Source organism: Grampus griseus (assembly GCF_964374135.1).
Source record: "Grampus griseus genome assembly, chromosome: 9".
Taxonomy (NCBI): Eukaryota; Metazoa; Chordata; class Mammalia; order Artiodactyla; family Delphinidae; genus Grampus; species Grampus griseus.
In genome coordinates, this window is record NC_139003.1 from 15,229,701 (window position 1) to 15,487,262 (window position 257,562).

At 41.8% G+C, this 257,562-nt stretch overlaps 3 protein-coding genes across 5 annotated transcripts; 1 reads left to right on the top strand and 2 right to left on the bottom strand.

Moving 5' to 3' along the window:
* Window positions 1–12,067: 12,067 nt before the first annotated feature.
* Window positions 12,068–14,081, bottom strand: LOC309826946 (RNA-binding protein with serine-rich domain 1-like; the record flags this gene model as incomplete). Its single annotated transcript, XM_082661407.1, is given in 4 exon segments — window positions 12,068–12,372; window positions 12,375–12,975; window positions 13,066–13,313; window positions 14,024–14,081. Coding segments are annotated over 4 exon segments (1,212 nt in total).
* A 33,100-nt stretch (window positions 14,082–47,181) lies between these two features.
* AKR1D1 (aldo-keto reductase family 1 member D1) lies at window positions 47,182–79,708 on the bottom strand. Of its 3 annotated transcripts, XM_082662459.1 has the most exons (9): window positions 79,553–79,708; window positions 71,790–71,957; window positions 68,200–68,316; window positions 64,738–64,815; window positions 60,668–60,790; window positions 55,166–55,275; window positions 54,316–54,481; window positions 51,053–51,135; window positions 47,182–48,538 (listed from the first exon to the last, which is right to left on the bottom strand). In XM_082662459.1, the coding sequence occupies exons 1-9, from the start codon at window positions 79,643–79,645 to the stop codon at window positions 48,496–48,498; spliced, it is 981 nt and encodes a 326-aa protein (XP_082518585.1). In that variant the 5' UTR covers window positions 79,646–79,708; the 3' UTR covers window positions 47,182–48,495. The 3 variants fall into 3 exon arrangements, with proteins under 3 accessions (XP_082518585.1, XP_082518587.1, XP_082518586.1); XM_082662461.1 differs by lacking the exon at window positions 71,790–71,957; XM_082662460.1 differs by lacking the exons at window positions 47,182–48,538; window positions 51,053–51,135 and adding an exon at window positions 53,087–53,313.
* Window positions 79,709–124,922: 45,214 nt separating this feature from the next.
* Window positions 124,923–243,402, top strand: CREB3L2 (cAMP responsive element binding protein 3 like 2). Its single transcript, XM_082661633.1, has 12 exons — window positions 124,923–125,395; window positions 193,233–193,449; window positions 209,504–209,679; window positions 211,296–211,383; window positions 215,924–216,108; window positions 218,461–218,607; window positions 219,569–219,627; window positions 221,160–221,228; window positions 233,619–233,718; window positions 234,001–234,127; window positions 235,788–236,004; window positions 237,714–243,402. The coding sequence occupies exons 1-12, from the start codon at window positions 125,294–125,296 to the stop codon at window positions 237,787–237,789; spliced, it is 1,563 nt and encodes a 520-aa protein (XP_082517759.1). The 5' UTR covers window positions 124,923–125,293; the 3' UTR covers window positions 237,790–243,402.
* Window positions 243,403–257,562: the final 14,160 nt, after the last annotated feature.

Genomic DNA, 257,562 nt, shown 5'->3' on the forward strand with positions numbered 1-257,562 from the left:
ATGGGAGAAAATGAAACAAAAGTTTAAGAACATGTATACATGGGAAAGATCCAGGGAAACTGAGTAACTCACCAAAATGGGCAAAGCCCTCTCTTAAATACCACCTTCAGCTAAAGACAAAAGAGGATTTTGAGGGAGGGGAGAGTCAGTTATGGGAGGTGACTAGGAAAAGCGCAGTAAACAAGGGTAAGGTTGTTATACAGATTTAAGTCAGTGCCTTCTCTATTGATAAAAGTTTCCAGAGATTTGGTCATCCTCCTTTTCCAGGTACAGTGAAGGAGGCATCTGTACAAAAGGAGATTTCACTCACAAATATAAATGTTTCTTACGAAAGGGTAACTCCTTCTTTGTTTTCAGAGTTTTCCCCATGTCTGCTGTTTCTTAGAAAATAACTAGCTTAAAATAATTAATATGCCGAAGAGATACATTTTGGGATGGCAAATTCTGTTCCCCTATACCTGCAAAAAATTTCACCCGTATTGGTATTTTTTGCCTCAGGACAGCTTTAAAGATTGGAAAACAAAAGACCTCTTCTCAAGAAGTTAATACAAAGAAACCATTTATGATTGCTGGGTAGTAGAGCATGATTTACCACATTTTCAAAATTCTGAACTGAGAGGTCAGAAATGTTTTCTAGACGTTTCAGCAACACTACCAGCCCCCGCAGATAGGCTACCAGATTATGTCTCTCTCTCTGACTCTTATTACTATACAGATTGCCATGATTATTTTAAACATTAAAACAAAAACAGAAACAAAACTGATGAATGGAATACATATATAGAGAACTAAAAAGAACATAATTATGTTAGCTTGGGGTCCCTCAAGAAGCTGTTGCTCAAAGGCAGAGTACCTGGTGGTTGTTGGAATTTCCTGGTTCATACCTAACAGGTCATCCAATGACAGTAGCAGGCTCTTTCTGGAATAGGCTCCAGTTGAACTGGGTGGGTGGTGCCGAAACCAAGCAGAATTCTGCAGGGCCTTCCTGGATACAAAAGTCCCCTGTTTCTTGTTTTTAGAAAAAGGCTTTATTCTCCTAGGCCTTCCCTAAGTTCCAAAGAGCAGACTCAAGCTATTACTAATGAGGGAAATGACGGAATGTAGAAACAAAGAAAAAGCAAGAAAAGTAATGATAGTTTAAACACTAGTTCAGGGACTATCCTGGTGGCACAGTAGTTGAGAATCTGCCTTCCAATGCAGGGGACACAGGTTTAATCCCCAGTCTGGGAAAATCCCACATGCCGCGGAGCACCTAAGCCTGTGAGCCACAACTACTGAGCCCGCGTGCCACAACTACTGAAGCCTGTGCTCCTAGAGCCTGTGATCCACAATAAGAGAAGCCACCGCAATGAGAAGCCTGTGCACCTCAATGAAGAGTAGCCCCTGCTCGCCGCAACTAGAGAAAGCCTGTGCACAATGAAGACCCAATGTAGTCAAAAATAAATAAATAAAATAAATTTATAAAAAAAATAAAAATAAACACTAGTTCAGAGTCCTAGTTCCTCCTGAAGGGATGTACATAACAATCTGATGCATATCTTTGAGTTCTGCAGAAAATAAGACCCCGGCCCAGGTGGAAAAGGTGATTACATGCTGACCATAATAACCATGCAGACCCCAGACCGGTTAGAACCAGAAGGTTGATTGTTAAGATTCCCAAAACATCACCCTGTTACCTCACCACCAACCAATCAGAAGACAGTCCACGAGCTGCAACCCTCACCCTTAATGTTGCCTTTAAAAATCCTTCCCTGAAAGTCATCAGGGAGTTTGGGTCTTTTGAGCATGAGCTGCCCATTCTCCTTGCTTGCAATCCTGCAATAAACACTGTAATTTCCTTCACCACAACCCACTGTCAGTAGATTGGCTTTGCTGCGCAACAGGCGAATGGACCCAAGTTCAGTTCAGTAACACTGCTGAGACCTACAGTTCAGAAGAACTGAAGGGCCATGGAGCCCCTGAGCAGGGCTGGATGTACTGCACATTGTATTTCCTCCAGTGTGCCTCTGTTCCAATTCTAAGGTGGGGTTTTGTGACCTGCACCAGTGGGACAAGCAGAATGTGGAGGTGTGGAATGTATTGTCTCCAGTGCCTAAAAAGCCCCAGCAGGTGTTGTGCTTTTTGTTAAAGTTGGGAGTACTAGGGGTGAAATAAAATTCATCTTTTATGGCAAGACAAGAAACATTTAAACATAAAAAATTTTCTCTGCCCTTTGACTTCCACTCTCCCCTCTACTGTGCATTGTGTATCTGCATTATGCATCAACCAAACCTCCCCCATTGGCAGAAATACCAGTTCAACCGTAAGACAACTCCTTAAAAGATAACATTCCTTCTTGATCTTGTAAGGGGTCACATGACCCACCACCCTGTACTTGCAGATCTGGATTGTGTAAATTGTCAATAATATGTCATTTAACATACAGCCCTCTGTTTCAAAAAACTTATATAACTGCTTTGACTTCTAATGGGTGGAACAGTTCTCAGAGCTTTCTGAGATGCTATTCCTGGGTTAAAATCCTCAATTTGGCTGAAATAAATTTTTCCATTTCTTTCTTAGATCAACTGATTAATTTTTAATTGACATAAGTATGGTCAGAAACTTCTCCTTAAAGTTAGCTAGAATGTCCCATTGGGCTCCATCCCAAATTGTACCTAAAAAGATGACATGTTGAGCTGATCCTACAAATCTTTAGAGGTTAATGACCCAACCATCTGAGGTCATTGCCTGGACCACATTGTCCCAGACTGATATAGATGAGTGACAGCTCCTGGACTATTACTACGTGCTAGTAGAAACAACACCTGACTCGTGAGTCTATGGTGTTACCAAGGTCTGACCAGCCCATCCTAAACTGGGTCGACATTAACCCAACCAAAAAAGTGGGGCAGGCACAACAAAGTTCCATCATCAAACGGAAAAATACATACAAGACCAAAGTTACGTGAGGTCCTCAGGAGTCACATGCTTGCATAAACACGTGGCCCTCACCCTAAAAGACCACTTCTGGGTGCAATGAAGCCTCTGGTTACCCCAGTAGCCTGTTGGGACCACGTTTAGAAGAGGTTCCCGCAGAAGGTATGGCCTGGTTCATAGGTGGAAGACGAAAGCCTGAGGGGGTTCATTAGCAGCTGTCAAGATGGACACATCATTAGCAATCAAGGATCAGACAGACAGACCCAATGAGCAGAGAAGTGGCTGTGTGGGTAGCCATGCAGGCTATCTTCAAATCCCCTCCGTACTACACCTTCATGGACTCCTGGGCCTGGCCTGTGACCTGGTCATATGGTAAAGGAAATAACAAAAAGTGCACTGAGCTATCAAAGGCACCCCAGTATGACAAGATCTATGGCAAAAACTGGCTGAGTGGGAAGGCAAAATATTTGTCACCTAGATAGATAAATGTAAAAAGGACCCCTACCAAGCTGAGAACAACTGGAATGAGCAGGCCGATGTCCCCGGCACCAAGTTGGTAGCCACCACAGGCCACTGGTTCCACCAGTGGATCAGATACGGGACGGCAGTCCATATTTGGGACTGTCTCCCTCTCAGTGAAGCAGAGGCCAAGGATGCAGTGGGCAAAATACATGAAGTTTCTTGTTAAATATTCTGGTGCAGATGGGCACAATTTTCTCAGGGAATATATGTCCAGACATGGACTTGGATCACTGCATGAGTCTCCACTATTTTTTTTTGCTCTAATATTTACATGTGAAGAGCTGGGCATGATTTTGGTGGGCTTTTAACAGTAAATTAAATAGAAGAAGGTTTCAATTTTCTTCCTTTAAAACTATGAGGAGACAAGGATTAAGACTCAGGATGGTTGATGGGAGAGAGGAAGGAGTGATGGAGAGTAGTGGACAAGTAGGTCAAGCACCTGGGTGCTCATTCTGATGCCACAGTTCACTCAGTGTGAACCTCAGACCCGCCGCTTCACTTCTCTGAACCTCAGTTTCCTCATCTCCAAGGTCTCTTCCAGCATAAACATCATATGATTAAGAGTAAGGTAACTAATAGCAATAGTTATCTTCTAAAACCTTATTCTAAACATATTTTGTTTTTCATGCACAGGTGCAGCTTGTGTGTTCCTTGGGTGTAGCCCTGGTTCCTTCGTTGTGAAGCGGCAGCCCAGTGGAGGAGATTGGTCACCGCTGCCCAGGAAGAGCCTGAGGGAGGAGGATAGCAGTGATCGTATTAATTTGAAGGTGGTGGGATATTAGAGGTCATGGAGAAGATGTGACCACCGACTGACTCCTGAGCTGGACCAGGGCAATGGGAGGCTCCTCACCCTATCCCCTGTCCTTGAAATGTATGCTCTGTCCACCATTCCCACAGTTGGAACCATTTTCAAGGACGCATCTTGGACAGAGCAATGTGGTGTTGAGAACGACAGGACTGAATATGTGACTGAAACCGTTAAGGCCTCAATACAAACTTTTGAGATTCTGGCAGCAGGTGCAAAGATGTACTGTTTCTCGGTGCTCAAGACAAGCCTCACAAGTAAGTTTCCTTCTTATTCAACCCACTGCCTACCAATCTGGAGTGCTCTGCCTCTTTCTTCAGTCTCTCCTTGCCCTCCATGTACAAGGGTCAGTTTGAGAACCAACATGGGACAAGGCAGTTCTGTGGAACCACTGAAGATTAAGAAATATATACCATGAACTAGTAAGATGTGATTTATAGTAAGAAATATATATTTTGTTTTTGTCCCTGTTTCTGCCACAAAGGGCCTAAAACTCTTGCATTTCCTAGGTGATGAACTCCATAACTTCTGTTAGTGAAGTGACTTTTTGAAAGCCCTAGGTCACCTAAGGATGGGATTTGGTGGCCAGAAGAATCAACCAAGTGATTAGAGGTTTGGGACCTAACCTCTAGGGAGGGGAGAGGAGCTGGAGACTGAGTTCAGGCACCAGTGGCTAACGATCTAATCAATCATGCCTATGTAGTGAAGCCTCCATGAAACCTCAAAAGGACAGGGTTTGGAGAGCTTCCAGTTGGTGAATACACGGAGGTCCTGGGAGAGTGGAGCGTTCAGAGAGAGTATGGAAGATTTGCACTCCTTCCCACATAACTTCCCTTATGCACCTCTTCCATCTGGCTGTTCACGAGTTATGTCCTTCTATAATAAACTGATAATCTAGTAAGTAAACTGTTTTACTGAGTTCTGTGAGCCTTTGTTGCAAATTAGTTGAATACAAGGAAGCGGGGCTTGGAACCTCCAATCTGTAGCCAGTTAGTCAGAAGCACATCTGACAACCTGGACTTGTAACTGGCAATGAAGGGGGTTAAGGGCTGAGTCCTTAACCTATGGGATCTGATGCTGACTCCAGGTGGATAGTGTCAGAACTGTGTTGAGTTGCAGGACACCCAGCTGGTGTTAGACTTGTGTGGTGGTCTGGGAACCTGCTTCCCTCGTGTACACACACACACACACACACACTGGAAATGAGTGCAGAATCATTAACTAGGTAATAGGTACAAGGAGTAACACAGGTTGTCAATGAGGAGGGTTGATGGGAGCAATCAATTTAAGGGACACACTTGCCTTGGGAATGTGTGGATGGGAGAAGCTGTGTCCCAGCAGCAGGAGGTGTCTACTACACAGGGAGCCTCACTCTACTCCAGAACTGTGCTCCCTCAGGTGGCACATGCTCAGGTAACAAGTCTGTTCCCCTCCCGCCCACACCCCACTTTCCTATTACTACATCCTAACTACTCCAGTCTAACTTTGTTAAGTCTTTCATTGTCCCATTCTCCATTCCTTAATGTATATAGAGAAACTGGTGTATGTAAACAGACATAGTGCCTCTTCTCCCATTCCCCTTTTCAACTAAATGTCCAATGTTGAGATGTTTGGGGGAAAAAACCTGACACTGAAAAAAATACCCCCAATGCCTTGCTTTTTCCATTAGTGGTCTGTCTCAGTTAACTTCTTACTTTACATTCCAGTGAGTTATTATGTAATTACTGTAATAAAAACAATTCCAGCAACAATCCTTGGGAATCTTGTTTGATTGGAGAATTTAAATATTTTTTATTGATTGTTATAAAACCAAAACCAAAGTTATTACTTCTTTTGGTTTATAGCTGCTATCTGTAGAGTAATCTGCCTTTGGAGGAGGAAGAGATTACTTTAAAAGAAAGGAACCCTACATAGATTTCTTTTTAGGTCAATTGTCTTATTTAATTGCATTTCTTGTCTTAAAAAAACCTCACAATTATAAAGAAACAATTAAAATGTGAATTGATGGTGTTAAACCTACCTTTTCCTTAAGGTTAAGTATTGTTAGCTGTTTCAAGAAAGATCTCTATTTTTGTAATTTGATATTTGGTTTTTTTAAATTAATTTTTATTGGAGTATAGTTGATATACAATGTTGCTGTAGTTTGATATTTCAATGGGAAGAATGCCCAGTTAACCTTATTCAGTTAAAAATCTCTAAGAGATACCTGACTGCTTCTCTGTCATATCCAAAGTCTTTCACCTGATGTCCCTTCAAAGCAACAAATCTAAGGAGAAGTAATCAACTTTTTGTATTAGTTACAAATCTAAACTGACTGCATGGGCACTGGGTCAAGTTCAGTACATCCAATTTGCTGATCTGATGATTTTGGCCTGGATTTGCTGATTTTCAGAAGCCAAATCCTTCAAAGTTTTGGCATCAAAGATTTTTTGTTTGTTTGTTTGTTTTGGGTATTTGGGGGGCATCAAAGATTTTGGGTATCACCACTTGCAGTGGTTCTGTCCATAAGTACAATCTATTTGTATGGATAGTCTTAGATGTAATTTTTTAAGTTAAAATTTATGTGCTTATGGAGTAATTATGATAGGTTGAGGAAAAAATGGCATTTTATTACTAGTATTAAGATTAAATTCTAGTCTAAAATTTTTGCTCAAAGCACATGTGAAGCACAACTAAATTATTCTGAAGAAAGATTTTTAAAAAAGCAGAATTTTCTTTTGCTATGATTAGGCTCTATTTAATTACTCTCTTATTCTATGTTTAGAATGGAAAGGTAGGCATCATTACCCAAGCGCAGACGGAGGAACCTACAAAGGAGGGGGAGGATTTGTCTTAGCCCTTTTAGGATCACAGGGCTTTGTAAGTATGCTGATCAGACCTTCTTGAACCTTGATGATGTCACTGAGAAATAAATTTCTGTCACTCTGAAAACATTCCGGAGGTGGGTTAAGCATTATCTAATCATAACACAATGGATTCTTTTTATGAACATCAGGAGAAAACACTCCACGTTAAAATGAATGTCTTGCACTATCTACTCCCATTTAAAATTGAAAGCCTGGGAAATGCATTACCAGCATGTATGATTCAGCCACTAACCGAAATCGCATGAAGCACATGCTGGTAAGAGCCAAGGTCTTCTTGCCATTCATCTTTAGGGAAGCTCTAAGAGAGTTTGCCTTTGGAATTTTTCTCTGTGTATTTGTTTAACAATCATTAAAAGAGATTTTGTGGACACTATATTTGCTATTTCCTCCTCTTTCTTCTGTTCCTCTTCCTTCCCTTCCTTCTCTTCCTTCTCCTGAGGAGTTTCCATTCAAATGTTGGTAATACATTCAGTGCCATCTATGGTTGCCCTTGGTGTGGGAATTAATATGGATCACAGGTGGAGCTTTCTAGCCATGCAATGGTGGAAATAACATTATACTAGAATTTAGACCTGGGTTGGTCCTGGTTTTCTAAGTGTTTGTATCAAAATCGTAACTCAGGTTTTCTGATTTCACACCCTGTACTCTTTCAATCACATCATTATTTCTTCTATTTTTATGCTGAGATCTTTGTATCATTTGCATATCAACTCCAATTGGGAACTACTAAGTATTGTGGGGTTCCCCAACTGGAGGAACTAGGTTAGCCCAATGGAGTGTACAATTTTCCTGGGACTGGTATGTTTGGGTTGGGGCACATTCAGAAGAGGTGTTTTCCTTAAACAGTTACATTACTGAGAGAAGCCTAGTTTGGCTTTACAGAAGCAGGGCTAAGGTGAAGTCTGGAGGCAAAGGGAAGGAAAGCAATGCTAGAATAAATAACACAATTAGCTGGGAAGGTGTTGTGGACTGAATTTCACCCTCCCAAAAGATATGTTCAGGTCCTAACCCCAGTATCTGTGAATGCGATTTTATTTGGAAATAAGGTCTTTGCAGATGTAATCAAGATAAAATGATGTTGTGCTAGATTAGGGTGGGCCCCAATACAATGACTGGTATCCTTATAAAAAGAGAGAAATTTGGACACAGAGACACACACAGAGAAAACACCATGTGATGATGAAGGCAGCGACCGGACTGATAAGAAAAGGAGCGCCAAGGATTGCCAGCACCTGCCAGGAACCAGGAAGACGTGTGGAAAATCCTCCCCTGGAGCTTTGCTGACACCTTGAATTAGGCCTTCTAGCTTCCTTGTTTTCTGTGAGACAATACATTTCTATGGTTTTAAGCTACCCGCTTTGTAGTTGTTAGTTACAGCAGCTCTAGGAAACTAATACAGAGGGTTAGAAGGAGGATGAAAAGAAAAAAAAAATCCATGGAAAGCATTGAATGAAGTGTTCAGAACTATGGAAGAATGGAGCTTCATGCTATGTTTATATTTGGATCTGTCAGATACATTTCTTTCTTTTCCTAGTTTTACTGAGATATAATTGGCATATGACATTGTGTAAGTTTAAAGTATATAATGTGATAATTTGATATATGTATATGTTGCAAAATGATTACCACAATAAGATTAGTTAGCACATCTATAACCTCACACACTTACCATTTATTTATTTATTTTTTGTGATGAGAATTTGTAAGATTTACTCTCTTAGCAAACTTCCAGGTATACAATATAGTATTGTTAACTATAGTCACCATGTACATTAGATCCCTAGAACTTATTCATCTTATAACTGGAAGTTTTTACCCTTTGATCACCTTCACCCATTTGCCCCACTCCCATTGTATCCTCCAATACATTTCTTTATTCACTTGCATTTTGCAACACTTGGGAAGAAAACGCTTATATCAGGGATCTGAGATTGTCTGATACCAAGAAAATCTTTCTCAATAACTATCAGTAAACATAAGAAGAGGATTTTGTATCTAAAGAAATAGAATATGCAAACATTAATCTTTCAAAAATATAATTTTATCAAATAATTTTTAAATCTTTTAATGAAAAATGATCATCCTCTGTCTTATTTCTGCTCTATCTTTAATTTCCACTCTTCAGAGGAAGCCATTTTAATTCATTCAATTGTTGTTTAATGTTTTTTCCACATTTAAAAATCACTATTAAAGTATTAAAATGCTATTTCTTGACTCAGGAGTTTTAGGTTTTATTTATTAACCTCCTAGTGTGGGAAAGGAGGCATTAGACCTTGGAATCCTTCCACCTTTGTACCCCAATGTCTGCTTTCTCCATCCCCAGTAATATTTAGTTTCCACTCATATAATCCAGGTGTATTAGCAACCTTGATTTCCCTTTACCATGTAACATACCATATTCACAGGTTCCATGGATTAGGATGTGGACATCGTTGGGGGACCATTATTCTGCCTCCCACAGGGGCATATTCCTGGTTACTATTATTCTGTAAGACAGGTAGGAGAAAGGGGCTGGGAAACAGAGTGGATACATGGTGTGTAGATTATTACTTAGTTCTTCTTATTCAGATAGCATCCTCAGCTATGCCTATTGTCCTGAGTCCAGAGTTCAAAGCAGGATCTCCAGAGAGTAAATTTCTAGTCTTCTGCCAGGGTGGAGGAAAGGCAGAGTCCTAGCTCTGTGGGGGTAAGGAGTACATCTAGAGATCTAAACACTTTTTTCATTTTCATTTAGTCCAAAATACTTTTAATTTCTCTAAAGACTTTTTCTTTGATCCATTTTTATTTAGAAGTGTGTCATTTAATATCTAAATATTTTGGATTTTCCAGCTACTTTTCTGTTATTAATTTCTAGTTTAATTTCATTGTGGTCTGAGAGCACACATCATATGATTTCTATTCTTTTAAATTGGTTGAGGTGTGTTTGGTGGCCTAGAGAATAGTAATTATTGGTGAATGTTCCACGTGAGCTTAAGAAGAATGTGTATTCTGTTGCTGTGGATGAAGAAGTCTATAAATGTCAATTAGAACCAGTTGATTGATGATGCTGTTCACTTCAACTACGTGCTTGCTGATTTTCTGTCAATTACTGATAAAGGTGAGTTGCAGTCTCCAACTATAATAGTGGATTTGTCTATTTCTCCTTACAGCTCTAGCAGGCTCTGTCTCACATATTTTAATGCTCTGCTGTTAGATGCATACACAAAAAGAACTGTTATGCCTTCTTAGAGAATTGACCCCTTTATCATTAGGTAATGCCCCTCTTTGTCCCTGATAATTTTTGTTTTCCTGGAATCTGCTTTGTCTGAAATTAAGATAGCTACTCAGCTTTATTTTGATTAGTATTAGCATAGTGTATCTTTTCCCTTTACTTTTAATCTATTTGTGTCTCTATATTTAAAGTGGGTTTCTTGTACGCAACATGGTTGGGTCTTATTTTTTGATCTAGTCTGTCAGTCTCTGTGTTTTAATCAGTGTATTTAGACCATTCATATTTAAACTGATTATTGATATAGTTAGATTAATATCTGCCATATTTAGAACTGTTTTCTATTTATTGAACTTTCTGTTTCTTTTTTTTTTCTTTCCCTCTTTTCTGTTTCCTCTGGGTTTTTTTTTTTGCGGTACCCGGGCCTCTCACTGTTGTGGCCTCTCCCGTTGCGGAGCACAGGCACCGGACGCACAGGCTCAGCGGCCATGGCTCAAGGGCCTAGCCGCTCTGCTGCATGTGGGATCTTCCCGGACTGGGGCATGAACCCGTGTCCCCTGCATCGGCAGGCGGACTCTCAAACACTGTGCCACCAGGGAAGCCCTGCTTCTTCTGGTTTTAACTGAACATCTTATATAATTCCATTTTCCCTCCTCTCAGCATATCAATTACACTTTAAATTTTTTTTCAGTGTTTGCCCTAGAGTTTACACTATGCATTTATAACTAATCTAAGTCCACTTTCAAATAATACTATACTGCTAGTGCAGATACATTATAACAGAGTATTCAATTTCTTCCTCCCATCCCTTATAACATTGCTATCATTCGTTACACTTATCCATACACTAAAATCACCTAATACGTTGTTGCTATTATTATTATTATTTTTAGACAATCATGTTTAATTACCTCACAACTGAAGCTGCCTTTGGGGCCAAGGGACAGGAAGGAGGCAGTGAACCCAACACTTGAGCTGCACTCTAATCCTAGGTTTATTCAACACAATTCTTTTCTCTATACAACAAAGTACAAACACAGTATTACCTAAAATGTTACAAAGTTACAAAACTCAAAACAGAAAATGTATAGTACTGACTGTACAATAAAAGTCAAAAAAGCAACGTACACGTTGCCAAGGTAACCTGCACGACCACCATGAATACCAACACAACGAGGGGGCTCTGTGATGACCCAACAGAGCTGGCTCTCAACTTACCAGTTTCAGAGAGAAAGGGAGACGTAGGTTTGTGTGTGTGTGTGTGTGTGTGTGTGCACGCACATGAGTACACGTGAAAAGAACCATTTTGGGTATTTGGCCCTAGAGGTCAGAAGAGGACTCGAGCAGGGGAGCAGGGCCAGGCTAACAGGTTAGGGCACAACCAGCCCACCAGATGGGCCCCACGTCATCTGTGGAATGGGAAAACATGCTCCCAGGCTGGGACTGTACCACTTCCTGGAGCCCCCTGCTCATCCCTGCTGGCTCTGCCACTAAACTGACTCTCAGGAACTAGAAATGCGGAAGCTTTCTAGCCAGAAAACTGGAGGGCATCTTCATAAGCACGACCCCAAACCAACAACACTCCTGTAGCCGGAACTCTGCTGCCAGGGGAAACAGCTATTACTGCCTTCACCTTCGAAGCCTGCCCCTGAGTGAGGGATTTCTTTCCTACCGATCCTCCTGCTAGAAAAGTGACAAAAGTGAGTTGGATGGGATACAAGTCACAGGGCAGAGCTTCGGTGGCCCTGCTTATTGGGAGAAGGTGGAGCTGGGGCGGCTCCTGTGGCGGCGGTGGCCCGGGGAGCGGGATCGCCGGCGCACGGGGCACCTGCGCGGAGGGGAACGCGACCTGCTCCTCCTCCGTGGGGGTGACCTGCGCCACATGGGAGGCGGTGGCAGCATTCTCCTGGGAGGGCTAAATCGCCCGGGGGGTGGTCGAGGCCAGGGGGCCAGCACAGCAGTGGCAGTGATCTCCTGGCCATCCATTTGTCCTCCGTCCACATGCTTCAGCGCCTTCTCGGCCTCATCTGGATTTTCAAACTCCACATATGCGCAGCCTTAGACAGACGGGGGTGCATCCTGTCTACAGGTATGTCAATCATTTTAATTTTCCCGTAGGTGGAGAATATCTCCAGGATATGATCCTTGGTCACATTCCTGGTGAGCCTTCCAGTGTGCACTTTGGTGGGTTTAGGGGAAGGGCTCCGCCTTCTCCTTTCCCTTCCATCTCTTTTGGGTGGTTTGGATTTGGAGCGGGAACGCTGCCTGTTGTCAGGCCTGCGCCGAGAAGGACTCGGAGAGCCAGGGGAGCTGCCGGAGCTGGAGCTGGGGGATGTGCTGGAACTTCCTGAGTGGCTCGATGCAGAAGATGAGCTGGAGCCGCTGCTGGAGCCCGAGCTGGAGGTCGAGCTGGACCGAGACCTGGTGCTGCTGCTACCACTGGAAGCGCTGCGCCTCTTTCCAGTTTTATCCCTGCCACGATCCTTCTCGCTCGACTCCTTGGTGGCCCCCTTATCTTTGGAGCGATCCTTGGACTTCTCATCAAAGCAGTCTTTGCGTTTGGTAGGAGAAGGAGCCCTAGTGCTGGACTTTTTATTATTTTCTTTGACTCCTAGCAAGCTCTTCTTTTTCACTCCTGATAAATCTGTTCTCCCCTTCTGAGGTGTTCAAAGCAGCAATTGCGGCCTCACTTATCTGAACTCTCACTTCTAACTTGAGTCTGACAAACAATCCCTAATTGATTTTACGCCAAAGTGCAGCAACTCCCCAGTCCAGGCGCCGGGCCGCGAGCACTTCCAGGGTAGGTAGGGCCCGGCGTTGCGGGCCTGGGTCTCCAGCCCGGCGAGAGGGCCCCGGGGGCGGAGGCCGGGTTCCCGGCTGCTCCGAATTCCGGGGTCCTCACTGGGCCCGCCACAGAGCCAGCGAAGCGAGGGCGCCCTTCCGCCCGCCGCGGCCCCGACCACTTCCGCTATTATTATTTTGAATGAACATTGATCTATTAGATCAACAGGAATAAGAAAAATTAAATATTTTATTTTCCTTTGATTTTTTTACTCTTTTTTACTGCTCTTCCTTTCTTTATGTAAATCTGAGTTTCTGACCTAAATAATCCTTTTCTCTACAGAACTTCTTTTAACATGTCTTAAAAGACAGGTCTATAGGCAAGAAATTCCCTGTTTTTGTTTGTCTGAGAAAGTCTTTATTTCTCCTTCACTTTTGAAGGAAATTTTTGCTGGATAGAGACTTGTAGGCTCTTGGTTTTGTTCTTTCAACACTTTAAATATTTCACTGACCCCCTTTTTCCTTGCCTGGTTTCTGGAAAGAAGTTGGTATAATTCTTATCCTCATTCTTCTATAGGCAAGGGTTCTTTCCCCTTCTGGTTTCTTTCAAGAATTTTTTGTTTGTTTTGTTTTCTGCAGTTTGAATGATGTGCCTCAGTGTAGATGTTTGGTATTTATCATATTTGGTGTTCTCTGAGCTTTCTGGATTTGTGATTTGGTATCAGTCATTAACTTTGGAAAATTCTCAGCCGTTGTTAGTTCGAATATTTCTTCTTACCCTTTTTCTCCTTCTTCTGGTATTTCCATTTTATGTATGCTGCACCTTTGCAATTGTTCCACGTTTTGTGAATGTTCTGTTTCTTTTTTTTTTTTTTTTTTTTGCATTTCAGTTTTGGAAATTTCTATTAATATCTTCAAGCTCACTAATTCTTTCCTTGGCTGTGTCCAACAGACCAAGAAGGCCATCAAAGACAATCTTCATTTCTGTTACAATATTTTATTTTTTAATTTTAAACATGATTCTTCCTTAGAGTTTCCATTTTTTCTGCTGACATTATCCATCTGTATTTGCATGTTATCCACCTTTTCCATTAGAGCCCTTAGCATACTAATCATAATTATTTTAAATTTCTGCCTCGTAATTCCAAAATTTCTGCCATATCTGAGACTGGTTTTGATGCTCACTTTGTCTCTTCAGACTGCGTATTTTCTTGCCTTATAGCATGCCTTCGATTTTTGTTGAATGCTGAACATAATGTATTGGGTAATAGGAACTGAGATAAACATAAAACTGAGGTTTTATGTTTACCTGGGTAGGTGTTAGGCTGTGTTTACTGTCTGCTGTAGCTGTAGGTGTCAGAGAGTTCAACTTCCTCTAGTGTTTTTGTTTTTGCCTTCCCTGTTCCCTTTGGGCTTCTCTAGCAACTCTTTCTTAGTTAGAGACTGTTTCTTACAGCTCTGTCAGTTGTAACTCACTATTGTTATACCAGAATCCTGTTTATATGGTGACAAGGTATTACAGAAAGGAAGAAGTCTGTAATTTTATGATTGAATCTTGGTTTTTTTTTTTTTTTGTGGGCCTGTGTCTATGGGTTGCAACCTTCAGAAGAATTTTTTTTTTTTTTTTGCGGTATGTGGGCCGCTCACTGTTGTGGCCTTTCCCGTTGCGGAGCACAGGCTCCGGACGCGCAGGCTCAGCGGCCATGGCTCACGGGCCCAGCCACTCTGCGGCATGTGGGATCTTCCCGGACCGGGGCACGAACCCGTGTCCCCTGCATCAGCAGGCGGACTCTCAACCACTGCGCCACCAGGGAAGCCCCAGAAGAATTTTTATAGGCTTTCCTCCCTCCTTTTACGTGAGACAGCAAGGCTAGAGAAGTACAGGAAGGCTGTCTAATTCCCCTCCCTCTGGGATAGGTTAGGCTCTGGTAAAGCATTAGTTTCTCTGAGGGTGAACTCTTTTTTTTTTATAGAGAACAGAACTCTCCGTCTGGATATATTTATAGTGGTGATTTTCTCCTTCTCCTACCCTAAACATGAGAAGATTTTTGTGTTATTTTCATCTTGAAAACCTGGTGGGACTCCTGGAGGTAAATTCATGAAAGTATCAGGGGGCACCCTGAGACTGAGCCCCTAAGAGTTTTTAACTCTCAAGCCAGTCCTTGTTCCATCTCCAGTAACTAGTCAATAACATCTGAAGTGTTCCCACAGGCTTCAGCTCCAGTGGCTTCTGTTCCATGTAAGCTGTGATCCACCTGTCTCTTCAGTTTTTGGAGTAGGGATCTGTCCTGTAACCTCAATTTTCTGATGGTTTTAAGAAGAATGATTGATTTTCAGTTTGTACAGCTTTTTTCTTGTTTTGAGGTTGGGAGTGATGACTTCCAAGCTCTTTTACATATTGGAATGGAAACCACCAAAGAGGCTTGCATTTTTCTGTATAAAATCTTTCTATCAATTTCCTTTTGAGGTCACCATTGGCGGGGCTTGTGCTCAGAGAGCATCTAAGGGTAGCTTTCCAAGGTGCTGTCATCCACAGGTAGCTTAAAGTAGGAGTTCAGAGCTCTTCACTTTCAGGTAAGTGTTCTGTCAGTTAGCTCTGTGTTGCAGCTTACATCTGAGGCAAACTCCACACACAGGATCACTGCCACTTTACCTCATTCTTTCCTGCTTTTACCCAACTACTTTAAAAACAGACTTTTCCTCTGTTTTTAGACCATCTGCAACCCACCTCTGGGGGACCCTGGTGCCTCAAATCTCCTGAGACTGTCTGGGCTTCAACATTGTGAATCAGGAGCACTAGTCCTACCCACTTGTGGTTTGGCACTACCTGATATGAATCAATTTTTGCTTAAATAAACTCTTAAATTTAAAAAGCAAAACAAAACCATTGTGAGTCAGTTTGCTTATATTCCACTTCCACATACCGTTGTGCCCTCCTTTCAGGCACTCTCTGGCCTGGTAAGCAAATTACCTATCTTTCATTTTCATTCCGGCTCCCAAACTTTGGTTGACAACATTTCTCCCCTACTCACCTATTCTCTTTGCCCTTTCAGGTTTGTGACTCATAGGACTTTACTATTATTCAGTAGTTTCTGGATGAGCAGAGACAAACATATATTCAACTAACATACTTAATTGGAAATATTTTTGCCCTACCTAGTGTCAAAGAAAATATTATTCGTAACACTTGTGTTAAAAGATAAACCAGAACTTATTAAATTTTAAAGTTTATTTGGATGTGGGAAAAAGGGAACTCTTGTACACCACTGGTGGGAATGTAAACTGATGCAGCCACTGTGGAAAACATTATGGAAATTTCTAAAATAACTAAAACTAGAACTACCACATGACCCAGCAATTCCACTCCTAGGTATGTAACCAAAAAGAACAAAGACACTAATTCAAAATGATACATGCACCCCAATGTTCATATTATTGATATTTATAATTGCCAAGATATGGAAGCAACCTAAGTGTCCATCAACAGATGAATGGATAAAGAAGATGTGATATGTATATATATTATATATATATAAAATGGAATGCTACTCAGTCATAAAAAAGAAGGGAATTTTGCCATCTGCGACAACATGGATGGACTTGGAGGGTGTTATGCTAAGTGAAATAAGTCAGACAAAGACAAATATTATATGATATCACTTATATGTGGGATCTAAAAAATACAACACTTTCATGAATAAATCATAAAAGCAGCAAACTCACAGATATAGAGAACAAACTAATGGTTACCAGGGGGGAGAGGGAAGCGGGGAGGGAAAATATAGGAGTAGCGGATTAAGAGGTACGAACTATTATGTATAAAGTAAGCTACAAGGACATATTATTGTACAACACAGAGAATATAGTCAATATTTTATAATACATATAAATGTAGTATAACCTTTAAAAATTGTGAATCACTGTATTGTACACCTGTAACATATAATATTATACATCAACGATAACTCAATAAAGTTTTTTTAAAATAAAATAAAAAGCTGGGGGGAAAAAAAAGAATCAGGCAGCACCAGAACTGAAGTGGTTAGGAGCACCCCATTGGCAGGAGCTAAGGGAAAGATGTGGAAGCAAAGCAAGGAAGTTATCTGACTGGCTGTAATAAGTGTTTGCATATTTGGGAAAGGCTACTTGTCTGTTCCTGATCTGTTGTCTGTAGGTTTTGATTTCTTAACCTTGAGGCATTTTAGGCTTAGGTTTGGGTTTGCTTACATAGGCTACTAAGGCATTAAAGCCACCTTAGTCTAACACCCTCCTTGTTTAATTAACTTAACACCTATTAAAGACTGCAGAGGCAGATCTTATTCAGGACTACCTTGTTAAGTATAGGGACTAGTGTAATAGAATTTTGCAGTGAGAGAGATTGGGCTCAGTTCTGAATACAACAAAGGAAAATGGAGATTTATAGCCAAGAAGCAGGGTGGGGGTGAAAGGGTCGGTGGATGGAAAATTATTAAAAGATGGGTAATTCTTCACTACACTGACCTATCAAGATTTTTGATGAAGACAGGGTAGGGCGATATTACCTGGGGGATGGTGGGGAATGAGGAATTTGATCAGATATAGAGGGTGGTTAGATATCAAGGGTGGGGATTCTGGCTAAACCGACTGCAGGATTCTTGCTAAAATTGGACAATTCAAAGATGGACATAGAAGGCCAACATCAGCAGGTGCACCTGAGATGGAGGCCCTAGAAAAACCTCAGTAAAGCTGCCCAAGGAGAGAATCCTTGTCACAAGTTCTTTTTTTTTCATGGTTATCACCAGAATGTAAATATCATTTAGCCAACTCTTTCTCATTTGTACTAAGAAAGATAATGGCCAGCCCAGCATTCTGGACTTCATCAAGCTTCTTATTAGATATAAGTGTAACTTACATTTCTATCATTATTGTCAGTCTGATAAGATCAAAGCTGATTCTTTCTGATTTCCACAGAACTCTGTCATTGTCTGGTATTTCCTGAAGCCTGAAGCTCTGTTTTTATAAAGTGTTTGATGGTTGTGTGTAAGGAAACAGGAGAATTTTCAGGTAAAAGTGGCTCTGTGATTAGGTGCTAGATGAAGCGGCCAAGGAACCTCATAAATTCTTCAGCAGAACGCTGCAGGCTGAGTCCCTGCTGCCTTTGTGTTTGGAATTTAAAACTATTCCCAAGGTATGTATGAGCACTGCTCTCTGTTCACAATGCCCCCTTCTCTATAACATGGTCATTTCTCACAATGCATTATCTGTTTTCTTTTGACAGAAAATTTTTGTGTGTTATAACTTTGATTTTTGCTACTGCTCCATTTTTTTCTTTTTTTTTTTTTAGTAATGCCTGCTTTTCTTTCATCTGTATCATCTCTTTATTTTATCTATTTTAGTTCAGCTGCTATCTTTTGTTGTATTATTTCTCTTATGAAAGTCAATTCTGGTTTGAACTGATGAGAATAAACAGAATAAACTGTGTATATTTTATTCAAAAATCTTATGCTTTATGAAGTAACTCAACTGGAGGTGGGCTTGTGTGAGAATTTCACATTAGCCTTTCCTATCTTACTCTTCTATTGTTTGTAATATTGGGTTATTTTGTTTGTAATACTAGGTTAATTTTTTTTAATCCTATGTTTTTATTTGTTTATCTTGAAATTATCTAAATGTTTTCCTTGGTGGGGAGAGGGGGTACTGATTTTAAGGCTAGTGAATTAAAATCTGTTTGACCTTAGAGAGAGTTATCCAGGGACAATATTAAAATTAACTCAGCATTGAAAATTTTGCTTTTGGGTTTTCATTCACTTGGAGGTCTCTTCTCATTCAGGGTGGAGGCAAGATTATCCTAAGGAGTGCCTCCACAGTGTTTTCTAAGAGCTATTCAGTATTTTTTAGTTTCCTTTGTAGATGCAAATTATCAGTTCAAACCATCTAAGCAAAGAAAAAAGACCTTTCCAAATCTCATCTGAGAAGAAAATCTCCTCGGCAGTGGAGTCCCAGTTCAGAGAACAAAGGAAGAATAGACCAGAGGTTTATTTACCTTTCACTGCTTCTGGGATTCAGAGACCAGCAAGCATACAGATGCAAACGGAAGCTTAGGGCTAGACATTCTTTTTTCTACTCTTTCTTTCTTCTTCTTTTGTGAGATGCTATAGACAGACTTGCCCAGAGGCAAGGGAGCTAAGGAGTTTATAAACCTGGGTGGGGGAAGGGTGGAGGGTGAGCAATGCCATGGTAGTATTATAAAGCTTTTGTTACTGATTAAGGTCAAGGGAATGGTGAAATACAGACTCCAGAGAAGAGTCCTATGGGACTGCAATCTAAGAGTGCTGGGTTTGGGAAGATGAATAGTAACTTTCCCTCTTGGGAGGATTCACAGGATGGAGAGGTCTTTCCCTTCGGAGATTCTGATAAGCCAAACTTGGAATGGGATCCTTCCCCAATATCCCAACTCCTCTTGAGAATCATGGACTACATTGAGAGTAGAGTATTATTCATAACAGCTAAGGTTAAGACAAAAGAGGACTTGGGCTTCTATGGTGACTTCCAAGCCTAAACCAAATGTCATTCTTAAAGGCAGGTGATGAGTCTTATTTTTGTAATCACAAATACTGGTGTTGCTGTCACCACAAAGCCCACTGACAATTCCCAGGGAATAAAAATAGAATCTGGGTAATAAAACAGAAAAAATAAAACATTTTTTCGTTTGTGCTTAGTCTAGTTTCACTTGGGTACCACGTGCAGAGGCCCTGCACCTGGCACTTCAGACCAGAGTTCCTTGTGTGAAATGGCTGTGCGTGGTATCTCAGCTTGGTGGGCTGTGTGCAAAAGTGCTGTGCTCAACACTGCAATTCAAGATGGTGGCAGCATACTGTGTGTAGAAATGCTGCACCCAGCACTTTGGATCGCTCTGAGCAGTACAGCTGTGCCTGACCCTCAAGAAGTCCAATTCCCTCCCTGCTGACAAGAACCCTATAAGGCAGCCCTGCCAATGGTCTTTAAGGGAGAGCATGGACTCTCGAGTGCAAGCTCATACCTCTGCATTCCTTGAGGAAAGAATAAAGCTTTCCTTTGCTTCTGAATGAAACTCAGCCTCATTCTATTGGTGCGAGTGAACCCTTTTGGGGCGACCAACTCGGGAGGTTTGGTAACAAATTTTTGGTGACCCAGATGGGACTGATTGTGGCCCTCCCACCTGGACCCACCCACCAGGCTCTGGACTTGCTAGACACTCTAGGAACTAGAGAGGCTAAGCTGCTCTATCCTTGAGTCAGTGCCATCTAACCTCCCGCGGGGTATTCTGACTGAGGAGGGACTAACCGTCTCTAGCACGGGCCATTACAAATTCAAGGGGGCGTCTCCAAGTAACATCAGCATCCACGCCACTTGGACATCTCCTATTTGGGTCTTCTGAGGAACCCATTAACAGTTTGGTATTGGTTCCAAATTTCCTGAACTGGAAGTCTTATTTGAGCCAAATCTTGTGGCATTTGCACGCCAACAAATCACTCCAACCTCCCTCTCAGTAGTTGGAAACAAATCTAAAACAGAACATCTAAGGTACGGGGAACCAAATGTCCTCCATACTTATGCCCATTAGGGTGAATCCTGAAGAACTGTAAGTTCTTCAGGTATCATCCCCTGACCAGAAAACAGTTAATCTTCCTATGTAATACAGCCTGGTCCCAATATTAGCTGGGAGATGGAGAAAGTTGGCATGTCAGTGAATCTCTAAATTACAATACCATTTTACAACCGGACCTTCTATGCCAGAAACAAAAGAAATGGAAAGAAATTCCCTATGTCGTTTTTCATGGGCTTTTTCAGAACAAAGGCCTTCAAAAAGGTTGTGGGCTCTCTCCACTGAGGTAATACCAGTCCTTGACCCTTCCGCTGAGGACCTTCTTGATCTCCTCCCTAACCTTCCTCCTACTACTCCCTCCCTAACCTCTTCCTTCGTATAACCTGATTTGGGCCACAGACCCAAGCAGTTCCCTCCATATCAGCCTCCTCCCCTGGAACGTGGTTCAGCACATAAACGGAGTGGGACTAATTACCAGATAGAGTCCAACAACCCACAAGGAAAAGTACTCCCTTTGAGGCTGGTCCCCAGTGGAGAAGGAGGGCTCATCCAGGTATACAACAATTGACCACTTCTGGTCTGTATAACTGGAAAAGTCATAGCAAGGGGTTGAGGTAAGATCCAGAGAGGTTCCTGAATCTGATTAGGGGAATTTTTCAGACCCAAGACCCTACCTGGGCTGACATTTAGAGCCTCCTCAATGTACTCCTAATGAGGAAGAAAAGGCCACAGTCTTTTTGAAAACCTGAGAGGAAGCATACAAAGAGAACAGAAACAACGTAGGTCATGCCATTTTCAGACCTGGGAATCAAGCGGTCCTAGATAACAAACCCAACCGGGACTGAGACAATGGAGAAGCAGGTAAAAGACAGGCTGACACATTACAAAAATATGACCTAAATGGAATCCAGGCAGCAGGAAAGAAACCTGTCAATTGGACTAAGATAAAGCAAATCAGGGATTTCCCTGGTGGTCCAGTGGTTGGGACTCCATGTTTCCAATGCGGGGGCGATGGGTTCGATCCATGGTTAGGCAACTGGGATCCCACATGCTGTGTGGCACAGCCAAAAGATTAAAAAAATAAATAAATAAATAAAGGAGAACAACCAGGAGCCAACAGAAAAAAAACCCTTCGGCATTGCTAGAGCGCCTCAAGGAGTGTCTCTGAATTTATAGTACCACTGACCCCGAGTCATTGGAAGGGAATACAAGCCTGAGGGCATATTTTATTTCCCAAAGTGCCCTCGCCATTATGCATAAACTTCAGAATCTGGAAATAGAACCAGATACCCCTATCTCTTGCCTGGTGGAGGTTGCCTACTGCGTGTTTAAAAACAGATATATAGAGGAGGAAAAGTAAGAGGATAAAAACACCCAGAGGCAGGCCCACCTACTGGCTATTGCCCTCTAGTGTCAACCGGTCAGCACAGGAATCTGGACTAACTGCCCACAGAGACCTTTGACTCTGGTGAGTGACCACTGGCCCCCACTGAGGGACAGCAAACCAAGGAAACTAGGACCCAATCAGTGTGCCATATGTAAACAAGAGGGACACTAGAAGACAGAATGCCCTCACTGCCCCCAAAGGGGGACAGAAGTGGCAGATCCTGCCCACTACCCTGAAGGCAGATGGTCCAAATAGAAGAAGAATGCCAGGGCCAGGGGACTCCTAAGCTCGCACTCCAACTGACCCCCAAGGAGCCCTGGCTGACACTGGACATAGGGAAAAAACCTGTTGAATTCTTAGTTGACATTGGTGTCACTTACTTGGTTTTGAACACCAGATCAGGCAAACACAGTCACAAGAGTTGTAAAATTATGGGGTTATCAGGGAAGGCCCAAGAACGGGCATTCATAGAGCCATTAGAATGCTCACCCATTCCTTCCTATATGTCTCCAAATGCCTATATCTCTGCTAGGAAGGGATATCTTACATAAATTGGGAATTACTATCCACCTAATGGGAGACAAAATGGAGACTGGCATCCCCTAGACAAGGGGCACAAGATGATAATGGCTGAGGACAAACCTCCCTGGACATAGCAAGTTGACCTCCCTGGAAGAAATCCTGAGGTCTGGGCCCCGGGATGGGTGGGACGAGCTAAAGGAGCCAGTCCGGTGATGGTCCATCTAAAACCCAGACATACATGGCCCAATGGAAAATGGTACCCTCTCTGTCAGGAGGCCTTGTTGGGCATTGCCCCTGTTATACAGGGCCTAGTTGACCAGGGTCTTATTAGGCCATGCCAATCCACCTGTAATACCCCCAATTCTCCCCATAAAGAAACCCAGTGGGGAACCCTGGATGGTACAGGACCTCAGGGCAGTCAGTGAAACCACAGAGAATATACATCCAGTCGGCCCTAATCTCTACACCCTGCTGACCCCTCTACAATCCACCAGGACCTGGTATTCTGTATTAGATTTAAAATATGCCTTCTTCTGTATTTTAATCACCCCAGAGTCACATGAAATTTTTGCTTTTGAGTGGCAGGAGCCAAACACACAACAAAAACAATACTGCCGGACAGTCCCACCCTAAGGGTTCAAAAATTCCCCCATCATCTTTGGGGAAACTTTAGCTAAAGACCTTAAAGATCTATCAATATATCTGGGGGAGGGTTCCCTCATATATAAGAGGACATTCTGATAACCAACCTTACTCTGACAAAAATACTGTAACCACCCGGAACCACCTAGCTGATAAAGGATATAAGGTGTCCAAGAAAAAGACTCAAATATCACAAACGAAGGTTACCTACATAGGCTTCATCCTCACAGAAGGTCAGACAAGCCTACCCCAGGAAAGGAATGAAGCCATTTGCAGTCTTGCCCCTCTTAAAACTAGAAGACAGCTTAGGGGCTTCCTGCAGATGGCTGGGCTTTGCCACATCTGGATACCTAATGGTCTAATAGCTAGGCCTTTATATGAAAAATTGAAAGAAAAGGATCTTCATCCTTCCAGAATGTGAAGGGGCCTTTCAAGAATGGAGAAAGCAGGGACTTCCCTGGCGGTCCAGTGGTTAAGACTCCGCACTCGCGACGTGGGGGGTACAGGTTCGATCCCTGGTCAGGGAACTAAGATCCTGCATGCCACACAGTACGGCCAAAAAAAAAAAAAAAAAAAGAATTGAGAACGCAAACAACAAGGTCCTATAGCACAGGGAACTATATTCAATATGCTGTGATAAACCATGATGGAAAAGAACGTATATATAAAAAAAGAATGTCTGTATGTGTATAACTGAGTCACTTGGTTGTACAGCAGAGATTGGTACAACATTGTACATCAACCATACTTCAATTAAAAAAAAAAAAAAAGAATTGGGAAAGCAATTACTTCAGGTCCCTGCTCTGGCCCTCCCAGATTTAATTAAACCCTTTGACCTTTACATTCATGAGAGAAGGGGAATTGCCTTTGGGGTATTAGATCAAAAACTGGGACCCCTTACTTGGGTGGTTGCTTATTTCTCTAAACAATTAGATAAAACCGCTAAGGGATGGGCTCCTTGCCTACAGGCAGCAGCAGCTACTTCAATCCTGCTAACAGAGGCTGAAAAGTTAATGTTTCGTCAGCCAGTCACTATTTGGACTCTCCACCAGGGTCAGGCTTTAGTAAGTTCTAAGGGAACAGAGCGGCTATCCCCCGGAAGTTCGATTCAGCTTCAGGCTATGCTTTTAGACAACTGTCATTACCATAAAAACCTGTCACACCCTAAATCCTGCCACCCTGCTACCCACAGGAATGGGGCTCCTGGAGCATGATTGTATAGAACATGATATATTCCAGTTGCCCTGACCTAGGAAGTGAGCTTCTCCCACACGCCAAAGAGGAATGGTTCACAGATGGGAGCAATTTTATGAGAGAGAAAAAAAGGATGGCGGGATATGCAGGGACATCTCAGACCCGAGTCATTGAGGCATGAAGCCTACCCCAGGGACCTCAGCCCAAAAGGCCTAGCTGATGGTCCTCACCTGAGCCCCAGAGCTCAGGACAGGGAAGATCTTAGATGTTTACACAGGCTGCTGGCATGCCTATGCCATCCTACATGCACACGGGGCTATTTGGAAGAAAAGAGGTATGTTTACTGCAGAGAAGCAGCAGGTGGAACATGGCTTAAACATATTGAGACTCCTAGAAGCAGTGCAACTCCTGAAAAAAGTGGTGGTGATTCACTGGAGGGGTCATCAAAAAGGGAAAACAGAGGTAATAAAGGGAAACAGCAAAGCAGAGGCAACTGCCAAAAGGGCAGTCCTAGAACCAGTAACTTGGAAATTACTCCTCATACCTAGAAGGCCAGATCTATCCAATTACTCCCCAGTCTATACAAAGGAAGAATGAGACAAAGCCCAGAAATGGGGCTGCAACAGAGATCTAGGAGGCCAGGGGTGGCTAGTTAATGAACACGGGAAATACTTCTTTTCCCAAACTGCAGCTTGTCAAGCCATGAGGGAGGCTCATCAAGGAACTCATTACAGAAGGGAAGCCCTATATACGTAATTGGTTAGTTGAGGTCGTGGTAACTCCTGGCATGAAAAATATAATCAGTTGGATAGTTGAGACCTGCCTCATCTAAACAGGAACACACCCAACATCAGAGCCCTCAGAGGTCCCCAGATAAGGCCCATTTAGACCATAGGGACATATCCTGGGGAAGACTGACTGATTGATTTCACTGTCCTGCTGAGAGTACTAGGCAATTTCAGGTATCTCTTGGTGCTAGTGGACACGTTTTCAGGGTAAGTAGAGGCGTTCCCCACTAGAACTGAAATGGCAGCTGAAGTGCCTAACGTATTACTAAAAGAGATAATACCCAAGATCCTGACTAAGTGATAATGGTCCAGCATTCATGTCACAAATGGCAAAAGGGACAAGTGCCCCGGGCATAAAATGGACCTTGCACTCAGCCTGGAGACCCCAATCATTGAGAAAAGTAGAGATCCAATCAGACCTTAAATTGAACCTTAGCCAAGCTATGCCTGAAGACTCAAGAAAATTGGATTAAATTACTCCCAACTGCCCTGCTATGCATGTCGTTTGCTCCAAGATATAAGTTAAATTTAAGTGTATTTGAACTTACATATGGTAGACCCATTTTCGAAGCCTCAGAGAAGGGACACCTTAGCCCCCTTGAAATGGAACAACTCAAGTACACCCTCCAGGTAGGAGAAACCATGAAAGCCTTCACAGAATATGGTAACCAGGTGCTATCCGTACCCACTGACACAGCCCTCCACCCCTTCCGGCCTGGAGACTGGGTGTATCTAAAAATCTGGAAAATCAGCAACCCCCGAGACCGGCTTACTCCTGAGTGGAACAAACCCCACGTGGTGAGCCTAACCACCTATTCTGCCCTGAAGTTGCAGGGGGTCACTCCATGGGTACACCACAGTTGAGTGAAGAGGGCTCCCGAGCCCCAGCCTCTGATAACCTGGGGCAACGGCCCCCCTTGATTACTTGTGCGAACCTCTCTGATCTGAAGCTTCTCTTCCAAAAACCAACAAAAGTGTGCCCCCAAAGAGCAGACTACTAATGGCAGGAATCATTGCTCTCATAGGGGTTCTAGTGACCTTGGCCAGGGGAACCTTATATAATTCTGTCAACATAAAAAACGTAACAGCCATTGTGGTGTTGGTGGCCAATAAGACCCACCTCAACTTCAAGCTATGACAAAAGTCCATTGGCTCACTGGCTGGTATAGTCCTGGGTAACCGAATTGCCTTAGATTATCTGTTAGCTGCCTGGGGAGGGGTCTGTGTGCTGGAAAATACACTGTGCAGTTTTTGCATTGATGAAAGTGGCCTGATTGGAGAAAGCACAGACAGACCACTGGGAAAAGCCACTCGGCTGGCAGAAACCAGGCCGCCTAATCTGGCCAAACATATGTGGAGGGAGTAACGCAGACCCTCCGGAGCGTCACTTGGTTTGTACCTTTCCTGGGCCCCTTCATGACCATTATTCTCTTGCTAATATTTGGGCCTGCATCCTAAATTGTCTGCTGTCCTTTGTCTCCAAAAGTTTAGAATCTATAAAACTCCAAGTGGCGGTCACTCGGGGATGTGAAGAGTCACAGTTGAGGCCTGGTGACAACCAAACAGATCTAAGGGCTGCTGGGGACAACTTCTGCTCCTCTACCCGGGGTTATAACAACCGATGCCCAAACTTAGCAGGAAGCAGTTATAGAAGACGGACCCGTCGCCCCTCAGTACCCCTCAAGATTGAGGAGCGGCACAGAAGACAGGAGGGATTTGTCACCAGCAAAGCCCATTAACAATTCCTGGGAAGTAAAAATAGAATCTGGGTAATAAAGTCTAACCTTTTTTTTTTTTCCCCTCTGTGTTTCGTCTGATTTCACTCGCTCATAAGGTGCCAGGGGCAGACGCCTCTCACCTGGTGCTCCAGACCAGACCTCCTCCTGTGAAACCGCTACGCAGGCACCTCAGCCGGGCTGGTCGCGGGCAGAAGCTCTGAGAACGACACTCAGTGCAAGATGGCGTCAGCGGTCTGTGCGCAGAGACGCTGCGGCCAGCACTGCGATCTGGAACGAGAGCCACGCCGCTGAGCCAGCCTCGCGAGAGCTCCGCCCCCTTTCCCGGCTAACGAGATCCCTATAAAGCAGCCCGACCCGCAACCTCTCTGGAGCATGTGCTTCTCCAAAGAATAAAACTTTCGGGCTTCCCTGGTGGCGCAGTGGTTGGAGTCCGCCTGCCAAGTCAGGGAATATGGGTTCGTGCCCCGGTCTGGGAAGATCCCACATGCCGCGGAGCGGCTAGGCCCGTGAGCCTATGGCCGCTGAGCCTGCACGTCCAGAGCCTGTGCTCTGCAACGGGAGAGGCCACAACAGTGAGAGGCCCGCATACCGCAAAAAAAAAAAAAAAAAAAAAGAATAAAACTTTCCTTTGCTTCTGAACCAAACTCTGCCTCGTTCTATTGGCTGGAAGGACACCAGGCCAGAGGACCGTTGCTGGGGACTGCCCTGAAAGGGTAGGTAACTACCTTGTCAGACTAGGAGATATGAATAGCCCCAAGAAATAGTGAGCAATATGTGTCTGTGATTACATGATCCTTACAATGAATTTAAATTGTTTCAGCATAGACAGTGTGGTATGATATGTTCAATTTAGTTTTATTCTCTTCTTAGGAACGGTTACGCGATATTTGAAGAACCCTAATTGGGAAAACACACGCTGCGGGGTGGTAGGTTAAATTTGAAATTCTCCATTCAGAAGCCACATTCCGGAGGGGTTTGGTTACAGGCTCCAGCCATCTTTATCTTCTGTCTATCCCAGGGGCTTTGTTAATTAGCATACTGAGGTTAGAAATAATTTCTCATTGGTGAAATGAATTTCAGATGAGTTTCAATTATGTGGATTGGCTAAACATGTCTTAGGCATAGCCTTGCCTTTGCGTAAACAACACTAAAAAAATCTGGCCAGCCGAACAGTTTATACGCTTTGGATTATCTCTCCATGTTTGGGATGCTAAAGTGTGTTTTGGGCTGTAATGGGAGGATTCTTTCACCTGACTCTGATTTGAGAGCTCAGTCCTGCCACAAAGCTGGAACCTTGTTCTCCTTGCCTCTAGTGCCTGTAGGATGCTGGGCACGTAAAAGGCCCAAGTGCTGAGACTTCATCTAGCTCAGTAAGCAGGTCATGTGATTGGTTGGGACCTGATTGCTAAATATTTATACATGTGGCAGAATGCGATCTGAGACTTGTTTTCATTATAACACACCATCTGGAAGTGAGGTCCCTGTAGTTGTCACCTGCCTCTAATTATTGAAAGGCATGCGTATCTACCAAAGGCAAGTAATAGGGGCTTCCCTGGTGGCGCAGTGGTTAAAAATCCACCTGCCAATGCAGGAGACACGGGTTTGAGCCTGGGCCCAGGAAGATCCCACATGCCACGGAGCAACTAAGCCCGTGCACCACAACCACTGAGCCTGCGCTCTAAAGCTCGTGAGCCACAACTACTGAGCCCACACGCCACAACTACTGAAGCCCATGCACCTAGAGCCTGTGCTCCGCAACAAGAGAAGCCACTGCAATGAGAAGCCCGCACACTGCAACGAAGAGTAGCCTCTGCTCGCCGCAACTAGAGAAAGCCCACGCATAGCAACAAAGACCCAATGCAGCCAAAAATAAACATAAAAAATAAACAAATTTACAAAAAAAAAAAAAAGGCAAGTAATAACCGTGCATGACCAAACTGACTGAGGTACACTTGAAACAACACTGCAGCCCCTTCCTTGTATCCTTCATGGTCTTCAGCCACAAATGCATGCAAGTGACCAGATGAATATCTGTAATATTTGCATTTCTTTTAAAAATCATTTCTTCTTTCTCAGATTTCTTCATAGCACCAAATAGAACTTAAATATATGTATCTGATTCAGGGAATCTGGCAGAACTAGGAGATAAAGAACAAATCTAGAAAAGGTGTAATAAAATATAGTGTAGAGGAGGAAAAACAATTTCCCTCCTACCCTTCTAGCTTCTGTGACTGATATAAGAATTAAATTGACATAAAACAGCTTAACAGGATGGGAAAAAAAAAAAGTAACTGCATATATATGCACGGAAGCCCCACAAAAATATGAGATTTCAAATGTTGCCAGAGGATTGAGACTTATATAGCATCCTGAGCTAAGGAAAGGGATTGGGGTGTGGTGCTTCTAAGTGGGGGAGGCAATTCATAGGACAGTGACAGGAAAAAATGTGTGGTGAATAAAGCTTTCCCTTTTATGCAAATAAGAATCTCAGGTGAAAAAAAGCTATCTCTGATAGTAGCTTTCTTCCTGGTACAGATATTCTTTCTAATGGAAGTTTCTTTTATTAATGTAGATTTTTCCCACAAATGGGGAAATTGATACTTTCTTTTAGGCAGTTAAGAGTTTTTCCTGAATCTTCTGGCTCTTGATTGCCTAGCTCAAAGTAATCCACATGCCAAAGTGGCATAATTTGAGGTGGAAAATTCTGAACCCCTTCAAGAATAATAATAGCTTTTTCCTTATTGCAAAATTAACTCTACCTCTCAGTACATAAAAAAATACATTCTATATATATTAAAGAAATAGACATAGACATTTTTAAAAATCATAGAAGAAACTGATAATATTTTAATTCTGGGAAGCCTACCCAGAATCAAAAAAAGATAAGATTGAGAGACTTCATTAGATAAAAGCAAAACACTGAGGTAAGACAAAAGGTATCAGAAGAAATGTTAAAAGGCAACAATCCAGCAGAAAATATTTGCAATGTGTAAAAAAATCAGAAAATAATCACTTGCAATTGCACTAATTAAGTGATGACAGAGATGATGGTTCTTAATCACTTGGAGGGTGTGTCTATCTGTCATCGATCTCAATATCATAATTTTTCCTCACTTAATGACATAATTTGAATATATTTCCATATTATTAAGTGTGCTTCTAGACAAAATTGCCCCACAGAATTCCACTGTGCTGAGTATGGTGTACAAGTTGCAGTTACTGCAGTGGCACTGTTCTGGAGGAAAGTGAGCTGGTCACTTGCCCAGAGACCTTCTGCCATCCTTCCCCCAGTCAGTGACACAGGCTCCTGCAAATAAACACTGGAGAAATATTTATGAAGTGGTGGCAAATTATTAGCCTGCATGGATGGTGTACCCCTACTGCTTTTGGTTCAGTTTTATCGGGGTCTTTTTTCTTCTTATTAAGTAGAAGATGGAAAAACCTGCAATAGTATGAAACCAGTAAATGCGTGAAAATCCCTATGACTAATTTATCAAATTACAAGCAACTTTCTCAATAAATACATATATCATCTTTCTTATCAATATTTTCATAAAATAACAGGAAACGGAGTTTGACATATAATACATGTATTAACTCCCCTCTTCTGATACCCTTAAATAATACTTTAATTCATAGAGAATACTAGATGAAAATTGAGTATTTTTTATTTATAAATTTTGAAAAATTTTGTGGTCTATTAGTGCAAATATATTAAAATTTATTTAACAATTAAACTGAATTAAAATGATTTTTTGGGGACATTCATGATTTCAAATAATTTTTCAAATAAAATGTTAAACGTTTTACATTTGTAACATGTTCAGTGAAAAACAATGAGATTGCTTTAATGAAATTAAAATGCGTTCCAAAATACATTTTAATGTTCTCATGTTTATGACATAGTAGTAAATTCTCTTGATTAAAAAGTAGAAAATGCATAAGTGGAAAAAAAATATCCAGTCTCAAAACTGTTAATATTTATTGTATTTCTTTTCAGTCATTTTCTTAGCAGAGGTTCCTCTCTTCCACCCTTCATGATTATTTTTACATTACATATACAGTGTAAATTCTTCATTTTTCATGTGACATAAAATAATGTATTTTTAACAGGATTTTAATTCTATAAGAAGGATCTTTCATCCAAAGAATGCACACTTAAGATATGGCCCCTCTATCTAACAGCCAGAAACAACACCAGGCTGCAATAGATGTGTTTATAAATGAGTCCCTGTTCAGTACAGAACCTTTTAGGAATTTAGAGAAGACATTTGGATAACATAACTGCTTTCGGCTCTGTTCCCAATGGCAAAGAGAATGGCTTTTGGCAGCCTGGCTTGTGATATACTGCCAATCACCAGAGGCAACGCCTGATGATTAACCTGGAAAATCTCATTACTTTTGACTGATAGAAAAGGAAAGGGATAGTCTCCAATTTATAAATATTTGGTTCATTACTGCATGACAGACACAAAACACATTTTGTGGGAAGATACTATTTATGTAAAATACATCCTTCCAGTAGGTTGGCAAACAGACATCTTCAGTCTATAGATCAGTGATAGTTACAGCAGACATCTTTTGTCCAGGCAGCTCTCAGGGTCGTTGTACCTACAACGGATTCAAGCATTGAGCTGGGCATTTTTGTTTTAACCTCGGTCCAGAGAGGAGTCACTCACTCCCTCATGCATTTCCCTTCAGTGAAGTCTAGCCTCCCTAGAGAAAGCCTGCTGTGAAAGGCGTGGCCTTCTCAAATATCAGTGCATAGTCTGGTTTATGCAGACACAATGAATAATGCACAGAAAATAAAATTAATGCAACTGACCCGAGGTATTTATCTCTGGCACTGGAATTCCCTTCCCAGAAGTAGAAACCCTGACTCTGTGAAGAATGAAAAGCACATAGTACAACAATTTCAAAGCAAAACCCCCAGTGTGCACAAAACACTGCTTTGGATAAAAGATGGCAGCTGCCCAGAGCTGGAATGGTAGCTGGTTGCCATGGTTACCAAGGCTCTGATTCAGCCACCATATGCCACCTGGTGTTCTCAGCCTGAAAGAGCAGGTCTGTGGTGTCCTAGATTGGAGATGGAGCTATGGCCACAGTTCTTCAGAGAAATAGTACTAGCTTTGGATGTGAAGCAATATTTGCACTATTTTATCCATTGATAGATTTGGAGTCTACAGCCTTATCACTTAAGGCAGGGGTTCAGTTGGGGAGAGGAAACAAAAACAGCCCCTCCTCCTTTTAAAATAATTCTTATACTGTCATGGAAACACTGCTATATGGACATTCATTCTCAAAGATCTTTGTCCTCTCTTCAGGGCAAATTTGCTCCCCAAATATGCTAGGTCATACAATATTGCAATAGCAACAAACTCAAACAATAATTACAGAACACTAGATTATACCAATTCTAAGGCATCCAGAATCTTTAGTACCTTATTTCCTTCTAAAAGTGCTAATGGCAAATAATAGCTGTATGACTTTATTTTAATGTTGAGTTGTGTCCAAGTTTTATTTATATATATAAATTATTAATATATATTACGAACTATAATAATTTTTATCCTGTTCCACAATAGAATATAGAAGTTCTTAGTACTTGTCTTGGGCTTCCTTGAGAATGTTCATAGTTACTGGGTAGTTGTCCTTATGCAGTAATAAATAAATATACAACATACTATATAATGATAATAGCATATAAAATTTTAAGCCTTTACTATAAATTTTAGGGACTTCATGTTTGATTTTTGTATATCTATGATAAAGACACCAACTAGGTTTAGCAATTGCCAGTGATTTAACTTTGAAATCAACATTTCATGTGGTACTACTTTCTAATTTCAAGAGCTATTTAAAAAGTGATTACTGACTTCACATTAATGATTTGAGCATTCAAAATTGTATATGTTATTTTGCTGTCATTTTTACCAGAGCTGAGGAAACAATTATCAATATAATAAATAAGGTGGGTAAAAAAAATAAGAAAAAAAATAGTAATTGTTACTCTTTTCAACTATTCCTATATTGTGTCAGGATTTTTAATACTCTGCAATTAAAAAAAGGAAATTTGATCTAGAGATTGCTGTAACACTTAATATCTTAAAATTTGGGGGGTTATCAAAACATCCTCATTATTCTAATTAAGTGACTTTATAATAATAAATATTACAAATTTGAATTTATAAATTGCATTATGTCAATTAAAAATAGCTTTTATTTCTCTTATATATTGGGGTCCCAAATTCAATTTTTTTTTTCCCCAAATGGGTTCTGCTGCTAAAAACAAGTCTGAAAAACACTACACTTGATAATGTCAGGGCCCTAGTTAAGTACCCTTTTGGAGAGGATTGACCCAATCTCAGTAGACAAATCAGTTGAGGGAATTTCAGGGAATTTGGCTTCCCTTCCGGTCCAGGTAGAAGTGCCAGTAGTTTTAATCATCCCCCAAAGAAACTCCATTAACAGCCGTTCCGCATTTCCCCAAATATCCCAAACCCAGGTAACCACTAATCTGCTTTCTGTCTTTACGGATTTGCCTATTCTGGACATTTTATATAAATGGAATCATATAATATATGATATATGACATTGAAAACAGAAAATGTTGGTATCTGATCCAAAGTTAGAAAAGAGATAGTACAATTCTCCAAAATACAGTAAAAATATATTTGCTCTGTATCATAATTTAGGTGAGAAAAGGCAAAAACTGTTCAAACTACTTTTTTTTTTTTTTTTTCGGAACGCGGGCCTCTCACTGTTGTGGCCTCTCCCATTGTGGAGCACAGGCTCAGGATGCGCAGGCTCAGCGGCCATGGCCCACGGGCCCAGCTGTTCCGCGGCATGTGGGATCTTTCTGGACCGGGGCACGAACCCGTGTCACCTGTATCGGCAGGCGAACTCTCAACAACTGCGCCACCAGGGAAACCCCCTGTTCAAACTACTCTTGATCGAGTTTTTTTTACAAAGAAATAAAACACTTGAATTCTCAATGTTACTAAAATTTTAAATTATGGCATAGTGAATATTAGTTCTATTTTTTTTTCAATTTTACTCTACATTTATAATTAAGGATAAGAGAATTTTCAATGTTTTGACAAAAATTTTAAACATCACAGGCAATTTTAATTTTTCCTATTGATTATTAAGATTGCTTTGCATAGTTTTAGCTTGCATGGACTATTTTTAATAGTCCTACATGCAAAGGAAGGATTGCCTGTAGTTGATACACTGTTGCTTATTGGTATAAATTTATGTACATTTATTATTTAAAATAATTTAATATTATTAATGCTTTTCTACATTAAACTTCAAGCTTCTGTGCTGTGCCTGGCCCACAGAAATTGCTTAATTTTATACATAAATATTTTCTTTTTCTTGAATACCTCATTTCATTATGTTTATATTTACTTCTGGATACAGCCTTTACCTTATATGTTGGTAAAATAAATGCTTTAAAATTTTCCAGTTTTTAAACAGTATTGTAAACGTTCTGCTCACCAGTGTGTGTGTGTGTGTGTGTGTGTGTGTGTGTGTGTGTGTGTAAAATAAAAGAGAAATGGTTTAATCTAAAATTTCTTTTTTCCCCCCTGCTCACTCAGAGAGGAAAGCAATTACCAATCACCTACTTTCTAAAAATTGAAACTTCAACATATTAAAAAATACTATGATATATAAGAAGATAATTTAGAATGATCTCTAGATACAAAGTAAATAGTCAAAAATCAACAGCTTTTCTTTATAATAGCATTCCAGTTAGAAATGGAAATTTTAAAAAATTTATAGTAACAACAAATTATAAATTACCAAGTATAAGTTAAACAAGAAAGGTGGAACACTTATCTCAGGAAAACTATACAATTTTACTGAAGGACATAAAACAAAAGCTGGAATACAAAGACATACCATGTTCCTGGGTGGGAAGATATAATATAAAGCTGTCAGTATTTCTCGAAATGACATGTAAATTGTATGTGATTCCAAACAAAATCCCAATAGAGCATTTGGGGGGGATCTATTTTTGATCTGAAGGGAAAAAATGTGATAATTACCAAGAAATTATTGAAAAAGAATAATAGGGAACACCTAACATATACTAAATATACTAAAATATAAAGCAACAGTAGTTAGTAGTTTGAGTAGAATAAACAAATAGATCAGAGGAATAAAAAAGAACCCAGAAATAGACTTATGTACATATGGGAGTTAAGTGTATAATAAATGGAGCATTTAAAATCAGTGAGGAAAGGACGGCTCCTTGAATATATTGCATTGGGACTAGATTTCCATTAAAAATATGGTTATGACTATTCTGCATAGCAAATGCAAAAGCATTTTCAGATGAATTAAAGATCTAAATGCAAACACACAAAGCCACTAGAAATGATTAGAAAAATAGAGGTGATTTATATAATTTTAGGGTAAGGTAAAGAAGTCAGAATGTCTAAAGGAAAATACTGACAGATTCAACTATGTGACATTTTATTTTATATATGTTTTTCTTAGTCAGACTTTATGTACAGGGAGTTGAGTTAATCACAAGCCTCGTTTTATGGCACGTTAATATTATTAGGGAGTGTGAGGCACCTCTTTTGTTTTTACATATGTACATATGTATTTGTGTATTGTTATTTATCCCTTTTCATTTTCTCCTCTCTCTATATAAGTAACCATTCTAATTTTTTTTTTTTTTTTTTTTTTTTTTTGCGGTACACAGGCCTCTCACTGTTGTGGCCTCTCCAGTTGCGGAGCACAGGCTCCGGACGTGCAGGCTCAGTGGCCATGGCTCACGGGCCCAGCTGCTCCGCGGCATGTGGGATCTTCCCGGACCGGGGCACGAACCCGTGTCCCCTGCATCGGCAGGCGGACCCTCAACCACTGTGCCACCAGGGAAGCCCCATTCTTTTATTTTAAATGCATATTCTGTGTTTGTATTGCTCTAACACGGATAACATTGCTTAGAATACATGCCTCTAATTATGTAAATTGTATCATTACAGATCTCATCTTGTTTCTTATTCTTTTATATTTTTCTCTCTCAGCACTATGTTTTAAAGATCCATATTGCTGTGTTTACAGTTAGCCTGGTGCTTCTTCTGGCTGCATTAGTACTCTGTGCATTTACCGTATTTTTCTCATTCTCTCCCCTGCCATGGGCATCCAGATTGCTTCTGACATCCAACTACAACAAACAATGCTTCCATGAATATCCTTGTGCATGAAACCTTATGGACATGGATGGGGATTTCTTTGGGATAAATACTCAGATGTGGAATAGCTGAACCACAGGGTATTACAGACTTAATTTGGCCAAGTGCTAGATTGCTCTCCAAAATGGCTGTACTGGTAGAATACACTTCCATCAGCAGTTCATTAAGGCCAATATCCCCCAATTTTCCTAACAAGTATAAAATGATCTCATTAATTTGTTTACAAAGATATATTTTAAATTAGTGTCCTATAGACAGCATATATAGTTGGGTCTTACGTTTTTATCTAGTCTGACAATATCTGCCTTTTATTTTGAATTCTCAAACAAATTACATTAGATATAATTATGAATTTGATTGGGTTTGCATCTACCATCTTGCTATATGCTTTCTATTTTTCTGCCTTTTGAATTTACTGAATATTTTTTATTACATTTATCTACTATTGACTTATTAGCTCTGCACTTTTTTTTTAACGGTTGCTCTAGAGTTTTCCTCATGCATGTTTAACATAAAACAGGCTATTGTCAAATAACTTCATATTCAGTATAAAAGCCTTATTATAATATACTTTCATTTCCCCACTGGGTAGCTAGCTGGCAGCTAGTATGGGGTCGGTCTGGATATTCTGTCCTTAAGAAGGCCAACTATGGGTATCTAAGAACTTCATTGGTTTATGGATTCTCCAGAAGAATTTGGGAGTTTAGTCATGGAGTACACACAATAGTGTCTCTGTGTAATGTCTACCTGGGTCCTTTGGTTAGCCCCACCCTTCGGCTGCACCACTTTCCTCACAGGAATTTCTCAGCTTTCCCCTTTTGGTCAAATGAGGTCCAAGTGAAACAGGTTTGTCCATAACGGGTTAGGCTCTTCTTGACACAGTCTTATCAGTTGAGTGTCAGCTTGGGATAATGGGATGGCTACACAGCAACATTTTCACACCTGGTTATTTTCACACCTGGTGGAGGAGGGCACAAAGGGATGAGGACAGCCACAGATATTAACAGAAAATTGGGAACGTAAAGCCTAGCAAGAAAAGTAGCTTCACTAAATTTAAATAAACTGTTTTTGATGTGCCTGTCTTGATGGAGTATTTTAACTGTTATTTGGTTTATCATCAAAACTAAATTATGGATCATACATTGTAGTTTTTGAGACTTCTCGCCAGAGTAGAATCCTCATAGACATCAGTGAAATCAGGACTTCCCCGTGGCGCAATGGTTAAGAATCCTCCTGCCAATGCAGGAGACATGGGTTTGAGCGCTGGTCCGGGAAGATCCCACATGCTGCGGAGCAACTGAGCCCGTGCACCACAACTCCTGAGCCTGTGCTCTAGAGCGCGCGAGCCACAACTACTGAAGCCCACGCAGCTAGAGCCTATGCTCTGCAACAAGAGAAGCCACCGCGGTGAGAAGCCGGTGCACCACAACAAAGAGTAGCCCCTGCTCGTCACAACTAGAGAAAGCTCCCATGCAGCAATGAAGACCCAACACAGCCAAATAAATAAATATTTTTAAAAAAAGAAAAAAAAAGAAATCAATGATATCCAGTGTCTTAGATCCTTTTTGATAAGTTTTGATATCAGGCTTTGTTTTAAATACTTTGGAAGGTTGGACAACAAATTTAACAGTTGGAAATTGATAGTGTTGCCCACAGAAAAGATTAACGTGAAAGGAGTAAGGAAATGGAGGTGAGATGATTATTAAACCTAAGCTCAAATGTAAATCCTATATCCTGATTACGAGTCTTGATTTGAAGGCCTTGGCGGGACACTGTCTGCACCCAATGTCATCTTGAGTCAGAGAATCTTAATTACAGAATTCACAGGAAGCTGTCTGCTTTGGTCGTGGTCTGTTTCTGGAGCCTTTTAGTGGGTTTCAGGGTCAGGCCTCTAGCAGGTTTGTATGGCCAGGTTGTAGAATCTTAAGTTCTTCTCTCTCCTTCTCCTTTTCCTTCCTGTGGTATAGTATATATAAAACGAATTTTAACCACTTTTAAGTGAATAGTTCAGGGGCATTACTCACATTGTGCAACCATCACCACTATCCACCTCCAGAGCTTTCATCTTCCCAAACTGAAACTCCATATCCATTAAACACTAACTCCTCATTCCGCCATCTCCCTCCCCACCCCCCTGCCCCATCATCCCCTGGCAACCACCGTTTCTGCGAGTTGACTATTCTAGGTACCTCCTCTAAGTGGAGTCATTCAACATTTGTCTTTTGTGACTGGCTTATTTTACTTAGCATAATGTCGTCAAGGTCCATCCATGTGGTAGTGCTTCTAAACTAGTTAGTCTGTAGAGGTGTATTATTGGTTTCCCTTTTGGATGTGTGGCTGGCAGCTGCTGGGTATATAACTAAACACATAAATGAGCTAAATAATAACACTCAATGAGATCAGGATGCATCAAGGCAGAACCTGTCAGTAGAGAACTCAAGCCAAGCCCAAAGGTAATTTTAGTAACAATATAGTGAGAGTTCATGGAGAGTTTTTAAAAATTTTATTTATTTTTGGCTGCCTTGGGTCTTTGTTGCTGCGTGCGGGCTTTCTCTAGTTGTGGCGAGTGGGGGCTACTCTTTGTTGCCGTGCACAGGCTTCTCACTGCAGTGTCTTCTCTTGTTGCAGAGCATAGGCTCTAGGCGCACAGGCTTCAGTAGTTGTGGCTCGCGGGCTCTAGAACGCAGGCTCAGGAGTTGCGGCGCACGGGCTTAGTTGCTCTGCGGCATGTGGGATCTTCCCAGACCAGGGATTGAACCTATGTCTCCTGTATTGGCAGGCGGATTCTTAACCAGTGCACCACCAGGGAAGTCCCCATAGAGATTTTGAGATAAGATCCCATTATCATTCGAGGGAGAGTAAGCTTCTTTGGAAGCTGGGCAGTATTGACTTTAAAATGTCATTAGCTTGCTTTTTTCTTCTTAGAGCTTTGAAAATGATGTGGACTTTTCAGTTAAATGTGAATACTTTGCATACATTTAAAAAATATTTTACCTGTAAAGTGAGCTTTCACTGTTATTGATATTTCCAGGTGGGAAAATGAAATCTTTGTTTTTATATCAGCATGTTAGTCTTTTGGCAAAAGACTGCTTAAATTCAACCAAAATATTTATTTATAAATAATCATTAAAAAATATATATCAAAGCTTGAAACAAAAAAATGAGATTCATTTGTAAATGTTCAAATGATTCACTAGGTAGGGGTTTCAATTCTTGCCCTACAGCTTCAGTTTATTAGGGGTTTATAAAAATTACAAATAATGGAAGATTTTATCAATAAGGTTTTTTTCCTTCTAGAAACTAGATTACATAACTATCTTTCTATTGACTATAAATGTTTAGTCTCTTTTGGATGAAAACCAGTAAGAGTCACTAGTTTGCATAATAATAGAAAATGCATTTTCTTCATTGGTTTTAAGCTTAATAATGAGATTTTTTTTTGATGTTGGATAATCTCCAATAATTTTCTTGGGCTTCACAAAGAAGTTAGAAAACTCCTTTATTTTTGTAGCATGGCAAATTCATAAGCAACTTTAAAGGCATAATATCTACTATTAAGTATATAGATGTTAATTCTTTTTTTTTTTTTGCGGTATGCGGGCCTCTCACTGTTGTGGCCTCTCCCGCCGATGCAGGGGACACTGGTTCGTGCCCCGGTCCGGGAGGATCCCACATGCCGCGGAGCGGCTGGGCCCGTGAGCCATGGCTGCTGAGCCTGCGTGTCCGGAGCCTGTGCTCCGCAACGGGAGAGGCCACAACAGTGAGAGGCCTGTGTACCGCAAAAAAAAAAAAAAAAAAATTATAATATGGGAAATTTTACCAACTCTTGTGCAAGCTAGACTTGCAACGGTGACAAAGCAGGAGACTCTAATATGGAAATGGCGTCACTATTAGGAATATTGATCAGTTAAAGAAACAAAGATATAATTACGTACCAGCAGGACCCTTGAGGGAGAATCGTTATTGGAATCTAAGTAGTTTTATAATTTTTTTCTATAGTAGCATAATCTCGCTGTTTTTTTTTTTTTTTTTTTTTGTCCAGTTTCTATGTCCCTATGATGATGGCAATCTCCTTCCTTTAGTCTCTGGAGTAGGGCAACACCAAAACAAAAGGGTCCAGATGATTGCAACATGAATGATGGTCTATCCTGTTGCTGAAGGGCCACTGCTATGTTGCTGCTAAGGTACTTTATAGTCTGCAGCTGGACCCCAAGGGGTGAGTCAGAGGTCTCAGGTCTCATCAAAACCTGGCAGAAGATGAGAAACTGCCTCACTGTGGCCTCCTTCTTGGCAGATAGGGCACTGAGTGAGAAACGGCCTGGTAGCAGCTCCTCACACGCCTCCAGCACACTCTTGTTTTCAGAGGACCCAGGATGTTCGGCCAAGACTCAGATCAGCTGCAGATCAAGCTTTGCCTAAGTGCCTGTGTGGATACGTGCAACATCCTTAGGTATTAGCCCAGAGCTGTTCTTTAACATTACTCAGTTAAAAACCTGTGTTTAGGGGCTTACCCCAAAGGAAATACGTGTGAGGCATTCCTGGCAGGGTCTACCACCTGGTCAAAATACAGTTTCCAGTTTAAAAAGCCTGGGAATGGAGGTGGAAATTGATGGTGCTAATAGGTGCAGCTGTGACTGATGACACCTGTGTATATGGGCCGTCCTTTTCATGCCACACACCTTTGAAGAATGCTTCTGGAATTTTGAATATCAGCAGTGCATTTGGAGCCTCGTAGCTATATGGTTCTGCCTCCTAGACTACCAATTGCTCAAGGCCGTTTTAGGCAAAGCCCTGTTGCTGTCTTCTTTGGAGTTGGCTGGTGTAAACTGTGTTCTGCTCTTGTTCCTCAGTTTTCCATAGTTCACCTTAGAGTTTAACTTTTCTTTCAGAGGCTTCGTGCCCAGAAGGCAGGTGGAGTTGGCAAGAGGAGACAACCGGTCTTATGGCTTCCATGATGATTGCTCATGTCATTGGCTTCTTTGCCTCCCTTATTAAAAGGAAACTACGAGCTTCTACCTGACATAGTCTTATAGGTGAGGACGAATCTCTTCCTCTACCCATCTTAGGTTCTCCAGCTGGAGCCCTGTAGATTGGACTGACAAAAGACAGATTAACAAGAGAAAAACAAACAGAAGTTTACAGACATATGTATTCATGCATGTTACACATGGGAGTTCCCAGAGATGAGTAACTCAAAGGCTTGGTTAGAACTAGGTCTTACATAACTTCTTAACAAAAGAGCAATATATTTTTTGAGAAGTGACAAGACAAAAGAAAAGGACTTTGAGTCTAGGGGCAGCAAATCATGGGAGGACAAATATATGGGAGACTAACAGAAGGTAAGGTCTAGTTAGCAAAGTTTGTTATGTAAATTCCTCTGGTCCCATCTCCAGACTGATAAGGATCTAAAGTTGTCTCTAGCAGTTCAACTTTTGTCCTTCCTGGTAGAGAGGGAGGAGGGACACTTTGTAAGTTTATTTCCTCCTTTTAGGCAAATCGGGGGAAGACAGATTTCTTATATCTGTTTCTTCTCAATTGTCTTCAGCACAAAATAATTCTTAAGCCCATGTGGAGTATTTTGAGGTAGTAAAATCTGTTCTGCTTCAGTTATATACGCTGGTTCTCACATGGCCACGGGTAGCCTTTAATCCTCCCGCCATTGTCACTTCTTCTCCGCCTCCCCCACTCCACAGCTTTATCCTGGAAGTAAATGCCAAAATCAGCTTTGCTCTTTTCTTTTTTTAATCCTACCTTTTGTGTGTTTTTCTGAAGTTTCCCAGGTTGTGATCTGTTTCTCCAGTCTCAATATTGAGTTACCTGCTCTCTTCTGGAACAGTATTCACTTTGATTAGAAAGAAATAGGTTTCAGCCTGAAGAACAAACATGGCCGGTTTCGCTGGTGGTGCAGTGGTTAAGAATCCACCTGCCAATGCAGGGGACACAGGTTCAAGCCCTGGCCCGGGAAGATCCCACATGCCACGGAGCAACTAAGCCGGTGCGCCACAACTACTGAGCCTGAGCTCTATAGCCCACAAGCCACAACTACTGAGCCCATGTGCCACAACTACTGAAGCCTGCGCACCTAGAGCCCGTGCTCTGCAACTAGAGAAGCCACGACAATGAGAAGCCTGTGCACTGCAACGAAGAGTAGCCCCTGCTCATGACAACTAGAGAAAGCCTGGGCACAGCAACGAGGACCCAACACAGCCAAAAATAAATAAATAAATAAAACAAACAAACATGGCTTTTGGGAGCCCCTCAGAACTGTTTGTATGGAGGGGATAGTCCTGTCAGATGTGAGGTCATGGGAACTTCTACTATTATTGTTTTATTCTAAACTTGAAGCATGTCTAAAATTGCTATTACCTTTGTAGCAGTTGTTTCCGGCAAGTACGTTAGGCTACTGTTGTCTACTCTTACTTCTTTGTCAATCCAATTACCTCGGCTTTCTTATCTTAAGGATTTGGGGTTCAGTGATGGTACCCTTTCTTTATTTTAGAGAGGTGCTATAGACTTAGTCTATTTAATTGGCTCTCTGCTTAGTTATTTCAAGAAATTTGGGGGGACTTCCCTGGTGGAACAGTGGTTAAGAATCTGCCTGCCAGTGCAGGCGACACGGGTTTGAGCCCTGGTTCGGGAAGATCCCACATGCCACACAGCAGCTAAACCTGTGCGCCACAACTACTGAGACTGCGCTCTAGAGCCCGTGAGCCACAACTATGGAGCCCATGTGCCACAACTACTGAAGCCCGCGTGCCTGGAGCCTGTGCTGCGCAACGAGAAGCCACTGCAATGAGAAGCCTGCGCACCGCAAGGAAGAGTAGCCCCCGCTCGCTGCAACTAGAGAAAGCCCGCGTGTAGCAAGGAAGACCCAAGGCAGCCATAAATAAATAAATAAATAAATAAATAAATAAAAAAGAAAGAAATTTGGGACAAGAATGAAAGTAGATTACCAGCTTAATCTAATCTTTCAGATTGCTTCTATTTTTCAATGGTGGTCTGTTATTAGAGCAATTTTTCTCTTGACTCATACTGAAGAAATTATTTTTTTTTTAATTTATTTATTTATATTTGGCTGCGTTGGGTCTTCTTTGCTGTGCACGGGCTTTCTTTATTTGCGGCGAGCGGGGGCTACTCTTTCCTGCGGTGCGCGGGCTTCTCATTGCGGTGGCTTCTCTTGTGCAGAGTGCAGGCTCTAGGCATGCAGGCTTTAGTAGTTGTGGCTCACAGCCTCTAGAGTGTAGGCTCAGTAGTTTTGGTGCACAGGCTTAGTTGTTCTGCGGCATGTGGGATCTTCCCGGACCAGGGCTTGAACCCGTGTCCCCTGCATTGGCAGGTGGATTCTTAACCACTGAGTCACCAGGAAAGCCTGGTTTCCTGCATTAACTTATTTTCATTGGGGCTCGCTTGCCCATGTGTTTTAAACTCAAATATTAAAAGCATGGCATCCATTAGCAGTTTAATAATCTGAGAAAAGATAAAATACACAAGAAAAAAACATAGCTGGACAGTTTGTTCAAACTGTCCATGTAAAAGGTGGACAGTTTACTTCAAGCACTATAAACAAGGCTAAATGGATTAGTTTTCAGTTATATGCAATATATTGAAATTATGGCATTAGGAATTGGCACATTTTAACATCTATCAAGAAAGACTCTTCTGATAGCAGGGTTTCTCAATCTCAGCAAAAATTACATTTTGGCCCAGATAATTCTTTGTTGTGGGAGCTGTTCTGTGCATTGTAGGATGTTTAGCAGCATCCCTGGCCTCTTCCTACTAGATGCCAATATCACCTCTCCCCACCCCCACCAGTTGTAACAATCAAAAATGTCTCCAGACATTGCCAAATCTCTTAACACCTAGTTAAGAATCACTGTTTAAAAGAAAGAACCACTCACTCAAATAGCTCTTCTAATACTAGATGATAAAAATGTATAACACAGGATTATATGTCCGTTATATCCAACTCAATACTTTAAAATAGAATGTATCTTGTCACAATTCCATGAAATGTTGAAAACATTGACTGATGATATCTGAGCTCAGCATGATTAAAAGTAGAATATAAAAGCTAGAAAAAAAGCTCTAACACTAGAAATTAAACTAAGACAGGAACTCTTGTAAACAACGATTAAAGAAGAAAGCAAACCCCAAACTCAGAATATCTGTAAAATTACAAAATCGACTTAAGAAATCTTAACTAAAACAGTACTCAATGGACAATTCATTATATTCAATGTTTATATTACTATACAAGAAAAACTAACAAAAATCAATGAAATAAATATTCAACCTAAGAAGTTAGAAGTCTATGGATGAGTTATAAAAAACAGACAAGAGATAAGTAAAAGAAAATGAGATATGAATGAATTAAGAAACAGAAAGACAGAAGTAGTCAATGAATTTTCTTTCCTTTGGGAAATTTGGTCTAAATGAAATCCAGAAAAAATAAAAAATAACTTGATAAACCATTAATTACAAAACAAGACCATAGACATACAAAAGAAGAATTGCAAGAGGGAGGTGACCACATGTTTAGGAAAATTAAAGGAATTGGAAGAGTACGGGCGTGTATGAGAGCTCAGGGACTTTTGTTTACTGAAATATCCCAACTGCCAAGGATAGAGCCTACCATAGTGGCACACAAAAATCTTGTTGACTAAATGAACAAATATACCTCCATATGCTAAATACGTGACATTGATAAATTATAGAAGAAGATAAATTTGCAAAATTGATTTGAGATGAAATAGAAAATGTACAGGCTCTCTATTGACAGAGAGGCAATTCTCAGGTGAATTCCACCAATATTTTAGGAAATAAATCATTTAAATTTAATTTGTTCTAGAGTGGAGAGTGTGAAAGAAAATCTCACTCTCTCCTTTTAACAATGAAAGGAGCACAATTTGATAATAGAAACTAAAGAGTATACACAAAACTACACAATAGTCTTATATACGAATGTCAATAAAAAATGCTCAATAGTACATATCAAATAGCAACACACACACACAACACAGTTTAAAAACGTATGTTCAATCATTTCCACTAGCTGCTCCTCTCTGACCAACATGTGACCAACTTCAGCAGGACATAAAGTGAGGGCTACCCAGCTCCAAATTGTCCTTTGGCAATTTTATCTCTTCCTGACAACCCCCAAGACAGAATTAAAGGGGCCCTCATGCTCCTAAGGATGCCACATAGTCTTTGTAGGAAGATTTACCAATGGCCAGATTTAAGGGGGGACCTGAAAAGTCCATGTACTTTTGTCAAGGCCACTGCTACTCCCACCATACCTCCCACCATATTCTGCATTTCAGCTCTCAATCTAGCTAAAATACCAGTGCCCAGAGGAGATTATCCTATCCCTCCTCACCCCTTGCCCCCATCAAGAGAAGTGAGAACTTGGGGATTTGGTATCTGGAGGTAGAAACATGGTGGGTACAGTTCAGATTCCGGGAGGGTTCACATGCAAGGACCAGGGCTCCACAAGATATCATGATTTAGTTACTAGTTTGGAATGGTCAGAAATTGAAGTCACCAGTGAAAGCTTGAAATTTTAAGGGAGTTCCAGAGAAATACCAAGCCTGGGAAATATAATTTACCTCAACCTTTTACATTTCCATAACTGTGGTCATGAAGTGTGCAGCACGTCGCAGTGTTGAAGCCTGCAGACTTGGGATTGGTGCCTATGTGCCTCTTGTGGCCTCTTCCAATAACCTCTGTGTCATTATGGAAGACAGTGCCTGAGGGAGGTCTTCCAAGGAGAATAGTCAGTGATGGGCAAACAAAAAACATTCTGCGGGCTGGGGCAGAAAGTCCTTGCTCTTCTGGTCCATGTGTTTTTATGGATCAGTGGGTACGCTGTTGGCCTCCTCTCCTTTTCCAGGCAGGTTATGTAACTATTGATGTATCTTACTCCATATTCCATTAGAGGCCTCTGATTAGGAAAGAGATTGATTTGGGTTAACAAACATCTTTGGGGTTGCAAAAGTCCCCAAGAAGGTCAAAAATATTGGTCATCAATACCTGAGCTCAGTAAAGCATTGACTAAGTAAGGCCATTTTTACTGCTGGTGTCAGCTTGAGAGACTGGAAATCTTGACTGAGAGATGGTATATTTGCTTGCTAGGGCTGCTTGAACAAAGTGCCACAAACTGGCCACTTACATAACAGAAGTTTATTGCCTCACAGTTCTAGAGACCACAAGTCCGAGATAAAGGTGTTGGCAGGGTTGGTTCCTTCTGAGGGCTATGAGGGTGAATCTGGTCCATGCCTCTCACCTAGCTTCTGGTGGTTTGCTGGACATCTTTGTAAAAGCATCACCCTGACCTCTGCCTCTATCTGCACGTGGTGCTCTCCCTGTGTGTTGCCTGTGTCCAAGTTTCCCCTTTTTATAAGGATACCAATCATACTGGATTAGTGTCTACCATACTCCAGTATGACTTCATCTTACCTAATCGCATATGCAATGACCCTATTTCCAAATAAGGTCACGTTCTGAGGTACTACGGGCTAGTACTTCAACATATGAATTTTGGGGGCATACAATTTATCCCAAAATAGTTGGGAAGCTTGAGAGGAATGAGTGAAGGGAGAAGTGACATGCAGAAACTCATGCAGACCAGGATCACTCTTTCCTGACCTTCTGTTTTCTGCCTCCAACTCTTTTTCCTCCATCTCTGTTAAGACTAAGACAGAATTCCCCTCTTCCAATCTTTAGAAATACATGTATACATTTCCCCTGACAAATAGTGGGACTCTTTTCCAATGCCTGTCTTTAAAAAATGGTTTGATAGGTGTGGTCCTTCTTCCACACCAGCCCCCTGAAATATTTTGAAGAGTTTTGACAGTAGAGGTCAGGACTTGAGTTTCTGTTCTTTCATTATGGTACTCCCTTTTCTTCCTATCTTCCCTATCTTCCCAGTGCTAAATGTACAGTAGGAATTCAACCAAAGGTCTCTAATTTAAATGAATTCAGATGATTCCCCCCACCCCAAGCAACAAAATGGAGATTCATGTGGTAGAATAAATCATCATTTTTATTATTTCTTGTGAATGAGATATTTTCCAGAGAATAGCATTATAAGTATTCATATTAGAATTATTGGAAACAATAAGTAGAGATCAATTTTTTAAAACGATAGTTTCTCAGAAATGTACGTTTTCAGATCATGGAAGATTATAAGCAATTGATCTTGGACAAACATAAGTTTGTTTTGATGTTTTGAAGTTTTGAAGCGCTCTCTTGCCCTGTGAGAGTGACTTAATATGAATGAATAAAATATACTGCTCTGGCTGGACTGAAAATAGGTACATCTCTACTATGGAATTCTAATAATCATTTTATTCACTTAAAAAATTTACATGTAGTAAAATTATCAGTGTTCTTTTGAACTTGCTACTTTCTCAAAATTCAGTTATCCCAATAACTTTCAAAGTCTTAAGTCTAATGATTCTATAAAACCTCTTCTTTCAATATGTTTCCTAAAGCTTCCTTTTTATATGTCTTCTTTGAAATAATGGTCTGTGGACTATTTTACAATACAGGGTATGCAGGTTGTCTCAAGCCACTTTGCATAATGGTGGTCATATAATGAATGGGGGCAGGAGTTGCAGGCAGTGTTAGCATAGATCACTAGCTTACTGAAGCTCAGGCCCTTTAAAACATGCAAGAGAGAACAAGCAATTATCCATCTTTCAAGCTGGATAAAAGCTACACGAACACACATTGGATGGAAACAAACAACAATCAAATCAGTATGGCTTTGTTGACCGCTGTGGTGTTTAATTAGCTCTATAGTAAGACTTTTCTATACTTAGCCCTCTCTCTCTACTCAAGGTGAAGCAAATCACTTCCCTGTTAATAATGCATGTGTGGATCTTACCTTGGCTGTGTCTGTATTACAGTCAATGGTCCAAACCATCAAGACCACTGCCAGCACACTGGCATGGTCCAGCTCTCCATCCTTGCTGTTGCCCTGTTAACTGCTAAAGAACTCAGACTACCCATGGCAGCAGTATCCGAATTCATGTGTTATTTATCTTCATATGTTGCCTTTGAAGTCTTTTCTAAAGCCTAATATTTTTCTTTCTGAAACCCAGAAGACATTGATTTAATAAAATATTAGCTGATAATTTCCAAGTTATTTCAACAGATTTAAACCTATTTTTTTCCCCCCACATAGCTAAGTCAAAGTCACTTACACTACACAAAAGTTAAGTGTGTCTCCATCACCATTTCATCTGAGGATAGTAAACTCCTTTGATTTCCATAGCTGGAGGAACCACCCAGCCCAAAGTCCTGGCACACATAGAGGGAAAATATCTGTTGCGGAGCTCTCTGAAGTCAGTATTCATCATGAAATGGGTATTCAGGATGGTCACACCACCTGCCAAAACAATTCCCCCAAAGGGAAAAAGTTCACTTCAAATGCTGCATGGCTGTATGTGTTACTAGCATTCTTTGGTAACTTTACCGACCATTCCCTCTTTCTCTTACTCATTCCATTTCTGTTTCGTGCCCATTCTCCTCCCCTGTTTCCCCTTAAGCCAGCACCTTTTACTGAAGCCCCAGATAGCACCCTGGGTGTAAGTGTGGGGTGGGGGGATTGGGGGGAGAAGGCTAGTTGTCTCCACATTAACATTTTCTTAAAACAAAAGCACAGGAGGTGAGCAATACCTGCCTACTTACACACTTTGTCCCAACTTCTTCCTCCTTCTGCTCTCTTGATATAAACTGCCTCCCATTTCAATAAACCACATAAGCATTTCTCTTCAAAACTCTATTATGGGGCTTCCCTGGTGGCGCAGTGGTTGAGAGTCCGCCTGCCGATGCAGGGGACACGGGTTCGTGCCCCGGTCCGGGAAGATCCCACATGCCGCGGAGCGGCTGGGCCCGTGAGCCATGGCCGCTGAGCCTGCGCGTCCGGAGCCTGTGCTCCGGGCCACAACAGTGAGAGGCCCGCGTACCGCAAAAACAAACAAACAAACAAAAAAACTCTATCATGAATCAGTGTCAGTCTCTTCTCAGAGTTTTTACTTGCCCCTATCACTAGGCCTCCTGAGAGTTGAAAGTTTGAGATTTAGAAAGTTGATGACCAGCAAAGTAAGTTTCCATGATGATGATGACAGTGATGATAATGATGAAGCTACCTCTTAAATAAAAATGGCGAAACAGTCTATAGAAGGACTGGAGTGTGTGTGTGCCTGTACTGAAGCACACCTAAGATTTAGTTCTCTGCAAGTACTATGAGCTTTAAATCAAAATATAAAACAAAACCAGAGAAGGCTCTCAAATATCAAGGATCAGCCAGATGAAAAGCAGCAGAACCTTGGCCCAGCAACCCTAAATGATACATTTTTTTGATCAATGGGGCCTAATCTTTGTTTCTCCTTGCTGATTTTTCTAGTTATTTCCAGATGTGATGAGTTATTTTCCCAGTGTTGCTAGAATTAGGTATTAAAAATGTCAAAGGTCGGGCTTCCCTGGTGGTGCAGTGGTTGAGAATCCGCCTGCCAATGCAGGGGAGATGGGTTGGAGCCCTGGTCCGGGAAGATCTCACATACCATGGAGCAACTAAGCCTGTGTCCCACAACTACTGAGCCTGTGTGCCACAATTTCTGAGCCCGCGTGCCACACTACTGAAGTCCGTGCGCCTAGAGCCCGTGCTCCGCAACAAGATAAGCCACTGCAATGAGAAGCCCACGCACCGCAACGAAGAGTAGCCTCTGCTCACCGCAACTAGAGGAAGCCCGCGTGCAGCAACGAGAACCCAACACAGCCATAAATAAATAAATAAAATGTCAAACCAAATAATGTCACTAACCAACTGTAAAAAAACAAAACAAAACAGCATATTGGAGGATTGGCTATCTCTTACTATTTTTAATTTAATGATATTTATTCAATAGAAATAGTTTATCTTCAAGAGCTGTTAATTAACGTGTAAGGGTTAGTTCTGTGTTTGTGTTTACTTTTATGTTCTTGAGGCTAGGAGGTGCTTCTTGATTTCAAATAGTTTTTCCCCTGGAAAATTCACATTAGAAAGCTGTTTATTAATTCAGAAATTGATTCAGAAATTCAGTGTTAGCATAGTCTGCACTTTTTGACTCATGAAAAATAGTGGGACCGATAAGATAAGCGCCCAAACTATACGAACCATCTTAACGAGCATTTTCTAAATGCACACTCAAAGAGAAGATTGTAAAAAGAAGAATACTATCCAGGTGATTTCAAGAACTGGAAATATTAATGAAGAATGATTAAGAAGAAAAAATGTGGGTGTGTATGTATACAAATATATACATGTGTATATATACATGAACTATATTCTTTTTTTTTATTTTTAAGGCTCTGTAATATTCAGAGAATAAAGGGTTACTTCAGTTGATAGTTAAATTTGGCAACACTTGGAAGGAATTTTGCTTGTGGGAAGTCAGACAATAGGTGAAGCCAGAAGCTCCAAATCTTATAGGCAAACATTTGTCTAAAACTCAACCTGGTGCTCTTTCTACTGCACTCTAATGCCTCTCTCCCAGGAATTGTTCTTGTTGAGCTTTGCTCTAATTTGTGCCCACTTTGATTTCTAAGGAAGAAATAAATATGTTGTTTGCATATCTGTGCTGCTGTTGTATTAACATAACGAAAACTGATTTAATTCTCCTCAATGTTTTTAGCCTGTGATGCCTTAACCTAACCAATGGGAATGTCATAAATGTCAAAAATATTCTTTTAAGCAAAAATGCAGGTTTGTAGGAAGTTCCTAATTCAGAACATGCTGCCCACCGGCCTTTACCCTTGTGCCTTCCATGGACATGGTCCCGGTTCATGAGAGCCTGTTGGTTGACGCTTGACAATCCAACATCACTGCACAGAACCTGATTAATGATCCCCCAGAACTCACATGAGCATTTCCACGAAGCGGACATTTTTATTCAGGTCTTCAATGCCCTTCATTTCTTCTTCAGTGAGAGAAAAGTCAAAGATCTGAAATAACAGAAACAAAAAACCAGACATTTATAATAGTAGAAGATGGGTCAAGCTTGGGATCAGGGAGTGAGGCCAGCAGTGGGAGCCCTTCAAAGATTTATGAACATCTCTGCAAATGTCTTAGAGGAGTTGGGCTAGTGCGGGGGGGCCACCCCACCCATGTGGAGGTGGAATTCTTTCTGCCCTTTGTCTTTAAGACAATCCTGCTGGGGACACCTTGCAAGAAATTTCAAATGTTCTGAAACAATACACATTCAGAACATCTCCTAAAAATCTAAAAGTGAAGAATTCTTATTATTTTGGTATAAGATGCTGAACTTTTGATTCTGGACTATGGCCTTCGTGCACTTTTTTTTTTTTTTTTAACAAAAATATTCCCTAGTCTCTAAATTTGCTTATGTATTTTTTTTAACTTTTAATTTGCTTTGGTTCATCATATTAATCCTTTCTCTTGTCATTTTTAATGTCTCTTTATCTACCTTTTAATTCTAATTACTTTTTCATTTTTTTTTTTTTAGCTTGTACAGTTTGTACCTTGGTTTTATAATTGTCCTTTATGAACATTTTAATAGTTTATTTTAGCTTATTTATATTTTTAACAGTTGATTTGTTTATAATTTCTCTTATTATTTTATCTTTCTATCCCTTAACTTTTAATTTAGTAATTTACATGCATACATTTTTTTTTTTTTTTTTTTTTTTTTTGCGGTACGCAGGCCTCTCACTGCTGTGGCCTCTCCCGTTGCGGAGCACAGGCTCCGGACGCGCAGGCTCAGTGGCCATGGCTCATGAGCCCAGCCGCTCCGCGGCATGTGGGATCTTCCCAGACCAGGGCACAAACCCGTGTCCCCTGCATTGGCAGGCGGACTCTCAACCACTGCGCCACCAGGGAAGCCCTACATGAATAAATTTTAATTGTAGAAGTAATACATGAATATATGCTTTTTGTAAAGAAATGAAACACTACAGAAATACATGGACATGTATGGAGTAAAAGAAACAAAAGTGCCTCTTGATACCCACCACCCCAGTGCTATTCCCCTTCCCACAGATTCCTTCCAAACATTCAACACAGCAACAGCAAAATGCAATTGTATCATATTTCTATTATTCTGCAGCTTTATCTCATTCACATAATATGTCTTGGTGATCTTTTCTGTCAAAATATATAGACTGACTTTATTTATTTAACTACTATATCCGTAGTATGGATGTAATACGATTTACTTAGTCATTCCCCCAAGGATTGTTTCCAAGTGGTCTTTTCAGAGCATTCTTTCCTTTGATTATTTATTATCCAAGAATTGGAGTTATGAGATTGTAGAAGGAAATTTATTATAACATAAAAACAGTCATGAATGAACCAGTCACTTATAAAAGAAATCCTTACAAGCTTCCTTTTTCTTTAACACCTTCCCGCACCTAGTAGGGCTATTTGTCACATGACCTCACCTCCTTCAGCACAAGAATAGGGATGTAGCCCAGGGGACCAATCAAGGTATCTTTTTCATTAGACACAGTGATTATTATGGGAGTAGCCAATGACCCATAAAAGGACAAGCAGGGATTGACAGAGACAGAAGCCTTTATCTGTGATCATCTTTACTAAATGTGGGTAACAGATTAACCCATATTAATCTGTGTGTGCCACCATGTGGAGAAAGGGGGTGAGGAGAACTCAATCCTTTTATAAATCATTAGAATACCTGTGTCCAGTCATGTCTGACCTACCCAGGGAATTCCCAGTTATGAGAGCCAATAAATTATGTCTCTTTTTCTTTGGTAAATTTGAATTTCATTCCTTCATGTGGTAGCAAAAAAGCTCTGAAGATAATTGTCTAATATCATGGATGTCTTCCCATGTCAGTACTTATATTTTCACTTTATTATTTAAAAATGGATATAAAAGCACACATACTGTGTGAATTCATTTATTTGAAATTCTAGGAAATGCAAACTAGCCTATGGGGATAGAAAGAAAATCAGTGCTTGCTTGGGATTGGGGACCAGAAGGGATAGATTATAAAAGGGCATGAAGAGACTATTGGAGGTGCTGGATATGTTCATTATCTTGATTGTGGTGATGGTTTCATGGGTGTGTACATATGTCAAAACTTTTCCAATTTTATACTTTATGTTCAGTTCATTGCATTTCAATTACACCTCAGTAGAGTTCTGTTAAAAAAGAAAAATAAATAAAAATGCCTATATACTGTTTCATTGCACAAATATATCATAATTTGTTTTACAATATCCTATTGAAAATTGTTTCCAGTTTTTTTTAGCTGATAAAGTATGCTGTAATAAACATCTGTATATGTGTGCATGAATATGCAAATACATCTATGGGAAAAAGATTGTTGGGTCAATGGACATGTATGTTTGAATTTTGATGGATCTGGAAAAATGACATCCTTCTCCAAATCTTACATCATTTTATGTTTCTAATAGTATTATATGAAACTGCCTGTTTTCCCACACACTGTTAACATTCTGATTATTTTCCTATCTGAGGGGATAAATACTATCTCATTTTTACCTTTAATTATGAGTAAGACAAAAAACAACTTACTTTTGAAATTTAAATTATTAACTGATGGGTAACTGATTAACTTTACATGGTACTTCTCTATGGCTGCATTTACCTAGCAGTTTATTCTTTGGAAGTAGCACAGTAAACTAATCACTCCATTGTCTAGTGGCCTCTTTTCTCACCTATATTTATAATGCTGATTACAGATTACTTATAGAGGAAATAAAGGGGGTTGGCATTTATGAAGTCTAAATGATCCTCTTCAATAATTTCCAAATTTGTCCCCAACTTTTTCCAGAGCCATTAAGAAGGTGGAAAGTTGACTGTTATGAATTTCCAATTTTATACCTTCTATTCCTGCTGTGCTGGTGGGGAAGGGAGTAGGTAGTGTCCAGAGTTAATAGGTAAGGAAACAGAAGAAATAAGGGAGCTAGATAGCCTACAAGCAGCAAAGAAATCCCTGAATTACTAGGAATTGTCTCAAATTCAGCTAAAATTAAATCCAGGTGTGGGTGGAGGGGGTCAGGGAGCAGGTATAAAATAACATATGAAGGCATTGCAACTTTCTTATTAATCTGAACACAAAATTCTCTCTAAAAAAAATAATACCCTACTTTTTACATTTCCAGAAGCAGTTCTCTTACTTGAAAGTTTTCTTTGATCCTTTCAGGGTTAAAGCTTTTAGGAATGACAACCACTCCTCGCTGGATGTTGAAACGCAAAACAACTTGAGCTGCTGTCTTATTGTATTTTTTCCCCAGTGAGTTTAGAAGTGCATCCTTTAACAAAGGTGGGGAAGACACATTCACCCTTTAAAAAAAAAAAATCGAAACATGCATCATATTTAGGCCGAGTAATGAGAACCAGCGGTTTACCAATCACCCTCCTCCTCTGACCCCCATTCACCTGGTAACCTATCCAGAACACTTCAGGTCACCTGTAACCAACTTCTCTGAGTGCAGAGTATTCAGAAGACTTGCTCTTAGTCTGAGAAGATCAAGACAGGCAGATTCAGAGCTGCCTCTTCCAGACGGTAAATAATATTGCTTTCATGGATCTTATAGAGAGAATGGGGTTGGAAGTAGGCATACAGGGGAAGGCAAGAAGACTGAAGTAGAAGAAACAAAGGCACAACTCTTGGAATCATCTTAGAGTAGAAAAATTTCTACTTAAGTCTGTGGAATGCATCACAGTAGAAGTGTTGCCACTGAATACAGAGATTTCAAAAATTTCGGAATATGGCCATAGAGACTCTTTGTCAAATAATAACGTACTGGTAGGCACTTCTACAGGTAGAGTCTAATCAATTATTACAACACCTCAGTGAGGAAGGTTTTGTTAGCTGTAATTTGCATATGTGGAGAATGACTTGAAGAAATTACTTCCTTAAGATCACACAGCTGAATAGAGTCATTTCAGTCAAGTAATTTACATTAGCCTCATACTCTACACCAAGGAAATATACTTCCTGAGGAGACAGACAGCATTACTTACCAGGATGGATTCCTAGAGGTCCCCAAAGGGCTGTATGCAATAATGACAATGTCATGTTGTTGGCAAAATTTCAAGAGTTTTGGCTGGGTGAAATATGGATGGCATTCAACCTATGTGGTTGCATTGGAGAGCAGAGCACAAAATTAAGGGCTTTTGGATGAATGCAATTTTATATAGTTTGTAAAAAGTTCTTCAATAAAATCGACTGAAAAGTATTCTGGATAGCAAGGTAAATCTTACATATTTTTCCCAACAAGGAAGTTTACATTGTTTATATATCGGTGAGATGAATTAAAACAAGGTTAGTGAGGTCACCATCTGTGGGTTAATCCTAAAATAATTGGGGGACAAATTCAATTTTTACAGCTAGCGGTTTAAAACTTTAAGTGAACAGATTCAGTTATTTATAGTAAATATTCTAGCAAATACAATTTTCCATAACAAACACGCAGTCTCAAGGTTCACATTACAGTCTTGGTAAATAGAAGTGACATGTTGCAGAAGCCCTCTGTCCCTCACTATCAAACATCTATGAATATTTTCACAAGAGGTAGAGTGTGTATAAAACTAAATTTACAGATGAATTTTGTCTTCTTGGTGGAGAGTTCTTTACACCAAGTGTAAGCCTAGTTTCATTTTCTGTATCTTACTGACAGGATTCCTGCACTAAAAACACATGTGTCAACAAAAGTTCTTCTCAAAGTTTCTTCTTAAACACTACGGTAGTTTTTGACCTACGTGTTTGCTTTCTTTTTAATTAAAATCAACCAAGTCTTAATTAAAATATTTTAAGTATATAATTATTATTTTCACTATCTAAAGTATTAAATACTTGACAAGTTACATTTCTAGAAGGCACAAGAAAATGCTACTGATGAAGTGGAAAGGTAAACTGGAACTCTTAGAGGTGGGTCTTCTTTCCTTTTTCTAATTTGATAAACTTTCTTTTTCCCCCTTGTCAGTTTCTCCCATTTCTTCTTTTTCCCCTGCCCCCTCATAATCTTGATCCCTCCTTTTCCCTAAGACACTTTTGTTTTCTCCCCCACTTGGGAACATTTCTTAATTCTAAAAAGTGACACACAGTGTCCACAGTACAGTGGTCCTTAGGTATTCACGTAGGATTGGTGCCAGGACACACACCCCCACCCCAGCAAACACCAAAATCCGGAGATGCTCAAGTCCATTCTATGAAATGGTGCAGTACAGTGGGCCCTCTATATTTGCGGGTTCTGCATCCATGGCTATGGAGGGTGGACTGTATTTCTTTCCCTTACCCTCTCCCACTCCTAGCATCACTCTCCCCCTTTGGTCTCTTTCTCATTTTCTATCTTATTGGTACACTAATCTTTTCAAACAATTTTTTTCTTTTTTATCAGGTCACGTCATCACTTAAAGACTAAGTGTGAATTCCTTACTTTCGTGCCTGCCTGCCTGCACCAAACACATTTACTTTTCCCCACAGGGACTCCTTTCTAATCAGTTGGAGTGCTGTTATGGTCTCTGGCCTAAATATGTGTATGCACATGTGTATATAGCATGTGTATTTACCTATATACATATATATGTGTGTGTATTTGTGTGTGTGTATACATATATATATATAAACACAAAATGTATACATAATAAGGCTAATACAATTAAAAAACAAAACAAACAGGAATATCCATTCTGTGAACAAATTCAGGAGTTTACAGAAAGTTGCATTGGGCAACATACTAGAAACCCGTACTCAACAAAAATTTGAGTTAATGTAATATAAACTCAAATATATAATATAATACGTAATATAACAAAGATCTTTGCATAGATAGTTTTTTGATAAAAAACTTGAGGGCATATGGCTAAAGGACCACTCAGTGAAGGAAATTCTAGGGATGGAGGTGAGGGTGGGGGTGGGAGAGGGTAGGCTAACATGACCCAAGTGCGTATGACCTCAGAGAGTCACATTCCTTCTCTTCAGAGCATCTGTCTCAGTTTCCAATTACATATAACTTTCCTGACTTCATTAGTGTATGATCCACGAGAGCAAGGACTATATCTGTCTTTGGTCACTTTTGCATGCCTAGAACCTAGCACAGTGCCTGGCATAAGGCAGGTGCTTGATGACCATTTGTTGAATGAGTGAAAACAAGAGTTATACAGCAAGGACAAAGCCAGAATCTTAGGAAACATCACTCTTGATGCTGCAGACTGTTGTAGGCTGGGCTTCGTATGGGGTACAGCTGGTCATTTCTGGCTGGGAGCGGATGCTCAGTTTAAGGTAGAGGGTGGTGATGGTTCCTGATGTTGCAGGGCTTTGATGTCATCCTTATTTCTAAGGAGAAGGGTACCTAAGCACACTTGCCTTCTTCTTTGCTAGGGACTGCTTAGAGCCCTTTGTGAATGAGCCAGTGGAGCTGCAGTATTTACTTTTGTTTGCTAGGTAAAACTGATGTAAGTCGTCAGCGTCTTGGTGTGTCCGGGGTTTTACAACACCCTTTGGTAATGCTGTAGTTTTAGATATCAAAATCTCACAGGGTGAAGTTAAGAAGCTGGACAGAATCCATGAAGGAAAATAGCAAAAGTCCTTTCATTAATTAACCCAACCTCTTCTGTCTTTCCATGAAAAACTGCATTGAATTTTCATTTCATTAATGAAGTCACTCAACAACTATTTACTAATTTCTGTGTCAGGACACCTGTGAGTTAGGCATGGTGAATAGGATCAGGAAAAGCTGAAGAATGTGGAAAGTTTCCTTACTCCTTCCCTTCTTCTTTCCTTCCCTCCGTCCCTCCTTACCTCCCTTCTTTCCTTCGTTCCTAGAGTTAGGTGTTGCAACTTTGTATGAGATTAAATGGCTTGAGATAGATCCACAGTCCCCTTTGAACTGGGCTGGGAGAGCACTGTATGACGCTAGGAAGGCTTTCAGACAGTCTAAGCCAGGGGCGGAGCCTGGAGGGACATTGCTTCAGATGGACATCATAGGGAGTACTAAGGAATCTTGGATTGCTCAAGCTCTGAGAACGACTATAGAGTGAGGTTATATTCTATGTCAATTTGTTCACGAAGTCAATGAAAAACATAAAATTTTGCAAATTTCACGTTAGATTTAGTCTAATGGGAAAATTAGTTTTGAAATACGTGAATTTTGAATCAGGCAAGCCTTCAGGTATGTATCCCTTGCACATGAAATGTGTCCACTCTGTCTAATGCCCAAAATATGCTCACCATATTCCTGGGTTGAAAGCTGCTCATTTTGTATCTCTGGAGTAGAGATGGTCCTACCAGGGCATAGGGTCATGGCTGGTGGCTGGGAGACCTGCACTTTGACCTTGCCAGCTCTAGAGTTTTGACATATTCTGCTTTCAGACACGACAGGACACATGAATAGGTTCAGGCTATGATCTTCCAACAAGCCTTGATTCTCTTTCAGGGTATATTTGTGAAGCTGATCGACATTCTTGTGCCAACAGATCAGGGTATTTCCTCCTTGGCATGAGGAAACACACTGTCAAATTTTCACTATTTTTCATTCTCAGGTCGAAAATCACCATCTGTCTCTGTGCATTTGTAAGAAGAAAGCTGCTTGTCACTTCAACATTTTTAGAACAAAATATTGTTCTTAGGGGTGCAGGAAGGAGATGTGAAGGATATGCTGGGTAGGGGATTGGTTAGGAATAAAGGGATGGATTGAGATCAACGAGGAAGGCAAATGTTGTTGCTCTGTGTTCCTGAGAGCATATGATATAGCGCTAGCTGAGGTATCAGTTTGGAAGTGGTACTTCTAAATATGGCAACACTTCTATTTAGCTGTGGGCTACTGTCATGATGTAGGTAATTCATTTTTTCTGTTATGAAATCCTTTTGAGTTTCTAATAACAATGAATTCAACAAACAAGTCCACCATAATCCAAGTTTGTGAATATTTACCAGTTCCAAGAGCATTTTTTAGTGCAGCTTAATGTTTTATGAAGTAGAGGGAAGAGGATGTCATATCCCCATTTAACAATAGTATTTTGTTGTGATTATAAGAGTAATATATGCTCACTGCAGAAGACTTGAAATACAGAAAAGCATAAAGAAGAAAACAAAATTTACTTGTAAAATTCACAGCCAGAGATAGCCACGGTTAGCATTTTGATATATTTCTTTCCAATATTTGCACTTTTTAAATAATATAATCGCCCTCAAACTGTATTACGTTTTGTATCCTGGTCTTTCCACTTAATATCGTGGCCATTTCTCTTTTCCTCAAGAGTGATTCAAGAACATTTTTTGTTAAGATTTCACATATTATAAATGTTTTAAAGTTTATGTAAACATTCCCTGAATTTTTCATATTTATGTTGTTTCCTTTTTGGTGTTTTTTTTTTTTTTTTTTTTTTGCCATGATAAACAGTGCTGCGACAAACACACACATAAAGTGCTGTGACAAACACACATATGGGTGTTCTGATTTTTTTTCACAAGGATGGATTCCTAGAAATAGAAAACTAAACACTTTTTAAGACTCTTGCTACTTATTGCAAAATTGCTTTTCAGGAAGGTTGAACCAATTTGCATTTGCCAGCACTCCATCACTTGCTTACATGGAACACTATATTAAAAAATAAAACAGAAACTTTGCTAATTTGATACACAATACAAAATTACACTTAAATTTAAATTTCCATAATTACTAGAGCAGCTAAATATTTTTCATATGTTTATCAGTCTTGCAATCTGTCTTCTGTGACTTTCTGTTCATTTCTTTTGAGCCTTAGTATTTTTCTCATTGATTTTTATTAGGCTTTTAATTCGTAAGGACATGATCCCCTTTTTCTGTTATATTTTTAGATATAATCATCTAATTTTGTTTGCTCTTTGTTTCTAATATTTTTAGTGTTTAACATTTTTACACTATTACATGTATTGGTTTTCTTTATAACTTTCCCATGGCTTCCCTTTCTATCCATAGCTCCAGAAAACTAAAATTCTTTTGTAGTATTCACAAATAATTTCTTGTTTCTTCTTTAACGCCTGATCAAAGGGACACTTTGGAGTATAACATGAGGCAAAGATCTATATTTGTTACTATATAACTATCAATTTTCCCCACACTATTCACTGAAAAATCAATTCCTTTGTCATTAGTTTGTGCTATTTTATTTTACATTAAGTTTTTATTTTATTTGAGACTGTTTCTAAGGTATTTCTTATTTTCTATTTATTTGTATGTTGGTTCTTGTGTAATCTTACATTATTTTAAATACTCTGTGTGTCAATGTCTGGTAGGTTTTGTTCCCCTACATTATTATTTTTCTTCAGAAAAAGTTTGGGTTACTTTTTGGATTTGGACTTTCAAATCTTTTTTCTTAAGAGACATAAATTGACTTGCCCACGGTCTAATGATGAGATACACGTAAAGTGACCACAAGACTCCCTGACTCCTAGTCCAGGATTCTTTCTGTTGAGTAATGGATCCTCCCACATTCCCCACTCCCCACACCCCCCCTCCCCTCCCTCCCCTTGTCAAGCTGTACCTGGTTGCTGACTGGCTTATGCTTAAGTCCTGGTTTGTTCAGAATAAGCTCCAGCTGCCTACGGTTAAAATTGGATACACCGAGGGATTTCACCAAGCCAGCATCTTTGCAAGCTTCTAAAGCCTGTAGGGTAAGAGCAAATGGGTCAAGAAAGAAATCTCAACACAAGCAGGAATAAACACTTATAAAGGTGACTGTGCATTCTTTAAAAAGTAAAGTCCCCGGGTATATTAATAGGCATTCTGTGAACTAAAGAAAAGTGGAGGAGATAGGCAGGAATTCTGTAATTGAATGATTTTGGGGAAATGCTGTATATCATATCTTCCTCTTGTATTTTCATAATGTATACCAGCATGATAATAATGATCTTATTTCTTAAAATTTGTTGAGGTTTTCTTTATGGTACAGTACCTGAAAATTTTTATGTGTCTGGTATGTGTGGAAAATGTATATTCTTCTATTTTTGGATACAGATCCTTCTTGTTTCTCTCTCTCACATACACATGCATTATATAGAAGATTAGGTCTAGCTTTCCCTGGCTTTTCAATAATTTAGAGAAATATATCAGAAATCTCCCACTGTAACAGTGGATTTACCAGTGTCTTTCTGTAGTCTATCAATTTTTGCTTTATATATTTTGAAGATATTTTATTTGGTAGATATGTGTTTAAGACTGATATATCTTCTTAGTAAATTAAGTCTTTATCATTATGGTTTTTGCACTTCCCTATACATTTTAGAATCAGCTTTTCAATTTCCTTTGGGATAGTCATTGGGATTGCACTGAATCTATCCATGAATTAGGGGGGAATTAACAAATTATCTGTATTCAATCTTTCCATCAAAGAACATGATACAGTTCTCTATTTGTTCAAATTAACAAAAAATCCTCTCAGTAAAATATTGTAGTTTTAACTATATGTCTTGCATAGATTTTGTTAAATTTATCTCTAAATATTTAACATTGTTTTTAAAAAATTCCATTTCCAATTGTGTTGCTACATATAGATTCAGATTTTGTTATTTTTTCTTTATCTTACGGGTTATTTACACGTATCTTCTTAGTTTCCAAATATATGATGATTTTTCAGATATATATATATATATTTTTCAGATATATTTTTGTTATTAACTCAAATTTAATTCCAATGTCATCAGACAGCCTACTTTGCATGAAGAGTATCTTTTTTTTTTTTTTTTTTTTTTGCGGTACGCGGGCCTCTCACTGCTGTGGCCTCTCCCGCTGCGGAGCACAGGCTCCAGACGCACAGGCTCAGCGGCCATGGCCCATGGGCCCAGCCGCCCCGCGGCATGTGGGATCTTCCCGGACCAGGGCACGAACCCATGTCCCCTGCATCGGCAGGCGGACTCTCAACCACTGCGCCACCAGGGAAGCCCTAAGAATATTTTTAAATGTATTGAGATCCATTTTATGTCTCAGAAAATGAACTATTTTGTGAAGTATTCCATGTGCACTAGAAAAATAGCATTCTGTTATATTTTGGAAAAGTATTCTATAAATATCAATTAGGTCAAGTTGTTTGATAATGTTTAAGTTCCTATATTCTATAGACTTTCTGTCTACTTATTATCTCAATTATCAAGAGAGAGGTTTTGAAATCTCTGACTAGATTATTCTTTTTCTCTTTTCACTACTCTTAGTTTTGCTTCATGTATTTTGGAGTTCTGTTTTTAGGTGCATAGATGTTTAGGATTGAACCGTTTATTATTATAAAACAAAATTCCTTATCCCTGGTAACACTCTTTGCTCTGAAATTTTTGTTGATATTAAAATGGTTACTCCAGCTCTCTTTTGAATACTGTCAGCCTAGTACATCTTATTCTAGACTTTCACTTTTTTTTTTAACCTTTTACTTTCAACCTATTTGTTTTATTATTTATTTATTATTTAAAAAATTTTTGGCTGCGTTGGGTCTTTGCTGCTGTGTGCAGGCTTTCTTTAGTTGTGGTGAGCAGGGGCTAGTCTTCGTTGCGGTGTGCAGGCTTCTCATTGTGGTGGCTTTCTCTTGTTGCTGAGCACGGGCTCTAGGTATGCGGGTTTCAGTAGTTGCAGCATGCAGGCTCAGTAGTTATGGCGTGTGCTCTCTAGAGCGCAGGCTCAGTAGTTGTGGCGCATGGGCTTAGTTGTGTGTCTTATTATTTAAAATGAGTTTCTTGTATATAATATATGGTGGGGTTTTGCCTTTTATCCATTCTGAAAACCTCTGCATTTTAACTGGGTTGTTTAGGCTCTTTACATACACTGTGATTATTGACACCACTGAATTTAAATCCCCCATATTGCTATTTATTTTCTGTTTTTCCCATCTATTCATTTCCCCTTTTTTCTTATTTTCCTGCCTTCTCTTAGACTGATTATTTTTTATCATTTCATTTTGTCTCCTTTACTGGCTTGTTTGCTATACTCCAGAAGTTTTAACATTTTCTCTTTATGTTTGACATCCTGAAATTTCACTATAAAGCATCCAGGTATGGGTTTCTTTCTCTTTCCTCTTTGGTAATTCATGCCTTTTCAACATCTCTGGGTTTTTTCTTCAATTATTACTTCCTTTTCTTTCTTTTTTTCTAAGACTTCTATTGTGTGGATACTGGAAATTCTAATTTTATGATTTACATCTCTTAGCTTTTCATATTTCACATTTAAAATTTTTTCTTGTCCTTTCCTTCTTCACTTGGGAGATTTCCTCATTCTGATCTTTTAAGCTGATCATCTTTTCCTTATCTGTACCCATTCTATTTTTATCCCATCTACTGCACTGTGTTTTTATTTTTCATAATTATTATTTTTGCTTGTTTTAAAAAAAAGTTTTCTTGTTCTTATTTCATATTGCTGATATCTTTCTTTTATCTCCTTGAATATATTAATTGGCTAATTAAAAAGTTCTTGGTCCTCTGTTCTGTTTTTGTTGCGATATGTAATTGAGATATGTTGTTTCCTTGTGAAATAAATGCCTTGTTATTTTGGGCTCTGAGCTCATTTTCTCCTGAGGATATTAGGTACACTGTGAGGCAGTCCCTTAGAGGAGAATGCCAAACTCCAATCCTAGTCAGCTCCAATGAGGTCAGGAGTGAGTGTATGGTCTTTCGGGTGGAGAGCCCCAGACAGTAGAAAACACAGTCAGTGCCTCCTCACCCCTCAAAACAAGCCACAGTTCAGATCCTCAGCTGTAACCTAAACAGGGGGAAGTCTATTAGAATGAGATGATCATTAGAGTATCATTTCCAGCCTTTGGAGTTTGAATTGGGAGAGGCAGGAAACAACTGCCAGAGGTCAGGCAGAGACTTATGTTTTTATCAGCTTCTCACAAGTGCAAGATTCCAGTGCTGCTCTGACTTGATTCCTGAAGACATCTGAACACGAGTCCTAAGTGTCTACATGTGTGGAGTGTGTCCCAAGGCTATAGCAAGAGAGAAATAAGAGCAAAAATAACTCCGATAGTTCCTCTCCTATATTATCTTAGTGGTTGCTGAGTTGCTTTTCACTCTAGGTAAAAGCTTCCGTATAACCTCATAAACAAACCAGTTCAAAATATCTGTACCTGCCTCCCACCTAAATCCATAAGGGTTTTCGCATTATTTTCCCCTAGTTTCTCACTCTTATAATCTTGGGGAAAGAGCCAGCAGCCTGCTCAGAAATGGCACCAGAATTGCTTTTCAGTTTTTCATATATTATTTTACATTTGTTTCTTTTAGACATCATATTACTGATTTTTAAAAATTCAATTTGAGAAACCAAAAATTTGTGAGTTTATCTCATTTATATATTTTTATTTACTGTTACAGTAGAACTTATTTCCTTTACTTTATTTTTCCTCCCACACTTCTCTCTTCCTTATCTTTGGCATTCTTCTCTTCCATCAAAGCAAAATCAAACATTTTTCAGCACTCAGAAGTGGAGATTTTATACATCTTTGCTCGTGGTTAGAAATACCTGACTACTACTTTTCATTGGGAGTAACGGTTACAACTCTCCGTAAATCGAATAGGAATAACCAGATCACAATTTAAAAATGTACTCTTTTAACATAAGAGGCCCACTTGAACTCACCTCCCAAGTGGCACACAGATTTGACTTGTGATATAACCATTTGCCATTTTCATCTTTAGGATAGAATTCATCTCCAGGCTGTTAAAAAAGAAAAAGAAAATGAAAAAGTGTAGTTAACTTTATTTATATCTGGGGATTGAAATGATGGAATTTAAGTTGTCAGTATTCCAATATACCCGGGCCCTGGGAAACCAATTCAAGATATATATATATATATATTTTTTTTTTCCCCTCCCCCTGTGGAACTGTCCAGAAATTCATTTGTCCAACATATATGACACATTAGTCTCATTCTCTCACCCCAGCATTCATTATTCTTTATTTATTGACAGATTATTGTTGTTCTTAAGCCATGAAGTTCTCTCTTAATGATAAAATTTCTCATTAAAGAAAAGTAAAAGTTGAGAATTAGGACTTTTAGACTCAGTGTTTGGATAGTCTATCCTGGCCAAAGTTGAGGACAGCAAATTTCTTACTCTTATAAGAAACCAGAGGTCATCACTAAGGCTGAGAGGAGGAAATTCTTCAGCTAAGTATAGTTGAGGAATGCAATATTCCTTAAGTATAAGGGAAATGCATAGCACATTACTTCTCAGGTCTGGCTAATCGCCCCATGGTTCTTTTCTTACCCTTTTTGGGCCCTCCAGGAGTTCAGCATCTTTTTTTCTACCTCATACACTATGTAAGTGTCAAACCTCCTCCTCTAACTTTTGGATGATACTTTCCCAATGAAGATTGACTATGGTGTGGAAATTGTCTTTCAGATTTCTCCTTTTTTGCTATATTTAAAAATGGGACCCATCTCTTATGGGCCTGGAAATGGGATAGAAATAAAAGATAATTTCTAGACTCCTTGAGTGGATGGTGGTAATCATTTCCTGAGGTTGGACAAGGAATTGAGAGTTTTGTTTTGGATAGTTTGAGTTTGAAATGACTGTTGGACAGTCAAGTGGATATTTGAAGAGAACAGAGAAGTCTCAGAGAGTGGCTCAGAGAGAGATCATGGGTACAGATAAAATTTGGGAGTCCTCAGCATATAAAATGGTATTCAATCCAGGCAACTGGATGAAATCACCTATAGAGAGAGTACGGCTCAGTAAGACAAGAATATTGAGGATAAAGCACTGGGCAAAACATTTGGAGTTTGGCAGAGAAGAAGCTGTCAAAGAATCACCAGAGGGTGATATCATAGAAGCCATGAGATGAAAATGTTTAAAGAAGGAGGCAGTAGTCAACTGTGTTGAAAGAGATCAAATAAAATATGAGGACAAAGTGTCTACTGGATTTGGTTGGTGGCATAGAAGTCTTTGTAGACCTTGATAATAGGAATTTTTTGTTGTTGAAAATCAAGCAATTGGATAAAATCCATTATATTCTTAAAAATTTTCCCTAATTTTTCGCTTTGCCATCTCACCTGAATTAATCTTTCACCTGGTGATAACAATTTCTCCATGCCCTCTTTAGCAAAGATAATTTCACCTCAATTTTCTTCTATTTCACCGAGAGCAGGAAAAAGACTCCTTTCTCCTCAAAGCCATGTAATCATTCATATTAACTACCCTGGTTACCTCTGATTTCTAAGCCCTTTGACCTTCTCAACACTTACGAGGCTTATTTCCACTCCAGACTCCCTCCATATTTCTTGCTTTTTGCACTTCCTAATTTTACTTCTGACCTGAAATGGCTTTATATCTCCATTATGAACTCTCACTATTAATAGTTTTTACTCTCACAAATTTTAATTAAGTCCTCTCCAAGTCTGAACCCATGTTAGATATTTCTATGATGTTCCACTGTGCTTACTTTACTAATCCCTTCATTTGGATAAACTCATTGTCTTTTTCCTCCTTTCCTGCTCCTGACTGTAAGGCATTATTAGAAGAATAACTCAACCCTCTAAAAACCCATGCTATTGACCTTCATTCCTGTTTGGCAATAACTTCGTCTTTTTAAAATGTCTTATCATGATTTTTTGTACTTTTTGTTGTTCTGAAATTGTGTCTGCTTATTAACTTTATATTTAAAAAATAACAAAGTGGTAAAATATTTTAGCGAGAAAGGTTTTTCTTTAAAAAGAATCATGAGATTCAAAAAGCAAGTGATATTTTGGTTTCAAAGACTGATTTCTCAATTACAGGAAGTACAGGTTCAGTTGGGAGGTAATGTCACTATACTGTGTAATTTCTCACTGTTAAAAATTTACCTTCTCTGTGTCCTTGAGCCTTGATCCTATTTAAGAATAGAAATAGAATTCCTTTATTTACCTTCTCCAAAAAGATTTTACAAGTCATTAGTTAGCCACAGAGGAGTAAATTTCATTTTCTCACTTTTAAATACAGGTTCTTTCCAAATCTGTAAGGCTCAGCTTAGAACTCTGTCATTTGAATAAGAATCGAAGTTAGTTGAGTGAGGAGAAGGGCTAAGGTCAAAATCCCAAGAGCCTGAAATAAAAAAATCACTGTAGTCCACAGGACATTGCGATTATTAGGCTTGCGAGGATAAGGCAGAGGGTAGTGTAGTATAAGGGAACACGTATAAGATTGGCATCAGGCGACCCAGGATCTGGTTCCAATTCTGATGGACTTTAATCCTAAGTAGTTCATTGCTTTTCTCTTCTGTGAAATGAGGTTTTTGGGATATATAATTGCTAAGGTCACATCTTGGATGTGACCACAGAGGAGAGTTAATAAGGAAGGTGCTTCCAGAGAACAGAACGGGGCAGCCAGGTTGGCTGTGTAAAGAAATTCTGGCCACTGCAAGGGCAGGGAGTCCTTGTCTTTCCTGTCCAGCAGGATCTGGTTTACCTCATGGACAAGTGGTCAGTTTTGTTTTTCAATCTCTCCTTCCCTCAGTGAAACTTTAAAGCAGCTGCTGCTCTTCAGCAGTGTATACTGGGTGTGTTGGTGGTGGTTAAACTGAGTCCGTATATGGAGAAAGTTCAAGGAAGGAGTGCATTTGAGTTAGAGGAATAGATATCACCTAGAGGTCCTGATCTTGGAGCTGCCTTCAAAAATCTGACTACTCTTTGGGTTATTTTCCTTTGGAGAGGGTGGAGTGTGAGTAGGTTTTCAGTTGTATTTATTATTTTACATTATGTTGTGCAGGGATGTTTTCGGGACTGTGTGAATGGGAAGAAGGGTGTGTCTGGATGCTGGACAACTGCAATGTGGACTACAGTTAGGAGACTACTTGTTGGTTTGATGGAGAGCGTTTATAGCTGCAAAGACAGGATATAACAGACAGTGCATTAGATTATGAATCTAGAAACTTGGGATCCAGGCCTGAGTTGGCTACACATAATCTTTCTTGGCATTTGTTGGGTTAGGTCAGTACTATCTGATTTACGGTAACAAAACATCATAATATTCTATGGTGCTAAGTAATGAATGAGCTTCCCGTACATAGATGTTGGCCCATGGTTGCCAAAGAGCAGAGGCTTTACCTTTAGGCATATGAACTTACCTTAAAAGCCATGGGTATTTCAATGATGTAAAGATCTACATAATCTAGCTGGAGGCCCCTGAGCGTCCTCTCCAGAGTTGGGCGGACCATCTGTGGGTCATGATGTGTAGCCCACAGCTGAAAGAAAAAAAGGGAGATAGTTAACTAATATCCTCATTATTATTATTAACAATGATGCAGCCCTTTAAAATTTGTTTTTACTGTTTCTTTTTTTGTGGCTGCACCGTGCAGCATGCAGGATCTTAGTTCCCCAACACCCATGCCCCCTGCAGTGGAAGAGCAGAGTCCTAACCACTAGACCGCCAGGGAATTCCCCAGCCCTTTAGTCTTTACAAACACTCATACACATTGTATTCAACCACTTCATTTCACAAAAATATGTTTACGTTGCAGTGTCATCTGAGTACAGGTTGAGCTGATATAACTTGACATCCAGAGTATAACTTTATCCAAATAAAGTACCAGAGATTTCAAGATCCATCTGAACCACAGAGTACCTAATTCAGCAATAAAGTCTTCCTCTGCTCTGTGCTAACTGCCTAATCGACTCTTCGCACTTTCACTTTTCCTCACTGTGTAATTAGGGAACATGTATCTGACTAGTGGTTCTGACCTGGCTTGGCACTTTACTTTCCTTTCACTGATAAAAGGTGTGCTTCATCTGAGTAAGAAATATGGTTGTGTATGTGTCTTCACCAGATCCTCCACATTGTGATGGGTGGTGCAGAAGCTGGTGAAATTTTAAATTATTGCAAAAGTTTAGATCCCTTTTCACCACTCCTTTGTTCTCATTTGGTTCACTTCCTCATTTCCCCAGGAAAATTCTGCCAATCCCTACTAAGATCTGAACCAATAATGTCACCAAAATGGCGGCATGGGAGACCCCAGCCTCCAGTCCTCCAACAAAGATCAACAATTAAATAGCTATCCATGGGGCATCCCTGGTGGCGCAGTGGTTCAGAATCCGCCTGCCAATGCAGGAGACACGGGTTTGAGCCCTTGTCCAGGAAGATACCACATGCCGCGGAACAACTAAGCCCGTACGCTACAACTACTGAGACTGCGCTCATGAGCCCGCGTGCCTAGAGCCTGTGCTCCTGAGAAGCCACCACAATGAGAAGCCTGCACACCACAATGAAGAGTAGCCCCTGCTCACCGCAACCAGAGAAAAGCCTGCGTGTAGCAACGAAGACCCAACGCAGCCAAAACTAAAATAAATAAAATAAATAAATTTATATTAAAAAACAATAAAGTAGCTATTCATGAAAAAACAAAACAAAACAAAACAGCTATTCATGAATACAAATGGGGAGATGTTGGTCAAAGGGTACAAACTCCCTGTTCTAAGATGAATAAGTTCTGGGGATCTAATGAACAGCATGGTGATTATAGATAACAATACTGTATTATATACGTGAAAGTTGCTAAGAGAATAAATGTTAAATGTTCTCATCACAGAAAATAAATGGTAATTATGTAATGTGATGGAGGTGTTAGCTAACACTATGGTGGTAACCATTTTGCAATATATAATTGTATCAAATCAGTGCATTGTACACTTTATACAAGGCCATATGTCAATTATATCTTAATAAAGCTGAAAAAGTAAATAAAAGGAATGTAGACAGCTTAACATAAATAAGAAAAAAAAGAAAAAGAAATTACTCGTTCTCTAAAGTGTTAGGTAATGAAAGATTAAGCCTTGGGTTGTCAAACTGGAGCATGTGTACCCTTGAGGTCTGTAAAACATGGGATGCTGAAGGGTACCCAGAGCTTCAGGATAAATGAATACATCTTCTTGGAGCATCAAATTTGCTTACATATTTTTTGGGAGAAAAAGCTTGGAATTTATGTACATTTTTTGCCACAAGTTAAGAGCAAGGAAAATTAGCAAAATTTGATTTTTTTCCTATGTTGGACAATAATTTTTTTCTTGCCTTCAGAGCATAGAGAAGACAATGTGAGAGTAGAGAAAAACGTGTTTTTGTTGTTACTGTGGGTCCTTTTGGTGTATTGGTGAAATCTCATCTAACTGAAAATTCTGTTTTATGTTTTAATCTATTTTTATTCAACAAACATGCAGTACTAGCTCTAGGTACTCTTTAAGTGCTTTGTAAATGTTAACTCATATCAAGCCTTGAAATGAAATGAAATGGGTGATTTAATTCAGTTCAATTTTTTCATCATGATAGGTATTCCAACAGCTTTAACGGTTTACCAAGGAGATAAGAATGAAAGTGTTTTTTTTTTTAATAAATTCAAAAATATTTCCAGCTTTGGGCAGGATTCTTTGGCTCAGGTCCTCAGGATATGAGTTCAAGTTTATTTTTCCCCAGAAACACTTGGTGAGTTGTAATGAGAGACTCTGTAATAACAAAATCTTTAGGAATCAGGCTGTAAAGCTATAATAAAGTGAGAAGCTTCAGGCTGATATTTTGGGACAGTGGCTCTACATGGCCCCTTGAAATCATAGCCCATAAGTGGCTGGTGACTTGGGAAACTGCAAACTCCTGGAGAGGCTGGAAAGGAGTAGGGAGGACGGGGTCTGGGGAGTGAGTGAAGTCAGAAGCACCATTTTGTTCTCTTTAGAAAACTTAGGAGAATTGTATTACAAGTTCTCTAAAGTTATACAGTTTTATTCCTGCAAGGCTGCCTGTAAATATGTATCCTATATTTCCACTGGCTTTCATTTTGTCATGGTGCTTTATCTTTCTGATTGCTCTTCAGTGGATAGTGATTTCTGGAGATTTCAATTTCTCAAAAGGTAGTGATCTAAACAAAATGTGGTATATCCATACAATGGAATAGTATTTGGCCATAAAAAGAAATGAAATTCTGATATGTGCTACAACATGGTTGAAAGTAGAAAACATTATACTAAGTGAAAGAAGCTAGACAGAAAAGAACACATATTGTATGATTCCTTTTGTATGAAATGTCCAGAATAGGAAAACTAAAGAGACAGAAAGTAGATCAGTGTTTACCAGTGAATGGGGGAGAGGGATAAATAGGCAGTGATTACTAGTGGGTAAGAGGGTTCTTTTTGGAGTGATAAAAATATTCTGGAAAAGGTAGTGGTCATGGTTGAACAACTTTATGAATATACTAAAAATGGTGAACTTTATGGTACATGAATTATATCTCAAAAAAAATTAGTGATCTATGGACAAATAGGCATATACAGAAGAAAACGGGGCCTCCTTTTAAAAGAAGTTTTGACACATGCTTATTATAACATGAACCACCTCCTTACTTCCCTTCACTCCTCAAATCAACTTTCTTTGATTTGGCTCTTCCGTATTGTCTTAAATCAATGCCCAAGTATGAAGAAAGAACTTTTCCCTAAACTTCATGGGACTAATTAGTCTCTAAATCCTTGGCAAGATTGAGGAATTTGGCAGTTAAGAACTCACTCCTCAGGACTTCCCTGGCAGTCCAGCGGTTAGGACTCTGTACTTCCACTGCAGGGGACACAGGGAACTAAGATCCTGCAAGCCTGCAGGGTTTGGTGAGTTCAATATTCTTCAGCAGAGAAAAGACGTCAGACCCACCATGAACGTAAGTCGTGTAGGGTGAAGGGAAGACCTCACCTTTCCGCAGTAGAAGATATCCTGCCTCTGCACCTTTCCTTCTGCTATCTTCTCCCTGATGGCCTCCCCCACTTCGTGCTCGTTCTGGTAGAGGTAGGCGCCATCAATGTGCCGGTACCCCGTGTCAATGGCAATTTTCACTGATCTTGCACAGGTCCCCTTAGGGGTCTAAAATGATAGGGGGGTTGGGTTGGGGGAGAAGAGAAATGTGTCTTTTCTTTAATCATTCTTAATCAGGACACTTGGCACATACATGGTTTTATAGCGAAAACGACAAATTCGGACACCTAAAAGGACAAGAAAGACCCCTGCGTAACTGGGTAGCATGAAAGAAAGAAGGGAAAAGGAAGAGGATAGGAAGTGGGATGGGACCTGCACCCCTTGGGGGAGCTGAAGGTGAGGAGAGGTTCCCGCACCCGGGGAAGCCCCCTCACAGAGAGGAGATCAGTTGGGACAGAAGGGGAACTTTGGGGGCTACGAGAGGAGAGCCCAGCAACCTGTCTGTGGCAGGCAGGACAGAGTGAGACCTACACAGATGGTCCTCGCCACAGCCCTGTGTGCCCCAGCCTGAAAGGTGTGTCGCCAGTGTGTATGGGGGCTGGGTGCTAAAATGTGGGGTTTGGAGAGCAGACCCGGGGAGAAGACTTTTGACTGTTGACTGTGCGGAGACAGCCTGAGGGGATGGAAGTGAGGAAATCCACAACTAGGAACGCTTGTAGAGGAAACCCAGACTGCCATAGAAGCGAAGCACCACTGTTAAGTGACTTGCAAGGGGCAGGACTGCCATTGCAGCCTCTCTCCCCACATGAGGCCCCTGCCTCCCTGGGCACGGGGAAGGGCTCCTGCCAGGGCAGGAGCTCTTGTGACCCCCGTTGCTGCTGCATCCACAACCCCCTCCTCGCCGGGGCGGACTTGTGTGCTCCAGGGCAGCCTCGGGAGCAGACCCCTGTGGGTGGCCCACATGCAGAGGTGGTGCTGAAACCACAGCTGAGCCCCAGGGGCTGTACAACTAAGGAAGAAAAGCTGAAGTCTCTCCTCGCAGCTGCACAATCTGCGAATTGATGACCCTGCGACCAGCTTTGTAAGCTAAGTGCCTGCAGAACATCTAAATGGACAGCAGCTGCTCCTGCAGCCAAGATGGGCCTAGCTTAACAGCTGTAGACTTTGTGGGCACTTACACAGGGGGTCGGGCCAGGCCAGAGTCTGAGCTGCCCCCGTAGTGCACACAGCGGGTCCAGATCCATGCTTACTGCAATCCTGGGACATGACTTCAGTGGATCTGCGCTGGTGGCCTGGTGAAAACAATATCTGAGGGACACTGGGGCCAACTGCAGGCATTCCCATGGTTAAGGTGGAGACGAGAGCAGTACCAACAACAGTGTAATCTAAGAGCTTGTACAACAGGTGAAGGTGACACAACGGAGCACACCCATAGGTGAACAGCTCCAGAGGAGGAATGCTCCAGTCCCACCTACCTCACACCACAGATCAGAAACACAGCTCAGAAACAGATCTGGGGGACTCTACTCCGACGACTAGGTAGCAGATCCCACCCCTGACAGGGCAGTGACAACCAGAGAGCAAAGGGGAGGCCCTGCTCAATATCCAGTGCAGGTTCTGGTCACCACAACATCAGTCACACCTCCTATCAAAGGGATAACAGCCAGCATACACTGAGGAAAGAGGTGGCAGACATCTATACTAAAAAGAGCCCTCACACCAAAAAATATTAAACCCATGCAGGCTACACAGGGATGTTCCCACATAAAAATAGCCCTCTGTGCCAGTCTGAGAGTCTGGCATTGAGAGGAAGGACCCCCAGAGCATTTAGCCTTGAAGGCCAGTGGGGCTTGAGTGCAGGAGCTCCACAGGGCGGGGGAAACAGAGACTCCACTCTTGGAGGGTGCACACAAGGTCTCACGTGCAGTGGGATCCAGCACACAGGAGTACTTCCATAGGGACCTGGGCCAGACCTACCTAGGGGTCTTGGCAGGTCTCCTGGGGAGGTGAAGGTAGACTATAGCTCACTGTGGGGGCAAGGACACTGGTAGCGGAAGCCCCAGGGAATATTGATTGGAGTGAGCTCTCCCAGAGGTCCACATTTCAGCACTAAGACCCGGCCCCACTCAATAACCTGCACACTCTAGTGCTGGAAAGCCTCACACCAAACAACCCACAAGATAGGAACACAGCCCCACCCATCAGAAGACAGGCTGCCTAAAGTTGTACTGAGCTCACACACCCCTTGACATGGACATGGCCCTGCCCATCAGAGGGACACGACCCAGCTCCACCCACCAGAGGGCAGGTACCAGTCTCTCCCAACAGGAAGCCTGCACAAGCCCCTGGACCAACCTCACCCACCAGGGGGCAGACACCAGAAGCAAGAGGAACTATGATCCTGCAGACTGTGGAAAGAAGACCATGAACACAGAAAGTCAGACAAAATGAGAACACAGAGAAATATGTTGCAAATGAAGCAACAAGAAAAAACCCCACAAGAACAACTAAATGAAGAGGAGATAGGCAATCTACCTGAAAAAAGTTATATGACCTTTAGAAAAAAGCAAGAAAATAATTGCCATGAAAGTTAGAAGATAAATTACCTCTTGAGGGAGAGATGGTTTTGAATTGGGAAGGGGACACAGAGGGTTTCTGGGGGTTGGTATATTCTAATTTTGGATCTGTGTGGTGGTTACTCAGATGTTAGCTTTAAAAGTATTCACCCTTCTATATATTTCAAAATTTTAAATGTTAAAAAAATAAGGAAGTAGATCAAAAATAAAAGGTAAGTGACTCAAATAAGTTCAAAACTTTAGATCCAAAGAATGTAGTAACCTGGGCATGAAACATCCATTTGTGGCCTTGGACCTACTATTTGTTCTCCTTTGTTTGGTTCCAATTGGTTGCCAAGCTTTGTAGAGTCTACGCCATGATTTGTATCCTTCAGCCAAGTTACTTCTTTTTTAGGCCCCAGCCAAATTATTTTCTTCACAGCCACCGACCAAGTTTAAGTTCTTATTATTTTTTGCCTGATTTATTAGAGAAGCCATCTCACTTGATCTCTATGTATTTTGCCTCTTCTCATTTTAATTCGTTTTAACGTTGGCAGGGTAATAGCTTTGAAATATGAACCTACTTTTTTCTCCCTGGTATTTTTTTGTTACCATCTACCCCCCCAACCCCCCCCTCCCCGGCAAACCATTTTTTGTAGCTTGATGTGCAGCATTCATTGCCTCTGGAGAGGAATGATATAAAATGCAGAAGTCAGTTCTTGGTATTTGCTTTCTAAGAGCCAAGGCTTCTGTGGCAGGAGTGTGAGTGTGAAGGGGTCACAAGTACTGCAAAGAACTCAGGATACACACTCTACTAAAAGTAAAAACAAACACCAGCTGAGTTGTTTTCTTTGACTCTTAAAATACTAGCTCATATAGCGTTTTACAAAAATATAAGTGTTGCCATTACTTAAAAATTATTAATTACTTTACAATATTCTTTGAAAAATGTGAGAAGATCAGGCCACACTGGACTTTTGTTTATGCATGACAATTAGCTGTCGTGGAGAAATTACCATCTTCATTTAGAATGGTGAGTGGAATCCCTGGTACTCTGTTTATTGTGTTTTGTACCATCAATCGTCTCCTAAGTGTTACCTGCACATGTTTTTTGTGTTTTTTTGTTTTTGTTTTGTAGCAAAGAAGAAGAAAGCATTTCTTGCACTTATATCTACTACCAAAATGGGAAAGCAGAACAAAACTGAGAAATAGACTTGGCTCTCTAGGGCCACTTATTTACAGTTCCTGCCTGGTCCCTGGTCCCTTTAGGTAGAGATTGTGGGAACATCCTCAACTCTGACAAAGATTCTTTCATGGACCAAACTCTAATCAGGTTCTTTTGAACTCTTTTCCAACATGGACTTTCATACTCATCTCTGCTCTGTCCAAGCTTAGCAAGAATCCTGCTAAGTCAGTTTAACCACAACCTCTCACCCTCCATATCTGATCACGCTTGATATCAAATCAGGTTCCTCCTCCTCCACCATGCCCCAGGAGATGTCTAGTCACCCCACCCTGTCTTCAGCAAGAATCCTGTTAGGTCAGTTTAGCCAGAATGGCCCCGTATTCCTGATGTTTCCTCTTAGTAATTTTCTACCCACAGATTCCAACCCTGCACCTTGGTTATAAATTCTCACTTGCCCATGTATTCAGAATTGACACCAATCTCTCTTCCTTACTACAAAATTGCATCACAGTGGCCCCTTGATGTTTCAGCCTCCTCCTTAGTACTCAAGAGATTGGACTTCACCTCTCCTTTGCCCCACATACAAAGCCTTTGGCTCACTCTTCAGAGTGTGAAAACTGTTTACAGCTATAGAAATCTTAACCAGAGCCACCCAGGAAGGGATACTGGATCAGTTACAACCCCAATCTAGGCTGCTCCTGCCCTATAGCTTGGTGTTTCATGATCTACCCCATAACTAGATTTGTTCACTGTTACTTTCATCTTTGGACAAGCACTTCAGCTTTTCTTTATATTTTATTTATAAGTGTATTTATTTTTTCTGCCTTCAGTCACTCACGGATTTCAAATCCCTTGTTTCTAGTCCATTGTTTCAATCCCTGTGTTACCTAGAAAAATGCCTCATACATGGTAGGCACACAATAAATATTTATTGAACTGAATTATTGCCCATTTTCCAAAATATTTACCATTGGTCTCAGATTTGTGTCATTTGCACACTTGGTAACATTCTTGGGTTTTACTTGAAGTTTTTGATAAATACTGGTTATTAACTCATGGGCTGATATACATAAAAACCAAATTAATTTCTATCAAAGCAGAAAAACGAACAAGATTCAAAACTCTTGCCTATCGGACTTTCTCAGACAGCGATATAGGGAGAGAGACAGGAAGAAGGGAGACTTGCTGGGAGGCTATTATAGACTATTTCATCCCTGTATGAAAATATTCTGGGACTCTGTCCTAGGGAAATGGTGCATAGATAATTTGTACAGTTCAGTTTTCATTAGTTAGTGATTGTCAAGTGAGAAATGCACAGAGTGCCTGGTGCTACTAAATGCTGGTTGCATCTCAAATTCCCTGACTCCACAGGCATGAAACACCTTAATAAGAAAGGTGGGCATATTAAGAGAAAAAAAATCTTTGTAAGTCAGGAGAAGCTAGGCTGGTTGGCCTCACACAGCTGCACAATAATGTTCCTCCGGGCTGCTGTTCTACAGTTCCTATCGTCACGTGTGTGACAGTGGAGTCTCAAATGGGCAGATGCTGGAGGAGAGGTTATTGTTAGTCTTCCTTATCTCAGCCTTTCATCTCTGCTCCTACCCCGACTCCCCCTGAAGACAAGCCTAAATCTTCCCCTGGCGCCTGCTAACTTCTGTATCAAAATGGAACAGGATCCCAGGACAAATATTGACCGACTTGATGATAGACATGAAATGTGAAGCATTTCAGTTACTGGGTTACCTCAGCCTGTCATTCTCCTTCCATCTCTTGTGGAATGAAAGGTTTTGAAAAGCACCTCAGGCACGCTGAGGAGAGAAGACTGAGTTTTGGCATCAGATTTCATCTCTAGGACTAAGATTCTGACGTTAAATCTAATTCGGTACTTTTATTTCCTGGTGACCGACTTGGGCATGGGTACTCCTAGTGTCTGTCTCATCAGCCCTGGGTAGATGGTGAGGGAGTTGTCAGCTGTATGGCTTTGAACAGAAACTGCTGAGTGTTCCAGCTAGGAGATACTCCACCCTCCCCACTCCCCGTCTCCCCTTCAACCTAGCTCTGCCTATACCCCTCCCCCAAATCTTCCATGGTGGGCATTTTTCTTCACATTAGAGTTTCCAATTTTGTGAGACATACCTTTAGTTCTGTATTTCTGATCACAAATGTGGTTTGTGCATGCACAATCTTCATTTCTAATAATATTCCTCGAATGCCATATTCTCTAACTGCAGTAATGTCTTATCTTCTGAAGTGAGTTACAACTCTTTTTGGGAAATGACACATGAATGCTTTGGAATGTCTCCATCCTGTAGCATTTAATATTACTAGACACATAGCAGGCACTTAATAATATTTATTGGTAGATGCAGCACTTTGAGCCCCACTGAGTTCCAGGAGACAGATAGAGAGACAGAGAGATAGATAGAATGATAGATGTGCAAGCAAGGAGCCATATAATTGATAGTCATTGAAATGAGTAGAGGCATGACATAATTAGATTCATATCCTAGATGTATCATTCTATCTATCTATCTATCTATCCATCCATCCTAGGTACTTTCTGGATATATATTCCTAGATACTTTCATATATAGAAATATATATAGAAAGTCATAGAAATATGCAGCTGCATTGACATAACATACATTTATAACAGGTAATATAGTATAGGGACTCAGAGGATAGGACCTGGGCCAAAACTGCATTGGTTCAAATTCCAGTTCTCTTCCTCACCATTATAAGTTTGGGACATTTTACTTTATCTTGCCATGCTTCAGTTTTCTCATCTGTAAAATGGTATCTCTCTCATAATGTTGTGAGGATTAAATTGGAAAATGCATGTACTATAAAGTACTACAAAGAGTACTACAATAATAATAGCTAAAATTTTCTGTACAATCTTCCCTGTAAGATGTAAAATCCATCAGGAAAGAGACCATGTCTTGTTCAGCTTTATATTCCCAGTATAGTATGCGTGCTGGGTGTTCAGGTAATCCTTGTCAAGTGAATGAAAGGAGATATATATATATATATATATATATATGTATATGTATATGTATATGTATATATATATTTGTATATATATATTTTTATATATATATATATGTGTGCATCAGAGGATATGGAGATGTAAATGCATACAATAATAATAGCTAAAATTTTTTTAACACTTAACCGTGTCAGGCAGAGGCATGACATAATCAGATTCATATCCTTGTGCCTCTGTGCTTCTCTTTCTGCCTACAATGTCCTGCCTCAGCTCTGCTTCTCTGCCTAGTTAACTTATACTTAGTTTAACAGAGTTCATTCACACATGATCATTCAAATTTCAGTAGCATTTCTAGATATAACCACTGTTTATTCTGGTAATTAGCATTAAATGTGGAATTGCAATGTGGAAAGCAGAAAGATATTTTTCTTACAAGTAGAAGCTTTTCTGTGTTTTAATGGAAACCCACTTCAGTCCTCATGGTCAAATCTAACTATTCCCTTTCCTGTGTTTTCAGAGAGATACTGTTTAAAATTCTCAGACAGCATTTACTCTTCATTGTTCTATGATTAATTAGTTATTAGAGTCTGTCTCCTCTATTAGATTTTTAATCCCTAGACAGCAGAGACACTATTCTCTTCATATTTGAAGCTTCTATAGCCTAGTGCTTCATACATGGTAGGTTTTCACTAAATGTTTTGTTGGACTGAACTAAAAATTCTCAAATATGAACTTAAAAAAATCATAAACTCAGAAATTTTACGTACTTCAGTTCAACCTTATAACCAGCATTCAGGCTGAATTTTAGTCAAGGAAGCAGAAAGGTCCCATTCTTTAAGCCAAGATACTTTAAAATCATAAACTGATTTAGTTTAACCATTGGCTCAGTACTTATTCAGCCAAACAGCAGTCCTTCAAGGTTGCATTCATTATTACAATAATTAAATCAATGAAATCCATTCAAAATGAATTACAGATTATCCTTTAGGAAAGTGTTAATTAAAAAAAAAAAAACAGAGAGAGATAAGCTTACCAATCTAGGTTCTGAGTAGGTACCAAGACCGATGATAGGAATGCTGTTTCCATCACTTAGAGGTATGCGGTGATATGCAGCACTGAGGTACATCTTGGAAAGTCTGAGGTTTCAATTTCTAGAAATGCTTCTGAACACCACAGAAAAGCCTTTTTGAAAAGGTGTCCTAATGCCTATTTAATCAAAGAAAGGAGAGCCAGAGGGAGGAGCAGTGGGAGGGAAGAGAGATTTCTCAACCTGTTTTTTTTTTCAGGTTGTTCTGGAAATCCTAATTGAGGTTGTCCTTTGAACTTATCAGAGGCATGTAAATAATATCCCATTTTGATCTTATGCTTAGTTCTCTGCAAAGAAATGATTTTAAAAATAAAAGGAAACAAATCTAGCTGGCTTCTGTCAGCTAGGATGCTTTGGTTGGTAAGTAACAGACCTATCACAAATTCTCTGAAATAATAAAAGAAATTTATTGGTCTATATTCCTGAAAACTCCAACCTTAGAGCTAGCTCCAGGTGTGACTAAGTTTTCCAGGACTTCCCTAGAGATTTGGGCTAGCAGGACTGGGAAGGGGTCTGGTATTTTTATCACCTAGTTAAGTGGGAAACTGGACTGGAGGGGAAAATGTTATGGCCGGGAACCAGTTTTTCACTCTCAGTTCATTTCTCTGCCTCCTTGCTCTCTCAGTGGATTTTCTCTTTATCACTGAAAGATGGTAACCAGTCCTTAGAGTGACATGGTTCCAGGCTCAAACCCAACAAAAAAAGGGATTTTACGTCATAGCTCACACAGTAATCCAGAAATAGTGTCCAGTTGGCCTCAATTGCCTTTCTTAGTTCCTGGAGCCAATCACTAAGTCAATCACAGGGGTCAAAGAAAATAAAAGACTGATTGCTTTAATGTAATTAGAAGCCATTTTTAAATTTGGGGTTGGGCTTAATCCCACCTGGGGAGATTCTGGAGATGTTAAGAAAAAGGAAAGGAGTAGCAGTTAGTGAAACAATTAACACATGTTTATTATAGTCTTCCTCCAAAGGATTGTGTTGTGTATGAGAGTTTTGGACCTGGTGACCTTAAAGATAACTGTGTCCATGATGGTGAAAGTATCCTGAAGTTTGTCTCTAACTGACTTGTCTTCTCTCCAGGACAACCTCATTCTTGCTTACACACACATAATCAGCCAGTGGACACAATAATTTCAACTATGTTGGGGCAGGGTGAAATATGGGCAGTAGTGATCTTCAACATTGTTTGTAATTCGATCCAACAAACACTTATTGTGCACCTTTGTGTGCTAAGATGTTGGCTATATATGTTTATTTTTCTTATTTTTGACGTTTTTGGTGTTTAGCTCTATGAATTTTAGCACATGTACAGATCTGCGTAACTGCCATCACAATTGGGATATTGAAAAATTCTATAACCCAAAGAACTCCTTCATGCTATTTGTCTGTAATCAAAAGCTCCCCCACCAGCAACTCATAAAAATCATTATCTGTTTTCCATTGCTATAGTTTTATCTTTTGAGAATATCATGTGAATTGAATCATATAGTATGTGACCTTTAGAGATTGGTTTCTTTCACTCAGCGTAACACCTTTGAGATTCATCCAGGTTGTTGTTTGTATCAATAGCTTACTTGTTTTTAATTGCTGAGTAGTAATGTCTATATACATTATATATATGTGCCACAGTTTGTTTCTCTATTTGAAGGACATTGGTTTGTTTCCAGTTTTTGATGACTGTGAATACCGCTGCTATAAATATTTGTGTACAGGTTTTTGCATGAATATTAGTTTTCATTTCTCTTGGCTAAATACCCAGGAGTGGGATTGCTGGGTCATGTGGTGTGTTTAACTTTGTAGGAAGCTGCCAAACTGCTTTTCAGAATGATTATATCATTTTGCATCCCCGTTAGCAATGCGCGTGAATTGCTATTTTTCCGCATCTTTGACAGCACTTAGCATTGTCGGTATTTTATAATTTTAGTCATTCCGATAGGTTTGTCATGGTATCTCATTGTTAATTTTAATTTGCATTGTGGATAATGATGTTGAACACTTTTTCACATACTTATTTGCCATCTATATCTCCTCGTGGTGAAGTGCCTATTCAAACATGGGGGTTCAGTGCCCATTTTTTAGTGGGGTTGTCTTCGTAGTGTTGAGTTTTGAGATTTCTTGGTAAATCCTTGATACATGTTCTCTACTGAATACATGGTTTACAAATATTTTTTTCTCAGTATGTAGTTTGTCTTTTCATTCTCTTGACTGTGTCTTTCATGCAGCAAAAGATTTTAATTTTGATAACGTTCAATTTTTTTGTATTGTTTTAGAGTTTCATGTGAAAGAACTTTTTTGTCTAACCCTAGGTCACAGAAGTTTTATTCTATTTTTTTTCTAAAAGTTTTATATAGTTTCATTTTTTCCATTTAGATCAATAATCCATTCTGAGTAAATTTTTGTATAATCTAGCATATTTAGGTAGAGGTGTTTTGTTTTGTTTTACGTAAGGGTATCCTATTGTTCCAGTTCCATTAGTTGAAAAAAATTATGCTTTCTTCACTGAATTTCTTTTGCACTACTGTTAAAAATCAAAGGTCATATTTGGGTAAATATACTTTTGGACTTTCTACTTGGTTTCATTGATTTATGTGTCTCTTCCTTTACTGATACCACACTGTTTAAATTATTCTAACTTTATAAAAGGACTTAAAAAATCAAATGGTATAATTTCTCCAACTTTATTCTTCTTTTCCAAAAGTATCTTAGCTATTCTTATTTATTAACTTTCTATATAAATGTTGGAATCAGCTTGTCTGTGTCTTCACAAGTCCTGCCAGAATTTTTTGAATTGAGTTAAATCTGTAGATCAATTTCTTATCTTTACTCCTTTGAGTCTTTGAATCCATGAACACAGTATTTCTCTCCATTTATTTAGCTCTTCAGCATCTTGAGGTTTTCAGCCATACACATCCTATATTTGTTTTGTTAGATTTATACCTAAGTATAGGTATAAATATTTAGTTTTTTAGAGCCATTCTAAATGGCATTTTAGAAATCCTGTTTCCAACTCTACATTGCTAATACATAGAAATAGGATTGATTTTTATGGCTTCGATCATTTAGTATTTATTGAGACTTGATTTGTTTTTGTTGTCTGACATACTATCTATCATGGAGAATATTCCACATGTGCTTGAGAAAAATATGCAATCTGCTGTTTTGGGTAGGGTCTTCTCTAGATGTCTTTTAGATACAGTTGGTTCATAGCATCATTCAAGTCCTCTATTTTTCAACTGATCTTCTGGCTTGTTGTTTTATCTATTCTTTAGAGTGGGGTACTGAAGTTTCTAACTGTTACTGTAAAACTATTTCTCCTTTCAATTATGTCAGTTTTTTGCTTCATATATTTTGTGGTTCTTTTGTTAGAGGCATATATGTTTATAATTGGCAAATCTTGATATATTGACCCTTTTGTCAACATGTAATGTCCTTCTTTGTCTCATCACGATTATTGACTTCAAGTCCATGTTGTCTGATATTAGTATATCCATCCCAGGTCTCTTTTGGCATTTTTTTATTGCATGGAATTTATTTTTCATCCTTTTACTTTCAATCTATTTATGTCCTTGGATTTAAAGTAAGTCTCTTTTAGACACCATATATTTGGATCATTTTTAAAAATTGATTCTTCCATTCTCTTCTTTTTAATTGGAGGGTTCAATCCATTTACAGTTCAATTATCAATAAGAAAGGATATACTTCTGCAATTTTGCTATTTGTTTTCTCTATGTCTTATTTTCTTTTTATTCCTCAATTTTCTTTTTATCCCTCACTACTGCCTCGTTCTATGAGTGATTTTTTTTTTTCTAGTTTACTATTCTGACTCCCATCTTGTTTCCTTTTCTGTATACTTAAAAAAAGGTTATTTCCTGGATGTTTTAGTCAGCTTGGCTGCTATAACAGAATATCATAGACTGTGTGGCTTCAGCAACGGCCATTTATTTTTCACAGTTATGGAGACTAAAAAGTCCAAGGTCAAGGTCAAGATACTGGCAATGAGTTTCTGATGAGAGCTCTCTTCCTAGCTTGCAGAAGGCCTACTTCTATTTCTGTCTTCACATGGTGGGGAAAAGAGAGAGAGAGAACAAGCACACTCTGGTCTCTTCTTATAAGGGTATAAATCTCATCATGAAGACCTCACCCTCATGACCTCATCTAATTACCTCCCAAAGGCCCCATCTTCAAATACCATCCACATTGGGAGCTAGGGCTTCAACATATGAATTTTGGGGAGACACAATACAGTCCGTAATACTAGGGTAACCCTGGGGTTACAATTAGCATTTTAACTTTGTAAGAATCAGGTTTGAATTAGAACCAAGATACTTTCAGTAGTATTGGGTTTGCCAAAAAGATCATTCGGGGTTTTCCATAACATCTTATGGAAAACCCCAAATTAACTTTTTGGCCAACCCAATACATAAAAACTCTGATCCTTTAAAACTCCATCTCCCCCCTTTATGTTGTTATTTTTACCAATTACATGTTTATACATTGTGGGTCAATTAACATAAATATATAATTATTGCTTTATTTATCTTTTAATCATGTAGGGAAAAAAAGGAGTTATAAACCAGACATACAATATTACTGGTTTTTATATTTATCTATGTAGCTACATTTACTGTTGTGTTCCTTATCTCTTCATATGGCTTCAATTATCCTTTTATTTCAGCCTGGAGGACTCCCTTTAGCATTTCTTGTAGCACAGGTCTACTAGTAATGAGCTCTTTCTGTTTTTGTTTTCCCGGATATGCAATTATTGACGGACAGTTCTTTTCTTTCAGTCCTTTATATATGTCATCCCACTGTCTTCTGGCTTCCAGTTTCCAAAGAAAAATGGGCTATTAATTACACACAGTATCTCTTGTATGTGATGAATCACTTCCCTCTTGCTGCTTTCTAGATTCTCCCTTTGTCTTTGGGATTTGACAATTTGACTATGTGTTTTCCTGCGAATCTCTCTTGGTTTATGCTTCTTGGAGTTCATGGAGATTCTTGGATATTTAGATTATGATTTTCATCTAATCTGGGACACTTTGGGCCATTATTTCTTCAAATAGTCTTTTTGTTTCTTCCTCTCTTCTCCTTCTGGGACTCCGGGTATGTATATGTCAGTATACTTGATGGTGTCTCATAGGTCTGTTAGGTTTGGATCATTTCTTTCCTTCTTTTCTCTTTTCACTTCTTAAACTGGATGTCAATTGATCTATCTGTACTTTTATCTCCAGAATTTCTATTTGTTTCATTTTTATAATTTCTACTAATATTCTGTATTTGGTGAGACATATTCTCCTGGTTCCTTTGTTCTTTCTCCATGACTTCCTTTAGCTCTTTGAGCATATTTAAGAGAGTTGATTTAATGTTTCCGTCTAGTAAGTCTAAATGTCTAGGTGTCCTCATGGACAGTGTCTATTAGTTTCTTTCCTTCCCCCTGTGAATGAGCCATACTTCCCGGTTTATTTGCATGTGTTGTAATTTTCTGTTGTTTAAACGTGGAGATTTTTAATATTAAATGTGACAACCCTGGAAATCAGATTTCCCCCCTCTTCAGGGTTTGTTTTTGCTGTTTGTTGTAGGCTGTTGCTGTTTGCTTGTTTTGTGACTTCTCCAAACTATTTTGGTTAAGTCTGTATTGTTTGTGATGTGAAGTCTGTGTTCCATTAACTTGGGGGTCACCTGGTATTTTGACAGAGTTTCTTTCAATGGAAAAAGAAAAGGAAAGAAGAGAAGAAAATACTTGCCCAGTCTTGGCAGATTGGTTCTATGTTGGAGCACTCCTTCAATGCTCAGCCACGCTGCTTACAATTCTGCCTTAGCCTTCACTCACAGCTTGCACAGAGCCTGAAGGCCACTCAGAGGTAAAAGCTTGGAGTCTTCTCAGGCCTTCTTTGAGCATGTACCCACCCCTGACACTATGTATACCTGATTCCCTGGTATACATGGGAGCCTTTAAAGGCCCCTTTACCCCCACATATCTCTTTTCCCTGCCTGCTATTTCCCAGGGTTTTCAGTCTGTTTGTTGCTTGTCCCAACTGTTATCCCTAGCCCGAGGCTGCCACAGCCAATATTTCTGCCTTTAAATGCATACAGCAAAAGCCTCCTAGGCTGTCACCTTAGCCCTAGAAATGCTTGAGTCAGGCAAAATAAAGTCAAGCCCTTCAGACAGCCACCGGATGGGCTGGAACTTATAACCACAATTCTTAGAGAATTCTTCGAGAAATTCTGCATTGCTCCCTCTGGCACTAGCCTCCTGCACCAGGAATGTGGGTGCAGTCCTGGTGGCTGGCACCAAATAGGGGTATAGCATGTGGGACGTAGGCAATTTAAATCACCACAGCTGTCTCTTACTGCAAAGCAACAGCTTCTCTCTTCATCAAGCTTTCCCCTGGTTGTAGGTTTTTGACTAGACTCCAGAGTTCTGCAAAAAAATGCTGCTGACAGCTTTTGCCAGCTCATCAGGTTTTTGTAAAGGGACAGAGCCCTGGAGTTCCCCACTCTCCTATTTTCCTCTATTCATTTTTTAAAAATCTTTTAAAATTTCTCTGTTTTTTTTTGTTTTTTTTTGCTGTACGCGGGCCTCTCACCGCTGTGGCCCCTCCCGTTGCGGAGCACAGGCTCAGCGGCCCGCTCCACGGCATGTGGGATCTTCCCGGGACCGGGGCGCGAACCCACGTCCTCCGCTTCCCCCGCATTGGCAGGTGGACTCCCAACCACTGCGCCACCAGGGAAGCCCAAATTTCTCTGTTTTGAGATTGGATTATTTCTCTTGACTTATATTCAAGTTCACTTCATCTTTCCTCTGTCTTCTTTCTTCTCTCCTCCATTCTGATACTGAACTCATCCACTGAGTTCCTTTTTTTTCTTAAATCAACTTTATTTATTTATTTTTTTTGCGGTACGCGGGCCTCTCACTGCTGTGGCCTCTCCCGTTGCGGAGCACAGGCTCCGGACACACAGGCTCAGCGGCTATGGCTCACGGGCCCAGCCGTTCCACGGCATGTGGGATCCTCCCAGACCGGGGCACGAACCCGTGTCCCCTGCATCAGCAGGCGGACTCTCAACCACTGCACCACCAGGGAAGCCCGAGTTTATTTTTTAGAGAAGTTTTAGGTTCACAGCAAAATCGAGCAGAAACTACAAGAGTTCACGTGTACTCTTTGCTCCTCCATATGCTTCTCCCACTATCAACACAGCCACCAGAGTGGTACACTTGTTACAACTGATGAATCTATACTGACACATCACTAGCCACCAAAGTCCATGCTTTACAGCAAAGTCCATGGTTTACATCAGGGTTGACTCTTGGTGTTATACATTCTATGAGTTTTGAAAAATGTATAATATCATGTGTCCACCATTACAGTATCATACAGAATAGTTTCCCTGCCCTAAAAATCCACTGTGGTCTGCTTACTCACCCCTCCTTCCTTCCTAATCCCTGGCTTCCACGGATCTTTTTACTGTGTATGAAGTTTTGTCTTTTCCAGAGTGTCATATAGTTGGAATCATAGCTTTTCAGATTGGCTTCTTTCACTTAGTAATATGCATATAAGGTTGCTCCACGTCTCCCCCACCCTTCATGTCTGTTCATGGCTTGATACCACATTTCTTTTTATCAGTGAGTTATATTCCATTGTCTGGATGGACCACAGCTTCTTTTTTTTCTTTTAATAAATTTATTTATTTATATTTATTTTTGGCTGTGTTGGGTCTTTGTTACTGCCCACGGGCATTCTCTAGTTGCGGCAAGCGGGGGCTACTCTTTGTTGTGGTATGCGGGCTTCTCATTGCAGTGGCTTCTCTTGTTGCGGAGCACGGGCCCTAGGTGCGCGGGCTTCAGTAGTTGTGGCATGTGGGTTTCAGTAATTGTGTCTCATGGGCTCTAGAGCGGAGGCTCAGTAGTTGTGGCCCACGGTCTTAGTTGCTCCGTGGCATGTGGGATCTTCCCGGACCAGGGTTCGAACCCATGTCCCCTGCATTGGCAGGCAGATTCTTAACCACTGCACCACCAGGGAAGTCCCCACAGTTTCTTTTTCCATTCACCTATTGAAGGACATCTTGGTTGAGCCCAAGTTTTGGCAATTATGAATAAAGCTGCTATATACATTTGTGTGCAGGTTATTGTGTGGACATAAAATTTCAACTCCTTTGGTTAAACTCTAAGGAGCACGATTGCTGGATCATGCTGTAAGAATAATTGTTTAGTTTTGTAAGAAACTGCCAACCTGTCTTCCAAAGTGGCGTTCCCACCACCGATGCATGAAAGTTCTTGTTGCTCCACTTCAATGAGTTTTTTACGTTATGTTTTTCATTTCTAAAATTACTATTTGATCATTCTTTTAAAAAAATATTTCTTTGTTGAGACTCTCTATTCTTTCACTGGCTTCAAGACTGTTCTTGATTTTTGGTAAGGCACTCTTGTAATAGCTGCTTCAACATCTTTGCCAAATAATTACAATCTCTATGACATCTTGGCATTGACATCTTTTGGTTTTACCCTACATAAATTTATATTTTCCTTGTTATTCACTTGCAATGTAAATTTAGATTATATTGAAGAGTTTTTGAAAATGAGGTCTTAAGACATTGGGTCCTATTTATATCCTGTAAAATGTTGATATTTTTGTTTCAGAAGGCAGTCGACCTGGTTAGGTTTAGGCCACAAGGTTCCCCTGCCTCTGTGAACTATGGTTCATTTCTCAGATTTTGCAGTGATCTTTGGATTTATCTTGCATGTATACCACCTGATGGCAAATCTGGGACTTAGGCAGTGGTGTATCTATATAGTTCATTTCTCAAAATATTTGATATAACGAATAGTATCTGATCCAAGCATACACAGTTTAAGGGTGAGCCCAGGGTAGTTCATAAACAACTTTATGGCGTCACTTTCCCAAATTCTTCCCTCACTGCAATCTCTTGGTTACATTCTAGTTCCTTAATGTTCTCTTTTTGGTCTTCTATCTAGAAAGCTTTGGTTACCCCGCTGCTCTATTGTGTGCTTCCACAACTGCACCTGAATCTAGGGCCATGTGACAAGAGACTATAGAGACAGTATAAAGGCAAGAGAGGTTGGATCCACTCTCTTGGAACTGCAGCTCCCCTGAAAAAAGAGGAAGCTTTCCCTTCTGCATAGTTTTGGATCCTGCTGGCCTGTATTACCTGAGAATGCTACAACGCCTACCATGGAATTTCTTGGGAACTAGGTCACAAGTTAATAGAGGGGAAAGAAAAAGAGGCAAAAAAGTAGGGGAAAGTAGGGGATTTTCAGATTCTCTAAGTATTATGAGTTTCTCTCTCACGTCAGAACTAGAGGTCTTCTCCTGAAGTTCTGTCTGCACTCTGGTGCCCACTAACTGGTTGGCAGGGTGATACTGAGAGAGCCCAGTGACACTTGAGTTTTGTTCTTCTTTCCTAATCCACCTGCTACTATTTACTTTTCAGAGTCCTGAACTAACTTCCTCCCATCCTATTTCATGTTTTATAGCTGTATTCAGTGGGAGAGTCAGGGTAGAATATGCTTACTTCATCTTAGTGGAGCTAGAACCCTCACTTATTCCTAAAATTAATTTTTAATTTATCACACATGCTGACTAAATTGATGTGAATTTACATATTGGATTGCTTTTCTTTTGAGAAATGGCTGGAGTTACTCTTTATATATTGATACTGATACTGATACTCTTTATATATTGATACTTAAACAATATGTTAAGTTAAACAATTCCTTCAAAGCAGGATACGGTGACTCTGAAGAGAGCAAACTGACTATTGCAGTGAGGGTGGTTCCTGCTTCTCAGTAAACTAGGTTTGGTTGGCAGGGTTTAATGATCTTACAAGAATCATTCTGTTGATGTGTATAGTCCAATTTTTACAAGGTTGAAGGTTGGGATTTATGATGTGAGAGAACTTTTAGGACCAGAAGAAATCTGCATAAGGAAGTCTGTTTTGAAAATGTTTTTAAAAACACCTATTAATTTTTTTCAGCAGGGTCAAGTGGGTATTGATCCACCAATTAGACTTATAGCAGTGATTATGGTCTGAGGAAAATGCATGAGAATGTTTTGTCTCTCTTTAAATGGCACAAAAAGACCCTAGGGGTTTAGAAGGAAGAAAATGAAATTGTAGAAAACCGTACTGAGAACCCTTTAGTCATTTACCAGGCAGCGTCAACGTAGAAAAAAACCCAAAGAAAAAGCGTGTTGAGTTCTCTGAAAATGAATACTGTTACAGAGATTTGAGCAGAAACTGTCTACTTTGTGTAATTAGTTTCAGCTGAGGGTTTTGAGTCAACTGTTATTTTGGGGGACCGTCTACTTCTGGGAGATTTCAAAGAACTCTCAGCTTGAGGTCTACCAATGAAGTGGAAGTCCGATGATTTAGAGAAAATGATGTATTGCTTTTAATTGAAAATATGAATCCAAGGATCACTACCCTAGAGTTTCATTACTGTGTTAATTATTAGCAGTACCTGATAAGGTCCTGTTTGTTGGAGCCAAGGCAAATCTCCCTTTATTTTCTTTTCCAGAAGACTCAATCTTCAGATTTCAGGTCATTCAGAGATTGCTTCTGTGATTAATTTGGAAAAGCCACTCATACCTGTTTAATGATAAGATTACTAATATCAGTTTGCAGTAAGGCAAAGACTAGGATTAGAGTGAAACTTCTAAATGCAGAGTGGGCTGTTATTAACTCATAAAGGGAGTTATAGCCCATGTCATTAAGACTAATGGGGGTACCTTGAGATGTGGAAATTCCAGTCTCTGAGAACTTTGACAATTTTCAGTTTTAGAATTCCTTGGCTTTCTCTACATTTTTGTAAAGATTAAGGATAAAGATAATGAAGTTTTTGAGTAAAAGGCAAAATTCTTCAAAGTTCTTTAATAATAGTCTGGCAGAAAAAGTCTTAATCTACCTTAAAAATGAGCAAAGAATGATCAAAGCATAGTAGAAAATAGTGATTGGATCAATATTTGCTCTTTTATTTCATGCTAACTGGCAGGCTGGCCCAGGTAATTGTTATCTGAAGTGAATTCTCTTTTGGAAGAGGCCCATATGCCAAGAGTGAATTTGAATCTGGGCACATAACTTGCTTGACAACCTCTAGTTTTTGTGTTTAAGTATGAACTATAAATGAACAAAATTAAATTAGGGTTACCAAAAGGTGCATTATTATGTTTGACTGTTTAATTACTGAAAGGATTCACAGGACTCAATTTATGCTCATGTTACAGGCAACAAATATAATATAGCAATATTATAGCTATATATATTATATATTATAATAGCAGGAGAAGAATATGCACTGGGAGGGCCCTGGAGATCTCAGGTGCAGGTTTCCTTACCCTTCCACCACTGGGTTGCCCAGGATACACTTTGTCTTCAAGGTTTTGAACGTCCACTGCCATGTGTCTGAAGCACCTTGGTGCCAAGAAACCTAAAGCCTGCTCCAGGTAAGCTGGTTGGTGGCCCAGGCACATTCCAGCCACGTGACCAGTCTGAACTGGCAACTCTGCCCGTCAGGTGCAAGTTAAATCCAGTTATTACTACTGAACGTTGTTGACAGACTGGTACCTCTGTCTCAAAATAACTCACAGATCTATGGTTACAGAACCTTTATTTCATGTATCTCATAGTGTTTCCAAGGGTCACTCTCATGCTCCAGGCAGTTCTGGAGATAAGCATTTGGCCAATTCAGATCAGCTGAGATTAGCCCAAAGGTCCAGATAGGGCACAAGCAATTTCCTAACACATGTTAAACAATCAAGGGATTTTTCTTGGGAATTCCCTGGTGGTCCAGACGTTAGCAGTCTGTGCTCTTACTGCCGAGGGCCTGGGTTCAATCCGTGGTTGGGAACTAAGACCCCACAAGCCGTGTGGCACGGCCAACAAAACAAAAAATAATAGGCAAGGGATTTTTCTTGCTCATGTGTGGAAGGAGAATTGTTAGGTTCAAGGTGCTACAGCTATGGGTAGTGTGATAAGTGAAGAAGAAGCAATGATGACAATAACTTGTCTCCAGGGCCTTTAATTTATCCCATAAATGTATTATAATTATTTCCAATTGACAAGGCATTTAAGTCTAAAACCCAGGGAAAAAAGTCTTTTAAAACTTACTTTACCAGTCCTTTATTTAATAACAGATATGTTTCTTTTAACCTGAAAAGTATACAATTATTGATATGTACTTATATTAATACATTTTATTTAGACATAATTAACCTGGGAAGGTAAATTTTCATTTTGATTTATCAGGTCCTCCCCCCTTTCAAGTTTCATAATCAAAAGAGTTTGTACAGTTTTTCTAAATTAATGAAAATATGGAGAATGCCAAGTAAACCTGATTATTTTTACCTATTTTTAAAATAAAATTTTGTGGTACCTAGTGGTCTTTCCAGGAAATTCAATGATAGGTTAGTCATCAAAAGACATCTTAATTGAAAAAATTTCCCAAGTTGGGACATTTGAAAGGACTCATGAGACCCCAAAGAGTCAAGTCAGGTAATGCTTTGATTTACAGGTGAAGGAGAGAGCACAGCAAGAAGTTCAGGCAAGAATGACAGGTCGGAGAAGTGGCCTCTACCAGGCTCAAGCTTCCCAGGGGACACGTTCACACACACAGCACGTCCAGTGTCCTGGCTGAACCACCACGATCTACGAGGGCTTTCTTAGCCTCGGCTGGAACTCAAAACCGAGGCTCCCAGAATAGATGTTTATGACTCTGCCAGCTAACTTAACTGGTTGGGCCAGTTGCACACCATCACTAAAGAAGCTGACCTTGGGGGTAGAACTGATTTCTAAGGGAGTTTCATTCTTTAACTCACAGATCATAAAACTGACCCCTTTTTGGCCAAGAGTCAAAAATGTCATCCAGGAGATCCAGAGATAGAGTTTTTCCATTCCATCTGTAAATCAACTCTATCGTCCATATAGTTTTATTTTTCTGAATTTGGGAAAGGCAAAATCAAGAATGCCTAGAGGGTAAAAGTTATAAACATAAGACACAAGTTTGTAGAGGCAGGCACAAGTTATAGGGAATGTTTTATTTTGTCCAGGCATTATTCTTAAAGCAAATCACAGCCAGAAACAATAATTAGTAGAAACTTTTAACTCTTTGGAGCAATAAGGAACTTTTTGTTAAAATGATTTAAGAACATGCCAGAATTAATGAGGGCTAACAGAATACTGAGACAACAGAAAAGACATTTTTTATTGAAAAAAAATTTATTTTGTTCTATGGCACAAAATAATCGAGTCATTTTACAGAAAGACAACCTAAATTGTCATTTTCACCTTTGGGTCAATATTCATGTAATAATTTGTAATAATGGATTTATTAATATGTAAGTATTTATATGTAAGTATTAAGACATTCAAAGATATATAAATATACAAATAGATGATAAATGTAAAGGTTTTAATTTTAGTCTTAATGTATAATTAATTTATAAGCATGTTAAATAAATTATGTTTATCATATTGAGTTTATAATCTTAATCATGTACAACAATTTCTTTGATAAATAGACAAATTATATTTACTATCCTGTCTTGATATTTGTATTTTTCTGTATCTACTGCTAAGCCTGTAAGGATCTTCTCTACATCAAAGCCTAAGAAACAATAATAAAAACACTTGTCTGGGACTTCCCTGGTGGTCCAGTGGGTAAGGTTCCACACTCCCAATGTAGGATCAGGGAACTAGATCCTGCATGCTTGCTGCAGCGAAGATCCCGTGTGCCGCAACTAAGACCCAGCGCAGCCAAAATAAATAAGTAAAAATAAATAAATAATTATATTAAAAAACCTCTTGTCAATATTATGTGACTGATCAGGTTTGGTGGGCATCTACTGTCTGCCTAGCGCTCTTGCCATCTTTGGGAGGCAATCTTCCCTCCATCTTTTTGAAAATTGCTCCTTTACTTAGTCTAGTCACGTGGTTATTATTAGAGGCTGCTAATCACAGTATCTTTCACTCTTCCTGGCCAGTGTCAATTGGTCCAGAGGTAAGCACATAAAGTAGGTGGGGTCAGTCAGAATCCCTGCCAAGAAGAGGAAGATGATCTGAGAGAATGTAACCGACAAGAAAAGGAAAGCAGTGACAAGTGATGGGAGAATGTTCTGGTTGTGTTTGTATCCACCCTTCAGGCTTTCCCAAGGTCCAGCCCTTCTCGCTACTACATGAACTAGAAGTGCGTAAGAGAACTTATAAGGAGAGAGATGTAAAATATAGGAAATGTATTGTTAAAAAACAAATCAGGAATTTTTTTAGTAGACAATATAAATGTGAACAAGGTTTGCAAGATTCAGAAAACATTTTTGCATTATATATGATGTAACCCATTATGTATGATGTTACCCATATGCAAAAATTTCTTCCAGGTTTATTCCCAGGTATAGCAAGGGCAAAAAGTAATTCTACATGATTGTAAGAGCGATGTTTATGCAGCTGCATTCTGATACTGCAGTCTGACAATTTCACCAGGTATTGTTAAGAAAAATTTCCTAAAACTTGGAAACCATACAGGGGTATTGTTTAAAAAGTTCCTCCAAGAATTATTTAATTCTCTAGGACTCTTTACTACTTGATAAAAATCTAGGTATTGAATTTATATGTTAACTTGTAGATTTCTGTTAGAAAAGATAGTCGCAAAAGTTATAGCTGTCTTGCTCTGTGGGACATTAACCAGTTTTGTACCTAACCCAGCATTTTTTTTTCTAAATGTTTAAAATGTCTTTCCTGATGGATTACTTAAACTTTTGTTTTTAAAATTCTCTTGGAACCCGTTTTACCGTTTTATTTGTTCTCTTCTTAATAGGTGAAATAAACCTTTGACATTTGTTTATATTACATTTATATGAGTCATATTTTCAACGTTTTGAAAATTATAGTTTGACAGGATATTTGTGGAGAGTACTCCTGTCCTTAAATTGGGTGCCTAAATTTAGGGATAAAGGTAAATTTGTTTTGAGTGATACAATTCAACAAGTGGTAACTCTATGTAATCCAGGGCTCTGGAAATTCGAAGGGTTTTTTTAGCCACTTTGCTCAAGATTTTATGGGAAACTTCCAGAAAGAGCAAGACTATGACAGCAGTATAATGTTTGAGTCTCTCCAAATATACAAGAAAACTTTCCTATGTCCAAACTCTAGAGACAATAACAATAAAACTCTGTGTGTGTCATAAATTTAGGACATTAATTAGGGTTGATGTTCCTAACTAATGAACAGCTTCTAAAAAAAATGAAGAAGAGCAGCAACACAATAAATTACTTAAAACACTGAATATTCTTCTAAAAAAAATGATACAAATGAACTTATTTACAAAACAAAAACAGACTCACAGACTTAGAGAACGAACTTACAACTTATGGTTACCAGGGGAAAGGTGGGGGGAGGGATAGTTAGGGAGTCTGGGATTGACATGTACACACTGCTATATTTAAAATGAATAATCAACAAGGACCTACAGTATAGCACAGGGAACTCTGCTCAGTATTATGCAACAAGCTAAATGGAAAAAGAATTAGAAAAAGAATAGATACATGTATATGTATAACTGAATCACTTTGCTGTACACCTGAAACTAACACAACATTGTTAATCAACTATATATAATATAAAGTAAAAAGTTAAAAAAATTGAATATTCAGATTAAAAGAAATTAAAATGGCCCTTAAACATGTTAAAAGTTGTTCAACCTCTCTCACACACAAAATAACAGAAATGCAAATTCAAACTAAACTGAGATATTATATTTTACATATCAGACCGGAAAAAATCTTCCCCATTGTGGAGGCTGTGTGGAAGCAGGCACGGTCACACGTTGATGAAGGGAATGCAAGATGGTGCACCCCTATGTACCCCTATGGAGGGACATTTGGCAATATCTAGAAAATCACATACACATTTACTCATTGATCTAGCAATCCCTGTCCTGGGAATCTATCCACAGACACAATGGCAAAAACATAAAATTATGGGTGCACAAGTTTTTGCTACATAAATTATCCATATTTGCAAGACACTAGAAAAAAATCAAAAGAACTATGTGGCAAGGACTATTTTGCTGGTACCATGGCTGAATCTTCAGTAGTCTATTCTAATTTTATTTAGCTACCTGCTCTGGTTGATGATTAGACATCAACCAGAAGACCGTGACTTGTATGAACATAAATCTATTGACCTACTTTCTTTCCCAATAAGTGTGATCTTTGGTCAGAGGCACCGTTGTTTGGTAAATAATTACAGTACATGGAGATTCTGTAAATATTTATATTCTGGAAGAAATGCTGTGAGCAAGTAATGCATATCTGAGCCAAAATGTCAAACTTCAGTGAGAACAAACACTGTCCCCTCTTTGATAGAAGGGATCTGGTGTAATCAATCCATCACAGTCTGTCAATGAAACCAACACAGTCGTCCAGGGAATAGGGCAATATCTGCTGTTGTCTTGTTGGGTACCAAGAAGTAACAGGGTCATTCTCTGAGCATCTATACAACTAGCCAGACACTCCCCATGAATTTGTGTTGATCTTTAGACTATTTCTCTTTCCACACAAAGTGGGTAGCTAGCAATACCATGCGACATTCCAGCCACTGGGAAGATTTTCTTTCACCTATATCTTCAGGGGTACTCTGGAGTAAGACCATAGTGTAGCAGTCATCCTGTTCTGTCGGAGTTGGCCATAGTGCATGCCATCTACCTGTAAACCAGACCTTTGGTTTTCTTCCTTTATTAACTGGTCACATGGAACTTCCCACGAAGATGTATGTATAAGGAAATCACAGAATGTCAGGACTGGTGACAATGGTGACCATTACCCCCCTCAGCCTGAAAAGGCAAGAATGGGGAGTGGTTCCTGAAACCAACAAAGTGATTGTGTTTCAAATTTTGTTTCCTTTAAAAATCATGTTTGGTAATCTGGAGAAAACCATAATTCGAAAAGATACATGCACCCCAATGTTCATTGCAGCACTATTTACAATAGCCAAGACATGGAAACAACCTAAATGTCCATGATAGATGAATGAATAAAGATGTGTAGCACAGGGAGATCAGCTCGGTGCTTTGTGACCACCTAGAGGGGTGGGATAGGGAGGGTGGGAGGGAGGGAGATGCAAGAGGGAAGAGATATGGGGACATATGTATATGTATAACTGACTCACTTTGTTATAAAGCAGAAACTAACACACCATTGTAAAGCAATTATACTCCAGTAAAGATGTTAAAAAAAAAAAAAAAGATGTGGTACATATATACAATGGAATACTACTCAGCCACAAAAAAGAATGAAATAATGCCATTTGCAGCACGATGGATGGACCTAGAGATTATCATACTAAGTGAAGTTAAGTCAGAAAGAGGAAGACAAATGCCATATGCTATCACTTATATGTGGAATCTAAAATATGACACAAGTGACTGGCATAGTTTCTATAAGATAATAGAGGCTGAAGAAAAGATTTGTTTGAATTCAGTTTACATGGATGGTCTAGCCTCTGGATAACGAAGCCCAGAATTTCAGAGTTGGAACAAACTTTGAAAAGACACTGCAATATTAACAGAGTAACACAGTATTAATGTCCAAATTGTTATTCTTAAAATTATTGGCCTCCCGAATTGTGACAATTTGTTGCCTATGCACAGTCAGTGCCTTTTGATTTTGAAAGAGTAAATCTAGCAAATTCATCTTTGGGTGTATGCTGAGATAGCTTCCCATATTAGGAAGATTCTGCCATAGAAACAGTAACCACCAGATAATATAAAAAGAACAACGTACAACATGGATAAGTTCACAGATATGTTAAGTGAAAGACACTAAAACATGGAAGAGTACATACTGTATGACTTCATTTCAATGAAATTAAAAAACAGGCAAAACTAATCTATGGCAATAGAAGTTGGAATAATGATTACTTTGGGTAGAGGTTTATTGACTGGAAGGGGTCACAGGGAGCCCTCTGGGTGGCTGAAAATGTTCCATATTTTCTGCCTGGGTTGTGGTTACAGGGATATATACATTTGTAACAATTTGCTTAGCCGTACACTTAAGATTTGTGCACTTGATAGCATGCGTGTTAAACCACAATTTAAAAATTTAAGAAAAGAGTAATTAAGTATCCTGCATACAGGCACTTATGTTTGTTTACATATTATATTGTGAAGGGGCAGGTGTTATAATATTAGTTTTTGAAAGAGAGGGAGACTAGTGTAAAAGTCTGGGGATTCCAGACATTTTCCCATTACAATCACGTATTTTCAGCTAAGATTTGAGGTATATGTGTTTTTTCTTGGCCTTAAATAATACAGATACTGACTACATACTTGTCCAGTGCCAGCACAATTCAGTCCAAGCATTAAGGTACTCTACCAGCAAGCAAAGGGGCAGCGTGATGAATGGTACAAACATAGTATGCTTATTTGCTCCTTGCTTCTTTGTTTTTTAAACATGATAGACTTATTTGTCATTTATGTGTGGTCTTTGTTTGTTGTTTTTGTTTTTTGACAGCACCATGCAACTTGTGGGATCTTAGTTCCCCAACCAGGAATCAAACCTGTGCCCTCTGCAGTGGAAGTGTGGAATCCTAACCACTGAACCTCCAGGGAATTCCCTGTTCCTTGCTTCTGTGTCTCTCATAAATAACTAAAATGTAGTTATTTATTTTGGTTTCTAAATGTAGGGTGCCCCATTATTGCTGTGTCTCCTCAATGTTCTAAAGCAGAAGTTTGTTACATTCAAATATTATCAAACTGTCCAAAGTCTATAAATCTAGCCATGTAAATTGGAAAAGCACTAATGGTTTTCTATTTGTTCTGCAGTGGTGTAAATACAACAAAAATTTCACTTAAAATAACAAAGACATGGAAAAATCATGAGGTTTTCACTTGTACTATCTGTAAAGGAATCTAATATTACTATGTTTAAGAAATGGTGCCTCTTTTTTTTCCAAAAAAATGTTTTTTGATTGAAGCATAGTTGATTTACAATATTATATTAGTTTCAGGTGTACAGAATAGAGATTCAGCATTTTTGCAGATTCTACGCCATTATAGGTTATTAGAAGATAATGGCTATAGTTTCCTGTGTTGTACAACGTATCCTGTTGCTTATCTATTTTATACACAGTAGTTTGTATCTCTTAATCCCATACCCTTAATTTGTCCCTTCCCCTGCCCTCTCCCCTTTGGTAACCACAAGTTTGTCTTCTATATCTATGAGTCTGTTTCTGTTTTGCATATACATTCATTTGTATTATTTTTTAGATTCCATATATAAGTGATATTAGACAGCATTTGTCTTTCTCTGTCTGATTTATTTCACTAATCATAATATTCTCTAAGTCGATCCACATTGCTGCAAATGGCAGAATTTCATTGTAATATTCCATAATGTGTGTGTGTGTGTATATGTGTATATATATATATATATATATCCAATCATCTGTTGATGGGCATTTGGGTTGCTTCCATGTTTTGGCTATTGTAAACAGTGCTGCTATGAACGTTGGGGTGCATGTGTCTTTTTGAATTAGTGTTTTTGTTTTTCTGAATATATACCCAGGAGTGGAGTTGCTGGATCGTCGGTAGCTCTATTTTTAGTTTTGTTTAAAAAAAATTTTTTTTGTTTTTGGCTGCATTGGGTCTTCGTTGCTGCGTGTTGCGGCGAGCAGGGGCTACTCTTCATTGTGGTGTGCGGGCTTCTCACTTCGGTGGCTTCTCTTGTGTGGAGCACTGGCTCTAGGCACACGGGCTTCAGTAATTGTGGCACTTGGGCTCAGTAGTTGTGGCTCGTGGGCTCTAGAGTGCAGGGTCAGTAGTTGTGGTACACGGGCCTAGTTGCTCCGTGGCATGTGGGATCTTCCTGGACCAGGGCTCGAACCTGTGTCCCCTGCATTGGCAGGCAGATTCTTAATCACTGCACCACCAGGGAAGCCCTATTTTTAGTTTTTTGAGGAACCCCAATAATGTTTTCCATAGAGGCTACACCAATTTACATTCCCACCAACACTGTACAAGGATTTCCTTTTCTCCACATCCTCACTGACATCTGTTATTTATAGACTTTTTGATGATGGCCATTCTGACAGGTGTGAAGTGATATCTTATTCTTGTTTTGATTTGCATTTCTCTAATAATTAGCAATGTTGAGCATCTTGTCATGTGCCTGTTAGCCATCTGTATGTCTCCTTTGGAAAAATGTCTATTCAAGTCTTCTATTTTTTATTGGTATTTTTTTTATATTGAGTACTATGATCTATTTATTTTGAATACTAACCTCTTGTTGGTCATATTATTTGCAAATATTTTCTCCCATTCCATAGGCTGTCTTCATTTTGTTGATGGTTTCCTTTGCTGTGCAAAACTACTTTTGCTTTTATTTCTCTTGCCTTAGGAGACAGATCCAAAAAAATATTGCTATGATTTGTCAAAGAGTATTCTGCTCATGTTCTCTTCTAGCAGTTTTATGGATTCAAGTCTTACAGTTAGGTCTTTAATCCATTTTGAGTTTATTTTTGTATACAGTGTGAGGGAATGTTCTAATCTCATTGTTTTACATATAGCTGTCCAGTTTCCCCAGCACCACTTGTCAAAGAGACTGTCTTTTCTCCATTGTATAGTCTTGCCTACTTTTTCATGGGTTAATTGACCATAGGTGTGTGGGGTTTTTTTCTGGGCTCTCTATTCTGTCCCATTGATCTATGAGTCTGTTTTTGTGCCAGTACCATGCTGTTTTGATTATTGTAGAACTGTATTATAGTCTGAAGTCTGGGAGGTGATACCTCCAGCTTTCTTAGTTTTTCTCAAGAGTGCTTTGGCAATTTGTTCTAATTCTGTGAAAAATGTCATGGGTATTTTGAGAGGAATTGCATTAAATCTGTAGGTTGCTTTGATCAGTATGGGCATTTTAAGAATATTAATTCTTCCAATCCAAGAGCACAGGCTATCTTTCCATTTCTTTGTATCATCTTCAATTTCCTCTGTCAATGTTTTATAGTTTTCAGAGTATAGGTCTTTTACCTCCTCGGTTAAGTTTATTCCTAGGTATTTTATTCTTTTTGATGCATCTTTAAATGAGATTTTTTTACTTTCTGCTTTCAATATTTCATTATTAGTGTACAGAAACACAACAGATTTTTGTATATTAATCTTGTATCCTTCAACCTTGCTGCATTCATTTATTAGTTCTTATAGTTTTGGGGTGGAGACTTTAGGGCTCTCTATATAATGTATCATGTCATCTGCAAATAGTGCCAGTTTTACCTCTTCCTGTCCAGTTTGCATACATTTTCCTTCCTTTTCTTGTCTGTTTGCTGTGGCTAGGACTTCCAACACTATGTTAAATAGAAGTGGCAAGAGTGGGCATCTTTTCTTGTTCCTGAATTTAGTGGGAAGGCTTTCAGCTTTTCACCATGAGTATGATGTTGGCTGTGGGTTTGTCCTAAATGGCCTTTATTATGTTGAGATATGTTCCCTCTATACCTACTTTGATTTTTAACATGAATGGATGTTGAATTTCGTCAAATGCTTTTTCTGTGTCTATTATCAAGTGATTTTTTATCCTTCATTTTATTAATGTGGTGTATCACACTGAATGATTTGCTAATGTTGAACCATCCTTGTGACCCTGGATTAAAAACACTTGATCATGGTGTATTATCCTTTTAATGTATTGTTGGATGCGGTTTGCTAATATCTTGTTGATGATTTTTGCATCTATGGTCATCAAAGATATTGGCTTGTAATTTTTTTTTTTTGTAGTGTCTTTGTCTGGCTTTGGTATCAGGGTAGTGGTGGCTTTATAGAATGAATTTGGGAATGTTCCCTCCTCTTCAATTTTTTTTTTTGAATAGTTTGAGAAGGATAGGTATTAGTTCTTCTTTATATGTTTGGTAGAATTCCCTTGTGAAGCTGTTCAGTCCTGGACTTTTGTTTGCTAGGAGGTTTTTATGCTTTTGTTTGTTTGTTTGCTTTACAGTTTCAATTTCACTTCTAGTGATCAGTCTGTTCAAATTGGCTGTTTCTTCTTGACTCAGTTTTGGCAGGTTTTATGTTTCTAGAAATTTGTCCATTTCTCCTAGGTTGTCCAATTTGTTGGCATATAACTGGTCATAGTATTCTCTTAAAAGAATATTGCTTGTTATTTTGCCTCTTTCATTTCTTATTTTATTTATTTGGGTCCTCTCTCTTTTCTTCTTGGTGAGTCTGGCTAAATGTTTATCAATTTTATTTATCTTTTCAAAAAACCAGCTGTTGGTTTGTTGATCTTTTCTATTGTTTTTTTAAATCTCTATTTTATTTATTTCCTCTTTTTTTAAAACATTATTATTTATTTATTTTTGGCTGTGTTGGGTCTTCGTTTCTGTGCGAGGGCTTTCTCTAGTTGTGGCAAGCAGGGGCCACTCTTCATCACGGTGTGTGGGCCTTTCACTGTTGCGGCCTCTCTTGTTGCGGGGCACAGACTCCAGATGCACAGGCTCAGTAGTTGTGGCTCCTTTCTCTATTGAGTTGCCTTTGTCAAACGTCAAAGATCAGTTGACTGAATTTATGTGGGTCTATTTTTGGGTTCTCCATTCTGTTCCATTGATTTATTTGTCTATTCTTTTGCTGATAACATACTGTCATGATCACCACAGCTTTATAGTAAGTCTTGAAGTGCCAGTCCTCTGATTTTGTTGTTTTCCTTCAATATTATGTTGGCTATTCTGGGTCTTTCCTCTGACTTTGTTCTTCTCTTTCAATGTTTTGTTGGATATTCTTGATCTTTTGCCTTTCCATATAAAATTTAGAAGCAGTTTGTTGATACTGCAAAATAACTTGCTGGTATTTAGATCGGGATTGTGTTGGATCTATAATTAAGTTGGGAAGAACTGACACCTTGACAATATTGAGTCTTTCTGCTTATTTAGATCTTCTTTGGTTTCAGTAATCATTTTGTAGTTTTCCCTCATATAGATCTTATACATATTTTTAAATATATTTAAGTATTTCATTTTTTGTATGCTAATGTAAATGTCGTGTTTTAAAAATCAAATTTCAATTGTTCACTGTATCTGAGTGTTTGTTTTGCTATATCCATTCGTTTTCTTTTTTAGATTCCACATGTAAGTGAAATCATGCAGTATTTGTCTTTCTCTATTTGACTTATTTCACTAGGCATAATACTTTTCACTTATTCCTTCTCTAACAATCTTCATTTCTTTACATAGATCTGAGTTCCTGACCTATATAATTTTCCTTCTTTTTGAAGAATTTAACATTTCTTGCAAAGCAGGTTCATTGGTGACAAATCCCCTCAATTTTTGTTTTTCTGAGAAAGTTTTATTTCACCTTCATTTCTGAAGGATAACTTCACTGGATACAGAATTCTAGGTTGGTGTTTTATTTCTTTCAACACTTTGAATTATTCACTTCACTCTCGTCTCATTTATATGGTTTCTGTAGAGAAGTCCAATTCTTATCCTTGCTTCTCTATAGGTAAGTTTCCTCTTTTCCCCCCGCTGATGGCTTCTTTCAAGATTTTCTATTTGTCTTTGATATTTTGCAGTTAGAATATGATATGACTAAGTGTAGTTTTTTGGTATTTACCCTGCTTGAGCCTCCTGGATCTGTGATTTGTTGTCTATCATTAACTTTGAGAAATTCTTAGATATTATTGCTTTAAATATTCCTTCTGTTCCTTTATCCCTTCTCCTTCTGGTATTTTCATTATAGACATCACACTTTTTGTAACTGTTCCACAATTTGTGGATATTCAGTTCTTTTTCTCTCTCTTTTTTCACTTTGCATTTTAGTTTTGAAAGTTTCTATTGACATTTCTATTGACATTTCTCTGATCCCTGGTCAGAGAACTAAGATCCCATACACCCACTGTGCGGCACGTGTGATCTTAGTTCTCTGACCAGGGATCAAACCCCTGCCCCCTGCAATGGAAGTGCAGAGTCTTAACCACTGGATCGCCAGGGAAGTCCTCTATTGACATTTCTTGAAGCTCCCTGATTTTTTCTTTCCCTGTGTCCAGTCTATTGATGAACCCATCTAAGGCGTTCTTCACTTCTGTTACAGTGTTTTTGAGTTCTAGCATCTCCTTTGATTCTTTTTTAGAGTTTCTACCTGTTGTGACTTTGTTACATTAACATTTGTTAAGTAGTGCCCCAGTGTGTCAGAGAGTGAGCCACGGTTCCACAAAAATAAACGCAAGGAAAAGTGAAACAGAGAAGCCTATTACTCACAAGTCCTGGAGGCGGAACATGGCACACCTCAAGAGGGCACATCTCGGGGGGCTCCATGGGGAGGTCAAGGCAGAATGCAGGCCAAGAGGTCAGGGCAGGACCTGGAGCACATGTTTTCATTAGGGTCTGTGGGTGGAGTGCTTTGGGGTTCCCAGGCTAAAGCCAAATTTGTCAGTTCAAACACAAAAGAGTAAGGTTTTGGAAAGCTTCACAGGGATCTTATCTAAGTGGAGCCCAATGGGAAGGCACTCGGAGGCAGGGGAAAGTGCTTAGCACAAGGGTAGTTGCGGAAGTCATGTCAGGAATTTAATTTACTTGTGATTCTGCAGGTCTTTATCTAAGGCATGCACCCACCGGAGGGGCAAGTGCCAGTTCAAAGCCCCCGTAGGCTGCTCAGCCACACAAAATGGATGCAGCAATATCATGGAGTAGTTCAGCTAAACTCTCAACATCCTCTCTCTGCTTACATTACCCATCTGTTCTTCATCTTTTCCACTTTTTCCTCTAAAGCCGTTAGCATGTTAATATAATTGTTTTAAACTCCTGGTTTGATCATTACAACATCTCTGCCAAGTCTGAGTCTGGTTCTGATGCTTGCTTTGTCCCTACAAAGTGTGTTTTTTTGTCTTTAGCATGCCTTGCAATTATTTGTTGAAAACTAGACATGATATGTTGGGCTAAAGGTACGGAAATAAATAGGCCTTTAGTGTGAGATTGTAGGTTTATCTGGCTAGGGGTTAGACTGTATGTGCTATTTCTTGTACCTATAGTTGTCAGATGCTAAATTTCCTTGGTGTCCTTGTTTTTACCTCACCTACTGTCTTTTGGGTTCCCTAGATATGTCTTCTTAAGTAAGGCCTGAGGCTTGCATTTGTAATTCTTTATTACACAGGAGCCTTACTGATGTGGAGGTAGGGTGGTGGGGGAGAGAAGCTTTCTATAGTCCTATGATTAGGTCTCCATGTTTTAGGGAGCCTGTGCCCTTGGCGTGTGGCCTTCACAAATGTTTCTCAGTCTCCCCTCCTCCTTGGGTGAGATAGGAAGGCTAGAGGGGGCTGGAGTTGGGTATTTCCCTTTCCCCATGTCAGTTAGACTCTGGTTAAACCCTAGTCAGTTAGGCTCTGATAAAATAGTTTCTTTTGAGGTAGGCTTTGTTAAGAAGAACAGAATACTTTCCCCCTCGCCTTGCGAGAAGCGTGAGAGGATTTTTCTCTGATCTTCACTGTAAGAACTTGGTTGAACTCCTGGAGGTAAAACTCACAAAAGTGTGGGGATTCCCCTAAGTCTCCTCTCCTGCTCTGAGGTTTTAATTCTCAAACTTGTCCACACTGAGCCTACAGCAATTCATTAGTTACAGTGTAGGGTTTCCTACCCCAGTACTGGTTCCTGAGGAAGTTTTTACTCTGATAATTTGTGGTTGCCTATATTTGCCTATCTCTCCAATTTGGAGAACAGCAGTTTGCCCTGTTACATCAATTCTTTGATGGGTCTAAGAAGAGTTGTTGATTTTCAGTTTGTTAAGCTTTTTCTTTTTTTTATCTTTTTTTAAAAAAATTGAAGTACAGTTAATTTACAATGTTGTGTTAGCTTCAGGTGTACAGCAAAGTGATTCAGATATATATGAATATATATATTTCAGATTCTTTTCCATTATAGGTTATTACAAGACATTGAATATACTGAATATAGTTCCCTGTGCTAGGTGTTAAGCTTCTTCTTGTGTGGGTAGGAATGATGACTTCTAAGCTCCTTACAAGCTGGACTAGAAACCATAAGTCTCTCCACAATTTTTACTAGAGTGGAACATTACATACTGTTCTCTTTAGCAATTCCATGTTGTTTAAATAGGTGTAAGTCTCACACATGTACTAGGAAACATGAATAAGAATAGTCACAAGAGTATATACATAATAGGAAAAACACCAGAAACAATCAAATGCCACAGACAGAAGGATAAATGACTTGTGGCATATTCACACAATGGAACAGCACACCTCAATGAAACTGAGTGAACAGCAGCTACACAGAGCAATATGCACAATTCTCAGTAATATAATAGAGTGGGGGAGAAAAAGAGCCTCAGAAAACAACAAACAGTAAAGATACCCTTTCTATGAAGTTCAAAAGCCAGCAGTACTAAAATGTACATGGCTTGGCACAGATATCCTACATTTCATTGATTGTAAGATGCAAACTGAGGAAAAAGTTTTGAAAGAGAAGCACTGGAACGACATACTAGAAACAAATTAAAAAAAAATAGTTCCCTCTAGTGGAGATAGTGGTAGTTTGGCGTCATGGTGAAAGGCTTTGGAATAGAAGCAAATCTTATGTGAGTATATATATATCTTTACACAATGCAAGCTTCTACACAAGAAGAAGGCTCTTTCAGTACTAGAGCAATTGCATATCTATATGAAAAAAATCAATCTTGATTCCTACCTCACTTCATACATAAAATTTATTTTCAGATGGATTATAGACCTAAATTTGAAAGGTAGCATAATAAAGCTTCTGGAAGAAACAGGAGAATGACTCCATTACATACGGGTAAGCAAAGTGTTCTTAGAACACAAAAAGCACTAATCTTAAATGAAAAATCGACAAATTGGACTTAATTGAAATTTTAAACTTCAACTCATCCCAAATCACCATTCAGTAAGTGAAAAGGCAAACCACACACTGGGAGACAAAAATTATACTACGTGTATTGCAAATACATAAATGTAAATTCATACATACAAGTTCTTGACAAAGAAGTTACATGTAGAATCTATGAAGAGTTCCTATAAATCAGTAATACAAAAGATAAATATTGCAACTAAAAATGGACTAAAGACTCGAAAAAGTTCTTCACAAAGAAATATATCCAAATGGTCAGCAAGTGTATGAAAAGGTATGCAACATCATTAATCACTGGGTAAACGCAAATTAATACCACCGGTACACGCCCACCTGTCTAAGGCAGGTGTTGGTGAGGATGTGAAGCAAGTGAAACGCCCAGATTGCTGATGAGAGAAGAAAATGGTGAAAACCACTCTGGAAAACTGAAACTTTCTAATAAAGCGGAAAATCCATAGTAATTTCACAGCTAGATATACATCTATCCAAGGGAAATGTGTGTGTACATTTCGTTCACAAAACAGTTCGTACACGAATGTTCATAAGAGCTTAATGCATACTAGCCCTGAATAGGAAACAATCCCAAATTCCATCTACAGGTTCGTACACGAATGTTCATAAGAGCTTAATGCATACTAGCCCTGAATAGGAAACAATCCCAAATTCCATCTACAGGTGAAAAGATAAACAAACCAATAGTGCTGTATACATATGATAATTCTATGGCTCAGCAGTAGAAAAAAAACAAGGTACGGATATAATCAACCCATGTTATTCATAAATTCTGTATTTGAGAATTTTCCTGTTTGCAAAAATTTATTCGTAAGTCCACAATCAATAGGCATTTTCATGGTCACTCATGGACCTGTAGAGTGGTGAAAAATCTGAGTCACGTGGTGTGTGTGTTTCTGGTGAGGCTGAACAAGGCCACGCTCCGACCTCTTGTTTCAGCTCTCATACTATAAACGTACGTCAGTTGTGTGGTCTATTTAATGTTACATTTTTCACACTTTTGTGCTATTTGATGTTGATTTCACTGTTTAAAATGGCCCCCCAAGTATAGTGCTGAAATGTTGCCTAGTGCTCCTAAGCGCAAGAAGGCTGCGATGTGCTTTATAGAGAAAATCAGTGTGTTAGATAAGCTTCTTTCAGGTGTGAGGCGTGAGCTGAAGTGCTGTCAGCAATGAGTTCAATGTTAATGAATCAACAATCTATATTAAGTAAGGCATCTTTAAACAGAAACACACATAAGACAAGGTACTTGTTTTGATTTTGCTTGTTTATGTGCATTGATCAGCTAATACACTTTTATATACATTGATATGTTTTTTGATACACATTGATCAGTTGATGAAACTGTCGTGAGCAGACTTGCAGGAGTAATGGTTCAGTATTTGCTAATTCAATATTTGTGAAGAATTTATAGAATGCAACTACTGCGAATAACAAGAATTGACTGTACATGCAACATCACGGTTGAATCTCATAGACATTGTGAACCAGATACAAAAGAGTATGTTCCGTAGGACTGCATTTAGATCATGCTCAAGAACAGCTAATATTAGAAGTTGGAAAAGTGATGATAGGAGAGTACTGGTTTGAAAATGGCACAAGGGCACTCTTTGGGTTGGTGGAAATGTTCTACATGTTGATCTGCGAGGTGAAAATTAAGATAGAACATAAGAGATTGCTCTTTTTTTAAATTTTACATATGTATGTATGTATGTATGTATGTCTGTGTTGGGTCTTCGTTGCTGTGCGTGGGCTTCTCTCTAGTTGTGGTAAGTGGGGGCTACTCTTCATTGCAGTGCGTGGGCTTCTCACTGCAGTGGCTTCTCTTGTTGCAGAGCACGGGCTCTAGGTGCATGGGCTTCCGTAGTTGTGGCACACGGGCTCAGCAGTTGTGGCTCGCGGGTTCTAGAGCACAGGCTCAATAGTTGTGGTGCACGGGCTTAGTTGCTCCACAGCACATGGGATATTCCCAGACCAGGGCTCGAACCTGTGTCCCCTGCATTGGCAGGCGGATTCTTAACACTGCACCACCAGGGAAGTCCCAAGAGATCGTTCTTTTTAATGACTACTCAGCTCTTCCAACCCACAACTTCAGGTTTGCTAGCTGCAATGTTCTTCTATAGCCACATGGTGGCAGTGTTGTAGAAATGAACAAAATTCTGGCTGAAACACAAGTTCCTGTCCTTTCTAGTTCAGATGTTTTGTTTCAGTTTGGTTGTGTCTTCCATCCTCCTTCTAGTAATCTCTGGCCTCCACCACCTTCTCCTGTGACATATCACGAACAATATCCTAAGGTGAGGGGCATACACTGGTTTGAGGCAAAAAATATGGCATGGCAAAATCGATCTTTGAGGCCTCTGTCTCTTCCCGGCCCTTCACGCCCTTTAATTTCCCTACTCCTTCCAGTCTTCCACTCCTGGGACCCCATTCCCGCTCTCTGGGCACCAGGTGCTCTGCAGGCTGTCAAATGCAACAATCGGAACCTAATCTTCCATTACTAGGAGAAGGTCACTTATAGGGAAATTCAAAAGAAAAAGGCGTATTAACCCATTTCATATAATTGATGTTTCTAGAAGTAAAATCTGGAAATGGAATAAATGCTTATCAATTGGGGAATAAAAAGTGCTTTATCCTGTTAAAATAAGACAACAGGCCCCAAATGGAGTCACTTATGCTAAGTGCCACCAAACTGAGACTTAACATAAATAGAGTTTCTGCTCCGCCAGAAATGGAATCTCCTGATCAGCATTAGGTAAACTGCCTGATAGACGCCTGCCATCCCCTAAAGGAAAATAACCTTGCCATAACCAACCTGATTTTTTTGGCCCACTGTTAACTTCCTTGTTCCGGCTCCCTTTTGTCTGTAAGTCTTTCGTTTTGTACAGCTCCTTGGAGCTCCTTTCTATCTGCTAGATTCACTGCTGCCCACTTCAAATCGCTTTTTGCTCAAGCAAACTATTAAAATTTTAAGTATGTCTCAGTTATCTTTTCATAGTCCTTTTTTAGTCAGTCATTAACAAAAATTCATTAGATCTATATTGCAGGACTTGGGGGATTTTCAAGATCTACTGTTAAGTAAGAAAAGCAAAATGCAGGGAAGTGTGCATAATGTAACAAGCTCCCCTATATGTGTGTGTATTTGTACAGAACTATATGAGCACAAAGCAAAGTGTGGAAGGGTACATATCAGGCTGTTAACATTGTTTACATGAGATGGGCTGGGAGTAGAGGGAAAAGCAATTAAAAAAAAGACCTTCACTAAAAAATATTCGGGTTAACAACAGCATGTATAACATTTTAATGATATTTAAGTTACATATTCTGTGTGGATATATATATGTGTATATAAATATATACACATATATACATACATACACACATATATCTAGGTATATACAAATCTAGCTTTTCCTATATGTTTCCTGCATATTATGCCTTGATCACTCTCACACTAAAATTGTAAGTGTTTTACTTCTACTCTGAACAGCTTCGTTTCCTTTTACACTCACATCCTTAGTCCATCTGAAGTGTATTTCCACATAAGTTGTAAGGTAGGGGTTATAAAATTTTATTTTCAAACAGTTAGCCAATGTTATTTATTTTTTACACAGTAGGTTCTTATTAGTTATCTATTTGATACATATTGGTGTATATATGTCAATCCAATCTCCCAATTCATCCCACCCCCGCTTTCCCCCCTTGGTGTCCATATGTTTGTTCTCTACATCTGCGTCTCTATTTCTGCCTTGCAGACTGGTTCATCTGTACCATTTTTCTAGATTACATATATGCACTAATATATTTGTTTTTCTCTTTATGACTTACTTCACTCTGTATGACAGTCTCCAGGTCCATCCACATCCCTACAAATGACCCAATTTCATCCCTTTTTAAGGCTGAGTAATATTCCATTGTATATAAACATACGTCATTTGTGTGGTCTATTTAATGTTACATTTTTCACACTTTTGTGCTGTTTCACACTTTTAATGCTATTTAATAAAATAAAATTTAAAAAACAAAAAAATAAAAATATTTATGCTGGGCTTCCCTGGTGGTGCAGTGGTTGAGAGTCCGCCTGCCAATGCAGGGCACGCGAGTTCGTGCCCCGGTCTGGGAAGATCCCACATGCCGTGGAGCGGCTGGGCCCGTGAGCCATGGCCACTGAGCCTGTGCATCCGGAGCCTGTGCTCCGCAATGGGAGAGGCCACAACAGTGAGAGGCCCGCATACCGCAAAAAAAAAAAAAAAATTTATGCTGACTGAAATATATTTATGCTATTCTCTCAAAAGGGAGAACATAGTATATGACTCCAATTTATATAAAACTCTAGGAACTACAATTTAATCTATAGTGACAGAAATCAGATAAATGAATGTCTGGCAGAGGGAGGTGGATGAAGAGTGGGAGGCAGGGATTATAAAGGGGCAAAATAGGAAATTATTATGGGTGATGAATACGTTCATTACCTTCACTGTGGTGGTTTCATGGGTCAAAACTTTTCAAATATGTGTCGGCTTTAACATGTGTAGTTTATTACATGTAAATTATACCTTAATAAACCCATTGAAATAAAAAGTTAAGGCACACACACACACACACACACACACACACACAGCCAGTTGGCTGAGAAAATGTTCTCTCACATTTTAAAAGAAGCTGTAGTGTATTAGCCAGCTCAGGCTCACTGGCAAATTAACGTGAGCACAGACTCAGAACGTGATTGGGAAGCTGCCTTGTGGCACTGGAGGGTGTAGCCAAGATCTTCTGAGGGCAGCAAAGGTGCAGGCGGGCCAGCAACACGTGGCTGCAACTGCCCACACCTGCAGCAGTTCCTGTTCTTCACAGCGGCTTCACGGCGGCTCCACATCGGCTCTGCCATCTCTGATCTTGCCAGGATGGGAAGATTTTTTACAGATTTTTAAGTAGATTTTCCAAGCTCTCTAGGCTTTCCTAGCGCCCTCTCAGAAATCAAGGGAGAATTTGTTTCCTAGGCTTCAGGCAGAGTGGGACCACCCAGGACCTGCCGCAGGGGCTATTCTCTGTCAACAAGCAATTGTATGTGAAGCCAAGGTACTTGCGCCCTCCAGCCCTGTCCAGCTCACTGTCTCCTCAGGGCTGACTCCTCAGAGGTTGAGAGCATCTCCCTTCACCTCCTCCTTTTGTTTGATTCTTTATCTTGATTCTCAGGGTTCTCATACCATTTTTTTCAGGATCCCTCAGGGTTAAAGGACTCCATAGCCACTCCTGTAATCCCTCATTTTCTAGGGAGGGATTCTCCCAGACATCACCTCTCCTCTGTGTGCTATGTGCAGGAAATAATAATGACTGTGAAATAGAAAGACACCATTTCTAGTTAAGTAATGATAACGGAAAGTAATTCCTCAATGCTGGAAACTGTCTTTGTTAAACTGAATATGGTTAGAATAGGGAGAATTAAAAGAAGGAACATCAAGGAGCAGTAAAATTTTGCTCCCATTGTAAACTAGAATTACGGGATAGAATAAAGTGAAATAGAATGAAAACTCTCAAAGTGTGATAGAAAGCCAAGAGCGTTATAGAACGAAATAGATACTTGTGTCTTCAGAATCATTAAAGCAATGTTCAGAGACAAACCATTTATCTATCAAGAATAGACAGGGGACAAGATAATGTGGACTAAGAATGCCCCTGACATATCAGCAAACAAAGGGTATTGTGGACATCAAGCCTTCAGCCACTACAGCCCCCTTTGGTGAACCCTGAGGGGAATCAGGATGGGAAAGGATAGGATACTGGCCTTAGATAAGGTCCATATCAAAGGAAGGATTTCAATGAGTGCAGACTCTTGCATCTTCCCATGCACAGAAAAGTGCTAAATGCATTAAATTGAGATGTCTGGTTTTCTTTAATTCACAGTAATCTTTTGATGTTCTGACGACATGGTTTTTGTTGCAAAACCCCCTCTATAGCTCAGCTCCTGCCTTACCTCTTCAGAGCAGTCCCTCAGAGCTGTTTGAGAGGCTGCCTCTCAGGCTGGAGTCCTCAGAAAGTTCACCAAATAAAACATAATTCTCAACTTTTAGGTTGTGCTTTTTTTTTAAGGCAACAATAACAACATAGGAGAATCCCGAACTCACCTCCTCTCATGTACGCACCAAATCTACAGCTATACATGGAACGATTTCCTCTGAAAGAAACCCCTAAATGAGCTGAGTGACTCCTACACGGCAAGCAAACAAGAAAAAAACCACATCAAAATGGGTAGGAGAGGCTGAGACACAGTCTCACCATGAACCCACACCTGGTGCAGTGACCCACAATTGGGGGGGAACTCACAACCCTGAGCTTCCCCCTGAGGAGTGAAGGGCTTGAACCCTACATCTGCCACCCCAGCTTTTAAGACCAGCACCTGAGAGATGAGCTCCCAAGACATCTGGCTTTGGAAGCCAACGGGGCTTGTGTCCACGAGACCCACAAAATTATAGCGAACTGAGAAACAGTTATTAAAGGGCTCTTACGGACTCCCCTGGCTACCCTACAGGACCCAATGCTGAAGCACCCCACTGAAATGCATCTGGTCTTTCTGTGAAGTAGTCGTATTTGCTTATCTTAAAGCTTTGGAGTGAGGGGCAGGCAACTTATTTAACACACATCTAGGGGCAGATGAAATACTTTCCAAAGACACTGGCCAGCAGGCACCATATATGAGTTTTCCCTCTGCCTCACTCCAGGTTGCCAGTATCTCCTGGAAAGGAGCTTGTGAACTTGTCTGATGCTTGTGGTTGCCGCCCAGGAGACACCTCTTGATCACCTGCCTCTGGTGGCTAGCAAGTCTTACACTAGTGGGTCTCACAAGACTGTGACAAACGGAGAACGAGTCCTTAACCAGTTACCCTTTCCCCACTAGGGCACAGTGAAGAGACAGCAGACTGGAACATATCCCCAGTCTTTCTGTCAAAGAGGTCTATTAGTTTACCTTGACAGCTGTGGCCTGAGGAGTAGGTTTCTAATTCAACACATCTAGGAACTGACTACGATCCTCTCCAGAGACTAGGAAGGCCAGTGGATACCATCTTCACACTCTTCCTCTGCCCCACCCCAGGTTGTTGGGTCTCTGAGAAAAGAGCTGTGTACCTGTCTGGCTCACTGGCGTTTTGTGGCTGTGACCCAAAAAACACATCCCTTGATAGCCTGCCAGAGTGGCCAGTGGGGCTTGTGTTCTTGGGTTCAGTGAGACAGTACCAAACAAAGAAACAGCTCTTAACTGCCTATCACCCAGGGCTCAGTGCAGAGGGACCAGGCAGAAATGCCCATCTCCAGTCTTTCCCTGAAAGAGGTGTATTTGCATACTTTACAACCTGCTGCCTACAGGTCTGACTTCCAAGCAGCCTAAATCTCAGTGCTGACTGAGAGCCTTCCCTTTGGGATACTAACAGGTCTTGGCATAGTCTCAACCTCTGTGAACCACTAAGAATAAACTATGTTGCTTGGACAGTCATAATGGTGTGAGAGATATCCAAGAGTTAAGGCAGGGTTGGACAATAACCTTTTACATGAGGACAGCCCTTCAAGACTGGGAGAAATGGCTATTCTAGCTAATGTATAGAAATGAGCAAAGAGAGTCAAAGAAAAAAATGAAGAAACAGAGTGACATGTTCCAAACAAAAGAACAAGAAAAAACCTCAGAAAAAGACCTTAATGAAACAGAGATAAGTGATTTGTCTGATAAACAGTTCAAAATAATGGTCATAAGGAGTCTCACTGAGCTCAAGAGAAGAATGGATGAACTAAAGTGAGAATTTCAATAAAAAGAAAATATAACAAAGCACCAACTGAAGTCACAGAGCTGAAGAATACAACACCTGAACTGAAAAATACAATAAAGGGCTTCAACAGCAGGCTAGATGAAGTGGAAGAAAGGTTAGTGAACTCAAAGACAGGGCAGTGGAACTCATCCAATCAGAGCAGCAAAAAGAAAAAATAATAAATAAGAGTAGTTTAAGGAACTTATGGGACAACAGCAAGGGGACCAACATTTGCATTATGGGGACCCAGAAAGAGAAGAGAGAGAGAAAGGGGCAGAAACATATGTGAAGAAATAATGGCTGAAAAATTCCCTAACCTGGGAAAGAAACAGACACCCATATCCAGGAAGCCCAGAAAGTTCCAAATAAGATGAACACATCAAAGAGAACCACATGAAGTTACATTAAAATCAAAGTGTCAAAATTTAAAGACAAGGAAAGAATCTTAAAAGCAGTGAGAGAAAAACAATTTGTTATGTACAAGGGTAACTCCCATAAAACTAGCAGCAGATTTTTCAGCAGAAACTTTGCAGGACAGAAAGGAGTGGCACAATATATTCAAAATGCTGAAAGAAAAAAACTTCCAATCAAGAATATTCTACCTGGCAAAGGTGTCCTTCAGAATTGAAGGAGAGATAAAGAGTTTTCCAGACAAGCAAAAGCAAAAGGGGTTCATCTGGCCTTAAAATAAATGTTAAAGAAACTTCTTTAAGCTAAAACAAAAGGGCACTAACAGGAAAACATATGACAGTAAAAGCTCACTGGTAAATCACGAAACTAGTATAAAGGTTAAAAGACAAAAGAGTAAATAACTATAACTACAATAATCTTTTTCTTTAATTTATTTAATGAACATTATAAAATACACAGAAAGTTGTATGTGACATTGTATCAGACATTGGAAAAGTTCTAAATACAAAACTAGATAATTCCTTGATTTATAGAACTTACAAAACTTACAGTTATAATAAGGTAATCAAATATATAATAAAAATCATATTTGATATTAAAATTATAGTTTTTTAATTATCCAGTTTATGGGATATGATTTAATATATATTTTTCTTTATTATAGCACCCTTTTCTCCTTTGAACATTATACTGTATGGACATTTTATATGGACATTATAAGAGTGTAAATAAAATAATACAATTCTAACTTTAACTGGCCTGGGGAAGTTTTTTTTTTAATTTGGTTTTTTTTTTTTTTTGGTATTAAAAATAATTGTATTTTATATTGGAGTATAGTTGATTTACAATGTTGTGTTAGTTTCAGGTGTACAGCAGAGTTATTTAGTTATACATGTACTTATATCTATTCTTCAGATTCTTTTCCCATATAGGTTATTACAGAGTACTGAGTAGAGTTCCCTGTGCTATACAGTAGGTCCTTGTTGATTACCTATTTTATATATAGCAGTGTGTATATGTTAATCCCAAACTCCTAATTTATCCCTCCCCCTACCTTTCCCCTTTGGTAACCATAAATTTGTTTTCGATGTCTGTGAGTTTGTTTCTATTTTATACATAAGTTCATTTGTATCATTTTTTTAGATTCCACATACGAATGATATCATATGATATTCTCTTTATCTTTCAGACTTACTTCACTTAGTATGATAATCTCTAGATCCATCCATGTTGCTGCAAATGGCATTATTTCATTCTTTTTATGCCTGAATGATATTCCACTGCATATATGTACAACATCTGCTTTATCCATTCCTCTGTTGATGGACATTTAACTTGTTTCCATGTCTTGGCTACTGTAAATAGTGTTGCAATAAACACTGGAGTGCATGTATCTTTTTAAAGTATGGTTTTCTCCAGATATATGCCCAGGAGTGGGATGGCTGGATGATATGGTAGCTCTATTTTTAGTTTTTTAAGGAAACTCCATACTATGTTCTCCATAGTGGCTGTTATCAATTTACCTTCCCACCAACATGTAGGAGTGTTCCCTTTTCTCCACACCTTCTCCAGCATTTATTGTTTGTAGACTTTTTGATGATGGCCATTCTGACTGGTGTGAGGTGACACCTCATTGTAGTTTTGATTTGCTTTTCTCTGATAATTAGTGACGTTGAGCATCTTTTTACATGCTTTTTGGCCAAGTATGTCTTCTTTGGAGAAATGTCTATTTAGATCTTCTGCCCATTTTTTGATTGGATTGTTTATTTTTTTGATATTGAGCTGCATGTGCTGTTTGTGTATTTTGGAGGTTAATCCCTTGTTAGTTGCATCATGTGCAAATATTTTCTCCCATTTTGTAGGTTGTCTTTTCATTTTGTTTATGGTTTCCCTTGCTGTACAGAAGCTTTTAAGTTTAATTAGGTCCCATTTGTTTGTTTTTATTTGCATTACTCTAGGAGACAGATCGAAAAAGATATTGCTGTGATTTATGTCAAAGAGTGTTCTGCCTATGTTTTCCTCTAATAGTTTTAGAGTATATGGTTTTACATTTAGGTCTTTAATCCATTTTGAGTTTATTTTTGTGTATGGTGTTAGAGAATGTTCTAATTTCATTCTTTTACATGCAGCTGTCCAGCTTTCCCAGTGCCACATATCGAAGAGACTGTCTTTTCTCCATTGTGTATTCTTGCCTCCTTTGTCGTAGATTATACACTAATTTTTAATGGATACACAAGATAAAAAGATGTAAATTGTGATATCAAAAACAAAATGGGGGATAAAAGGGAGAGCTTTAGACTGCATTCAAACTTAAGTTATTATCAACTTAAAATAGATTATGATAAATACAAGTTGTTTTCTGTAAGCCTCATGGTGACCACACAGCAAAAACCTATACTAGATACAAAAAATATAAAAAGAAAGATATCTAGAATTACCATTATAGCAAATCACTAAATCACAAAGGAAGAGACCAAGAGAAGAAGAAAGGAACCGAGGAATTATAAACCAGCTAGAAAACAATTAAAATGGCAACAATTACATACCTATCGATAATTCCTTTAAATGTAAATGGACTAAATTTTCCTATCAAAAGACAGAGTGGCTGAATAGATAAAAAGACAAGACACATTTATATGTTCCCTATAAGATACTCACTTCAGATATAAGAACACACACAGACTGAAAGTGAACAAATGGAAAAATATTTCATACAAATGGAAACCAAAAGAAAGCTGGGATAGCTATACTTATATCAGACAAAATAGACTTTAAGAGAAAGACGGTAATAAGAGACAAAGAAGGTCATTATATAGTGATGAAGGGGTCAATCCAACAAGAGAATATAACATTTGTAAATATTTATGCACCCAAAATAGAAGCACCTAAATATATAAAGTAAATATTAACACATCTAAAGGGAGAAATAGACAGCAATACAATAATAGTAGGCACTTTTAATACCCCACTCTCATCAATGGATAGGTCGTCCAGAAAGAAAATCAATAAGGCCTTAAATGACAGGTTAGACCACATCAACTTATATATATGTATACACACACACACACACACACACACACACACCATTCCATCCAAAAGCAACAGAATACTCATTCTTTTCAAGTGTACAGGATGGATCATGTTAGGCCACAAAACAAGTCTTAATACATTTAAGAAGATTGAAATCATTATCAAGCATCTTTTCTAACCACAGTGGTATGAAACTAGAGATCAGTTACAAGAAGCAAATTAGAAAATTCAAATGTATGTGGGGATTAAACAACATGCTACTGAACGACTAATGGGTCAAACAGGAAATCAAAAGAAAGATCAAAAATACCTTGAGACAAAGGACAATGGAAATACAACATACTAAAACTTATGGGATGCAGCAAAAACACAGTGATAAATGCCTACATTAAGAAACAAGAAATATATCAACTAAACAACCTCAAGGAATTTAAAAAGGGAGAAAAAATGAAGCCCAAAGTTAGTAGAAGGAAGAAAATAACCAAGATCACAGCATATACAAACAAAACAGAAATTCAAAGACAATAGAAAAGATCAGTGAAACTAAGATCTGGTTTTTTGAAACGATAAACAAAGTTGACAAATTTTTAGTTAGACCCACCGAGAAAAAAAAGGAGAGAACACTAAAGTAAATGCAGAAATACAAAAGATCTTTTTTAAAAAAAATTTATTTATTTATTTTGGCTGCACAGGGTCTCAGTTGTGGCACATGGGATATTCGTTGTGGCATGCAGGATCTTTTAGTTGCGGCATGCGGGCTCATAGTTGCGGCATGTAGGCTTCTTAGTTGCAGCATGTGGACTTCTTAGTTGTGGCATGTGCATTTCTTAGTTGTGGCATGCAGACTCTTAGTTGCGTCAGGCATGTGGGATCTAGTTCGCCGCCCAACCAGTGACCAAACCTGGGCCCCCTGCATTGGGAGTGTGGAGTCTAACCTATTGGACCACCAGGGAAGTCCCGAAATACAAAAGCTCTTAAGAGACTACTATGAACATACACCAACAAATTGGACAACCTAGAAGAAATAGATAAATTCCTAGAAACATAAACCTACCAAGACTAAATCAGGAAGAAAGAAAATCTGAAAAGACTGATTACTAATAAGGAGATTGAATCAGTTGATTTTTTTTTTTTTTTTTGCGGTACGTGGGCCTCTCACTGTTGTGGCCTCTCCCATTGCGGAGCACAGGCTCCGGACGCGCAGGCTCAGCGGCCATGGCTCACGGGCCCAGGCACTCCGCGGCATGTGGGATCTTCCCGAACCAGGGCATGAACCCGTGTCCCCTGCATTGGCAGGCAGACTCTCAACCACTGCGCCACCAGGGAAGCCCCGAATCAGTTGATTTTGATTAAATCCTCCCAACAAACAAAAGTCAAGGACCAGATGGTTTCACTGCTGAATTCTACCACACATTTAAAGAAGAATTAATACCAATCTTTCTCAAACTTTTCCAAAACATAAAAGAAAAGAGAATACTTCCAAACTCATTTTACCAAGCCAGCACTATTCTGATATGAAACCCAGACAAGGACACCACAAGAAAAGAAAAAGACAGACCAATATCACTAATGAACACAGATGCAAAAATCCTCAATAAGATACTAGCAAACCAAATTCAACAATACATTAAAAGGATCATATACCATGATCAAGTGGGATTTATTCTAGCGATGCAAGGATGATTCAATATCCACAAATCAATCAATGTGATATATTACATTAACAAAATAAAGGACAAAAATTACATGATCATCTCAAAAGGTGCAGAAAAAGCATCTGACAAAATTCAACACTCATTTATGATAAAAATCTCAGAAGTGAGTATAGAGGAAATGTACCTCAACATAATGAAGGCCATATATGAGAAGCCAACAGCTAACATCATACTCAATGGTGAAAATCTGAAAGCTTTTCCTCTAAGATCGGGGACAAGACAGGTATTCCCACCCTCACCACTTTTGTTCAAAATAATATTGAAGTCCTAGTCAGAGCAACAGGTACATGAAAAAGAAATAGAAGGCATCCAGATAGGAAGAAGGAAACTGTCACTGTTTGCAGATGACATGATATTATATGTAGCAAACCCTAAAGATTCCAGCAAAAAACTCTAAGAACTAAAAAACAAATTCAGTAAAGTGGCAGGATACAAAAATCAATTGTAAAAATATGTTGCATTTCCATACACTAATAATGAACTATCAGAAAGATACATTAAGAAAATAATTTCACTTACAATTGCATGAAAAAGAATAAAATACCTTGGAATAAACTTAACCAAGGAGGTGGAAGACCTACACATGGAAAACTGTATGACACTCATGAAAGAAATTGAATAAGACACAAATAAATGGAAAGATATTCCATTTATGTATTGGAAGAATTAATGTTGTTAAATGTCCATACTACCCATAGTGATCTACAGTTTCAATGCTGTCACTACCAAAATTCCAATGGCATTTTTCACAGAAGTAGAGCAAACAATCCTAAAATTTGTATGGAACCAGAAAAGACCCCAAATAGCCAAAGCAATCTTGAGAAAGAAGACCAAAGTTGAAGGCATCATGCTTCCCGATTCCAAACTACATTACAAAGCTATAATAATCAAAAAATTATTGTATTGGCATAAAAACAGACACACAGATCAATGTAACAGAATAGAAAGCCCAGAAATAAACCCATGCATACATGTTCAATTAATTTATGACAAAGGATCTGAGAATATACAATGAAAAAAGGACAGTCTCTTCAACAAACGATGTTGGGAAAACTGAACAGTCACATGCAAAAGAGTGACACTGGACCACTATCTTACATAATACACAAAAATTAACTCAAAATGTATTAAAGACTTGAACATAAGACCTGAAGCCCTAAAACTCCTAGAAGAAAACATGGGTGGTAAGATCCTTGACATTTGCCTTGGTAATGATTTTTTTTGGATTTGTCACCAAGCAAAGGGAACAAAAGCAAAAATTAAAAACTGAGACTACATCAAACCAAAAGTCTTTTGTGCAGCAAAGGAAAGCAACTGCAAAATGAAAAGGCAACCTATTAAATGGGAAAAAATATATGCAAGTCACATACCTGATAAGGGTTTAATATCCAAAAAATAAAAGATTTGTATAACTAAATAGCAAAAAACACACAAAAATCTGATTAAAAAATGGACAGAGGATCTGAATAGACATTTTTCTAAAGAAGATATACAGGGACTTCCCTGGTGGTGCAGTGGTTAAGAAACCGCCTGCCAACGCAGGGGACATGGGTTTGAGTACTGGTCCGGGAAGATCCCATATGCCGTGGAGCAACTAAGCCCACGCGTCACAACTACTGAGCCTGCGTGCCACAACTACTGAAGACCATGCACCTAGAGCCCGTGCTCCGCAACAAGAGAAGCCACCGCAATGAGAAGCCTGCACACCAAGTAGCCCCTGCTCGCCACAACTAGAGAAAGCCCGTGTATAGCAACGAAGACCCAATGCAGCCAAATAAATAAATAAATAACTTAAAAAAAAAAGAAGATATACAGATGGCCAACAGGAATATGAAAAGGTGCTCAACATCATTAGTCATCAGGGAAACGCAAATCAAAACCACAATGAGATATCACCTCACACTTGTTAGGATAGCTGTTAAATGACAAGAAAAAACAAGAGACGGCATGGATGTGGAGAAAAGGGAAAACTTGTACACTGTTGGTGCAAATGTAAATTGGTGCAGCCACTCTGGAAATCAGTATGGAGTTCCTCAAAAACTTAAAAATACAGTTATCCTATGATCCAGCAATTCCACTTCTGGCTGTTTAACCAACGGAAAAAAAACCCACTAACTCAAAAAGATATCCTGACCCCCACGTTCCTTGAAGCATTATTTATAATAGCCAAGACACATTCATCCATCAGTGGATGAATGGATAAAGAAAATGTGGTATATGTATAAACCGGAATGTTATTCAGCCATTAAAAAGAAGGAAATCCTGGAGCTTCCCTGGTGGTGCAGTGGCTGAGAGTCCTCCTGCTGATGCAGGGGACACAGGTTCGTGCCCTGGTCCGGGAAGATCCCACATGCCGCGGAGCGGCTGGGCCCGTGAGCCATGGCCACTGAGCCTGCGCGTCCGGAGCCTGTGCTCCGCAACGGAAAAGGCCACAACAGTGAGAGGCCCGCGTACCGCAAAAAAAAAAAAAAAAAAGAAAATCCTGGCATTTGCAACAGCATGGATGGACCTTGAGGGCATTATGGTAACTGAAATAAGCCAGACAAAGAAAGACAAATACTGTATAATCTCACTTGGGTGGAGTCTAAACAAACATACAAGCAAACTCATGGATACAAAGAGACTGGTGATTCCCAGGCAGGGGTTGGGGGTGGGCAAAATGGGCGAAGGGAGCCAAAAGGCAATCTTCCAGTTATAAAATACAATACATAAGTCCTGGGGCTATAATATACAGCATGGTGGCTATAACTAGACATTGTGGTGATCATTTCACAATATATATAAATATCGAATCATTATGTTGTACACCTGAAACTAATAAGTGTGATATGTCAATTATATCTCAAAAAAACCAAACAAAACCAAACCCAAAACCAGACAGGGGAGCAAGCACTGCTACTTTGTTTTGTTTTTTTGGTGGCGCTGTGCAGTTTGCAGGATCTTGGTTCCCCCACCAGGGACTGAACCTGGGCCACCACAGTGAAACTGTCGAGTATTAACCACTGGACTGCCAGGGAATTCCTGAGTGCTGCTACTTTTTAAGGGATGCCAGAGAAGCTGGAAAAAAAGTCAGCTAAATTGTTAAGTCCTAATTATGTTAGGGGAAGGGACAAACTCTAGACTCAAGATATAGAACAAGAAATGTGCTGGTGAGAAGTCTTCATACCTTGAATGGGAGAAGCATACATGCAACAAAGGAGGCTGAAAAACCATGTAGGAATTGTGACATTACTCTATTACTATGGCAATACAGATAAATTTAACCAAGCATTTAGGAAACCAAGTACTATGTTACTGATTTTATGAAGGAAAAAGTCAGTGGCTTAAAACAATATAAACTTCTTACCTTTAGTTTGTGCGGGTCAGGAATCTGGGCATCGCATAGCTGAGTCCTCTGACTCTGGGTCTCTCGCAAGGCTGCAGTCATCTCAAGGCTCAACTCGGGGAGGATCTGCTTCCACAGTCACTCAAGTGGTTATATTAACAGGGTCCAGTTGCTCCTGCGTTATCGGATTGAGGGACTCAGTTCCTTGCTGGTTGTTAGTTGGACACCTTCCTCAGTTCCTTGCTATGTGGGCCTCTCCATAGGGCAGCTCACAGATCAGAGCAAGCAAACGAGAGGAGGAGAGAACGAGCCAGACAGGAGCCAGAATATTTTTTGACATTCCATCACTTTTGCCACATTCCCTTTGCTAGAAGGAAGGCCCCGGGTCCAGCCTATGCTCAAGGGGAGGCAGTTTCAGAGGGTGTGAACACCAGGAAGCAGGATCATCGGAGCCATCTTAGAAACTGCCAACCACATGGGGCAAAACCAGGGACTGACGTTGCCTAAGGCAGAAATGTTTGACAGATACATGCTTGTATTCCAGTTGAAGGAGGGTGTACATGTTTCTTACCTCACTTGCTCATGCTGAGTCTTATGCTAAGAAAAATGGAAAAAGTTGCTAAAAATTGAAAAGGTGATCTATGAAAAGGATGTGGTGAAGGAGGTAGCAGACTGGAAAATAAAAACCAAGGACTAAGAGAAAAATGAGAAAACTATTTTACAAGGAAGGTACGGGGCCCATAAACTAGAATTTCTACTTACGCATTAAAATATTCTCCAACGACCCAGGAGATAGGACCAGACAAATGGAACAGTTTCTATAATAAACTACCACTTAAAGACACCATAGAGTTCTAAGACAAAATTGGACTGACCCTATCCACCAAAAAAATACTTGCGAAGGGAACAAAGTAACACCTCCATACCGGAATGTGCCACTGTAAGAAACTTCTAGAGACAACTGGCAAAGACTCCCTTACATTTAAAATGAGCAAACTATATATGCAAGCACTTTGTTTCCTTAAAAGGAGTCTGACGCAATATTGTAAAGCAACTATACTCCAATAAAAATTAATTTAAAAAAAAGGAGTCTGAAAGGAGGAAAAAAAATCACAAGTTGAGGAAAAATAATTTAGAAGAGGCTATCTCTTTCCCAATATAGGCAGGCCTGGTGGTCTGTCCCCTGCCCATCTCTCAGGCCACCTCTCCCCTCACTCACTCCCTGGCACCTCAATCCGCAGCCACACCTGTCTCCTTGGCTGTCTGTAAGACACCAGCTTCTCCCCAAACCTCATTTCATTCAGGTCTGTTCCCAAACGTCACCTACCCTGATGGCTATCTAAAATAGCATCTATCTGCCCCATCCTCTTACCTTTCTCTGATTTTTCTTTACAGCAGTTACCAGTTTCTGACATTATACGTTTCTTTCTTTACCTGTTTGTCTGACTCTTCCACTGAGGTAAAATCTCTATGACCTGGAAAAGGAAGCCGTTGGCTCTTTTCGACAATGTCTGTTGGGTAAATAAAAGAAAAAAATAGAATAAGGAGAGCCCATAAAAAACACGTCAGGAGAAGAGTCTAACAGAAAGCAGGAGAAAAACCTGAAGCACAAGCAATTACAATTTGCCAGATATGTGCTAATATAAATATATTTGTGTGTAATATGTGACTTATTTTTTAAAAATCCTGAAAGACTCAAATGAGCTAAACTACTTGAAAATATTTAGGACAGTACGTAAATCGGCGCTCCCAGCAGCACTCTCTTCCCCTAGACGCGCGCGCTAATTTCTCTGGATTCTCAGGCGACTGAGCGCACCCTCCCTCTTATAAAATGTATTCTTGTCGCTATTTGATTGGCTGTCCCTCCCAGGCGCTCCTTCCTCATTGGTTGCACCCCCAGTCCATCACTCCTGGGCTCAAGCACTCCATTTGTCTGCTGCCGCAGACCTCGGCTGCCGGCGGTAGTAAAACCGGAGTAGCTCCCCGATGACGTCAAAGGCGCTGCCCGCCCACATTCCAAAGCTTGGGCGGAGACTTCTCGCTGCCCCTGCCTCTGGACGGAGAGAAAGACTTCTGATTGGGTAGGGCGGGAGAAGTGAGCATCCGATTGGTCCCCGCCCTGGAGGGAGGAGGAGACATAGCTGTGTCCTGGAGCAGAGCTGAGGAGCCCTGGGGAATCTCAAAGTTTGTGTCTGGAGCAGTAGTGGAAAGTGAGCTTATTGAGAAGGGCTTTTCTTGGGATGAGTACTGATCTCCTGCCTTTATTTTGGATACACACCCTGCTCTATTCTCCTCAGCCTTCGGTCTGATCTCTAGACAGTCTGTCTCCTCTGGGGATTCTCAGGTCTCCGAGGACGCTGAACCGGAGCCCTTGGCAATTCTCTCTCAGGCAGAGGAGCGAACGTTTTCCTTTCTAAGTGCATAAGCTACACGCATACGCACACACACGCACACACACTCACGCAGAGGCGGATCTCGCCCTCCGAGGCCGCCCTACCCGCTCCCCTCCTGCCCTCAGCATCCTCGGCCCAGCGCGCCTCGGACCACCATGGAGGTGCTGGAGAGCGGGGAGCAGAGCGTCCTGCAGTGGGACCGCAAGCTGAGCGAGCTGTCAGAGCCCGGAGAAACCGAGGCTCTCATGTATCACACGGTGAGGACTTGGCGGGGCGGCGAAGGGGCGGCTTGAGAGGGGGAAGTGTCATGAAAGGAACAGCTTGGGACAGGGAACTGGGAAGGAAGCATTTGGGAAGAGCATGCCCAGAATGGAGAGATCTGGGGAGAGGTGTGGTTTTTCTAGCTGAACAGTGAAGGTGGGCCGCTGTCTCTTTTAAACTTTTGATAATAGTAACGACGCTTTGTATTCCTTCAGCAACTTATACTCTTTTCCCCGAGGGCTTTTCACATATGCTATATCATTTCCTATTGCGCTGTAAAGCAGGAGAAGGCGTAGATGTTTTGATAATCTGCCTCTGTTTAGTTTGCTACTAATTGTTGTGGGAAGATTTTTTAAAAACTGGGCAAAATAAAGTAGCATTTTCTTTCCTTCGCTGTCATATTCTTTCTCTTCCTTTACTATCTTATTTGAATTTTAGGAAGTGTACCTGTGTGTGTGTGTGTGTGTGTGTGTGTGTGTGTGTGTGTGTGTGTGTGTTTTGAAAAAAAGCCCCTTCGTATTAGGAGGAAGACTACTTTATTTGGCTCCTTTAACTGTCCAGCCAAGAAATCTGCTTCCTCCTTCTTCAGAGGAAAGATCAGCAAAGGAGAATGGAAAATCTGAGGCAATGCATATTTCAGAAAGGCTTTGGAGAAGGTGGGACAGCTCACCAGTTCCTTGCTCAGTCTTATGCCTCAGAGATCCCTTTGGGCATTAAACTGTCACAGAGCACACACATTTCTTATAAAGTTTTCAATTTCAAGTTTTTGGTATTAAATTTGCAAAATGAAATTTTGTTTCCAACAGCCAGCACTGATAGTATGACTTTATTGTGAGATCTCTTTGTTTCTTTTTTACAAATGCAGAGTTTGTATAGAGAGAGACACTAATGAGAAAATGAGAGGCTTGGCTATTTCCCCTTCATGATTCTTTTAATGGAGTCAGTGCCAGGATATTTGAAACTTTTGCAAAATGGCCTGCAGGCTCCACCCCTTTGGCCTTTGCCTCTGGCTGACGTTATTTTGGGAAAAGGGATGAGGGCCTCCCTGTGATTCCCACCAAGGCATTTGTGGTGGCTGAGAATGGCTTGTTGAAAACATGCCGAGTGCAGGGCAGAGAGGTAGTGGAAGTTCATGCCGGGTCAAAAGCCAGATGTGTGGTGTGATCTTCTGGGCTTTGCTCACTGAGTCTGTCCCGAGGACACTACGTGGGCTGCCTTTGGATTGGGGGCCCAGATGTGCTTCCTGTCGCCAGGACAGAGCTCAGAGAACGCCGGCCGTCAAATATCTTCTCATAGTATCTCCAGATGTTTCTCCTGACATAGGCCACATTTTAACCATTTGCGAGGGGCAGCTCTTCTCTTTTGTTCTCACGAGTGCTGTGAAAATGTCTCATCCCACAGCTGTAATGCTTTGGGTTGTCTTTCAGCTGGTGGGATGAATTATGCACAGCATCCACATTCCCTTTCTCCAGGCCTCATGACTTGCATTTCTGAGATCTTATGCCAGGGTTTGAGATGCTACCCGTGACTGTGACATTAACTTCAGGCAGGACAGCTTGGACTGGCTCTAACTGACATCTTTATGCACAGTTGCAGGGGTAGAGACCTTACCTTCCTTTTGGTAGCAAGGGCTTAATTTTTCTATGTCATTGTAATGAAGCAGTGATGGGTGATTATTTTTCTTCTAATTTGATTTTTTTTTTTAATTACTTTTATGTAGGCCACTTAGGGACGTGTTTCTCTTCTGGGCAGCTCACTCACATAAAATGCCACTCGTCATTGCTGCAAGCCGTGGCCCACAAACTGAGTATATGAATTAGTGTTGAAAGACGTATTGGATTTGGTAGCACAGACAACTGGGTTATATTCCTTCTAAACTAAGGGGAGTTTGGCAGAGATTTGAAAATAGATAACTTTCCCATCTGTTTCTTGAACTCTCTTGGGTATCCAGTTGCAGAGCTGGTTATTATTGCCATTTGTCCATAATGAGAAATGACCTGACCTCCAAGTGGAAAAAGGATGGCCTGATGATGCATTCACTCACGATTTATTTGTTCTTTCAATGAATGGTTATTGAAGAGCTTCTATGTGCGAAACACTGTTCTAAGCAGTTGGGATACATCAGTGAACCAAAAAAACCTCAAAATTCTTGACCTTGAGAAGCTTACACTCTAGGCCTGAAGTAGGGGAGAATGTTATCTCAGCAGGATGAAAAGCCACAGCAAAGGCTCTAAGGTGGGAGTGTGTCTGGCATGAGCTTATGGTAACATCACCTTCTGTTTTAGATCCCCCCATTTTTGTCAGTTTTTTTCTTGTAAAAATGCAGGTTACTTCTGAGGCAGAGTGCCTGTTTGTGTAATGGCCCAGTGAAACTTTCCAAGTTGAGTGGATTAGGCATCACATAGGGAGTGGAGAGCCTGCAGGGAGGGTAAGGTACACATGTAAGCTGGGAAATTGGTAAGATAGTATAGCTACCATCTATTGTATATTTATTATCTGAAAGGGAGGGCTGGCTTCATGGGCCTGCCACCTGTGCAGTCCCACAGGGCCCCACACTTTGATGCTCTGCTGTCACCATTGTGAGATCCTCAATAATTTTTGAACAAGGGCCCACACGTTTGCATTTTGTAGCAGGTCCCATAGATTATGCAGCTGGTCCTCATGAAAGGCATTGTACTTAGTGCTTTACAAAAATGATGTATCAGTGGGACTTCCCTGGCGGTTCAGTGGTTAAGACTCCGAGCTTCCACTGCAGGGGGCACAGGTTCAATCCCTGGTCAGGGAACTAAGATCCCTCATGCTGCAGGGCACAGCCAAAAAAAAAAAAAGAGGATATCTCAATGACCCAGTGAAGGAGTCATTTTACAGATAAGAAAACTGAGCCTTACTGAGTTTAAGTGACTTGGTAAAAGGTCATTTAAACTCAAGTCTACCTGCCTCCAAAGCCCAAGCTCTTGCCCACTATGCTGTATGAATGGAGGATCCAGACTTAAAAGGAACTGAGTCAGAGGATGGGGAGCCAGAAATTGCTGAGTCTGAGGGTAGCTAATATTTAACTGAGGTGGCAGTGGGGCCACCAACCCTTCCTAGCATGATCACTCTCTTTGCTCTAAATAGGAATTTAGCTACCACACGCATGATTGCTAATGCCCTGTGTTAGCAAAACTGTCACCTACCTGATTTTAAAAATATAGAAGTTGCCCGAGGCTGGGATTGTCACGTCTCCGAGGCGGCTTCTGTGAGCCATCAGGAGCAGTGTTTTTCTCATTTGGTTAGTTCTGAAGAAAACTTCTGGGTCCACAAGGACAGAGGCTTAGAGGAGACCGTTTCAAAGTCTATAAAATAATGAACCACACAGAGCGAATCTGGACTTGCTCATTAGATCCTGAATTATTAGAGCTTTGGGCTTCCTCCTGAAGCTGAAAAAATAGTTCCCATACAGATGATGAGATATAATTTTAAATCAGTGAGTAGTACATTTAGGAAAGCTATTGCTTCTAGAGTGGATACAAGCTAAAACTGGTTTCAGAAAAGATGGCAGATATAAAAATGAGGAGTGTATATATTATGGTTTCAGATCATTGCAAGAAGCCTTGTCCCTTCCCCTAAACCTTCCAGGATGCTGGATGTTTCTAACATTCATGTTGTGTTTCCTGTAAGATTCTGTGCAAATTACATTTCTGGGAATTTACTGTGGGATTTTGCAATTTAAGGAGCAAAACAGTCTATAAATCTTATCTATGTATATTATTACATGCACTGACTATATCTGGGCGGATGCTCAAGAAACAGATGGCTGATGTTTTTCTGGTAAGGGGACTTGAGGGACTAGAGGTCAAGAGAGGGAAGGAGGGAGAGGGAGTTACTTACACACTATCCCTTTCGTACTGTTCAAACTTTTACCTCCTGAAAGTATTTAGGAAATGAAAAATGACAACTTAAAGGCACCACATAAAACTGGACTAGAGGTAATTTTAGCCTGCATTTCCTCGGGGAGAGAGAGGTTTCTGGTGCTCACTCAATACCACCAGCGTTGGTGGAGGCCTTGGGTAATGAATAGAGGAAGCAGGAGTGCTTGCTAGAAAAGGGCTTTGAGGATGGAGGATTAACAGTGGGTTTGTGTATGATAAACTTCGTGCTCTTGGTAATTTTCTTATAGCTCAGTTTAGCAATCTGGAAAAGGGGGATTTTATCAATTTTTGCAATGATTATTTTTTTTAAGGTATACAATAGGATACCTTTTCTTTGCAAAGATAATGACAGAGCTTCTGCTTGGTATTTCATTTTATTTTATTGAGGTATAGTTGATTTACAATATTATGTTAGTTTCAGGTGTACAGCACAGTGATTCATTTATATATATATATATATTTTTTTTTTTCTTTTTCCGATTCTTTTCCCTTATAGGTTATTGCAAAATGTTAAGTATAGCTTCCTGTGCTATAAGAAGGTCCTTGTTGGTTATCTATTTTATATATAGTAGTGTATATCAGTTAATTCCAACCTCCTAATTTAGTTCTGCTTCTTTTAAATACTAAACTCATGTAAATCCAGTTCTTTGTAGAATTATTAGTGGTTATGCGCTTAAATTTTATATCCAATTGGTTCTTAAAATGAAATGACTGAGCCCAGAGGGTGGGGTGTTAAGGGTCGGTTCCACCTGCCTGGTGAGCGGATGTGAAGGCCATCTGGCTTCCACATCCATCGTGATTGCCGGAAGGTGGATGGCTGGTCTGAGAGGCTGGTGGTTTCCGCTTCCTCTCGGCGGCCCAGAGACTTGATAGGGCCCCCTTGGGATATGGGAGCTTTTGGTTTGATGTTCGCCTCCTATTGTTGGCCTCTGGCCAGATTCTGAGTGGGACCCTGGGTCCTTGTGGCTTGAGAAATCATTACTTCTGGTCACCTGACCTCCACCAATTGAATAAAGGTAATGAGTCCCAGTAGGAGACGGAATTGTGAAGTCAGTATAATTTGTCTTCAAGGCCCTACTTCACCTTTCTTCACCTTCACTCCTGTCATGTTCCCCTCGCTTCTTGGACCCCAAGTTGCTCACTGTAATGGTGTTCTCTTTCCAACTCCTCCTCTTTAATTTTGTTCTCAGGAAAGATTTTTAAGCTTACACTAAAAATTTCAATATTAGTAAAGCTAAACATATGACCCCTAAATGGGCGTTTATATTTAACAATAATTTCTTGAATCTCTAAATGGAGAACTGTAGGCAATAGCCAGGTAGTAGGGGAGGAGTATTTGGGGAGCTGGGGGGAGCTCTCACTACCCCTCTGCATGTGGCCCCTATTCATAAGGCGGCCTTGCATATATGTTGCTGATTTAGCTTATGATCTAAAGAATTTTCATTGTTTTGGTGAAAAATCTTTGATTCAATTAGATTATTGTCTCTGAAATTGTTCTCATTGTGTTAACATGGGTTGGGGGAAGGTGGGCTTGGGCACAGTTCTGAAAGATGAGAGGGCAGTACTGAATTTTGTACTTGCCCTCTTTCTTGAGTGATCCCTGAGTGATAATATCCTATTGAGCTCTGATGTGAAGTCGCTCTGGCAGGAGAAATGAGGCACTGCATCTAGATTAATAATTGAATTAAATGACAATGCTTGCCGCTGCGAGTAACTGAAAACTGATTCACATTGCTTACACAATAAGTGAATTATTCTGTCACGTTGCAAGATGCCTAAAAGTATAGCTACATGTTTGGCTGATTCAGCAGCTACTCAGTTCATCATGGACCTAGATTCCATCCATCCATAGGCAGGATTCATCTTCAAGTTGGAGGCAACCAGAAGGCAGCTCATATCCATATGAGTTTCAGGTGTTCAAATAAAAATGACAATATCCAAAGGGAGAAGAGAGGTTGTGTCTTCCCTCTGTCCTTTTTTAAGATGGAAGAAACTTTTTTTAGATGCCTACCAGCTGATTTCTCTTCGAGCTTTATTGTCAAGGATGGGATCACATCATCATTTCTGAACCAATGGCTGGAAAGGGATTTACCTGATTGGCTTAGATTAGTCATGTGGCAATGGAGGAGCTCTTGGAGCCTCAACCAGCATGACCATGTGTAATGATCATTAGTCAAATAGTCTGAGTTGGCAGACCTTTCCTTCACTAAAAGTTGTGTTCATTTAGCTAATGGCTGTTTTTCTCACAAAGGTGCGCTAGCAAATGGAAAATTTAAAACATTTAAGCATGGAATATCTCTGCAATGCATGCAAAGGCTATCATGGAGGGGGTACTGCTGTGTCCCAACTCATGAATGAGGAAATGTAGAATTAACTATATTATCTGAACTCTCTGCGTCAGGGTCAAATATCAGGGCTGGAGGTAACTAGCTGAGCCTGTAATCATGATCACGGTGCAAGACGAGAATGACTTTTTCTGTTCGAGGTCCACACAGCCTCATCTCCGCAGGCAGAGAGCTGAATGCCATTTTTCAAAGAAGCTGTTTTTCCAGTTGCATATGGCTATTCAAACACTGATAAGGTCAGAGTGTGCCTGTTTGCGGTTTGAACTGCCGGCCTCAGCCCTGCGGGGCTCTGACCTGTCTGTGGACTGTCTTGGGGCAAACGGCCTTAGGCTTTGGCTGGGAGATTGGTAGGACTGAGGGTCTAGGGCTGCAGAGTGTCTCAATTGCTTGTCAGTGATTTTATGAATGAGGGCATAGTGTTTACATTCCCTGACTCAGTAGAGTCAAGCCTGAAATGAAATGGTGAGATTCACCATTGGTGTCAACCTTGAGTCTATTCCCCCTTCTCCCTGCTCACCACATGCTCTCCGGCTCTTCCAAGTGACCTCATTTTTTCCCTGAATGGAATTGTCTAGGTTACCCACAAGGCACATAGGAGGTGATGGCCCCTTTTATCTATGGAGAATCTGAGACCTCAAGCAAAAAAGAGACCTCAGCTGGAACACAAGCTTCTTGAAGGCGGGGGACATGACTGTCTTTTCTACACTCCCGAGCACAGGATGCTCAGAGATATGTAATACTTGCTCGATGCACAATTATGTAGAGTAAGGCAGTCTTGGAGAATGAATAAGCTCAGTGGCCTTGGTCTCTTTTGTTAATGTATTTTTTTTAAAACTCTGGATGCTTGTAAATGCCTCCGCAAGTCTGAAAATTTAATATGAAAGTGACTTGAGTAGTTTGATGTCAATAACTTTTCTTGTTTAGTTTTGAGACCCACATGGGAGGGAGGATGATTCTATCATAGTCCCAGTTTCCGCTAGAGTAGAGTTGAAGGCAGCATTGTGGAAAGGGTGTGCCTTCGAGCCAGGCAGATTTGGAATCCAGGGCCACTGGTTCTCTGGTGACCTTGGGCAAATAACCTCTCCTCTTTGGGTCTCAGTTTCTTCACATGTCACTGCCTAGCCCATAGTGTACACACTTTTTCACCCTCTCCCCTAAGTCAAATGTCTTCTTTCTGGGGAAGAGGTATCCCCACCTCAGGAGTCTGATATCATTCAGGAAGCACAAGGGACCTGTAATTATTCTCTCTCGGGCATCTTCATTTCCTCTCCTCCGCAGCTTCTGCCTTGTGCTGTAAACACAGGTCTCTGCCTTGAACACATGTTTGCCAGATGCTGTTGCCCCTCCTTGCTCCGCTTGTTTTTTCTCTCTTGTTTACTGCCAGGTTTTCTCAGGCAAGTAGTCAATAGCTACGGCCTCCGTTTCCTCAGTTTTTTTCTTTTTTTTTTTTCTTTTTGCGGTACGCGGGCCTCTCACTGTTGTGGCCTCTTCCGTTGCGGAGCACAGGCTCCGGACGCGCAGGCTCAGCGGCCATGGCTCACGGGCCCAGCCGCTCCGTGGCATGTGGGATCCTCCCGGACCGGGGCACGAACCCGTGTCCCCTGCATCGGCAGGCGGACTCTCAACCACTGCGCCACCAGGGAAGCCCCCATTTCCTCAGTTTTTACTTCTGCCTCCTGTTTGTTCTGGTTCCTCCTGCTGCCTGAAGGTTCTCCAGCTTCTCTCTAACTGCCCCATCCACTAGTCTTCTCTCCATCCTTAGCTTGCAAGGCTTCACGGGAACATTTGGCAATACTGACCGACCACACGTTCATCTCGTAACTCGCTCTTGCTTTGGCTCCCATGATACCCTGGGAGGCTTAGATTTTCCTCCTTTACTGGCTGCATTACCACCTGTTAAACGTGAGCGTTTGGTACTTGGTCTTGTGTTCTCCCTGTACACTCTCCTGGGCTCCTCCATCAACTTCAATACAGCTGGTTCTCAGATCTTTACATCTGTTAGTTGTCTGTGGATGGAAACTGGGAGATCTTTGGAATATGACCCAAGATCTTCTGGGCCCTCATGAGCTGTAGAGTGACTCTGGCTGGGTAACCTTTGAATCTTCCTGATGCATTACTTTGAGAAGAGCTGAGAACATTTTGATCCCCCTTATCACCGCACCCCTGTTATCTCAGGGGATGTTTTGTGACTCAGCTCTCCTGCAGTGTAAACCCAAGAGAGGCTCATGAGTCATTGCTGGGACACAGCTGTTTCTTGAGTCAGTGTCACTCATCAGATGCAGGCTGTGTTTTGACTGGGTTCATACTTATTCTTCAGCTTGGGAAGCACTTTTTTGGTGCTCTGCGGTGGTGTATCTAATTTTTTTCTAGGACTGAGTGGAAGGACAGTGCAAAAGTCAGATATAAGTTCTTAGATCTTGTACCATTGATCTTTCTGGTGTGTATAGCTGCTGTCGAGCTCAGTTACAGTTGCCTGATGTTGAATTGCCTGCCCTTGAATTGCTCTATTCTGGTATAATTTATTTATCTAAACTTTATTGACATTACTGAAGAGCTTTTAAAGAATTGAGACGGGTGACACTGAGCCACTCAAAGTTGTATGCCTGCTTCTTGTTAGAAGTATCTTGGAAGAGAGTTTTTCTTTGGCAAAACTCGTAGTACAAGTTACTTCACATCCTCCATCTCAGTTTATCCTGCTGTAAAATGCTACATTTGTATTATGGTCCCAGAGGTTCCTTTTAACTCCAAAGTTCTGTGCTGAGTATCATGCTGTCACCCTTGAAAGTCTCTGATCTTTAAAAAATGGGTGATTTAAAACAACAACAACAAAGGTCAGTTGATTACCTCTTTCCTTTGGGCACTCAGTTGGTGGGTATAGTTTTGCATTTTGTAGCCTCTGTTTTCTGACTTAAAAACCTTGCTTCAGTAAAACCCAGACAAAATAAAGAATGGAAAAACAGAGAGACACAGAGGTAGGAGACATTTTTTTTTAACATCACACACACACACACACACACACACACACACACACACACACACACACACACACACACACACACACACACACACACACACACACACACACACACACACACACACACACACACACACACCCCTCTTCAGACTTCTTGGCAAATTAGAGGAGTCTGGGGAAAAAAAATCTACAAACAGTTTTCAGTCGTCTGAGTGGAAAATCTTGGTTTTTTAACATTTCATATCTTGGAAATGTCTGAATAGTTTTTGTTTAAAGGGAAATTCCTTTTGGCTGAGAAAGCCTACAGGATTCAAACTGATAGGGTGATTTTTTTAGGAAACTTGGAGGAAACAAGGATGTGTGATGAAAATGCTTTCTCACTAGCCAATTGTGTCAAACAGACATTTAAATCCAAGGTTACCAGTCATAGCATTTGAAAGATTCAGCCATTAACTCCTTCCTTCCCCTTGCTTCCTGTCTGTACATCCTGGGGAAATATCTCTCATCACTGGTCCTTCCTCCAATTTGAGGAACTTAATGAACTGCTTTTCTAAACCTGTGCATGTTCTAGGCAGGAGGATATACATTCTTGACCTTGTGGTTCTCCCAGCAGAGTGGGAAGGGAGATATGTAAAGAAGTCATTAAATCACAAGTCATTAAATATCTGGTGTACATTTTGCTTTAAAGCTGCGTTCAAAGTATTTCTGGCACACAGAGGGTGGAACAAGAGATCTGAAGGAGATGAAGAGTTGGAGAGCCTCTCACTGAAGAGGTGATATTTGCATTGGGTCCTGAAGTATAAATAGGAGTTCTCCAGGCCGTGGGAACAGCAGATACAGAGTAGGAATGTATAACATGTCATAGTTGATTCTGGGAATCCCAAGTGGTTTTATGTAGTTTCGAGTAGGATGCTCTGTGGGGAGTGTTGGGAGATATGATAAGATCATACAAGGTTTGCATGCTTTGTTAACCATTTGGATATTCTTTTGTGGGCAGTAGTGTGGGAAGCTTTTAAGACTTTTAATAAAAAAGAGACAGGGAGAGAAGTGTATTTTGGAAAGGAAACCCTAGTGTTTATGACGTATGGATTGGAGGGGAGAATTAATGGCAGCAAGGTGATCTGCTGGCTGGCTATTTCGTCCATGAAGTAGAACAAGGCACCATGAGGGCCTTGAACCTGACAGGGAGCAGAACATGAATACAAGAAGGGGTTGGGGCTGGACGTGAAGACTTGGTGGCAGTGGGGCGTGCAAGGGATAAGGGACGCGTCATGGTTTCTGATGCGGCACACTGAGCTGACGGTGCCGCCCTTCGTGCAGGAAGATGAGTTTGCTGGGGAAGATAATGAGCTCAGTTTGGGACATGGTGATTCTGATGTGTTCATGGCGCATTCAGGAGAGGTACCTGAAAGGCATTTGGAAACATGGGTCTGGAGTTCTGGAGAAGGGTCTGGAGATGTAGATTTGGGTGTTATGAATCTCATGGGGGAGAAGTGAAGCCAATAGTCCTAATAAGATAGTCCAGCGAGGTCCAGGGGAGAGTGAGGAGTGTGAGAGCAAAGCTGAGAATGAAGCCCTGGGGACACTTGAGGCGTTAGCAGGGGAAGAGAAATCTGCAGATGGAACTCAGAAGGAATCAGCAGAGAAAGTGGAGAAAATCCAGGAAAATCCAGGATCCAAAGAGGGGAGGGTTGCTATGGAGTGGTCAAGATAAAGAAGGGCTGAGTATGCTCTTCAGCTGCCTGCCAAGCACTGTGTGGTGTTAGCTCAGGGCGGGACCGTGTCCTGGAGCCGCAGAGGTCCCCCGAGGGTCTGGACCTGTGGGCATGCTCTCTGGCTTTGTGCCCAGGGAGTGCAGGCCTTGTTTCCAGGCAAGAGCAGAAACTGCAGAAGGGCAGGTGCTGGGAGTAAATATGCATGGTAGATAATATGTACAATAGTGCCTCTTTCTTTCCTTTTGTTTTTGTAAAATCAGTCCTCAAAATTGGCCTTGGAGACTGTCCCCGTGCCCGTGCAGTGTTATGAAGGTCCTTTCTTCATTCTTCTCTCCACGCTGAATCCACCTATTCCTGATGTCCTTCTCGTGAGCGAGGAGTAGTTTGTGCCTGGGTCCCTTTGTGCATGTGTCATTTAGGAGTCTCAGGCTTTGGGGCATGCAAAAGGAGGGTCTCTGGATTCATTAAATCTGTATAAGACAGTTGGGATTTAGCAGATGCCTAGAAGTCTTGAGCCTTTTCCTTTCTATATTTCTGCTAACTTCCCACTGAGAAAGTATCAAGTGGACCCAGTGGTTGCCAAAGATAAGTTTGATCACGGAGACATCAACGGTATTCACATGTTAGGAAAATAGAAAAAAACCAAATTGACCCCATTTTTAATGACATAATAATAGGGGCAGGTGAGGACAAATGGTTTTGTAATAAGAATATGAGCCTGAGGGCTTTCCAGTGGAAGGAACACTAAAGTAAATGATGTCTCTTCGAAGAAAATGTGCAGCTCCAAGCAGTGCCTGGGTTTCAGGACCTAGAGAGGGGACTCTGGAGGGCACCCTCCAGTCCTCCCCGTGCCCCCTGAATTATGGGGCTCGATTCTACCTTTGCTCTCTGTTTCCCTGTATCCAGGATGTTGCTTTCATGGCCCTCAACCCTCCTGGGGAGATGAGGAACAAGAATGGGAGGAGAACTCTGACCCCAGGACTGAAGTTGGGCCCAGGAAACAAGGGGGTGGAGAATAAGGAGAACTCTGCTTTCCGACTGACTGCACAGGGAGAAGCGGGCAGCCCTTCTCAGCCCAGAGCAGAACAGACTCCTGTGAGGTGACACCGAGTTGAGAATTCACCCAGCACAGTTCAGCTACAGTATGGGTTAAGTTGGTCTCTTGGCTGACTGGGAACTGATTACTTTTTTTTAATATATATATTCTTTTCCTTTATGGTTTATCATAGGATATTGAATATAGTTCCTTGTGCTATAAAGGTAGGACCTTGTTGTTTACCCATCCTGTATAAAATAGTCTACATCTGCTAATCCCCAACTCCCAGGCCTTCCCTCCTCCACCCACTCCCCCTTGGCCACCGCGAGTCTATTTTCTACCTCTGTGAGTCTGTTTCTGTCTCATAGATAGGTTCATTTGTGTCGTATTTTAGATTCCACATGTAAGTGATATCGTATTTGGTATTTGTCTTTCTCTTTCTGACTTACTTCACGTAGTATGATAATCTCTAGTTGCATCCATGTTGCTGCAAATGGCATTATCCTGTTCTTTTTTATGGCAGAGTAGTATTCCATTGTATCTATGTACTACATCTTCTTTATCCATTCATCTATTGATGGACATTTAGGTTGTTTCCTAAATGTGAATAGTGAATAGTGCTGCTGTGAATATAGGGATGCATGTATCTTTTTGAATTATAGTTTCGTCTGAGTATATGCCCAGGAGTAGGATTGCTGGATTATATGGTAATTCTGTTTAGTTTTCTGAGGATTCTCCACACTGTTTTGCATAGTGGCTGCACCAACTTACATTCCCACCAACAGTGTAGGAGGGGGAACCGATTACTTTCAATCATGTTATTTCAATAACTATATGTCTTGTGAGTTTGAAGCACTTGTGTTACCAATTTTTTAAAAATAGCCTTAATTTTTAATTTTATTTATTTATTTTATTTTATTTTTATCTTTTAGCCTTAATTTTTTAGAACAGCTTTAGGTTCCCGGCAAAACTGAGCAGAATGTACGGAGTCTCCATACATTCCCTGCCGTCCGCCCACCACGCACAGCCTACCCCACCATCAGCATCCTGCTGTTGCAAACTTTTGGAACGTGGATTCATAAGCTGGGGTTACCTGTGGCAGCTTTTGACTTTAACTTTGTGTTTTGAAATTAGTCACAGCCAAGCTCCCTTTTGTAATCCAGCAAGAAGCCAGGTTGGTCCACAAGAGCCTCAAACACACGTGTGTGTGTATAGGCTGGCCCTCCATGCGCCCCCGCCTCAACCTCTGCCTGCTTCCATTTACAAATGGCTTAGGAACTGGACATTGTCCTTTGGAAAGGAGGGTGGGATTGAGTGGGGGACATACTGTATTGTTTCGTAATCACAGAACCTGAAGCCGATCTTTGTAGCTATGACTTTGAACTTCCTACCCTGAGATAGTATTCATTTCTGAGGCACTGCCAGGAGTTGTTTTTCTGGTTCTGCTCTGGATTTGCAGGTTTTCTTTCCAGGACTCTCCTGCAGCCCATGACCTACATTTGGGAGCAGCTGGAAGGCCTGGGGCTGTGGGTTGGGGAGGCCGAGGAGGTCAAGACCAAACCTAGATGGAGACTAACCTGACCCCCTTGTGTTCCAGGGCATCGTGCTCTAACTGAAGGTGCCCAGTGACCCTGGCAATCTTAACATACACATACATTTTTGTGTTTGATGAGAAAGGGAGGCAGAGAAGTAGCAGCCAAAAAACCATTTGGTGTTTCAGCTGTGTTTACATATTAGGAACATGAGGTGGTTTTATTTTATTTTATTTTGTTTTTTTTAACATCTTAATTGGAGTATAGTTGCTTTACAATGGTGTATTAGTTTCTGCTTTATAACAAAGTGAATCAGCTATACATATACATAGATCCCCATATGTCCTCCGTCTTGCGTCTCCCTCCCACCCTCCCTACCTCAACCCTCTAGGTGGTCACAAAGCACGGAGTTGATCTCCCTGTGCTATGCGGCTGCTTCCCACTAGCTATCTGTTTTACATTTGGTAGTGTATCTATGTCCATGCCACTCTCTCACTTCGTCCCAGCTTACCCTTCCCCCTCCCTGTGTCCTCAAGTCCATTCTCTACGTCTGCGTCTTTATTCCTGTCCTACCCCTAGGTTCTTCAGAACCATTTTTTTAATATTCCATATATATGTGTTAGCATGTAGTATTTGTTTATCTCTTTCTGACTTACTTCACTCAGTATGACAGACTCTAAGTCCATCCACCTCACTACAAATAACTCAATTTCGTTTCTTTTTATGGCTGAGTAATATTCCATTGTATATATGTGCCACATCTTCTTTATCCATTCATCCGATGATGGACACTTAGATTGTTTCCATCTCCGGGCTATTGTAAATAGAGCTGCAATGAACATTTTGGTACATGACTCTTTTTGAATTATGGTTTTCTCAGGGTACATGCCCAGTAGTGGGATTGCTGGGTCATATGGTAGTTCTATTTTTAGTTTTTTAAGGACCCTCCATACTGTTCTCCATAGTGGCTGTATCAATTTACATTCCCACCAACAGTGCAAGAGGGTTCCCTTTTCTCCACACCCTCTCCAGCATTTATTGTTTGTAGATTTTTTGATGATGGCCATTCTGACTGGTGTGAGGTGATACCTTGTTGTAGTTTTGATTTTCATTTCTCTAATGATTAGTGATGTTGAGCATTCTTTCATGTGTTTGTTGGCAATCTGTATATCTTTGGAGAAATGTCTATTTAGGTCTTCTGCCCATTTTTGGATTGGGTTGTTTGTTTTTTTGTTATTGAGCTGCATGAGCTGCTTGTAAATTTTGGAGATTAATCCTTTGTCAGTTGCTTCATTTGCAAATATTTTCTCCCATTCTCACGGTTGTCTTTTCGTCTTGTTTATGGTTTCCTTTGCTGTGCAAAAGCTTTTAAGTTTCATTAGGTCCCATTTGTTTATTTTTGTTTTTATTTCCATTTCTCTAGGAGGTGAGTCAAAAAGGATCTTGCTGTGATTTATGCCGTAGAGTGTTCTGCCTATGTTTTCCTCTAAGAGTTTTATAGTGTCTGGCCTTACATTTAGGTCTTTAATCCATTTTGAGTTTATTTTTGTGTATGGTGTTAGGGAGTGTTCTAATTTCATTCTTTTACATGTGGCTGTCCAGTTCCCAGCACCACCTATTGAAGAGGCTGTCTTTTCTCCATTGTATACATGAGGTGGTTTTAAATCAAAGGAACCTAGTGTTTCCTTTTGACTTAAATACAGACTTATAGGAGGAAACTGCAATTAAGCTTGGCCCAGCTGAGAGATGGATGGTTCAGTGGATTGAACATGATGAGTTTTCAGCTTTCTGATTCCTACTCTTCCTATTTCTGCTGTGGATTCTGAATATCCTGTTGTCTGCTGATCACTCAACCGCTGGGGCAGAGGGTTGGTAGAAAAAACAGGGATTTTGGAGTCAGCACTGACTTCATAGCCCTTATCACCACCAACAAATTATTTATTCAGTGCTTCCCAGCTCTCTCAACATGGCACTAAGAGAAAATGATGATATCTGCCCGGGGCATTGAAATAGTGAATGAGGCTGATCACAGCCCAAGTGCTCTGTGGGCTCTAGCCTCCACTCAGGGCATTCCATAGGCATACTTGTTGGGAAGCTCACCAGAACAGTGATGAGCACATCATAGGGAGCCAATGAAATGTTTGCCAAGTGAATGGATGAGTGAGTGATTCTGGGCTTATGACCTGGTTCTGGCACTCCCTACTCTGGGTACCTTTCTGAGGTTGTTTCACAAGGCCGTGATAGAGGATGAGTGACATGATGTAAGTGAAGTGTCTGTCTCTATGTCGGGTACATGGCCTCTGCTTAGGAGATAGTAGGTTCCTGCCCTCCAGTTTTCTATTCCAGTGATTTCAAGGAGGCATAGGAAGAAATGCTTGCTGAATTCTAAACTGAAGGAAAAAAATTAGTAAATAGAATAAAGCTTCTCTAATGTGACCTAGTTATTTTGCTTGTTTATTTCTCTAGTTTTACTGAGATATAATTGACATGTAACATGTGAGTTTCAGATATACAACACGACCTTATATATGTATATATTGCAAAATGATCACCACAGTGAATTTAGTTAACATTCATCATCTCACAGAGTTACAATTTTTTTTCCTTGTGATGAGAACTTTTAAGATCTACTGTCTTAGAGGCTTTCCAATACACAATACAGTATTGTTAACTATAGTCACTATGTTGTACATTACATCCCCAGGACTTACTTATCTTATAGCTGGAAGTTGGTACCTTTTGGCCACCTTCACCCTAATGTGGCCTAATTGTGATGACATTTAGGGGGGGAAAAAACCCGAAAAGTTTTTTCAGTTCCTACCTGAACCTTTTTAGGCTCAAGGCCTGGTATTGATTTGCATGACTGAGTTCACACTTCGATTTTTCAAGCACCTGCTTCTGCAGAACTGAAATTCTTTGTAGGTTTTGAGGGGGGTGGGGATTGGTGGCAGGTGTTAACATTCTTCAAGTCACAAGAGGCAAGGCATGTAGGGGCCGGCCCATTCCCTATTCCTGCCATCACCTGAAACAGCCATCTGTGACTGAGATGATTTACATTGCTTTTTTAATATAAATAGCGTTTCTGGGTCTGACTGTGATAAGCTTAAGAATTCATTAATAGGAAGAGAGTGGGAAGGAATGGTAAGCGTGATGTGGAACAGCCCCTGGGGGCCCTGCCCACAGCATCAGGGGGTAGTGCTAAAGGGCTCTCCATCTGCTACGGCACCGCCTGGCCCCTGGACCTCCCCAGCAGTGCAACTTTGAGTGCTGTTGGTAAGCTGCAGCAAACGCGTTAAAGCCACAGGCTCTCCTTCTGACCCAGGGCCTGAACTGACCTTCCAAAGTAGTTGATGTAAGGAGAGTTCAGCAAGGCAACCTCCCCTCAGTCTGCTTGCTTGGGAAGCAGAATTCTAAGTTGGTTTTCTCTGGCTGCCTTTTGTGTGGGCCAGCTAGCATTCTAACAGAAGGTCCATAGGGGTTCTGGCATGTGAATGGACCCACATCCATAACGCCTTGTTATTATTTTGGCAGTGTCAGTAGGACTTTGAGAGGGAGATGTTAGAAACCTGTGTCCAAATCTTCATCCCCTCTGGAAGTTATAATTTTTATTGTAAACAAACACACCAAAAAACCCATTGCTGATAATGGGGTGAATGCCAAAGAGAGAAAAATCCTTAGCTGTAGAGGCTAACAAGTTTGAATGAGTAACCTGACGGTTCTTCTCTATGCAGCTGCATATTTGCAAAACAGCAGGCAATTTGGGAGACTGGTTAGCCCTTCATTGGTTTTTCATGAAATACAGATGATTTTCATGGAGAAGTTTGTTCTTTGGTATTTTCCAACCAAAAGAAAAATATCCTGGTAGGTAGATTTTTTTTTTTTCTTATTGCCCTTTTGAGAAACCACTGCCTGTGCCCAATTTAGAAAACAAAAGCAAACCAGAAACAAAAGTTTCAAGATTGCAAGCGTATATGTCACTTGGCTTTAAAATACAGTAATTGAAACATGTAAGGGGGCCTACTTATGAACCAAGAAGTCTAGATCGAGGCCATCTAGGACTGGCATAGTGGTTGAACAGTGCCAGTGGGACCCAGGATTGTCCCATCTTTTCATTCTGCCGTCTTTAGCAGGTAGACATTTATCTTCTTGGGCATTACCTCACGACTGCAAGATGACTACTTTACCTCAGGTATAACATTGGCCTCCCCGGTAGGGAGAAAGTGGGAGGGCAAAGCAGAAGAGGGGGATACCTGGACTTGAAAAGCCAAGGCTTGCTCTGAGGTCCCCAGCAGAATTCCTCTTAGGTTTCGCTGGCCACCCCTCACTGAGGAGAAACCAGGAAGGTGTTTTAGCTGGATACCTTGTTACCTTGAACAAGATTGGCATGTCTGATTGTGAGGAGGGAGGGCAAGATGGACGTTGAATGGTCAAGCAGCAGTGTCTGCTGCACCACAAAAGAACATTTTCCCAAACTTATAGGATCCTAGGTCTGGTAGGGACCTTTGAGGTGGCCAAGCACAGCCCCTTCCTGCCACAATAAGGGAGTTGCTTTATTTCCTTCTACTTTGGCTCCATGTGCCCAAAACCCCAATTGCGCTTTTGGGCCCTCCTGGGCTGGGCTGCTCATCCCTGGATGTGTAAACTGCCCGGAATGTGAGTGGGCTATGAAGAAGTCCCTTTTGCAGGAGAGGAGAGTGGCAGGGATGCGGGCAGTGTGTGTATGGGTATCCAAAGGTCTGATTATGCTTCCTCAGGAAAAGCAGCCAGCCAACAATAATTACTGGGCCACCTCTGAGTGCAGAACCTGGAATCCAGTCTCCTGGAATGATCACAAAAGCCAAGGAAGACTCAGCCCTGCCCTTGAGAAGCAAAGCCTAGCAGGGCCCCCAGAGCAATGGCACATGTGTGATGTGTGCCGACTGTGAGGAATGGCAATGGTAGACCAAGCAGCCAGGCCAGGAAGGCAACCTGGAGGCACTGGCTTTGAGCAGGAATTTGTAAAGATCTGTTATTTGGTGGAGAGTGATGGTGTGTAACAACACTGATTTGAGGGTAAGCAGCTTTGCCTGGTTGGAGCCATTTAATAACAGTGGCCTGTAGCCTGGTGTATTTTCTTTAGAAGAGCAGCCTTGAGTTGACAGTGTTTATGGATTCCTCCCTGCGTGCAGAGGGGGTGTTACGATGGGCAGATTTATTGGAACATGTCAGAAAGACCACTATCTCTGTACCAGCTTTCCCTGTGAATTTTCAATTTTAATCCTCTCCTTTTCCTAGGACTGACTGGTAGCCCCGACATTTCATTTCTCCTTTGCTTCTCCTGTTTGAGATTCCTTCTTTGGGGGTGCAGCCGTATCCTCAGTGCTGGATCTGTGTGCCCGATAGTGCTCTGGAGGGCATCCTCCAACCTTGCCTCTGAGCCATGTGGTAGAGGAGGCAAAAATGAGGCGATCAGTGTCTCAGCGGCTGTTATGCTCTACAGTGGACCAGGTGGACGGTGTTTGGCATTGAAAGTATCTGGTGTATTAGTCTGCTTGGGCTGCCTTCATAAAATATCATAGACTGGTTGGCTTGAACAACAGACATTTATTTCTCAGAGTCTGGAGGCTGGGAAGTCCAAGATCAGGGTGCCAGCAAATTCTGATGTTGGTGAGGGCCCTCTTCCTGGCTTTCTTCTTGCTGTGTCTTCACATGGTGGAGAGAGGGAGCAATCTCTGGTCTCTTGTCCTCTTCTAAGGGCACTAATCCCATTATTGGAGTCCCACCCTCATCACCTCATCTAACCCTAATTACCTCTCAAAGGCTCCATTTCCAAATACCATCACATTGGGGGTTAGGGCATCACTATATGAGTTTTGGGATGACACAATTCAGTCCATAGCACTGGGGATTCACTGGAGTCTCATGAGGCTCCTAATTAACATGTAGGGGTGACCAGACAGTGTGCTTTCTACTGGACGAAACCTGTAACAGTTGAAAACCTGTAGAGTGGCAGTTCTTTAAAGCTGAGATCATGAATTCAAGTGGGTCTGGGAACCTCCTGGAACCTCCTGCTCTCCAGGATTTGTAGGTACACTGCACATGTGCATTTTTCATCACATTTTCAAAAGGTATTCATGACCCCAAAATGTTAAGAGTTTCTGTCCTGGAGATTGTACTTCTAAAGTGGAGGCTGAAAGGGGTGAGGTCTGTGCACAGCCGGTGTCCACTGCCAGCATCCTGTGTACATGGATGAGACCACCCTGCCCCCGTGATACCCCCTCGTCCCCCCAGCATTCCAGAGAAGCCCTGCCTCCTCTTGCTGCTGTGCACTAATTAGACTCTGACTGCTGACAGGTGAGCTTACCACCCAGGAACTAAAGGAGCTCTTTCCCCAGAAACTGCATGGTTTGTACCTTAAACCTTTTGTCTTTGTTTTTTGGGAAAAACACATTTTATTTTATTTTTTTGAAGAATGCATAAAAAAATGAGTGGCTTACATCATAAGCCAAAAAACAATTCTTGCATATTAAAGACATTTCATAGTATTCTCAAGATACTGACTCAAAGTAGGCAAAAGTTGAAGCTGCCTTTTCCGACTGTAAGTGGAGGGGTCTGGCCCATATATTCATTCATCACAGCCAGGGCTAAACCCTAGTTCGCCCTTATTTTTTCTCCTCTACTTCCTGGTCCTCCCACATCATGAATTCTTCTCTACATCCATTTTGAATTTTATTTGACTTCATATTATGTATTTCCTTTAAGCCATTTAAATCATTTTTGAAACATGGTAAACGTAAATACATTTTTTTTTTTTTTCGTAAATACATTTTAAAAGCACAGACCTTCCTAGAATCTGGGCTTAACCTAAGGCTGGCTCACTCCTGACCCAGGCACAGTCCCTAAAGGACGCTGGAGGCATTGGCCTGGGTTTCATCTCCCCATTCCCCACCCCGGCTTCCTTCTTCTCATCTCCTTCCTATCCTTTTTCTCTTTTTGTGTCTTTTGCTCTCCTGGGCCTTTCCCTTCTTCTATGACTGTGCCCTAACTCTGCCACTGTTTCTAGAGCTTTGCTCAGCCCTGATGGTATGAGGACCCCAACTCAAGGTTTGGAATCTGTTCTTAGATTCTCCTGCCTCATTGCCAGAACTTGTGGTCTGCAGCTGATGATGGCATTCTGGAGGTTGTCACATTAATGGTGTGCATTGCTGAGGGGGGACTGGAAATTGCAGTAATGACTTTCCAAATCTATGCAGTAGCTAGAGACCCAGAAGGGGTCACATTGTGGAGTAACTGGGCCAACGTATAAATAAGGAGCAGGAGTAGCCAAGGGATGAGCTAGTCACTCTTAGAGGTCACTGAGGAATTTCACTGGTTAACAGTGGAAAACTTCTTTCCTATTTTGCCTTTCTTGTTTTTTTCCCCCCCTTCAGTTGAAATACTGGGGACCTCCAGGTCTAATGGTTCTGTCACCTACACTGAGCAAGCCTGGTCCACTGGTTGGGGAAATCTGGGTCTAGTTTTGCTAGTTACTGGTGTCTGTAATGCTTGACTCTGGGCACCAGCAATCCTTCGCACCCCTTTCTCCAGTTGTGTTCGTCCAGGCCTAGGGGTGTGGCCCACGAGTCTAGGTTCTTCTAACTGGGCCTCTGGCCACCTCCTTGGCTGACCTCACCCACAAGTTGCTTTAGGCCCAGTGAACCCCCTGGAATAGGAAGGCTCCTGCCGTGACCACATCCATTGCCTATAGCAATGGTTCTTTGTCTTCGCCACACGTCATGATTACCTGGGACCTAGTGCCTGGGTCCCAGCCCACGCGATTCTGATCTAATTGGTTCTGGGATGAGGCCTGGGCGGTAAGATTTTTTTTAACAGCTTCCCTGGTGATTCCAAAATGAAACCAAGGTTGAGAGCTGCTGGCTGGGGGCTTTGCTACTCAAAGTGTGGTCTGTGGACTGGCATTATCAACGTCATCTGGGAGTTAGTCACTGATGCAGAATCTACTCCAGAGTTTCCAGATGATAATCTGAAGGTCCACAGCTCCCAGCTGATTCCTGTGCACGTTCAAGTGTGAGAACCAGGGGTTAGAATGTCCTGCTGCCCCTCCTGTGAGGGATAGAACCCCCAACCTGGAACACCGCATCGAGTACTGATGCCAGGTCAGGCTAGATGGACCCCAAGAAACTGACTTGCCCCCCATGAGCCCTTCCTGGGGGTCAATTCTACACCTGGATTAGGCTCCCTCCCTTTCCTGACTAATCCCTTCTCTACCTGTCTCCTCAGAAGTCCCAACATGTTTCAGTGACTGGGATACAAGGGTCTAGGCAGCAATCCTATTCTGAAATTGGAGGCCAGTGGAACTGGTTGCAGTCTGTGCTTTGGGATGTCTCGGCCTGATGGCCTGACCTTGTGGTGCTTTGCCTGGTCAACCTGGCAGTTTGCCCCGTCCTGACCCTAGGGGGTGGAAGTAGGGAAATCAGACTAAAACAAAAGTTTCATGAAAGACAATGGAAAAAAAAAAAAAACACCATGCTAGAGGTGGGATGATTAGAACAGAGATGACAGGTGCGAAGCACAGGTGTGGCTCTTCCCTCTGCTTGCCTGCAGCAGGTGCCTCCTTTTGGATCCAGCTCTTTTACCTTCTGAGCTCACTCAAGACCCTAGTCCTAGTTCCCTAGTTCCCACGCTGCAATAGGGCACTCCAGGTAGATGCTGCCAATTCCTCATGTTTTGCACTTAAGATACAACTACTTTGAATTTTCTTTTTCCCAGAATAGCAAGCAGCATTTACTACTCATATGGTGATTCTCGGGTTTCTTAGCACAACTTCTGAGTTCGAGTTCTCAAATAGCCTCTGAGATGCCCTCAGTGCCCTTTGCCTCAATTTGCCACTCTTGTACCTCTCGGCCCTCACAGGCAATTGGTAAAACGAATGCACGCGTCTCAGAGATTGTCATTCTTGTCTCCATCCCACAGATCTTTCTGGGGCAGCGCTCTGCCCAGCGCTGCAGGGGGCTGGGACTTAAGGAAGCACGAACTTAACAGGGACCCAGCCCCCCTCCTCATTGCCTCACCCCTGCTCAGTTCCTTTCCTTCCTCATCACTTGGTGGGAATAACAGTGGATTTGGGTCATTTAGCTTCCTGATCCCCAGAATCACTGCCTGACCAGGCTCCCCATTATTTGAACACAGTGTGACCTGACTTACTAACCTTCATATACCGTCAGGGCTGTCCATTACTACCTTCCTGGACCATTGCTTTTATGTTGATTTGAGCTCAGGAGTCAGGCAGGTAAATGAAGGAAGCTGATCTGGGAGATCCTAGGGGTCAGGGACTGGAGAGACTGGGAGAGCTTGGGACCTGTTCAGCAGAATCTGCAGCCCCTCAGGTCCAACAGACGGTGCCAGGCAGGAATTTGGACCCACTATTGGCAGATGATCTAGCTTTCAAAGAAGTCAGAAACACAGATTTTTGTGTAAATCTCTTGCTTTTTAAAAGTTGCCCCCCTACGCCCCGCCACCAAATTAAAGAAATGAACACAAGTAGAGATAAATCTTTACAGGGCATTCAGAGATAAATCTTGGACTCTCAAAATTCACACAAATTTAGCAAATGCTCTAACCTGTGTAAACTGAGCTGCCATCATCCCGACTCAGGCATGGCTCTCCCAGGTTGTAATTTATCTGTGTTTTACACAAAAAGTGTGCTGTTTCTGTACCCATAGGAGATGCTTCTGAAATTAGAACCAGAAATGGCATCAGGACATTTTATTTGCTTTGTCCTGCCTGCCCTTCAAGCTCATCTTTTCCATTGTTAAAAGTCTGTTTTAAGAGAGATTGTTCTCTCTGACCTTGATTTCAATTCTTCTGTAAAATGCTTTCAAGATTACAAAAATGTGGCCAGAAATCAGGTCATTTATATTATATTTTGGATTCATTAAGCTCAATAGTCTCTGATTTAATTTTATTTATCTTGGCCTCATTTGCTTCATTTATAAAGTGGAATGATAATACCCATTGATTTCACAGAGTTGGCTTGAGGATTAAATGAGATTGTTTATGCGGAATCATTTTAGAAAAGGTTGAGTCCTCCCTAATTGTGAAGTATCAAGTTCAAATTAAAAGGCACTGCTGGACACTGCTTCTACCTTTCTTAAGCAAAATAAAACAAAGTTTATTGGTGTTGTTACATATGATTGGTCACCTATCTATCTATCTATCTACTGTCTTCAACATGAAAGTAATATCAAGGTATTTCTGATACTACTACTGATTATTTGGTTAGATGCCCAGTGGGTTATACCAAGATTCTTCCCATAGTCACTACTTGTCATTCCCTTTTCTGAACTCCTATAGGCATGATCTGTCCCCACAGTTTTATTCTGAAACTGTCGTGTTGTTGCATAACCATTTCACATGTGTGCTCTGGGTCTCTGTGAGAACAAAAATGGAGATGCTGCTGCTTCAGTGGTTGCTGCCACTGAAGCCTTCTGCTCCTGGATCCTGTGGACTGAAAAACCTAGGCAGGGTTTATTGCTGACCCTCCATTCTCCCTGTTGGTAGATTCTGAGAATACCTGCAACCCCATCTCCATGCAGCCTTCAGTGTACATTGAGGGCAGAGCGAGGGGGAGAGGGAAGCTGTCAAGGATGGAGAGAGGCAGCTGGGCAGGGGCCACGGACCAGTGCATAGGCCCAGGGAGTGTCTTTAGACTTGAATTTTCCCTACAGCAGCCTCAGTTCTAGAGGAATAAAGGCAAGTCATTCCAACCCACCCCCGCATCCTTTGCCCATTGTGTTTGACTGTGGTTGGTTGTGTGTGTTGGTGTGCACCCACAGGAAGGCAGTGCTGCCGGCTGCATAGCTTGTGGCATTCTTTTGCCTCCACCCTGTGGCCTCTCCCACCCCCACCTGTCAGGGCTCATGGGAAGCATATGTATTCTCTCATCGATCCCTTTCCTACATGTTTGAATTACCTGGGGAGATTGAAAAAAAAATACTGGTGTCTGATCCCCACCCAAGATTAACTAAATCAGAATGTCTGGACATGGGGCATAAGAATTTTTATTTAGAGCAAAAACTTTTAGTTTTTTTTTTGAAATGAATTTAGACTTACTGAGAAATAGAAAAAATAGCGTAGAAATTAATGTTAACAACTCACATGACCATAGTATAATTATGGGAACTAGGAAATTAATATTGATACAAGATTATTAATTCACGTGCAGATATTTATTCAGATTTCACCAGCGTTTCTACTCATGTATTTTTTCAGGTCCAGGATCCAATCCACAATCCCATATTGCATTTAGTAGTGATGTCTCTTTAGTTTCCTCCAGTCTGTGACAGTGTCACATTCTTTAATGATACTTTTCTTGACACTTTTGAAGATAACTGATAATTATTTTGTAGAACATTCTTCAATTTGGGCTTGTCTGATGTTTTCTTAGGATTAGATTAAGGTTAGGGCATAAGAATTTTTTAAATAGTTCTCAGATCAGGTCTGTATTTATCCAGGAGGTCTGTGATATACCATGTAACACATAAAAAAATAAAATAGAGTCAGATGAATAGATGGGTGGGTAGATTTGTGGTCAAGCAGGAACAATAAAATGTTAGTGGTAGAATCAAAGTGGTAGGCATACAGCATTCATCATAAAATTCTTTCAACTTTGCTCAGATTTACATTTTTCAAATTAGAATATTGGGGAAAAAAGTTCCCCACTTCTCCAGATGATGAATTTGAGGCTGATGCCACCCAAGGCTTGATGGTGGAGATGAGTAGAAAAAAACCACGTCTGTCCTCTGGGAAAAGAGTGTAGGGTCAGCAGGTTTTAGCACATGCCTGGTGGCTGGGTGGCCATTGTATATTTAGAAAAGTCACCCCAAGAAGGCCCCAGAGAGAAAGTAGGTGAGAGCAGACTCCTGGCTGAAAAAATATCCATGTTGAGCTCCAAACTTGATTAATTGGAATTCTGAGTGCCATTGATTTACGTATGAGCATAGAGAAAATAGATGTTTTTGAAAGATGCTGACTCTTGTATAAGAACATCTGGTTCTTACATACGGGAGCGGAGTCTTGGAGCTGGAGAAACCATTGAGGGTCATCTGGTCCAGCCTCCCACTCAGTCTTTCCCACTGGCCCTGTGCTGAATTGCATCTGATTTATGCAGCTGGACAGAATGAGTCTAAGGTCACCGTTTTGAGGGTGAAATCACTTTTAATTCCAGCAAATGAATGCAGTTTAAAACAGCTTCCCTAGGAGAAAAATAAAAGCTGTTTTGTGCAAGGCTTGCTTGCCTCACTCCCCCCTGCTATTTTAAAATTGGGCGTCAGGAGGTGAAGAGCGCCTTACGGAGAAGCGTGTTGTGTGATGCTTCTGTTTTATTTCTCACTGAGTCATGGGTCCCGGTCCTCCCTGAAATGGGCAGAATGAAGTCTCTCTCCAACTTCTCTGCTCCCCAAACTTCATCCTGCTTTTAAGGGCTACTGAAGCAAAGGTCCTTCTGTTCTGCCTGTGGGGCTGGGGAATAAGCGACAAAGGCCCTTTAAGAGAGAGAGAGAAGGGCGAGAGTCCTGCAGATGTGAGGTTACAGTGTCTCAGCCAGGCCCATGGGAGCTGCAGCCAGCTTATTGCAGAGGCCTGAGTATGGGGCTCATTTGTGGGTTCTGGAAAAGAAATACCCTGCTGATTATGAGTAACTCGAAGCCTCCTTCCCAGAGCCTCTTGGGCTCACAGAGAACGCAGACAGTCTGCTCTCCTGGACTTACTGGAGCTTTGATATGGATTTACTCCAGCCCAGCCCTGTCTGTACAACTCCTGGACTTGCTGAGCTTGATGTCTCAGTTTCTACACCTATTAAATGCAGACAAATTCAGTGAGTCTCCAAGCTCTTTCAGGGTTTACAGTAACTAATTTTTACAGTGCTTTACAGTTTATAAAATCCATTCATAGATGTTCTTTCCTTTGAGTCACATAACCTAAAAGGGTTTGGGTACCTCAGAGCTCAATGCTGAAATGTCATCTCTTCTCACCCTGTAAGCATTCCTTGGGCAACTTCTGTTGTGTCGATTACCGTCTATATTATGATAGGCCTATAATTTATATCTTTAGCCTGGATCTCTCTCCAAGAACTGATTATCCAGCTTGTCTCTCCGCTGGGCTATCTATCTCAAAGTTTCCTCCACGAAATATGGTAAAGATTGAACTTATGATACTTCTTTTTCCGAGGCGCCACCCCAAGCCTCTTTCCTATCCCAGCACATGGGACAGTCATCCACCCATGGGGACAGGCCAGACACCCAGGAGCCATCCTTGATGTCATCCTCTCCCTAAACCCTCGAATCCAATCTGTCACTCAGTCCTATGGACTTTCCTCCTAAATGTCTTGACTCCATCCACTTCTTTCCCTCTCCTGGGCTGCCTTATTAAGACAATGCAACCCCCATCTTTTACCAGGACTACTGCAGCAACCTATTAACAGCTCTCCTCACATCTCCTTTGTCCTCTTTCCTTCCCATCATCCCCAAATTTGGAAGAAGTCTTTACAAAAAGCAAATCCGAATAGGTCACTGTCATTCTTTAAGCCCCTCAATGGCTTTCTATTGCTGTTATGATAAAAAGACAATCCCGGGCTTCCCTGGTGGCGCAGTGGTTGAGAGTCCGCCTGCTGATGCAGGGGACGCGGGTTCGTGCCCCGGTTCGGGAAGATCCCACATGCCGCGGAGCAGCTGGGCCCGTGAGCCATGGCTGCTGAGCCTGCGCGTCCGGAGCCTGTGCTCCGCAACAACAACAACAACAAAAGACAATCCCTAATAAGGCCTACAGCTCCCTCTGTGGTTTGACTCCTGTAGAGCTCTGCTCTGACAATTTGTGCTCCTCTTTTTAAGTTCTTTAAATATACTCCTCCTGCCACAGGGACTTTGCACGTGCTATTCCCTCTGTCTGGAACACTCTTCCTCCCCTCTCCCCTTTTCCCAGTTAACTGCTGCTTAGCCTTTAGATTGACCTCAAGCCTTAAAGAAACTCTCCCGGCAATTAGAGATCTGGTTCCTTTCTTTCAGAGGAGTTATAACATTTTATCTTTTATATTCATTATTTTGATTGATTGACATCTTCTTTCTCATTAGTGTAAGTTCCAGGCAAGTAAGAATCTGTTTGCTTTTCACCGCCGTTGTACGCCAGTCCCCATCACACAGAAATATTTCTTCAGTGAATGATCCCAGTGGGGTAGGTAGGGCAAGCCTGTTCATTCATATATATATTTTTTAACACAAGGAGATTGGTTGTTTTGAAAGGCAGACACTTGGCTTTATTTCTTTTATTTCTAATTTTATAATAGGGATGTTTCTGCCTCCAATCGGTTCCTTCTTCCATCATTTCTTCTTCCCAGCTGATTCCAGCTTCACCCCAGCGGTCAGTAGTGAACAATCACTGGTTTGGAAATGCTCCTCAGAACATCAGTGCCAACTCACAAGATGTTTTTAGATTGCTAGAAACCTTGTGAAAACTTGCTTAATTAACTAATGGAGAATTTAACTGTGAATATGGATGGGAGAGTCATTAATTAAAAGCTCTGGATGGATAACTGCTTAAACAATAAAAGTAGGATTTTAAGAGGAGGGTTTTGAGACTGAATTGTGAAGCTCTGGCTGACTGAGACCTCTCTTGCCATTCTCACGTTTTGCCTGCATGGCATTAGAGAAAATGCCCTGTCCCTTCCAGTGTCTCAGATCCTTCCTATTAGGTCTCTGAGCACAGCAGTATATCTCGTGCCAGACGGGCCCTCAGCTGCTGATTTTTTGACTTTGAACGTGTCCTGTTATCTTTTGCTGCTGGACTCCTCTGGGGAACACGAAGAATAATTTACTCTAGCCGTGCTTTCTTCTAGCCCCCAAGGGCCATGCCGGTCTCGATTGTGTTCAAAGAGAAGAGGCACCTGTGGGCCACTGTCTAGGAAACTCTGTGTTTCTTGCTGTCATACTAAACTGACTTAGTAAAAGCTTATCAACTTTGAGCATCTCACAGCCACTGTGAGCTTCTGGATTCAGGGAAGAGCCAGGACCTCCGCCCCTTAGGACCCAAGTCTTCTACACAAGAACATTTGGGAATAGGGCTCTTTACAATTGAGTTCGTCGTTAGTTGAAGGATTTCAAACCATTTCAGTTCTTTTTACTAGCCTGTTTCTTCAATTTTCTGCTGTGTGTGTGTATGTGTGTGTTTTCTCACGTACAAATATTTTCACAAAGGCCCCTTCTATTGGCATTTGGGGAGATTTCCCAAATCAGACAGGTGGACTCTGTTGCCAGGATGTCCAGGTGGGAACTTGCTGGTGTGAAAATACTCACTGTGTTGATTGATCCACGGTGTATTTATGAGTGACTATTACGGATACCCGGTGTTTAGTTCCCTTAGATGACTGTGGAATTCAAAATAAGAAATTTGCCTTTATTCTAGATTCATTGTTTTGTTTTTTCTTATCAAGAAAAACTGGTATTATTGTTCACTACAGAAAGAATATTACCCCATTACAGAAACTGAAAACTAAACAAAAAAGACGTCTCTCAAAAACTCAGCCTCCCCCTCAACTGCTGCTAACTTCTGTTGCATTAGCATTCAGGGACATTTTTCTATGAATATTTCTCTTATATAGCTATGATTCATATTTTTCGTATTACTTTTGTGCCATACTCTTTTATATTCAATGACAGACATTAAACATTTTTCATACTTCTTACCTATTACTAAAATTTTTAATGCCTATATTTCATTCATTGCGTGTATATTTTATAGTTTCTTAACTAATATCCAAGTGTTAGAATTTTTTTCTCTTTTAAATAGGTTGGATTAATTTTTTATAATTTTAGAAAGGTGAAAAGAGCCGGAACATGCATTCTGGGGCTTTTTGTGACATTCCGGAGAAGTCCATGATTAAGGTCAGAAGAACATATGATAAGGTGGTTTGCAACTGGGAAGGGGACCCAAGGCGTTTGAACTGCAGGGAGTTAAGGACTCCAGTTCTGCACGTACCCAAACGTCACAGCGTTGCCACAGAGACATCAAGCTCTGCCGTGTCTGCAGCTTTCCTTAGTGTCCTGTGTAATAACTTGTCTGTCATCCAAAACTTTAAAAAAATATACATAACTCAAATTCTGGGAATAAGTGGACAACTTTAGGCCCTGTGTAGACTTGATTATTTTCTTTTAAATTTGTGTGTCTCAATATTTCTGCTGACCTAATTCAGGAACTGTGTTCATACTGATGCTGAAAGCATTCCATACTCGAGGCTTTTAAAAAAATACGAATATTCTGAAGTGTCTCACACTGGGGCCCTCAGTTTTAAAGTAAGTGCAGTATAGGTGGATGTGCGCTGCATAACAGTTCTTCTGTCAGTTGGAGAAATAGCTGGAGGAGAAGTCTGTTCTTAGAACAAGGCACAGGCTGTTGGTTCCAGACATTCTTTCTTGCTGGAGGATACAAATGTGGTGTTTAACGGCTGCTGGCCCCATGCCTACTCTCCAGCCCTAAGGAATGTGCTCTGTCTGGGCCACACTCCCAGTCATCAAGGCAGTTACTGGGGGGAGGGAGAAGCCAGCCCTACAGGTCCTCAGCCTGAGCTTTTCCTGCCAGAAGAAGGAATCTGTCTGTTTTGACTTTGGACTTCCCACCCAGCCCCTGCTCCTGATCCGTGAATTGTCCTGCTTACACGGGAAGCCTCATTTTTCTTTCTTACAGTTGCTGTTTCTTCATGACAAGTTCTTCACCTGAATGTAATGTTAAAAACGGAGTTTAGAAGAAATGTTATTTGGTAGAGAGGCGTCACCCTGTTCTTCTGTTAAGAGATGTGATGAGTAGATCAATTCCAGTATCCGGTTTCTGGCACATGCCATGTTTCTGAGATTGCCTCTCTACATTTCACAAAAGAGGAAGAGAGAGAAAGAAAATTCTAAAACAAAATAGCTTATCCTTGAGAATTCTATTTGGGCAATTTGAGTGGGGAAAATAACAATAATAATGGTAACATTTTGTGAATTATCTCATTTAGCTCTCAAGTCAACTCCTGGAGCTAGGTTTTATTTTTGGCCCCATTTTTCAGGTGAGGAAACTGAGGCTTGAAGGGGTTAGGTAACTTGTTCTGCTCATGAGTGATAGATGGTGTCCCAGCTCAGGCAGCATGAATCCAGGGCTGGATGAGACTTTAATCCCCACAAAATAGTGCCTTCAAGGTCAGTAGGCGAGGCTTATGGAAGTTTTGCTTCTTAGGTTGGGGCTAATTTGTAATATTTTCCCCTAAACTTTCTATCTTGAAAAATTTCAGGCCTGAGAAAAGTTGTAAAAACAGTACAATGAAGGCATATATCCTTCAACTAAATTTACCAGTTGTTAATATTTTACCATATTAGCTTATTTGTCTTTCTGCCTGTGTATGTCTGTTTTGTTTTGTTTTTGCTGACCCTTTAAAAGTTAACTGAGACATGACGTTTCATCTCTAAGTAAGTTAGCAGATATCTTTGAAGAATAAAGACCTACTCCTAAAAAACCTCAAGGAAAATTCTATAGGTTCAAAAAACTTAGCATTGATTCACTGCTGTTTTCTAATGTGTCCATGTTGTCCAGTTGCTCCCAGAATGTCCTTTATAGCTGGATTTGTAAAAAATCCAGTATCCAGTGAAAGATCAGACATTGCTTTTATAGTTGTAATCTTGATATCATGCACATTCTCTTCTCAGACTAGGAATGGTTTGCTTTGGCTTAACTAAAAGACCAGGGATTGTGCTACGATTCCAGATTTTCCTTTCCCTCCTGACTAAGCAGCCTCACAAATGTCCTTATTTGACACATGTTGTTTTACTGGGCACCCTCCCTTCTTTCTTCCTTCTCTCTTCTCTGCTCTGCTTTTTTCTTGATTCTTTCTTCTCCTTCTTTTCTCTTTTTTCCTTCCAAATTTTCTTTTTTTCCTTCCTCTCCTTTTCCCCGACCCTTCCCCCCACCATAATATACACAAGACTTGTTCTTATGCACTGGAATTATTTTATGCTTCTATCTGGAAACTGATGGTGTGGCAGGTGGGAACTGCAAGATTAGATCTATTCCATATTTATGGGTTGGGATACAGACCAGGTGATGGGGTTGAAGAGGGTGCACTGGGGGACTGACCTCAGGTAGACCCTGTTGCAGAGGCTCACACAGCTTCCTGGCACCGCATGAGGCTAAGAGGATGTGGGAATGGCCATCTTCAGTCCAGGGAAGCGTCAGTGGTGGAAGTTAGGGAGAGGATGGGTTTCACCAAGATGGGAAGAAATGGCATGGTGCTGTACTGGAAGAGCTATAGACTTTAAAGTCAGACAGACAGCTTAAAATAGCAAGACTTTACTGACTAAAGTAGAGCTGTGTGATCTTAGGAAAATTATTTAACTTTCTAAATCTCATGTTCTTTACCCACAAATGGAAAGAGTAATATTTATCTTGCAGCGTTGTGTTGAAGGTTAGGGATAATGCATGTTCAAGCCAAGATCCTAGTACAGAGTTGGTGCTCAATAAACAGCATTTGCATGGTGTTAGGTATTTACATGGTGTCCCAACAAGTGGATGGAGCATTGCAGTGAAGGGAATCCCTGGTAGGTGATGGTTGTAAGTTCATGCAGGTGGCCAATATGAGGATGACCTGTCAGTGGGTAGAAGAAGGTACTTTGGAATGGAGTTCAGGGCAGGCCTCCTGTGGCTGGGAGGGAAACTTGTAAGGCAGGTTCCAGGGATCAGAAGCACAATTCCATGGGGTTTGGGGTCTGGAGGAGAATCCAAGTACCAGAGCCAAACTGTCCCATTAGGTTCAAGTGAATGGCAAGGGCAATTTGCTGTTGAGCCATCTGGAGCATCTTTTATTTGGGGTTAGCATTAGTGGGGAACTGGGGGCTTGGGTGGAGCCACTGTGGGGGGGGGCTTGCACTCAGACTAAGCCTGGGGTGTATTCTCTTTTTAGAGCTGCTATTGATGTGATGACATTATTACATCAAAGAGGCTCTTTTCTTCCTGGGTACTTGGCCCAGATTGTCACTAGGTAGATGATGATACCTTGATAATGAGTCCAGAGCCCAAACTGTTGGGCTGATCTAGGTTTATTCCCCATCCGTCTTAGTCAGTGAGAGTTGCCATAACAAGACACCATAGACTGGGTTGGTTAAACAACAGACATAATTTTTCCCAGTTGAGAGAGAGAGGGGGAGAGGGAGAGGGAAACAGAGAGGGAGAGAGAGGGGGAGAGAGAGAGAGAGACAAAGAGAGAGAGAGAGAGAGAGAGAGAGAGAACAAGCCAGCAAGCTCTCTGGCCTCTTCTTATAAGGGCACTAATCCCATCGTGAGGACCCCACCCTCATGACCTCATCTTAACCTAATTGCCTCCCAAAGGACCACTCTCCAAAAACATCACATTGAGGGTTAGGTCTTCAACATAAGAATTTTAGGGGGACACAAATTTTCAGTCCATAGCCCCCTCCTTCCATGCTCCCATTCCCAGACACTTGAGAATCTGTATGTAATGATAGATGCTGCCTTGAGGAGAGTGCTGCTCATATGTCTTACATGGAAGCAGAAAAATTATTCAGAACCACAGTTCTTGCAGCTTGTCAGTAAAAACCCTTTAGAAGGGAGCTCCAATTAACTCTCATAATAGTTCTTCCTTTTTACCTCCAATTTTTCTGTTTATAATTTCCTTATTTTTATTATTTGTCACTCCAGAGTCATGAAACTGGGGCAAAACACGTTATTGCTTGTTCTTTGTAAAATCTCCAGGTTAAACTTTCTATGGCCCAAGGTGAGGCATTCTCCACTTCTTTCCAAAAGATTAGTTTATTCCAAGCTTTCCCTCTTCTATTTGAGCCTGGCAAGAATCAACAAAAACTTCTTAAATATTTATATGTAACACCACGGATAAAGCCATGCCTTTCCCCTGAGCACGGGTGCATCCAGTTTTCTTTGTTAACTAATTTGCTTTTGTTTTAACTTGCTTTCTGAAAGAGCAATAAATTACAGTCTAAGCTTATTAGGACATAGTTTTTTTTTTTTTTAAGTATTTAAGCAAAATATACATAACATATAATCTATTTTACAAATTATAAAGTAATGTAGATGAGGATATAACTTAAGAAGATGGAACTAGCCCTATGCTTCCACCTTTTGGGAGAATTTCATGGCTGTTCACATTTGTACCTGCTTCTCTGGTCTTGTGTCTTCTTTGACTCTCCTGCCTTGGTTGACTGGTACCCTTCCCACCCCCAGCTCCCTAAGTCCCTGATCCCATCAGTGAACATCAAGGCCCTTCCCTGGAGATCAGTGCTTCTTCACGTGTGCCCCATGGACCAGCAACAGCATCTGATAACTGGTTAGAAATGCGTATTCCTGCGCTCCATTCCAGATATGTTGAATTAGAAACTCCAGGAGTGAGACCCAGCCATTTGTGTTTTAAAGACCCTTCAGATGATCTGATACATACTTGACATGGACTGAATGTTTATGTCCCCCCAGAATTCCTCCATTGAAATCCTAATCCTCGATATAATGGTATTTGGAGATGGGCCTTAAGGAGTTAAGTGGGATTTAGGCCCATATAAAAGAGACCCCAGAGAGAACCCTGGCCTCTTCTGCCATGTGAGGACACAGTAAGAAGGCACCATCTATGAGGAAGCAGGCTCTCACCAGACACTGAATCTGTTAGCATCTTGATCTTGGACTTCCCAGCCTTAAGAACCATGAGAAATAAACAAATTTCTGTCATTTATAAGCCACCCAGTCTATGGTATTTTCTTATAGCAAGCAGCCCCAAAGGACTAAGACGATGCTAAAGTTTAAGAATTCCTGGCCCAGGCTAGGAGGCTAGATTCAGGGGACTTATCTCCCAGTTGCCAATTTTGGCATAGATAACAGTACTTTATTTTGCTCCTCTTCAGGTATAGAATCATTTTCAAGTGGAGTGAGATTTTAGGATTGCCCTGGTCAGTTCACTTTACCATAGAAGAGAGTTTGTGCCTGTACAAGGCTTTGCAGATAGTCAGTTGCATCATTCAGATGGGAACCCAGGCTCCTTGCTCCTGACATGGGCTGTTTCCTTCTCTAAGACTATTTAATCTTTGCTTTCTGAGCCCAGGATTCTTTGTAAGGTGGCCTAAGGAAATATTCCAGAAGCACCTCTGGCATCAGCCTAATCACCTGTGAGTTCTCTTAACATTTTAATAACAATATTCTAGGATTTCAGAAGTAGACTCCAAAACCTCGAAATCAAGTGGCTTTTGTCATGAATTTCCATTTAATAATTCTAGGGGAAAAAAGTCAAATGCTTAAACTAGCAGAATTCCACATTTTTCTATCCTTTCTGGCTTTTGTTCTCCTATAAAATAGTATAAACATATCTGTGTGTTTGCGTGTGTGTGTGATGTGTGTTTGAGAGAGAGAGAGCAAAATTTCTATTTATGGGAAAACTGTTAAGTTATCTGAAGAAGCCGTGATTCCTGGAGTGGCAGCAGGTGGAGCAGTTTGTGGGGCACTGGCCACCCTGGTGTCCCTTGTCCGCACTGGTTTTGGAGAGATGTGTATTTCGAGTGTTTTCACTTCCGGCAGTTTCCTCCTCTGTTTTGTTTCCCCTATTGGATAATCTGTGGAGGGGATTTTACTCATTACTGGCTGTGATGCTCTGTAATCTGAAGGAAAGGGTAGAACTTGAAGCAGTTTGTCCAGATAATTCAATGTCTGACTACCCTGCACATCACACCTGTTCCTCTCCTTCCCTCCCTGGAGGCAGGGGAGGCCAAATAACGCCTTTACCTGCATGATCTGGTTTTTCTGGATGGCTTAAAATTCTTGTGTCTGATGGGTCCATAGCCTCAGGTACTTGCGTTTCTGTTCTGAGTGTGGGGAAAAGATAAAGACCTGAAGAAAACATTCCCCTGTCAAAATACGTGATTGATTTTGTTGTAGCAGGTGTTTTGGGGGCCGGGATACAGACTTGCTGGTAGATTAAGTACATGGGTTTCTTCATGGTTACTTTAAAGAAGATAAGCGGACTGTTTAGACTTTCTATGATTTGGTTCTGCTGGAAGTAGAAACAAGTAAGTGGTAAGTGCTTATTTTGACTTTGTCGTCATTTGTTCATTTTTATTTTTTCTTCCTTTCTTCAACAAATATGCCAAACACCGAGCAAAATAGGCTAAAAAGACCCCCACCCCACCAAAACTTAGAGGGGAATGACCATTTCTATTTTAAGGTTATGAAAACACATCAAGTAACACCTGCACATAATTATGCTTGTATCAGAAATTTAGGGAGGAGGATTTCAAATGATCCAGGGAAAAAATTAGGTAAGCTCCATGGCCAAAGACTCTAATATAGTTTGTAAAGGATGAAGTTAGAAGACAAGTTAAATTTCATCTATAAAAAGCATGAACCCTAAAACAAAGATAGGGAGTAACAATACCAGAGTGACGAGAGAGTTTTCTGGTAAGCTCAGATTTCAAAAGAATGTGTCCGGAGGATAGAAAGGTTGGCCTTTATCTTAGGACAAATAGAAAAGTCCTGTGGACTGTTAAATTGTAACAAGGAATACCAACGTGAAGTGTGAGTTACCAGAGAACTAGAGAGAGAGAAGTCCAGTATAGATCTTTGAAAAGTGAAAAGCTTGACATTAATCGCTGGCAAACATGTAGAGCTGATGATTAAACAGGTTCTTGGGGGAAGAGAAGAAAGCAGTGCTGGCTGAGTGGTAGCATGGATTTGCTAAGAGGTAGTCAAGAGAATGTCGATTCGGGCTTAAAGCCATAGGAGAGGGGCTTCTTTAGGAGGGCTGTGTCTGTTCATCTTTCATATCAGCAAGTTAGAAGATGACATAGATCATATACTTTTCATGACTTTAGTTGGGGTAGAAGGTTCTGGATCAGGAAGGGGAGTAAAGGAGGGGCTGGTGTGAGGGAGGGAAGGAAGGAAGCAGAAGTGGAGGACAGAAGACTGCAGGGACTCAAAGCTGCCGGGGACTGCTCATATGCCAGAATCAGTATTCACAGTCCCCTTGATGGGTAGGCAGGCGGGATATGCAGGCCAGTGGGAGAGAAAGCAAATATGTACGTGAGCGATGGGGAATGGTGAGGGTGGGAGGGGTGGGAATTCATTTATTGAGTAAATATTTACGGAGTACTTACTTTGTGCCAGGTGCTGTATTCTGGGCACTGAGATGCAGCAGTGCAGCAAGCGATGGAGGTCCGGCCCTCGTGGAGCTGACATGCTAGTGAGGGAGAGGGTAAACAGAATTAAATGAGTACATAATTTCTCAGGAGGTGCTAGTGTTATGGAGAACAATGAAATGGAATGGGAGGGCGGCTTGTTTCCATAGGGTGGTCGGGAAGGTCTCTCTGATATAGCAGCATCTGAGCCAGAAGCCGTGAAGATGAAGGAATATTAAACCCCAGTCCTGGGAACAGTGGTTCCCGAAGGTGTGTGGGCATCTGCGTGGAGGCACAAGGAGGCCTAGTGTGTCTGAGCAGAGACAGCAGAGGGGGTGGGGGAATGATGCCGGAAGAAGAGGGAGACGGGAGACGGGAGGGGAGGAGGGAGGGCCTGGAGCCGGCTGCTCATCAAGTGAGAGTCAGGATTTTGCTCAGAGGAACAACAAGATCTGAGAATAAATACTCAGAGTACTTCTATATGTCAGTCTTCAGATAAGTTCCAAAGGCAGAACCACAGCCAGCCAGCGAAAGTTACGAGGAGATGGCTTTTAGTTCAGTATGTGACAGTGTAATAAGTCACGCTGCTCGGCTCAGCTGTGGTCCACGCAGCTCTGAGAGGGCTTCATCTTCAGGCTCTGCGTAGAGCCTGGGTTTACATTTGAAAACCTCCAAGGTCCCTTTTGACGCGAGCATCCTCTGATTCTCCCCCCTTGGAGGACAAGAGTTTCTTGACTTTGGCCATGACTTTTGATGGGCTGGAGGATGGGGGAGCAGAGCAGGGGCGTGGAGGTGAGTGGGGTAGTGGAGGGCTGGAGACAGGTTCCTGGAGACACCGGGGAGTGGCTTGAGCTTCTGGGAAAGGGGCTGTGTGGTTCAGTTAAGTTAGGGCATCAGTCATAGAGGGGTGGATGGGCTGAGCAGTGGGGACACGAGGAGGGCGGCATTGTCATCGTAAGATCGGGTGAGAGAGGCCTGGATGGTGTGCTGGGCAGGTTGGCGGAAGGGGGATGGGGGATGGGGATCCTTCAGCAAAGGATGAGGTGGTGAATTTCCAGGGACTGGAGTGTGGAGACAGCGGTCAAGGTGGTAATCCAGAGGCCTGTGAGAGGTGCCCCTGGGTGAGATGATTGGGGAGGGGCAGAGTTGAGGCCTAGGGGCGGGTCCACAGAAGGACTGCTCTGAATGTCCTCATAAAGGACCTCCTCCAGAGAGGGCAAAGTGGGAAGGTGAGATTCCCCCAGCTTTTGGGCCCTTGGGTGTGGGCAGTGACAGCTGACTCAACCAGAGAGACTCAGACTCATCTTTGCTTTGGCTGTAGAGGGGAAGAGTCCCCGTGGTGGTGTTTGGCGGCCGCATGGCCTGTGCAGAGTCCTAACCACTGGACCGCCAGGGAATTCCCTCTTTCCCTGGTTTTAATTCAGAGGATTTATATACTTTCCCCAAAACTGCAGCTTAATTATATACTGGCCTGATCGCAGGGGACTAATCAGTGGAAATTGGGAAAATTGGGGACAGTCAAACCTTTTAAACGTTTTCATCTTTCCCCTCCAGTTTATGAATAATTTGGAAGAAGGAAATGAATTTAATACAGAACATAAGGTTCAATTTAAATATTTATTTCTTACTCAAGTGGCAGATTTACTTTTTAAAGCCACCTTTCTTTTGGAGTAAAAGAGATAATTTACTTTTAAGTTTAAAATAATTGATAAAGAAGATTATATTTATTTGTAAATAAAATGTATGTTTGACTTTAGTAGTGGTTGTGTTATGCAAAACTGTTCACAGATATGCACAATTAGCTGTGTTTCTGTGAATTTTATATAGTTCCCCTCCTGATGTCTTCACACGAGTATGTTTCACGTTCAGAGATGACTGGTCCAATGATGTCTTTTATTGATAGTTCCGAACTGACATACCACAAATCCTAACCATCATGTATTCCTGTTTCTTTCCTTTTCTCTAAGTCATGGAAAGGCTTTGGCCAAAGTCAATAAAATTCCAGTTCTTTTGGTAGAATTGCAGTTTGCACAGCCACTTCTTACTCTCTTTTATTCTTTTTCACACACTCTCTCTCCCCCTACATATATGTGTATTCATAAAAACTTATTTTTGATTTTAAGCTGCTTTCCTCGTGAGAAGTCTGTTAGGAGCTCAGCACTCATTGTCACGTGGAGGCAGTGTTACATAACGGGAAATTCATGAGCTGTGTCATCACACAGATAGTGGTTTAAATTCTGGCTCCAGCACCTTCAAGCCATATGACCTTGGCAAGGTAATTAACCTCTTTGAGCCTCAGTTTACAGCTCTGTAAAATGGGCCTAATCATGCTCACCTAATGGGACCATTGTGAGAATTCACAATACAATGTGTTTGAAGCACCTATTAAAGTGCCTCCCTAAGTGGAAGTTACTGCTGTTCCTTTTGTTTGTGTTAGAAAACTACAATGGGGATATGAAGTAATGGGAATTATAAAAACTAGGGAAGGGGAATATGGAAGGGAAGACTTCTGCAAAATAAAGGGAATGGAGTGAAAGTGAAAAGTTATTGAGGTGAGTATTTTACCATTTGATTTTTCTGCTCTACTGGTAAATTCAGTAGTAAAATTACTTAAAATTTTCTAAATATTGTACCTGCTTCCCTCACTGGATGGTGAAGGAAGCATTTTACCTATAGGATAATTTAATTTGGTCTTTCTGACTTTGAATTTCATCATGATTTCATTCACCCAAGTTTGTAGACTATCTGAGAAATCATTGATCTGGTTCCCTGTTTTCAAGGAGTTAAATGCCATTCAGACATAGGTTCATCTCTTCCAAAAAGTTTTTGAGAATGGTGTATGAGTTTTTGCTGCTAATAACTGAGTAATAAATTAGTGATTTAAAACACACAACCATTTATTTAACCCACAGTTCTGTGGACCAGAAATTCAGACTCAGCTCAGACAGATAGTTCTGCTGCTCTTGGCTGGGCTCACTAGTGAGTCTGTGACCAGTTGTTGTTCAGCTGGGAAGGTCTCCTTCTGGAGCATGGCTAGTGATGAGCTGGAGGAAAGAGGATGGGGGTGGTCAGGGTGCTGGACCGTGCGTCTCCCATCACCCAGCAGGCTAGCCCTTGTTTGTCCATACAGTAGCTTGAGTTTCCAAGAGGGAGACTGGAGGTTCCAAAGATTCTTGAGTCAAGTTCTGCCCAGTTTCAGAAGTTGGACAGTGTCACTTCTGCCACATGCTGTTGGCCAAAACAACTCAAAAGGCCATTCCAGAATGAATGAGCAGAGAAATAGAGGCCACCTCTTAATGGGAGGAGCTGCACGGTATTGAGGACATTTTTGCAACCCACCCCAGGTAAGGACTCTACAGTCCTCATTGATAAGTCAATTATAGTTCCTTGGAGTCGATATATTCTTCCTCAAGTCTACCACAGTATTTTCTGCTTTACTTTTTGTCCTTTTTGGTTTTTGCATGAAGTGGTATTCTGAAGACTGAAAAAAGATGCTTAAGTTATTACTTCCCTCATATTGCGGCCAGAGCTCGAGTTTGTAAAATGCTGGCACCAGAAGGTTGACCTTGACCCCGGCTTGATTTCATCCCTGACAGATCCACTCACCCGTACCTAAGCAGTGGCCAGGCAGAGTGGGGAAAGTCAGCTGGATGACCTCGCTGGAGGCTTATCAGGTGACCCAGGTTCAAGAGCAGCTTCTTCATTGTCCTCTGATGCAGAAGGTGTGTGGGAAAAAGAGCCTCCCCACTTACTTAAACTGGCTTTCTTGGAACATTTAGACATTGCATTGCAGCAAATGCTATGCAGATAAGTTGGTTCCTTAAATAAAGTTGTGTTGAACTCTTTAAAATCCATCAGATGATCTCAAGCTGCTGGGTGTGCTTGAGTAGCCAAGGAGTCATTTTCCCATCATTTTGAGGGAGTAGAAATTCCAGTCATTTTCTCCAGATGCTAGACTTGAGAGCTCAGTGGTTTGTCTCCAAGTTCCAGGCTTAATGGGGTTCTTTTTCTTTTTTTTTTTAAATAACATGAATGCTCTTCTAACTTGTGTTAGACCATCAAGTTTGTTACCTATAGCCTTGGCCTTGTATGCCTTGGGTAACTCAGACTCCCTGATTGTCATCTGACCTGTGAATTCTGAACTCCACTGTATTCCCACCGACCCCAGGGAACTGCATGAGCAAGGAAAGAAGAGGAAGGGTCACAGAGCTGCCTATTTCCCTTAGTGACCATGCAGGTCAGGTACAGTGATGACCTGGATTTAGGAGAAAACTAGGAAGTGATTGATTCAGTTTAATAGCTCCTCAAGATTTAAGTGGGTCAGGCCAAGTATAGAACATGCCAGACATGGTACTTCCACCTTCTGGGAGGAGACGCTATATTGTGATCTTTATTCCACCTTGTATTACAGCAAAAATTAGTAAGAGCTCATCGGAAGTGTTTTTGCTTGTTGATCATTAATACCTTGGCAGAGGAAAGAGGTAAAGGTCGTTGCATTCACACTCTTCTCTTATACCTAGTTGTCCTTTTACAGGTGTGTAGGAATTATTTGGATTAGCAAAATATTCTTCACTTTCTAAAAACGAAGAAAAATTATCCATCGTCATTTGAATTTAAGAGTTCTTCATTAGTTGAAGGGATGGCCTGGTTGTTTAGGTTGCACTTGCTGTATTTTTTTCTGGCGGGAGGTAGTCAGGGCTGAGTTGAGGTTTCATGGTGAAGGGTGACCCCGACTTGTATAACTAGGCAGCCCTGTGGTTGGTCAGGAGGTGGTATAGAAGGGCAGGGAAGGCAACAGGGCATGACTGTCATTGGGATTATCAAGAATTTATTTGGCTTCTGCCATGTCTAGGCACTATGTCAGATCCTGTGGTCACATCCTTGAAGAGGGGGAAATAGTAAAAATGCACAAGTGATAAAGGTAGTAAGAGAAGTATACGTAAGGGGCTCTAGGTGCACTTTGGGTGCATGGTGACATGGGTGAGTGGGAAAAGGCTGGTTTATGAAGTCAGAGTTTTCTAGGAGTAGGAGGGAGGACAATGCAATTCTGGGCTGCAGAAATCTTGTATCTAAAGTCAGACAGATGTGATGAGCGCTGTGTTTGGGGAAATCCATGTCATTATGGCTGGCTAGACCAGAGCAGGGCCTGTGTGAGTGGAGAGGCAGGAAGAAAGAAAGACAACACATTTTGAGAATTTTAATATACATCAGGGGGAAATTGGATTAAATTCCCACACACAGTTTTTAGAAAGGCCTCTATTTTATAAAATGAAATGCTATTCATCCTTAAAAGCAGCTCTTCAACAACTAGGTTAATTGAATTTGGCCCCTTTCCTGTAAGCAGAGGATTCCTTTTTCTAGAAAAAGGTGAACAGATTCTTCCCACCCTGGGGAATGTTATTTCACCTGTTAGAATGGTCTGACTTTTCGGGTGCAACATTGTACTGTATGTACTGATTGTAACATTCAGAACCTGGATTGTGAAATATGAATTAAAATGAAATACTTGTCATTGTTATTTTTTGCTGTTTCAATGTGGCATTTCTGGGTTTTTGGCTTCTCAAAAAATATTCAGCATGGCACTCTGTTTTGTGGCTTGTCAGGGCCCCCTAAATGGAAAATGTAGAGTGATATAGCAGTCTGCAGGGGGCTGGGGTGGGCTTGAGAGCTTTTGTGAATAAGAGAAAGCTCAGGTTTATATGGAGGAAATTTAAAAAATGGTTTATAATTTAAAATGTTCAATTACATTGAAATCGTACACTCCTAGGTATATCTTATTCTCTTTACACAATGACTGCTTTTTAATTTCATTTTCCGCTTATAAGCAAGAAACAACTGTTTGTAAGTGATTATAAGGCCTTTTGGGGGCTTTCCTGACTCGAAATTTTAAGTTTCTGGCATGAATTAACTGTTCAGTCTCACCACCAAATACCTGGCACCTGTTAGCACTTGGGGGCAGCAGAATCTGAGTCCTGGAATCACATGCGTTGGTTAGTGTTGTAAGCATCCAATTAGGAATGATTTCAAGTTCATTGAAAGGTACAGTGAGAGAAGAGAAATCATGCTTGTAGCAAGGATGTGAATGCTCCCAGAGACCCGTCCTCTCTAGCTCTGGGAAATTATTTAATCTTTCTGAGCTGCAGTTTCCACCTTCCTATGGCGTCTGCCTCTTTGAGTGGGGTTCTAGTGTTACCTGCAACATTTCAGTTCTTTTGTGAAAATCTGAGGCCAACATTAGCAGACTGACATTTGAAAACCCTGGTGGTGGGTTTCAGGGGTATCTGTGACATTCTTTTCTGAATTACTCTTTATTTCAAATTATTTCCTAATTAGAACAGAATTTTAATCAGAAATGGTAAGTGAAAGTGCTGGGTGCCTTCACCCATGTATCTAGACTCAATAAGCATTTCTGAATCTGATGTTTGTGTTAGCTTGAGGGGCTTAAGGGGAGATGAATGAGGTGGCAGTGCTGAAGAATGAATCCTAAAATTGTCCTTGTCACACTTATCCTGTGGCTCTTAAGAAACTACAGTGTGGCTTTGCTTCTATCCAACAGGCCTTTGCTGCTTGCGTCTTAAAGGAAATGTCTGTGAACATGTGCTTTTCCTGCGCCTGTCTGATGGCTTCTTACTCTACGAAGATGGAAAATGGGCAAGGATTTCTAGAGAATTTCTAATGATGGCGTGGTAGTGTATGTGTTTAACCACTTACAAGAGGCTGGCCTGGTGAGAATTAGGGGTCAGGAAGGTAATTGGTTTATCATGGCCAATTGTTTACCTCTAAGTATAGGGTAGGTGAAATGGTAGAATGGTGTCTTTAGCAGTGGCTCTGTGGGAGGAATGCTGTGCTTTATTTGATATTCAATAAGAACCCAGACGCCCGGTGTGGGGCACAGGGTGGGGAGGTCCCATCATCACAGATGCTGGTTCCCTGCAGTATTAGAGCAGGGACACCATGGAACAGGCTTTCCTGAGTCTGGGTTCTCTGTGGCCAAGAGTGTTGAATGACTAAGTACATCTGTGCTTAGGCAAGGTCTGCAATTTTCCTTCCAGTCGTTTGTAGGTTGAGCCCTTGTCCCAGTTTGCCTGAGACTGAGGAGTTTTGTGAGATGCAGGATTTTCGGTGCTAAAGCCAGGAAAGCCCTGGGCAAGTTAGGGCAGGTGGCTACCCTCCCTTCCAGCCCCACTGCCCGTCTCCTCTCTCTTGCCTCCACTCACTGCCACGCAATACAGTGAGCCTCCCGACAACTCTGTTCACTGTTTCCAGGGACTTGGCATGGTGGTGGGCGGGGGCCTGGGGAGCTTGGCAAAACAAACGACCAGTTTTTAAAGATAGGGGCGCTCCTTAAGTAGTTCAAGCTTAAGTCTGACTGTCTTTGTAGAGGGTGACACCACCCTGCGATGCTCTGGTTATGTCTTTGCAGTGCTTTTCCTTTTGCTGAACATCTGTGAACATAGAAGATGGGGGCTACCGCAGTTAGAGCAGGGGGCAAACAGGCCCCAAGTCTACAGCCCCCTCCCGACTCCCCTCCTGCTTCTCCTGGAGAGCTATCCACTGTCCCCACCTGCAAGAGCAGGTATAGTTGTAAACTGTGAATTATGTCCCTAGGACTGATGACTAGTCTTTTCTTTTCAGGAAAGATAATAGCAATTGGAACAAAATTAAGTAAACATGAAAATCCTATGCGTTTGTCCCCTGTGAAAGTTAAATGCTACAGGGTCATTTCACGATGTTAGGTGTCATTTTCGTTATCCCTCATGCTTAAATAGAACAAATACAAACTGTATCTCAAGATCAAAGGGCAGAATTGCAGTTATGCTTGTGAAACTTCAAAACCCCAGCCAGAAGCCCATGAGGGGCGCCTCTCAAGGGTTTGATCTTCTCTCTTTTGAGAGTGACTGGATTTCTTTTCTCTGTATGATTCATCGAGAAAGTTCCATTTGTTCTGTGTTTGCTGCTCACAAATCCCTGCTTCTTTTTTCCTCCTGGCAAAGTTACATGGCTGTGGGATCTTACTGGGCTGTGTGAAAACCCATGATCATATCAAGCATTAAGCAGTTGCCTAGAAACCATTACGCAAACAGGATTAAGGGAAGCACTTTTTTCTATATTACAGCTGCTTTCTGATTAAGACATGATGTCAGAAATAGCTCAGTGTATGCCTCTTCATGGCCTTAAAACACAGATAAATGAAACAAAATTTTCAGCAGAGATAAAATGACTGCTCCACACTCACATCTCGAGATGGCCACCACCAACTCGAATCTACCCTCCTCCACACCCCACAGACGCCTATCCTTCGTGGAGAGTCACGTGTTGGGGCTTGCTGGCCGCCCCCCCCCCTTTTTTTTAAGATTTTTTTTTTTTTCTTTGGCGGTACGCAGGCCTGTCACTGTTGCGGCCTCTCCCGTTGCGGAGCACAGGCTCCGGACGCGCAGGCTCAGCGGCCATGGCTCACGGGCCCAGACGCTCCGCGGCATGTGGGGTCCTCCTGGACCGGGGCACGAACCCACGCCCCCTACATCGGCAGGCGGACTCTCAACCACTGCGCCACCAGGGAAGTCCTATTATTGGCCCTTTTTAATGAACATGAACATAAACCCACACAAATCTCAGACTCTTATTGGTCCATCGATCCCTTGGACCTCAGCCAGACTGGAGTGTGTGTAGAGGAGTTATGAGGCTGCTGCAGGGATCTGGTCACGAGGAAGGAATGTGTTCTGTGAAGCAGCTCAATGATAAGCAGGTTTGCAGCAAAACGTCGTCAGGAGCTTATCCCACTTTAAATCAACTGCAGGGAGTTAGAGCTAAATCTCTAACTCTGGACTCTGCTGCCTCCCAGGAAACAAATTGGGATGGAATCAAGGGACCTTGAGAAGTATGAATTGAAAGGACTTACTATAGGATTGAGGTATTCCTAAACTCCCTTTGGAATAAGATAGTCAGGCAAATAAATGATTATGGCTGGTTTGGGATCAAAGGAGAAAAAGGAATCAGGAAAACCTAGAAAATCTAAGAGTCAGTAAGTCAGCAGATATTTATTGAGCTCCTCCTATCTGCCCATGGGCTCTTCTAGGTATGTGAGGGGGTGGGGTGGGCAAGGTGACTGTCAACAATGAGTAAGATGAACAGTCGTGTATGTCCCAGCACGGGGGCAGGAGGCAGGCGATAAAAGCTGGAACAGATAAATAAATACAATAGTTTCAGATAATGGTAAATGCCAGGAAGATGGTAAAACAAGGTCTGTGGTACAGTTGGAGGTATGGGCACTGCCTTTCTGGGGTGACATTTGAGTTGAGGGGCTGAGAATCTGAGGGTCTTGGAGTGATGCCATATTGGCAATAGGGGGAAGTAGGGAAGGAGACTGAGTATATGGTAGCAAATAGATTGTAGAAATCAAAACAGAAAAAGAACCTTCAATGTTGTTGGGTAATAAATCGGATCCAAACTAGGAACATCCTTTTCAGGTTTCTCAGAAAAGTGAATCAAACCTCACCAGTCCTCCAGATGGTTTTAATTACCTTTGGGGGGTTGCCTAACAGATTAGTCATAGAATTGACAATGAGGAGTTTTGTGTTTTTCTCACAGATGTTAATGGTGGGAGTTTTTTGCATTTAAAATTTTATTTTTAAACCATGAAAATAACATGTTACCAAAGTTGGACAAATAAGAAAACTCTTCTATAATTACACGAACCTAGAGGCACTTTTTATCTATTTTGTATATTCCCTCCCAGTCTTTTTCATGTTTCTGGTTTTAGATAGGTAGCCGTTTAGTTGTAATGTACAACGTGTTAAATATAAGTAACACTGGGGTATGTTCTATATGAAAGTTGTTAAGAGAGAAAATCCTGAGTTCTCATCACAAGAAAAATTTTTTTTCTATTTCTTTAATTTTGTATTTATATGAGATGATGAATATTCACTAAACTTATTGTTATAGTCACTTCATTATGTATGTAAATCAAATAATTATGCTGTGTACCTTATACTTATGTCAGTTATACCTCAGTGAAACTGGAAGAAAAATATGTAGCCCTTTAAATGCATAGCAGGCATTTTCCCGCTCTTCTTCAAATTTATATTTACAAATTTTAATGACTAAATATAATCCGTTCTTGTTTGGGAGGTAGTTATGTTCTATAAAGTCCCTGTGAATAGTGAATTAGTGAATACTGAATTAGTGAATACTGAATCATTGCTCCTAGGGGAAATACTGGGTTAGGTTCCTGTGAGCCTCTAGTCACACATTTTCATCAGCTGATCAATACATTGCCTTGTTTTCTGTGTGTTTCGGTTTAAAAACATCTTATTTAATATACATATATTTTTGAACTCATGCCAAGAGAACTATAACTCATGCCTGAACGAAGCTTACCTAACACATGTAGTTTTTCCATAGGGCACATCACAGCTTTCTTCTGTTCAGAAACCCTAGCTAGCACTTCAGCACTGCACTTGGGGACCATTTTAAACAGCAAAATCACCCACAAAAAGAAAAAAAGTGTGAAAATGTGGCACTAAATAGACCATGAAAAGGACACTTGTTTACAGTATGAGCTGAAAGAAGGCAGAGTGTAGCCTTGTTCAACCTCAGCTGAGAATGTGCACTTCAGGAAACTCAAATTTCTACTGCCCTGTGCATATTTGTGAATGACCATGAAAGCACCACAAGTATTGATTTTGGGGTTACAAATAAATTTTAGCAAGTAGGCAAATTTGCAAATATGGAATTTATGGGTAATGAGGGTCGGCTGTATGCTGTTCTACTGACAGACTGTGCCGTGATTAACTGGACCGTCAATGACTCACCTGGATGTATACACAGACGCGCTTATGCTCTGGCGTTTGTGGAGCCTCCTTAATTCCTCCGTACTCCCCACCCCAAAGGAAACAAATCCTGAAAAAGCCCTACTAGCTCAGAAGCACCGGGTAGGTGAGAAACAGCTGTCTGTCTCAGTAGGGGATAATGGTAATCATATCACCTTACATTTACAAGGGCTTTAGAATTTGTGAAGTTCTTTGATGTGGTCTACGTAATTTGATCTTTGTTACAAGGACCCGGTAAGGGAGATGGAACTGTTATCTTCATTTTCCCAGAAAAAGACACAAACGTGAATTGATGGTATGCATACCTGACCTGACCTGTCTCTCTGAAATGACTCAGGCATTTTGCCCTCTGCAGATGCCCGGAGAACATGATATCTCATTGGAAACCGGTCTCTCTCCTGTGTTCCACCAGTGCACGATAACATCCACTTGCATTTTCACCCTGGAGAGTGGAGAGGCAGTTGGTCTAGCGGAAAGAATGTAGCTTTCACAGTCAGAGGAAGTGATCTGATTTCCTGGCTCTGCCCCTTCTTTACCTGTGCAACGTCAGCCAAGTTGTCAAACCTCTACGAGCTTACATTTTTGCATCGGTAAAATGGGGGTAATAATATTACCTAACAAACACATTTGTTGTGAAGATTTAATGAAATAATATATTTAGCCACTTTCCTCATTATACCTCTGATGATAAGAACTGTGATGACAAGGAGCTTATTGATAGATCCTTAGGAAAAAATCAATAAGTAATCTTGACAGTGACCTCTGTTTCCTAGCAACTCTGCCTGGAGATTACCACCCCCAACAGAACCAATAGCGAATAAACAGTGTGCATTGGCTTCTGCATCAATGAGTATCTAAACGAATGTCATTTCCATCACACGTTTTTTTCCCCTCGTGTCAGAAACATAAATGTTTCAAAATAAATATTAATGAAGTCTCCCTTAGATTTTTTTTCTAATCTTGATTGGGATGTTGTTAAGCTTTATGTACATGTTGGCTGTTGAACAAAGTGGTGGAAAAGGCTTGCTTCATATAACAGACCCAGGTCAAATAAGTGGTATGGGAAGAGGTTTGTGCAGCACCAGTACCTGTTCTATTCATGGGAAAGTGACATATAGGGAAGTGACTGGCACAGCAAGATCCCCAAAGTAGATTAAGCCTGCCCAAGCAGCCAGCCTTTGAAATACTAGAGTGGGATGAGGGGAGGAGTAGAAAAAGATTCTGTTCCTGATAGTTTTGCAATTAAACGAATACGTGTCCTTTATAAAATGTTTTGAGATCTATTTTACACCTACAACACAGTTTCTGGCGTGTTCTTCTTTAAACATCTGTGCAGCATCAGTAGAAAATGAAACCCATCCGTTAGAGCAGGGGTGCCCGACCTCTGGGCCGTTAGGAATGGGGCCGCGCAGCAGGAGGTGAGCGGCGGGCGAGCGAGCGAAGCTTCATCTTGCGCTCCCATCGCTCTCATTACTGCCTCAACCATCCTCCCCCCAGCCCCTGCCTTGGAAAGTTGTCTTTCACGAAACCGATCCCTGGTGCCAAAGAAGGTTGGGGACCGCTGCGTTAGAGTGCTCTTATAAGGTCACAGTAAACCTCACAGTGGCAGGGATGATGGTGTCAGCAGTCTGAATGCTAAACTCCAGGTCCAAGTGGCTCTTTCTTTCTGAACTTTGATAGCTGGTGTCTGCCTGAGAGAAAAACGACATTTGTTTTTGCTGGCTTGGCCTTTGAGATTACTCTGAGACCGGTGATCTCTGAACCCTGATGTGAGCTCGAGATTAGATACAGGAATGCTTCATGTATAACTTGTTTGAGATTTTCCCCATTTTTGTGTGAACATCCTATTATATTTCCAGTGACTCATACATAGCCATCCTTAAGCTTGGGGCAGCATGATAGAACTGACACGGGCAATTGCAGGGATCATACTGGCTTTCATTGTCATCGCTAAAACTCATTAGAATGGCCACTTGCTTGTTACGCCATTCAGTCACAGAACAAAGAGGACAAAATGTATCTGATGTGCTTTCTGGGAGCTTGCAGTCTAGGACAGCTACATGGGTGGGCATGGTCAGCTTATTTTCATGTTTTTCAGTAAAACGCTAATATTCACGCCTATGAATTCAATAGGAAAATTCACACTAGGGAATTCTTGTGTTGAGCTCAGCACACATTTGAGTAACTGTGAGGACCCTCTCAGAGGTTAATATTTACGTCTACTGATTCACGTTGGCCAAAGTGAGTCTCTTCTGTTACTTGCGGTGGGTCTCTGCAAGTAGACAGTCTAATAGTGAAAGTCTAGTAGGGAGATGGAACTTAGACATTGAAATTCTATTACATTTGTTTTCTTACAGCTTTATAGAGTAAACCTATAGGTGATAGAGAAGCTTCAGGTAAGTTTTGGTCCTTACCATGGTGCTTAGATGCCACTTAGGCATCAGCTAAGAAAAGTAGGTTGACCGTGAATCGATTTTTGGAATTGTATAGTACCGGTCTCCGTGATGGACTAGCGAGTGTGTTTTAGGCAATTCTGGTAGGCCTTGGGCTACGTGATAGCATCTCTGTAGCTCTGGAATTCAGCACAGTTGCCTGACACACAGTGAATTCTTAATACATCTTAGGTGAATTGAAGCCAAAGGGACAGAAAGTAAGAGCAAGACACAGGAACACAGAGGTCTGAAGACAGTGAGTAAAGCACAAGTGTCTTGTAAGGTCCCCAGCATGAGGCCTGGGAGAGGAATCATTGCAGTCAGATGGAGAAGTTCCTTCTTCATCCTTGGAGCCAGAAACCAGAGTGGGAGGACCTGGGAGGGAGGCTCCAGGGCTAGTAAGGTGCCAACTCAAACGCAAGTTGAGCCAGAGGGAGCCTGGCACAGTTGTAAACCTCCTGCAAAGACAGGGCTGGGGAGGGAAGCGGATGTGGACATGAACGTTCCAGGAGCTACACCAGCCAAGCCAGGCTGTGGCCAGCCTTTAGTTAAGTTAGAGCAAGAAATGTGTCCTATGTGTGTCTACTTTCATTTCAAAAATTCCTTCTTCTTCCTTCCCTTAGTTTTCTTATAAAAGTTTCTTTAAAAAAAAAAATCAACTTGACCTTGCCCGTCTATCAGGAAAAAGAGATTTATTCAGACCTAGATCTGTGATCTGGGAGGCCAGGTATTAAGCCACAGCCACCATCTAAACCTGACTTGCCAAAAGGAGTGAACAGAGGGAGGGAGGCAAAGCATCAGGTTCACGAAACAGGGGTGGAGTGCCTCCGACAAGTCTTGCTGGGTGGGCCTCACTCCCCAGTTGGAGGCTGAGTCCAAGGAGCACAGAGGATTCTTTTCCACGTAGACATCCTCAGAGGAGGTGGACAGGAAGAAGCGAGAGCGTGGGCGAGGGCATGGACAGACACTTGGCCAGTCAGCGGGTGTGTTCGTTTTCTATTGTCATGTAACAAATTATCACAAATTTAGTGGCTTAAAACAGCAACATGTATTATCTCACACTTTCCCTGGGTCAGGAATCTGGGTACAGCTTAGCTGGGTCCTCTCCTCAGGGACTCACTCACCAAACTGCAGTCAGGTGTCAGCTGGGCTGCAGTCCCTCTGAGCTTGTGGTTGTTGGTAGAATTCAGTATCTTGCATCTGTATGACTCTTGGTGGCCTGCAGGAGAATCTCTCTCTGACTTCTAGGCCTTCTTTGAAAAGGCTTGCCTGATTAGGGCAGACCCACTCAGGAAAATCTCCCTTTTGGGTAACTCAGAGTAAACTGATACGGGACCTTAATTATGTCTGCAAAATTACCTTCCCCACAGTGTAACCTGGCACTCACAGGAGCCCCATCCATCATATCCCTAGGCCGTACAGGCCACACTCAAGGGGATCTTATAGGGTGTGTCCACCAGGGAGCAGGAATCTTGGGGTCATCTTAGAATTCAGCCTCCTACAGAGGGCGAGAAAGTAAGCGACCAGTGCTTGTCTGTTCTCTCCATTTAGCGGACTGTAATTTGGGAAGAGGTTGGAGAGCAGGACCAAAGATATTATTTTAGGTGTTTGTGGATGGTTGTCCCAAGTCATGAGAGAACAGAAACTACCACTAAGTACAATCTAAGGATAGAAACTTAATTGTAGTGGCTTAGGGTGGACATCTTGATTTCGAAAAGAAAAAGTGTTATTGATCGGGCAAGTGTTGGGAGCTGTTTCAGGGCGCACCCTGGTGAGGAGAGGGTGAATGAGAGGAGCTCTTTGCCCATGTTTGTGATTCTGTTGCAAACAGAATTCCTGATGGAAGCTGTTTTTAAAGACAAACCTTGCACGTGACTTGGGGTTAGCTGTAGCCGTGCTTGTTGGACAAAGGCCCAGTTGTTGTGGGTCCTAGTTGCTCTCAACATGGAGGATAAAATTAGAGAGGAGGTTTCTGTCCATTTAACATGTAAAGTGTCAGGAAAAATGGGATATTACTGTCCTGCAGAGGGGTCTGTCTTTTAAGCCTGTGCCTGCCAGTGAGTTATTTTTGATCAGGAACGAAATATAGAGTATCCGTCTTCTGGGTAGAAAATGCTGTCTCTAGTCAGGTGTCCTCACTGTTCTTTGTTCCCTGAGGACTATTTAAACCAGGTCTCACTTAATTTGATTAAATGGAGTCTGTTTTTTAAAAACAAATGCTTCCCCCCACCATTGTAAACTCATAGGTTTTCATTGTAGAAAATACATGTAAGAAGAACAAAAAAACCACATCTGTTACACTATGCAGAAGTACAGTCACCATTTTGCTGTCTATCTGTCCATTCATTTCTACATTATGGCATTTACAGACAATTCTCTACTCTATAATCGAAAAATAGAGAATTCATTTTTTGTAATATATTTTCACTTTGTTATATATTATGAACATTTAGATGTTCATAATAGAAAGCTATTAACAAATAGCTTTCTACAATCACGTTTTTAATAACCACTTAGATATACTATAATTTACTGAAACAATCTTAGATGGGCTATTTTAAGTTTTAGGTGGATAGATGATAGCTATTAAGTCAGGGTTATCCATCTTTATCAGTAAATTTTTCTTAGTGGTTGTGATGCTGTTGTGTTCATCCAAGACTCCCTTCATTTTTCTTCATTTATTAGGTGCTCTGATGTCGTTGATGCTGTGCTTGCCGCTTGCAAAGGCGAAACTTGTGCTTTATGTTTACTTTTCCCCTGGTCTGTTCCCAAGGCTACGTGTAGAGTTTTTAAATACCTCTTTTGTGAGCTAGAAGCCCTAATAAACAAACCACTTTGTTGAGACTGGAGTATTAGCACTGGCACAATTTACTAATTTTACTGCACGTTACAGACATCACAGCGAGGTGGTCCAGCTGCACCTTCGTCCTACACACAGGCTGTGTACAGCTTTGTGAGTTGCTGTTTTTCTTTCCCTCTCCCTTCCAAATGGACTGCTGGTGGCAAAAATCTGTTTAAACAAAGGTGAGGAAAAGATCAGTTTATTACAAGCCCAGACTAAAAGTTAGAGGTTTAACCTATTAGAAACCTAAGCTTTGCAAATGTTGAGAGTAGTAGGATGAATGGGGAAAGGGGCACTAAGATGCAGATGGTTATCAAGAGAATTTTTTATTATAATGAAAATAGACCCATGGAAAGAGCCTGAGTCAACATCGAGATTCCTCATAATCCAGCCGAGCCTATATATGGAAAGTCAGACTTCTTTTGCTTTTAGAAACACATGGTAGCATTTTTGATTGGTGTCATGATGGGGAGGGGAAGCTACTAGTATTTAGTGCCCAGGGGACCTGTGATGTTCAGGACAATGCCAATCAATGAAGAGTCTTTTTACCTAAAATTCCAACATGGTCTGCTTGAGAACCTCAAGCCCTTCAGACTTTTGGATTCTTGAAAGGGATGGAAAAGAAAACAAGAAATTATGGCCATGAATTTTTTCTGGAGCTTTCTAGAAATTGTCTAGTCCTCGTTCTCTCTCCACCATTTCTCATAGAGGGTCTGCAGAGCTAAGGTTAGAAGGATATTGGTCCATGTAAGGAGATGTCGGTCAGGAGAAAGCAGTACAGAACTCTTTAAGTCTATTTTTCTCCATCTATACTTGGCCTGTAAGAGTGGAGTCATTTTTTTCTGACAAAAGCCTGTCTGGTTGTTTTTCTCATAGACCAGCTGTTCAAAAGCAGAAATCAGCCAATACCGTCCAGCTGTTAACTCAGCCATCCTCAGGGGAACTAATTCCTTGCAAAAAGAGTCTCGGAAAAGACCAGAGAGAGGGAGTTGCAGGGAACACTGACTCAGGCTTAAAATTTGTTTTCAGGCTATTTTATTCCTTTAGGCACGTGGAAGCAGAGGCTACCTCCACCATAACTGATCTCAAGATTTCTGTCCGAGATGCAGGGGGCCTGGGATACCAGCTGGTCCTATTCTTTTATTTTACATTCTAAGAAAAGAGATCCAGAGAGGTTAAATGACTTGCCCAAGGTCACAGAGCCAGGTTGTGACAGAGCTGGATCTAAACCCAAGCCTTCTGATTTCAAATAGAGTGTCCTTTCTACTATACCAGCAGCTACCCTATTGACTTCTTATATTGTTTATTAATGAAGCTTTGCTGACTTTCTTTCCAAAATATTCCCCACCCCCACTGAAGTACTGCATCATTGTTTCATTGAAACCTTATGTCATTTCTGAGACCGTTGGCTTCATGGGCAACAGGAAAGAATCTTTTACAACCAGAAGGCAAAGACTCCCTATTCATCATGCAGTAAGCAGTTATCCACCACTGTCCAATCATGGAAAAAAAAATGTAGAAGCATTGTTCTATATTCTCTATGGGAGAAGAGTATTCAGTTAAGCTATTTGGTAACAAGTTTTAACTTGGAATTTGCACGCATTTCCCAGAGGGACTGCAGAACATCTTCAGTTTGCTTAGTCTCGTTAACAACTGTCGGCTAAAAAAAGAAAAAAAAAAGCACAACCTAAAAGTTGAGAGTTATGTTTTATTCAGTGGACAAAACTGAGGACTTAAACCCAGGACACAGCATCTCAGAAAACTCTGAAAGACTGCTCCAAAGAGGCAAGAGGGAGAGCCAGGATATGTAGGAGTTTTTGCAGCAAAAGACCAGGTAGTCAGAACATCAAATGATCACTAAATTTAGTGCTTTTCTATGTATGGGAAGATGCAAGAGTCTGGGCTCACTGAAATCATTCCTTTTATGTGCACCTCAGCTGTCTGGGGCGTTTTCTTATTCTTAGTTTCCTCAGGGTGCACTGTCGAGAACGGCTGCATTGGCTGACTGCTAGATGGGCTTGGCAGTGGGCAGCCTGTTTGTCTCCATCCTGAGTTCCCTGAGGGCTCACTGTCAGGGTGGCTGTAATGTGATGGCTTGATGGCAACATCCTTTGTTTACTGATATGGCAGGCGATATTTTAGTTCATACAACTCTGAGATCACTAGATTCCTTTTTATGGTCTTTCTTAGAAAGAGAACATTCTGGCCTCCTTTTTTCATCTTCCTTAGACATTCTTTAACTCTTCCAAGGTCAAATGAAGAGGAGGGGCAGGGTTTTAGCTAGGTGACAGGGACTCTCTTGGTGGCAAAGGCACTTAGAGGGATACCTTTTGGAGCACCTGGACTCCAATTCCAGAGCAAGGCTTGAGAACCTGAACATACCCATCTGTTGGGAAAGATCTGGCAGGCTGCTGCTTAGTTCAGGGTCAGGAATCTTTGAGCATGTCCAGGACATTTTCTCATGGCCAAGTTGCTCTGTTTTTCTCCTTTTCTGCTGCTGCGCCATCATGGACTCTCAGCTGCCCACTGGGTGATGATCTCATTCTTCTTACTGGCTTACTTTGGGTTTTCTGGCCCTTTTTTGGTCAGTAGTACCACCAAAGAAGGAACTTGATAATTCAGTTTGGCTGTGACCAGTTCTCTTATAAATTGTTGAGTGAGAGGTGTACAAAAAATTATAATTGCTAGTTAAAATGAAGAAAGGGCACTGAAGAAACATATGATGTGATCAAAATGTTCTTGATAGTCTACAGAGGAATTGTAGGGAATACGAGAGGTGTTTGAGACTGGAGATATGGGCCTGGTCTTCAAAAAGGGGAAAAGGAAGAGGTATCGATTATGAATGACGAATTGAACCTTGAGCCCCGTGGTAAGCAAATGAGTAAACTAGAATCTAGTATGAGATCACTAAGAATAAATGATATTTAACAAGCCTCATAATTTTTTATAGTGTTAATAGGCTGATAGATCAGAGAAATGCTTAATAATTTGTCCCAATTTCAGCAAGGCATGTAGTAATAACAGTAATAAAACAGCTATCATTTACTGAGCTCTTATTAGTGAAGGGAACTGCTCTAAATGAGTAGAGAAACATCAAATTTTGCATCTGTTTTTGGGATAAGGGGGCAGGTGGTTTAGCATCTCTTAACTGCATCTTCTTTCTTTTAAAATAATGGAGCTTGGCTTTCTAATCACTCTTGTTTCTATTGATGGGATTTGAGTTAATGGCTCAGCTCGGAGCAGGCAGTGTGGGTAACAGAGAGCCATCTGGTGCTTTTTCACTCCCAACTGTCCTATCCTGACCAGGCTGTTGAGTTCCTAGATTCTAGTACCATTTGGAGAGAAAAGAGGATTCATTACCTCAGCTGGTTGAGTTTTGTAAGAGGAGGAAACATGCAGGAGCAGGCAGCCAATGGTGCCATGCTCCCACTAATGGCCGTTGCTAACTGGCTAGTCAAGGTGGAGGTAAGAAATAACTATGTGCGTGACCGTGAGGGAGCTTTCATGTTCATAGCCCACTAACGGTTCTCAGATAATTTTCACTTACTATCGTACCGTACTATATTATATCTAGATCAGACTATCTATGACTTCATTTTATCTTCACAACAGTTTTGAATGGCAGAATGTCTTCTTCCTAATTTCAGGTGGAACAGAAAGCATGAGTGATGTGCCCAAGGTTATTGCTGATAATTGCAGAGCTGATCTAGCATATGTGTCCTCTGACTCATGACTCCCATGCATAAAATACTCCTTCAGATGGTTAAGATTCTCCGGTATGTTTGAGCAGGCCAGCATTCCAGAGAGGGGGAGCATGACTGTGAGATCTGACAGAGTGAGAATCTAAGTGGCTTTAAGCCAGAACTTGCCTGGGTCTCCCAGTTTGGTAACCTCTGGATTTTTTCTTGCTTTTATCTTGCGGTGAAGGAGTACTTTCTGGCAGTGAGTCATCCCTGTGCACTTACAAAACAGGGCAAATAATTTCTTGTACGTCTGAAGCACTTTCCCTTTACTCCTTCTTGCATTCTAGGGAAGAGATTATCTCAGTAATTCTTACGACATATCTGGCTCACAAATAAAGGATAGCTTTCGAGGGAGTATGCCATTGTTTTTCATAAAAACTTTATGGGCTCCTTTAATTTTTCATATCTGACATCTTTGGCATTGGATCTTGACTTGGAGACAGAATTCTCTTATTGCAAAACATATGTTCTATTCAGAGAATTCCATGGAGGACGGCTATGGGACCCTCTTCAGTCATCCGTTGGGTGATCCTTAATGGTTAGTCACCATCTTTCTTACTACAGGATCTATAGTATAAAGAGGTCAACCTTCAACTCTTTGATTTCATGTACCACCCTAGATCTCAAATTAGAGGTCATTTCTTAAATTAGAATCACCAAGTAGACTCAGATGATTTCCAGCGTTTCTTCATGCTTCATCAGTCTATGATTTGGAGCCTGTTATCATAATCAGAAGCTTTTCTGGAATGGCAAAATACCAGATTTTAGTTGTTTTAGTGTCAGACCTAAGAGCGTACAAACAATGAATGTCTTAGCTTGGGCCTTCACTGAAGGATATGAGGGAATGCCCTGGGTGTTTCCTGGTGGAGTAAAGACTGAAGTGTTGGTAATGGAAGGTGTGTGATGGAAGAGGGAAAATGGGAAGTTGTTTTCTGTTTAGGAGAGTGGAAAGAACCTGAGAGGAGCAGATTATGTTTGTAGAGGGGGCAAGAGACCCAATTAGAAGAGCCTGACCAAAACAGCCTCTGAATTTCCTCATATAATGAGAACATAAAAGGGTTGAAACCTGCAAATTGAAGGTAAAGGACAGGAGGAGTATCAAACAAAGGATAAAACATCAATTAGGAAGAAACTCTTCAGGGACGTTAACTGGGAAATAGTGAATAAGAAACTTAAATCAATTTTAAGTCTTAACTGTGGGGAATTTGGACTTTGAGTTACTTTGGAGAATTTTTTAAGTGTGGGAGGTTAAAAGCAAACATTTTGTTGGCTTTGGCCTGTAGGATAGATCAGGCAGAAAGCCCCACAGGGTCACCAGCACTCCCATTGAGAGTGTGGAGGTAGAATCTGGACTTAGGGGTCAAAGTGGAGTAGGTGGGAAGGAAGACTCGGTCATCCTGATGGCTGCCTCTCACCATCCCAGGTGCCTCTGGCTCTCCCACCGTGGATGGAGAGGACACAATGGCAGATTCTCTACTGCCTCAGCCTTGAATGGTTGGCTTGATCATGGTTTTGAAGGGCTTTTGTTTGTTGGGAGAATTCAGCTGTCTGTTTGGCAGAAGGAAGAGGCAATAGAAGGACTCTGGGGGATGGTTTGAGTTTCTCAAAACCAATCAGAGAGGACTCCTCCATCTTATATGGACTATAATTTATTTCTGGAATGGTTCTGACTGCTCTGAAAGGACCCTAAGGATTTCCTCCCATAGTGTGAGGAGATTGCCCAGATCTCAGGCCCACATTGCAATTCAAGAAGCATTTGACAGTCAGCAATCTGGTTGCTGAGGTCTCTGTGTTAGTGATCGGGAGGGAGAAGGCTGTGCTGGAAGTATATGGGCGTGGGAACCAGAAAGCAGGCATGCTGCTCTACTGCACTCTCTCCACAACCTCCAGCTGTACACTCTGGATAATCCTCGATCTTGTCAAGATCAGATACAACAGTGATGTGGAAGTGTTTTGTCATATGTAAACCATTATGTGTTGGACATGGGAGATGATATTATACTTATTATTCTTATTATATTTTCTTGACATTTTTATTCCTGTGGGGATTGGTTAGACACTGTTAAGCCATGGAAGGAGAGGCCTTCCACCAGGCTAAGGCTAGTTTGGGTTCAGAAAGAACTAAGCAGTGCATTTTGGGGCATTTGCAGCTGTCCATGTAAGTGAGCCAAGAAGTAGGCAGATTGAGTTTCTTTGCGCCAGCTAATGCTGAATCTCTTAGCTTTCCTTTGCCAGCAGAAGCCACCACTGGTGTTTTTCTCTTAATCTCATTAACTGATTTGTTTGTATAAAGTGAAGCAGTGAATTTTTTTTCACATCCAATGTTAAGCTAAGAACTGCTGTAGACCATTCAGGATTGGACTGCATTCAGAGAAAGTGCATCATTACCTGTTTTAATGATGAAGAATGATGTAGCTTAAAAAGGAATTAGTATTGGTACATCTCCCTTGAAGCACATAGCATATGTAAAACTTTATATTTGCATAATTAATAAATTAGGGGTGACTCTTTTTACAGAAAATAGAATATATCCTATCAATGGACTTATAGCAGGTTTCCTTTAAATAAGCATCCCTAGTACCTTTATAATTTGATTAATTTGGCCCTATTAATCTGGCCCTTTTCTGTGTGGTATGTGCGCAGGGCACATATGCAGGGCAGGAATCCCCTCAGGTCTAACGTGCGGCTCCTTGAAGGTGGGCCCCTGGGAGAGTGGAGCGGGGAAGGCACCTCTTCCCCCCTCCCCCTCCCCTCTCTACCTCACCTCCCTCCGTCCCCCGCAATACAGGCGGACTGTGTTTTATTGGAGGGAAACCTTGGTTTCTAAAGTGAATTTGAGGCGTGCCCTCCAAATTACTTCCCTGCGTTTCTTTGAGGCTTTCGGGGTTGTCAGCTTGCCCCCGCCGTGTCCACTATATCCGTGACTGCTGTCTGTGGAGCATTCTGTGCTCTGGGCAAGGCTCCTAGCTGCGATTTTTCAGTAAAAACCCTTCTTCCCCTGCCTGAGACGGAGCCTCCAGCCGGCAGCCGGTTTCCAGGCGGCGGGCCTGGAGAATAGGATCTTTGTGGGGCGCGGGCGGCGGAGCCCGAGCCTTGGACCCGGGCCTCCCGCAGGGAGCGGTCAAGTTCTGCTTTCGGAGCTTGCGCCCCACCCGTTTCACTGCCCCTGGGCAGGGTAACAGGGGCAAAGCTAAATAAACCCAAGAAGCAGAAAGAGGGCGTTTTCCCTCGTTCTTTTCCTAAGCGGCAAAGCTTTTCCATTTTAATATCACCTGCCACATTTTAGAAAATTATAGTGTAGCAGAGCCGAATAGCTTGTCAGCAATGACTGATAACGCGTCGTGTGTTATTACTACCACCTCTGCTGGGAGTGTCTACCCGGAATCCACGGAATCCTCCTCTCCATGGACAGACCCCGGGGGGAGCGGGGTGGGGGAGCCCCACAGAATCCTGCACTTGGCGTGTAGTGCCCGTGGGCATTTACCAGCAGGAAGCTTTCATTAGATTCTCAAAAGGGTCTACATATCAAAAAAAGGTGAGAAACTACTGACCAAGTCCAAAGTCTTCTCAATCACTTCCCCTCACCTTCCAGCACACACACACACACACACACACACAGTTTTACAGACGAGGAGACAGAATCCAGAAGAGGTGGGGTGACAGCCAGTGAGGTGTAGGGCTGTGACTAGAACTCCTGTCCCTACTCTGATCCAGCACAAAAGATGTTGGGCCCACATCAGGGGGACAAAATTGCTTTAGAACCTTTTCTATGAGCCCAGCAGTCATGCGACATACTTCAGATAACTCATGTTGCACCTCAGGACAGTCCTCTCTTTATAAGATGACCTTTAATCATATTCTGTCCACGCCTTGCCCAGCGCGGGCTTTGCTCACAGGAGCTGCTCACTCTGTTGAGTGAGTGAACCCCCGTGAAGAGCAGCACAAGAAAGACAGCTTCATATCTTTATACAACCAGTTGCTGGAGCTCAAGAATTACGAATCCTGGGCTTCCCTGGTGGCGCAGTGGTTGAGAGTCCGCCTGCCGATGCAGGGGACGCGGGTTCGTGACCCGGTCTGGGAAGATCCCACATGCCGCGGAGCGGCTGGGCCCGTGAGCCATGGCCGCTGAGCCTGCGCGTCCGGAGCCTGTGCTCCGCAACGGGAGAGGCCACAACAGTGAGAGGCCCGCGTACCGCAAAAAAAAAAAAAAAAAAAAAATTACGAATCCTTCATTTTCCTTCCACTTTCCTCACCCCCACGACCCTGGTTCTTGGGGCAGTTGTTAGCAGAAGGAGGCGGCCCGGACTTGAAACCACCCTTTCCTTGCAAGCTCCCTCGACAGCTAGTTAAGGGCCTGCAAACACAAGTGTAAATGCTTCAGAGTCAGGGTAACTTCTTATAAAGTTAGTCATTTATGTAAGGGTAACAACTTCTCTTAATTTATCTGATTTGTAAGTTTGGATATGTGTTTTAAACATTGGATAGCATTTATTTATAATTGTTGGGGAGGCCTGGGCTCTAATTTAGATTTGTTTACTGCTCGACTGGGATATTACACAATAATAATAGGTGGAAAGAGAAAATTGGTGAGTACATATGATCTGTGATCTGTGCTGGGCTCAGAGGGGGGTAGGTAAAAGTGTTTACATCTGGGTCACAGAGTTTATAAGGCCTAATGACAAAAACTTTAAGTTGGCAATGAAAGGAACATCAAAGGAAAGTTAAAAAAAAAAAATGTCCAGTTAAGAAATACTTATTTGAAGAGCTTTAGTTTGTCAGGGAAGTGCAAGGTCAGTTCAAGCTGTGTCTGTCTAGGATGACTTTGTAAAAGAAATAGATTTATTTTGTTTTAGGTAGATTCCTGATAGAAGAGGAAAATGAAAGGATATTCTAGGAGGAATAGTGGGGGGAGCCAGTGTACAAGTAGAGAATGCCCACATTTTGTTTCCATTTTGATAGGGTTTTGTTTTTAAAAAAGCTTTTTAAAAAATTGATTGCTTTGCCCGTGAAGCGTTAGGTGCATTACACGCATTATTTAATTTAATCATCACAACAGGAAGCTAGTAGTATTATTAGCCTCACTTTACAGTTGGAGCAAACTGGAGTTTGGAAAACTGAAGGGTCTTCGTCAGGTTTGCACAGCTAGGAGCCAGGATTCAAATCCAGTCGTCTGGCTCCAAAGCTGTATTGCTCCAGCGTCCGATATGGACACTGTTAGGGCTGGAATGAAAGTGTCATGTATTAGAATAAAGGGAGTGACTTCCCTGGTGGTCCAGTGGTTAAAACTTCACCTTATGAACTTACATCAAATCTTTAACCGTGGTCATTTTTAAGTCTTTTGTCATTTACAGACGGTTGCGGATGTACTCTGATGCTTTGGAAATATGTTCCTATAAAAGGGTTTCATCTTCAAGGAATTCATCGAAAAGACTGACAAGTACAGGTTTCTGGTAACTGACTATACTGCTGAACTGAATGAATAAGCATTTTCAGAACTCTAATGGAAAACTGATGAACTCATAAAAGTGCTAACAAAAGATCAAGATGAAAAAAAATTAATTACGTGGGACTGAGTGAACTGATGAGGATGATTATAATTTTTGTGACTTTCTGTTTGAATTAAAAAAAAAAGTCCCACAAGGACTCAGAGGCAAAAAATATACAAACCAATTTTCACTGCAAAGTAAAGGAGCTGTAACAGTGGAGGATTCCTGGACTGAATGTCAATATTATGACATAGTATGAGTGTGTTTCGTGTTTGATAATTGCAATCATTGTTGCTCCTGTTGTGGTCATGCATTTACAATGCTTGGTGTCAGTCTATTTATCTCTTGTAAAAAGAAAATACAGTGTGTGTGTGTGGAAAAAAAAAAAAAAAAGACCCAGGAACTAGGAGAAGGAAAAGGTTTATGATGCTTCTCTTTTTTTAAAAAAAAAATTTCTTTTGACTTATTAATAAACTATAGAGAAAATTGAAAAAAAATTAGAGAAAAGTACAATAGGATCTTCACATTTTAAGGAATATTAAACAATAAAAACAAATCATCAAAAAAAATGGTCCACATCAAAAAAAATCTTAAGAAAATAAAGAATAAAGGGGGACAAGACTTCACAGGACGGTTGGGGCCAGGTTGAAGGATGTTAAATGCCAGGTCTTCAGTAATGGAGAGACAGACCTTGAAAAGGGTTCATAAAGGAAGTTGCACGCATCTTCACCGAGGAGATGAGGAATATTCATGTCATGAGATAGAGGTTTAACCTCGACAGGAAGTTTCTTCCAACCGGAGAGTCTGTGATGTGGCTTTGAACCCTTTGGCAGAACCACACTCAAAGGGCAAGAAAATATTTCTGTTCTCATTGCTGATGCCCCGTGGGAGTGATACCAGGAGCCTCTCCATCTAACAAACCCCTGACACATTTCTACACTTCGAATGTGAGAACTGTGTGTTCATAATGGATGAGTGGATGGGCTGTCAGTGAGTCTGTCTTTTGTTTTTTAAAATCCAGTCTCTACTACATGTCAGCTTTAGAGGCTGACTTAAATGATGGAGCATTCCGTGGTAGAAAGTACATGGGCTTTGGAACTGGCTAGCCTTGGGATGGAATATTAATTCAGTTATGCATCTCCAACCTTAGGCAGCATACCTAACCACCCTGAGCCCCAGTTTTCTCATCTATACATGGAGACATGCCTACCTTATAGCAAAACACTTAGCTCATTTTCTGAAAATCTAAAAGTCAAGCACTAAGTCCATCAGATGAGCCTACCACCTGATCCTATCAACATCTTCATTAATGATCAGCATCAGGTTTTCATCCTGGTTAGAACTTCTCCAAGCCGTTGGGTTGTAAAGCTCGGATACTTCTTTCCTAGGAGAAATAATGTGGGGAAAGTTCGGTCAATTTGCAATAAGACGATCTGTGTTCAAGGCGAAGCTCAAACAGTAGGTGACTGAGACCTTGAACAGTGCGTTTAAAGCCAACTTCCCAGGACTGATGTGAACATTGGTTGAGGGGAAAGCTGTGAAAGTATTATAAACCCATAAAGCTTGATGAAACTCTTAGGCAGAACGGTAAAATGCTATTATGCCATGTCTTTGAAAGAATTCAACTGACATTTCATAGCCCTTGAACTACTACACGAGTAGTCCTTTGCTAAAGTGTGTGTAGGCAGAAAGCCTCCCTCTTTGAGGCTCACTTTGCTTCTTTCTCTGGTCTTCGGCCTCCAAGACCATATGCCCCTCTCTCACTGGCATTAAAGATGGTCTGATTCTGGCCTGGTTCCTGCACAGGCAGTGGGAGCTTGACCTGTCTGCTGAGCCCCAGAGCCCATAGCTGCCAGGGAGGCCCAGCTGGAGCTAATTTGCTGGGCTGAGTCACAGCGTCTGGTTGGGACAAGTTGGGCGTATCCTTGGGACCCCAAAGACACACAAGTGTCTCTCTGGGACCTTCTCAGTGCTCACCACTTTGCTGAGTTCCTCCGTGTGGGTGGTGGTTAAGCACAGTTGCTCCCTTCTTCTGAGGAGCTTCTTTTTCCAGAGGGAAGGTTGTCATAATGCACTTTTTTTTTTTTTTTGTGGTACGCGGGCCTCTCACTGCTGTGGCCTCTCCCATCGCGGAGCACAGGCTCCGGACGTGCAGGCTCAGCGGCCATGGCTCACGGTCCCAGCCGCTCTGCGGCATGTGGGATCTTCCCGGATCGGGGCACGAACCCGTGTCCCCTGCATCGGCAGGCGGACTCTCAATCACTGCACCACCAGGGAAGCCCCATAATGCACTTTTTAACAACCATGAGTTTTTCAGGACTCCCTGTCATTTAGGACTAAATTGTTTGGTGACATGATAATCACTACAAAATCCAAAGTAAGGGGAGGTCAGGGATGGTTAGCAGAGTTAGAGAAGGTTTATTATTGGTTATCCGGGGGATGTTCATGAAAACATTCATTAGTGCTGCTCAGGAGAAAGAAAATGGTGTCAGCAGAGCAGCCCAGCATGGCCAACTTCCATGGGAAAGCACCGGCAATCAAAGAGAGCCTTGCCTCAGGATTCCAGAGGCTTAGATGGGCCAGCATAGCTGGCAAGGGCTGACACTGCAGCACAGGGACAGAATTGTGGCTTGGGGATGCAGGGATTGTGAGTTCAAGTCTTGCTTTTGCATTTTACACTGTGTCATTTATTTCTCTTCTTGTTTCCTTAATTTTGGTCTTGAAAAGAATTCCATCAAACACTTGCAGAATATTCACCCTCAGGTAACCAGTAAATTTGTCTTTGGGGAGCCGCTTAGGGAATCAGACCCTGGCTTCATGTTATCAGAGAGTCAGGAAACCTGCATCCTAGTCTTAGCCTTGAAGCTGCTCTACTCCTTGCCATGCAGAGTCCGGTCCACCGGCCAGCAGCATTACCTGGGAGCTGATTAGTAATGCAGAATCTCGGGCCCACCTAGATTTGTGAATCAGCATCTATGCCTTAAGATCCCCAGGTGATTCATATGCACATAAAAGTTTGAAAAGCACTGGTCTATACGATCAGCTCAAGGAAGGCAGGGTTTTTTCTGTCTTCTTCTTTATTACTTTATATCCACAGGACCTATCTAAAGTTTAGCACATGATGGCTGCAAAATCCATGAATCTTTCTCTGACCTTGAGCATGTCCAAACTTCTAGGGACTTTTTAAACTTCCAGTGACTTTGTAAACTTCCAGGGACTTAATTGTAAAGTGGTGTAGGGAGAGAGATGGTGAGTGGAGATGCGGTCAACCTTCAATCGTTGAAAAACTGACGTGAACATTAGAATCACAGGTGGTAGTGGTGGTTTTTATATGGTTGTCTTTGACCTACTAAGTCAAAAGCTCTGAAGATGGGTCATAGGATTGGTATGTTTTAAAATTTCCCTTTATGTTCAATAATGTTTATTACAATAGCATATATTAAAAAATCTTTTAATGTTCCTCAAGAGGAAATGGATAAGTACAATGTAATACAATTCAGAAATTTATCTGAATGAAATAGAGCTACACATGTAAACATGAATAAGCCTAAAAAGTTTTTTGCAAGAAGAAACTTGCAGAGGAGGTGTGAAGTATGGTGCTGTTTACTTAAAGTTTAAAAAGTGCGTATGTTTGTAATAGAAACATACTTATGTAGTAAAAGTGTAAAGTCCTAGATGGGAAAAATAAACACCAAGTTCAGGGTAGTAGTTAACTCTGAGAGGAAAGAAGGGGATTGGATAGGAGCTTCATGTTTTATTTTTTAAAAAAGAAAGACAGAGTAAAGAAAAAATGTTGCAGTAACAATGTGGAAAAATAATTTTTTAAAAAGGAATCAATACGTAATTATTTATGGTTCTATTCTCTCTAATTTTTCTGAATGCTTGAAATATTCCATTATAAAACAACTACAGCAAAATTCTTCTGGTGATTGTGAAGCAGACAGTTGGCATCTGGGAATTCTTACCTTAGATGCTTCTAAGGACCTTTCAGTTCTAAATATGTTTGTAGACAGAGAACCCTCTCCCAACCACCCTGTCTTGTTCTCACAGATTACCCATGCCTATTAGGATGTGCCCAAGGCCTGTGGCGTCTCTGCATTCTGTCCTGATGAGATGCAGCCGTATCTCATGTTTGTGCTGTTGGGGAAACCTAGCAATCTAACTCTGCCTTAAGGACCTAGCCTGCAAGGCCTCCTCTCTGTTGTCTGCTTCTCTCCTTTACAAAAGCAGAAGTTCTGCCCTACAACTATCCTAATATTAGAGCTCTAACCTTAGGGTTACCACCTGCCCCCCGCTTCCCTAAGCTGCATTCATTTTCGTAACACCTTCACTGACACTTCAGTTCAATGGTAGGACTTAGTTGCTCTGCAAATCCCAAGAGTTTTCATTGTCTACCCCAAGTATCACCATTTGCAATCAGTTCTCTTATTGCTGTACCTGCTTTCCTAACTTCCTTTCTATACCAGAGGTGTCCCTAAAGTTTAATCAATAAGGATGACACCTGTTGGTCTGTGACTCAGGGAACATTAAGAAGGTAGAAGTGGCTCTAACAGCTGGTATCAAGTGAAATTTTAAATTAAATTATATTATAATTATTTTTAATATACTCTACTGCAGTAGTTCTAAACCAAGGGTGATCTTCCCCTTACCCCCACCCCCACCCCCCTGGCCCTGGCCAAGGGACATTTGACAGTGGCTGGAGACATTTTTGGTTTTCACAACTAGGGGAGTGCTACTGGCATGTAGTGAGTAGAGGCCAGGAATGCTGTTAAACATCCTACAATGCACAGGACAACCCTGCCCCCCATAACAAAAAATCACCCATCTAAAATGTCAGTAGTGCTGAGGTTGAGAAACCCAGCTCTACAGACCCTCATATCATGAACATCCCCCTATCAGTGAGGGAGAGTAGATGGGGCTACAGTCCTTTAATGTGGGACCATGGAACGAGGGATATAGGACTCCCTGTGAATATATGTATAGACCATTTCTTTATCATTGTCATGGCATGGCGGTGGGTAGGGAGGTGTTGCTGTTGGAGATGGAAGATGAGAAGAGATTAAGGAGATTAAGGAAAAACTAGAAAGGGACAAAGTCCAGGTACTTGGGAGCATAGAGGGAAGCTGCCTCTGATGCCTTTGAACTTGGCACTTGGCTATAAATAACACTTTCATGCTTCAAAAATACAAGGTAGCTTATTTTAAAATATTCCCAATGCAAAATGTGGTGGATAGTTCCAGTGATGGCCCCGAGTGAGTCATGCCATCCTGTTTACACTTGCCTGTGATGTGATTTTGCAGTTCCTCTGGTCAAGAGGTGGTGTCTGTTCTCCCACCCCATGAGTCTGGGCTGGCGTTGTCACTTGCCTTGACCTGAAGAATGTGGAGGGAGTGATGATGTGTGACCTCTGAGGCCATGCAGCTTTGGTTTTCTCCCTTTGGGAACATCTCTACCATCCTAATCCTATGAGGACTCCCAGCCTGCTAGAGGCTCTTTGAGAAAAAGGCCCAGGCATCCAGTGTCCCAGCCCAGCCCCCTCCAGCCTTCCAGCTCATTGTGCCTCTGTCAGTGAACCCAGGTGAAATCAGCACAGCCACCCAGCCAACCCACAGAGTGGTGAGAGATAATAACTCTTGGCTGTTGTAAGCCACCACTCTTTGGGGTGCTTTGCTACACAGCAACAGATAACTGGACATTGTGTATAAGGGACTTCATCTGAAGCAGTGGATGATATTTTTGCTTTAGAACATGTGTGTAAATGTCAGATCATGGTTAAGAGAAACTGAGTCCTTCCTCCTTTGTTTCTTGTAGCACTTCTCGGAGCTGCTGGATGAGTTTTCCCAGAACGTCTTGGGCCAGCTCCTGAACGACCCTTTCCTCTCAGAGAAGAGTGTGTCGATGGAGGTAGAGCCGTCCCCAACGTCCCCGGCGCCTCTCATTCAGGCTGAGCACAGCTACTCCCTGTGTGAGGAGCCTCGGGCCCAGTCACCGTTCGCCCACGTCACCGCCAGTGACAGCTTCAATGATGGTAAACCCAGAGCAGGGGAAGCAGCTGGGACCTCGGCACCTTTGGCTCTGACCTCCTTGAGGGTGTGGAGTGTGTGTTATCATTAGCGCCCCCTTCAGCCACATACCTGCTGTGTGTGGCCTTGTGCTTGGGCCATGGGGAAATGCAGAGAGGCACAGAATACCTCTCTCTACCTGAGACTGTGTGCTCTGGGAATTTGCTAGAGCGGAATGGTACTAATTGCTTTCTCTGACCCTGTGGACTGGGCAGCAAAGCATCCTTTTGCAAATCAAGTTGGCCTATCTGGTTGATAATTCCAGTACATCCATTGTTTCAGAGGTCATGCCATTTTTTTTTCTGAGAAATCATTTTTATGACCATTCTTTCCGTAAACACTTCTTGGGCATCCTCTTAACCTATTTTCAGCATGTTTCATTGACCCCATGTATAGGAGATCTTGGCTAGCATCCCTACGACTTTTTTCATTGGTTACCCTTTCATGTCCATTATCAATGCCATTAGTATGGTATGTGTTAAAGGTTTAGTTTTCCTGACCTTAGAGATGTTCAGATGTTTTGACTATTAATCCATAGGCCTTTAATTGGTATAGGCTGTATGTATACTTTTAAACTTTAATTTTCTATGTTTGTTTTCCTAGAAGTATAATCAGCTATTTTAGTATCTTGAGTTAAGTTTTGAAAATTATATTCTCTAATACTAGTTTGACATATGCTCTCTTCTCCCAGGAGGATGAAAAGTGTGGGAGATGGTCACTAACGTGATATCCTCTGGCTTGACCTGGATGTCCCCCTCCCTTCCTATACCACTGTACACATGGCAACATCTTGTGAAGTGGCTACCTACAGAACAAGCTCCCTCCTGCTTCTTTGGGTCAAAGGCAAATGCTTCCTATTAACTTCACAAATAGGCTATTAGCTTTGTGGAGGAATCCCTCCTCCAGTTGGGGTTCTTAGGTCTACTACTGGCCTCTAAAAGAACCAACTCTGGGATCAGTAAAGCATCATATCTTGGGACAGAGAATGCTCTAGGTTTTTTCTTTCCCATCTCAGATCTACTCTTCCTTTGATTAGAGGTTTGCTGACCAGCGGCCCAGGAAATCTGGCCTTATATCCTCAGTGAAGGGAAGACCTCGAATCTGTGGGTGGATTCTTTCTTGATTGGACCCTCTGGAGCCTTAACTGTATTCTCAGATTTTTCCTGACAAGAGGTCAGATGCATGATGATTTAATCCTTCCTCTCTGTGTTTTGTCCACTTTCTCTACCTCAGATCTGGAGAACAGGGTGAGGGGAAGACTCCTGGGAAGGAAGGGAAGAAGTAGAGCTAAAATAATTTGAGGATGTGGAGCTGTTGTGAGGGTAAAATGAGATGATGTGTTTAAAGAACTTAGGACAGCGCCCACCATACAGCATTTCAATAAATCAGTGTTTCCTCGTTCATCTTCTGTTGCTGTAGAGTTGTTATTGTTCTTCTTCCCGATCCCCTTCTTTTCCTCCTTCTCCTGCTTCTGTTTCTTCTGCTTCTCCTCCTTTTTGTCTTTCTTCTCCCCTCCTCTGTACTCCATCTTCCTTCCCCCTCAATTTCTTATTAAATCACTTCCAGGAATGACCTCAGTTCAAATGCAGGAATATGGTCTCTGTTATGACTAAATACTCCTCATTGTATCATTACACAGAGGGCCACTGTAAGGACTCAGCCTTCTTCTGGGTTTTAGCTTAGATAAATTCATGCAGTCCCTGCCTTAGTTGTTTTATTTTTAAAGTAGACTCTAGTGCTAGATGAAAGGTTGGACTAAATTGACCTTTAAGATTTGTTTCCAATCCTGAGGTTCTGTGTGGGTATGGTTTCTGTTTAATATTTGTATCTGCCTTTGCTCATGGTTTCCCCTGTATTCTCTTTACTGCTTTGCCTCTGTTATTCCTACAATTCCTTTGATGTCTCTATTTCAAGCCCTACTTCCTTTGTGGAAGTCATTTCTGATACCTCTTGTATTAGTTATCTACTGCTGTGTAACAGATCTCCCCAAATTCGTGGCTTAAAGCAGTAGTAATCATTCATTACCTCTCATGATTTCTGTGGATCAGGAATTCAGGACTGGCTCACTTAGGTGGTTCTGTTTGTTGACTGAAAAATAAATGCACAACCTAAAAGTTGAGAATTATGTTTTTTTATTTGGCGGAATTTCTGAGGACTTAAGCCTGGGAAGCAGCTTCTCAGATAGACTCTGAGACTCAGATAGCTCTATCTGATAGCTCTGAGACTGCTCGGAAGAGGTGAGGGAGGAGCCAGGATATGTCGGAGTTTTTGCAACAAAAACCAGGTAGTCAGAACATCAAAAGATCACTGTTAATTTAAAAAAAACAGACATCTCGAGTTAGTGAATTTACCATTTTCCTCTGTATAGGAAGATGCAAGTGTCTGGGCTCATTGAAATCATTCCTCTGATGTGCACCTTAACTAAGGCCAGTATCTTGTTCTTTCCCGTCCTGGATCCCCTCAGGGTGCACAGCTGGGGACAGATGCAGTGGCTGAGGGCTTGATGGCTACAACATCCTTCGTTTGCTGATATGGCAGGTGGCATTCTTTGTCCACATGGTTCAGGATCTCTCATGAGGTTGAAATCGGATGTTGGCTGAGGCTGCAGTTATCTGAAGACTTTTCCAAGATTAGAAGATCTGCTTCTAAGGGGGTTCTGTTACATAGCTGGCAAGTTGATGCTGGTGAATCAGTTCCTCTCCATGGCACTGCTTGAGTATCACCACAGCATGGGAGCTGGCTTCCCAAAGAGTGAGGGACACGTTGGTGGTGTAGTGGTAAGCATAGGTGCCTTCCAAAGAGTGAGAGAGCCAAGACACCAAGGCAGGAGCTAAAATACTTTTTCTGACCCAGCTGTGGAAGTTATTCTGTCAGTCACACAGGGGAGTCCTGATTCCTTGTGGCTGGGGACCATACAAGGATGGGAATGCCAGAAAAACAGGATCACTGGGGGGATGTCTTAGAAGCTGACCACCACACTTCTTCTCATAGTGATGTCTATAAACTGGCTTCTTCCATGTCTGAACTCCTTTATCACATGTTATCAGTGCCTTACAGTGTAGCCATTCATTCTCCTAGTGGTTCTTGAGTTGTTAAGGGAGAAGGTATAGGAGACTGAATGAAGCATGTTCCCAGCCTTTAGTGATACATCAGGGGAGACACCTGCTCTGCGTGCCCCATCACTGTGCAGATACACTGGGCTGCAGGTATTTGATCAGGTTACAGTTTCCTGGCTTCTAGAAGTTGTCTTGGGCAGGATCAAGCACAGTGCCAAGTAGAGGTAAGTATTTTACAGGTGCTTCGTGATTCATTTTAAAAATGTATTCCTTAGCTATTCACTGAGCACCTACTTTGTGCTTAATCTGCCTCCGACTATCCTAAGCACTGGGGGATAAAGACTGAGCACAATTTATAAAGATCTCTGCTTCATGGAGTTTATATTCTAGGATGTGAGGGGGGAATAGGAAATAAGAAAAAGTAAAGAAGTAAACTATATATATGTATTCGATGGTGATCAGTGATATACAGAAAAATAAATCAGAAAAAAAATAGGGAGATGTTGGAGGAGGGGGGAGTTTCTTAATCCATTCAAGTTGCCATAACAAAATACCACAGACTGAGTGGCTTATAAACACCCCAAATATATTTCTCACAGTTCTGGAGGCCGGAAGTCTGAGATCAGGGTGTCAGCATGGTTGGGGGAGAACCTTCTCTGGTTGCAGACTTCTCATTGTGTGCTCACATGGTGGAAGGGGCTGGGGAGCTCTTTTATAAGGGCACTAATTTCATTACAGAGGGCTTCACCCTCATGACCTAATCACCTCCCCAAGGCCCCACCTCCTACTACCATCACTTGGGGCATTAGGATTTCAGCATATGAATTTGGGAGGACACAAACATTCAAACCATAGCAGTGGGGGAGTTGAGATTTTAAATAGGATAGACAGGGAAGGCCTTTCTTTGAAGGTAGTATTTGAGCAAAGATCAGCAGATGAGGGAAAGAACTAGGTGTATGTCTAAGAGGCTTCTAGGCAGAGGAAACGGCAAGTGCAGAGACCCTGTGTCAGGAGTGTGATAACAGTATAGCAATACCTATATTGTATTTAGTTATCATCTGTGGAGCTAGTCAGCCGTTCAGCAGCCTTGTTTCTAGACTATGCGGATTAGAGCTGGCCTAAACCATCTGGGCAACTTTCCCCTTCACTTCTGTGTTTGTTGAACACTTACTGTGTGTCAAGCACTGTCGTAGATACTTGTGAGACAACGATGGTAAAACTTACACCCAGACTCTAGGGAACATGCCTTGTACCCCAATACTTGATCAGACCGAATATGAGCAGTGTCCCAAGAGGAAAAGAAACTAGAAGTTCAGAAGACAGAGCGTACGCCCAGTGAAGATCACAGGAAGAATTGCATGAACAAGGCAGAATTTCGTTTGGGCCCTAAAGCGTTGAGTAGAGTTGAAACAGTGGTGATGGTTGGAGGGAAGCACATAGTGGGCCGAGGGCTAGGACATTGATTCTTCTAAACCAAGACCCCGACTAAAATGATTGCAAATAAGCAGGTTTCCAAAAGTTGAGGGTCCGTTTCTCTTCCCGATAACACTATTTCTTTGCTTTTTAATGCTAATCAGTATAAAGGCAGCGTAAAGGAACTCATAGATGCCACCTATACTGATAGCTTAGTGTGGGGAGAAATGATCAGTCAGTATTTTCCAGGAAGCTTTCTTATCATTAGGCCAAAGCACACACTATTCAGTTCCCCCCATCTGGCCCCTCCTTCTGTTTAGAGGTGCTATACTGCTGTGCACAAAGAATGTGTCACTTGCTGTATCGTATCAATAAACAAAAGATGTTGTGGCCATCAAGCTATCAGCCAGACTGCACCCCGAGGGGATTCAGTATGGAAAAAAGCAGGATCTTGGCCCTAGATAGTTCTGGTGCACATCAAAGGAATGATTTCAATGAGCCCAGACTCTTGCATATTCCCACACAGAGAAAAATGCTAAATTCATTTCCTTGAGGTGTCCGGTTTTCTTTAATAAACAGTAATCTTTTGATGTTCCAACTACCTGGTTTTTGTTGCAGAAAGTCCTGTATATCCCGGCTTGTCCCTCACCTCTTCGGAGCAGTCCCTCAGAGTTATCGGAGAGGCTCTTTTCCAGGCTTAAGTCCTCAGAAAGTCCGCCAAATGAAACATAATTCTCAACTTTTAGGTTGTGCAACATTTTAAGTCAACACTGCAATAGGCCATGCTGGTAGTTTGCTGAGAATAGGTACAGTGGGTCAGATATATTTTGCAGAGAGTTTCTGATCCACAGTTCATCTTCGTTAAGTACCGGTTTCTCTCTGAGTAAAAGCTTTCTATGTCAGCTTTTGTTTTTTTCTAGCCACACAGCATGCAGGATCTTAGTTCCCCAACCAGGGATCGAACCCGTGCCCGCTGCAGTGGAAGCACAGAGTCTTAACCACTGGACCGCCAGGGAAGTCCCAGCAAAAGTACTTTTATAAGTAGGGGGTAATGAACATGGATAGGAACCCTTTGGGATGTGTGACATCAAAGGTAGACAGCGTGCATGAACGGATGAGGAACTTGCCGGGGAAAGCTTTGTCGAGTTCCTGGCTTCAGCTGTTTTTCTGTGGATATACAAATGTTTGGGAACAGAATTATTTGAACCCCAATTTGCATCCGCCTTAAGGGAGTATTAATTCACAAAGGTCTCTCTGGAGTCAGTGCTTTCTTAAGCAGATTGCCTTCCTGATCGAGGAGGATGATAGTTCTTTAGGCAACGCATAAATAGGCAACTTTTAAAAATTGCTGTTTGCATTAAATTTAATCTTCTTCATCTTTTGCATTGTTTAAACCGCTTAAGCAAAACTAGGAATTCTTGTTTCTAGTGATGGATAGTATTTCATTATATCTCAGAAAGCCAATGATTCCAATCTTCTTGTCCAGTTTTACTGAGATTAAATGCCATTCTTCTGTAATTGCTTCCAAGCCTGAAATAAAGTGATAAGCTAAATAGCTCAAGCACAGACGCTCTCTCAGTTTATTGGATTTCTCTCTTTTTTTCCCTCCCTCTTACTCCCTTTTCTCCTCTCTCTTTCTCTTTCCCACCATCATCCTTCTTTCCTTCCCTTCTTCCTTCCTTTCTTGTTCTTTCTTTGCTCACTCTTTCTTTTCCCTCTTCCTCCCTCCTTGAACCCCAGGCCCAACTATATTGGGCAAATGTAGGTGTTCTTATCCTGTTAGTGTATCATGTTCTTCAGATGGACTGTAGACCCCTAAAATTATATGCAAAATTTTGGACTGTCAACATTTGTCAGTTTTCCTGCTGAGAACATTTATAATTTTTTTAGATCCTCAAAAGAGTCTGTGACCAAAAGAAGTTTGAGAAACACTAGTCTAAGATTACACAGGAGTCATCTGTCTTCAGGACTGAATTTGACTGTAGACTTTTCTGAAACACTTGAGTTAAAGGACTTCACATCGTTTGGCAACCACAGGAGCCAGTCCTAGGAATGTGGGCTCGACCTTCAGAACCACCAGAAAGACATCCTACATTCAGCTCGTTCATTTCTGCCCATGATTAAGGCTGCTAAGCAGGGTTTTCTGTTCTTTAAAAAAAAAAAAAAAAAGTAAAGAGGTTATAAAGAGATAAGCAGAAGCTTCGAAGTAGATTGAAGAATAAAAAGCTTATATGTGAATGACCAAGTCTTGCACCTCACCACCTGGAGGGTATCTTCATGAGTTACTCTATTTTGGTCATGTTCCTCTGTAATTAAATTGGGAGGCTAGGTATTCATTTGCTTTGTTAGTTAATTTTAGTCTTCTTCCTAAAGAAGAAACTTAGTAGTGCTGGATGAAGGCTGTTCAGAGAGAACTAGACATGGCCCCTATCCTCCAAGATGATATAAGAACCAAGTTGGAAATATATAGAATATCAACAGACTCAGCATAAAATATACTAATACAGAAGTGATCTACTGGCACCATGCACAAGTCAAGGTAACTTTATTTTGGGTGGAATAAAGGACTATAACTGTGGCTCTTCCAGGTCTAGAGAGGGTGGGACCAGCACATAAATGATAATCATCTTCCTTCAGGTTAGCCTGGTTGGACTTCTAGAGTGAGTAGGGCAAGTGATGGCTGGGTACATTGGCTTAGTGTGGATATCCTAAGTTTAAGGAGCTGTTTTCATAGGCGGGAATGAAAACAATAGTCTGTGAGCTAAACATGAACAGATGCTGCTGGTATGAGGTAGCCTGATGGAAGGCGGAGACTCAGCATTTGATGGGAAACAAGGCCTTAGGAAAGTGGGATGGTGTTCTTTTTGGAGTCTAGAAGAAGAAAATGGTGTCTCGTGTCTGATGATGCCAGAGCAGGGAAGGTGTGCATGGATATAGCAATGCAGGGAGAAACGGAAAGGCATGTACCATCCATGGCAAAGAAAAAATGGATTTTGAAAGGATTAGATGAAACCCAGAGCAGGATTAGCATACCATCGGGTTTGCTGAAGAAAGGGTAGAGATGAGTCATGGGTGACTTAGGTTTCCTGTTTGCAGTGGGAAGACCTCTTGATGTTGAAATATTCCAAGGCCGTGGGACCTGGGAAAGAAAGTCACAGAGAGATGATAAATAGCTGTATCTTCATCACATTTGATTAGAGCTGTGGGTCTGAGCTGACAAGAGCATGGGTCTGAGCTCTCTTAGAGGGGTAGATTCTAGGGTAAAAAAAAGGCAGATGTGTCTGTCATCTCCCTACAGAGAGTAGCTGAGTCCCCTGACATGGATGCGCTACAGAAAGAACCTGATGTGCTTGGGGTTGACAAGCAGAGGAACAGCCTTCCTTTCCGAGTCTGAAGCCTGGGCTAGTGGTGAATGCTTTTTTGCTATTCATCATCCTTTTGAGATTACCTTTTATTTTCTTTTTCTAACAGGTTAAGAAAATAATGATGCTTTCCCCCTTTTAGAAGTGAAATCATGACTTCTTCGTTTGCCTGGCCATTGCAATGCTAGAATGGTATAAGAAAGCAATATGTACAGCTATCTAGCGTTAAACTTACTCTATTCATGGGTAAGAGTCATTAATTTTCATGAAGGAAAAGAAATGTACACACAAGGGTTTTTTTGCGTGTATATACTAAGTAAATCTTTTGAAATCGGTCATTTGCTCCACAGATATTTATTCAATGAATACTTTAAACACAGTATCCTATGGGAAGACCTGAGATGCCAAATGCAGAACACGGATGGAGTATAGCGATTCATCTCTGGAATCAATTTGCCTGAACTGGAATCTGGGCTCTGCCACTTACTAATGGTGTGATCCTGGGCAAGTGGCTCAACTCTTGTGTTTCTTTCCTGATCTTTTTTTTTTTTTTTTTTTTTTTTTTTTTGCGGTACGCGGGCCTCTCACCGTTGTGGCCTCTCCCGTTGCGGAGCACAGGCTCCGGACGCGCAGGCTCAGCGGCCACGGCTCACGGGCCCAGCCGCTCTGCGGCATGTGGGATCTTCCCGGACCGGGGCACGAACCCATGTCCCCTGCATCGGCAGGCGGACTCTCAACCACTGCGCCACCAGGGAAGCCCTTTCCTGATCTTTAAAATGGGAATAATAGTAATAATACTTAACCTTGTGCTGTTGTTGGGGGGAGTAAATGAGTTAGTATGTATTAAGCATTTATAACAGCGCCTGGCAATTAGTAAACACTAAATACATATTAGCTCTTGTTATTATTGCCCTATGTAAATTACCACATAATTAAATACATAGTTTATCAACTGGCCACAACATGAACACCAGAGTAAGGGAAAGAGGTTCTGTAAGCACAAGCACAGAAGGCATGGAGTGAGGGAGGTGTACAAGGGAAATCGCATCCATCACAGAAACCTGTGTAAGTACGTGAAGACATTTAGAACGGTGCCTGGCACACAGTGAGCTCTCAGAACATTTTAGCTCTTATTTGCTGGTGTTAAACTGGAATTCTTAACCTCAGGAACATTGGATTAGGAGTCCATATAAACGAAGGTGAGAAGTATAGAAAGAACCAATATTGTACCTTTTGTAGTGGCTAATTATGGGCTCAAAATAACATTAATTGAAGAATGCTCACTTTTGGCTAGAGATCCGTTTCATCATTGGTCTCTTGTGAAGCAGTATGCTAGAGGGGCCAGGAGCAGGGCTGTGGGTCTGGTTTGCCTGGGTGTGGATGCCAGGTTGGCCGTATACCAGCTGGGTAACGTAGGGTGAGGGAGTTAATCTCTTAGTGTCCTTGTCTATAAAATGAGGGTAATCATAGTACATGCCTTCCAGGGTCACTCTTAGGATTAAATTAATTAATATATATCTAAAGCACTTGGAATAATGCTTAGCACGTAGTAAACGCTCACAGTTCAGTGTTTGCTATTTTTACTATTTTCAACACTTCTTCATGCCACTCACCACTGGAGGTGATTTCAGGGTCCAGGCACTCAGGGAGGGGACTCTGGGCGGGCAGGCGCCTACCTTCTGTCTGAACATGCAGTGGGCTACAGCTTCATATGATTCTGACATATTCAACTGCATTCTTGCCCCTCTCCCAGCCTCCAGAACCCAGCCTTAGCATTTTCCTTTAAGAGATGTTTACGTCAAAAATCGGCCAAGATTTGCCAGCTCCTTTGAAATTTTTCAAAGGGCAAACACAGTTATCAAATGCTGAAGGATTTAGATGAGGCATACTTCTTTAATTTACAAAAATTTCCTTTTTACTTTAGACATATTATATAAATAGCTAATGGGTACATATATGTGTATATCATGTAAGTGGCATTTGTCCTATGTGATTTCTCTTTTTAAAAGTACACAGACACACCATATATAAATATGTATATGAGTGTATGTGTATATATATATATATAAAACACACACACATATATAAGACATATTTATAAAGATACTACCTACTCCCAATTTAGAGTTTAATCTCTTTTTTCCCCTTCCCAGGAATCAGTATCTATTCAGTGCCATTATTTACGCAGCACATATGGAAATGATTGAGGACCTGCATTTTGGTGTTGCCTCTATGTTGGTTTTGGTTTGTGGGGTTTTTAGCCGCTATCTTGGTAATCTCAGCATCTAGCCCCATTGCTCATAGCTGCTCCATTTCATCCTTGGATATGAAGGATTCATCGCCATGAGACAGTGGCTTGTTTTTATTTTCTTGCTGACAGCTAAGTGGTGATGCCAAGGAAATTTGCCAGTCGAGTTTGACCTTTGATAGGGAGCTGTTTATTTTATTTCATTTTTTATTTTTTTATAAAGTTATTTTATTTATTTACTTTTGGCTGTGTTGGGTCTTTGTTGCTGTGCACGGGCTTTCTCTAGTTGCAGTGAGCCGGGGCTACTCTTTGTTGCAGTGCACGGGCTTCTAGTTGCAGTGGCCTCTCCTGCTGCGGAGCATGGGCTCTATGTGCGCGAGCTTCAGTAGTTGTGACACGCAGGCTCAGCAGTTGTGGCTCGTGGGCTCTAGAGCGCAGGCTCAGTAGCTGTGGCGCATGGGCCTAGTTGTTCCATGGCATGTGGGATCCTCCCGGACCAGGGCTCCAACCCGTGTTCCCTGCATTGGCAGGTGGACTCTTAAGCACTGCGCCACCAGGGAAGCCCAGGGAGCTGTTTCAATAAAATCAGATGATACGCTGGTTGTGCTTCTTACTCCCCACCGTGCACTACTGACCTTATTGGGTGATGTTTTCCTTCTGAAATGAAACTTAAAAGACATATAGACACAATTTACAATAAAAAATTTTTTCACTCACTATCTGAGTATTAGTATTAGAAATTGGACAGTATATAGAGTGTATACTGAATCTTGTTTTTGCAGTTTTATCAATAACTCAACCATCTAAGTTCTAAGCCATGGTGCTCTTCTGATCTTTTGCCAATGAAATAAAACTACAAAAATAAGGTCACATAGAAAAATTGTAATACATATTCGGCTGGTTCCCTTTCCCTTTATCCTTTGTTAACCCCCTATCTCACAGGTTACATTTGTCATTTTGTTTTCTCCAATTTGATCCACTGAGGGACAGAGTATAAGTCAATACCTAGTAGTTCAGAATGAAAGCTTTTTTCTCTAATTTCAACCGCCACTGGAATGTTCTCACCAAACTTCTTACTGGCTAACTTTCTTCAACTGAAATCATTTATTTTATTATATAATTGGTAGATCAAGTCAGTCAATCTACAAATATTTATTGATGTGGTTCACAGTTGGTGGTTTAGAGGAATTATTATGGGAACAAGGTGTAACTATTTGTTGCCATAGGTTCTGATGTAATGGATTTAATTTCTTGTATACACATGCAGCTGTATTGTATCAGCCAGCTGTATTCCTGCATAACAAATCACCACTAAACTCATTAGCTTTGCCAACAATCATTTGTTATTAGAGTTCACATGTCTGTGCCTTGGCTGGAGGTTGGCTGATTTAGGCGTGGAGGGTCAGGGGCAGCTGGGTGATTTTGCTGAGTTCAGCTAGATTCACTCACACGTCTAAGGCTGAGAGTTAGCTGATCTTGGCCAGGCTCATCTGGGAGCAACTCTGATTTATGTGTCTGTCCTCCTTCTGGGATCAGTAGATTGTCCTGGCACATCCTTCTCATAAGTGTGATGGCAAAGGTACAAGTGTGTAAGTTCAGTTGTACAAGTGCATTTCAAGACTTTACTTGTGTTGCAAAGCTAACATCCTCTTGGCCAAAGCCAGTCATGTGGCCAATCCCAGGGTAGGGATTAGTCCCCAGTAGGAGGGCACTGCAAAATTACATGGCAAAGGACAGGGATAGAGGGACAAACGAAGAACTGGAGCCAGTTATGCAATTTATAACATATATTAAGGTACTCACTGACTCTTCTTAAGTCAAGGGACTCTAAATGGGCCACTTGACCCACTAAGGCTTCTATGTAATAATTACCATCATAAAATACGAAGCAGAGCAGGCAGAAGCAGGCCATGTCCACGTGTGATCATCCAGGGACAATATATTCCCAGTCTAGGAAATTTAGAAATAGTATGAAACTAGAGAAAAAAAAAAAGTCACTCATGTTCTGAATTATTCTCCAGAGATATTTTTACTATTTTGACATATTTCCTTTCAGTCTCTTTTTCCTATCAGTTTCTTCATTAATAGTACATAAATTTATATTCAGGTTTTTTCCTTAATATTCTATCATAACTCTTTGCCTTGTTATTAAGAAGGGTTTAAACATGTAACATTACTGGCTGCATAACATTTCCATTGTATGGATGTACCCTAATTCATTCACTTTGCCCTTCCGTTTTACTCTTTTGGTTACTTTCAGTGTTTCGTGATTATAAATAATGCTGCAGTGAGCATATTTGTGCATACATCTTTTTTTTTTTTTTTGTGGTACGCGGGCCTCTCACTGCTGTGACCTCTCCCGTTGTGGAGCACAGGCTCTGGACGCGCAGGCTCAGCGGCCATGGCTCACGGGCCCAGCCACTCCACAGCACGTGGGATCTTCCTGGACCGGGGCACAAACCCGTGTCCCCTGCATCAGCAGGCAGACTCTCAACCACTGCGCCACCAGGGAAGCCCTGTGCACACATCTTTTTTTTTAAAAAAATATTTATTTATTTTATTTTATTTTTGGCCACATTGGGTCTTAGTTGCAGCACACAGGCTCTTTGTTGTGGCACAGGGCTTCTCTCTAGTTCTGGCACGCAGGCTCCAGGGCACGTGGGCTCTGTAGTTGTGGTGCGCAGGTTCCTGAGTGTGTGGACTCTGTAGTTTGTGGCACACAGGCTCTCTAGTCGAGGCATGCAAGCTAAGTAGTTGTGGCACGCTGGCTTAGTTGCCTCACGGCACGTGGGATCTTATTTCCCTGACCAGGAATCGAACCCACATCCCCTGCATTGTAAGGCAGATTCTTTACCGCTGGACCACCAGGGAAGTCCCTGTGCACACATCTTTATCTACATGTTTAGTTGTTTCTTTAATGGATCGGGAGATCTGGGTTCTGCCACATATTTGCTGTGTGATTTAGACCTGCATGTTAGTTTCCTCATCTATAAAAACACATATCTGAGGTTGATGGCCTTAAACCTCTTTCTAATTCAAAAAACATCTTTCAAGGTAGAGTAATAAATTGCTGTACTGAAATGGAAGCATGAAGGCAGCACCAGTGGTTTGTCCCCAAAAGGCTCAGGGGAGGAGAGGCAGCTTCCTTGGGGTTTTCTCTTGGAAGAGTTCAGGGGAAGTTTTGTTTCATAGTTCACATGTCATTATTTGTCCTTCAGTCTCCATCTCTGATACAGCAAATATTATATAAAAAATTTTAAAATAGGGGTGTAGGACACTGAGCATTAAGAATATAAACTATCTTGGGCTTCCCTGGTGGCGCAGTGGTTGAGAGTCCGCCTGCCGATGCGGGGGACACGGGTTCATGCCCTGGTCCGGGAAGATCCCACATGCCGTGGAGCGGCTGGGCCCGTGAGCTGTGGCCGCTGAGCCTGCGCGTCCGGAGCCTGTGCTCCGCAACGGGAGAGGCCACAGCAGGGAGAGGCCCGCGTACCGCAAAAACAAACAAACAAAGAAAACCAAAAAAAGAATATAGACTATCTTGACCTATTTTATGAATGTGTGTACTTTGAGAATGGCTTAGCCAGATTGGAAGAACTAATTTCATTACCTGTCTCTATTTTGCTTGTAATTTTGTATTTGCTTTTTGTATTTATTTTTACCTATTGTGCCTTGTGAATTATGTTTCGTCACAGTAATTGTAACCACACAGCCATGGGATCTGGCCTTATCTCACCATTCCCTGGTAATTGCATGTGACCTTTTCCTCAGGGATGCCTCCTTAACTGTTAATTTTAATATATACTGAGACTATATTTCATCTTACTGTCTCTCTTCCAGTCTCTGCTAGGGGTAAATATTGCTCAGTGTGGACAGGCTGTAAGTGTTGACAAGGCAGAGGTATGAACACATCATTGCTGAGTGGAGAAAATGGGATCTGTGCTCTCTCTGTCTCTCCAGCCCCTCCCCACATCTGTCCTAAGCGTGTCTTCCTTACAGGTGGCAGAGACCTCATGCCTAAGCTCATTCTGGGAGTGGTGTTAGGTACTTCATTTGGTTCCTCATCCAGTTGCTTCCCCAAGCTGAGCTAGGGGGCCCATCTGCCCAGCAGGGTTCTGCATCAAGTACAGTGTGGTCTCCATCCTCTGGCTGCTTTCAAAAGGACCTTTGTTACCTGCCCCTCCCGCTCGGCCAGGATGTGGCGCACACCCCGAGAATGATGGAAATCCTCCATCACCCCATAGCACTCAGCAGCCCCATAGAACCAGCTCTAAAAGCAAACACCTTCAACCAACCTAAGTCTTGCCTGTCTTTATTTGACCTCAGGAAGTAAATTGGGGCTGGAATAATTAATTGAGTCAATTAGAAATTGGATTTGGGGGAAAATTATTTTCCATGGTGCATGTGAATCTAAGCTTTCCCTGTGTTTGAAGGAAGTTGCTTATGAAATACAACCTTCCCTGGTGGCGCAGTGGTCGAGAGTCCGCCTGCCGATGCAGGGGACACGGGTTCATGCCCCGGTCCGGGAAGATCCCACATGCCGTGGAGCGGCTGGGCCCGTGAGCCATGGCCGCTGAGCCTGTGCGTCCGGAGCCTGTGCTCCACGACGGCAGAGACCACAACAGTGAGAGGCCCGTGTACTGAAAAAAAAAAAAAAGAAAAGAAATACAACCTTAACAATTGCGAACTTTAGTTTTTCGCTTCTGTGCCCACTCTTCCACTGCCGTCTTGACAGTTCTGAATGATGTTCATGTACCTTTTCATAAGAAAAGTTGAGCCTAATTCTTGAGTGTAAAATAATTCATAATGTGAATGACTTTGCTCCCCTGGATAGTAATAGTTCACGAAGCACCTGGTGTGTGTGTGTGTGTGTGTGTGTTTAAACGTTTTTCATAAAGCAAGGGAGCATATCTTTGCTTTATTTTAGTCTCGCTTTAGTAAAACTGGTAACAGGTGAGGAATGCTGACTTTGGGAATCTCTGACTTGTTTTCTCTCGTTCTGCACCTGTTTGCAGCCTTCTTGCTGTTGTTCCCTTTCCTGCCCTCCTCCCTCCTTTCCCAGGGCTATGCTGAGGCACCTGCTCCGATGTAACTTGGTAAGAAATGCAGGTTACCATGCAGGCTCCCAGGAGAGTGTCATTGAGTGATGGAGGTGCTTCTGTCTGTTCGGTGCTGTTGCTTTGCTGTGATCCCCAGGCCTGTGATTGTCACGAAAGCCAGAGGCAAGCCAAGACCAGCCTTGACAAGATGCCGCCCTTTCCTCCGGATGAGCATTTCATCCATTTCAGCAAGGGGCAGATGTCTGTTACAAACTCTGAAGTTTCCTAGAAGGCTAAGTAAAATTCTGGAAGTCTAGGTCAGGTGTAAGGCATAAGCGGCGTTGCAGAGAAGCAGACTAGGACCAATGATGGGGAGTGAGAAGAAAAAGAAGAAAACAAATAACCATCCATTGGGGAGAAGGACAGAGACCTGTCTCCAGTCCTGTCTCCTGAGACCCTGGTTGTCAACCATTCGCTTCTTTCCTTCTTATTTTTAAATGCATTTCTTTCTTTCTTTCTTTCTGGATAATATATTAATTGGTTTGAAAACCAAAAAGTATAAAACGCTACACACTGAAATTCTCTCTCCTATCCTATTCCGCATCCACCTAGTCTCCTTCCTGCTCTGCCCGGAGAGCCTAGTTTCTTTCTTTCATATGTATCCTTCCAGAGTTGCTTTAGGCATCCTTACACTCAAGTGAATGCAAGTATAGATTCTCACTTTGCCATTCATTTCTTCATCCATTTATCTCCTCTCTCACATCCTCGTTTTATTTCCTTTTATTCTACCCACAATAATTCTGTGTTGGAGCTTCTTTTTGAGGAAAAGGTCAGTGCCATTTGTTTTACTTATACCTGATGCCCTGAACAGATTCACACATGTGCTTATCTTTTTCCCACAGATGAAGTGGAGAGTGAGAAATGGTACCTGTCTACAGACTTTCCATCAACAACCATCAAGACAGAGCCAATCACGGACGAGCCGCCCTCAGGACTAGTTCCGTCTGTCACTCTGACCATCACTGCCATCTCTACCCCTTTTGAAAAGGAGGAACCCCCTCTGGAAATGAACGCTGGGGTATACTCATTTTTCCTCCATATAAACAGATTGGATCAAAAGATACGGATCCTCATTCTCCAATAAGGCACTTAATCTTTTTGGAGCTAGTGGTTGTATATGTTTAAAGATATATAACTATATATGTATGTATGTATGTAAAAATGTATTTATGTATATATCTAGGATATGTTGATTTGGTGTCAGCGTTGCTTATATCACTTCCTTTAAAGGCATTTCCAGAAAAATTGGTAGCAAGTCTCATTTCATTTTTTCTATGATTGCTATTACAAAATTTTAAAAATACATAGATATCCATGGGGAAAAAAGATTCTCCCTGGAACTGATTTTTAAGCCGGTGGAAAGGGAGTGGTTATGATGATGACGCGATCCATGGCTTTCTGTGCCGTGGCAATAGGGAATGCTAGTTCCTGTGTAGTGCTCAGTTACCCTGACTTAATTCAGGGATCTCCCACCTACCAATTCCTAATGTATTCCCCGTGGAAAACGTAAGAAATCTGGAATTTCTTCCTTGCTCAGTTCCACACCTACGGCAAGTAGGATTTAGTTTTACTCCACCTTCTCTTTGGGTATTTCAGTGTCTGGTGATGGACCAGAGTCATACTTGTACATCTTCTTCCAGATATTGGAATCCAGTCCTAACTTTCCTTAAGTTCAAAGTCACAGGTTATAAACAATGACTCTGCTGACGATCTTTAAGTCAGATCTCCTCTGAGCGAGGTATAGTGGTCCACCTGTTCAGGAAAAGGTAACACAGCAGTGGTGGGGCCACTAAGGCTTTGCTGAGTACTCACTCCTGTGCTCTTACCTTCCATCCGTGTGGAAGATGAGGGATTGTGGACAGAGCACCTCTGCACTGCCCTCTAGAATTCCCTTCTCAATAGCTACCTGAGTCTGTTAATCGGACTAGGCTTCTGGAGTCTGTATTAGTCTCCTTGCTCCATGAGATTTTAGTTCAGTTCATGTTCATGCATGTCACTAAGAAAGGACAGGGTCATGGCCTTGCTCCCCATGCACGGGCCAGATACCTTTCCTCCTTCCCGTACTCAGTGTTTCATGGTTAGTTGCTGTCAGTTGTCAGGAACCTGGAGAGAATGGATGCAGCTGGGTTCACACAGTTCCTGCCGCAGGACACACTGCTGGAGGCCGTGACCCTTAAAAATGTACCAGACTATTTTGTGATAAAAGCCCTTATAGTCCATAAAAACAATAGAAAGAAAGCACTGATAAGTGAGCCCTGGATTTTTTTTTTTTTTTGGCTGCGCCGTGAGGCTCGTGGGATCTCAGTTCCCCAACCAGGGATTGAACCCAGGCCACAGCAGTGAAAGTGCTGAGTCCTAACCACCGGACCACCAGGGAACTCCCGAGCCCTGGGTTCTTAATTTTAGAATTCTGAGGGTTCCATCACCTGTATTGCCAGGTTTGGCAGTGAGGGAAATGTTAAGGACTAAAACACCTCCCTGTCCAAGAAGCAGCCTGCACTCGGCCGGGCCTCGCCAGCCCCAGAGAAGCAGGGCTGCCCTGGGAGGAAGACACAGATGACAAATAACTCCCCGGGGTGTTTCTTCAGGTTTGTTATTGGTTTTTAAAAACTGTGTTTGAAATTCTTCCTTTAGGTTGATTCCTCGTGCCAGACAGTTATTCCTAAGATTAAGCTGGAGCCTCATGAAGTGGATCAGTTCCTAAACTTCTCTCCTAAGGAAGGTCTGTCCACTCTCTCCTTTGGGTTAACAGATGTGGGTGCACCGTCTAAAGAGATGGGGAATGTGCGAGACAGTGCTGGGCTTGATGGTACCAAAGGCAGAACTTGCTTTATGAAATAGCTCTGTTCTTGATGGTAAATACAAACTTTGAAACCTAAGTTTTTCCAGCTAAATCTTTAACTTTTACTCCTAGGCAGGGTGACTTTTCAGCATGTTCGTAGACTGCTGTGACTTGGGTACTGACAAGGGGACAAGGGAACCGCTGCCCTCAAGCCATCGTGTGGATAAAACCCAGCTCCCTATCCTGGAGTGATGATCAGTAGAGGCAAATAGGCACATATCCACAAAGGCACCTGGCCTACTTACAACAAACAATTCTAGTTTAAACCCTTTGTGAAGTGAATTCACGGTTTATCTGTCTGACCAATTCAATGTTTTTAAATGTTGATTTCAGATGACAGTTGTTGCAAGGAGCCTCCTTTGTGCCTGCATCCTATTGGGCTTCTTGCCATCCATTTAGAATTAAGTAGTGTCACACTTGGGGTTATCACACTTTCACTTTCTTCTTTCTCTGTGTCAGTCTTTTTCTCGTCCCCTGTGAAGCCCATAGTCAGGATTCCTGAACGTAGACCCCTAAGTCTCACGGAGTCTAGGAAGCTCTCTCGGCATTTTTTTTATTCTTTTCTTTCTTTCTTTCTTTTTTTTGGCTGCGTTGGGTCTTCGTTGCTGCACGCAGTCTTCAGGAGTTGTGGCGAACGGTGGCTACTCTTTGTTGCAGTGCGCGGGCTTCTCATTGCGGTGGCTTCTCTTGCTGGGGAGCACGGGCTCTAGGCGCACGGGCTTCAGTAGTTGTGGCACTTGGGCTCAGTAGTTGTGGCGCACAGGCTTAGTTGCTCCGTGGCATGTGGGATCTTCCTGGACCAGGGCTTGAACCCGTGTCCCCTGCATTGGCAGGTGGATTCTTAACCACTGTGCCACCAGGGACGTCCCTCTCAGCCTTTTTAATTGAGTTACTTTGCACAGATCCTGCTCTTAATTCTGTGCCTTCAGACACGCCATCCCCTCCCTTTTTATTTATGCTTTTGGCACAAGGTTAGAAGGGTAGCTCATTGGTGTGGTCGACAAATAGGAAATTAGTATATGCACTTGTCATGGGAAGGGTATCCGTGCTACTGGGTAGATGTAACGTGCAGATGTTACCTAGTAGCAGTGCTCACGGAAACAAAGTCTACCTTCATTCCACCAGAAACATACTCAGGACTTGATCCGTGACAACTTAATCAAGGTTGGCATTTACCCTTTATCATCAGTAAAGAAAGGATTCTGTTTTTAAAATTAGAAATACTGACTAAAATCCATATTGAGACAGTATTTCTTTTCACTGAGTGATATACGTTTTAGTGCCTTTCAGCTTTATATACTGCTCCAAAGTAATTCCTTTCATTTTTGTGACACCGGTTACAACTATCACATGCATCTTGCTTTTTAAATCTATGTTGCAGTATGCTTCAGAAAATGTCGCAACTGTACCAGTGAATCCCCTAGTGGCTTTGGAATCTGGGATCACTGGAGGAGAAACATTTCAAGGGTAAAGTAAATGGCCGTCCTTCTTCATTATCCTAGATGTACAGAGAGGAGGAAATTAAATATCCTTGAATGCAACAGGGCTTCTAGGCAAAGTAGCCAGTTGTCCCCAGCCCTGTCAGTAAGTAATCCAAGAGCAACATTTCAAGTGATACTTAGAAATCTGATACCGAGGCACCTGTGGCCAGGGCAGTAGCTCTTAATAATTAAGTAAGAGGAGATTCGAGTTTGCTTCACTTTTCCTGCCATGCCATTTTCATTTTCTGTGGAGCACCTTCTGCTTGGAAAAAGGAGAACGGTATTAGAATAATTAGGGCTGTGCCTAGTGAAAGGGACAAGTGAGCTCTGGTATTCTTGGTTAGTTCTTCAGACTAACCGCTCAGCGCGGCAGACAGCGGGAGCCCCTGTTAGGTTTGGCCACTCCTGGGTTTGGTTTTGATTTGGTTTTGGTTTGCTTGTTTGTTTGTTTACCATGGTTAAAAGATAAGCATTGTTAAAAGGTAAACTCTAAAACATTAAAAATTTTAAGAGCTTATTTGAGCAAAAATTAATTACATTCTGCAGCGCCAAACCAGTTACAAGTTTCCACCGACAGGAGCTGGGGGGAGACTTTTATAAAGAAAAGGTGGAAGCAAAGTAAAGAAATTATTATTTTTTTTTAACTAAATTTTTAATTTTATTTTTGGCTGCGTTGGGTCTTTGTTGCTGCGCGCAAGCTTTTCTCTAGTTACGGCAAGCGGGGGCTACTCTTCATTGCTGTGCAGGCTTCTCTCTGTGGTGGGTTCTCTTGTTGCGGAGCATGGGTTCTAGGTGCACAGGCTTCAGTAGTTGTGGCACGTGGGCTCATTAGTTGTGGCTCACGGGCTGTAGAGCGCAGGCTCAGTAGTTGTGGCGCATGGGCTTAGTTGCTCCGTGGCATGTGGGATCTTCCCGGACCAGGGCTCGAACCCGTGTCCCCTGCATTGGCAGGCGGATTCTTAACCACTGCACCACCAGGAAAGCCCAAAGTAAGGAAATTATTGATTGGATATAACTTAAAGCCAAGTTGGTTGTTTGTGACCGGTTGTCCTGGGTTTCAGTCTGGTAACCTTGAAGCATTTAGAGGCTTAGATTTTGGTTTGCCTACGTAGGGCCACCAGAGCATTGGAGCCACCCCAGTCTGATGGCTTCCTTGCTTAATTCATCTGACACCACAGAGTGCCATAGGTCGTCATGGCATTGGGAAAAACTTGGTTAACACGCTTGGGGCTCCTTCCTAGGTGAGCACATAAGTTTAAGGCGCATACCTACCCTCCTTAGCTGCCTGGAAGTGGTGGCAGAAGAGTTGGCAGTGGAGATGCATAGGATTGGTTTAGAATATTCTTTAGCTTTAAGAGTGCCCATGGACTCTAAAAAACCAGGGAGCTCTTGGGCGGAGAAGCATCTCGTGAAAAGCAGTATGTTAGAAAGAGAAAAGAGATGGGTTAGAGAAAGAGAGAGAGAGAACGAAAGTGTGCTGTGAATGGGAGTGGGCGCGGGGCGTGGCAGAGAGAGACACATCACCTGTGGTTACCTGGATATTCAGGTGTCTCAGTGGGCGAGAGAGCCATCTGGTTGCAGCTTGTCACCTCCAAAGGCAGCTATGGGGGAATCCTTTCTCTTAGGTGAGTAGCTGTGTGTCAGAAAGTCTCTTCCCATTCACAATACATCAGGCAGGAGACCGAGGCCTTTCCATGGCCCCGAGCTGTTCTCTGGCCGAGGAAGGCCAGGTGTGTATGAGGCCTCCAGGCTCCTTGCCCAGTTCAGAGCCGCTGCACTCAGGGCTCTGTTGTCCTGGGGGCTCCAGGGGGGGTGTGGAGTGAAAGGTTCACCCAAGGTCATGTTCCTTGGCTCAGTAACAGCAGCTGGCTGTCAAGGTATTTCAGCACAACGTGAAGATTTGCAGGTCAGAAAAAGAGTGAGACCCCAAAGCTCGTTTGTCAGGTTGAACTCCAGAGTGGATTCCTCCCTCGGGAACCCATCCCTCCTGCCCTGGAGATGCAAGATTGGCACCGGCTAAGGCTCAAAGGCCCCGGCAGAGTGTGTGGGTGTCTCCCTGAGGAGAGGTGAAGGATGCTTAGATGCTGGAAGACTTTGTGGGAGACACCCCTCCCCCAATTTGTCTTCCAATGCCTACCTGTCTATCCACAGATGGATTGGGTATTATCTGAATCAAGAATGCCTGGCATCTGGCCTATGGGCCCTACCATGCACATTCCTCCAGAAACAAATGAGCTTTTCTCAAACACTCATGGGCTCCTTGCTTTTGCTATTAAAAAAAGAAAGAAAGAAAAAAATCCTAATACATTAACATGGTTTACAAGTCAAACTATGGAAACTATATGAAATGAACAGAGGGAAGGTTATGCCAGCACCGTCCCTACTTACTGTAATTTCCCCTGCCCCCATTACATCATAATTTTATTAGTTTCTTATATACCTTCCAGAGTTTCTTTACGAAGATACGAGCAAATGGGGGTCTGTATTCTCTTTCTCTCCTTTTTCGTACAAAAGGAGGGCTACTTTATACACTGTTTTGCACCTTGATTTATTCCGCTCCTCTATAGGCTGAGACCAGCAGACAATAACGTCACATCTACTGAAACCCCCATTGACCAAAGTAAAACTGAAAAACCCAATCCAAAACTGTATCCCAAATAAAGCCTGAAAATCAAGCCAAGAGCACCTGCCACGAGGCCACATCAAGGACTGCGGACCTGGAACCCAATAATGCAACCTTGCAAATTTTTTGAAAGAAACACTTAAAATTTAACCTTAATAGTAATACATCTTGGAGGCCTTTCCATATCCACACACAGAGATTCCTCATTCTTTTGTTCGGCTGTCCTGAGTTCTGCTGTAGGGATGTTGAATGTTGAACTGCCCCAAGTCCTGCTCTGTTGCTCCCTGATGGATGCAATTCGTTCTTTTCCCCTCAGCCTCCGTGGACCACCTGCACTTACCGCCCACCCCTCCCAGCAGCCACAGCAGCGACTCAGAGGGCAGCCTGAGCCCCAGCCCGCGCCTGCACCCCTTTGGCCTGCCGCAGACCCACAGCCCCGCCAGGGCCCCAGCGCGGGCCCCCTCGGCACTTGCCAGCTCCCCACTCCTCACCGCACCGCACGTGAGTGTCCCCTGCATCCCTGCACCCCCATCCCCCATTCTGTCACTCAGACCTTCACCCAGCGTGGGTACCATTCGGAGCCTGTAGGAAGTTTTAGGTCTAACTGCTGAAGCAGGGGGATGACAGTCTTAAAGAACATTTTCTAAGACCTGCCTGTGACCTCATCGTGCTAACACATTCTCTTCCTTTCCTGTGCACACTTCCAGTTTTTATTCACGTTTCTTTTTTATAGCTACAAACATGAGGAATAAAAATGGGTTGTTCTTCTTCTCAAAATTGTATCACAAATATTTATCATCAATTTAGGTGGTCTTTATGACCTATGATAGGAAATAATTTATTTTTTAAATAAGCAATCTTTGATGAACTGAAAAATTGCTCTGACAGTAAATGCATTGATGTCTAAAGCTCAAAAATATAATTTAACCCTTTTTGTCTGTGGTGCAACTCTTAACCCAGTGACTCAGGATAGAAATCATGAGTCAACATTCATCCCTCACATATATAATTTTTCCAAATAAAAATTAGGGGTAGGGCTTCCTTGGTGGCACGGTGGTTAAGAATCTGCCTGCCAATGCAGGGGACACAGGTTTGAGCCCTGGTCCAGGAAGATCCCTCATGCCGCGGAGCAACTAAGCCCGTGTGCCACAACTAATGAGCCTGTGCCCTAGAGCCCATGAGCCACAACTACTGAGCCTGTGTGCCACAACTACTGAAGCCCACACGCCTAGAGCCTGTGCTCTGCAACAAGAGAAGCCACCAAAATGAGAAGCCCGCACACCACAATGAAGAGTAGCCCCCGCTCACCGCAACTAGAGAAAGCCCGCGTGCAGCAAAGAAGACCCAACACAGCCAAAAATAAAATAAAATAAATAAATTTTAAAAAAATTAGGGTTAGATAATTAACTTCTCATTGTTCTGAACAGTCGATTGATTTCTATGAGGATTTAAAAATTAGTCAGCCTTACTGAATTTATAATATCACATAGAGAAAATTTGAATGAAATGAGTTATTTAAAAATTCTTAGAAGAATCATGTATTAATTAACATAATTTTGAAAATTTGAGTTGTCTATGTCAGAAACTCAGAAAGTTCTAGATCTGTGGCCACGTTCTTATATATCACTATTACTGAGGGCCAGGGAATTAACTCTTTCCACTCCACCTTTGCCTTCTCTCCTCTAACCCTTCACTCCTTTGATTACTGAAATAGTGTCCATCCTATGGATTTGTGGGTCCTACCACAATTAATCCATTCCACGTGGTCATGGAGGAAATCCTTCCCATATCATACCCTGGCTCAGCTGTGTTGTTTCCCTGTTATCTGTTGGCATCAAGCCCTCATACCTCTGCTGGGTACAAACACCCTCCTACGTGCCCAACCTGCCGCTGCTTCCAGAACTCCTCACCCCTCTACGCAGAGTGGCTTCTTCAGTTACTTTTTACAATACTGCCTTTGTTGTAATGCCCTCCTCTGTGTAAATCACCCCCTTTCTTTCAGGAAGCCCAATTCAAGCCTTATCTGCTACCCTAAGCCTTCCCTTATCACACAAACTCACATAAGCGTTCTCCTTCTTCATATTTTTAACGTACCTTGAGTGAATATTACAGTCTAGCATTTAATTGCTCTCATTCTTTCACGTGTTTCGATTTAGTCTCGGTCTCGATCATTAGCTACTTAAGAGACGGAGTTCGTTTTGATTCTTCTGTGCATCTGATGTGGAGCTAATATGCAGTAGGTACTCCATTTATTTGACTAATTATAAACACATTGTCCTCATATGGGTGAAATGAGATGAGCTACAGTTCTCATCTCCACTATGATGGACAGTCTGGGACTGTGCTGACCAGTGACTTTCATGGAACATGCCTGCAGGTGTGTCCCTAGGAGCCCTGGCCCCTTAGCTGGAAGTAGAGGTCAAGAAGCAACTCCTAGTGTTTAGAGAGCATCTTGCAAAATGGCATCTTTAGGAGAACAACAAAACTTTCCGCAAACAGAGTTCCAAGTGAATCCTTCATCACTCCGAGGACAGGAAATCTCTAGGGATGTGGGAAATGAATTGTATCCTTTAATTTTGTTGTTTTAGCCAGCAGGGTACTTTCTGGGAAATAATGGGTAGAGGTTTCTTTACCCGTTCCCTTATAATCCTTGGGTTGTAACACTCACACGAGTGTCTTCTGCATTTTTGCTTCCACTTCAAAGTGCCCATTTCTCACCAAAAGAGATGGGCCTCCTTTTCCCTTAGCCATTGGCAAGACATCCTAACAGACCCTCCTCACCCCTCAGGAGGTGTTTCTCCGGCACGCCCGGCTTTTCCTCTTTGACCCTTTTCTGCTCCTTGGTCTGCACAGAAGCTGCAGGGATCAGGCCCCCTGGTCCTGACGGAGGAAGAGAAGAGGACCCTGATTGCCGAGGGCTATCCCATCCCCACCAAGTTGCCCCTGACAAAATCAGAGGAGAAGGCCCTGAAGAAAATCCGGAGGAAAATCAAGAACAAGGTGAGCCCTTCAAATGCAGGTGCTTCTGTGAGCAGAGACAGCGAGCAAACCTGGCCAGCATGCGCACCCTCCCTTCCCGGTGGCCAACACTGGCCCGTCCCGTGGTGGGGACCAAGGCTTGCCCCTGTCTTCCCCCAGACCTCCCCATACATCTTCTGGTCAGTGGGCCTCCAGGTCGGGCGTGCACACTCTGTGGTGCCTAAGATGACCCATACAGGGGCGGGAAGAAAATATTAGAACTCCCATTTACATTTTGAAAAAATCTCAGCCTTTAAAATTTGTTTTATTAGATACACAATATTTCCCTCTAGTAGGCATGTATATAATTTATAAATGAATAAATTTAAATGTATTATGGGTGCTTGCTTAATTTTTTTTCTTGATAGAGGTTTTTGATAAAAAATTCTGTAGACCACTGTTCTATACCTGGGTCCAGCAGTCTCCTAGTCCTAGGCCCCTACAGTGGGGATCAGGGGTGCAGAGGCCCTGGGGCATGGCTAGGGCGTGGGCAGAGCAGGAGGGAGGGGACAAAGAGAGAGGAAGGAAAGAGCTTAGAGTTAAAATTCTTCGTCCATGTGCAGAACCGCCAGGGAATTTTTATACGACTAACCCCAACTGGCTTATATTATGTATTATAGTTGAGCCAACTAGGTCCACAGAATTGAAATCATTTATCTAAGACCATACAGATGGTTCGTGACCCACATGTTCCACTCTGACTCCTGGACCACTGTCCTTCTCACTGGGGGCCTAGTGTGTTGGAAGTAGATGAGAACATCAGCTGGTTGAAACCAGGGAGGACAGAAGAGGTGATTAGTAGATGAGCCAGTAGGTTAAACAAATGGGAAGTGGCCACAAAAGTGAGCAGGGCTTTTGTGATTTCTTTGCTCGTGGCCTCTTGTCAATACTGGTTTACTGAGATAGCTGGAACATAATCCTTTTTTCTCCCCTTCCATTGCAGATTTCTGCCCAGGAAAGTAGGAGGAAGAAGAAGGAATACATGGACAGTTTGGAGAAAAAGTAAGCCTCCTGCCAAAGTGGTTGTGTGTATTGAGCAATTCATGTAGAGAAATGTAAGTGCGGGGGGACCCTGCTTTCTATGAGAAGGGGGTTCAATTTCTTGGTCTGGACCCCGGCAAAGGCCGTTGGTTTATCAGCTATGTTTTGCCTGCCACCTAGTGGTTTTTAGAGGGAAAAGCTTATAGATCTGGCTGGTGATAAAAAGTACATTCAGTCTTAGTAGGCATTTGTACCGCACAGTTTCCAACCAAGGGTCCTTAAGTCCCTGAAGGCTTCCTTTCAAATAAGTACAAATGCTAACCTTCATGCATATTCCTGGACTCCTCAGAGGAGAGGCGCTAAGTAATCAATTCCTGTTGGCCACACACCCTCGCACGCTAGAGAAAGCAACAGGGGATGAAGTAAGTAAAGCAGGTTGGCGTTCTCTTTTTTCTGTCCACTATAATTTGTGTTATAGGTGAGTGACTTTTCACAAAAACACTTGAAGGCACCTTGTGCTCTTCTGAATAGCCTGGAATATCAGGAGCGCTGTTAGAAAAACGTAAATTAAATACAATTTTGTATTAGCCCTAGAAAATAGTTCCCATCTGGCAAACTAATACCATTGGAATGAGTCCCGGGACCTAGAAATGAATCTTTATGTGTGTCTGGTGAGAAGAGCAGTTGGTGGATCCTGGCTGGTTCTTGAAGTTCCTACTGAAAGTCAGTGTGTCTTCTTCCTGATTTAGGTGTTGGTAATATAGCATTAAGCAGTCCCATTCTGTTTGTTATTGTCTGTAGGTATCCAGGGTCAAGATGTTTCGATGAAAATCTCTTTATTGCCTCTTTGGGGCATGCCTGCTCCGGCACCTGGATTCCTTGTCTTGAGGTCCCGGGTTCTTGTCCTTCACTCTCCCCCTGCCCCAAGACCCTGGGCTTCCTGTCAGTCCTTCAGGTCAAGAGTACAGCCAGCAGCATCCAGACCCTGTAGCATAGAGGGAGAATTGTGATGGACATTGAGAGCCATAGGGAAGAGTCGAGAGAAATCAAGGTTGGAACACCCTAAAAGAAGTTTATGTTTTGTACCATCCCTATTCATTTTACATTACTGAGGCACTGGTTACCCATCTCTCTCTCTCTTTTTTCTTTTGTCTACTCACCCTTTTCCCCAACTCAGGTTGGCCATGTTCTCTCCCACACCTCCCTAGAATAGCTGCTTCCCTGTCTTTTTTTTTTTTTTTTTTTTTTGGCGGTACGCGGGCCTCTCACTGTTGTGGCCTCTTCTGTTGCGGAGCACAGGCTCCGGACACGCAGGCTCAGCAACCATGGCTCACGGGCCCAGCCGCTCCGCGGCACGTGGGATCCTCCCGGACCAGGGCACGAACCCGCGTCCCTCGCATCGGCAGGCGGACTCTCAACCACTGCGCCACCAGGGAAGCCCTTCCCTGTCTTTTTTCTCTCAACCCCACCTGCCTCCATCCTAGCTCCTGGCTTAGTGTTTGCTCCCCTGATAAAAAACTAAGTTTATTTTTCTCTCTCTCTCTCCTCTGTAGGGTGGAGTCTTGTTCAACGGAGAACTCCGAGCTCCGGAAAAAGGTGGAGGTTCTGGAGAACACCAACAGGTGAGGGTCCCTGGCGTGAGGAACCGACACAACTGCCTGATGGAAGGTGGGGAAAGAGGGGGAGATCCAGGGCCAGAGCTGGGAGGAAAAGGGAGGAGATGACATTGAAAGGATAGTTGTGTCAGGATGCTCAGGATGGTCGCACTTCTCTCACCTGTTCCTCCCGTGTGTGTGTGTGTGTGCATGCACACACACACACACACACACACACACATGCACGTCCTTTACTTTTCCTAAAATACGTGGGATTGATGAAGAGGCTGATTCTGATAAGGGCTATGATGAAGGAGTTAAGGAAGAGGCTTGGAAAAGAATAAGGTCAATGAGTCTGATTCTCCTGAAAATGACATCAGACTTAAGAGGTGGACAAAGAGGGCCTGACCACTTTTTTGTCACCCAGTTTGAGTAATAAATGGTGTTTTTTAGTAAAAAAAAAATGGAGAGAATACCAAGTTTGTTTTTTTAATTACTGTTTTTAAAAGTTAATTAATTAATTACATTTTAAGCCCATTTTGAAAAATAACTATAGAATAGTTCCTCTAGCACCTCCTGTGCCAGGTACTGTTTTCAGCACTTTATAGATATTAATTCATTTAACCTTCTGATGGCCCTATGAGCTGGTCCTATTACTATCCCCATTATATAAAGGAGGTCCTGAGACTCAGAAAGGTTAGGTGATTTGCCCAAGGTCACGCAGTAAATGCTAGAAGGCTGCATTTGAAGGCAGGCAATCTGGTCCTGGAGCCTTGGTGTAGGAGAAGCATACTGAGCTTTACCCAGAGTCATACGCAAGAGAAAGGGGTTAAGGTATAGGGCTGAGAAATGGCGGTTGGGGAGTTTCATCGTGTGTGTGTGTGTGTGTGTGTGTGTGTGTGTGTGTGTGCACGCGCGCATGTGCGTGCGCTCACGGAGCCTGCCTATGCTTTGAAAATTAAAGTGTTCATTAGTCAAGGGATCCTGTTGCCCTTAGTTGTTATAGATCTGACAATCCAAGCAGAGAAAAATTGACTTTTAGGTAAGCAAAATTTTAATTCATCATTTTAAGGCTTAGCACTAATGCCTAGTAACAATTTTGCAAATGTTAAGGGATCAGGGTAAATCTATTTGCGTGTCATTTCAATTTGGCTCCCATTTCCTAAATCTTCATGGTCTGTTGCTCAAACAGCAGGCTAATCTAGTCATAAGGTAAAAATACCATCAGTAGGAACAGTGGACATTGTGACCCCGCTGGGTTTCCCTGCATTTCTGGGAATGTGTGGTCATAGAGCAAGTCAAGGGCAATCACCTCTACTGCTCTGTGGACAAACAACAGAAGTAAGTAAATGTCACCAGCTCCATGTGGTATCACCTTGATCCCCTGAGGCAAAGGAGCTGGTTTCCAGTACGACTTCAGGTTTCCGGTTTCATGGTTGCCTTTGGCCATTAGTCTCCTGAGGCTTCCTCTCTTCTTATCTCCACCTTTACACCTGCCAGAGTGGTTCTCAGGGTCCTGAACCCCACCAGCGTCTGTATCCATCTTGTTAGCGTCCTGAGCTGATAGTGTTCCCACCCCCCTGTCCTAGCACTTGCTGTTGCAGAAGTCCTGTGTTCATGAATGAGACAAATCCATGTCATGAATTGGTGAACAGGGGAAGAGGAATCCGTCCAACATAACCGTGGAGTTTGGTCCAGGTTGGGTCTAGTCTAGGGGTTCTGGGTGTCATGTCTATCCACAGCCACACGGGGGCAGCAGAGGCACAAAGACCAGTCGGTGCTTGCGATGAGACGGCGTCGCTGCCACCTTTCCTGGGAAAAAGGGTCTCTCCGCCCCTCTCCAGGCTGACCCTGCTCTATCATATTTTTCTAAACTTAAAAAGAAAAAAACCCACACATGTAATATATGCCCATTGTATAAAAAATTAGAAAATACAGTTTAAAAAGGGAAAAAAATTACAATCTTTTCACCTAGAGAGATGTTTACATTTTGGAATATTTTATGTATATGTATTTATATTGTACATCCTCCTCTGTTAAGAGCCTTTTCCATTTAACAAAAAACACTGGGTATATATTTTCATTTCAGTAAATCTATTTCTACAGAATCCTATTTCTTTCAGATTTTGATAAAGAGCTGTTATCTGAGGAGCACTGACATGAAGCACATCTGATTCTATGTAACAGCAGTCCGTGTTTCGCAGCTGTTTTTTATGTTTTGCGATAATGGCCGCAGCCTTTTATTATGCTATTGGTTATTGTGCAATATGAGTTGCGGGAGCATATGCATATTTGAGCTTGGGGTCGGCATATCTGGCGTTCTTCCCTGAGAGCCAGCGGTGGTTTTCCTTCTGCTTTCTTCACTGACTGTGGAAGTTTCTCCCAGCCATTCAGCCTGCTGGAACCCTGACTGAGAAAACCGTCTATCTTATGCCACTGGTGCTCTGCTTGTCCCTGGACTGTAGGAGCCTCCACTGTGGTTCCCCCAGAGGCCCAAGTGCCGTCTCTTCCCTCTTCCAAACTTACCTCTCCTGGTAGACAACCTTTTATGGTGGAAATGGTTGCTACTTGATTAACCTGCAGTCTTCCCACGGGTAGTCTGATGCTACCTATAGTTCCTATAGTCATATAGGTCATATAGGTCTGATGCTATCTATAGTTCCTATAGTCATAATCTCTCAGTCCAGCAGCTTTTAATGTGCTGTGGCTTGAGAAGTCAGGGAAGAAAAGCAGAGCCGCTCTTGTTCACACAAGGAAGGGCCTTCCTTGCCCCCGACCTCCTCTTCTCCCTTCTTCTTCTGTTCCTGCCAAGGGCTTCCCCTCGCCAGAGGACACTGCGGTAGCCAGAGTGACTGTAACATGAACCGTGGCAATCTCTTGCCCTAAACCAGTCAGGAGGAGTTGGTGTTTTGGGCCCGTGGTAAGGGGAGGTTTTCAGACCCTTTATTCGTCACACCGTGTGAGTGACCCAGTGTTTGAACTAAGTACAGGGTAGGGCCCAGTGAACACACACCTGTGTTTGTGTCCTGTTCGTGCTTCTTGTATTAGCGTCCTTTGGAGGTAGCTGGGCAGAGGTAGAAATGGCTGTGAGAAGTGGACAGGACCCTGGGTCACCAGAAGTGGGGTGGGAGACCTTGTGTGCCGTTGTTTCATTTGGCACGATGTGGCGGGAAAGGCGAGTGGGTACGTGGACCAAAATAAAGACAAATTATACCTCTTTACATTTTACCACTTCTGTGCTCCCCCCACGAGGGACTTTCCATCTGTCCAGATGAGAATGAGCCCTCAGATTCCAAATCAATCCCAGCTCTTCGGTTAGTACTCGCCTCAGCAGCAGCCAATTAGCATGCTCTTGGCTTCTAGGCAAAAAAGCCCCTTTTATCTGAGCTCAGGAAGCTGGAAGAGGATGGAGACAGGAGAGGAGACTTCTGCAGCCTTACCCCAGGAGCCTAAGAGCAGCCGAAGCAGTGGGAAGGCACCTTCACACTTCCTTGCTAAGGCGATCCGCGAATCGCATGCCACCAGGAAATGTGTGAGCGGAGAGCGAGTGGTCTCCCAGGGGGCTCTGCTTCCTGTGCTCAATCAGGATATACATTTGCACTTGCAAAGTCCAGGCGAGGCCGTGTGTGGCGCCGGAGGGTCTTCCTGGCCTTCCTTGCTTATCATTCGCCTCTCCGAGCTGCATGTCTCATTCTTGAGAGACCCTGTCTTTCCCCCACTTTCTAGCCTCTTCTTCTGCCCAAGTGATGCACATCTACTGCCCAGCCCATCCATTTGAGGTGTTTGTGGCCCAGTTTGCTCCGTTCATTTTTAATTTTGCCCTCGTGCTGTTGGCTATAAGGCCGTGAGCCACTATCCCTCTCCTCAGCCCTGATTTGTAGACTTAAAGGAGCTTAGACTTGAAATGTACTTTAGACATCTCATTTAACTGTTAATCACTTCCTTTTACAGAAGCGGAAACTGAGGGCTGATGAGGTTAAGATCATCCATTTAGAGGTAGGACAGGGACTAGAAGTCAGCCACTTACTTTCTCAACTGGACCTGACCTCGGTCTCTTTTGCCGCTGTTGTGCTCTCTCTCCAAGGACCGCTGCCTTTCCCAGCACGGGGTCAACCATAGTTCCAAACAAGAGGGCCCATCTTGGGATCTGTGTTTTAGGGGGCCCTGCTCTAGCTTCCCCTGAGCCACGCCCCTCCCCATGGGATGAGAAGTCAGCAGGAACAAGGTGATATATCTGTCTGGAGCTCTAACCTGGCCTTGGAGGGAGCTCGACATAGCAGGTGTCGGAGGTGCCCTTGGGCAGTGTTTGCCTGGCTTGGGGTAGGTGGGGTGAGGAGAAACCTTAGGATGTGTGACATGTATGGGATGTGGGCCTCGTTGGTATTCTTTCTCCGAACCTCACATAAGGTGAGGGATGTGCTTGTCCTGTCTGTGTTGTTATCAGAAACAAGAATTCATTAGTGTTCCTCTTTGACCTTCCTCTTAGCTATAGTCCTCCTCTCTGTCTCTACTTTTCTTGTTCTTTAAAATCTACATATGGGGCTTCCCTGGTGGCGCAGTGGTTGGGAGTCCGCCTGCCGATGCAGGGGACGTGGGTTTGTGCCCCGGTCCGGGAAGATCCCACATGCCGCGGAGCGGCTGGGCCCGTGAGCCATGGCCGCTGAGCCTGCACGTCCGGAGCCTGTGCTCCACAACGGGAGAGGCCACAACAGTGAGAGGCCCGCGTACCGCAAAAAAAAAAAAAAAAAAAAAAAACCTACATATGATTCCTGATGGAGGTCTTTCCAGCCAAGCCCACTGGGCTCTGACTGTGCTCTCCTCATTTGTTTGTTTAGACGCACAGCTGCGTCCATTTGCACCAGTTTTGTCTGTCGGCTTCCTCCTCACTGTTGTGTCTTCCACATGTGAAGTCTTCTCTTCGACTGACTGTAATCAGCTGGTCCCTCTTTCCTGCTGTGCACAGAGAGGCTGTTAGAGTGCTCAGGAATGACCCACGTCCAGGAATGACCCTCTGTAGACCTTTGTGTTGGTTTAACTCACTTTTCATTTCTCCATTATCTCTAACTTCTAGTTGTGGGAAGAGTATAAGCTTTCTTTTCAGTTGAAAATATTACAAACTTCAAAGGATTGTTGGATACTAGACTAAGTTTCCCAGAGAGTTTACAAAGGCATTTTAGTAGGATTCCATGGTAAAGTTAGACATTCCTCAGCCCCAGAAAACATTCTAGAACTCTCTCTTTCTTGTGTTCCTGGGTGAGTAGGTGATAGAATATTTCAGAAGTGCCCTCTGGTCCCTGAAAAATAAACCTCCTTATAATGTGGCAATTACACAGTAAGAGAAAGGAGATAATTTGTATTTTTAAAAATTTAGGCCAGAGCCCCATGAACAACTTTCAAAACTTAAGTGAAAGATCATAAATAAATGAGTATTTATTCAAAGTTTAGAATTTTAGCAGAATGTAATTATCTTTTGTATAAGAGTTTGCACTTTAGTATTTAAAAGTCTTTGAGGTAGTTCGAGTCTCCTTAAATATTGTTATGCAATGTTTTGAATTATTATTAACATTATATCCTACCACCTCCCCACCCTCTGCCTGAGGATTTTGAGGTAGATGTTTTAGCTTTTTTTTTTTTTAATTTTATTTATTTATTTGTTTATTTGGCTGCGTTGGGTCTTTGTTGCTGTGCGCGGCCTTTCTCTAGTTGCGGTGAGCGGAGGCTACTCTTCGTTGCGGTGCACGGGTTTCTCATTGCGGTGGCTTCTCTTGTTGCGGAGCACGGGCTCTAGGCACGTGGGCTTCAGTAGTTGTGGCTCACGGGCTCAGTTGTTGTGGCTCACAGGCTCCGTAGTTGTGGCTCACGGGCTCTAGAGTGCAGGCTCAGTAGTTGTGGCGCATGGGCTTAGTTGCTCCGGGCATGTGGCATCTTCCCGGACCAGGGCTCGAACCCGTGTCCCCTGCATTGGCAGGTGGACTCTTAACCACTGCACCACCAGGAAAGTCCCTGTTTTTGCTTTTTGACACCTCTCTCCTAACCCTCCGATCTTGTACACTAATTCTAGAAGACTGGGGTGGGTGGGGAGGGATTCAGGTGGGGTTTTGGTTCCAAAGGACATGGATGTCTGCCTCTTCCATCATGAAGCCACCTAATGTTCACTCATATAATTTTTTTGCATGTGTGCACTAGATAAGTAGCACTTAGACTTTTTTGATCATATTGTTTTACATGTTGTGTAGTGACCTAGACACACCACACGTACATATACATCACATTCATAACTAATATGAATGTTTCACCAATGAATACTTATTTACTATGTGTGATGCCCTCAGATATTGTGTGTTCTATTTGATTCTGTTTAATTAAATACACCAGTCACACCCCGGCTGTTTTCACAACCCACGAATGGTTCATGATTTGGAATTTAGAACTTACTGCTTTAAGTAGTTGCATAAGTAAAAAAAAGTTGCTTCCTTCCTGTGGGAGGCTGAGTCACCCAGAGGGTGCTGTACTTACGCACACAAATGTGCACACGTGCCTTATAGCCCAGCTAGGTCCATTTCTGAGTAAGGTGTGTTACAGTATTTGGTGGCAATTGTGTTTATGGAGAGGACCTGGTTGAAGCTCCTGGCACAGCAAGTAATTGGGAACCACCAGTTTATTATTTTTCCTGGGTCCTAGTTTCTGACGCCAGTGGGAAATTAGGTACTAGAATGTTCAAAGTATAAGATGCAGTAACTGTATCACTAGCTTGTTCTCTCTCGCTCCCTCCCCACACCAACCCCTGCTGTTTCCCTTAAATAACAGAAACATAAGAAAACAAAATTAAACCAAATACAAGAAAACACACGAGGCTGTTGATGCATTTCCCAGTTTTTATAAGATTGTGTCTCACACTGTCGGCTACTTGAATGTTTTGCCCAATTTCCTTTGATATGCCTCCCAAGATACAGGGTGATGCTTTATTTTGGGCAAGGCTGGCAGCTGCCTCTAACTGCTCTTTTACTAGGAGCTGTGTGAGGACAGCCATAAGGTTTATTTTTACATCTCACCACAGGACAAAATCCACATTTTCAATCAAGTGTTGGACCCTCCAATTTAACAAATTGTGAAAAATGTCTTGGCCCAGATAAACGGCTCTCTAAATTAAGACCTTGCTCCCGGAAGCCCAAGAATTCATTAAGCCATAATTAGCCATGATCACTGATGATTTAACATACAGTAATAAAGGAGAAGTTTAAACTGAGTTCTGAACGTACTGTTGGAAAGAGAGTCTGTCCTATGATTGACTTTTTATAGCTTTAGTTTTAAAATAATTCTTCCATTTCATCTGTTGGCTGCCTTTTCTCCAGCCGGCCCTTTATGCAAACAGGGTAACAGCTGTCATCCAAGCTCCCAATGCTTCATGCCGTGGCATCTATCCCAATGGCATCAGGGAAGGTACCACATCATCTCAGACCAACATATCAGTTGTGAGATTCCAGGCTTTCCTGTAAAGAGACTCATCTGTCATCAGTGGAAAGAAATAGCAAGCACTCTGCAAAGGTGTATTTGTTTCAGCAAACCCAGAGTACCCCAGAAGGGGATTCTCTCATTATTCTGTTAGCTGGTGAGGTCAGGAGAATTAACTTTGACTAAGTGCCTGAACTCAGGACTTAAGGAAAGTGATTAAAAACCATGGTACTGAGATCTAAATTCAGGTTTCTCTTCCTGGGAGCTTATCGCCGTGTTCTGGCGAATATTACTGACTTAGTAATCCTAAAGCCATCTCATCAGCTCTGTTGGTGTCCAGTGGAGGGACAGGTCTTATAGCTTCCAGTTTCCTAAACAAAGCTCAGGTTTGACTTCCTGACACTTGACGTGGGCTAAGAAATACCTCTTATTCCTTTATCCATCATTTGCATTTTATTTTGGTATATCCAGAGATCTGCCAGGAAATGTTTATTTTACCCTATTGCTTTTATTTGTATCAGATCACTGAAACTTTGTTAGTATATATCTCACTGCCATCAGATTCATTGTGGCCCTTCTGTTGCAGTTTGGTCACTGTAATCTTTTCTTATTTAATGGTGGACACATCTCTTGGTTGTGCTGTTGTCAATGTGATGCTTTTTTTTTTTTTTTTTTTTTGGCCGTACTGCACGGCTTGCAGGATCTTAGTTCCCCGACTAGGGATCAAACCCGGGCCTCGGCAGTGAAAGCACCGAGTCCTAACCACTGGACCACCAGGGAATTCCCTCAATAAGATGTTAATGTCACTGGATTTAAGAAAAATCTACTTAACTAAGAAATCTTTTGATCATTAATTTTATTAGATTATAGGTTTGGGTACCATGGTGCGCTGAATTGGAAAGTACGTGAGCTATGGAGTCAGATAGGTTTGGGTTTACATCTTAGGTCTTCTAGTTACTGGTTACATGTCTTTGAAACCTTTACATAGTATCTCAGTATATGAAGTTCTAGAACTCAGCCAGTGGACACTCAATCACTGATAATTTTCTTTCCTTATGACAAAAATGAGTGTTTCAGGACTTCCCTGGTGGCGCAATGGTTGAGAGTCCGCCTGCCGATGCAGGGGACACGGGTTCGTGCCCCGGTCCGGGAAGATCCCACATGCCGCAGAGTGGCTGGGCCCATGAGCCATGGCCGCTGAGCCTGCGTGTCCCAAGCCTGTGCTCCACAACAGGAGAGGCCACAACAGTGAGAGGCCCGCGTACCGCAAAAAAGAAAGAAAAAAAGAATGTTTCTGTTTTATGAATGTCTATGAATTTCCCAAACTTTATCACATCATGGAAATCTATTTAGATATTGGGGAATGGATGAGTTAACCTGCTTTCCTTGGGTGAAATCTCTCTGTTGCTGATGGATGGGGCCTTCAGAGTGTCATCATTCCCATGAGTTCACCTTTGCTAATCCGAGTAGGAGAAGCAGCAACAAACAGCGCATTATAAATCACTGTTGCTTTCCACCAGAATTTCAAACTGAAAAATCTATTTTGAACTACATGTTTGCTCATCTTAAAGAGTTGGATTATAAACTGTTAGAAATCAGGGGCCATTAAACAAACATTTTCATTTGCAGTGGATTCAGAATATAATTGTCTTTGAGTTTGGAAAGGATGTGCTGATGAATGCCAAGTAAAGCGCCACACCACTAGTAAAGATACAGCCCTTACTGCTCGCCCAGCCAGACTTAGATGGTCCTTCTTCCAAACTGATAGCACTTTACACCTATAGCTGAGGTTCCCAACTTGAGCCTAAGGCATTATACCATTGGGGTTTAGGTGTGTCTGGCCTGTCAGAGGTCTGTCTTCAGAACAGACTGTGGAGCCTCCTGGGAGACTGTTCATCCTAGGGAAGGGGTCCCAGGCCTCGTGATCACAATCAGAAATTGGAAGGGAGGAGTGATTCCGAGTATTGTGTGGAATTGGTTTTCTCAGTGGTTCATGCTCTGAAGACTGGACAAAGGGCAGGGATTGGGCAGGGAGGAGGTGCAGGAAGGTTGTGGGTAAATGGGGACTGTTGGTAAAAATGGAAATGGCGGTTTTGCTTTAAAAACACCTTAAGAGTTTGGAGCAAAAGTAAATGGCTGTGGTAACATCTGGAAATCTGCTGTCTAATGGAAGCCTGGTTAGAGGAATGTCCTCCACCAGCTCTTCCATGCACAGAGCACAGCTGAGCTTCAACACCTTGGAGCTGCCAGCGCAGGCAGCAGGGTGCCCCATGGGAGTTGAGGTGCCCATCAGAAGTGGCAGCCAGCATTACAGACGTGGCTCTTCCGCAGGCCACCAAGGAAACAGCGAGGCCCCTTTCTGTAGTTTAGCTGGTAACAAAGACCCTGTTGATTGGCACCACAGGAGGAGGCCAGAATATGAGAGAAAAGGTTTGTGCCACACGGTCAAGCGTAGCTCTTATCTATGGCTCGCCTGTGTATCTTCCCCACGAGTTCCAGAGATACAGCAGGGAGAACCCAAAGAGGGCTTTGGGGCTGGCATTACAGGATGTTGTCAATAAAATGTGTGCCACTGCCCGCTAGATCTCAGCTCTGCCAGAAGGAACGCTCACCCAGGAAGTGGGTCTGTCACTCAGCTCTTAGCTTTGAAAAGGCAGCCGTGCAAGCCAGTAAGAATGGGGTGCTCTTGGGAGGTCCTGGGAGAAGAAAGTGTGATGGGGAAAAACACTCGCTGCATCATACGATCATTTAACTGCAAACTTCTAATTTTTTTCCATCTTTACTGAGGTGTAATCAACAAGTAAAATTGTGAGATATTTAAAGTGTGCAACGTGATGATTTGATACATGTATACGTTGTGAAAGGATTCTTCACATCAAGTTAATGACCTATTTACCTTATTTTTATTTTTTGGTAAACACATTTAAGTTCTACGCTCTTAGCAAATTTCAATTATATGGTACAGTTTTATCACCTAGAGTCACCATATGTTACACTAGATCCTCAGACCTTATTCATCTTATGGCTGAAAGTTTGCACCCTTTTACCAACCTGTCCCTATTTCCCCACCCCCAGCTCCTAGCAACCGCTTGTCGACTATTTCTATGAGTTCAACTTTTTTTTTTTAAAGATTCCATGTGTCAGTGATACCACGTGGTATTTATCTTTCTTTGTCTGGCTTATTTCACTTCGCATGATGCCCTCCAGGTTGATCCATGTTGTCACAAACGACACAATTTCCTAAAGTAGAATTTATAGTAATCATGCTATCGGTATTTCTCAGCCTTGAGTAACTCACAAAACTCTTTTAAAGAACGTGTTGCTTGAATGTACAGAAACATCAACCAGTCTATACTACTTGTGATTATGCTTCTAGATAACCATAAAGCAAGAAAACATACAGCTAAGTACTAAAAAGACCGCCATATTAATAGAATTTAACGATATGAAATAATGGGATGAATGATTTTGTTTTGCTTAAATTAAAACCACTGTACAAGGTAAAAATACGGTGTAGATGGGACCACATGGGGTCACTGAGTTCAGAGAGCCTTCGCTGTACGTGCTGTGGGCTCCAGTTCTGCCTCTGCTCTTATCCATTGAACTGCTAAAAGCAATAGTCTTACTGCCAACCTGTCCTTAGTTGGCTTAAACCTGAGAGAACTTGTTTCACTGGTACTGGTCACAGGGGAAGCTGCAAACTTGGGAAAACCTGCATGTCCTTCCAGCACTGGGAAGCTGTTCAGGAGATGGGCTGTGGTGGAGGCAAGTTATCTGCCAAAGCCCAGAATTCTTCTGCAAATGAGTGATTTGCTTTTCAGTGTTTTTCAGTGAACTTGTCTGACTTTCTAATGTTCCATCACAGCATGAATTTTCTGAAAATCTTTGAGACCCAAGAAAAAAGCATCTGCTTGTAAAACCTCTCCACCTTGCCGAGTGCATTGGGCTTGGAGAGGAGGGATGGGGGCGAGGGGCAGTCTCTGCTCTTTTTGCTGCTCACGCAGAATTCATCCCCGAGGCTCTAATTCAGGCGTGTGTGCTGTGAGATCCTTTTCTATGGCTGCACTGTTCAGAATTTGCAAAGAAATTCACCATCTGCTCCTCCTGTGACCTGATGTCACACAGAGCAGAACATACTATTCTCATCCTCAAACCCTTCCCTTGCACGGGTGTGCACAGCTGTCCACTTTTAGGGATAGAACAACTCTCTTTTGCTCCTGTTCTGTGTATTTTCCTGGAGGAACATCAGAGGACGGCTTCCAAGATCCTGGCTCTGAAGGTGTGTCCAGCTGAGCAGGCTTCTTTGCTCCTGATTCATATTTGGGCTTCATTTCTGCCTATGGAGGTGCTGTGAGCCTTCAAGTGCCACAGGCTTGAGGTGCTCATGGCTGTTTGCCTCCCCGCCATTCTTGCCTTCCTCTCCGTCTCTCTCTCTCTCTTCAGATCTGCCATCTGAGCATCGGCTGCTCAGAGATGTTGCTACCACCTCCTGTCACAGCCGTCTCCTCTGGCCACCCCTCCACGTGTTCTCTGCCCGGCATCTTCTTCTTCATGCTTTTCTCCTTTCTTGTGTCTTCTTCAATGTTTCTCTTCTCTTGGTTGAACGAATTCTCCTTGGTTCACCATCACCAGCCAATTTTTACTTATTTTTTTTCTCAATGGCTGACAAACAAATCCCGGGATTATCAGGGATGATTTGGGGCATAGAGATGACTGTTACTCAGAACAGCACAGAATGGACAAGCTGCTCACGTGGGCGGATCCTGAGCCCCGTAAGCTCTATGACTCTGGTGCTGGAAGACAGTGGCGTATGTGTCTTCACCAGAGGAACCTTTTTCTCGGTACTGTGTTCAAATTCAGACACAAAGCCATAGACACTTCCCTGGAGCCTGGGGCAGAGATCACCCACAAGCATTCTTTTGTCTCTCAGACGCCCTTCTTGGCTTTGATTTGTTGTGTTTGCAGAACTCTCCTGCAGCAGCTGCAGAAGCTTCAGACTTTGGTGATGGGCAAGGTTTCTCGCACCTGCAAGCTGGCTGGCACACAGACTGGCACCTGCCTCATGGTGAGTTTCCTGAAGGGACAACACCGTTACTGCCCAGGCCCACTCCCCAATCTCCAGTCTCTCCCCAGCTTGCCACGTCCAAGTGCTGGGGTGTTCGAGGGACCACACAGCTCACCCCGAGGCTGTCTCTCCACTATGATGTGACGGTGATGGACTGCGTACGATCTGCTGGCCTGATGGAGGGGAGCTGTCTTTATGGACCTCCCAGGTGTTGCAGGTGTAAAGGTTTGCTCTGTGGATCTCGGAATTGACGGCTCTCCACTTTCTCTCCTCGTCCTGCAGGTTGTTGTGTTATGCTTTGCCGTTGCATTCGGCACCTTCTTTCAGGGCTATGGGCCCTATCCTTCTGCCACCAAGATGGCCCTGCCCAGCCAGCATTCCATGCAGGAGCCCTACACAGCCTCCATTGGTAAGACAGCACTCAGCAACTTGGGGGGTGGCTTGTTTCTTTTCTCTTTCATTTCTCAAAGCTTGACTTACTGAAAGAAGTCTTATCTGAGAGTCTGATTTTTTTTTTTTTAGATGGGAGGACTTTACTGAACCACTTGGTTTAGAATAGCTATATGATAAACGTCCCTGGGTACAGAGCAGTGGTCTCAAAATCATTTATCCATAAAAATGCATATATATCCGTTCCTTGGGAGAAGGCAATTCAATATCACTGTTCCCTCTCCCCCATAAAAAACATTCATTGAATAGGCCCACACAAGCATCTGCCCCCGAATTAGTTACTCTGCAGTTAACTGTCATCGCTGTGACCGCCAAGACATTGCAGGAAGTGTTCTTGGCTTCTGTTTCCATATGAAAGTCTAATTTCTAAGAACTGGTAAAAGTGTAGCTTCTCCACTGAAGGGAGGAAGAGAGCCATGGGGGTGTCTGGCGCCCAGGCTGCTGGGTCTCCCCTTGTGGCACTCACCCACTGGGCTGAGACACCCCTTGGAGTTCTCTAGAGCTCAGCAGAGCACAGTTTGCAAACTACTGCTCTAGACTGTGTTCCCTGGCAAATTCTGATGTCTTCTTTTTGAGTTCTGATAAGGGGGAGGGATGCGCATTTGGGGGGAAGGAGTGGGGAGAACGTTAAGTTTCCCATGACATTTTCAAGGAATTCAACTCAGTGGAATTGTATGCGACCATAGTAAGCATCTGTAAAATGAAATTAAAGAATCAGCCTGTCTTACAAAATATTATGCCTAAGATTTAGAAAATTTGGAGAATCAGGTGTCAGAAGTGAATGATCTCTTTTAAGTATGTAGGAAATAAAGAGGTGATATGTAGGGATCATAAAATAGATACACTAGTAAGAACAAGGGTGGAATTAGGGGGTACTGGATTTGGGGGGTAGGCATAATTTTGTGGTTCTGAAAGATCTGTGGTCTTTGCGAGGTAGGTGTATCCCTGCCAGATATATGACAGAAAGGCTAGGATTTCAACCAAATAATTGCAGTGGTCTCCCGGGAAATTCTTTTTCCCTAAGGGAATGTATCTCTAAATTTGATTGGAAGCCAATGGGAGCATAGTTTCTCTGTTGTAGAAAATTGCTACGAGCCATCTAGCTATGCAACTATCCTGTAAAACAAAAGAGAATGTTTCCGTTGTTTGATTTGTGACTTTGGCTGTGTGTCTTCTCTCCAGTTTTAAATGAAAACACAGTTTTCTGCCCTTTTACCTTCTCCCTCTGCAAAACCTACTCACTGGGAATGCTTATTTTAGCTGCGTCTGGACATCGCCAAGTATTTGACTCCTATTGTCCACAAATTGTTTCCCCCAGATGGTTGGGGGTGGGGCATGGAGGGGAGTTTTGTTTTCAAAGCAGTGGGGTGGCAGTATGCTTCCTGTTTATTTGCTTTTCTATTGTTCTTCCAGACTTTTTATAATTGGTATCATTTTTCAATGCACAAAACTCTGAAATCCTGAAGCCTTTATAGGAAGCCAACTCCAGTTGGCATCCTGTGTCCTGGGCAACAAGAACCCATGAGTTGTCATCTGCTCCCAGCCCTGGGCATCAAGTGAGGGGATGTGATGTACCCCTGTGGTCTCTCGTAACACCTGTGTCTTTGCTTTGTTCTCAGTGAGATCCAGGAACCTGCTGATCTATGAGGAACATTCTCCCCTGGAGGAGCCATCCAGTTCGGCCTCGGCTGGGGAGCTTGGGCGCTGGGACAGAGGTTCCTCCCTGCTCAGGGCATCAGGGCTGGAGTCCAGGCCTGACGTGGATCTTCCCCGTTTCATTATATCAAATGAGACCAGCCTGGAGAAATCAGTGCTGTTGGAGCTGCAGCAGCACTTGTGAGTCAAATAGATACAGATTCACCTCCTCTGAGGCACCGACGATGGGTTATGCGTCAGCAACGTGCAGTGTGGAGTGTAGACTTTCCCACTGGCCTAGTCGTACCTTTGGCTTTTTCAAGACCTATTTCCAGCACCCGGACTCTGGAGAGACTATTGCTTGTGAACAGCTGCCCCTAGCAGAGATTGGGGAAGAGACCTGGTGTGAGCTGGCCCCGTGGCTGCTGCGCCACTGGGGAGCTGGCAGTGGTGGCTCCAAGAGTCGGGGGAAAGGGCTTGACTCCCTTCCTCCCTCAAAGCCTCACAAGTAAACATACAGTCCAGTAACAGCAGCGTACTCGCTATGCAAATGCAGCCTCAAGGCTTTCCCCAGCTTCCTTCCAACTACAGATACATATATGTCATGCAATATGTCAGTATGTAGTTTATGATTTATGTGTAAATAAACATGCCTTAATTATTTAGTTATAATTACATGTTAATATTGAAGGACACTTCGAGAGGCACTATGCCTGTATGTGTTTCCATATTGAAAATAACATACATTTGTCTCCAATTCTCCATGAGGTGTTTCCTTTAGATAGTTATGAGGAACAGTCCTTGTGTAAACACAAAGGCTTGTACAACTGCTGGGCTTGTTGTCACGCTGGGGAGATACCTGGCTACACCAAATGGCACGGGAAGGAGCGTCTGCATCCAATCCTGGTTATACATGGTGTGGTTCGTGGTCTAGCTGAACTCTGCCTCTGTGCCTCCCAGAAATGATGCTATTCCAATGCAAGTGGGAAAGACTTTGTTTCAGATTCTTCAGTTTTCTTCCCCTAATGTTGCAGGGGAAAGTTTGTAATTATATATACTACTATATGTTTACATGATATTATACATGCATTTAGTGCTTTATTATTTATTATTATTATTTATAGCGCTTACTATTTCAAGCACTATGTAAATATGACATATACAGTAAATCCTTTGAAATACTTGAAGAGGTTAGACATTATTATTATTATTATTCCTATTTTAGCAAATTGTAGAGCTGCCACTAGGAGCAGAGAAGAATCAGCTGCTCGACTACTTGACTCATGACACAAATCTTCTCTCCTCTTGTCTCAGCTATTCAAGGCCCCATTGAAATCCCTCTTGTTCTGGGATGTCTTCCTGATACCAGAGCCCTCATAGCCCTCCTCTGAATGCCTAGAGTCTTTCTAGGCTGTTACATAATTTAATAATGTATTTATTTTCTGTTATATATTTACTGTTATTTCAAGTTAGTTTGGGTTTTTTTTTTTAGTCTTTATCTAGAATCTTTTAATCTCTATAAAGATTTCATCTTTATCTAGATTATTTTAAAAAATATTTATTCTAGACCAAGGATTGGTCTTTATCCTTTTATTTTCTCCCTCCTAGAGTTTAGCATAGGGGTGACTAACCATCCTCAAGAAATACAGTCGTTTAAAGCAATGTACAACAAATCAGTATCAAACTGCCATGTTTATCCTCTGGGCTGGAATGTCTGCTTTGGCATGAGGCTAGAGGCAGGAATGCGGATGACGGATAGGCTGGTAGCGGAAGACTTCGGGAACAGGGGAGAGGACGAGAAGCATGCTTGGGCCAGCCTGCAGAGTCGCAGTCATGGAATGATTGTGTCATCCTACCGAGCTTGAGGTAATTGGTAGTAAGACCTCTTTTTCCTTCTGATGCCTTCGCAGGGTCAGCACCAAACTGGAGGGGAATGAAACACTAAAAGTTGTAGAACTCGACAGAAGAGTGAACGCCACCTTTTAAAGAGACCGTCGCCACCTCCCTCTATCTCCTCACTCTACCTTTATGTCTCCAAACCGCCTTTGTCATAAGCTTTTCCTTTTTGCCACCTGATCTTGACCGAAGACCTGGATGTGCAGTCATGGCTTTGGATACGAGGACAGCCTGGGATTTCCACCCACGGTGAGAGAGCGCCTCCCCCCGGTCCCACGTCCCTCCCTGCAGAAGGGAGCCCGCTTCTCTCCCTCCCTGTCGCTTACTGCCATAGGAAATTATCTTAGGGTCAGGGGTGGGGCGAGCAGGCTTGTTTGTACCGACAGTGCCAAAAAGATACTGCCTGCTTCTCACCGGGGTGGGTGTGACCGCCTCTTTGAAGAAGAGCTGACGCTTGTTCGTTCAACTCGAGCCACAAAAATACCAGGATGCCTGTTGGAATCTGGCAAAGCACCGACTGACGTCCTGCCTTTGCTCAGCCTGGGTCTCTCCTGATGCTCTGCGCTGAGCCCCCGCTGACTGGTCCTCCGGCCCTGGAGCTGGAGCGAGGCGTCCCCTTCGTACTCTCAGGCCGCAAGTGCAATGCCTGAAGGAATCAGGCTTTTCTACTCCAGGCAAACCTGCCCCATCATGTTGCTTGTAGGATTTCTCCACAATCTGTGTCCCCACACGCCCCTAGTTCTGCCTCCTTGGCTTCTCCTCCCCATTTGTAAATAGTATTTATTAGCTCGCTGAGGCTTCCCTGGGCAACCACACTGAAGACATCCGGACGCCTCCCTCCAAGCTAGCAAAGTCTTCTGTTGGCCTTTGGAGCGAGGAGGGTAGGCTCTGGGATCCCCAATCCTTCCAGGCCATGTTTTGCTTTCTTGTCCTCTTTTTTGCTGGAGCCCTGTAATTATAGTTGGGAAATCTCCCTAAGCATGTGTCCTCCTGTAGAATGAACTCACAGGGCAAGATGGAGCAGCGCCTCGCTCGGGTCTGGGGCTCTGTGGATAGATGCTTTTTCTGTCCCATACCCATAACAGGGAAGGGAAGCCCTGTCCCTGACAGCAGGCGTTTCAGACAACCCTGCTAGCTTGTCTTTCTCCACCTCCCCTGACACTTCTGCTTTCCCCCTCCTCTTCTGCCTCAACACAGGAGGTGAGCCTGAGGCCTGTTCCTGGGGTCAGAGTAGGTGACATTTGTGTATCCACAGTCTTACCTTTTATAGTCAGGTTTGGCTACTTTGCAGCTCACCCAAAGAGACACGACCTAATCCCCCAACCTGCTCTTATTTTTTTTAATGATTAAAAGTAACTTTTGTAGTTTAAAAAAAAACTTTCCTCTTTCATACAAATAAGAAATGGAAATTGACTTTTTACTGTATAACGTAGAAGACTCCCCTTAAGTGTTTTTCCCTAGCTTGTAAAAGATTTCGTGTAAGAAATTTGCTCACGTTTTGTATTTTATTTTTAGTAGCAGCTGAAGCACCCTTGGCTTTAACTCTCACTCTGGCTCCGTTTCTGTCTCTCATCTACATTGTCATTGGAACCTGTACTTAGAAGAGATTAAGCTATACCTGGGCCTTCTGTTCCATAGCAGACACAGGATTTGGTGTCATTAGCATTTGCCGTCAGACCTCATAAGCAGATCTGGTACCTTTGGGGCTCACCGTCAGTGATTCCTCTCTCCCTACTGTGATGGAGAGAGTTCTGGCTGGGAGACAGCCAAATTCATCTTCTTAGCACTGGTGTAAAGCTGGATCAGGATTGCAGTGGTCCTGGCAGCCCTCTCGGTCCTCTGCACGCCTCTCACTGTCCCTTCCATTGGCCGGGGAGGGCTGAGACCGGCTGGGCTGTGCAGGAGGAAGGTTGCTAGCATGCGCCCTGCTTCTGTTTCTCTCTACCTTCTCCTCTCCTTCTCTTCTGCTCTAGACCCTCTTGGGCCTGGCTGGTGTCTGCTAACCATGGGCCACTACTGAACCATCCCTCTCTTTAAAATGTCATGTAATTATCAGACACAGGCAGCCTGTGTGCATGGGGAGGGAGAGGGCGGCTAAGAAGGTAAGAATATAGAATTAACTCAAGTAGTATTTGGACGATAAGAAAGGCAAGCTTTTGTATGTCAGTGGGAGTGGGTCAGCTTACCCACCTGACGCACTGGAACCAGATCGGGTTTTTAAGTCTCCTGGATTAGGCTGAGTAGAAAACCAGCTCTTCTGAAGAAGGAGGGAGAAGGAAAAGGGCAGCAAACTCCGAGCGCCTGTCTTTAGTGCCTTGAGGATTTTATTTCCTCCCTGACCTACCCTTGCTTGACGTCACTGTCTCCAGCCCTCCATACAGCAGGGCTTGATCTCTGGGAAACCGTTCTTCCCACAACTGAATCTGTGTCTAGAGACCAGGGACCTCAGCATGAGAGCTCAAATGGCCATCGTAAGGGGATCCAAGGACCAACTGCTGCTATTATGAGAAAGACCTCTGCCCTCTACTCCTTGCTTGGGTGAGTAAGGGGAACTAAACAGTTATCCCTTTAGGAGGACGTAATGGAGTCAAGAGGATGCAGAAGAGTTGGATAATACCAGATTGGTTCCAAATAGTTAATGGGTGTGTGCACCTTTTCTGTTCCAGAGTTAAGCCCACAATGTCAGTGGATTTGTTTCCCTCCCCAGAGCCATCCCATAGATGAGTCAGTAATACCTGGTTAGCCCTGAAGGTGTCAAACAGTGGCAGCCTTTTGGTTTCTGAACCTCAGTTTTGGAAAATAAGAGACTGTTAGCACAACCATCAATCATAAAGAATCAATGTTAATGATAAACATATTAATATATTTTTCATTATGTCAACAGCTTTTCCTCTTTCCTTTCTTTGATTAGCTTAGTGGAAGAGATGTCTTTCAAAAGTTCAGAGAACACGTACTTTTTTACTGGGTGAGACCTGAGTAACCCAGACCCCCCAGTGAGGTTCTATTCACAGCTCTTGACTTTGCACTTAGAAATGGATACTGTAAATGAAAGGTTTAAGTTTCATTACCAGGTTTAAGAAAGAATTTCTGTGAAGTGTTAGGACTCTGGAGCCTAGCTCACATAAAGGGAGTGTTATATAAGAATCTGACAGCTGAACTAGGTTGCTCCTTTTGGACAGGGGGTGGGGATGAGGTTTGACACCAGTACAGGCAGAATTAGATAACCTTTTTATGAATATAAATGATTTTGATTTAAAGACCTAATTTGTAGATTGTGAAAGCGGCTTTTAGCTCAACTTATTTACAAACCAACTGTGAGTACCATGTTTTTTTCTTCCTAAATCTCTCGGTTTAGCCTGAATGCCGAGAGAGGGCTGTGACTCTTGTGTGCCCTGGGAGCAGGGGTTTTGCATTGGTTCACCTTTGTTCTGGCAGTGTGTCACTGTCCAGTGACTCACTGAGGTCCCCGCTGAGGACCCACTGGTCCCCGCTGAGGACCAGTCAGCGGGGGCTCAGAATTTTTGACAGACGTGTTTTATTAAAATTTTTTTAGCACTTTGTGCCTCCTTCCTCCTCTGTCCTCACACCAAGCAAAAGACAAGGATCAGAGGCCCTTCAGGGGCAGCTCCTCCGAACACACGTGTCACGTGAGCACGTTGCACACTCAGAGACCTCCCTCTCCCCGTCGAGGAGACAGAGCGTCCGTGCCGGCCTTGCTAACGTGGGGAGATGGGAGACGAGGAGAAGGCATTGGTCTCCCCCTTCTCTGCCAAGAGCTCTTGTCACTAGTTCGGTTCTGTTGAACCCAGTCTTTGAGGAACCTTTATTACAGACACCAGCTCTCCTGCTTGCAGTGCAGGCAGGACCTGTGAGACAGACCAGTAGCAGGTAGTGCCCTGGTCGGAGTCATTTTCTTTGAATGCTTTTCAGCTGAGACAATTAGGAGACGTGATCGCATAAGCCCTTCTGGGAGGGCAGCTACAGGAGAGAGTAGGGGGCTGTGAAGCAGCAAGAGACAGAGTTCAGATTTTTCATTCATTCATTGAGTCAGTCATTCACTCCCAAGGAAGAGTGTTGCAGAAGGCCCTAGTGAATATTGGGGAATAAGGGGACGGAGGAAGCTTCATTAATCAATAGCTCTTCAAAAGACCCATGTGCCAGCTCGCTCTCTCTCTCTCTCTCTCTCTCTCTCTCTCTCTCTCTCTTTCCCCCTCTCTCCCTCTCTCCCTCTCCCTCTCCCTCTCCCTCTCCCTCTCCCTCTCTCTCTCTCCTCTCTCTTCCTCTTGCGCAGGTACACGCACACATGCACACTCGCACACTCGCACACACGTTCCTCCCTCATCTTGGACACTCGTTTGTGTCTTACATGTGCCTTATATTTGAATCCAGGATGACTGAGAACTACCTAGGGGCTGGGAGATTTTATATGCAGCTTTGTGGTACTAGACTGAGGTGGACATGGGAAAAGGAACTTCTTCCAAAGGCTCAAAAATGGTTTCCTAAAAGTGAGCCATGATCAGATTTGCACATCAGGAGCAAAGGAAGAGTTATGTCCATTAGGAAAATCCCATCTTGCAGAGGTGCAATCACATCAAAAAATGGCCAGCCGGGATTAAAGGTATTATAAATCCTCAGAGCAGAACACTTTCTCAGCTCAGAGGAACCTGACGCATTTGAGGATTAAGGCTCCATGTCTCCGTGGACAAAGGGTCAGCACCTACCACAGGACAAGACTAGGTATTGTTTCGTTTTGTCCTTTTGGGCAACATAAAATCTGGGAATGCTTCATTTTGTCTTGGTTTCTAGAAGGAAGGGAAATAATAATTCTCGAGCACCTACTAGATGCTGGGTGCTGTGCTAAATAAGTTAATTTTATAGAAAGAGAAAACAAGGGCAACGAATTACTATGAGATGGATAAACAGCTAAGCGATATGGAAAGTGCAGCAATTTGTGGGTCAGGTTGAGCAGATCTCTTTCTGCGCGAACACGCTGTAAACTTCTAAGGTCCTCTGGGCAGGGAATGCAGTGCCTACTCCCTAGGCTGGCCCTGCTGTGTAAAGTTCAGGTTTTTGCCTCACGCTGGAGATGTTCATCTCCTGTCCGGTTCATGCAGTCGTCTGTGAGCTCCAGCTAGCAGCCTTTGCATCCTGGAAAAGCACCACGAGCGGTTTTAGCTGTTTCTCTGTTCCTCTTCCTTACGCACTAGCTGGCTGAGAACAATGAACTTTTGGCACCGTGGACCCATGGCCTATGCTGTTCAGCAAATCTCCCTTTCAGATGAAACACTGTCTGAGTCTATGAAAAACACCAGCTCTCTTTGACAAATTGTGAGCCACCCTTTTTAAACAATGCTGAGCAGACTCCAGACTATAAGAAACCATGAGCTTTAATGTCTCTGCTGACAGGCTGGGCTTTGCTGTCTTTGGTTACACGTTATACAGACCAGCAGTGTTTAAGTCTGAATACATTGTGAGTCTATTATCTGTCATATCATGCTGTTTTTTATGGCTTTTTATTCTTTATCATAGCTAAGTAAATACCAAAAAAAGTAAATGCTTTGTAGGATACTTGTATTTAGTTTGGAAAAAAATGAATGGAAATTGTTATGCTTTTGTATTTCTATTTCTTGCAAATAAAATATTTTTTCTTAAATAGTGAAAGTTGAAAATCCTGATACTCTGTTTTTAAAAGCTTTTCATATAAGCATGGATCTGCCTATGTGCGCCTAACCATTCTTTCCTGACTATCTAGTCCACCTGAAAGAAAAGCCTCAAACCAGCAATTTATATGTTATCTAGCACTGAATCCAAGTCTCAGCTGGAGGAATATTGAGAAATGTAATTGTTTTTTCAGTCAGTCACAGGAGGAAAGACAGTATTCTCCGGAGATTTATGCTGCTTGACTGCTATTTTCGTTGTCTCCTACAACTGTTCTCTAACTAGATTTCAGAACTCCATGGATTTGATTTTGCTTTCCCCACCTCGGGATGCTTGAGGACTCCTTGGACCTGATGCAGAAGAGAAGGATCCTTCCTCATGTGAACAGTTGCAGAGGACACCTAACACATATTCACGCTCCAGAAATTCTGATGAAATGGTAGATAAAGGTCAACGCACTCGAGCAGAATCATCTTTATTCCATTGCAATCTCTGTATTCAAATTTAATTTTCTCTACTCAGAGAGAGTGGGGCTTCGTTTAGCCTTAGAGAGAGTATCCAAGATGTTAGAGACTAAGGACATGGACCGTGTTTACCTGGACCTCCACCCCCCTTGCCCACTTTTTTTAATCTCAGCAGAATGCCGAACCCTTCCTTGAGCTCATGGGTGCTTTAATCTCCTGCTGCCTTTCTTCTCTGAGCACCTTGACCTTCTCTTCTTCTGTTCCTATGCGAGGGTCCTTTCCCAGTGGAGGATTTTAGTCATACACCCTCCCTCTTTCTTATTCTGTGAGCCTATAATGGAAACCTCCTCCTTGACATTCTGATATCTTTCCAGGGGTGTGTGGAGGGGCCAAATACTCACCGGTTTGAAAATACTCTGTATTAATCGTGCCTTTGGATTTTCCGTGTTTCCAATGCTTTGACATCTGGGACCTTGCTGACTCGCGAGAGACTGCTCCTCACAGGGGTAGCCCATCACTAGACAAAGTAAAGGACTTGTCTATAAGCACAACTTTCATATGCAAGCCAACCAATCCACAGCCCGTTCCCCAACCGCTTCCTTTATGGGCTCTCAGGACCTCACTATCCCCCCCAACCTAATCGCCTAATCACCATGGCGAGGTACCAGACAACTAGAAACAATTGCTATACCTCAGAGCCCACTGAAATTTTTCACACTAGCCACCCTTAAACCCGCTTTCATTGCCTTGCTTGTTCCTTTCTGCAGAAACTACAGTAAAGCCTCTTGCCTAATTTTTCTCACTCCCTCTGCCTCCCAATCAACCCTGGTGCTTCCCTGCGTGGCCCTGCATGGTGTGGCAAGCTCCCTCACCTTGGGGACTGTGAGTAACAATCTACATTTTCTTTTTTTAAAAAAATTCAACAGCTTTAATTAAAAGTAATAATCATTATCACATATTTAGTAAGTACCCACTGTGTATTGAGATCTGTTAACTGATATAGGACAAATTGCAACACTATCATAAAGCTTGTCTACTTTGGAGAAGCTAGAAAATTATAAGACATTAACTTAAAAAATACTCAATGTTTATTAGTAAATATGTTGACAATGTTCCATATTCTTTCAACTTGATTCACCTCTCTGCTAATTAATATGTAGTCTAAATCTTCTTATAGATCACTTTTTGGATAAAGTGGACATTTTTTAAGCTTTTATTTTATTTCTTTACAAACAAACTGTCTTTTCAATGGCAATTGTCTCCTGATCTGTTGGCCTCACCACATCTAAATAATAATAAAACTTACATTTTAAAACACATTCCTTAGGCATCAGAATGTCAAATCAGAGTCTGATCCCAGGCTCACAGGCATTTGGGTTTCACGGATGGGCTTACGACGATTTAGAGCAACGTAACACAGATTTATTGCCTCAGTTTACAGAGAAAATAAACGAGACCTACACAGGTTGATGGGGCATGTTCACGGGAATAAAAGTAAATCAGAACGCAGGTGTCTAGAGTGCTAATCTTGTGCACAGTTTCCAGGGTGAATCATACCTCATGTCTCTGAAAAGGAGAGCTTTCCAGGCAAGGGAACCATGGGATACAGTGCGGGGGGGGGGGGGGGGGGAAGCAGGTTGGATTCAGGAGATAAAGGTTATGGGTTCTTGCCTCGTAATACCATTAACTTGTTGACCTTGAGGAAAAAGGAGACACTTACTGGGTGCCTATTATGTACCAGGTGATTTTCATGTATTATCTGTGATCTTGTTTATTTCCTCTAGAACATTTATGGAGGATATATAATTATCCCCTTTCACAGTTGAGGTAATTGGGGTTCAAAAAATTAAAACTCTTACTCAAATTACCATATGGCAAATTAGGTGCTGATGAGAGATTTAAGCCCTGGTCTTTGCTGACTCCAAGGACATAGTCTTTGAACTACACTATGCTGTTTTTTAGGGCTTGAGAATTTGTACTTGTAAAAATACAGGAGTTAGCCTAGATCAAAGGTTGCAGACCTTCAGCTCATGCACAAATGCTTCTGGTTTGGCCCTATGATGATTCAAACATTTAAATATTGCTGGTTAACTTTCAACCTTCAAAGATTTCTCACACAACTCCAGATTTCCATATTCTCTTGAAAGACTTGAAGACGTGGCAGTTTCAGGAGCTGAATAATGGTGGCCCATAGATGGTGTAGGTCATCTCTGCCTGGCCACATTTCCCACGCCCAGGCTGGTTCACTCATTTATGTCACTTACCTGGTCCTTCCATCGTCCGAATTGACAGCCTCTGGACTAGATGGTGGCTGACTTTCTGGGATTCATGAGAGAGGGAATAAAGGAAAAGATACTGTATTGATGGTGGGACTAGGAGGTGAGGAAGGTGGTTAGTTTCACCCTGAGGGACAGGAAGTGAGAGGCCTGAGTAGGGAGGCAGTTGGGCTGTGAGTGGGGGAGGAGTCTACCCAGTGATTGCCTTTATAGGCACTACAGGAAAAAACAATTTGCAATCCGGGCTCTGTTCTCCTTAGTCCCAGAGATAAATCTTCATTCATCTCAAATTTTATATTAAAAATCTTTTTAATGATCCCCCTTGCGTAAGACCCTGTGCTTTCCACGAAGTGCTTCCTCATGCCTTCTAATGTAACTTGCCGATCGTCCACGAGGAAGGTGGAGCAATTGTTATTGTCCCTGTCGCTCAGCTGAGGAAGTGGAGGCAGTTAGAGACGCGAATGGCTCCACGTTAGGTTACACAGTGAATGGGTGCAGAGGAGAATCACAAACCAGCTGTCCTGATTTCCAGCCTAGTACTAGTTCCTTCAACCATGCCTGATCTGGGGCAGGTGACACTCTAGCTATCATCCATCACTTCTCTAATGGAATCACTTGGCAAGGTGGCACTGCCACATTCTTTTGCCTGGAATTCTCAGGATTGATTTTTAGCCCAGGATTTGGGACATTCCCAAAGGCTCCTGTCTCTACAGGGAGGGGAAAAGAAGGCAGATGGTTCATTTCAGTTCTTTCCTGCAAAATAATCCAAGCCACCATTTGCGAGGCTGCTTACGACTTGATCCCTCCCTTCATCATTTGATGAGCCTGGGCAGGTCGCACAAGTTGATGTTGTCTTCCAATGGGCACGGCTGTTGCTAGATCTTCTGGCCATGTTAAAGAAGAGTTCTCGCCCCAGGAGGAGCCCATGTGTTCCTCCTCCTCCCTCTATGCTGTCATTTTTCGATGGAGGAGCAAAAATAACCATTGAGGGGTACCATGAAAGCTGCTGGAGAGGCTGCTGTGCTGTTCTCCAAGAAGTCTGTTTCAAAATGTTTATCGTTTCTTAAGTGAAAAGCATTTGGGAGTCGGGGCTGCCAGCGTGTTCGTAACTAATGTCCTCCCCAATATTACTGCAAGACAGATGGCAAGTTGAGTTTCCTGATGGGTCCATGTGCTTGGGCTGGTTCAAAGAAAACAACTTCCCCCCAAAGAAGAAATGTAAATTTATAATCGCCTACATATTTAGAGACCACCAGGATGGAAAAGGCGCCTCTAATCCCCCCAATATTTTCTTTCTTGGCTTCATTATCATTTAAATGCTTTCAACGGATGATACAACTTTTTATCCTGGTTTGAGATAGTTTAAATTGTAAATGAATGCAGAAAAGAAAATACAGTTGAAATAGTATGTGCAATATTGCATACATAATTCCATGCAATCCTACCCCAGGGGCAGTACTTGACGGGGGGATATAGGTTGAACCAGGAGGGGTGCTTTAGAAAAGGTCAATGAGAGTCAGGGTCTGCATGTATGGTGTAACAGGGAAAAGAGAGAGGTGGAAATCGTGCTATCGAAACCCACGACAAAATTTTCCTGCAATACAACTAAATTTTGAAATATGTAATATTCAGAATTCAATGATATTGTCAGTGATATTGTCCATAGCTAAAAAAATTAGAGTACTAAAAAGCTTTTATTGAAAAGTAGCAGTCTATTTTTCTATATCTTTTCCATCCACCAGTCCTACTTCTTGGAAGCAACCAAATTAAATTTCTTCTTGCATTTATTTCTATATTTGTAAATAATGTGTTTATGTTCTAATATTTTATGTATAAATTTTAGACTCTTACTGTTAGTTCTTTTCATGGTATATAAGAATTTTACCACCATCACACACACACACGCATTTCTGTCCCCATGTGGCCTCTCTTTCATATTACCAGCCTTCCTCAAAGATCTGAATGGCTATTGTCCATTCTCATGCATAAAACAACATTGACGATGTATAATGATTAGTTATAAATCTGAGAGTCAGGGTAAGCGAATGCTCATTTTTGTTTAACCTAGTGTTCTTCAAACTGAGGGCCAAAGGGCTGGGAAATCAATTTCATGTATTTTTAACCAACAATTTCCAAAGAGAAACAATAGAATGGAATAGAATGAGGTTGGGATGGAATGGGATAGAATGGAATTTCACTGAATAAAATAGAAAATATCAGAATGCATTTAGTAGAGATTAACACTGTTTCATGTAACATTAATTTCAGTTCTGTTTGTGTGTATGTAAGCGTTGTTCTGGGTCACAACTTAAAAGTTATATCTTTCTGAGGGTCCCAATAAAAATGTTTTAAATTCTCAAAAAAAAGAGCATTCATGTATAGCACATAGAGTATAGCAAATATTTTATAATAACTTTATATGGAGTATAATCTATAAAAATATCAAATCACTATGTTGTACACCTGAACAACACCTGACTATTGTAAATCAACTGTACTTCAATTAAAAAAACTGACTGAATTCTCTCTCTTTACGGAGATAGGATGATAAGTTAGTGTTTTCTTGTTAGGGTTCCCAAAGGGTAGTATTTGAATACCTGGGACCATTCAAGTTTCTTAAGAGGAAAATATTTCTATGTCCTGACAGGGGAATGTGACTGTACAGGTATTCTGGGATCATGGTGGGGAACGGCACCGGGGAGAGTCTAATCGTTCAGTATGTGGTTTATTTCATCCTCCTGTTTTCGTCCCATGCCTCCCCTCTGTTTTCTTCTGTCTCTGGTTTAAGCTGTGTTCTATTTGGATTATCTCCATCAAAGAACCTCCAAGAATCTTCCAGATGATTCAGCACTTGTTCTCACCCACCATTGCCTAACTGATGTTGTAAAGGCTGGCACCAAGGACTGGCCGTGAGTGAGTTTTTCTCTTCTCTGCCCAAACTCCATCCCCCTCTGACATTGCCAAGCCTGCAGTGGTCTCTGATGCTGTTTTCATTGCTCTAGAGGTGCCTGAGTTTTTGCACGAACCAAGGTCATGTTGCTCTGCATGTCTGAAAGGGTAGGTGTTGTTAACAAGAGCCAGAACTTTGGACCCAAATTTTAAAACAATTTCTAATCTGGGATTAAAAATATATTAGAAGTCCCACTTTCATGTCCTGGGTGAAAAGTGGGAGAGGATGACATGGCAAAGAGGAGACCTCCCATCAGGACCGCATGGCATTTCACACACGTAAGTTTTGCTCCCTTTGCCTTTCCTGGATACCTGATCACAGGAGCCGTGGAGGCAAAATTAAGAGGATGAAGTAGGTGGTAGCAGATAGAGGCAGACCACTTGGTGTGATGGAATGCCTATTTTTAGGTCTAAAACCTTGCCTTTCCAATCATAGATTGAGGAAGCTCTGGCTTGGCAATATATCTAAAAGTTTCTGTTGACACTTTGGAGTGTGACTGTCGTGAAGTGAGTGCAAAGTTAGACTCTGCCCCAAGTCATAGGAAGCAAGAGTACACTCTGCCCTGAGTTAATTGATTCGCGTGTGGAGTAGTCCATTCTGTTCTGGGTACCGCATTTCAAAATACGTATCATAAGTCTTCTTAGGTATTGACAAACTTTATCAAAATGGTTGTGTCAATTTACACTTCCACCAGCAATATATATGTTCCTGTTTTCCAATACTCTCACCAATGCTTGATGTGATCTGATTTTAATTTTTGCTACTCTGACGGGTATAAAATGACATCTTGTGGTTATGACTGAACTAAAACACACTTTTTATTCTTTTGAAACATAATGTTTTTATTCTTTTCATGAACATTTAACTTAAACATTTAAAATTAATCAGTATGTTTACTCTCCCCCGAGCAACCTAAGAACCTCAGCATGCCTTAATTCTGAGCAGTTCTCCAATTTTCAGGAAATTTTTGTGCAATATTTTAGTTGTACAGTTGGTCCTCATGTTTTACAGAGAGCTTATCTGTGAGTTTGTCTACTCATTAAAATTTACTTGTATCCCCGAAATCAGTCCTCACAGCACTTTCATGATAATTCATGAACTTGTGCAGGACAGCGAAAAATGTGAGTTGCCTGATGCATGTGAACCCAGTGAAGGTTGAACAAGGTGACACTCTGCCTTCTTATTTCAGCACTCATGTTGTATACAAGTGTCCTTTTTGTGATCTATTTAGTGTCATGTTTTCTGCATTTTTGTGCTTTCTGGAGTGATTTTGCTGTTTAAAATGGCCCCCAAGCATAGTGCTGAAATTCTGTCTGTGTTACTAAGTGCAAAAAAAGCTGTGATTTGCCTTATGGAGAAAGTATGTGTTAGAGAAGGTTCATTCAGTCATGAGTTACAGTGCTGTTGGCTATAAGGTCAATGCTAATAAATCAACAATGCAGTACATTCAGAGAAAGGAAGAGGAAATCCTGACCTGGACACGAGTCTACTCGGAAAAGTGATAAAGTGGGCTTCCCTAGTGGCGCAGTGGTTGAGAGTCCGCCTGCCGATGCAGGGGACACGGGTTCGTGCCCCGGTCCGGGAAGATCCCACATGCCGCGGAGCGGCTGGGCCCGTGAACCATGGCCGCTGAGCCTGCGCGTCCGGAGCCTGTGCTCCGCAACGGGAGAGGCCACAACAGCGAGAGGCCCGCGTACGGCCAAAACAAACAAACAAACAAAAAGTGCTAAAGTAACATCTATGAGTGATGAAGCTATGGAAAAGGTGGAAGAGCAGCTAAGTTTCTGGATTCATGAGATGAGAATTGATTAAAAAAAAAGCACAGTAGACATCATTGTTATGAAGCTGGAAGCCAAAGAAATTTATGGTCGCATTACCCAGGGTTAGGATAATGTTAAACCCCTCTCAGCTAGTGCAGGCTGGCTCACACATTTCAAAAAGCTATAAGATGTGGAAAAATGTTAAAGTTGCAGGAGAGGCAGGTACTGCAGATCAGGCAGCTATGAAAGAATTTTAAAAATACCTGCTAAGGGTTATACAGGAAAAGGGTTAGATGAGGGTCTTGTTCTAAGATTTAATTTGTCTGTAATTGTCTTTTATTTTTCATAAATCTTAAAAGAGAGTTTTGCTGGGTATACAATTTTATTTTATTTTAATTGAGGTATAATTGTCACATAACATTGTGTAAACATTACAGTGTACAATGTATTGTTTTGATATCTTTATATATTGCAATATGATTACCATGTTGACTAACACCTACATCATGTCACATAATTAGCATTTCTTTGACACATTTATTTTTTTTAATTATTTTTAAAAATACTTATTTATTTATTTTTGCTGTGCCAGGTCTTAGTTGCAGCACGCAGGATCTTCATTGCAGCATGCAGGATCTTTACTTGCGGCACGTGGACTTCTTAGTTGCGGCATGCAAACTCTTAGTTGTGGCATGAGATCTCTTAGTTGCAGCATGCATGTGGGATCTAGCTCCCCGATCAGGGATCGAACCAGGGCTCCCTGCATTGGGAGCACAGAGTCCTACCCACTGGACCACCAGGGAAGTCCCTCTTTGACACTTTTAGATTGACAGTTATTCTCTCTCAATATTTTGATTCCACTGTCTTTAGGGTTCCTACCTTGCTGTTGAGAAATCAGTTCTTGATGATCTGAAGGTAATCTGGCCTTTTCTCCTGCCTGCTTTATGATCTTTTCTTTGTCTAATAATAAACTCAGTGCTTTATTTATTGATCTTACTTGAGATTCATTGTATTTCCTTAATCTGAGGACTGGTATGTTTCATCAATTTTTGGAAATTCTCTGCCAAAATTTGTCTTCTCAAATATTGCCTCTTCCCTTTTCCCTCTGTTAACTCCTATGGAATTCTGACTACTCTTGTTCCAGACCTTATTCTATCTGCAGTATCTTAACCCTCATATTTGTCTTCCTGTGGGCTATCACTTCATATTTATTTTCCAAGTTAATGAGTCTCCTTACAATTGTGTCTAATCTGCTGTGCCACAGGTTGTGTTTTCTGGAACCAGATGGTAGAATTGAGTTTGAGGTATGAGCTGTTTATTAAGGATCAAAACCTGTGAAAGGAAGGAGAAAGAAGAAGGACTGGGTGGAGGGAAAAAGCAAACTGCAGTGAAGTCCAAAATAATCCTTGGCTAATCCATCAGGGAGCTCAGAAGTGAATATCTCCTGTCAGAGCTGTCCTGCACTGGGATGGAGCCAACAGGGTCTTTGTATCCTTCATCACTTAGTCACTGGATACAGGCTGCTCCAGTGACCTTGGCAAATGCAGCTTTCCACATCTGAGGCAAACTCTGAAGGAGGTGACAGCTGGAGGCAGACTGATGACCGTACTCCTTGCAGTTGAATAAGTCCTTCCTTGAAGGGGAACGTTGATGGCTCAACTTTGAGTCTATCACATGTTGCTTAATCTGTCTACAACATTTCTAATTTCAATTATTTTTTTCCTGAAACTCTACTGGGTTTTTTAGAAAAGGCCTAGTTGTTTTGATTGTCATTTGTTCTTACATCACACTTTCAATATCTTCTGTTGTTTTTTAAACATATTAGACATAATTATTTTATATTCTGTATTAATAGTTCCCAGATCTGAATTTTTGGCAGGATGATTCTGCAGTTTGTTTTTCTGTGGACTCTTGCTTATGGTGCCTTGCCTTTTTATGGATTTTGTGAAATTTGCTTGTGAATTCATCTTTTTTGAAACTTCTTCTGTGGAAATGCAGTGAGACCTAGATTTAACCTGTGTTCCTCCAAAGAAAATCTGCTTTTATCTTACCAGGTACCAACCTACCTGGCACTACTTTAAACTAAATCTCCAGTTTGTGTTCAGATCATTAGCTGTGTTCATTTAATTAGTATGAATTCTGACCCCAAAGCTACACCAATGTGATGAGAAATTTTCCGAGGAGATTTTCTTCTTCTTCTTCCTCATCTTCCTCCTCTACCACCTTCTCTTCCTCTTCCTGCCTCTCCTCCTCCCCTTTCTGTATTGTATTTAACTGCTCACCAAGCAACCACACTGCAGTCAACCCTATCCACTTCCTCTGTGGTGTGGGCTTTTTCTAGACCTCCCACTGTAGATGCAATGTTTCAGGGATTTTGGCTGTGTGTGGGTCTTCATTCCAGCTTATCACCCTGTTTAGGTTTAGTCTCCTGTTCCCCAACTCCACAGTTCATTAAACATCCATTCTAGTTAACAAGGGATCAGCTTAGTGAAGGATTTTAATGAATAAATCAGACATTCATTTAAAAAAATATTATCTGTCTTTTATCCAGAACTGTAGGTGGTCTATACCAAGGGAAATGTCTTTGGACAGCTAGTCCACCATATTGCCAGGAGTTAAGTTGATGAGCTGTGTAGTCTTGGAAATATCTCAAACATTCTAGGCCTCAGTTTGGCCATCCATAAAATGCAGGGGCAACACTGATTGTGTTGATTTATAAGGCCTTTCCAGCCCTAATCCTAGATTATATATAATCCTGTAATCCTATATATATAAGACCTTTATTACAGGCATACCTCAGAAATGTTGTAGGTTCAGTTCCAGATCATAGCAATAAAGTGAATATTATGATAAAGCAAGTCATACAAACTTCTTGGTTTCCCAGTGCATATGAAAGTTATGTTTACACTATTCCATATACTATTAAGAGTGCAATAGCTATGTCTAAAAGAAAGTCCATGCCTTAACTTAAAAATACTTTATTGCTAGAAAATGCTAACCATCATCTGAGCCTTCGGTGAATCATAGTAGTAATATAACTTCAAAGATCACTGATGACATATCACCATGACAAATATAATAATACTGAAAAAGTTTGAAATATGAGAATTTCCAAAATGTGACACAGAGACACCAAGTGAGCAAATGCTGTTGGAAAAATAGCACTGAGAGTCTGACTCCACAAGCCTTCAATTTGTGAAAAACGCCGTATCTGTGAAGCACAATAAAATAAAGTATGCCTGTATGTGAAACAGATTTGTCTTCAAACAGCAATATTAGAACCCATAAATAGAGTTGGAAAACAGGAAATGTTTAGCTCAGCTTAAGGAATCACAGACAAATCAAGTGGTTCTATAATGGGATTTGGCCCCAGAGATATACTCCTATCTTAGAGTTATTGGGTTGGCCAAAAAGTTCATTCGGGCTTTTCTGTAAGACGGAAAAACCCGGATGAACTTTTTGGCCACCTTAGGGCAGAGATCCTGGAGACAGACAGTCGGTTCAAAATCCTGACTCTGCAGTGCACTACTTTAGTGTCTCAGGCAAGTCTCAGCCTCTGCTTCAGTTCCTTCATGTGCAAAATGGGGATAAAAATATTACCTACCTTACAGGTTATTGTGAATATAGAGTGAGTTAACAGAAGTAATATGTTAATAATTGTCACATAGTATACACCACGTAAGAGTTAGTTATAATTATTATTATTGTGTATATAAGGTTTCTAGACAGAGATTCCTCACAGAGTAGAAATATACCTGTAATTTTAAACTTTCTATGGATTGCCACTGCTGCAACAAAACATTCCTTAATAACCCTACCCACCCCCAAGCTTTCCCGTCTGGAAACTACTGTAACACCATTGGTTTATGTTGCAAGAGCATTGGGGAACTATGTTACTTTATCAGGTACCAACATTCACTTCACGGGAACTGCCCAGATTGTGGTGCCCAGGAGAAACCAAGCTTCCAGATCAATGGTTCTCATACCTGACTATATGTTAGATTTGCCTAGGAAGCTTTTCTCAAAATATGGATGCCTGGGCTTCATTCCAAGAGAGTCTTGAGTAATTTGGTCTGAGGTGAAGTTCAGCCATCAGGATTTCTTACATGCTTCCACTGAGATACTCACATTTTGAAATTTGTAAACATTCCTATCCACCTTAATGGCTATCTACATGCAAAAGAATAGGCAGGTAGGGAGGAGGAAAGAATCTGTGGGGTTTTCTTGTTTTCTTTTCTTTTTTTTTTGGCATAGAAAAATGTAAGTGGCCAAGACAAGCATGAGGAAATGAAAATAGGTACATGAAATTGTGGGTGGAACAGAAAATGAAAGAAATCACTAAATTACTTAGGGCTACCAAGAATTCCTCAAAATCCATGTAACATTTCCCCATCATTTTCTCAAGCTCTAGGTTAGATGAATGGGTTTGGGGAATATGATGACTTGAGTACAGATTTCAGACTCCCTAATCTTTCTGCTTTTTGCGTGGGCAACTCAGCTGCTAAAGTAACTGGGGCCAAACATTGGAACTTGGTAGACAGTCCATATAGGACCATCCCCCAAATTAGGAAGCTGGTAGACAGCTCAGATAACTATACCAGACAGGATGGTCCCTACACCAGAAAGCTGCAGAGGAGGCCTGTCGTCTGCTTAGCTGCCTTGGGTAACCAACTGGCTGAGCCAGTGGATCATTTTGGAGCTGGCTGGGAGAGAGGCTGCCTGTTCCTACTTACTCTGGCAGAGTCCCTTTGCACCAGAGGGGTTCTCATGGTACTCCCTTCTTGACCAGCCTTTTTGCTGCAGGCCTCCTGGAGGGAGAAATGATACCCTCCTTACCTTTCACTTCTTGACTACTTCTACCTAAGAGGCCCAACAGCCTGACTACACTGGTGTTAAGGACACCACAGGCTGGCTGGCACAAGTAGGCAAAGAAACATCACCAGCCATTTATCACTAGCCATTGAAGGAGATAGAGATGTTTGAGAAGGTGACTTCAGGCTGAATCATCAGATTAGGTTCTTTGTATGGAAGAACTGAAGACAATGTTAATAAAAAATATAATGAGGGCTATTAAGGTTATTTGCTTAAAGAACAAATTAGAGTTTTTGGAATCAAAAGAAATTCTGAATTTAAAAATTTATTAGAGGGACACAGAAAGTTTGTTTTCTTTAGCTTTGTCCCCTGACAGCCATACCAACATTCCCACAAGATAGTAGTTGAGTTAGCCATTAGCTTCATCCTTTTCAAACTCATAAAACATGTCCAATTCATTTCATTTCCCCCATTTTTTTTAGTAGTCTTCATTACTTGCTTCTGAACTCTCTTAAATCTCACCATATCTTCTCTTAGAGTAACGTCAATTTAACCAGCACGGTGGAGCTAGTGTGTTCAATGTGATTACATATCCCTACGGGAGGGAAGAAGTGTCCACCTCATCACCTGCCAGAGTAACACTCAAAGCAAATCACAAAGTCCTTTTGGGCTGTAGGGAACAAATGCATCTCCTTTTGTATGAGTTACAACTTTCTGCATAATGTGTTTTCTCCTCTTCCTTCCTACTTCCTCCCATCTCAAAGAACTCTTCCAGAGTGGTTTTAATAGTAGTGTTTCTGTTGTTGTTATTTAATGCTTATTGAGTAATGGAACAGGAAACACATCAATGAGCTCTTGACTACCAGACACAGTTACCCATTAGCTTTGATGAAGTGATGTTTTGGAAAACGTTCAACATTCAGATTGGCAAATTCGCATGAAATTACTTTCGGAGACAGAAAAACATCAAAAGAGCCATATCTATTCCTGAGAGAAGGGGAACACATGCGTATGTTTAAGATGGTCTGCGGTTATACCCTTTGAAAGTGTTCTTGTTGCCATTCCTCTTTCTTCCCTGAGGCTGATCACCATCTGGAAGGGAAGGAAGGAAGGGAAAGATAGAGAAAGAGAGAGACGGGAGAGAAAAATGAAACACTTCAGTAGTAAGGGCATTATTCAGGCTGCTCTAGGACAGCAAAATATAGGATAAGGTGGCAGCCTACCTCAACTCTCCCGTTTCCCCCTCATTCATAGTTATTATATCGTTGGAGTGAGAAAGAATCTTAGAGAATTTCTATTTCAACTCTTTCGTTTTGTAAATAAGATAACTAAATATTAGAGGAGTTAGGTGACTTGCCTGAGGTCACACAACTACTTGTGATAAAGATAGAGCAAGCAGGGCTCTGGCTTTCTCACCCGGCATCCTTTCCACTACAAAGTCCTTCTGCAAAGGGCTTTGACAATAGAAGGTTTGGTATAGGTTTTCATAGTTGTCATTCTTGTCCAGTTCCCATTTTCCAACTGAAAGGAAGCCAAGAAGTTTGAATGCTCAGGTGGTATGGTCTGAATGCAGGTGGTCAATGGAACGCTATCCATGGTGAGCCAGAGGAACTTCTCTTCATGTCTCAAAATGGCCTACACATGGGCTGAATGCATTTCCTGGTCCCAGTAATAATATCTTCTTTAACTCAATAAATTGGAACCTATTGTAAACCTTAAACTTAGGCAATGTTTTATGTCAGTTGTATCTCAATAAAACTGGAAAAAATAAATTGACTGATACAGACTCCAAAGGAGTAAACATTCAGGAAACCTTAATCAATCAGTTCAGCAGCCTCTGACGCAATAGCTGGTCAATTATAATTTGTGGCAATGGGCATAGTTTTATTGGGTTCTGTAGGAGAAGCCATAGAACCATTGAACTTGTTGCCTTTAAGTTGCTG

Bases quoted from the DNA above. Each gene is read 5' to 3' on its own strand.
- AKR1D1 (XM_082662459.1), bottom strand. From the start codon at position 79,645: ATGTACCTCAGTGCTGCATATCACCGCATACCTCTAAGTGATGGAAAC. The intron at 51,136-54,315 runs GTAAGAGAACTG...CTGTTATTTCAG, and splicing joins GGATCAAAGAAAACTTTCAA to ATCTTTGACTTTTCTCTCAC. The intron at 48,539-51,052 runs GTGAGTTCTGGG...TTGTTTTGGCAG, and splicing joins CGCTTCGTGGAAATGCTCAT to GTGGTGTGACCATCCTGAAT.
- CREB3L2 (XM_082661633.1), top strand. From the start codon at position 125,294: ATGGAGGTGCTGGAGAGCGGGGAGCAGAGCGTCCTGCAGTGGGACCGC. The intron at 193,450-209,503 runs GTAAACCCAGAG...TTTTTCCCACAG, and splicing joins CAGTGACAGCTTCAATGATG to ATGAAGTGGAGAGTGAGAAA. The intron at 211,384-215,923 runs GTCTGTCCACTC...TTTTCCCCTCAG, and splicing joins AAACTTCTCTCCTAAGGAAG to CCTCCGTGGACCACCTGCAC.